A 286,733-nucleotide genomic window follows, 5' to 3' on the forward strand; every position below is an offset into this window, starting at 1 on the left:
TGGACAGGTTTTGTTGGAGCACATGCAACAAACATTTTGGGTAACTGCACTTTAATATGGATGGATGACGCTGAATTAGAGTCTGTTTTAATGAGACTGAGTTAAGATGTGTAGCTCTGTCATTAAATAGGAAATTATTTCTCAGAATTCACAGAGGAAAGTCTGAAATGTTTGCAAGGTTAGCGTCCCACATGTTCTTTGGCTCAGCTAAAGCTAACTCTCTCCAACTTCTGGATCTCTTGAGTTGCTTGTTGTTAAAATATCTTGCTAGAGGTGCTGAAGCTCAGAAAGTCTGAGATGTTTGTTCAAAATAAGCTCATTCTCAAGTCATACCTGAACTGTCCTCTTTTGTTTGAACTTTCCCTAAACTTTCCCTAAACTGACAGAGCAGCACATCCAGACTAAACTTCAGTGTCATCCATTGATGTTAAAGTGCAGTTTTTCAAGTGTTTGTTGCACAGGCTCCCGAGCAAACCAGTCCAGGTGGAAGACGATGTGAAGAGAAAGCTCCAGAGGATGAATATCACACATTTACGTTGGAAATAAATGTCCTTTCATTAGACATTGTCATGCAAAAGTTGGATTTCCCTTTAATGATGTTCAAATCTTTGTTGAGTGTTTTGTTGATGTTGGTTTCTAAATGTTTTTTGACACTCGGCCCCAAAGATTAAAACCTTCTACGGCTCACAAGCTGCAACAATTCACACATTATCAACTATCTTTCTGACTAAACTAAGATGAAAAGTGAAAAACTGCCTGATTCCTGGATCATGAATGTAAATCTTTTTGGTTTTTATGACAGTAAACTGAATATATTTGGGTTTGACATTTTATAAACCAAAACATGAATTACTGGAGAAAACAATCAACAGATTAATGGACAAAGAAAATGTGTTTTCCAACATATATGGCTGAATTACTCCATTACAAGATACATAAAATTTTAATTCAGTTTTATTTATATAACGCCAATTACAGGTCAAATTGTCTCAAGATACTTTATTTTTATATTTTTTTTGTTATATTAAAAATAAGACAAAGTAAGAAATTTAAAGCTCTTGACTAACCCAATTTATTATTTGGTTTTTAAGAGATTAATCGACAATTAAAATAACTTTCTCCACTAAAACTAATAAACATGAGGTCAAATAGAAGGAAGAGTTTTAAATACTGCAGTCCCACGACGACAAGAATAAAGTTTGTCAACAAAAAGTAAATCTGCTGGTGGATTCCATTAAAGTCCTAATAAATGATAATAAAGTGTGATACTAAAGGTTTGTGGTGCTAAAAATGTCCAAGTAAAGATATGAAGTTGAACATGTGGATGGAGGTTGATAAAAGTTGACCTTCTTTCATTTCTCTGGAGCAACTCCATGGATTTTATGGATGGTGGTTAAAGACCTGCTCTTCTAGTCGTCTTCCTTCTCGTCGCTGTAAAAAGTCAGTCCATCCTGGCCGACTTCAACACCTCTTCATGACAACTTGTTCTGCCTCCGACCTGGTGGAAACTCCAGAAACTCGGGAAAACCCGTGGAGACTCGAAGAACTCGTGGAGACTCGAAAAACTCGTCGGGCGGGGGAAGGTGTGGTGGGCGGTGGGGGGAGGTGGGGGAGTAGAGGGGGGAGGCCACCACCCACCTCCCCGCCTACGCTCCGCCCTGACTCCACCCAGACTCCGCCTTGCCTCCGCCCATGTGGTCACTTCAGGAACTACGATGTCAAAGGGACGACGAATTTAATTCTTTTCATCTGATCTGTAGCTCAGTGAGTTAAGGATTTGCCTATGGAGCTGCAGGTCGCCGGTTCAAGACCAGACACTTCTTAAATTTTCTCAAAATTCTGACAAAGACAAAGAAAGAAAAAGGCCGGTCGCGGGTCTTGAACCTGCGACCTTCCAGTTGGTAGTCGCTCTTCTTTTCCCCTGAGCTATTTGCTCAGATACTAATTCTTCTTTTTTTTGCGCATTTATCATCTATTTTTTGTCGTTTTCGAGTTTTTTTTTAACTCGAGTCTTGACTCGACCGTTTTTCTCAGGAGGCTGGACTTCAGCCTTTTTGCTGGAGGGTGGAACCCTCAGTTCCAAGACTTTCCAAAGCCTCCACACCTCCCGAGTCCTCAGGACCTGAGCTTTCACACAGTCTGAGGGCTGAAATTTTCTAAGTCCCACAGTAGTTCTCTGTTAGTTTGAACCTTCAGACAGTCCAAGGACTGAAATCTTCTAAGTTCCTGAGTAGTTCTCTGTCAGTTTGAACCTTCAGACAGTCCAAGGACTGAAATCTTAAAAGTTTCTCAGTACTTCTCTGTTAGTTTGAACCTTCAGACAGTCTGAGGACTGAAATTTTAAAAGTTCCTGAGTACTTCTCTGTTAGTTTGAGCTTTCAGACAGTCTGAGGACTGAAGTTTTAAAAGTTTCTCAGTACTTCTCTGTTAGTTTGAACTTTCTGATTAACAGAAGCCTTAAAACTTGTGACCATGAGTCTTGATTTCACATTTAGACCATCTATCCGAGTTCTTCTCAGACCTTCACCTGTGGGTTTTTTTTTTAGAAATCCTGAACAAACTTTGATTCTCTTCACTGAACAGTAAAGTTTGTGGAGATCAGAAGGTAACATTAGTTTGATCAATGCCTTCAACTACTAGTAGACTTTATCTGGAAAGCAGTTTTCTTAAATGAGTTCTTAGTAAATCTGTCCACAATCAAACCAAGAACATAGAAAGAGGAAATGTTTGAAGAAACAACTTGATGTTTTCATTTCAGACTAGAAAACACAGACTTTTATCTGTTTTTGCTCTTTTTGATCGTTTTGTTTCTTCTGTTTAATTTGATCTTCTAAAGTCTAACTGGCGTCTTTTCAAATGTTTTGGCTTTAGTTTGATTTTTCTTAAATGTTTAGTTTTGCTCTTTTCTCACCTTTTATTCTTTTCTAATGCCTGATTTGATTTTGAAATGTTTTGTCTTTTTAATGTTTAATTGTTTTTTCCAAATGTTTTATTGGCTTGTTTGAAAAATTTCCTTTTCATTCCCAGTGTTTAATTTTTCAGTTAAATCTTTAAGGTTTTTCTTTTTAAATGTTTTACCACCTTTTAATGTTTAATTTTCTTTTTAAATGCTTCATTTTCTGTTTAATTCCTATTTAATTCAATATTTTGTCTGTTTAATAGAATTTAATTGTATTTAATGTTTAACTATATTAAACAGACAAAATATTGAATTACATAAACAAGATACAATACATGTAATTATGAAATTAAACAATATATTTCAAATACAAATATTAAAAATTACAGATAAAATATTTTAGATAATTAAACATTCAAAAAATACTTTTTAATAATAAACCTTTTTAAAAGTTTTATTGTATTAAATGTTTTTTCTTTTGATTTAATTGCTCTTTTAAATGCAATTTATTTCTTTAATCTTTTTTTGTCAAGATTTTAACCCCAACCTTAAAAATGAAATAAACCCTTAAATCACAATGAAAATACTTCTGTTGTCACAATCATGAGTTAGTCAATTATTCACTTTATCAATTCAACTTTATTTGTTTAGCACCTTTCACACAGATGACAAAACTAAACAAGCAAAGAGAAAAAACTACACTAAAACTATGATTAAAACTCAAAAACATATTTAAAAAAAAAAAAAAAGATTTAACATGGTAATAAAATATGTTGTGTCCAGGGGATGGAGGGAGTTTATTGAAGTCTTCTTGGGCTCACATGGGAAATCATTTAAAATATAAACTTGATATTCAGTCTAAGGAAACTGGAAACTGCAGAGCGACAGAAGAAGCAACAATATCTCCTGTTTTCTCCTTTAATGAGTCGACTCTTCTTGTGCTTTCAGACCAAAGAACTACAGACTCTTCACAACCTGCTCAAACTCTTGGTACAGGACCTCACCACACGGGTCAAGAAGGTTTCCGTCTCATTTCTACTCTGAAGCTCACCTTCTCCTGCTCAAACTGCTGAAAAATGTTTCTGCTGCTCTAAAGTCTGGTCTCCAGAACTTCCTAAAAATTCTCAAAGTCTCTTCTGCTGCAGGTTACTTTGTAGAACTGTTGCAGAAAACCTCACTAAACCACATGGAGGGGCCTCAAGATAGTTGTCCAAATGAAACCATACAAAAACCAAACTAGCACAACCCAAACGCTAAAGTCTCCTGCAGCCTACCAGAGAACCTCTGAGAACAGAGAATCAGGACAGGAACTCTTACCTTCTGGACAACCAGCGTTGCTTCACAAACAAGAACACAGAATGTGTCTGACCAAAAACCTCTAAAGACTCACTACAGCCAAGATAAAGACACAAATCAGCTGCACCAAATCCACTAATCAATGCACACATTAGCACCATGTGCTAACTGTGGCTAAAGAACCTCATTTACCAAGACAACTATCCAGTACAAAGCCCTAAAACACACCAAGAAACACATTAAAGACGATTTTACTGCTGGAAGCTGCAAGCCAACGCATAAAGAACAAACTAAAGCGGAGCCAAACCCGGTACTGTGGTGAAGAGAAGCAGAGGAAATGTTTTACTGCAGCCAAATAAAGCAGGAAGACAGTGAGTTGCTCAGGTGTTCCTGATAACACCAAGCAGCCACCTGGACAGCCAATAGGAACACAGCTTACTGGAAGTCCAGAGGGCTGGGTTAGTGAAGGAAATTTAATTTAAAGTTGAGGCAGAAAGTTAACAAAGAAAGTTGAAAACCACCTTCTGATACCTGAAATCTCTGAGTTTTCACACAAAGAACACCTGAACATGTCAAACTGGCTTCATAGTAGAACCATCATTGTAAAAGCGTCATAGTATGGTGTGTTGCTCAAAAAACATTACGACTCGGCTGTCTGGGGTCGTCGAGGAGCAACACAAAAACAGGACAAACGCTGGTTTCCAGGGGGTTAGGCGGCTATTTATTTGAAAGAGTAAGTTTACAACAACACAAAGTGTGAGCAGAAAATCACAAAGTCTGTCTTTAGTTCAACTGAAAATATTAGTTTTTGTCTTTTTTATTGACCAAACTTTTCAGAAAGTAGATGAAGAATAATTAAAGCTCTCATGTAAAAGTCCAACTTATTTTGGATCCTTGTGGAGAGTTTAATCTTGGAGTTTGTAAAGCTGTTGAGTTTTTAGAGTCACATGGATTGTTTTGAAATTTAATAACCGAGTCCTGAAATAAAATTACAGTTGTGGATTTCTGTCATTTAGTCTGGACTAAACAAATAACAGCAGCATAAATCTCAAACATCATTATGAGGAGTCTGGATTGAGGTTTCTCTCTTGATAATGATCAAAACATGAAATTTAGGTTGGTTTAAAGGAATATTCCACCTTAAATCTTTGAATGTTGACCTAAAGGTTGGTTTCAGGAAGTATTCCACCTACAAGGTCCTCAAACATCCACCTTAAAGGAACATTCCACCAAAAATCCTTGGACATGCACCTAAAATGTTGGTTTAACCGAGTATTCCATCCAAAATCCTCAAAGAGACCTGAGGGGCTGGTTAAAAGGAATATTCCACCTAAAACCTCAAATATAGACCCGAAAGGGTGGTTTAGAAAAAATCCTTCAATGTAGACCAAAAAAGTTAGTATGGAGGAATATTCCACCTGAAATGTAGACCTGAGAACTTGGTTCGGAAGAATATACCATCCTAAACATCCTTAAATGTAGACTAAAAGGCGGTTTGGAAGAAAATTCCACCTAAAATCCTCCAATGTAGACCTAAAAGGTGAGTTTAATGGTATATTCCACCTAAAATTCACTACTGTAGACCTTGGAGGTTGGTCTGATGGTATATTCCACCCAACATCCTTTAACATAAACTTAAGTTCGTTCAAAGGAGTATTTCACCTAAAATCCTTCAATGTAGACCAAAAAAATCTTGGTGTAAAGGAGTATTCCACCTTAAATGTAGACCTAAAGGATGGTTTGGAGTAATATTCTACTCTAAAATCTTCCAATGTAGACCTAAAAGATTGATCTGATGGTATATTCTACTCAACATCCTGGAACATTTACCTAAAAGGTTGGTTTAATGGTATATTCCCAGAAGAACCCTTGAACATTGGGCTTAATGGTATATTCCACCCAAAATACTTGTACATATACCAAGAAGTCAGTGTAAAGGAAATGTAGACCTAAAACGATTGTTTAAAGGAATATTTAAACGATTATTTTCATTATTTAATAATCTGTCATCAGTCAGAACCCTGGCAAACTTATTTTCATCAGTTTTTTAGTGGAAGTCACAAATAAAGGAGCTCTTGGTTTTTAGCAGTGTCAGTGAGTCAAAAGCTGCTGTTTCAACACAGACACGTTCACATGCATCCACAAACCTCTCAGCACTCAAACATCCACAGACAGGAGGCCGGCTGGGCCGAGGCTCGGCGGCGTCCTCAGACCCACGAGTCGAGGAGTCGCTGAACTTGTTGGTCCGGTTTGAAGTCCTCCGTGTGGTCCAGTAGAAGTCCACGTAGTCGGTGTTGGCTTTGAACCGCAGCGATGGCCGCCATCAGGTGGACCGGCTCGTCCTCATAGGGCTCCTCCTGTAGCCTTGAGGGAACCACAGGAACATTCGGTAGCTGTTGGAGTTCTTCCTGTCAGGCTTATGGTAGAACGGCTCTGAAGAATCTTGTACTTGTCTTATCTGGAACAATCTAACAGCCTAAACTGTTAACAGCGGTGTAAAGAAGCAAACACACAGGCATAGATTAGGACTCAAACTAGATTTATTTTAGAAAACAAATCAGCTTAGAGGCATTTGTTCACACGTGGCTGAACAGGAGGCCGTCCAATCAGATTTGAGGTCTTCACTCTGTAGGTTGTTTGTTCGGTGAGACTCTTGGACCTCCATCAGCTGACAAGGATGTTTGATGGTCTTCTTCTCTAGTGCCAGATGATTCATCCATGAATTCAGCAGCTACAGACTGAAATGAAGCTCATGCTGCCGTTATTGAATTCCTGTTCCATATCAAATGTTCAGAGCTCACCTTGAATGCAGCCGTCTGCTGTCTGGATAGTTTTTCTCATTGTAGTCTTCAATAAAGTCTTTTTCCTCATGTCAGGATGTGGTGAGACTCTTTCTCAGTCTCTGCAGACGTCCCTCATTGTGCATCTCCAGAGAAGAAACAGAAAAACTGGTCACTGCTTCAGCATCACAAACGCTCTCCAGCATTGAGAGTGTTTTAGGAATTAATTCACTTGTGTTGTGAACTTTGAAGGAGCAGAAACTTTACAGCTGCCAAAGATATGAGCTCCAATTCTGGATGTTTTAGGAAATGAAGTTCATCAAATGAACACGATGTTTGCTGATAACTCATTAAATTACTGAAGAAATCCAACATAAAAACCTGTAAACTCTCAGGCAGCTTTTGTTAAAGTTTGTCTATAATTCTATCATCATGTTCTGGAACCAGGACTCTGCAGAAGTTCCTTCAATCAGATACTTGTGTTTCTATTTATTTATTCTTAATATCTCAGACTGAATGGTAGCTGGCAGTAAAAACAAACTCATCTGCTGGACTGCATTTCCCAAAATGAAACAAGGACAGAATTTAACACTCATGTATCCATGGCAACGCTAACGTTTCTGCTTCTTACTAAAGTTCACAACACAAGTAAAGATTTTAATGTAAAACTTCAGGGATGACTGCTGACCATAAGTATTCTGATCAATACTTCATGATCAATATCAGGACAGATGTTACAATTCCAGCTGTTCCATTAGACTGCAGTTATTCACAGAGAAATTAAAACATCACATTCCTCATAAAAACTAGATGGGACTTTTATTAAATAAAGTGTTGGTGAATAAACAGTGTAAAAAGTGCAAAGCAGCTCCATTAAATCAGGAGATGTGAGACTTCCACAGCATGGATCACCATCTGCTGTGTTGATTCATAGCTGAATGTCAGAATGAACTGAGATAGAAAAGCTGCTTTGAGCTGCAACATTACGGTCTGACAATCCAACACCATCACAGTTTTCATCTGGTTGTTTTGCTCCAACATGCTGTGAAGTTCAGTTTTTACCTGAATCAATACAGAGATTCTATTTCCAGCCAAGACTGGAATAAAAATTAGAATGTTATGAGGTCATTAATGCAACTAAATCCTTTCAGATGGAAAGATTTACTTCTAAGTTCTAATTCAAGTTTCAGTTGGAGCACATTGCATTCACAAAGAAAAACAGCGATACCTTCATAGCAACATTTAATAAACCTAAAGCTTCCCTGTTGGCTCATTGGTGGAGTTTGTTACTGAGCATCTGAACCTTAAATCCAGTGAGACGACCATCTTCAGTCGAGGCCAGTCAGAGAACTTCAAGACCTTCCATCAGCTGGACCAGATGTGGCATCATCTCCCTCTGAACATCTGGATGACAGGAGAAAAGACAGAAATCAAACACAGATCACAGAAATACAATTTATTCACTTTCATCATTTTATGAAAGTAGCATGAACTTTACTAAAACTTGACAACATCAGTAATGAAAGTTAATGTTTTTATCTCGTGTTGAAGCTAAATTTAAAGTCAATTTTAATGACAGTTTATCCTGAGAGGAGTGAGAATGGAGCTTTTCTTTCCTTTTTAGAATATTCCCTCAAAATGTTCTCTTTATTATTGGCTTTAGAAGCATTTTTCTTTACTTATTTTTAGATACCTCAGACTGATGCACTTCGCTGGTTTGCAGATAATTTCATGTACAATGACAATAAAGATCTTCTATAATAACATATTTTGCTAAAACAAGAACTGCAAACCTTCTCAACCATCTCTCAGTCTGCAAAATTCCAACTGCGACAAAGAATTATCCGATGTAGTTATTATTATATTCTTTACTGAACCAGCCCTGGAATTAATAAAAATCTGTATATGGATATGATTTTCTCTGATGAGACCACTAAAACTGCATACAATACAGTAAATCTCTTCTGCACTGCACACATACTACACTTTTGTATAACTCTGGATGTCAGAGTAAAGGCAGACAAATCCACTGATCAGCCACAACATTCTGACCACTGACAGCTGAAGAGAACAACATCCATCATCTTGTTCTAATATAACGTTCTGCTGGGAAACCTTGACATTCATGTGGATGTTTGACATGTACCACCACCTAAACACTGCAGGACAAACAACCCCCTAGTCTCCATGGCAACAGCAGTCCTTGATGCCAGCTGCCACCCTCAGCAGGACAAACTAAAAACAGCTCAGGAGTGGGCCGAGGAACACGACAGAGCTAAGCTGTTCACCTGGGTTCCACACTCCCCACATCCACATCTGATTGAGCATCTGTGGGATGGTCCAGGATCAGCCTGGTCTAGGTAGGACCCACCCTGCAACCCACAGGATCCACAGAATCCACAGGACATCCCCAGAGGTTCTGATGAACCACTGGGTCAGAGGAGTTTTAGCAGCATAAAGGGACCAACACAGTATTAGTCAGGTGGTCAGAATGTTATACTGTTATATTGTCATGCTGATTATATGATCAGTAAATGTTACCATCAATTATAACGTCCACATTGATCAGGAAAAAAAAACCAAACTGTCAGTTCATTTAGAAACTGTGGGGTTAAACCTAAAAACACAGACCTCAACAGCAGTTTGTTTCAAAGCAGAACACCAGCCGGTTTTCACCAAAGAAGCTTTCAGAGCAACAATTAAATGGCAGTTTTGTTCTCATTAAGTTCAGAGTCAGCCAAAATAATGTACACACATCAGGAAAAGAAAAACTTTTATAAATATTTCATTTGTATAAGTACTTCTATACATATAGATACCTCTTTCTAAGTTTGATCAAATCACAACTCTGTGTCCTGTTGTACGATGTTTTCCCAACAGATGGCGCTACCCTCATGAATGGAGCATCAACAAGTGACGTCTACAACAAAACAGAAATGTCTGGAAGCCAGTGGCCACCACTTTGATCACCTCTTGTAATTGTAGAGGCCAAAGATAACTTTTATTAATCTCCTGATGTCTGAATAAATTTGGTATTGAAATATTTATGCAAGTTTTTCTATTTCTGATGTGTGTATACATTTTTTTGGCTAACTCTGTATAATGGGTTTCTGACAGGTCACCAGGCAACATCTTTTTATAATAATGACAAACATACCTGCATTGTACGGGAGTGATTTTCCTCATGTGCAGGTAAAGATGTGTGAGGAGCTTAGAGATGACAGGAGCAGGAGTCATCCTCACTAATTCAGCTTCCACCTAGAAACAGAAAGACCACAAACAAACACACTGATATACTCTCAAACGTTCAACCTCACAGCCTCAAAATATCTGTTTAGGAAGTGTTGTGTTTCTAAATTCTGCTGAAAGCATTGACAGACATTCTCTTACAAGGTTGTGTATAAAGCAGCCTGTCCTCTGAGCTACTGAGAAATCTTCCTGAACAAAGTTTCTACGTGTAAATCAGCTCAACAAAAACTAAAGCCTCAGTCAGAGATAACAGGTACCGCAAATTATAAAGAACTTTCTTTGTTAACTCAGACTTTCTGCTTCAACCTCACATAAAAAGGGGAGTTTAACTCATCAGGTGACTGAAAATGAACGGCTTGTGCAGTTCTAGATCCAAAAGTAGGATGTTTCAACTCATGTTTTACTACAAATACATGCAATAATAAATAAATACAATGGCTGGTTGTTAGTTTGTTCACTATTAATGTCATTTTATATACTGGATTGAACTTGAGCAGTGGAAGAGAGAAGGAATTTAATGAAATTATGGAGATTCAGAGAGATAATGTTGTGCAATGTTAAGTTAAACGTGATTTAATTCAAACCAGCTGAATGTTAAACTTCAGTGCAGCTCAACGGGTTTCAGATAACCTTAAAGTAAAATAACTTTTTTAAAAGCTAAAATACACAGCAGAGAAATAGAGGTTGAGAATGTCATTCTAATAATGAGGACAGCTGGGGCAGCAACTAACACAGGTGTTCAGCGGTAAGTTAGCCACCTGTGTTAATTAGCCCGCTAGCTAACTTAGCCGCTTAGCTAGCTAACGCGTCCGGACCAACTGCTCAAACACGACAAAACACAACTCTTCACAAGTCGCTGACTTAACGTACAACAAAACAACGCTACTGGTTAGAAGTATTTATCTTCTTACCGTGTTTTACTCCAAAAACAAGATCAACAGCAGCCAGAGATGCTACCAGTAGTGATGGTCCTCTGGTACCCGAGGCTTGGACACATGCGCTGTAGCTCATGAAGCAAACGTATCGAGCCACTGTGCCGAGGCGTGGTTTGGTCACGTGACTCGTGACGTTTGAATCACTTCAGTGACGTTTGAAGCACGCAACTGCTTCGAATCACCTGATTGGTTCGGTTTGTTATGTGAATCACTCAGCGGGATCGAGTGGATAGGAGATCCCTAGTGTTGTTCATTTGAATTGTTTTTCGCAGAATAGATTGTTTTTTTTGCTGTTGTTTTTGCTTTGAGAGTTAGTAGTATGTCAGATTTTGTATTTCGTAGAGAATAGATAGATAGATAGATAGATAGATAGATAGATAGATAGATAGATAGATAGATAGATAGATAGATAGATAGATAGATAGATAGATAGATAGATAGATAGATAGATAGATAAATAGATAGATAGATTATATATATATATATTCCCAACTAACCACCCCCATACCACAACACCTGGCACAGAACCTTGTCAGGTGCTTAGCTGACAGACTACAAACCAAAGAAAAGAACAGTTCACTGACTGTTGCTACACTTGTGGCTCTACAGTTCAAAACTTTTGGATTCACCAGTCAGAGTGGCAGCCAGTGTGAAAGAACATTTAATAACAGAATGCACAACAATTAACATAAAGAATGCCAAGCAGCAGTCATCTACTTCACAAGCACCACCACAGCCTCGTCCTCCACCACCAGCAGCACCTTCCACAGGTATTTTTTTTCTCTTCTGAATAGGGAATGACTGACATTTCTGGTGATGATGATGATGATCTTCAGTATTTTTCAGTTCAACTGTGGAGCCTATTAGATGAAGACGCAAGTAGAGCCTGGCAAATGCAAAGCGCCACAGCGAATGCAATTGTAGAAAGAACGGCAGACCTGCTGGCTTACTGGGCAACCCACAAAACTGTTTACCCAAACTTGTACAATGGAGCCAAACATTTCCTGTGTCCCTCAACCTCATTTGTGTCGTGTGAACAGGTTTTTTTTTCTAAGGCTGGGGAGATAGTGAGTAAAAGAAGGAACTGCTTGAGTCCCAAAACTGTTGATAAATTATTTCTCAATAAAAACTCATAACCAGTTACATAAGCACACCCTCTTTACTGACCTCTTTACCAATAAACCCCCAGACATACTTTGCCAAAATCCATAATAATCCATAAAATCTTTATTTGCACCAGCCCCTTGTGAAAATGACATCAGTCTGTATTTGTAGAGCATCTCATGAATGTAGCAGCACCGTTTAAATGTTTCATAACACAGAATATAAGCAAAGAGTATATAGGGATACAGACAAACATGGCAAATAAGAAACGTGCTCTTCAATAGTTATTGTCATTATTATTACTAGTAATATTATTTTGTGTCCACTACAACCCATACAATCATCTAGTGTAGTCAAACAGGAATGTGTGCATGGCGAATCAAATCCAAAACAATCCATCAACCGACCACGTCTTGATTGCACTTCATATTATTGACCACTAGATGTCCTACTCGAGCACTGTGTGTCATTGAGGCCTCGAGTAATGAACCATGTTTTGAATGAAGTGTCGAAGCTTCAACAAAGCCTCGATCAGCCATCACTAGCTACCAGACGTTCTGACTATAGCTATAGATAGAAGACTAGATCCGCTAGCGCGCTGTCTTCTATATTATTTATGGTCTGACCAATCACTGCTCTCTGGCTCCGCCCTCTGAGAATCTTGTAGTCGTTTGGTGCCACACTTGCTGATGACCACTTCCGGTCTCAGAAAATGAAAAAACGGAACTTTTTCGGTTTCTGTCTCTTACCGATTTATTTATTTTTTTGTTATTCTAAATATAAAATGAAAATCAAAGCATTTTTAAAATTTCGTACATCTATTTTTGATCATAAAAAGGAAAAACGCCTTGTATTTCAATTTTATTTTTTGTATTTTAAAACAAAAATCAAATAACCGGTCATTTTTTGTTTTTTAATACCCGTTTCAGAACGGAAAATCCAACTGCCAAAATATACACGGACCCAGCTCCTACATTACCAAGACAAGTAAAACAAGTACATTAACCCACAAATATCAGTATTCTTTCTTTACTTCAATGTGCACTCATGATTAATGTGTATACTTAAAGTGTTCCATTTGTGATGATATCTCATTAATGCAGTGAACACTGTGTTTACTGACTGCATTGTTTTACACTGCAGTGCTTGTTTTGTAGGAATACTGTAATGAACTGACTTAAAGTACCTATAATATTTGAATATTATTGTTTTTGACTACCTATGTATGGACACACAAAATTACGATATAAGCTTTACTACGAGTGCACTGGAGCGATGGTGCAGGAATATCAGGATAATCAGGGAAATTCATTTACAGTATGGTCTGAATGGTCTGAAATTAATAATTATTTTCATTGTGATGTAATTTCTAAGTCATTTTCTCAATCAGGATCAGAAACCTAATCTTTAATAATTTCTGAAAATTCAAAGAAATTCTGTCACCTCAAAAGTACAAAAATCAAATCCTCACATTTGAGAAGCTGTGAAACCATGAAATGTTTAAGTTATTTCTAGTTACTGAAGTCTTGTTTCAGCTCTTGTTTTGTATGCTGATTTCATCTTTACCAAAGCATCATATTGTTATTTGTATGTTTCACTGACAAAAAACTTAAGTTGTAAAATACCGTAATTAAAGCTGCTGGAAAAAATGTAATTCAGTAAAAAGTACTATATTTGTAGTGTACAAAGTGCAAAAGACTAGAGGACAGTACTTGAATAAATGCACTTAGTCACATTCATGCAGCTCTGACTATTATTCTTGCACTTAAAGCATAAAAAGTTTTAGAAATAAACATACTGGATAGAAGTTATAAAATAACTCCTTCTCTCTTTGGGATATTTGTATGCGAGTATTTCTGTGTTTGCAACAGTTCAGCTTTCTAATGCTGAATTTGAAGAGAGTGAATTTAAGGGCTTAAGAAGGCACAAGGACACCATCAAGGAATCTTATTCTATTTATTAAACGGCATTTTATCCTTTATGCTATAATTGAAATTTTTCTATTTTTTAATCTCCAGTTGTATTTTTTAGATTTGTTCTTGTTTCCTCTGAACAGCCAGGCACCTATAAAGCAAACCCTAAGCGAAATAAAGGCATTACAAGTACAAATTAGATTTCTGGGGAAAAGCCTTTTTATTAAAAGTCATATACAAAAGGAATATTCCATGTTAGGCTGCTATAAAACGTCCATATGTACATTTTATTATACAGATCAGCACGGCTCAGCGCTGAATGACACTTCAAACTATCAGTCTAATAAATGCATGTGAATTCAACAACAAGTTCACACGCGTATTTCACCGTCTTAAAAACACCGGATTTACAACAAACATCAACAGATGTCGCACACAGCACAGGTCAAAACTCAGACAACATCTGGAGCTTCACATCAGTTTAGAGAAAAGACACCTGTGTTATTTCATTTGGATGCATAGCTTTGAGTACAATTCTATCAGGGCTCTCTTCTTCTCTTCTTTTTTCCCGGAGAAATAAAAAGTGTACCACTATCTGACAGTAAAATATCTTACAATCTGCTACCAATGTAAAATCTCAGAGTATTAGCTGCAAATATTCTGACTTTTTGAAAAATGAAAAATACTTGGAGAGAATCATGCCTCGAAAACCTTCAAAACATCTGGATCATTTGTGTTGCCACTTTGTTGGCTGAAGATTGACTTACGCATGTATGAATGAAATGTTTTTCATCAAGTTGGAGCTTGAAATAAATAAATTTTTCTATGATTGTACTCTTTGCTTGCTCAGACTCCCTCCATCGGCCTCCTCCTCCTCCTCCTCCTCCTCCTCCTCCTCACTCTCTCCTTAGAAAACTACATTCAACAGGCGGTGTAAATGACAACATACGTAGCTGAGAGGTATAGGCTGGGAAACAACCATCAGACACGATGCTGGTTAAAGTCTGCAGCCACCACTGAACTAACTGCTGTTTCTCCTTTCTTTAATAAAAAATTAAATCAAAGAAACATTTGGCTGTGTGAAGAGTGGTAGAAGGAAAAGCTGGTGTCCAACTGATCCCACAACAGACGTCTAACCAATTTTTGGTCCTCATTTCACCTTTAGAGAGGAAGTTCCTGCAAATCATAAATTCTTTAATGCAGGCGATACCAATGACTTGTGGCATAAACAAACGACTGAATTTATTGAAGCAGAGTAATGAAGAGACTATTAAGTGATGACAAAATAAATTTATGAGGTAATCAATCTTCAAGTTGGGATTTGAGAGTGCGCAGAGCAGGTTTGTGAGAACAGAAAAACTTTGGTCCATGTCCCTCATACTGATTATATCTAGTTGGCTCGAGTTTGTATCAGTTACATGCAAACTGTGTTGATGTAGTGATGGTGACATCAAATGTCACTTTAAAAAACACATTTCTAAAGTGAGCATGAAACATGAAAGTAAATAGTTAAGCCATTTTTTTGCGCTGCAATTATGTGTCCGAATTTTTTATTTCTCATTTCAAACCTTTCAAAATTTTGTAAATGTTTTAAAACACAGAATCAAAAATTAAAGATTTTAAAATTTCAAAAATGTGTTTTCAATATTTCAGACTGAATAAATCAAGTTCAGAAGCTAGAATCTGGTAAAAGAAATTGTGATTAAATACTGATCTTGTTTAGATTGCTTTTTTTCAATGTGATCATATAATTTCCACAGAATTTTAAGCAAGGTTTACTATGGTATTATCAGTTAATTAATTTTAAACAACAAAATACAAAAAGCAAATAAAAGACCTAATAAACTCAGTAGAGTGTGGTTGTTAACTACCAGTGGGCCATCTTCCTGTAATCTCAGGGGTGGATGTGGTGTAATTTGAAGTTTTCACTTAAAGTTTGGATATGAATTGACCCCATTCAATTTGAGCATGTGAATTTTTAAAACTTGAATTTCTCAAAAAATAATAATAATAAAAAAAAGTCAGCTACATAATTTTAATACAAAAAAGTCATACTGAAACAGGATTTGCTTGTTGTCATTTTTCATCCTGTTCATGCTGAACTGGAAATAATGGGGAACACAATCCAGAGCCCTGATTCTATGCAAACATACATTCCACAGTTTATCTGAACGAAGCTCATGAACTAAGCTCAAGCTCATGTGTTTTCAAATTCAAGAACTTTAGACAAACTTTGGTATATGTTTTGACCCAAGAAACTGATTTATAGCAACTCTTGTCAGGGTCAATATACAAGAACAACACTGGAACCTCACTAATGTTTTAAGACAATGGAAAAAAACTGCAATATGACTTTGTTTTGTAGCAAATTTTTACTGATGTCTTTGAACAATGTTCTGCTAACTGTGAGAAAGTACACTGCATCTACTACACTGCATGTCTACACACACTAACCGTGGGACACATTTGCACTAAAGTTCCAAACAGTGACCTCTTAATAAGTGCCCACAGCTGAGCCCACAGTTCATGCAGCTCAATGTGCCATAAAATTTCATCAGCTGCTTTAAGCTTCACGGACTTACATAGTGTAAAATGACTTGATTTTATTCTGAATATTGTGGAAAAGCAGCTTGTGTGATCACTGTACTTTCTATACTCAAACTTTGCTCTGCAGTTATTTTGAACTTGTGCACTCAAATCTGGACAAGTAGATGATTAAGACACATTTACTTTTTACTTTTTCTGAAAGTTTTGTCAATAACCCCTCTCTGCAGCGCTCCCTGGTGTTTGGATGCTGTGTGTAAAACAATCAATTTATAAGCTACAAATACATAAAATGAGGAGGGTATATGTGCTACTCTTATCTATTTATTTATGTAAGCAAAATAGCAGAACTAAAATAGCCTCATGTGCAACAAAAGTGTGGGTCAGTAAAAGTAAAAAGTACAACAATTTATATTTTGGGAGATTTATTGCATAACAACATTTTTCATATTTAAAAAAAGTATATTTACTATGTGATAAAGTGATGATTTTGCATTCAGTGATACTAGTGTATTCTTCATATTAAGTCACTAACTATAGTTCTGTGATCCTACAACACAGAGCTATTAAGCAATAAATAGATTTAAAATCCGGTCAAAATGGGGAGCAAAACAGCAGAAAGGGGTTATTTAAGTTTGGTACAAATTTGACCCTTACTAACCTGTAATAGTAAAAGATGGCTGGATGAACAGGTCTAACATTACACTACCTTCCAAGCCATGTGAATACATGAATGTCATTAAGATTCTGTCTCTCTTGCTGCCATATCTCTTTCCAAACACAGACACAACTTAATCTTACCACTACAGGTGGTTCCTCTGACCAACTCTTCAAAAAAAAAAAAAAAAGCAATACGCCACCCAGCTCTAAAACACAGTGCACAACCAACTGCAAGTTCAAAAGAGCTTCTGGGATCTTTCTACCAGGGAGTACAAAAATAATTTTCTCATCTGAAAGGATACCAGCAAAGCTGATTTTATATGGTGGAAACACTGCGGGGTAAAAAAGTGTTTCACCTGGTCAGCCAACAAGGCTTCAATTTGTCAACTTTTTTTTTAAGTCTTTCTACGGTCAGATGGATCCTCGGTCCCATCTGTGGACTTTGAATCATCCGGTAGTGCAACAAGAAGGTAGAAAAGAGAAATTACAAGCTTGATCTTTTCAGAGATCTGGATAATGTGTGGAACTACAGAAAGCAGGGAGGCCAATAGATGTTTCTTTACAAAATAAAAGAGAGACGGTTCGAGAAGAAAAAAAAGAAAAAAGTTTGTCCTTGGGAACATTTCTTTGTGAGATTGAGTTTGTTGTTTGCAGATCTTGGGTTGCGTGGTAGGGCCAGAGTTAAATTGTTGGGGCGGAGATAAAAGGATTGAAATGCTACATTAAAATGCCCTTAAAGAAGAATTTTGAGTTCCCTTTGTAAGACTTCAACATCAAGGCCTTAATGTCGTTGGTGTTTTTACATGAACCACAATAATTCTTTAGCACACACACCGCGCCTCTCCCCGAACATTTCTGACATAATTTGATGGCAATCTTCCTCCAGAAAATAAAAACTTTTGACCCTGAAAGTACCCATTTTCCAAGAACAAAATTCAGCGACCCACAAACTACCCACAAATAAATACAGCACACTGAACAGCTTTAAAGAAAGAAATAAAAGCGAAAAAATAAAGTCATGTGACATACTCCTGTGAAGCTGGTAAATGAACCAGTTTTCTCTGTGCTTTTTTTTTTTTTTTTTTACTTTAAGCTTCTGAACCACAGCTCAGACCTCTAATGTCTCCATCCTGTATCTTGTTTTCTGCACGAAGAAACATGAGGATCACATGATGAACCTCTGGCCCTGAAAGCGTCTCTGCTGCCATTGACCTACACAAGGGAGCAGAGCTGCTGTGTTCACGTCACATCTGATTTACTGAAGGTGTAAGACAAAATGATTTTTGGTTTGAGTCTGTTCTGAATTCGTTATTTAGCATCAAAAAAGCTGCATACAGTGATACAAGGATACTGAGAATTACTATAGTGAATGGAAGCTATGTCGTCCTTCTGTATTGGTGATTTTACAACAGCAAAACCAAAAACGTCCAATAGTAAACTAACTAACTTACATTCAAAATGGATGAAAAGCTTTTGAAATTAATTAATATGCAACAAAGGAGAACTCTAAAAGGTCACTGAGAACAAATGAAAACACTGCCAATGAGCCTTTCACCTGAATATAGGTCATTATTCTACATATTAAACTAAACCTGGAGTCAGAGTTGAAATTAATGACATGAACATCTGTGAGGTTCAGCAGTTTGGCTTGGTTTTACTCACATTAGCATTTCTCTGCTGTGGTTTCCCGGTTGCTCCTCATAACTGAGTGATCACAGGTTTACAGACTGTTCAGCTGGTCCAGCTTTTAAAAGGCCAGTAGCCAATCATAACTGAGGATTCTGAGTTGATATCCGGAGCAACCAATCAGATTTCAAGGTCCTGTTTGCGCCTACACAAAAGTTTTCACTTGCTGAAACTGACTGGATCCATTTTGAAAGCTGTACGTGGACTTGGATTTACACATTTCTGACATATTCTGATTTAGCTTTGTTGCACCAAATTTTGTATAACATTCAAAACACTAGAATGGAATAGTCTTTGAAGATAATCTTCTTTTTGACTAAACCACTGGCAACATTTTGCATTTTTGCATGTTAACATCTAAAATTTCCTTGAAGAAATGCTTTGAAGAATTGATCAAATGAGAAACCAAACTTTGCCTCTCTTGCTTCTTTTATCACTTAATATATTTTTTTAAGCCAAAATTTGACTTTTAGGAATCTACAATCTGTGATGATTTACAGCAAACAAGTCTGTAAATCCATGAATGTTCACACTAAAGGAATTTTAAAAGATCCAACTTTCACAATTTAGGACAGATTTTTAATTAACTTGTTGAGGACAAATAAATAAATTCAAATTTATATGTCTAACAGTAGAACAGAGTTCACTGCTGTATCACTGCAATCATTAAAACTAATATTTAATATCATACTTAATAGGAGTGATCTTATCATTAAAGACTGATACCCAACATATCTATTTTGCTGTTTCTGTTTTTACATTTGACGTGAGCGCAGCACTCAGTCCCTTTCCCCTTCGTATAAACACTGTACATGTGTGTGGTTGGGGCTGTGTAGCGCCCCCTAGTGGTGATGAGGCAGGGGTTCATGGCTGTGGCTCCTCTGTATGTAGGCCATCGCGTCCCTGTATGAGAGGGCCAGCTGTGGCCGGTCGTACATCTCGCTCAGAGCCTGGAACTTTGGGCCCCACCGGGACAGCCTGTCACAAACAAACCCCCCTTCATCGTCGTCTTCCTCCTCCTCCTCCTCTTTGTCGCCAGGGCCGGTGGCGATGTTTCTACGGGACGCAGCCGACCCCAGCGAGCTGAGGCTTCCTGCTGAAGACCCCGAGCCTTCCACACACCAGACGTGGTAGGCATCTGGCGGCAAAGCCTCGCTGTCGTTGTCCGCCTCCCAAATGATTCGTGCCACATAGCTTTTAAAGTCCACGTGGGAGCGCGACCCAGACGGGGGGTCAACGTAGCTGCTGGCGTCCACGTCTCTGCCCACGTGAGCGGAGTAGTTGGCGTAGGTTGCGTCGCTGTTGTAGTTGGCATTGGGGAAGTGCTGGTGCTGGTGCTGGTGGTGATGGTGATGTGGGATGCTGAGATAGGGAGCGCCGGAGCTGCAGGAGGAACCGGACGGATGAACCTCCTCCTGGGAGCCTGGGGAGGATTTGATGAGCGGAGCGGTGGTGCAGGAGGACGACTGAGACAAACTGGAGCAGAGAGGACGCTTCAGCTCTGTGATATCATAACCATTCTGGAAATATGGAGGGGAAAAAACATATGCACTCAATAAAGAAAATGTAAAATCATTAGAGCTAGCTCATGAAAACTGTCTCTGAGCTATATCTTTAGTGCAAACTTTTAGATTGTCTTTAATGTTTCCTTCAAGTGAGGTCTGGACCCACTGCACATTGTTTACATCAGTGCAGTAAAGTGATTGCTACGTTCTAAATAAAGAATAAAGATTCCTGTAAAATCCTAATGGAGGCCTTTTTTGCAGCTTTCAACTGTGCTAAAGCAAAGGAAACCATCTGCTTCAGTTGCCTTTGTCTGCGCACTTAACCATGACCTGGACAGCAGAGAATCTTCACAGACATTTTTTGATAAAATACTCAAAGAAAATGCCTCATAGAGCGCAGTCCTTGTTCACTTTACAACACAAAGTGGACATTTATGCAGACATACAGCCACAACATCAACACAAACGCTGATGTGATGATACAATACAGTATAGTGAAATATAATTACAGCACATTAACCCCTTGACACCTGAATTTATTTACAATTCTATATAAAAAACAATTCTTTGTGTTTTTGCCTTCCTGCTGATGCTAAATTAAGTGGAGATTGTTAATTTGTCTATTACACATAGAACAGATATATAATGATAATAACAGATATGTAATAATTTAGGTCCCACTCTAACTGGTCCTATGAGAAACCAGTGTTTGCAAAAGGTTCCGAGGTACGTATTGAATATGCACAAACAGGCATTGGGGGAATGGATACGCTATCTCAGCTGCAGTCTGAATGAAAGTGGTATATTGCAAATTCGCTACAATCGGTGTAAAGGGGTTAATCATTGCCTGCAGTGCAAAAATGTAGTTGTTGCTGAAAGTTCAGAACAGCACTGCAGCAATCATTGTCTGATTCTAGCTGCAGACGTTTGTGGTGTGTCGTCTGTCTCTACAGCATCACCGAAAAAGGGTGTGTTTTGTAGTTGTCATAATGTCCCACCAAATAACAGCTTTCGTCATAGATGTATTTTATTGTCCCAAAACTCATCTTACAGTTGACATGGTCTCAAAAGAAAGCTGCAGCTTCGGCCAGCCCATTCTGGTTTGACACAGTCACTGAGGGTGGAACCGATTCCTCCACTGATACTACAGATAGTCGAGCAGTTTCTAAATGTTTGGATATGCTGAGCAGTATGATGGTGTCTCACAACAAACAAAAGCTAGAGATTGATATGCTCTGTGACCTCAGTGACACTATGTCAAGGGAATAACTTAAATCCCATAATGCATATTGCATGGTGCACATCTGAATAGTCATTCATCAGATGTCTCATGCCTGGTTTTGAGTACAGTTGGCTAGTATACTGTATCTTGATATTAAGTGTAGATTGTGATACAATGAAAAATGCCAGAGAAGTTAATTTAGAAAGTGTCTCTCAAAAACTGTATTACCTCGTAGGACACGGTTAGACCATTTCATTGCAACGATTCGCTGTCTGTTAAAATGTTATGGTTTCAAGCTTCTGACAGTGAGCATGGTCCTTTACTTAAGATAAATTTTCATGTAAAAAGTAGAACAGTGTGTTTGTGTACCTGGTCCTGCTCTCCCCCTCCCTCTTCGTTGTAGTTGAGGATGTTTTCACGGATGTCCTCCCAGCTCTCGTGCTCAGCTGGGATGTGGTAAACTCCTCGCTTCCTGAACTTGTTTCGGCTGCCTTTCTGGTTCCACACCGTCACCGCCACCAGCACCGCTACACACACACACACACACACACACACACACACACACACACACACACACACACACACACACACACACATACACATACACACAGAGGAGGACAGTATAAATATGCATTTTTTTTTTTTTAGTGTGAATGTGCTTCTGCACCACTGGGACTGACATTAATTTCCTTCCTGTACATTTGTAGCAGTGGCTCATTAAAGCTGCTCTGTGGAGTCATTTAGCTTCAATAAATCAGTACCAAGTTCATTTAGAAACATTAGTATAATTACTCCAAACAGGTGAAAAACAAATGGGCCCACCATTGGGAGGAGGAGTATCAGAGCTTAACAGCCTCTACGCTGCATTTTTCGTGCACGGGAGCCACAAGGTCAGATTATAGAAGGAAATCTGTTGCAAAAATCACCTCCAACATATTTGTTCTCTCCGGGGGAGAGCAGAAAGTGATAGAGCTGTTGTGAAATGAAGTCTAATGGTGGAAAAATACAAGACCCAGCTAGTGTGGAGCTGGTTTAATCAACCATCCATTGATTAGCTGTTGATCATATATCAACAACAGCTTAAAGTGGAGCACCTGGCTGTTATATAATCTTTATGTAACTGAATTCTCTCTGCATTAGCATAGTCTGTATGTTTCTGGTCAATGTTAATGGAAAAGCTATTGATCTGCAAACTGTTACACAAGTTTAGAACAAAAGGTCTTTACAGGAGATGATTTATTTGGCTGCACATATGTCTCTGTCCATCCATCCATTATTTATACACTCTTTTATCCTATGAAGGGTCATGTGGGGGCTTGAGCTTAACCCAGCTGCTATATATCCAGAATTTCTATATATTTGCAGACATATTTCTTTGTCCTTTTCTTTTTAGATGCTGTCTTTTTTTCAAGCTCGGTAAATGAGTTTAATTCAAGTTGGACTCATCACATGACTAAAATTCTAGTGACTTGAGTCATGAATTTGATGCTATTAAACTTCACTAAATTTTACACCAGAAAAACCCACAACGTCCAAGTAGAAGCACAATAGTTCATATTCAAAATGGATGAAAAGACTTTAAAATGAATGAATATGCAACAAATAATAACTCTAAAAGGTCACTGAGAATGAAGTAAAACACTGCCAGTGAGCCTTCCAAAACTATACTGCCACTGAGAGTTACTCATGACATTCCTTGTCTGAAATGACAAAATAGTATGTAGCAATACTGCTCATTGCTTTTCTTTTTTTCTGGGACAAAAATAATAGAGACGGCAAAAGAATTTAACACACATACTGACCATCTGGAATAGTCTCTAATACATGCAGACATTTAAAAGTTCATCATCTGCCTTTGTTCATTCAGCTGAATGTAACATGAAAAGTTCAGCACAGTTTCCCTCAACTTGTTCTCTTTAAATTTACTTCACTAATGAACATCTCTTGGGTCTCACCGAAGAAGACGAGCAGACACATGCTGATGGCCAGGATGGAGCTGGGGCTGAGGGCAGCCAGCCGGTGACCTTTGAGCTGCCCCAGCTCGCAGCGCTGACCCCTGAAACCCTCCTGACACCGGCACCGGTAGCTGTCGGGTGAAAGTGCCTGGCAGACGCCGCCGTTACGGCAGGAAGAAGGTCCGCAGGGTGACGGCACACAACGCTGCCGACCCGAATCGTCCGTCACCGTCACCTGACCGCCGGGACACCTGGGACATGACGGAAATGAGGACGGATGACAAGATCAGCTAATGGCAAGAAATTCTTAAAACCTTGAAAAAGTTTTTGAACACCTGAAAATGTGACTTCAGAAGAAAAGTAAGACACTATCGTATTAAATATTTTACAAAAATATTAAATAAAGTTTCAATTACAATAAACTAGTGGCAGTTCAGTTTAAGTGATGCCTGTGTGCCAGTTTGTGTTAATGCGTTATTTACTTGCACTGGTGTTTCCTCCACAGGTCGACACAGCGCAGTGGGCTGCGGCAGGGTTGGCTGCTGCAGGCGTCGCTGGAGCACCCTGAGGTGACGCCTCGCCTCTCCAGGACTGTCACCAGGTCCCGGCTCTGCCCGTCCAGAGGAAGGACCTGACCGTTAAAACGGAGGTCCCGCAGACAACCTGAATAAAAAAAGAACCACTTTGGTTTATAATCCATTAGTATGGTTTCTATGGTTATATTATCACATCTAATAGTACTGCTGCTGCTTCGTCAAGGACAACACAAAGGTTTGGAAAAGGTCATGAGATCATTAAGGGTAGTTAAAACTATATTTTACTTGTTTCTAACTTGCCAAGCTGGAAATACACATTAGACAGATAGCAGACAAAAACAGTAGATTAGTAAACAAACCCAGTAAATGTTGTGTCCCACAAATTTGGGGAAAAGGGTCAAAATTCCTTGCCATTGTGAGAGAAATATTTGAAATAAGACAATCTATATGAAATACAATGTATGTGTCTTAAAATGACATCTATGCATTTTCCATTTCAGGCACCAAACCCGTGACAGACTGGTGTAGAAACCAGAACTGATATGAACAGCTCAAACCTGTGCTTTTATTGTTTTTGACAAGACCTTGATGCAAACCACAAAGACTTAAAGTGTTTACAATCATGGCGCTAAGGAAATCAATTCAGACACCAAACTTTATTGTGCAATCGCAGGTTCAAATACTGGATTTTGTGTTTTCTTTCAAAAATTGTGAAAACAAGGACAAATCCTAAGACAACTAAAGCATATTTATTTTAGTATTTCAAGAATTTAACCATCTCTAACGAGACCATATGAGAAAAATCCACAATATATCCAGATCTCACCTTGAAAATCAGCCTTGTCTCCGGCGCTTAGTCCGTTGCCAACCATCAGGCTGGACGGGTGAACCATGATCTCCCTGCGGCTCCCCAGCTGGGCCTGGACCTCCCGTGAGCCTCCGCCCTGCTCTAGCCTCAGGGTGAACATGTTGTCATGGCGACTGAGGCTAACCAGGACCCACTGCCCGATGTCTACCCGCTGGCCAGGCAGCCGCAGAGCGTGGGCAGCATCACCCAGGTTGGCACTCACTGAGATGTGACCCTCTACGATCTGAGACAGACAAGAACATTAAACATTCCCTTCACAAACCCTCATATAATGTCTCTGGTTTATCTCTTTTATGCGTCTGTGTGTACTCAGATCTGTTATTGAGGTAAATGTGTAAATAGTACAGTTTTGAAAAACATTGTCTTGTGTACAAACTGCAAGTAAAAGTATAGAATCATGGGCAAGAAGCACTTCAAATGTGGAAACATACACATTCTGCATTTAAGTGTCCTCTGTGACTCATGTACTTTAAATTACATTTTAAATTAGTCGTACTGATGATACAATGTATAAACAACACTTTATTTATCAAGAAAACACTAGTTGTAATCCCAGCTAAGAGTTCAGGTTCCTTCAAATGGTAACAAGATAAATCAGAGGTTGTCAGATGTTTAACAGGAGAGAAAAATCAAAAAATAAAGTTGGTTCTGAGCCAGAATGCATTATTTTTTTAAAAAATTTAATTAGTATTTAATTTTGTTTTATTATTCATATAAAAAAACTTGAGGAATTGAGGGGAAAATGCTCTTAAGTGAAACTAAATTTACAGACCTGGGTATAGATCTGTGAAAATGGGACCCAACCAGACAGTACTTTTTGTTAAAATGGCTGAAAATTACTAATTATGTTTTTGTATTTTTGTAGTTTTCTGAGTAGAATTTTACAAAATCTGGGTGACCAATGAACAGGGGCTACTCCCTGATGCAGTGGCCTGGGTTCGATTCCCGCTCACGGCCCTTTACTGCATGTCTTCCCCCCAACTCTTCTCCCTACTTTCCTGTCCGCCTCTCACACTGTACCTATCCAATAAAGGCCAAAAAAAATAACTTAAAACAAAAAACACTTACAAAATCTAAATGCAGAAATCTGGCAACAGTGACAAAAACTGTTAAATGTATTGGGAAAGAAAGTGTAATTACTGCCCTCTGAAATGGTGCAACATATAATGGATTAGTGAAGTACAAGTACCTGTATGGAGTATTTCGATACAGTTTATAAGTATATGCTAAAAATACTTAGAAAGAAAAACCAGAGATTGCTTTAATATGTGAATGCTTTTTAAACTGTCATAACGTGAGTCAGTCTTTGTGTATTGATAGGTCAAAGATCAGTTGGCGTTTTCTGAAGGGTGGACTGACCTCCAGGATGATGTACTCGCTCGCCTCCCGCGATGCCACAGAGAGCAAAGTGCCCGAGGTGGCTCTGGTTCGAAGGAGCAGCTGGATGTTGGTGCGTCGAGAGCTGCCGCCTCCTCTGAGCTGAAAACGCACCACGCTGCCCGAGTCGAAGGAGAACTCTGGGACGGCTGAGGAAGGAGGAAGAGGAGATATATTAAACTTGTGCATAAGCCAGGTTGCTTTACAGACAGTTTGGAAGGGTCACGCAGCGTTCATGTTTAGCCAAACTGGATGAAATATAAGGGCCATGACACTGTGTGCTTCCTGTGCATGACACAGTTATAGAAGCAACCACAGAGTCCCTGTGATTGGTTTGGACTCTGTGTGAAAGTGCGTCATAACCGACTGACAGAAAGCTTTTTCTGCGCAGGATTCTCAAAGCTTTTATGCAATTTGGTGTCCCAAGGAAAAGTTAGAGAAGTGAATGTCTCTCCATTCATGAATTTTATATTAATCAGTGAAACCAAGACAAGATTTCATGGATGAGAAGTGTTGATTAAGGCTGAAATAAATACATACAATAAACACACTCAGTCTCTTACCCCTGTCACACTTGTGTCCAGTGTATCCTGCGTGACACTCGCAGCTGAAGGAGCCCCAGTCGGCGAGGCAGGAGGCGTGAAGACCACAAGAGGGACCGGCTGCCGTCACACACACCCCGTCTGTGAGCCTGCACCCTGGGGTGCTGTCTACACTCTCACCTGGAGACGCCAGATCGTACACCTGAGGAAGAAAATGAGGCACCATGTAACGAAGGTGATGTTTTCATTCATCACTGCAAACTTTCCACACATACTTCATAAAAGAGCGCTGCGATACAAAATACTTGCTGCTTCCAGTTATGTGATCCAGGCTGCTTTTACAGCCAGCGTAAGATTAAAGGAGGGTTTTTTATTTAAATTCTGCAGTTTCTCTCCTTTGAGTCTGAAATGCAATAAGACCAAATTTGACATGCACTAAATTTCTAAACAGGCCCATTGTTTTCAGTTGGCAGCCGTGCTCTGGTTGCATTTTGCGGTGCGTCAATCCACCTTAACGCATGAACTCCAAAATGTGTTTTGAATTTTTCTGAAGGAATCAAGAAACCAGCTCTGAGAATGAAGCCAAGAAAAGCATGCAACAGAGGATTATTTCTCTTTCTTTTAGGGTCTTGAAAAGCTGATTTCTTTTGTCACAAAAACATTAGCCATGTGAAAGCCAAGCTATGGAATTTCACTCTCCTCCGGAGAGTGTAATTGTGCTCAGTGAATTTCACATTTAGTCTTCTAATGGTCTGATATTCCTTTTGCACTAGTGGAGATTTTATCCTGATGGTGGCACCAGAGGAAAGGTGAGAGGACCGCTACACATTACCATTCAGTCTCTTTGAATCATCATTTCTAAATATTAGCTCTGGACCAAAGGATGAAAAGGTTTATGCTTTCGTCCTAACGGCACACTGCTGTAAAAATGTAGTCAAATACAGGAGCAGTAGGATTCTCAATTTAGGCATTTCTTTAAAGCTCCAAATGTGCTAATTTGTAGTTTGGCAACAATAACAATTGTGCCAGTACATCTAAAATGTGATTTTAACACAGATGAGTGTCACCTGAACTCACTTGAACTCTGCGGATGCCAAATAACAGCAAGAATCCTGATAATATGCTGATACCTTCAAGTCTCATCATGCTTACCATATTTAAAAATTATCAATTTGGAAAAACCATACATTTATATATAAGAGCAACACAAGGCAGATTCTCTCACAAACACAGCCCCTTTCATCCTGCAGTTACTGAGGCAGCTCACAAGCTGGGAACACTGATTTTATTGATTTTGTAAGTTTTTGAATTTCTCCACAAGTGTTCAAAAACTCTTAAGGATGGCTTAAACATGCATCTTCTAATATTCTTACACAGCAGAGCTCAATCAATCTGTAATAACGTGAGCGCTCACACTGAAAGCAAGTATAGACCTCAGATCCGTTTTTTAAATTTAACATTTCAATGGCGTTTCAATCAGACAAAATAGCTGCTTTGAATCACTTGCTGAATTTGTAAGAATTTCAGTTTATCACATTTATCATCAATCACTGCTCTCTTTGAGGTCCTCCCTGATCTTTAATGTAAGATGCTTGATATTGTCCCCCTTCTCACACTTTCTGCACTCAGGATGAATTGTACTGAGACATTTGGAAAAGCTTTAGTTTATGTACAGTTTAGTAGTTTATTAGAGTGCAAGGAAGAGTAGCGCAAGGTGGACATACGCCCAAAAACTTAAAAGGTACATTCTCCCATTATTAATGCAAAACATTATTAGCAGACACAGATAAAGTGAATAACACTGATTATTTTGGAACTATGACACATGCCAGTCTTTCACAAATACTAGACCAAACGTGAACAGTTGGTTACTACGGTCGCTGTGATGACTGCAGGAGAAATAGGCAGATTTAAAACAACAAGACTGCAGATTTGGAGTTTGGGACATCTCAGATTTAGTGCTTGTGGCCAACACTGTAAGCACCTACAAAGAGTGGTCTGAGGAGGTACAAACCATAAACTTCAAAAATGAGAGACCTGTCTGACAAAAGTCTTTTTTTTTTTTTTTTTTCAACCTTGTTCATATGTCCATATGGTCTTTTTCACACACTAGAACACATTCAGTGTCAGACAGCCTAAAAACAAGGATTGAGACAGCCAAGGCTTCATATTTAGCAGGAAGGGTGTTTTCTGTATCATTCTCTTTTTCAAAAACAAATTCTGGTTTAACATGCATGCTTGAATTAGTTTTGCATTGCTTGAGCCACATTGTAAGTAAGCTGGTGTGCTTGAGCTCCAGGGGTGGGACTTCATATATCGGCACATTCTTTTATTTTATTTTACCTTTATTTTACCAAGTAAAAATATTTGAGAACTAGTTCTCATTTGCAAACATGACCTGGCCAAGAAGCCAAAATAAGGAAACAACACTGTAGTGTTCCATGCAGGTCATTTCAAGTTAGGAAGGGGTTATTTAATAGAAAACACTTCCAACTATGTACCTTACATACACAGAGAGGAACTTGAAAGCTATGATTTCAGAATCTATGTTTTTTGGGGGGAAATGATAAGTGAGTTTTAGCAAAATACTCAAATCTATTACACACAAACCTTTCTTAATTTGTCTAAAGTAAATAAATCCAAAATTGATTGAAAATGAAACACAATCTATGCTGCCTTGCTAAAAAAAATTATGATCCCCATTTGAATCAGTATTAGCATTAGCCGTTAAATATTGCAGCTGTGGTGATCCTTAAAAAGAGTGAAAACATGATGCCAACCTCTCCACCGACTGCAGGAAACAACCCCAAAACACAAGGGGTTGTGGGCAGAATGAGACATTCACTGCAATGGTGGGCAGATGCTAATGTGCTTCCACATCTTCTTGTTGAAAATCTGGCTGAAATCTTTCCTTGGGAATATTTTGGGATCTTTGGGTGCTTGTTGAGGTTTTCACTCAGCAGCAGAGGAGCCGCGGCAGCTTGCTGTATTTCAGGAGCATGAGGAGGAAGCGGGAGGTTCTTTTCATTTATATTATATTTTGGACTGTGATGTTGTTATGTTGGCCTTGGCTGATGAGCCAAGCTCAGACCACCATCTGTCTGACCACCGTCCCCATGGTACATGCACACACACACTGATACAACACACACAAACACACACTACCCACCAAGGACTTGAGAGGAGTACGAGTGAATACATGCATGCACAAACACACACACACACACACACACACACACACACACACACATATATATATACAGACCTACAGACATTAAAACTGCATTTAAAGGCAAGAAACATACACACACACATGGGAAATGCTAATGATCTGTGGAGTGGAAACACATACTCAGAGATATGTTTCCATTACTTCAGAGGACTTTACATTGACTTACATTCATTTCAAAGGCACCTGAGCTAACTCCAATCGACACCAACACTTTCCAAACCCTAACCTTTACCTTGAACTTAACCAAAACCTGATTCTGAACCTTAAAGCAAGGTTTAAGCCAAGAGGCATATCCCCACAATGTGACTCAATGAACAGATTTATGCCCCCACAACATAAATAATACAATAACACATGCACAGTCGTGTTACCTGACTGTCGACCACCAGGTTGCGGATGCAGCCGGTGAAACCGCGGTAACGGCGGAGAGGAGACACGTCTTTCACACCTCCCAACTGAAGAGGCTGGAAAACATTCAGATACCTGAGGGAGAGGAGGACCAGAGGAAGGAGGAGAAAAGGAAAGAAGGAAAGAACACAGACAAAAGAACATGAGAAGAAAGAGAAGGACAATGTATGGAAGAGGCAACAGGATGTGGAGTAGCAGGGGGAAGAGTGACAGAAAAATGGCACAAATGAGAAGAGGAAGAAGAGTGACAAGGAGGAGAAAGTGGAGGATGGAAATATGTAATATGTAAAGGGGGTATGCAGAGGTTGACAAAGAGGAAAAGGAGGAGAGGGAGAAGATATAAAAATATATAAAAGTAAATAGAAGAGGAAGGGGTAGATGGGGAGGGGAAGAGGAAGGAGGAAAGGAGTAGTAGGTGGAAAATAGAAAGAAAAAGGATTAAGTAGAGGGGGAGAATGAGGTGAAAAGGGAAGATTCAGGCGAATAGATGGTACATGAGGAAAAGCAACATGTAAAAAATGAGGGATGAGTTGGAAGGTGAGAAAAAAGAGATGAGAATTAAACTTCTCAGACAAAAGTTTTCACATTGTGTCTGCAGTGATGTAGATCTTTACTGTCGCCAGGCTTATTCTTACCGCTGGTTCCCAGGTGTCTCTCCTGCAGCTCTGCAGCCGGACTGGTCTATATCCTGAACCTCTCCTCCGACACCCTCCAACTCATTCACTGCCACTCCTCCACACTGGTCCAGGATCAGCTGAATGGCCTGAAAATAAACACTTCACTTATTTTCATTGCTGCAGAGACAAAGAGTCTCAAGCTATCCATCTTTCTTTCTTGATCTGGAAGGTTTCCTTTTCTCACTCTTCTGTGATAAGTCAACTAGCTCATGCATTGCATATTGAAACATTGCTGCTTGCTGCAGTATTTGTATTTTGATAAACCTCCTTTCCAAGTAAAACTGATATGAACCCTGTGGATTGATCAGACAGAGTTTCAGTCATCCATTCGTGCGTCTGATATCACCAGCTACATCCATCAATACCTTTCCATCACTGATGATGTCAATGCGATGCCAACGCCGGTCAGTGACGGTGGATTTGGGTGGGAGCTGCAGGGTCAGTGTTCCTGATCCATGGTTTATACTCAGAGCTGGAACCCCGTTTCTCAACTCTGGATGGGAAGGTGAGTAAAATGTCAGCAAAATCACAAATCGAGTTGTTATAAGGAATAAAGTTGAGCTTGTGAGTATCAAAATACACAACAAATGTATAAAGTAAGTTGGAAAGTACTTGTTGAACCTGCAACATGTCATTGTTGAGTGAAATCCTTGCATGAAATTATAACATTGCTGTTTTCCATAACTTATATCAGTGTGTCAGTTTAACTCAAGTGGAGCAGTGGTTAAACTCAAAGTAAGATCTTTGCCTCTGGTGTCTGGAAAGTTGATGCTTGCCCCAACATCACTTCTCTGTATTGCTGTGTAAGCTGCTGAATCCCATCAACAACTGCAGAAATCCCCACCATCAATTCTGAGTGTGTGTGTATCTTCCAATATCCTCTCAACTGCTGTCACTATCAGATGAGTGAGTTTGACCTGATCAACCTCACAGTCGCATTATTGAACATGTAAGTGAAAAATGCTCCAGAGAGATCAATACTGCGGCCATCTTTGATTTTCCCCTCCCCGGATTGACGCAGCAACAGCTCGAAGTTCGATAATTACATAACGTTAATGCCACAAGATTATGCAAGAAGTGTTTGAAAGGCCATCTGCAGTCTAATCCGTTAACACCAGACTAGTACCGCTGGGAGCTGACATTAGTTTATGAAGCTCTTCATCCACTGAGAAACTGTCTTTACAGCAGTGGACTGGGGAACGCTTTGTTGTTTGTTGAAAAGGAAGAGCTGCAGCACGTTCCCACCAGCACTGTGAGATTAGTGTGTTTGTTGGAGAACTTAGAAGTAAAAATAATGTTTCAACTTTGTGCAAAGGGTGGTGTATTTTGAGCATAATTTTCAGTATTCTTACAACAGTGGAGGATCCACACAGACATCCTGCCAGAAGCTACTCATGAGAAATAAAACTACAGGAAAAGTCTCATAGAGTGATCTAGCATTGGTGTTTGTTGTCATTTTTTTTTTTTTTCACAATTGATTGTTGGTCATTCTTTTTGGTTGTCTAACACTTTTGAACCTTTCAACAATAACTCTCACCCCAACTGGTCGGGGCAGATCACCGCCTTCCAAGAGGCTGGTTCTCTTGGAGGTTTATTTTTCTTCTGCCCATTAAAGATTTTATTTTTCTGGTTCCTTCCAACCATCGCTGACTGCTTGCTCATATGGAATCCAAAGGAAACTTTGGATAGTTGGGTTTTCTGTTCTCGGTTTAAAATTTGTAAGGTCCTCACATTACTACGTTAAGCGGTATGAAATGATATGTTGTGAATTGGGCTATATAAATAAAATTGAATTGAATTGAACTGAACTGAATAACGCCTGAAATGTAGTTTTCAAATTAGAGGTCTTCATAGAGCCAATAAACGAGGCCAGACTTAGGAATTCAGTACAGGCCAGTCCTTTTTTTGCAATGGTAATTTCTATTGATGCCTTTTATTACAAATAGAATTGCAAGCAAAAGGCCATTTTTTAATAGCTAAGGCAAAGCTAACTAATATTTGTCAAGTGTTCTCAAAATATTCCATTTTATTTCCAATGAATATACAATAGCCAATATTTATGGCTGAAAAGTTATCAGAAACTTGCTTCAGAAGTTGCCTAATTTTATTATTTTGAATAGAAAACAAAATGAATACTTCACGTGGCACCATTCTGATAAAAGAAGGAATAAGTACAACTCTTGCAGTGTTTCTACATAGCTGAAAATAACAGCTGACACAATATTGCATCATCATCTGAACATGTCAATCTTATCTGATGCAATCTGTGAGAAATATTGCCATATACTTAGTTTATTTCCAACAGCAATTACTTTAAGTGGTGATTAACTTTCTTTGAACATTCGTTTATTTCACTGATCAACCCACAGAGAGCTCTTTGTTGAGGTCAGCGAACTGCGATTCTAAATTATTTACGCGTATTACCTATAAAGTCCAAACTTTTCCCTTGACCAACACTTAGGTCTGTATCTTGTCAGACTCTATAGTGGTGTCGATGTTCATGGATGTTTTTCTATTTGTGCTCAAACTGAAATACTCTTGTCCAGTGGTTTGTTGCTGCTATCGAACTCCTCATGATATGTCTAGATTTGTCATGTCACCAACAGTAGAAGGGAAGCAGAAACACTTGTACCAAATTCAGTTAGATGCCATTCATAGTGGCTTTACGCACAAGCAATTCAGGAGTAAACTCACCTATTGCGATGAAGTCCTCCTGCTCCCCAGACTGGACGGGACCGAGCGGTCCGTTGTAGAGGAGCAGCCCATTGGACGACTCAGCCAAGAACTCCAGGGAGATGTGGCTCTGGAAGCAAGGCATGATGGGAGGGAACCATGCATAGCCCTGTCCGCCAAAGCTGAGTTTGGTCTGCTGGCACTCGGGACCATCGAACATAGGAGGACACTGACATCTGAGAGACGGAGAGTTTATTTCAATAATATTCCAACATCTCTTCTTATATGATTTTCCTGCTTGTGGAGCATCACAGCAAATATTAGTTTAAATTTCAGCCAAGGCTACTGTTTTGAAATACTTATTTACATCAGATTATTCCTGCAAGAATTTTTTTCATTCATGAATTTTCTGTTAATTTTGTCTTCCAAAGCTACCCTTCTCAATGTGCCAAAGTCTGTCTGAGGGAGAAAATCCTTTAATTATATTTTAATTTAATTCAGTTCTTTACAAGATCAAATTCAAAGACAGCACACTGATGTTTTTTATTTCCAAAACCCACCATTTCATTGTGTTGACCCGTGTAAACCAACCTCTCCCCCAAACACAAGACTGAGAACATGACCCGAGTTACACCAATTATAAAATCTATGTCAGTTTCTGTGGCAGCATTTCCTCCCTGACTCATTAAAATTAACTGAGAGATCAACAGACGGAAAGACAAACAGTCACAAAAACGGAATAGATGCAACCCTAAAAGAAAAACTGCTATGTAAAAAGGACTGTAATGTATATTTGCCAGCTTTTTTAGGAGAGCAGAAGAAAGTAAAAGTGAGAAGGAGTGAGAACCATCTGTCAGATTTAGCAAATGAAATGTTTCATCCAATATCTACACCATTAAAGTGATGTGACAATTCAAAGTCAACTACTGTACACGCGGTGGAAAATGAGGCTTTGGAGCGTTATTACTCCAAGAGAAATCCACTGCTTCTCTTATGAAATCTTTAAAATGTCTGACAGATTCGCCTGGAGTTAATCAGTTAACAAATGGGAAATTTCTGCTTGCTTCAGACGGTGACTCTAACAGTTGGGGACTTGAATTTGCGGCAGATGAACAACCAGCAGACTTCTAATCAGTGCTGTCAGGTGAAAAGTGCGGAAACACAGAGCTGCCACAGTGAAAAAAGTCAGAAAAAAAGACTCAGTATCTCATTATAAAGAAAAACTTTCCTTGTTATAATAACGCTTTTAGTGCAGGTTAGTATCAAAAGGAACAGTCTTTTAGAGGCTGTTAAAATGTGACAACAAAAGATGACAGTGTAAGCCATCCTAAAGGGAATATATTAGCTGCATACTCATGACAATCTGACTCATATAGCTTAGTGAAAGTCTAACCGGCAAAAGGTTCATATTTAGGCTCATCCTGGATGCATTATAGCATTAGAACTATATGAAAAATAAATAAAAGTGTCCCTGCACCTACCGGTAGCCCAGCGGCCCGTCCTGGCAGGTGCCCCCATTGAGGCAGGGGTTGACGGGGTAGGAGGAGCAGGGCAGGTGAATCGCCTCTCTGCCCTTGCAGCCACATCGAGCAACGGAGGAAGCCGACAGCGACACTAGAGAGATGTTACCAGAGCTGAGAGCCACCGGCGCCTGGCTGAATGAAACCTCGTTGCTGCAGCCTCCGGACTGACTGCAGTCTGTGTAGGGACAGTCATCCACACCCACTTGGGAGACGGACACACCCAACGTGGCCTCCAGCTGCAAGGTTTGAAATAAAAATGATATACAGACAGAAAAAAAACTTCTGTTAATAAGCCACAAAACCAGATTAACTGTTCAACCAAGTGCAGAAAAAAATAAGCATGGAAGTAATAAAAAACTGCATGAAGGTAACTAGACCTAGCATGAAGCATAAAATTAGGATGAATAAGTTCTAAAATGGTACAAAACTACTGAACTAAAATTAGATACAATCTAAAAGTAACATAACCAACTGAATCTGAAGTACAGCTTAAATTTTGTATGAGAAACAAAAGATAACATGCGTGCAACTCTTAACCCTAAAAAGGTCACCAAAGCAGATTAAGTAATAGATTAACATTAAGTTAACACTATGCGAATATAAAACTAGCATAAAAGTAAGTGAAACTCAAACAAGCATGGGGGAAAACTAAAACTATTACTGAAGTCGTGAACTGTTTGAACATATTAGAGAATTTCAGAGAATGACAGCAGCCGTCTTTGATCTGATGTCTACCTGCATCAGTGTTATCTGAATTTACTCTATTTCCCCCTAATGTTATTTATGCACTTTGGTGTTTCTCTGTCATTTTCCCTTCCTGTTAAAGTTTTGCTGTCATTTGCTTTCTGTTGCCAAATTCACCCATTTCCCTGCTTGTCATCCTGATTCTTTTCTCTCGTTTTGTCTTTTATGGGTGAGAGGTTTTCATCAAAGTCCCTCAGGGTTTCCTGTCTCTGTGTGTATTTCTTTTTTTGGAGTTTAGTTATTCAGCTGACACTCTTATCCATAGTGACTTACACTCCCCAGGCAGGGTTTCAGTTTTTTGGCTCCAGAGCCAGTTTGAACATTTTCTTTTTTGTGCCGACTCCTGTATTTATCTGACATCCTTGTTGTATATCAGCCAAGATACTTTTCCTTTTAACCTGAGATAATCAAAGACCCACCTTTCTTCTTCAGCATTTGATGCACAAGTTATTTTTAATCATCCTCTGTGCTTTGTATTGTTATTTATACTGAACATCCTGCATGGTTATGATCGCCCTTTTTCGGGTGCTGATTAGTCTTTTGAAAGAAGTTGCATTAGAACATGAGATGCAGCTGCATCTGTCCTAACACTATGATGTAACATATCAAGGCTTCAGGGCTTGAACTTGTGACTCATTGGCAATGAGAAGGCTTTTTAAAACCTAAAATATTCTCTTTTATTATGTCAATTATTGTTTTTACATTAACATTAAGCAAATGCAGCCGACACTAATGTAAAATTTAAAAGTCTCTCTAGTGTTGAACATAAATGCCGCAAACAGTCATGGTACTTGTCACAACATACAACATGAGACTGTAGTGTTTTCATAAAGTATTACTTAGATTTGTAGTTTTTTTTGACATTATATGACTTGGGAACAGACCAATGTATGTATATTACTCCCAGTCAAAAGTTTGGACACAATTTCTTGATGTTTTTTCTTCATTTTCATGACTATTTACTTTGTAGATTCTCACTGAAGGCATCAAAACTATTACTGCTTTGCACACTCTTGGAATTCATTCAGCTTCATAAGGCAGTCAATTGAAATGGTTTTCCAACAGCCTTGAAGGAGTTCCCAGAGATGCGGAGCACTTGTTGGCACTTTTGTCTTTACTCTCATGCCAAACCATCTGGATTGGGTTTAGGTCAGGTGACTGTAGAGGCCAGGTCATCTGACGCAGCACTCCATCACTCTCCTTCTTGGTCAGATAGCCCTTACACAGCCTGGAGGTGTGTTTGGGGTCACTGTCCTGTTGAAAAATAAATGATGGTCCAGCTAAATGCAAACTGGATGGGATGGCGTGTCGCTGCAGGGTGCTGTGGTAGCCATGCTGGTTCAGTGTGCCTTCAGTTTTGAAAGCACCACCACACCATCACACCTCCTCCTCCATGCTTCACGGTGGGAACCATGCATGTAGAGACCATCCGTTCACCTTTTCTGCATTGCACAAAGACACAGTGGGTGGAACCAAAGATCTCAAATTTGGACACATTAGACCAAAGCACAGATTTCCACTGGTCTAATGTCCATTCCTTGTGTTTCTTGGCCCAAACAAATCACTTCTGCTTGTTGCTTTTCCTTAGTAGTGGTTTCTTAGCAGCTATTTGACCATAAAGGCCTGATTGGTTCAGTCTCCTCTGAACAGCTGATGTAGAGATGTATCTGCTACTAGAACTCTGTGTGACATTTATCTGGGCTCTAATCTGAGGTGCTGTTAACTTGTGATTTCTGAGGCTGGTGAGTCAGATGAACTTATCCTCAGCAGCAGAGGTGATTCTTGGTCTTCCTCTCCTGTGAAGGTCCTCATGTGAGCCAGTTTCATCGTAGCGCTTGGAGGTTTTTGCAACTGCACTCGGGGATAGATTCAAAGTGTTTGCAATTTTCCGGACTGACTGACCTTCAGTTCTTAAAGTAATGATGGACTGTCGATTCTCTTTACTTAGCTGATTGGTTCTTGCCAAAATATGGATTCTGACAGTTGTCAAATAGGGCTGTCAACTTTGTACCAACCTGACTTTTGCACAACACAACTGATGGTCCCAACTTCATTAAGAAGGCAAGAAATTCCACAAAGTAACCTTGACAAGGCACACCTGTGAAGTGAAAACCATTTCAGATGACTACATCATGCGCATGCTTGAGTTTAGTGTGCCCACGTGTTGATTATGCGCAAATATTTTAGCCGCTCAGCACAATTATTTCTCCCGACTCGTCCTACTCACTAGATTTAGCTTTAATTATTTCCTCTTTCCTAAAACCAAATTTAAATTGAAGGGTGGTCACTCTAAACAGTGGGGGAAATCCAGTAAGTGTTGCTGAGGGTACTTGATGCACTTACAGAATGAGACTTGTAAGGAGCATTACAAGTGTAGCAGGAGCAGTGGGAGCAGTGTACCACTGCACAAGATGACTACTTCAAAGGGGATGGTTGTCAAATTTAAATCAGGTGTGAGTTTGCTTTTTATTTGCCCAATTTCAGAACTATTAGATCGCACCTTGTAAATCTGTCTTTGAATAAGCACATTTTTGTATTTGTGGTTCGTTGCTTTCCTTTTTTGGTGCTATCATTTTTCCTTTGGTAGTTTTATTACTTTTTTGGAGTCTTATTACCAAAACATCAGGTGAGAGGCAGCTGAGAGTTTACATGACCTTGACATATAGTTCACCGACTGTCATCACCCTCACTGAGCTCACATTAGCAGCAGATCTCATGCTTTTAATGGTTCTGAAATATTCATATATATCTACACAAGTGTGCATTGGCATCTGTGCATGCATAAGGGAGAGTGTATCGCTTAAACAGCCACTCACTTCACCTCCTTTATGCTCTCATCCTTTGCTGTGACTCAACAGTTTCTAGAGTTTGCACTAGTGTCTATTACTTTGCTTTTCCTTATTGTTCTGAGAGACTGAAAACCATCTTGCCATTCCAAGAGGTAACATTTTTCATCTCAATTTTTGGGTCAATTCCTGAGATTTCTAGTATCAGAGCTCATTATTCAGTCTCTATGGTGTTTGTTTTTTTTTTTTTTTAATAAAAAAAACTGGGGTTAATTTGGGATAAACTTTGCATTATTGTACTTCATAAACTTTTTATAAAGAAAAAAGGAATGTGCTGAAGGGGATCCAGGAAGCTAATTTCCATGAGTGGATATTCCCTCAATTTAATATGCAGTTTTCTGTGGAAACATTCAAAAACAGTGATCAGCAGCCTGTTTTTTTTTTTACTGAAGTGCTTATGATAGCAATAAAAAATTATTTGAATTCCTTGAATTAATTCCTCACCTTGGCTTTATTTGCTGCCACATAACCATGCAGTTTCTCAGCCCTGTAGTACGGTGAGCCTTGGGCGGCGAACCAAACATTGAGCGCCTTCTCACCCGGCTGGCCAGCATCACCCACAGAGAAGATCTGGACATTTTCTGGCAAAGTCTGAAGGAGTTCAGCCAACATCCGGCCCAGACGATAGAACCGACTCTCCTCACCTCCACTCATGCTGCTGAAAAACTCCTCCACTGTCAAGTCTGGAAAAAGAGAAGGAAGGATAGCACATTTATTTACTGGCTTTATACTATAACTCTTTGTGGGAGGTTGACAGATCAGGACATAATGAAGAGGAGATGAAGATGAGAAAAGAGCTAAAAGGAAACAAGAAAACAAAGTCTAAAAAGATGAAAATCATTACAAAAGAATGACAAACAAGGGAAGAAGAACAGGAAGTTGTTTCCAATAGTGCCTCTCTGTGTGTTGGTGATGATGGAGTCTGGAGAAGTTGACAGCCCTGAAACTGCGACCCTGCAGCATTCTCAGATATGCAACATCGTGCCCCATCAGCTACAGTAACCATGGCAATCACAGGGAGCGTGCAAATGTGCATCTTATGTCAGTGTATTGAGATGTTGTCAAGCAATTTCAGAAGTTTCACATGGCAAGAAGAGTTGCAGGTTCAGGTTAAGGAAAGTGCATTCTGACATTTCGACATCATCATCATCATCATCTCCATGGGACTCACTGGTCAGGCGGATGGAGGCAGCGTGCTGCAAGGCTTCCTGCCGCAGCTCTGTGACATCCACCTGGGCGGTGGAGGTGACGTCTGGCCAACTGTGATCGGACACGCGCACCCTCAGGCGGTACGAGCCAGGAGGAGCTCCCTCCCTGATACTGAGCTGACCTGAGCTCTGGTTCAGACTGAACAACCTGACACAGGGAAAGAGAGAGAGAGAGAGAGGGAAAGAGAAATGTACTTGTTGGTGCTTTTTGTAGAATCTACAGACATAATTCTAGTAGTCCGTTCAAATCATCTGATTCCTTCCACCAGGAGTGTGTATGGTCTGTTTGCACAGACGATACACTCGTGTGATGTGTTTCACTCCATTCACTCTATAGTTCACTTGTGTGCAACAACTTTAAGAAAATGTAAAATTGTGCAATTATTTTTTCTATCTATCTGTCTGTCTGTCTGTCTGTCTGTCTGTCTGTCTGTCTGTCTGTCTGTCTGTCTGTCTGTCTGTCTGTCTGTCTGTCTGTCTATCTATCTGTCTCACACTGCATGATAAACAACTACTACAGTGAGAATGTTATGTGACAAATTTAACCAAAAGTAAAGAAACTAAAAAAAAGAGAAAGAAACAAGCAGGTATATTGCTTTGTTTGTTTGCTGTGTTATAGGTGTGACTGTAGAATATTATTCCTTATTATATGATTATTTAAAGGCTACATTATTCAAATAAATAAAGAATACTTCTACATGAAGTATTACGAGAAACTTTGAGCTGTGTTTTAGTAAGACAACCTTTTGTATGGCTGATTTTACTATTGGTTGGTGTTTGGACAGAAGTGATATTTGCAATGCAATGCAATCTCGTTTCTCATATTGGAGTCACACTACAAACGGGAATGTGAAGAATACATCAGGCATGTCCAACCATGTTCTGATGGTAGATGGCAAATACAGCTGTGCTATTAACACTCTCACAGACTCAAGCGCGCGTGTGTGCGTACACACACGCGCACACGCACACGCACGCACACACACACACACACACACACACACACACACACACACACACACACACACACACACACACACACACTACTGGTCTATTTAGTCAAAATGTATTTGTGGTCTTTCTGTACAGTTGTCCTCAAAAACTGTTTGGAACACATTCAACTCTTTGGGGACTGAATTGGCCACTTGTATGCACTGCAGTGTGAAGAGTGAAACAAATAATGACTCTGGTTTTGTCAAGCAAGCAAGTCTTTCAAAACTGGGACAAAAACATTTCCCCATGGCCTCATGCAAATATCTCAGAAGGAGCAAACAGTGGACTTGTATGGCTTTTATGTGATCTGCCAAATATCAGATTTAGGAACACCAGTGTCAGAAAAGAACACCAGAAGTAAAGTTTATTAACCCCTAACATACTGGAGGCTCCTGTACTGAGACCAGAGCAGCATCTGTTTTAGAAATGTAGACGTGTTCTTAAAGGTTTCCAAGTGTGGCACAGTCACTGAAGACGTTGCCTTGTATTACTATGACTAAAATTGATGTAGCATTTGTTGTGCTTCATTTCTGGTGCATCTAATTTAGCAGAATTGTGGTTAGGGTTCAGTAATATCATTCTCTACTGATGCACTGTTAGAAGGCTTAGAAGAAGCAAGAACCTAAATGGAAATCTCATTTTGTAGAAAATATCTGACTAGCAGCAGTGGAATCTGATAAACCTCGTGGGAGGAAATGATGTCTGATCTGATGCTCAGATTCATCTCTTATTTCATGAGATCTTAATTCTGGATAAAATCTTCCTCAGATGGGATTTCTCAGATCAAACTCTGACCAGATGAAGGTCAGCTGTCGAACATGGATCCATATGGGGGGTTCTTGATCTGGAAAATGTTGGCACTGTCTGCAGCTGCACCACACAGTCGATCCCAAACCCGGTCAAGAATATGTGCCACTGGCTCATGTAACTATTTAACCTCTTCTCTCTGCGGCGACCTTCAGAGCTCACTCCAGACGGATTAATTGACTGTTACTGAATCAAGGCCAAAATCAGTCCGGGATCAAACCGGCACTGCTGCTGCAGGAGAAACTCTTTCGTTCCATTTTCTGGAATGATGCCACATATTAAAGATTTCAAATCCTGTCACAGCAATTCACCGACAGAAAACAAATGAAAAGATATAATATACATATCACTTCCGAATAAATTACTGTCTGCTGAGGCAGGAAGCTGGTATCTTCTTGTTTTCATATGCAACATGCAGGTTGTGTTGACTCCCTGAACGGTGACATGTTGTGATTGGCCCACTGGGGCTTCCATCGCTTCACCTGAACACTTTGTGCTTCTTCATGTTTTCTCCTCAGTTTTATCTTTTCAGTATGTAAATAACATTCAACCTAAACCGGATCCATATTGTGAACAAATTGCTATCTGCTGGATGCAGTGATGAGGGGCGGCGGTTCAGGGGTATCTATGGTAATTCTCTCTCTGCTGGTTCCTTTGTTCTCGGCCGTTTCTTGTCGTCTCTTGTCGTCCCTCCTTATAGGTATCTCGTTAGAAGAAAAGGTGGCAGGGAGCGCAATCAGGCTCTCCTTTCAATGCGTCCGCATGAAGCCTCGCCTCATCAAACAAAATGAGTGCACCCTCGCTGCGCTTCACTGGGAATTTTCAATACCGCTGGTTATGAAGTATTAATAGCACTGTTCCTGACAAGTCAGATCCCCTTTTCTATCTCTCTCTCCTCCCCGTCCTCTGTCCTTTCATTCTCTTTCACTCTTTCTTTGTTTCTCCCTTCAAACTGCCTGTTTCTCTGTCCCAATTTTCCTTTCTCCCCTTTGTCGCACTGCACCTTTGTACTGTCTCCCCCTCTTTATTTTAAATCTGTCAGTTCCGGTGCAGTTCTTTTATTTTCTCTCTTTTTCTTTATGCATCTCTTGCTGCGTGTCACATGAGAGGGGACACTTTAGGAGGGAATCTTTTTTGTGTCAGCTCCAACACATCCTAAAACTGCTTTACAACTGCCATTCTCTGGATTCTTTCATCCAACACAGCTCACAGTATACACAATAGGAGTGTGTACATTTATACTTAAGTAGCTCCAAACGACAGCATGAGTTTCTTGCTCTGTTCTCTAATCTTTACACAGAAGAAGAGAGGAGATCCTCCCCTTGTCACTCATTTACTTGCCATTTTCATTTGTGTCATTTTGATCCACTTGATGTTTTCAGTACGCAAAACTGAATGTCCCACTTACATAATCTCTCCATGCATACAGTTTTGGTTTTTTGTTGCTTTTGTTTTTAATTAAAATATAGATAAACAGTGTTGTGAAAGAGCTGGCTCAAAGTTCAGTTCACACAAACTAGAAGGAACTAGCGCATATCAATTTCAGGGGGATTCCAATGCTCTCATTTTAACTTGCCTCACTTGAGTCACATTATCACATTTGTTGAAGTGTGTAGTGATGACAAACATGCAAAACTGGATGCGAGTCCTTAAAGTCGACCAACAAAGCTTTTGCCACTGACATATGTTCTATTTTAGAAGCAAAATGGATGCATTACAGTTTAGCGTTCACTAAAAACAAGCATATTTAATGGCCTTTTATAATGTAAATGAACAACAATACCCTATAATTTAGATGGATGGACTTCAGTTTGTAGTGCTAGTAGCATTGAAGAATGGCTGAAATACTAGACAAGCTAGAAAATGTGTTGTTTTTTTTTTTGGGGGGGGGGGGAATTTGGCACTTTGATTTCTTAATATTTCACTTACTGCAAGAGCTTTTAACAAGTAACCTATACATTACATTTTTCTTAGCCATCTTCTATTGCAGGCTGTGTAGTATTTCAACTAGTCATTAGTTCCAAGTATGTCAGCACAATGTGAAAATCCACTTGTATAACTTAACAAAGTGAACATCAATTTTGCAGTAGAGTTTGCTGATGCTGTGTGGTAAATTAATGAGATGTGAGTGCAGATGGATTAAAACGTTTGGAAAGAAAATCAAATTAACCACTGTTTTTTGGAGCTACAAAATGCAACATGCTAACCAGTTACCTCCGTATTTGTAACTATTTCTGTCTGTCTCTTCATCACTGCATTCCTTGATCTCTTTCCAGGCCAAACTGTCTACATTTGTGACATATTCTCTATCTCTATGCTTCATTTTCTATTTTTTTGCTTTGGTATCTGTTGTCTTGTGTTTATGACCCATGCATTTCTTTATCTTTAAATCCTTTGCCATACCATTTTTTTTTTAATCAACCACCATCTACTGTATCACTAACTTGTCTTCTCACCATGATTTACCTTTTTACATGTGTGTTTGTCACTTCTCTCCACAGCTATCCATCCCACTTTGTTTTTCTTTCTCATATCTCTACCTCTGGCCTTAACTCTCTGAACCCCAAAACCGACCAGCAGGTTGGAAAGCATATTGTCTTTAAAAAAAATAGCCAAAGTTGGGCGCCTCTGTAGCTCAACTGGTTGAGCGGGCGACCCATAAACAAGGGCTATAGTCCCGAAGCAGCGGTCATGGGTTTGAGTCTGACCCATGGCCATTTACTGCATGTCTTTCCACCATATAATAAAAGCAAAAAGCATTTAAAAATAAATAGCCAAAGTTTCACCATTTATCAGTCACAAACTCTAAAAATAGTTACCAATGGTATTTCAAGATATCTGTGATGTGCAGTTCGGTCAAAAAAATTAACCAAAAACTAAGCTTAAACTTTAAATTGTGATATTTCATCCAAATTACTGTAATTTACATGTCTAATAAAAAAATGCATTAAAAAATTCTTAGTGTAGCCATAAAACCATGTCTGACTCAGCTGTGATCAACAGCCATCCATATTTCAAAATTTCAGGGACTTTACGGCTGAACTGGGCTGAGCTTCGTTCTCTCCACAAAGCAAATAAGAGACAAGTATGGAAAAAACATTCTAAAAATTCACCTAGTAAAACAGCCATGATATGTAGAGTCATCATATTGTTCTTCTGTATTGGTAACAATACATGTTGATTCTAGGGTTTTTTTTTGTAAAATAAAATTGTCAAAATTTGACTTTCATTTTCTATTTTGGCATTATACCTTGGTCATACTGCACAAAGCTATATTTACCTACAGTCAGTAAATGCAACAGGAGCAAATAAATGCCAGAAACTGCTTGGGGTTCATCTTTCTACCTCTTCTTGTCTTTGCATTGCTGCCTCCCTGCTATATTACCTTGCTGTCCTTCAAACCCCTTTACCTCTCTTTACTTACATGTCTAACTATTACGTGTCCATCTCTACTTTCACCTCCACCACTCTCTCTTTGCAAGTCACCTTCTGAGACCTCTCAAAGTTTTCACCAGATGACATCAAAGTACCTGGTAGTTTTGCCTTCAAACCGGTACACTTTCTCACTCCAGTCATCAAGGTCGGGGGATTGAACTTGTCCAAGCACTGTTGTCGGGAGAATGCCTGTCAGGAGACAGGAAGTGAAAGACACACAAAAAAGTCAAAACATGCATTAGCTTTGAGAGGAATTAGTCTTGAGCACAAGGGATCCCTGTGGTACAACCGAAATATTAAGAGTGAAGGGAAGAAAGTGGAGGCTTCTTTAAGGAGATAAGGTGACGGGCGACGCCTCATTGGCACGCATGGTCATGGTTTGACTGCACAGCAGGAGGATGTGCACACGTTAGACTCGCTCACACAGTGTTTTTCCCCCCTCTCCCAAAAAAAGCTGAACACAGCGCAGTAATCTCTTTAGCCGTGAAATCAGCAGCCTTTAAAAAATGCCTCCTGTTTATGCGCCCGTCAAACCTGGGACTTAAGCTGGAGTTAATTGTTTGCTTCATGGCATGATGTTGAGGTACGTGATGGATTCGTATTAGCAGGTTAATGTACTTTCATGTGGAAAGGCCCCGGAGAGGGGATCCACTAAAAATACATTACAGAAAACCTTAGTTTTTCCAGCAAATTACAGCAGGCTGACAGATGGTATGAAACGCTAAATAAGTGATGTAGGCTGGAGCAGGAGGCTGTGAGCAGTCGACTGTGACAAGTACAGTTTTAACAACATGAGCACAGAGCACTCAGGAGGCGGTGGGAGGGACACTAGTGGACCTGAAGGTTAGAGGAGCCTGTCTGTGATCAGAAAAACACCAGTTTGCATATCTGAGACCGGCTGTTGAACTCTGAACTGGGACAATAAATTACAAGTGAATAACAAATGTTCTATTCTTCGTCTACAGCTACCATGAGGATGCCCTGCAGCAAGAATGCCTAACCTCTCCACTGGAGTAAAACCGCACTAGCTTGCACTATGAGGCTTTCAGGTGTGAAACGGGAAAAACAAAACATTCCTGGATAAATCAAGGTTACCAAGGAAAAAAAACAAACAAAAAAAGTAAAAGTAAGTAATAAGTAGCTGAAAAAGCAGCAGAAAAAAATCAAAAAGACCTCCTTATTTTTGTAGGTGTGAACAGCACAAGACTGCAAAAAAGACATTAATTCAGTTTTGATCAGCGTGATGCTACTTTACAAGTATTTTGCATCGGTTGACTTTCATCCCCTACTAAATCTAGTAAATCACAGGAAAGCCCAGGGCCCATTTCACAAAAGCGATTTGCAGGTACTGCTCACACCGAAGATGGCGGCAGCGTTACGTTTCACAAATGGAAATGACAGATACATTTGCAGATCCTACAGGGCTCTTAAATGCTTATGTCTTGTATGCTGTTTGTTTTGACGAGTGAAATGTATGAAATGAGTGAAAACATCTGATGTTTTATTTGCAGCTTGCATGTTGCAAATTTAGTTAAACAGACCAGAGTGGGTTTAATTTTGCTAGAGGATGCCATATGTCATATGGAAAGAATGCAATGAAAAAGTTGGTGAAAATCGACCTATTTTTGGTCCAATGTGGTCAATATGGAAGGCTGAGATCTGGCACCTTTACAATTGAATAGAATATACAGAACAAGGCAGAGGTGAAATCAAAATAACTCTGCATTTAAAAAAATAAAAAAATTTAAAGTCATTGATTGTGATACACTACATGCTTTAAGTATATATCAGACAAAACTCCATTATCTTCAATCATGAAAATTTGGCCACAATAATAAGTTTAGAGACTACAAAGAATTAAAACACTCATATTTTGTAGTGTTTTCAGTTATGTGGTGACAACTGTTGTATAGTAACATTGGACTGACACTGGAAACTATTCTAGAGAAAAACACCATCAAAACACAATGTATACAGCTTCATGTAGAATTCTGAACAAGGCTGCTAAATGTTAAATAGGAAACATGCTAATCCTGTACAGTCCTTTGTTGTCTTTATTAATTTAGTGCCAAAAATTGAACAAACATACCTTCATAACTGTAGACAATAAAGTTGGTGTGTCCAGGTGAGTGTGGGTGGTCATTCCTGTCGCCGATGACAACTGTTAATGTGTTGGTGGAGCTCATTGGGGGAGAGCCGCTATCAATCATGAGAATTGGAAGGCAGTATTCCTTTTGGCGTTCCCGATCGAAAGTGCGAAGGGCGGTGATGGCTGCACTGCCATTCCGGAAGTCAGTCAGATTGAAGTTGGTGGCGTCCGAGGTGAGCATAAGCAGCCGTATGGAGAACGGGCCACCATTGGTGGAGGTGTCGCGGTCAGTGGCATGAAGGAGCAGGGAGGTTTCATTCATTCGCACCACCTCTGGTGCTGCTTTGTTCTCCCAAACAACAGGCTTATAGGGGACCTCAAACTCTGGGCCGTTGTCGTTAACATCAAGTACAGTCACCATGACGATGGAGGTTCCAGTAAGGGGTGGACTACCAGCATCTGTTGCGAGGACCATGATTCTGTGCTGCGAGATTTTCTCCCTGTCCAGAGAATCAGCCACCACCACCCAGCCAGACTGGTCCACTAGGAACTGACTGTAGGGGTCTGACTCTTTGGAAATACTGTAAGAAAAGCGTCCATTCTGGCCCGAGTCCAGATCAGAAGCTGTAACCTGAGCAACAATTGTCCCCACAGGTACATCTTCAGACAAGGCTGGTGACTCATAGAACTGTGGGAAGAATACGGGAGCGTGATCATTGGAGTCTTCCACCTGAACGAGACAGTAGGCCAAGCTGAAAAAATCAGCATCTTCAGCCTTCAGGGTCAGATTGAAAGTCCTCTCATGAGGCTTCTCGAAGTCGACCTTCTTCTTAAGTTTTACCACGCCACGTCGATTCACTTTGTCCGTCTCTATGAAGAACTTCCTGTCCTCGTCACCACCGACGATGCTGAAGGTTACCACAGCGTTCTCACCCTCGTCTCCGTCTGTGGCAGAAACTACAAGAACCTCACTATTGACTTCAAGGTCCTCTGTCACCTGATAAACAAATAGAGGTCCAAGATTTATTATTTTTATTATTACATATGATAATGAAAGAAATGTGATTTAGTCAGTTTGACTAACCTGAGTGGTGTAGACCCTCTGAGTGAAGACAGGTGGATGATCATTGACATCTGAAACCATAATGGTAGCTGTTCCTGTCCCGGCCAAACCCCCACCATCTCGGGCCTCCACCACCACCAGATACCGGTCCTCCACCTCCCGGTCCAGGGAACGTAGAACTGTATAGATGGTCCCTGTTGTGGCATTGATGGAGAACAGGTTGAGGTTGATCTCGTTGCGAATGTTCCTGATGATGCTGTAGGTGAGCATGGCGTTCTTCCCCTCATTGGGGTCATCCAGGTCCATGGCACGCATCTCCATGACTGAGGTGTCGGCAGGTGAATTTTCAGGCACTTGGCCGACAAAACATCCGTCTACTTCCAGAGCCGGGCACGGGAAGAAGGGAGCGTTGTCGTTAATGTCTCGGACTTCTAACAGCACATCAGCAAATCCTGTGAGACCTGCCCCTCCCTCGTCTGTGGCGAGTACGAGGAATCTCCAGGCAGGGCGCTCCTCGCGGTCCAGGCGGCGTTGAGCGTAGATTCTCCCAGTGCGCTCGTCAATGGTGAACTCGCCACCAGCACCTTGACCATGGAGGGAGTAACGGAGAGCAGTTTGGTCAGCTTCCTGATCTGGATCTGTTGCCGACACCTGCAAAAAATAAAAATGACAAAAGTGAAAATTAGATTTAAAAAATTAAGATTTCTTTAAACACACAAAACATGTGGGCCATATGGGGCAATTGGTAGTGATCTTTTTCTTCACAGTGCGAAGAAACAAAATTTACAAAAGATATATCAGCGCACATATGATAAAATCTATTAGAAATATGGATACATCATTTGGGAAATATGACTATCTTTAGAACAAGATTAAAAACTTCAAACATTTTTCAACCACCCTGATCCAAGTCCTGAGTGGATCTCAGTGGGAAGCTTAACTTATTAAGCACTGTGGCATTCATAGAATTTGTAACTGAAGGAAAGTGGTTGAAGAAGTATTCAGATCCTTTTAATGCAATGTACCAATATAGTGATGTAGAAGTATTCTGTTACAAGTAAAAATCCTGCATGCAAAATCTCACTTAAGTAAAAATACATAGATATTAGAACAAAAATGTATTTAAAATATTAAAGTGAAAGTATGTTTGACTGATTTATCATTTTATATGACATCATTAGATCATTAAAACTTAGTGATTAAAGAGCATGTTAATGTTGTAGTTGCTGGAGGTGGAGCTGGTTTTGACTGCTTTGTATACAGTTTTATACACAGGGACAGTAGATAAAACTGAAGGGTCTTCAGATAATCAATAGGAAAGGAAAGAAGAAAAAAAGCTTGTGATGCTGTTATCTGTTTCCAGTATTTGGATTTTTTTTCTAATTTTTGATGTTTGGGAAAAACTGGATCATTTCAACATTTTTTGATATGAAAAAATGTGCAAAGTTTAGAGGAAGAAATCACTATTTGATGGAACTGTTAACACCTCAAAGACATCTGAAAAAGACCTCGACTACACACTATTAGTTAGATGTCAGAAGCCAAAAATGCGGTAAAATGTTGGCTAAATCTTTTGACAGTGACTTCTCACATAATCTACTGTGTAAAATCTTCATCTTAAAAGTAACTTCTAACTAAAGCTGTTAAAAAGGGGGAGCAGAGTACAATAGTGGCAGTAGAAGTATAACTTAACATGAAGTGGAAATAGTATAAGTAGCTCAAAATTATGCAGTACAGTACTTTTCACTGCTGCCAAATAAAGGCTTAAGACACAATCCAGTTGGCTTGAAGCTTTTTTGTTACAGACAAAAGGCCGTCAGACTAAGTGGTTGTTGGATTGTCTACCATTGTCTTGAGCTGTAACTTTCTAAGAGCAAGAACTTCTGCCTTCGAAAAGAGGCCATTCAGAACAGATGCTTTTGTGTTTGGTGGAAAATACATCTGACACATGCTGTGGCAGTTTGATCCACTGCTATTGTTTGTCTTTTACACCAACTAAAAAAATGTATGTTCAGTATAGCCTTTGAAAAAATTGGTGATAAAACCAACGTCACACAGATTCTTGTGGACACACAGATGCATAAAGCATTTTGGCCTTTAAGCCAGATGTTGTATTTCTAACTTAAGGTCAAACTTTATCCAATATGCCCCCCCCCCCCCCCCCCCCCAAAAAAAAAACAAAAAAACAAAAACAAAAACAAAAAACCAATCACCAACTTCACATTCTCCTGGTAATAAAGTGGCTTTTCTTTTTATGAAGCCTGCAGTGAAATGAAGTCTTCGGCTGTCACATTTGTAGTAGCAAGCTGGTCACAGCAGCCATGTTTTCAATTCAATAACATTGTTGTCCTTTAAAGAAACTATTGCTTTTGTTCTTTTTGCACCGAGGAGTTTCCTATCAAAACAGTTGAATTGCTTTTTCATTATGTACAAATGTCAAGCCCAGCAAATACGACACGAGGCAGGGAGCTGATTGCAGCAGCTGCCCTTGCACACAGGGACTCGACAACACAGGAATAAACATTTCTCTGTTGCTTTGTCCTGTTTGCTTAATTAACCTGCCTTCCTGCTATCTCTCTGAACAAGGGGGACAAGAGCAGCAGCGACGAGACGAGCTCTCACATCTGTCACTGCGACACACCATGCAATTAAAAGTTAATAGACGCCGACAAAAGCGAGGGAAAAGTACACTTTTACCCTTTCTTCTCCTCTCCTCTCACCAGAGGGTTTGTTTACAGAAGCCTTTGAAGTCCCCCTCCACCACCACCACCACCACCACCACCACCACCACCACCACCCTCTTCTGCTGCCACCTCTCTCATGTTGGCTCCTTGCATTTCCTGACAATGTGATGCAGGTACACAATATTGAAGATGAGCAGTCACGGCGCCACTGAGGAGCCTGCCGCATAGGTGAAGTCAAAAAATATTCATTTCAAATTGGATTTTCCCCTCCGTTCGCTATCTGCTGAATTGTATTAGTACACAGGGCTGAAAGCGGCGTGCGCTGAGGGAGGGCCTGGCCGCCGCACGCCAGAAAAACTATTGAGACCGTTAGAGAGGAACCGAACGCACATCAAATCAATTCCAGCAGGCGAGGGGAAGCAGGCTCAGGTTGAGGACTCGGTGACACATGCCTCTCTGACGGGGATTACTTCCCTGCCCTCCTAGACGCGCTTCCACCTTTTTAATCTGATTTAGCTTGGCGGCACATGCATATTACTGTGAATTACCGGAGATAGGTGTGACGAAAGGCGGATGAAAGCTGCAGAAGAAGAAGGAGAGCGACTGCAACTTTTCTGAAGCAACTTTTCAGATGGTAGGTACTTCCTGTCAGGAGGTTTTGGAAATCTTGGTGTCTCTATTGGCTGATATTGTGTTAAACAATGTCATACATGTGTGATGTGTTAGTCTGTGGATACTGGATCTCTGCTGAGGTGTCGCTCCAGGCTAATTCACCTCTACGTTTGAAGCGTAACCAACACTATTAGATTTGTCGGCAGTAAATCTGATACATTTTCACATGTTGTTCATATAAACTTTCACATTTTCACAACAAGCTCACTTATGTTGAAGGGAGGTGTGACTTTCTCATGTTTATTTTTTAAACAGTTTCATGTGGACCGGTTGGACATCTGATCAGTGCTCATGCTTAAAGAATTCAGCTCAACAGTAAAACAATTCTACCATGCTGCCAACCCATCCATTCATCCATTTTCTGTATCCGCCTACAGTGCGCAGGGTCACAGAGGGGCAGGAGTGTGTCCCAGTATGCACTGAGTTAAAGAAAGTACAGTCTGACCAGTTCATAAACCTTTAACAAAGGAAGTTCGAGTTAGTTCGGCTTTACTTGGGTTCCCTGGCTACAGTGGACCAAACACTGGTGATCTTGTATAACCAGTGTTATGAAACTGGTTGCAAATCAACTCCATTTCCTTAATGATTCCTTGAGATTTAAATAAAGATAGAAGGAATGAATAACGAACCATTGTCTAGATTAAAGCTAAAAAATCAAATGTAAGAATTTGCACCATTTCTGGGTCCCTTCTCTTATAATACATTTAATACTTTGGGTTCTGTTCTGTTGGCCAGACAGAATAAAAATAATGCATAATGCCAGCTTGGGATCTGGGAAACTGTGAGGAGCATTTGTTCCAGTTTTGTGATGTTTTATAGACCAAAAGATGATTGAAATGAATCATTAGTTGCGGCTCTAATTTTATGCTGTAACATGTCATCAAACTAAAGAACTCCAATAAAAATGAAGAACCTTTAGTACCACATAAAGTGCATGAAGAACCATACCCTAAATGTAGACGTTCTTCGGTTGGGAATGGCACTTTGAAGAACCAGAATGTTTTGAGGAACCATTATTTTCCGAAGACTAAAAATCTTTTTTAAAGCCTTTAACACAACATTATACCATTCATACAAGCTTACTGACCTCCAGGATGAACACAGGAAGCTGTGTGAGCTCCTCCGTCACTGATGCATGATACTCTGTCTGGCTGAAAACAGGCGCCTCGTCGTTGCGGTTGACCACGTGAACCACCACCAGCGTCTCGTTCTCCCACTTTCCATCAGAGGCGACCAGCCGGAGCTCGTAGCGCTGCTCCATCTCATAGTCCAGCGGCTGAGCCACAAAGATGGTGCCCACCTCGGGCTCCACGTCAAAGGTGCCCATTGTGTTTCCTGAGGTGATCTGGTAGCGCAGTTTGGCGTTGGCGCCTGGAGGGAGGAAATGGAGCAGTGGTCAGTTTGTGCTTGTTTTGCTTTCTTTGTGGATCCTTTTGGACATTTACATTTTAAAATGTACATTTAAGGAAGAGTACTATGTGATACTGAGACTAAATGGATGTAGCATTTGTTGTGCTACATTTTAAAAAAGGTTCTGATTAAGGTTAAAGTTTTTGCTTAGATTTTCAAAGCTCACGATTGTCTGGTGAGAAACCTATTGCATTTCTAAATTCTCCCATGTGTGTTTTATCCATAGATCCTAAGGTTGTTCTTTTGAATCACAGTTTTGTCACCGATTGATTTTGGATATTTTTTCCATGTGGAAACTTCATAAAACACAATAGGGCTTAAAGGGTTAGTCTAAAATGTACAGATTACTGAGTTGCCATGAGTTTTCTATTGGCATTGTAACTGTCAAATTTCTCAGGAAAGGCACTGAAGAGCACAACACACAAGACAGATAAGAGTTTACAAAAAAATCAGGGAGGCAAACAAACACGGGAGCCGGCAGAAGCAGAATCCAGTAACACAGGCAAGGTCAAGAAAACAATTAGGCTCAGACAGGCTGGCAAAGAACAGAGAGTGGTAAAGAAAAGGCACATGGCATGAAGACAAGACAGGGAGGCTGGAAGGATATACACTAAGGAGGCTGATTAGCAGAGTGGGAACAGGTGAATAGTTGGGACGGGGGCAGGTCAGGTCAAAAAACTGACAAGAAACTGACTGAAAGTGAAAAGAAAGACAGAAAACCAAAAACTCTCTTTTTGGAAGTTCAGGTTTTGAGATAGGGTGTCTAAGGAATCTTTTAATATGTCAATGACGGCATTACGGATAAATATAATCCTTGAATATTCAAAAACATGAAGTACACGGTCAATGACATATAAACCTGATTATAATAAACGTACAGTAGCATCCCTCTCTTTCCAGTGAATCTAAAGACTGAACTGAGTGGCCACATTGTGAGCTGTCCGGTGGAGCTCTTATTGTGAAAATAAACTTTTGAATGATTTTGGAGTAGATTTACCAGCAGAAAAACCCCACAAATGTTTGATTGGCAGCAGGCACACACACAGACTGATGACCCTGTGTGGACAGCAGCAACAAATATGAAATATTTGTGAGGAAAACAGGCATCTGGCTCACAGTGGGGCTCATTAGATGCTTCACTCTCCTCCACCCTTCCTCTCTCTCACACAAATACAGTCATGTTTCCATCACACTACATTGATTAAATCTGATTTCCTGGAGACTTACCATGACCTAAACTTACCCCAACCTTAAACCAGGTTCATCAACCTAAAAAAAACTATTGATTTACATTTTGTTTGTGTGTAAGCAGCAATGGTCCCACAAGGTGAGTAGTACAAACACACACATTTATGCTGTGCTGAAACCCTCCCCAGCCCTTCTCCTGAGGTATTTCCTGGCTAGATAAGATATATAGTGTCTCCGGGTGCACCCCAGGGGCCTCCCACCTGTTGGACGTGCCTGGAAAGCTACATTGGGCCTCGTACGGGATGCATCCTGATCAGAAGGCTGAACCAACACAAAGGGGAAGCAGACCTACTCCGAGCTCCCTCCAGATGTCTGAGCTCCTCGTTCTGAGAAAATCATTCCGTCCGCTTGCATTTGCGACCTCATTCTTTCGGTCACAGGTGAAGGTCGGAACGTACATCGACTGGTAAAATCCACAGATTTGCCTTCAGGCTCAGCTCCCTCTTCACCACAACGCTCTTGCACAATGTCTGCATTACCGCTGACTCTGTCTGTCACTCCAGTTTACCTTCACTCGTAAACAAGACGCCGAGATTCTTAAGCACCTCCATTTGGGACTCACTTTCAGCTCGGAATGTTGACACCCTTACAAACTTTAATTTCTTTATATTTTCCTCACCTCTCTCACCGCCAGCTTTGATCTCCCACTCTACTTTTTTCTCTGCTCCTTAAGGACTGGTCAGAAACAAAAACAGTCACAGACACAAAAGGATATTCTGAAAGGATTATGAACAAAACTAGCTAATAGTTTTATCTCTACTTTTTTGTATAAAGTTCACTGAAGTAGAACTTGACGCGCTAAATAAATAATGTAGACATCCGTTTTCCTCAATAGTGAATCCACCAATTGGGATGACTCTCCTGGCCTTTGTATTCCATATCATCGTTCCTCTTTTCCCTCCATCCATTTTCCTTCCATTCTTCTCATTCTCCCTCCATCATCATTTCCCCTCCTTACATCTCAGATAAATATTTTTTTCCTCATTTCCCTCTCATTCATCTCTCCTCTCCTTCGCTCTCTCGGGCTCCCCTCTCCACATCCTTTCTGATGAAGTGAAGTAATGCCAACACACACATGGACGTGGTAAACACACACATGTACACACACACACACACACACACACACACACACACACACACACACACACACACACACGTACACACACACATACACACACACAGATGCGTGTTCAGAGCCCAGAGGCAGGTCTGTCTGGGTCCGGCTCGCTCTCTGTTTACCGGCACCAAGGAGACTTTAGGAGACAAACACCATCTGTGGAGACATGGAGGACCTTCATTATGACACTGAAGAGTACGTGCGCTTGTGTGTGTTTGAGGAAGAGCTAAAGTGCACCGGTCCGTCACAGCCTCTGAGCACGATCTGTCGTGACACTCACCGAGCAGCTTAGTGTGTGTGTGTAAATGTGAGTGTTGGTAAATGTGTGGATGGGGAGTAGCTCCAGCGGTTTTTGCCTCCGGCAGCCTCCCTAATGATCAGTCTGGCCATATGGTGCTGCCCTCTTAATGCACACACACAAATACGCGAGAACACACACACACACACACCACACACACACAGACACATGCTAGGGGATAGGGCTGATTTAATTCGCAGCATAGCAGGAGGCCCAAAATTGAGATTAAGGTCAGATCTCTGCTCCTCGTGAGGTGGACCGGAGGGGAAAGTCGTCCCTGAGCACTGACTGCAGGTTGACACTCTGAAGGACTCATCACTAGAGGAAGATTCATTTCACTTTAAAACCACATTAGAAAGTATCACATGTTGTGGCTTCAGATGACTGCAAGAGATACTGCAGATTTTTAAATTCAGCTAACCGCAGTACCCAGAAATCCTGTGTAGCAATGCCTTTTAAACAGTGTTTCCTATAAAGTGACAAGAAACATGGCTCAGAAGTTTTTAGCTGGGTAATTTTGGAGTAAATCTTCAAATATAATTAGTAATATGTGCCTTCAAATGACATAATTTCCTCATATTATTTATTTTGCACCTTTGAATTCTTCCCTCCGAATGCTACAAACAACAACTTAAGGCCAAAGCTGAAGTGCACATCTTAATTATGATAGAGCAGTATGTCCTAGCATGGCTGTGACTGAGCTAGCAGGAGGGCCCCACATTTATGTCTTTTCAGTTGGTTGCTCTGTCAAATCAAGTAATTATGATCCCACTGCGACTTGTGCCATAATCATATCAAATGGGCGATACTATGATTACACTTTTTCTGCAAAGTTTAGATATATCTGAAAATTCATGTGCTTGAAAAAAAACAGGCATCTAAAGGTTGATACTGAACAGAATGAAATTATAACATCATGGATTCAAAGCTGTAATATTGATGCTCAGTACTTTTATAACCTTTTCTGACCAGCAATACCATGGAGTTAATTTTCTATCTTTATTCTAGAGTGTGATCTTTCAGTTTGAGAGCATTCAATCTTCATTTTACATTCTGATTTTGTAATGTTTTCCCTAGTCCCTACTGGGGTGCAAATCTGTTCTGCTTTGCTCCTGCGCTCAGATATAGTATTATTGACAAAAAAATGTCCTGTTCTTCAGTCTGAATGCATCTCTTTGCGCTCAGACTTGGCTCATAAAACCTTTGTGCTTTTGCTCTCGGAACTTTGCAAAACAACACTGTGAAAAGTCCCCAAGCAATAAAACAGCAGGTATGATGTTGACCAAGTTAATCATCACTGCCTCTATGCTCACTTTACTTCTTAAAGCATCCCTTACATGCATTTAATGTGTAACCATGTTCCTCCACTCCCGAACCTTCAGGGCTTATTATATTGACCTACTTGTATTCTTGTAGGGCTTTACAACACCCATTGCACTCAAATTTAAAGCCCACCAATACAATATTATAGAAGCATTTTTTTTCAGTCATGACCGTGGGAATACCTTTCATCTCATATGGTGTAAACACAGCTAAGAGACTCTAGAGACTGCACAATAACTCAGTGCTGATCAAGCCAAGGTTGTGTACAGTGGCCCCTGAGGACAAAACATATCGAAGAGCACAACACAATCATGCATATATCCATTTTCCCTCTTTGTATTAACTATAGTAGATCAGTCAGCCAGTTCATATGGAACAAATTGTTAAGTAATGCACAATATGTCCAGTATTTATGCTTAAATCTCCCTGCTGATGTGGATGTTTGCTTGTGGGGAGGGATGATACCAACTTCCCAAGTGGGGGATCTAGATTCAGAGTAATAATTAGAACTGTGTGTTGCAGTGAAAGGAGAATTCGTTGCACATGTGGCAACAGAATTTAACAAGCCTCATTTCATTTAGTAGACTTGTTAGAAATTCTGATTGGGTTGCCTTTGGATTATTAACATTTGTGAGAAGTAATCTTATATTCGTCATCATCACCTTCTGCGCGTACAGTAAAACCACTTGTTTGGCATAACATGCAAATACTGGAGTCACTCACTCACATACACTCGCACACACACGCACACACACACACACACACACACACACACAGATCCCTCAATATCACTCAACTTCACTGCAGCAGTAGGTGTTTGCATGTGTTTACTAAACCCCCGGGGCGACAGAAACACCAAACTCAGCGGAATTAAAAAAAGCCTCTTGATCTCATTACCAGACGCTCTTAATTCGGCAAATGTTCCACGAGGAGGACCAAATGGATCCGGAAAACACGACGGGTGACAAAAGCTGCTGCGCCTAATCAGCTTTAGGGTGGGGAGGAGGATGTGGAGTGGTAATCTAAACCCAGTCTTCAGGTCCCCATCCACCCCCACCTTTGATTATTCCAACAAACACCAAATCAAGGTGCAGGAATTGCACAGCGAAGGAGAGCATCTGTGTGTGTGTGCGTGTGTGTGTGCGTGTGTGTGTGTGTGTGTGTGTGTGTGTGTGTGTGTGTGTCTGTGTGTGTGTGTGTGTGTGTGTCTGTGTGTATTTTCTCCTGTAATTCTGCTTTCCTGACCTGCACTTTATATCTGGACTGAAGGTCACTGGTGCTTCAACACCTGTCAGCTTCAACAACAAACTGTGGTCATTATGTACAACACACACACACACACACACACACACACACACACACACACACACACGCACATACGACAAACGAACACGCACACAGCTGCAGCCAAAGTGATGGTGCAGTTGCTGCAGACAGAGGATAAAACCTTCAGTTCACTTTACAGCTCATCAAACCTCAGATTGGAGCTTTAACACTTTCAGGAGTTTGATTCTTTCACCTTCAGCAACCTTCAACACACACACACACACACACACACACACACACACACACACACACACACACACACACACACACACACACACACACACACACACGCACACACACACACACACACCTATCATATATATACAGCAAGTATCAGCATGTCTATAGCTAGCATTGATATGCTATAGCAAAGAAACGCATGTAGCTGCATGTTGGATATCTGCTGTAAAACACAAAGCAAGGACTATACAGCGCAGAGCACAGCAGCATATCATTTTCAAACAATACCATAATGGTTCGGTGACAAAAAAACAACATACTTGTTACTTTGTCAGCTGCCTTTTTTTTGAATGGGTCATTAACTGATTGATTAAAACTGCGAAAATCTCTATGGGCCCAAAACTGTAATGAAAGCTTGTGACCAGTGCAGGCAGCTGTTTATTACAGTTTGTTAACACCAGCATTAATCAGGACGTGTTCAAGTGCCTCGCATCCTGTAGATCTGAAGTCATTTTTAACTTGCTTTGTGACTGATTGTGGTGAGCTCAACGGCAATCCAATTATTCGCGACAAATTATGGCAGTTTTCAATTATAATTACAGGGGGTGGGGGGTGGTAGGCAGTTCTGTGCTGTAATTACATGGAAATATGTAATTATTTAATCACAAACAGATCAAGTTATTGTTCATTAAGATTTTCCATAAAATACAAACAACATGTTTTTAGTAGCATTGTCTGTTTGTTTGTGCGTCAACAAGAATATGTAAAAGCGAACTGAGGTGGAAACTGGCCAAAGGAAGAACTTTGGTGCAGATCCAGATCACTTTTCTAAAAAAAATTCGATATGGAGTATCAGCCTTGGTGGAGGACTGTGATCTGAGTTTATAATGAGTTTTTGGGCTAATTATTAAATATTGTCACAGACTTCATAAAACCTATAAGAAAACTGACAGAGGGAATGCAAAGAAAATCTACAAACACATCTCCATCTTTTCCTCGTGTGAATAACTGAGGTAGCTTAATAAAGCACTCCTGAAATATACACATGTAAGTGTTTGAGTTGAGGATGTTTACCACAACAAACTTTACATGAAATCCACCAACGCCAAAGGCCGCTGAGATAGTACGGCTACCATGCAAAGCTAGGCTAATTAGCTTTGAGCATCTTTTCATAAATGTGACATCATTCTGAATTGTGATTTAAGGTTGTCGTATTATTTATGTGATGCAACAAATGCGCTAATGGAAGAAGAAACAGATTTTGCACACATTACACGTGTTAATGCCATTACTACTGTAGAGCCTAGCTGAGTGTTAGACCAGTTAGGCCAGTGGAAGGGTTTCATGTAAGGCTATTAGTGAGAAAAAAGATGCATTTCCTGGGGATAAATGTTAAATATTCAAAAACACATGCAATGCCGATTAGATATCCCTCCTTTACACTCACAATGCTGACTCAGCACAGATCAGATCTCAGGGTTTAGTTAATCTCAGTAAGACCCTCCACCTACCTGTCTGTTAGGAAGGTTTAGGAGGATGTTTGGGCTAAGATGGCTGGTTGTCTTTATCTCTTTCTTGGGACCCCCAAGTGGTTTGGGGTCGGGGGGGCGTTTGTTAATTACCACAGCGGGTCCCCGGCGAGACAAAAAACTGAGGATAAAGCATCAGCGCTTGGGAGGGAATCATCAGCAGTTTGCTATCTTTGCATCTCTTAATCCCGTGTTCAGCATCTTGCCGAACCTCGCAGGAATCAGTCTGAGGAGGAATAAATACTGAATCTAGATATTTCCAGCAACGACCACACACTAGACAAATAGAAAAAGCTAAAAGCAGCTACAGTAACTAGCAGGTTTAAGTAGTTTTCATGAAAAAAATAAAGCAAAGCAGATTTTAAGGCCTCAGGAGTTTTAAAATACGCTGTTCTGTCATAGAATTAAGCTTCAGGGACTAAATGATTTCTGGTGACACATAGCAAGAAAATTAGTTGTAGATGAAGCAACACATGAATGGACAGAAAAAGAACCAGATTAAATTTTCAGACTAAACAATCAAATAGAGGTCATCACTTGGGGATGCCATTGGGATGACTATGAACCAGACTCATAAAGAACTGCAATAAGTGTAAATCATTAGAATATATGCAGATGTGTTTTTTCATGAATTCACATTGCTCTGGCAACTTTATATCTAATCTATCTTTATGTTGACTATGCAATCTGAATGATCACTTTGCTAGAATGGAATTGCAATCAAAAGATCCACTTGAGGAAAAATTAATAAAACAAACGTTCTGCAAATTTATATTTGCTGTATGTTGACAAGCAAATAATCATTTTAACCAAAAGCAAGCTGAATGAATAGTAGTAGTAATAGTTGCTATTTGATTTTCTCTGTAGTTCACCTGCAATAGCAGCTCATCTACTGGATCTGTGGGTGCAAATTACTGCAACATGCTTCAATAATCCACCTAGTTCAACTTATCCATACCATAATTACCCCTGCTTGGATTACTGCAACTTAATATTCACCTATTGAAACAATTCAACAATTGAAGCAATTATTCATTCACAGCTGGTTCAGAAATCAGCAGCTGACCCAATAGTACTGCCTCCTGTTTGTTATATATATTACATTAAGATTGAGTTGATTACCTTTAAATCTTTACATAGCCTGGCTTCCCTCAACATCTCATGACTCTTAACCTCTCATTCTGCACTGAGACTCTTCATCAGTTACTGGTAAAATATCCGCTTTGAAGGGTTAAGTCAGACTATGATTTTACTGTTTAGCTCCTCAGTGCCTCAGCATGAAAAGCTTTAAAAAAAAAACAAAAACAAAAAATCAGTACGGATTGGTGTATTACATAATGTGTTTTACAATGTTTTGTTGTTGCTCTTTTGTGTGAAGCACCTTGTAACTCCAGTTTTGATAGATGCTCTAGAAAAAAAGTTGAAAAAGGTAATACATATTTTATTTATTTTTTGGCAAAATAAACCTGAAACTGACTGTACCTGAAATGTCAATAATAATTCCTCAGTGCAGAGGAAACCCATGCAAACACAGTCAAAGCAATAGCTCAAAGGTAAAGTAGCTCCCACTACTATCCTGTAGAAAAAAATGTCAAAAAAACCCCCAACAAAAACATGGGCTTAAAAAAGAGTCAAAGAGATGACAGGAATGAAGCACCTTCTTTAAAAATTTCTCTAATAAAATATTTGACGTTTGTTGTCTGATCCTTTCACATTCCCTACTGCACAAACAGCATCCAAACATGGGTCTGAAGCATAGTGCCATGATTTCAGCACCACGGACAGCTGCTGTCAAAAAAGCTAGTTGCTGACACAGGCTGATGCCATGTGTTTTCAGTGTTGGGTCTAATGCTCATGCAACAGTCTTGGCTACTGCATAGTTAAGTCAATAAATTTCCTGAAAGTTCATATTATACCCCTTTATTAACAAGTTAATAAAGGTTTCACATCTCCTCAGAAGTCAAAGTCAAAGATCCAATATTGTGATGAAATAGTGTGTCATGAAACAGCACATACTTTGTGATAGCAGCTGTAGTGTGTGTTTAAAGTAAAAAGAATAAAAGTATGCAAATTGGAATGCAGCCCCTGTTAAAAAAGTGGCAGAGAGGAGGAGAGGACGCCAGCTGGGTGCAGTGTTTGTCCTGTTGTGAGATCACAATGTACTGCAAACCTAAATGGATGGTTAAGTGACACAGGCTGCATTCCAAAAATCACATACTTTTCCTGTTTGCTTCAAATGCATACTGCAGCTGCCCTTACAAATATGCACTGTTTCACGCAGTAATGCATACAATGTGGACATACTGACCATCGCAGTCTGTGTGAAACAAGCTGTAATCTGTTGGTGCACTGTTGGTGGCTCAGGAAGGTTTATAATGGCGTGAGATACCATGATGTGACTGCGTAGGGGATTTTTTTAATTGCAAATTGACCAGATGTAGTAGGACATCTGAGTGTTTTCATCATAGTACATTTGATGTACCATCTACTGGAACATACTAAATCATCTTCTGTCATTCTATGTAGTATGGACACTGTAACATGCCACTTTAAGATATATAGAGAAAGGGGGTGGTATTTTCTTATATTTTGTAGGCCTCTAGACACACTGACATGAAAAAATTGGATTTTGCATAATATGTCCTGCCAATTTTACTTGCCAAACTTCTAAAAATATCCCCATTTCTTATTTAAGTCATGACTCACAAAAGCAAAGAGAAGATAAGGTTAGAAATTTAGTCAAAATGCTCCTTATTTCAATCTGCGAAATACATTTAAAAAATTGCAGAAATGTGTATATCTGGATTTTAGTGGGCCATATGAAAGATTTGCCCCCTCATTATTTTTAGCTGCCCCCTGAGTCACTTCATCCTGGCAATGACACTAGTCCTCAAGCTGTGATGGCTACTTCTCTTCAAAATAAGTTTCATTAACAATATTAGAATAACTGATGAAACCGCAGAAATGACAGCCGAAACTTTGAGTAAAAGATGTGCATTTATTGGTAAAATGTAATGTAACTGCTGACTTGCAGTCACGCTGTTTGTAGTGCATCATTAGCATAAATCGCATCACCTACTGTAACCCTATCCTGACTTTATGAGTCACACAATGTGTCCATGAGTCAATAGTGATATTTATAAACTCCTGCTGAATCACACACTTGCTCACACATTTTCTCCAGCCAACGCACAAAAGTGAAAACAAAGAATTTGCCTGAAGTTGACTCTGATATTCTTTCAGGACTCCACAGCTTGTTAGTACAGCCATCAATAAGTTTGGTCTGGTGCAAAGCAATTTTTTTATTTTTGTTTATAATAAATACAGTAAATGATCCAAATTCTAACCAAAAAATGTGATAAAACTATATGAAAATGGGAAACAAATGAGTCTGGGGATCTCCTGAGGGAATCAGAGTGAAATCCGAATTTGAGGCAGATTGTGAATGAGTCACACAGTATGAATTTGAACTGCAGAAAAAAAGGTTAAAGATTTAAAAAAAAAAAAAAAAGAAAATAAATAATAAGACGTCACTCTTCTTTCCTTCTGAGTAAAGAAAATCTCAGAGGCTTCGAGCTGACACCAACAGCCATCATTAAGAAAGGGAGAGAGAGAGAGACAGAGAAAGAGAAGATTGTTTTTTCTTGTTGTTGTTGTTTTCTGATATTTTTTCTCTTTTTTTGCCTCCTGCTGCTTATTGGTTTCGAGCGGAGGAGGAAGAGAAATGAGGGACAAACACAAACAAAGAGACAAACATCAAAACTGTCGACCTCAAGGGAGCAGCAGCACTCGCTAACGAGCAGTGACAGCAAGAGAAGAAGAGAGGAGGAGAAGAGAGGAGGAGATAAAACAGAGGAGAGAAAACAGAGGAGAGCAGGAGAGGAGAGGAAAGATGAGAGGACAAAAGGGGGAAAAATTAAGGAAACAGCAAAGAAGTGGCAGAAAAGTGTAAAAAGTATAAAATGAAATCTATTACAGTAAGCAAAGACAGAAAAAACAAATCCCAAAACTGAACAAAATCTCCACAAAGAAAACCCAGATAGAAACAATTATGGTATCTTTCATGACTGACCAGAAAACAAACAAATTAAAAAACTCATACTGCAGACAACAGTACTCACAAAGCTCAATTATCTCCACTCTGGTAAACATCTAAACCATTTTCCTCAATAATACACACTTTAAGTACATTAAAAAAATGCATTTTTGCTTCCAAACTGTTGCTTAATGGTATGCAGTGGTCAGGAACCTTGTTGTAAAGCTCTGGTAGGCCACTGTGAGAAAAAATATTGTAGAGAAGGTGGGGGGTACAGTGGATGGTGCAAGTCATGCAAGTCAGAAAACGTATCGTAGATTAACTGTAGTACCTGGTTGAACCAGGCAGTTCAGTGTTGGCAAACAGATATTCTCAGACTAGCCAACATGTGAACCCTGCATGAAAACACTGCAAAATTGGATGGATAAACCCCTGGGATTGTTATTTTTTACTGCTGCCTCAGATCTCTTACTGTCTCTTACTGTATAAATTCAGGACTGTAAGATAAAAGCAAGAAACACATATCATTTTCAGTACTTTTGAATTTTTAACTGTGCTGATGGGTTTGGTTTCTTCACACTTGTAGCTTAAAGCCTCAGGTATCAAAAACATCAACGAAGGGCTTTTCCAGTCTTCCACAAGCGGAGATGTTTGCTATAACATTTTGATTCTCGCTCTGAGCTCTGTGGGGTGAGTGCAGCTCTGCTAAATTGGCCTCATGCTGTCTACTGTTATATTCAAAACTACAGCAGGCTGCCATCGTCTCCTGCAGGACCAGACTGCATCTGTGGAGCCAACACCCTGGACTCGACTTGTTCTGATGTGTCCAAACGGCTTAACCAGCCCAGCCAGCATTGTTCTTCCTTCTTTATGACTGATTTTTGTGAAACAAAATTATAAAACCAAATGAAAGACCTTGTCCAAAACCCTAAAAACCATGTGCAAGCAAGCTCTGCAACCTACTACACAGCAAAAATGTGTTTAAAAAAATCTAAAGAATAGAGCAAACAGGACAAAATCAAAATAGAAGAAAACAGAAAATTAAAGGGAAATGGAGAGAAGAAAACGGGAAAAGGGAACAGAGGGGATCAACACAAAAAGGCAAAGAGAAGACAAGTCAAGAGAAGACATAAAAACAAAAAATAAATAAATACAAAAGCAGAGAGAGTAACAGGCAAATGGAAATGACAATTGGAAAGGAGAACTGACATGGGCAGAGAACAGTAGACAGCAAAACTGGAAATGGAACAGGATGAATAGAGAAAAAGAAGAAACCAGAAGACAAGAAATCAGAAGCCAACAAGAAAGAAAAATCAGAAAGGGGGACAAAAAAAGGAGATAAAGACAAGAGTACACAAAAAATCAAGAAAGGCACAGAGAAAAAGAGCACAGAATAAACAGAACAAAACGGTAAAAGCACAACACCAGAGCTTCACACTGCACATCATTAAGAAAACAGGTTGAAGATTCAGAGAGAAGAAATAGCAGATACTTTGTGTCCCAAACTGCCCTCAGTTTGACTGAAGTTCACACAAAATCAAATTGAAACTGTCTTAACTTCACCTTCACCAACAGGTTCCATCAATCAGACAGACAGAAAATCTGCTCCTTTCTTACTCACCTTCATCCTCATCGTTGGCTGTGACGGTGATGAGAACGAAGCCGACCTCCTTGTCTTCCTCCACGCTCACCTCATACACCGGCTGGGCGAAGGCTGGGGCGTTGTCGTTGACATCGGTGACAAAGATCCTGACATAAGCTGTGTCTGAGTGAAGAAAGGATGGAGGATGTTATCTCAGTCTATCTGAATACAAGCATTAAAGTCCACCAACCTCAGTTTAAAGTAGTTTGCACGATCTTACACTTGCAACTTTGAGGACTTTGAGAATCGAAACGGAACATCTATTAAATTCTACTGAAAAACAAATCTGTATGAACTCTTATGATAAACTTCATCAGGGAAAATCTTTTGAATGGACTGTATTTATATGTTACTTTTATCCAAAGCACTTTATAATGTGAGCCATCCTCATCTACTCACATTAAGAGAATTTTATTTTTTTTTTTTGTGAAGACAGGATATACAAGGGACAACCTCCTTGTTCACCATGAAAACACAATTATGTTCTTGGATAAAAACCTATTTATGATCTAAATTCAACTGCAACACACTGAAATTTGCAGGAAGCATGCTGACATTTACATAAAAATAAGTGATTGTACTATTACAAGTGCTCTGGATTTTGAGAAGATAACATGTCTGTCAAACCAGACAGTGGATTTTGGGACTTAAAGTGTTCATAGAGTAAAAGAAAGTCAAGTGGCAAAATTATCAGCGATTCACACAAACATTGATGGCAGTGAGTTACTATCAGCTGCAAACTTGGTTTCAACAGTCCACTGATTACTAGATGACCTGCTCCATCTGTTGAGCCATAGCTCCCAAGCTTTTCTTGGGATGAAAAGGGTCAATTTTTTGAGGTGGGATGTGAAAGCAGCCTTTATGTCCTTTATCTACTCGGGAATTTATGCACACGTACAATTTGCTTGTGCATGCTCATAGTCCTCTATAAAATTACGGCATACCACCTACAGACAGTTCAAAATGCACAGCACGATTACATAAAAATATAAAAAATATAATGTAAATTAACTAAATCTCAAAATGTATTCAATACAAACATAATAAGATATATAAATTAACCATAACGCACACAGCATTTCCACAGCATTAATTCCATCAATAAAACAATGTCACAACACTCCTGCATTTATTTTCTCTTCTCAGTGTATCAATGGTAAATACCAATTAACTGATAAATAAAATTAGAACATATTACCAAACAGGAGAGAATTATATGATTACATTTTCTTGTTTTCCAATTAGAAACATATTACTGCTGAATCTAATATTATTACTTACCCATCAAAAGGCTGAAAGATATTTTTTGAAAGAAAGGATGTAGGATCATATTTACTATTTACTTTGATGGTTTTTGTGGTGAATTTCTTGTGTTTTTGTTGCAGCCAACACCAAGTGTGTTACCTGTGTTTGGTTGGCCTTGCTGGCCGGGTCGAGCCGACTCTGAGCCGTCCTGCGACTGCACCTCGATCAGGTAAGAAGCTTTCTGCTCGCGGTCAAACGAGGCTTGGGTGATGATGACGCCGCTGCGTGAGTTGATGCTGAAGAACTGAGAATCCCCACTTTCATCCTTCAGGATCACATAGTGGATCTGAAACACACAGAAAGAAAAGTTGAAGAAGAAGAAGAAGGGAAACAGAAGTTCATCAATGTTCAGTGCAGCCGAATCTCACCATTCCGTGTAAACCAGAGTCCAGGTCTGTGGCCGACACCTGAGCCACCGACGTGCCGATCTGTGCTCCTTCAGGAACCGTCGCTTCGTAGGTGGACGACAGGAAGAAAGGGACGTTGTCGTTCACGTCTGATGACAAAGAAAAACAAGGTAGAGCAGCCATGAAAAACACATTTTATTTTCCTAAATTCATCATTTTTTGTTGTTGCAGGATCTGGCAGAAGAACACAGACAGTCTGTCATGTCCATGAAAGCTGATTAAATTGGATTAAAAACTGACAGAGAAAGAAAAGTCGACAAAGAAAGGAAAATGAGCAAGAAATAAAGAAGGACAGGGAGAAAAGCAAGACGGAAGGAAAAGAAAGATGGAATAATGTCTGTAGTCTTGATGACATTTACATGAGTAAGGGAGATTAAAAGAAAATATCAGATACAAGGAACTAAGGAAAGAAAAAAAGGCAATGAGAGGGAACAAGAAAAAGTCTGTGGTGTGAAGTCCATCAGAAAGTGAATTTGGACTGTGTCTCCCCTTGCTAATGAAAACTGAGTTATTAGTGAGGAATTATTATCCAAACACCCTGAAGAGTCCACAATGCAGCCTGTCAGCTCACTTTCAAGCTCCGCTAAGCCAATTACAGCATCCGATGTGGGCTTGTTCAAAGCCAATCAAAGTCAGGAAGTGTTTTCTCCATTTTCCTTCTCTCCACCCGCCTACAGATGCTGATTGGAAAATGAGTCACTGTTAAAACGAGGTGGCATGAAGCTCACACCACCAGCCGTTGCTGTTTTCTTCTTTTCCCTTTTTCTGCCACAGATGAGCAGGGATATGAACTACACTTCATTACTCTCATTCGGAGTTTCTGTTGTTCACTGATGACTTCTTTCCCTGTGCTGGTCAAAGCCAAATAGTGAATTTTTAAATGCTGAATGTGTGCTCAAAATAAAGAGAGAGAGAAATCCAGGGCCCCAGCTTCAATACATAGGTGAGAGAGACACGATAAGAAATAATGTGATGACAAAATGTTCAAACTCACTGGAAGTAAACATTATGTACTGATTCCCTTATTTGCATACTCACTTATTAATTCATTTGTAAAATCACTATACTTTTACATCACTGGTTTTGTATCACTGTACAAGGAACAAATAAGTATGCATGCACCAGCACAGTCGCTTTCAATACCCAGTGAGAACAAGAACACATGTAACTAAATACACCACCAGTCAAATGTTTGGACACACTTTCTCATTCATTTGAATTCGTTTGAGTGTCCAAACTTTTGACTGGTAGTGTACATCAAAACATCTCACTCACGCAAGCATTTTAATACAACATTTTGGGTGATTATCAATAAATTTCATCACAGGATTGAAGTATGGGGGTAATGGAATTTGTGCAGGTCAGTTGAATCTGACAGCAGTAAACTTTGGCAAAAGAATCTGTGCTGCTGGCAAACTGTAAACTGTTGTGACATTGTTGACATTCGAAGGAAGAGCTTGATAATCCTATTTCACTTACTGTTCAAATCATGTAATATCATACATGACACAACATTAGTGGAAAAAAAATACAAACAATAAACAATAACAAAATTTCTATCATTTTTTTTGGAAATTCTTTTACTTTTGAGGTTTAACTGATGCACTTTCAATCATGTCGTCTCATTGTGCTTCTGGTGGAATGGTTTAATAGAACTGAATGAAGGATTTAGCTGTTCACACCAATGAACCAACTCTGGAAGTCACTCTCTGTCCCTTAAAAATTCATCTATATCAACAAAGTGGATGTTGCCCTTAAACCCTCAAAGAACCCAAAGTTATGACCTTTCAAAACTCAAATAGGACCTCAATCACTCAAATGCAAACTCGTTCCCTCCACCTCACCCGTCACGTTGACGTAAACGGTGGTGAAGGAGGCGAGCGGCACGGCAGCGACATTCTGCACTCGCACTCTGAGCGTGAAGAAACGAGTTGTCTCGTAGTCGAGGTTCTCCGCCACCAGGATGGATGCTGAGCCGTCCGCCCGGTTTGGTTTGATGTAGAAGCGCACCGGCATGTTGGTTTCTGGCACCTGACCCTCCTCCAGGTTGTAGGTCACTCTGGGGTCACCGAGTGGAGACGTTGCCTTGACGGTCTGAGGAGAGATAGAGGATGAGAGGATGGCTAATAGCATGTGTACTTTTGTTACATCATTAATCCATAAATACAAATGCTTGAGAACCCTATCTCTGACACAATATGTCACTGTGTGAGACATATGAGCTTCTTGATTTTTGTCTTTCTTTTGTGTGAATTTTTAAGACTTTGTATGTGGGATCGGAGGCTGGTCAAAACAAGTTATAGCTAATGAAAGGTCTTCTGTGTCTAAATAACTTTTCAATAGGTCCAGGAGGTCCTCGGTTTACGACGTCATCGACTTACGTGTGAACTGGTTCAGTGGAACTAGTTGGCGAGTGGAGTGAACGAATACGTCGGCAAACGGAGAGGATGAATATGTAGTCACACGGCGAGCAGAGCGGAAGAAGTCAAGCGGCACTATAAGATGGCTTTGTTTCCTTTTTACCACCATATTGGATTATTTATGCTACATTCGATAACTTCATTATGGCTTCCGAGATTAAGTCAGACTTATCGTTTACATTTTCGCCGGTATTTTCCTATCAAGTTGTGTTTCAGTGTGAACTAATGACTGTTTGTCATTACTGTAGTTGTACAAATATGTAAACTGATCGATATCGTGATGCACATAATGGCTTTGTTTACATTTTCACCGGACTTACGGCGAAAATCAACTTATATCACACTGTACGAATGGAACTCCGACATAAGTCGAGGACCGCTTGGATAGTCTAATTTATCACTTGTGTTTAAGCTTTTATGTTAGGGATACACACATCATCACTGTTGTTCACAATCTGACAATGGAAAAACCCTGACAGCAAAAACCGACAAAACACTATCAAAGTAGAATAAGAGAGATTCTTAAAGAAGCACTGAATTCTCCAAGCTCCTTTGATCAATGTTGTTTGTCCTAACTACTATATATATATAACCTAAAATGTGAAAAAAAAGGCTGACAAGTAAAGCTAATGTGGAATTGGCTGAAAACTGCATTCTTTCTGATGGCCAGCAGGGAGTGACTCCTCTGGTTGCAAAAGAAATCAGATTCTTGGAGTCCAGTTTGAGTTCAAGTTTATGGTCTCAATAGATAATATTAGGTCCCTTTCAAAACCGCAAGATGGTAATTTTGTGAACTATGGTGCCTTTTCAAGTTAAATAGATGAAAAAGCAGAATACTCTTTAGGACGTGGTTCAATTACAATTGGCATGTTGCTATCACATTAACGTACATAGTGTTATTTGGCCTTGGCTTTCAAAAAGTCAAAAAGCAGATGAAATACCAAAATCTAGGTTTCTAGTGGCCATCTTCAAACCCACTGGTGATGTCACAGTGGCCATGTCAATCCGGTTTGTTTTTTTATTCGTGGAGAAGAAATAAGTCTCATGGAAAATCACAGCTTATATGTTGAAATGTACATCGTTAATTAGTTAACTGTTTGTATATTTTGTTATTATTATTATTTTATTTTTTTCAATTTTGGAATATACACCACTAAAACATTTTTAGATTCTGTCCAGAAAAAAGAAAACTTCATTTGAAATTAATAACACTGCACTAAAAACTAAAAATACAGTTTTGGACCATGTTGTGTCACTCATTTCATGTGGTTAGATTATCACAGAAAGGCTCTGAGAAACAATCCAATCACTATTCAACACCATTTGTGCATCTGCCCTAGACATTTCTGGCTTCCTGCCATTCATGGAGGGGTCACAGCTGCAGTTTATTCTGTGCTTATGTGCATATGAAAGAGGTAAAATATCATGTAGCTATGAGTACATAGTCTAGTGTTTAGAGTTCCTAATACAAAAGCATTTGTTCAAAGTTAAGAGTCGCTGGTGGATTCGGAGAACAGAAGCAAGAATCCTCACTCAGACTGATTACAAGCAGTGCAGAGAGAATAAAAGATAGCCCATACAGAGCCAGCTCCCCAAACCTCTGTGTATTCATTTAAGGCTACAAGTTTATAGATACAGACTTATCTCCATGTCTGAAGCAATAACTCTCACATCACATTATAACAATCCATCAAGAAATCAAGCCAAAAACGGACTCTGTGCTGGTTCATGATGACATCATGTTATCACACAGCTGTTAGTGTCGACAGCGAGGCCGTTTGTCTTTATAACGGCTTCAACGGTTTCCAGAGGTCCGTAAACCATAACACTCACCAGAAAAATGACACCCTGAGATACACAACTGCATTTCCAAGAATGCAGCGTTTCAACGGTCAGAGCTGCTGTTCAGTCCTTCTTTGGAAATGAAACACTAGACGAGAAAATGTCAAACTTCTCCAAGGCACCTAAAAAGGTTTCAGTTTCAGCTTTGTTGATATTTTCTTTTGTGGAAATTTTTAGAGAATATGTGTGGGTCAGTGTGTGTGTGTGTATGTGTGTGTGTTGTCCTGGCTGGTGCACATCCCAGGAGCAGAGCTTTTAAGAATAAGATAGATATTATTCTCTTGGCAGTTAGAATAAGCTGACCTTAGAGAGGGAGAAAGTGAGTCTGTGTGTGTATGGATGTATTGCTCACGTTGTGAGGACATAAATCTGTTTACACTGTTTACACAGTCACATTGCAGGGAGCTTGTTTTTGAGGACAAAAAGAGTCCCCATCATATAAATCACTAAATTTATGTATGAAGATTTTATTCAGGGTCAGGATGAGTTTAGGTTTGGGTTAAGGCTAGAGATAGGATTAGGCTTAGTTTCTAGGACATGAATATAAGTCAATGAAACGTCTGTTGTAAAAGAAAGCAACAATATGTGAGAGAGTCTGTGTGTGTGTGTGTGTGTGTGTGTGTCTCTGTGTGTGTGTGTGTGTGTGTGTGTGTGTGTGTGTGTGTGTGTGTGTGTGTGTGTGTGTGTTTGTGTAAGAGAGAGTGCTTTCAAGGCCTTTGTCCTTCCTGACCACAAACACCCAGCTGTTCCAGGGAAGGATTGCGTTTTCCATGGTTGAGTGATGCCACCTCACTTTACAGTAATAGTATGACCTGGACACACACACACACACACACACACACACACACACACACACACACACACACACACACACACACACACACACACACACACACACACACACACACACACACACACACACACACACACACAAACACACCAAGATGAAAAGCTCTTGGGGACATATATTCCTGAACACATACATTTCATTTATTCATGCAAGTCCACTCCAAAAGTCAGAAAAAAAACCCAGGACACATATAAAATAAAATCTCTCACCACATTAACCAGCCTGTCTCAATGTTTCACATTTTTGGGAATCTTTTCATTTAATTATTCAGTGTAGAATGACTTTTGATTACTCCAGTCCATTTTCTTTTGCTTGCTGGGATGCAACCTAAACATGATTCACAATTAAGCTGACTGGTCTTAATGAGGACAATTGTTTGATTAACAGAAGTTAAGTGCATTAGTTAAGAAGTATGCTACAGTGTTTCTCCTGGTAAGTAAAGCAGGATTTATGCTCTGTCTGTTCCACATGTTGGATGTTTGAATAGACTATGGTTAGATTACATTTTAATTAGTAATTTTGTCTTCTGCCGACCAGAGGCAGCAAATAACTAAGTACATTAACTCAATGGTGCACTTCACTACAATTTTATGCTATTTCATACATCCACTCCACTACATTCCAGAGAGAGATATTTTACTTTCTGCTACACTACATTTATCTGAAACCTTTAGTTATTTTGAAGATACAGATTTTGCACAATGGATGTTTTGACATACTTTTCAAATACAACACATTGTTAAAGATTAAACCGATGGTTTCCAACCTTTTTGGCTTCTGATGTCTTACAAAAAACATCAGAGGATATTTCAGATGTCTGTGAGTTGCTAACAGCTCCACCAAATACAGATTTTTACCCCTAAACTTCTCACACAGTTTCTTTTCAATAGATTTCCAAATGATCCAACATCTGACTAGCAGACAAGTCCAAAATCTGAAAGCAGACTTTTGTATTAAAACTTTCTTTCTGCATTCCTCTTTCCAGATCCCAGATGGATCCTTCTTTTCAGCATCTACAGCAGTAACATGCTGCTGACCCACTGATGCTTCAGTAACAATAATCTAATGATGTCATATACTATCATATACGACAGAGGAACTAATTGTGTACTTTTACTTTAACACTGCATTTTGCTGCAAATACTTATGCACTTTTGCTTAAGTGGGATTTTGCATGCGGGACTTTTATTTGCGATACTAGGCCAATGAGCCAGATCAGAGAGATTAATGATGAGGTTAACAATGACCACTTGTCACTACTTTACAGACAATACTGTCTTCTTAAGGCAGTGTAAACATACTTGCACATCAGCGTGTCGTTCACATCTACAGTAAAGATGGTTCTAAAACAAAATGTACTGTGAGTGTAAAATCATTTCACCACTTCAGTGCACAACAGTTAATTAAGATTTACACAAAGCCTGGAAGCAATGGAAAACTGTTGGCCTCGGTCCATCGAAAAAGAAAAATCCGAAAGATTCCAAATGCTACTGTTGCTTCCACCAGAGGTAACACGCATCCTCTGAGTGAGAAACGCTGTCCACCACCTCAAACACCAAAACCCTCTCAGCTCTCTCTCTGTCCAGTGACTCCAGCAGCTCCCTTCACTCTCTTGTCTTTACTAATGATTTGGCATGTTGGCAGACTACACAACACATAAACACACAGAAAGAAAAAGATCACTAACCAACATTTAAAATAAAACAAGAAAAGCACTCAGAGAGCGCGATACTCCGCCAAGGCTGCACAATCGTTGTATCATTTCGGCTGAAATCTTGAGAAAAACTGTGGCAGCAATTATGACACTATAGAATGTGGCCATGTAATCTAGATGTACCCACAAACAAAATGACCATGCGCTGAGCACAGATGTGTGTTATGCATGTGTATGTTATGTACGGATACCGAACCGTGTGACCTAAATATGTTGCAGGAGGCAGGAAGTGATAGAACTCAGAAACACCCCCACAATTTAATCAATTGTTTCTTGTATCATTTCCGATGGATAAGTCCTGATAATTTCGCAGCGGTCAGTTTTTAGAAGCTTTGCAATCATGTGATCATCAGCAGGCAGCTGATGTAGTGTTCACTTGTATCCGTGGTTCCAGACTATAAGCCGCATCACTGCAAAAATAACGAGTTGGTCCTTGTATCATTTCTGACCTTCCCTGAAAATTTCATCCAAATCCGACAAACCAATGCCGATTGTCACATAACTCCACCGAGGCTCCGCCTCCTTGGCGGGGTAATTATAAAGTAATTTCTGCTTCTCAACCTTCCAGTGAAGCTGATTCACAACTTGTCAATGCTCAGACTGTCCTCTCACATTTTCAAGTTTTGTTTTTTTCATTGGTATTCTCTTACACATGTAAAACCAATTTCAATTCCAAATCTGCCTGAGAAGTAGCCATCCAGTTTCCAGGTGAGAAGTCATGTCAGGACATGTTGGTGCAGCGTGGCTCAGCCTCGCAGCAGGCCGAGGCAGCAGAGCGAATGGAATCAACACTAATGAGAAATCATCTCATTAGACATCAGTGCAGTGTGCTGAAGCTAAGCTGATCAGTGTCTGCCATCTTCTCCCACACAGATTAATGCCTGTGGAGATATCGCAGCAGATCGCTCTCAGCTGGTGCGGCTGGTGCTGAGGGTGATTCAGCAGCTGGAATACAGATCACGCTGTCAAGTGCTAACAGTTAGCAGTCAGCTGAAAGGGCCATGGTGAGGTCAAGGAGAAGTTCTTCTGTCGCCACAATGGTTCTGGACTTTTATGTGATAATTCCACATTTAATGGCTGTTTTGCTAATTTATATTGCAAATATACCACATAAGCAGTATTTCTGCTCAGTGTTTTATTACCTCGTTTATCTGCTTCTCGTGTGCACAGCCGTATTAGTGCAACAAAGACATAAATCAGGAGAAAGAGTAAGGGAGTCAGTCTTTCTCCCCCACCCTGCTCTCTCAGCCCTCGCAAGTACTCTGTTTTAACGCGTCTGAATTGCAATATAGTTGTTCTCATTTGCATATTTTTCTCATAAAATGAACCAAAGTACAGGTAAATAACAGCAAATGCGCTGCGAGATCGGCTGCGCTGACATTTAAAATGAAAGTTTGCTGCCCCATCTGCCTGCCGGTGAATGGATCGTCTATCTGCGATCTTTGATAATGGCAAAATGAAAACGCAGACAACTGGCCATTCCTACTGAACACTATCTCAGCCTTTGTTTGTGAGAGTTAAAATGGATGCACCCAGAGATCCTTCAGCTATATATGATCCCTGAGTTGTGTCATTTTGGGAGGGTGGCCTGTCTAAATTAGAACAATTTTTATTATTAGATCCTTTCCAAAGACACTTTCAGTGCATCACTGGTCCACAGGATTTAATATTTTATTATTGCCTGTGTAACAGCCATAGAAAACACCAACAGGATGCGGAAGAAAGCTGGAGGAAGTCAGCCAGTAAGGAGACTAATAAAATACTTGCACACTCACACATAAGCAGGAGATGACTACAGCTTATTGATATGGAGATTTAACACACACGCACACAGGAGCTTCCACCTCTGCAGCATCTACCTCCATCTACCTCGTTAACAGTGTAATTAACAGACCTTATTAAGGCTGCTAAATTTAAAACAACAGTTCCTCCTCAGTGCAATTAACACAGCAGATGAGATGAAGGAGGAGGAGGTGAGGAAGAGGAGGAGACATTTCAAAGTTTTGGAGTGATTTGTTTAAGTTGCCACTTTAGGGAAATAATATTCTGACTTAGTTTTGTAGATCAGGGCTGAAGAATTTGGTGAATTTTGCAGCTTTTGTGATGGATAGTGCGATTTGATTTGCAATGGAATTGTTCAAAGCAAAGCTAGTTCAATATTCACTGTATAATAGATTTAAAACATGCGACGGAGCATTACGATAAGATGCCAACAAAAGGGTGACTGTCAGAGAAAAACCTGACGTCCAAACAGAATTTAGAAATAAGAAAGTCACTTCTGACACTGTATATGAACAAAAAAATATATATATATATTTTAATGTTCTGATTGAATGATGAATCTCATGTTATTTTATTTTTCACCTATTGTCAACAAATGCCATGAAAAGACCAAAATCAACAATCTCCTTCCTTTTCCTACATTGGACTCCCCCTTTCCCCACCGCTATACAGCCTCTGTCAGGTTAAACACAGTAATTAAATGTCTGTTTTTCTGAGGTGATGGGAGTCTATTGTGATGCTCTGACAGCAGGTGCAATTTTCTCCCTCTCCTCAATCATCTCTGACAGATGGAGCTGTGGGTGGGACAACCTCCAATCGCCATCATCATCACCATCATCATCATCACCATCCTTTTCAGTCTTTTCAGTAAAAATGTGGGGTCAAAGAAAAGCACAGCAGCAGTGAGACATACACAGGATTGCACCTAAGTACCCTCCAACTATTCGAAAACTGACTAACCTCCATGAAATCGAGCAGCTGGAGGGTGAAAATTCCTCCACCTTCTAAACCAGCCGCTCAGGAGAAGGTAGCAAATTAGGATGAAGGGATCAAAAGGAGGAAGAAAAAGTCACCGGAGGTATACAAGCAAACTGTGTGTGTGTGTGTGTGTGTGTGTGTGTGTGTGTGTGTGTGTGTTGGTTGGTTGTAGCGAAGTCAGGTGAGACAAACTCAGGGCGGGTTTGTTGTTTGCTCGGCAGAAAATGTTTGGAAGTGCTCGGCTAAACGTGCTGACACAGAGGGAGAGAAAAAGAGAGAGGGATGGATGAGCGGAAAAGGGAGGAGTGAAGCGGGTGAAGAAAAAGGAGAAGAAGAAAAAGTGTTTCTAGCCTCCTCAGGGTGCTGTGCACAGACGTGAAGGAGGATGTAAATGAAAGAGAACTCTAATAGCTGCAGGAGGACGACCGGGATTAAATACTGCTCTCTTTTTACGTCTCCTTCCCCTCTCCTCCATGTCATTTTCCAGATCTTAGAGGTATTTGTAGTGATCAGAAGAGAAGAAGGAGCTTCACTTTGTTGATCAATAACTTTTCAGGCACCCTAACCATTTAAAGAAGAGGCTCAATAACCTTTGATGTTGGCACATACCAATAAAACACTAGAGCTACGCTGATACGAAAAAATGGTTTTCTTGCACGATAAAGGTCTTTTAGGACTGCTGACTTTTTCTTGATAATCAGTAAACTCCTTAAAGTCCATGAAAACAAAAAAACACATCATACATGTCAGAAAATAACTGCTGAAAATGTGAGACTGGACAAAACAGTGATGAATTGTGGATAGTTTTTGTGGTCAGAATATTTTGGGCAGACCAGATAGAAGTTTTATGACCCCTCCTCTAAAGAGTATAACAACATAAAAACAAGTCTGTGTAAGCATCAAGGGTTCTCCCACTCAGTGTGTGTGGGTGATTTCACATCTAATATGCTTGGTTCCTTTAAAATGAACTTTGTTTGCATGGTTAGCACGATTAATTTGGGCTGGTGTGAAAACTTTGATCGTACTCCGGAATTTCACAACAGATGAAACTGTTTTTTCCACAATTTTGAAAGCTTTTGAAAGTGTTTCTGCTGATTTTTGTGGTGGGACAAACTCAGAACACATCTTTTTTTTTTAACTGCTTCATTGAGACTTTAGGGTGAAAGTTAACTTTATGGATTTCTGAATGAAAAAATATACCTAAATTCAATCAGTTCGACAACTCTGAGGCCAAACTGGAAAACCTTAGACTAAGGCTCTTGGGCCAGATTTATAAAACTGCAGCTAGCAGACGCTATTGAGACTTCTCACAACGTTCCATCAATTTTTGTCATAGCAGAACTAGATAGCCCAGTTTTAGTCATTTGCTGTGCCAATCTCAGTGACCTCAAAAGGAACAGAAATATGTACCTTTATCCTCTGCATGTTTAGGTGATGGAGGGAAACTATTCAGTGCGAACATGGCCCTCTTCAGGTAGATAAATGTGCTGAATTCACCTCAAAGTTAAACATTTCCAACCCACAGCGTTCTGCAACTTACCAATCTACGTGTAAACAACCAACATGGTTGAAAACGAGAAACTTGTGTTCTTATGACAGGCAGTATTACCTACTATTAATATTACATGTTTCAGATAGTCATATTTGAGTGATGGAGTGATGTTAGAACATCTATTTCTCATGAAGTCAGGATGCATGAAATTGTAGCCCAGTCAGGGCTCTGCCTTTTCAAGAAGGAATTGAAAAAATTTTAAAGCTCCTGGAGTTGCTTGGAATGAAACTTTCAAACCACCTGAAAACATCAGAACCAATGAGACGCTGAGTTTACCTGTGAACGCTATACATGGTTTGAAGAAGTTAAAAATCAATAATGAACAGGCCGCAGTTAATCTGCTTTAACTTTGCATGTGAAAACTCAGTAACTTAGCGTCCTCAGCAACTCACCACTATCTTGGCGTCTCGGACAGTGTTTTCCGGCACCGTGACCCAGTACTCTGGCTGCTCCCAGTGTGGCGGCTGGTTGTGGACGTTGGTGATGATGACGGTCAGTTCCACGGAGCTGCTACGGTTCCCTCCATCTGACGCCACAATCTGCTGACTGATCCTGGATGTCTGCAGGCAGACGTACACACGACGATTCACATCGTTTAACAAACCAAAGAAACATGTCTAGGTGAGTATTTATTGAGAGCTGCCTTTTCAACCTGTTCTACCTTTCCACAGCTTTTATCAAACAAATGTAAAGAAAGGCTTTTCCTATTTCTTAATGGGAAAAAGCATCTTAAGAAATAAAAGAGAAAGTCTGTGATTAAAATTTGGTCTTATCTTCAAAATCAAACTTCAATGATCAAACAGTTTGACAGTTGTGAAAGCCTGCTGAAAACTTGTAAGATTAGTAAATATTAGAGCAGAGAGATAAAGGAAATGTTAAAATGTTGATCTTTTGGTTTGTTTGTAAATTAAAAAAATGAATAAAGAAAGTGGGATGGGGTAAATCTGCCTTTACTAAATTATTGACTGAAGTGCTGTTGAAAAGGAGGAGGCAGAGAAGAAGAACAGAGACGATGACAGTGACAGAAGAACAGTCGGCATCATTCATAGCGGACGTTTGTTTAACAGACGGATTCGCTTCAGATGGATTTTCAGTTTGACTTTGAAAGACTGTGCAAAGAAGGAGCTACACACGTACGATGATGATGACAACCATTAAAGATTTACAGCAACAGTCTGTTTGATGCAACTTTTATTCTGCTGACAGCAGAAACAGCAGAACATCTGCTGACATTGGTACCATAACTTCGACCTAGAGACCTCATGAACTCATGATTCTGGGCTGAAGCTGCTATTCTCTGATTTGATTGACATATTTGCAGTTTATTGTATACATGGTGTGGGTCATTCCATGTGTTTTTTTACTATGTTATATTTTTGTGACTTGGATCAACCCTGTCTCCAAGAAATAACATTTCTATATTGCTGAATTGTTTGCATTGGAGTAGCTGGGAGGATGTTGGGGTGGATGGCAGATGCATAAAACACACAATACTCAAAGGCAGCGAAGGTTTCTGGTGAGGTGAGGATACTTTTTGAAAAAGTTTTACCAATTTGTGAAAATGAAGACATCATTGCAAAGTTTTTTCAGACACTTTCAAGAGGTTAGGTTGTGTAGTTTGAAAGTTTTTGGTCAGTGATGACATTTCTTTAGGATGTTAAAGGATTCAGTCTTGTGTTGGGGTTGTTAGAATTATGTTTATGTCAGGACTTACTGAATCTATTATGGCCTTTTACAGCTAAAAACACTATTTAATCCCCACAAGAATCCAGCTGTGTTAGTTTTAGGGACTAAAACAAGTCTTGTTGGGTTGTAAAAAAGGTTGCTGGTGTGTTGCTCACCTGTGAGATGGGGTGGTTGACATAAATCCAACCAGTGCTGGGGTTGATGTGCAGGTATGCTGGCTTCTGATTGGACAGTGAATAGGTGATTGCTGCGTTGCTTCCCTGGTCATCATCATGCGCCGCCGCTCTCAGGAAACTAGTTCCAACTGGAGTGTCCTCCCTCAGGAAATCTGCAAGTGAGAAGAGATTACCTGTCAGGCAGGGGATGGAATAATACTCGTACTACTGCCAGCTACAGCAGGTATTACCACACTGAAACAGAGAGAATATCAGGGAGTGGTCAGACATAGAAAACAAAAAGAATGTTGAAACCTGCAGCTGTCCCAGATTCGCAAGCTCCAAACCATAATCCTTTTCTGACTTGTGCCTGTGTCTAAATCATGAATAGTGAATTTCATTAAATTTGACTGAACACAGTACAACATCATGTTCTGTGATGGTAAGCAGATATTATAATAATGGGAACACAGCGTTGTGTTGTGTCAGCAGTGTGTCACCTCATTTTGTCATTTCTGGGTCTCACTCTGCAAAGTCAACTGATGCATTTTTAAATTTATGAATATAACCTCCAATCCTGCTGACTGTGATGCATGTCAGCGCTTATCAGACGACAAAAACAACGAGCAGGGAGGAGGTCGGCTGCTGCATTTCCCTCTGTAATACTGCATTTCAAGCATTATGTCAATAATAATGTCCTTTTCACATTTGCGGTCTCACTGGATACATTTCAACTGAATAATCACATCAGTTCCTGCTGAGTCTAATGTGTGTCACAGAGAGGAAACCAAAACAACCAGGAGGAGCGAACATGGGATTTGTCTGCCTCCCAGGATCAGAGTGATGCTGTACGTTCTTCCTTTTGTTCACGTAATGATGTCCATTAATATTAATAATAATAAAACCATGCTAATGAGCTTTTGTTAAGCTAAAAGAACAGCATAAGTGAAAGTATGCAAAGGAGAAGGGTGATCACATCAAATTAGGATTTTACTTTTTCTGCTCTTTAGATTAAGATAATTGATAAATGAAATAAAACAATACATGAGGAAGTTAGCTTGATTGTTAAATTTGTTTTTTTTTTTGTCACTGGTAGGACATTTCAACAAACGCTGAACCAGTTCAGTTTATTTTTTATTAACTCGTTGGTTTATTTAACAGGGACAGTGCACATTAATAAGCATTGCTGTAAATGAGCCAGAGTTAGCCCAGAGGCTATCTTTCATCTGTAGTCCCTCGTTTTCTGAGAGTAATTTAGAACTGATCAGAACCGAGAAGTTGGTCCCTGTTGGGAACCAGAAAAGACCAAAACCACGAAAATGTCATTAGTGTGAGTATTTCATGAGGTCTATGTATAAAAGTATTTTACATACTTGCATGTATTTGTTGTCTACATATGCACAATATCTACAACCAGTGAAATATTAAAACTTTGCAGGTAAACAATATGATTTGCCATCTTACTTGATTATATAAAAATTGGCTGAGACATGGACACCCAATCTGGTTTTAGAGCCAGAACTTAGAATCAACATGAGAGTTTCATTGGCATTTATCCAACTATCTTGTCAGAGAGCTCTGCTCTCAAATTATATCTGACACATTTAGCATATCTGTAAATATGACAAGATTTGAGAGAAGTGTTGCATAGGTTGAAGAGGTGCATAGTTAGTTTCCTTTTCTCTTCAGATTTTCACTGAAAAATATTTTCCAAAAAGGACTTTTAAACCTACACACTTAATTTAAACTACTTTCATGTTCACAGGCATCTAAAAGTCGCTTCTGCTGCCAGAGGACACTGTTCACTCATACGGCGAACAGACTCCTCTGGAGGAGAGGAAAACTCAGAATCTGTTACTGCTAATAGAAAGTGAAGTGAAAAAGCAATGAAGAAAACATCCGAGAGCTGCTGATCATGCCGTCCCCAAAGCCCCAATAATCTTTTCACGCTGCTGTTTGCGGATAACGACCATAAGATAAATAACAAGTAGGCTAAACAAGAGGTGGTTTCTGGCTCATTTCCTCCGTTCGTGCAAGTATACGCACACACTCACTAGTGGTAAATGAATGCATGTCCCAGAAACATTTCAATCTGCCTTTTAAATAGTTAATGAGCCACTCTGTGCGTATCCCTAACCGGACGAGAACTTCTGACACAACGCTTATCAAAACACATATTTGCACACATAGTAAACAAACACGGACCCGCGGGAGGTGGCGGCGAATATTTCATCCGTCTTAGGAGCTTTCCAGGATTACAAGGATGCAGATGGATATATGACAAACAGGCAATTTCCACACTTCACCTGCTTCCTCCAGATTCACGTTGTAACACATGCAGAAGGTTTTATGTAGAAGAGGATGTGGACAGTGTGAGTCAACAGATGGTAGAGTGGGCGAGTCTGAGGGAAGGAAACTTTTTAATGTATCGCTGCCTTGTTTCGTATTGCTAGATAGACAAGATGGAAAAAAAATCTAACTGATGAAAGATGAAATGAGCAGTGGGGGCAGAAAGCTGCTTCTGGAACTTTAGACAGTAGAACTGACGTACAAGTGGCACTAATGGCAGAATATGTACCAGTCATGAAAGCAGTGGCAGATCTATTTGAAGGACTGATTGTACTGCAAGAAGTTGTACTAACTGCAGTAATACAGTAATAAGTGCAGGAACATATCATGTGGCTAAACATAGCAGTAGTAGTACTCACACTGGTAGCGGCTGTTTTCAAACTTGGGGTCATTGTCGTTCTGATCTGAGATCAGCACTGTGATCTGACAGATTCCGATGAGAGGCTCCTCGGCCTGATCGGTGGCCGTCACTGACAGCGTGAACTCCCTCTGATGCTCCCGGTCAAAACTCACCGTTGTGGTGATCACACCTGACAAACACAAGGATCAAGTTACCATGGCTACAGTTACACTTTTCATGTCTGAGTGTCACTGCTTGGATCTCATTGTTAAGACTTCCTGATCACATCCAATGGCTCTGTGAGGAGACTATAGCTTTTGAGCTTATGCACATTTCAAGATATTACTTTGAAAATTAAATTTAGTTTCCTACAAACATCAGTAACAAGTATTACTGATGTTGAGTGCCTATGTGGAGCCTACCAGTGTCAGGATCAATGTCAAACCCAGACGACACTCCGTCTCTATGCATGATGCCGTATTTGACCTCTCCGTTGACACCCATGTCGGCATCGTGGGCCTGGACGCGCAGGACAAACGTCCCTGGTGGCTGGTTCTCCAAGACCGCCGCATTCAAACTGTAGTTTTGACACTGACATCACAGACAGCACAGTCAAAGAACTGCATTTTTATTGTTTTTAAAAATATTGAACTCGTATCAGTACATAACTTCAGTCACCTCCTGGAACACTGGCTTGTTGTTGTTGATGTCGTTGATTCCCACGATGACCTGAGCAGAGCTGCTGAGAGGGTACGGCCCACCTGATGCGTTATCGTCTGTGGCGGTGATGTTAAGGATGTACTGAGGCCCCCTTAGCCGGGGAGGTGGACTCCGCCGCAGCTTAATGATGCCTATACACACACAACCACAGAAGTTACACAAGTTACACAAGTACCACACTTGGTACAAAGGAAAGGTACTTTCACATAGGTACGCATTTTGTTCTGCTCAATATATATTTACAACACGTCACAGCAAAATAGTGAAACCTGCAGTTTCAAGGTACTTTTCAGGTAAGAATTCTACAAAAATAATATACTGCTGGGACTTTCTGTCGTGTCGATGAGCCAGCACAAGTTTAAATAATAAAGAAAAATCCACCAATTTTCTCAGATCGTTTGTTTGATGCCCAAACATGCAGTTATCTAAGAATTCACAAAAAACAAACTTTAGTAAAAGGTCGGAAAAAAAAAACCCAAAAAACGAAACTCTTATCTGTCAAACCTTTCGATTAATCTTACGAACTGGTAGAGGGGCTCAACCTTTACATTTGAACGAAGCAAACCTATATACACTGTAGTTAAAACAAACTTAATCTTGATTGAATTTATCATATCAGTACCAGGCAGATGTTTAATTTTGAAATTCAGCATGATGGTGGATGCAGTTTTTTTTTTTTTATAGCTGACTGTGTAAACTGAAGAGAACCACTTTCTATTCTATTTATGGCAGCAATAACAAATATGAGTTGAGAAAAAAAATCCAGAAAAGGAACAGGCAAACAACATTTTGATGTGAGTTGGTAAGGCTCATTTTCTCTTCTTATTTTTTGCAGATTTTCACAGAAAAAATACCAACATTTTCTAAACTGAGAAATATAAGTATGAATTACTTTCATATTCACAGGCTTCTAAAAGTTGCGTCTGTTGCCAGGGGACAGTGTTCGCTTCACAGTAAACAGACCCCTCTGGAGGAGAGGAAGACTCGGAATATGTTATAGCTAATAAAAAGTAAAGAGAAAAATTGAGAAAAACCCTCAAGAACTGTTGTTCCTCAAAGTTTCATGAAAGTGAAACTACAGGATGTTTATGACTCCAAAAAGTTTCTGAATTTTAGCTGGATGATTGGATATTTTATTACCGCCTGTTTTAATCCCAGCAAGACGTCTAGCAGTGAAACGTAAACATTCAATAACAGTGTGATGAAGGCGTCTTCACACCATAAACACCCATAGATTTTCAGAAGTGTTCTCTGTTGGGTGTCCAGCTAGGTTATATCCTGTATTCAACATAATTTATACGTCACCACATTATGCATACACATCTCCACTGATCAGATCAAAAATTGCTTACAATTCTATGGACGGTGCACCAGAAGCTGTTTGAAAATGACTCAAAAACATCAGAAGAAGAATTAATTGATGCCTCAAGCAGTTTAGTTTCAACACTTCCGGAGCTGGTTTCAGCAGTCTGACTCTAATGCCTCTTAGTTTATACTGTTTTGACATCGAATAGGTCTGTGATTCACCCAAGACACATGAATTGTACAAGTATAAATGCAGTATTAGACTGGGGCTGCAACCAACAATTACTGTTATTCTTATTCTAATTATTATCTATTGATTAGTGTTGTGATTAAACAAATAATCATTTGATTTTTAAAATGCCAACAAACAGTGAAAAATACACAAAATGAGATCAGTTTTCTGTCAGCGAACACTTTGCTTCACATATCCAGACCATTCTGTAGCATAGAACAATATGGCTTCACCACATTGGTAAAAATGCAGCTGCACCGAGTGAAGTTACTCCACAGGATGCAGCCATGGTGTCTCCTGAAAATAGTGCCAGGGATTGGTGTGGTAGCACATGTTGCATAGTTTGGTCATTAAAAGGGCTCCTTTACTGAACAAACTAGCAAGGCTGCATTATTACATGATCCAAATTCTCTGGAAAATTAGAAATTTTCACTGTGATTGGTTCCTAGTCCGAAGCTTACCTGCAGTCTGCGTCTGGTGTGTCAGACTAGAGTAGACCAGGAAAACCAGGAGATCACAAAAGAGACAGCCTATTGAGCAGGGTTTAAAGAATCTGAATTATTGCAGATTATTTTCCTGTCGTTTGAATAAGCGATGAATCATTTCATCTCTCCATTAAATGTTTGCTGTTGAACTTTCTCAGTTTCCGCATCCACAACGGCAGCAGTGTAGGCAAGTATAAACAGCAACTGACATATAGAGCTTAAAAAACACTGTAGATGAAAAGCTGCGCTGTGATGTTTACGGCTTGGTGGGTCACCAACAGCAGCGACTGTCACCACAAACAGCAGCCAGCAAAAACCTCACATTATTCTAACTCGGGCCTAAAACAAATGTCATATTTTACTGCGCTAACAATCACTTCCACATTAACATAACAGAGCAGCAGAGCAAACAAACAAACAAATAAGCAGCTTTGGTAGCAACATGAATAGAGACATGGAGGCTGGGAGGGTGCGAACGCATCTACATGAAAATACTCCACAACGCTTTGAAGTGACAAAGCAGAACAGCCGAACAAGCCAAAGGCCATCTGCTGCTTGACTGTGTGTGTGTGTGTGTGTGTGTGTGTGTGTGTGTGTGTGTGTGTTTCTATACAAGTGTGTAAGAGGAAAAGACAGTCTTAATATATAATATACCATTTATGTGCAAATGTTCATGTTTATGTCTTTTTTTGCATAGACGGATGTGTGTGTATTTGTGTGCGTGTGTGTGTGTGGCAGAGCAGTGGAGCAATGCATGCTGGGTGATAAGGTGACAGAGAGGCTTAGGGAGGCAGAAAAATATGCACAAACACATGCAAAGATAAACATGCAAAACATGACTGAACATCACATTGTTGCACAATTTTATCTTAAAAAAGTCTTTCTCTGACTTACACACACACACACGTCTGTAACTCTGTTTTTGTGAGGACACTTATTGACAACAAGCAATCCTTTACCCCTCGCTGTAACCTCAACTTAAGTCTAGTTTTTACCTGCACACACATAAAACAGCACTGAAAAAAAAAACACTGAACAGAAGTAAAACAGATGCAACAGGAGAGGTCAAAAAGCCACAGGCTTTTATCTCCCCTCAATTTAAGGAAATAAAAAGGACAAACACAAGAGAAAAGATATGCAACATGATTTAAATCTGCACAAAAAAGATAATAAAAAGCACAAAAAATGATAAAACTACACAAAAAAGATAATGAAAAGCACAGAAAATAACAGAAATTTCACGTCAGTGAACACCAAGAAATATCACAGACAAAATAACATTTAGAATGATTATAATGTAACTTAATTCAACATCATTCCACATCTGTGCAGTACAATATCTAAAAGAACATTAGTCATGTTTTAATTGCAGATGTCTGTGCCAGAAAAGTCAACTTAACACTCGTTTTGTTCACCATATGTATGCAACCTGGTATTTTCCACCTTCTTGCACATGCAAGACAAAATTTTTGCTTTACATGGAGTTTGGCCAAACACAACAACACAGCAGCTCCCTCCTCTTACTATCATGAGGACAACGCCATACTTTGCAATACACATGTGTGGAAGATGCCCCCATACACCCTATAGTTAATAATTAAACCATGAACTGGTCCTAACCCCCACATCGTTGTTCCCTCAAGTGAGGAGTGGCCTAAACATCCTCAACACAAACTGGCCCTCACACAGACAGACACGCAAATATTTAAATGAGGAAGGCCTGTCTATCAGAACCACTGAGGAGATGATGAGCACTTTGTGTGTGTGATGCTAAATGTGTGTGTATTCGTTTTATTTATGCATGCATATGTGTGTGTGTGTGTGTGTGTCTTCCAGGGGGGCTCACTGGCCTCGTTAATGCCACCAAGCTTTATCCCCAAATACCCGTTACCATGGCAACAACTGTGTTGCTGTGTGATGTGAGTGTGCTCAATGCAGCTGTGTGTGTGTGTGTGTGCATGTGTGTAAGAGTGATTGTTTGCGTGCGTGTCTGCTCGCTAACCAGCATATGCATAATCATTCCGGTGTTTTTGTCCCATTAGAGGCAGAGCTGCATGCTGATGTTGGTACACGAATGTGTCCACAGCAAGAAATCTCAAAACCTATTACTTAGATGAGCATGAAATTTACTGATTGCATTTATTTTACATCTCTATGACCTATGACCTTGCCTCTAACACTATCTTGAGTGCAAACTTTTAGCTTTTTTTTTTTTTTTTTTTTAAGTCTCCACTCACTATCCTCCCCTGTCTCTGAACAGGGTCTGAAATTTTCATTTTGTTCTGTCTGCAACACATCAGTATGGTGTCTACTGGGAGAATGTTAGACTTTTAGGAAATGCTGAAAGGATTTCTAGAGGCACATGATTGTGAAGCAGATGGTTGCATCCTCTAGGGCACTAATGTGTTGTCCGGTGTGTGTCACATTCCTGGGGAAACAAAGTGAGAGCAGCTGCGTGTGTTTGACTTCGCAAACCTCCATTACATAGTGGATAAAAGTGAGCGCTAGTGAACAGACTGGAAGATTCTGTATTAACCCTCTGAACCTCAAGCAGGGAAGTTTTTTGCTTCTCTCGCATTTTTTTCTTACTAAGGGCTGCACCTCTGTGGGAACAGCACAACGGTGGCTAGAAGTAGCTATGGCTCATACATGTATTTGGTACAGTAGGACGAAGACAAATATATGCTATAAATCAGAAAAAATTGAATTTCTTTCATTATTTTTTAAAGCAAACACACTTCTTTCCTACCTGCTCTTTGTAATCGCAGTCTGCAGTTCGGCCCAGTTCAGCAAAAAAGTCAGAATTTTTGTTGCAGGTAAAACATTAATGGCTTTTTGGTAATGACAAGGAGTGCAGAATTTAAAAAAAACTTTTTGGCAGAATCTTGCAACAGCATTTGTTTTATTTTTTAGTAAATTTTCAAATAAGATATAAAGACTAAAGTAATTTGACTAAATATGATGATTTTAATCTTATATTTTGTCACAGATAAACATTTCTGATGGTTCTGATAAATGGTGCAATTTTGGCAATTTTTAACATTTTTTTTTTACATCTTCTGGCAAGTTTTGGGACGCAAGGGATTCATAGAAGTTTAGAATGAGTGCATAGATTTCTAAAATCCATATAATGATCACTTTCTTCACAAGTCATTTATTAACTCTAATCAATAGCTCGGTACCCGTAAAGTGGTGCATCATTCTGAGAATTTAAGGGGAAAACTGTAATTACTTTACAGCTGTGTTACCCTGAGTGTTTAAAGCTGCTTGATGCATGAAATACCCATGTACTTACGCATTTTTCTCAAAAACAACCACATTTTATGTATACCCATTGTCTCTCCCTCACCTTTCTGGTTGTCCAACAGGAAGTTGCTGTCCTCGTTGCCGCCGGTGATGGCGTAGGAGACAGCATCTCCGTCTGGGTCATTGGCATGGACGATGGCAACCAGCGTGTCAGGACCAGCATCCTCACTGAGGAAGGTCTTATAACTGACAGAAAGGAGAAGAAAGAGAGATTTTAACTCTTTTCTATAGACTTACAGGGTTTAGAAAGAGAGAAAGATGATGTATGAGTAAAAAGAAAGAAAATGGAGAAAAGAAGACAAATAGAGAAAGACAGCAGAAAGAAGGAGAGAGAATAGATTATAAACAACAAAAGAGAGTATAAGCGAAAGAAGAGAAGCAAAGAGGAGAGAACAAGATAAGAAATACATAAAGTGAACTAATGACAAAGTAAGAACGAAGTACGATACAAGAAATTAGAAAGTGTGAGAAGACAGACAGAGAAGTGAGAGGAGAGGTGAAGATGAAGTGAAAACAGATGGATAATAGCGGGAATAAAAATAGATCCTGAATTAAAAACAAACTTAATTAGCAGACGCACTGTGTGGGTGAGAGACAGTCAGAGACAGGAGTGAAGCAGAGAATAAGAAGCTGGTTGCTGATGTTCATTATCACACAAAGTCACATTAACAATATAAAAAGTAAAGAAGGGAAATGTTAGAAAAGTAGAAATAAATGACAAAGATTCCTACACGCTCTGGGAGAAGACGGGTGCCTCGTCGTTGCTATTGGCGACCCGGATGCGGATGGATGCAGTCCCGGTGCGAGGCGGTGTCCCCGCGTCCACGGCAACCACCACAAACTCATAGATGTGATTGGGACGCTCGTAGTCAAGGCGACGGGCGGGGCTGACCACGCCTCCCGATGTGATGTCAAAGTCACCGCTTGGTACGAAGTAAGAGAGCTCTGAGTTCACGCCGGAGTCACAGTCTCGGGCCAGAACTGTGGGTGGAGGAGGTGAAGACAATGAGGAAGATGGAGGAAAATGGAGGAGAAGATGAAGGAGAAGGGAGGAGTGTACAAGGAGGGAGTGAGGAGAGAAAGATAAAGATATGGGAGAGAGGGACAGACATGAAAGAAAGAAAAGGGAAGAAAGAAATGAGACAAGGAAAGCAACAATAAAGATTTCAGAGAGGAGAAAAAGGATAGAAATAAGTGGAGAAGGATAAAAGAGAATGATGGAAAATGAGGGTAGGACAAGGAAGAAAAAGGAAAGGAGAAAATACACAGAAAGAGAGAGGTGGAAAGGGAAAGGAGGAGAGGAAAAAGAGAGGACAAAGGACAAAAGAGCAAACAGGTGAGTTTGAGAAAGAGGAAGAAGAGGAAAAACATGAGGAGAGGGAAGAGGAAAAAGGGAAATGTGGGAAAAGAGTGGAAATGTAGATAAACAAAAGAAAAGTTTGAGTAAAGGGACAGAAACGTGTATTTAAGAGAAAGAGGAGAGAAAGGAGATACACAAGGTTAGTAGCAAAGGTGAGGAACAAGGTAGGAAAGTGGAGGGAAGACGGAGATGAAGGAAAGAGACCAAAGAGAGGAGAAGAGGAAGAGATTTTATAAATACATTGGTTTGTACACTGTTGAATGTATGTATGAAAGTGTGTGCAGGAATGTCTGTTTTTGTGAGGACAAATTTGAGTTTTGGGCCTTGAATGTAAGGACACTTTGTGGGAAAGCGAGGACTTGGTTGCCTTGAAAGGGCCGTTTGGGGGTTCTGACACGGTTTTAGGGTTCAGGTTAAGGTAAGGATTCCGGCGATGCATTATGTCAAGGAGGGTCCTCGCAAAGATGGCAGCAAAAACGTGTGTGTGTGAGTATGTGGAGCTGGCTGTCTGCCTAATAAGAGCAAAGCCTCGCTGAAGTCGGACTGTTTGATCTCCACCAGTCACCAGCAGCTATGACAGATGGCTCTGACACACACACACACACATACACACATACACACACACACACACACACACACATACACACACGCACACACACACAGTGCATTATAACCACAGGTGTAGTGTGCTGGTGTTGTGTACATCGATGGAGGGCAAATAGTTAACCAGAAGCTGCTCCACAGATCAGTGTGTTTGTGTTACCTTGCAGCAGTGAGGTTCCAGGTGCAATGCTCTCAGGTATGTTGTCTCTGGTGTAGATGGAGTGGAGGAACTCTGGCGTGCAGTCATTCTCATCTGTTATATGGACAACCACCTGCAGGGAGCAACTTACTGTTATTATCTGGTACATTATATAGCACTGATGTAAGTGTGACCCAACAGATACAGATACAACCAGGTTGAGTCCAACTTTTTAGACAAATTTCAGCCATCTCTGATTTGCCTAAAGTTTTGATAGCATAAATATGGATATTTATAAAGATATTTAAACAATTTTAGCTCAATATAACAAACTTTGTTTTTAAAACTGCCTGTCAACCTGCTTATTGAAATTAGAGGCTATGGCTGAATGACAGCATCTCAGGAATTATTGTGCGTCTCAAAGATGGGACTTTTCATGACAGGTTAATTCTTGCTCATAAATTATGTTTCAGCTCTCCCATTATTTTTACTCCGCCAAGGAATGGGCGGAGTTATGCGACGATCGACGTACGTTTGTCTGTGAATCTGTCTGTGTGAAACATTACTCAAAAACGGAGCAACACATTTGGATGAAATTTTCAGAGAAGGTCAGAAATGACACAAGAACCAAGTGATTAGATTTTGGCAGTGATGCAGCTTATAGTCTGGATCTACAGCTTTGTTAAAGATTTCCCATTGGGAGCTATAGCTGCCGGTACGGCGTCGCTGTAACCATGATGTGAACACTGTATCAGTTACCCGCTGATGATCACATGATTGTGATCCTGCTACAAATTGACTGTGATTTATCAGTTGGAAATCATACAAGGAACAAATGATTAAACTGTGGGGTGTTTCTGAGTCCCATCAATTGCTGCCGTCCGCTACATATTTAGGTCACGCAATGTAGCAAACCCCAGCCAGACATGTTAAGTTCAGCCGTCAGCCTTATTTTGAACACAAATTCAACTTTCTGTCCTTCACTCATTTCTTGTCCCCATTGCAGCTGCTTTTAAGTTTAGACACATCCTTTGCTAAACAGCAACAGCTGGAACTGTTGTCTTTCATCTTTATTTGAATTTTCTGACTTTTCGGCAGCGTCTTCGTCATGTCAAGAAACCGCTTCTTAGAGAATCACTTCATGTGCTGCTGGAATGGTGACAAAATAAAAGCCCGCAACATTAAAAATATGTCTTCAAAATAAGAGCATGGAAGGAACGTTTATTTTAACAGTAGCAAAACAAAGGTTTGCCAAAAGTGATGAACTGATAAACAGACTTTTATAAGAGTAATTTACACGCAATTTGGTATTCATACATAACATGCACATGCATAACATGCCTGTGCTCAGCGCAAGGTCATTTTTTATTAAAGATTTCATCCGTCAGAAATAATACGTCAACTGAACAGCCTTGGCGGAGTACTGGGCTCTCTGACTGCTTTTCTAGTTAGAGACTATTTGATCTAGTTGTCCAAGATCTCAGATTTTGAATCAATGGCAGAAAGAAAATTTCAGGCTTCTATCTATCCATCTATCCATCTATCTATCCATCTATCCATCTATCCATCTATCCATCTATCTATCCATCTATCTATCTATCTATCTATCTATCTATCTATCCATCCATCCATCCATCCATCCATCCATCCATCCATCCATCCATCCATCCATCCATCTATCTATCTATCTATCTATCTATCTATCTATCTATCTATCCATCCATCCATCTATCTATCTATCTATCAAACTCCAATGTGCAAAAAACCATGCTTAAAGTGTTTTTAACATTATTTGGGAAAGTAGTTCAGAAATCAATCTAAAATTTCGAACATGCAATTTTAAGTATTCATAGTATATGATTAAAAAAAATTCAAGCAATTCATGGTCAAGCAGAAGGTCTCTGATGATTTGAGATGAAATAAACCACCAGTATTTTGATTATTTTATGTCCAATTCATTGTCCGGTACACATTATTATGCATTTATGTTCTATTTTTTTGAACGTTTAATCAGCATTTGTAGCACTCTAGACATTTTTTGGAGAGTTTATCTGTTCACATCAAAGTAAAGTGAAATCCTCAACTGGATGATTCATGCTGTAGATTTGATCACAGGCTGATAATAACCCTGAAAGAAAGTTGTACAAATATTTTCTCAACCACTGCTCATTGGCCCACAGAACTAGAGTCAGAATCAGCTGGTTAGGAAGTTTTGGTGCAATATTAGTTGGGGAGATTTTGGCTTTTGTAAACAGGAGCAGTAAATCCTGTTTTCCAGAATAATTCATGCAAACATTATGAAGACAAATGTCTCCTGCTCAAGGAGAGAAACCCATTTCCAGCCTGTCTCTTTCTCTGCGTCTCTCCTTTAAACCTCCTAAAGCCTGAGCCTCTGCATTGTTGCCTCTCCCCCGTTCCTGCCCAGTTCACCCACTATCCTGAGCTGCTGGAGCTCAAACCAAAATGCTATTTTCTATTCCCATAAAGCCTGATTTAAGTGGTGAGGCTGCGGACTCGACCACCTGAGCACAGATTTCCCCTGCACTCCTGAACCTTCGACACATCCGTTGTCCAGTAATAACAGCAGGGCAGTGAAGGGGCATGCTGGGAGGATTGAGATGCATAGCTGCTTCTGCAGACCTGCACTGAATATTTAGAAGATTCAAGTATAAACAGTAAGAAAATTGGTTATTATTTTCACTTCAGGCCCAACAGGTGAATATGCATGTTCTGTGCCAGAGACATTCTCAATTTAAAAAATTGATACAAAAGAAAGAAGCAAACAATCACCTTTTGTTACTGCATAGATACAAAAATGAAGCACAAATTGCTCTCAGTTCTGTGGTGCAAACAGTAATCACCCTGACAATTGCAATTATTAGCAGTAAAATAAGCTGCTTTTATTGTGTGCAGCACATGATTTGTGCGATTTCTTCTTTCCTGACAGGAAAAATGGGGGCAATTTTTGCACATCAAGTGGATCAGGAAAGGTTTCAAAAGGCTTCCTTATGTGAATGAATGGATGTCATGCATGCAACAGATGTCACCAGTATCCCTGCACCCTGTGCCAACTGGACTTAAGACATCTAGAAACAAAACATTTGACCACAGTCTTTTATTTTGACTTCTTTTCTTTCTGTATCCTGCATTCCACATAGTAAGATGAGCTTCTGCATTTTGATTGGCCACATTTTTTGAAAATAAACACTACAGGACAGACACTTTCTAAAATCTGGCATTTATTCAATGGCTTTGAAGAAAGCAAGGGAGGCTGTGATCACAGGGCTGTGTTTGATGTCAATCAAACTGTGTACATGTGGGTCAAGTGCAGGTTAACCTGTCACAGTCTTTGTTGCCTGTAATGCGCCCGACGGGGAAAAACTGCGAGTCACCAAAAAGTCATAAGTGCAGATGGAAACTACGGCAAAGAAATGCAAAAGCAGCTACAACAAAGACAAGGAAATTACTTACAACAGAGTGAAGCCAGTGGAACCCGATTATCAGGGCATTTTTCACCTCTTTTCCCAGTTTATTTTCAATTTTACATGGCAGAGAAGACAATGTGGAACGACAAAGTTCAGGTGAATCTCACAAGTTTAATCAGATTCACTGTTGATGGGGAAAAAGCATTCTACCTGCTTGTAATCATTCCTGTATCAGTTCAACTTTAAAATGCTTAATAAGTGTACAGGTAAAATCACACAAATATAGTTAATAGTTTAAATTCAAGAAAACACTTGAACCATTACATTTAAAAGCAAATGACTTAATTTATATATCTTTGTGAAAACATAGGATATTAAATACACAATTTTCTTAACATAATGTAATATGTCCTGCTTTCTGCTTTCCACACTTCTTGTCCACAACTGGAACACATTCTGGGAGGGTTTGGTAGAGGAAGGTTTTGGTGTCCACATGATGGACCAGTAGTGCAACAGTATAGTGTCACACAACGTCGGGTTTCACATATTTGTAGCTTATAAGCTGTCAGTGCTTTTAAAATCTGCATTTGTAAGATACAGGCCTAAGTTTTGGTTAATGAGCGACTTATATGACATGTAAATGAACTGTAGACCCTCGTGTCCACACAGCATAGACTGCTGCAGATAGCAACAACTAATATACATAGATATGCAAATAGATAGAAATGCTATTTCAATTATTGAGCCAGACTATGTTAGATATGTCTACATAATGAATTTCAGTCCATAGCAGGTAGCCATTGGTAGTATTTTCCATTAACATGGTGTACAAAATGCATTTTTTGCCCAGTTGTGACAGAGAAACTCACTTTTGTCCACCTTCACACCCCCATCATCACGTGATTCTTTCCCATACAGGTGGCTAAAATGTTCAGTTTAAATGTGCAGTTTGAGAATTTGGGGTATAGTGCACCATATTCTTTGGTTTGAGGTTATTATAGTGGGAGAAACTAAAACATTATGATATTAAGTTTAAGGTGTGCCTGTGATGACAGCTTAACAGCAAGTGTTTGTATGAAGCTGTTGAATAGGACGGTGGAGAAAGACTGACTTCATGAGGATGATTTTAAATGTCTGATGAGGCCGAAGGAAACAGATAATACAGGAGCTACAGTGAGAGGTAACATTAGCACTGCTGAAGAGGCTGCTCTCTAAACAACTGGCTAAAACACAAACACACAAACACATGCATACACACACATGCAGGGCCTTTAGAGTGAATCAGCCAGCCAAGCTTATAGAGCAGCTGTGGCCTTTGGGGGACGCTGGTAGTTTAGCAGCTATTCTCTGTCTGTCTCAACCATCTGGACACTGAGAGCAGGTGATAATGGATTTCTCTAGATGGGTGTGTATGTGTGAGTGTGTTAATGTGAACAGATGTAGGTATCTGCTGTATAAAGTCTTCAGAGCTTACTGTGGGAATAGGAGTCAGTACTTTGGAGACAGTTTTCTGCACTTAGCACTTTGTACTATCTGTGCTTGTGTGTGTGTGTATGCTTCACCTACATTTAATCCATAATTCTGCAAACTCTTTTACAAACTCACCAGAAAGGATCCTGTAGCTCAAACTGCTGATTCCAAACTGGTCACATGTGATCACTAATACTGGAACGCAGCTTTGAAGCGATGTGTTTTCACTGAGTTTTCATCATGAGAGCTTCATGAGATGCTTAGCGGTATGTTTTTTAGTTCTACGCATGCATAATGAACACATAAGCAGAACAAACAGTAAATGAAACAGTTGCATCACAGTGCCTGAATCAGCGCCAGCACTTTCCCTCATTTGAAATTAATGAGTTTTCATCAGAGAGTGGCTTGTTCAACAGTCGAGGGTCAACACACCCTCAAATGTTTTCAAAATGTGTGCGAGGATAAGTCGCGCAACTGTTACAGTGGGTTTATTCTGTTTATCGGGGGGAGGTGGAGCTGTGATACCACTTACAACACTGTGCTGACCTTCCAGTTCACACTGTAATACTTCAATGACTGTTATATTGCCTTAAGAGCTCAAGTGTGTCATTGATGTGTGAACCACACTTGAAATGCCCACGACTCTCCACAAGTCAGCAGGAGATGAATCATTTCCAAACACTCTTCACAACATCGCAAGTAATACTATTGCATTTATATTGCCAGGATGTTTTCAGTGTTCAGTGAAATGCAGATAGTGAGTGGAAGCCAAAAAATATACCTGCAAAACATTAAACTGTGTGGTAAATAAAAGCTGATAACTTACAGAATCAAAAAGTATTTGATAACTGCGCTAATGTCACATATGTACAGTATTTGTACAGTAAATGAACTGTCAACTTGCATGTGTGCTGTAAAGTAAAAGTATCCGAAAAAATAGCAAAAGGTACAAAGTCTTAGTCTAACTCACTAGATTTATACTTCTGGTATAAGCCTGCCATTTATGATATATATTTTACATGGATTTCCCTTTCCTTCCAACATCTGTGTGTTACCTTTTTCAAAATCGTCTTCACTATAGGGTACAACAACTGCACCTCCAAGCAGCAACCTACATGCTGAAAATGGCACGTTTTGTTTAAGATTTGGATGGTTTTTTGGTGTTGCTGTTGTAAATTAGCCATTTTAATGACAGTGTTTACCTCCCTGCATGCAAATGTTTCACCCAAACAATTCTCCTGTCATGATTTTGCAGGGCCACCATCACTAAATCCTGGGCTTAGTATTGCCCAAGATGATTGTGATTGGTTTAAAGAAATTGAAAATACTGGACCATTTTCCGCTATAAAGGAATGACAGTGTGGTGCAGTCAGACTCAGCACTGACAGTGCAGTGGACATGGGTCTGACTATGCAAGACTATTTAAGGATTAAGAAGGCATTAACTCTTGACAGATTTTACAGGCAGTAGCCACAGGCTAACAGACACTTGGCCTTCTGTGGATGTGGTCACAGAGCAGCGAGCATGTGTGAAAGCTGGCAACAGCAGCAGCTTTCAAGTTTACATGAGTTAGAGTCAAATATATATGAGTTTGTACAACTTGATAGTACTCATTTTTGCACACAGAGTTTTAAGAGGAGAAAATAATTTAGTGAGAGTCACCACTTGCACTGCTGGAAGCTAAACTTTGCAACTTTCAGCCAACAAAGGATGTCATGTCAATGATTAAATGTGTGATTTAATACATTTTTGAATGAACCTTTTGCTAAATTTCTTTTTTTTTTTGAATATGCAACTAATTCTATCACATTTGCAATATATGAAATAAAAGTCACTGTTAGTGGAGAGTTCCTTGTTTCGAAACAGCTCCTCCAGGGGTGAAACCTGCTGTTAAAGATGTCTAGCCAATCAGTGCCCTACTGTTACTTTTAAAAGAACAGAAATTACTTCACCACTATCAAGAAGAAGAACTCAACAATAGCAGTGACACTTGTCGCTGTTAACTCAGGACTTCAGTCTCCTTCATATTTAATAAAAGCTCCCCTCCAAACACCACTGGGGTGGACAACATAGAAGTCAAAAAACTTGACCAAATCATACATGCAAGTCTTCTAATTGCAGAAAAGATCCCTATATACAGTCATGTAAATCTATATATGGTTGTGCATGCTTATGACTGACAGTCAGTTTGGATGATAAATGCTCAAAGATAAAAGCTGTGTGGATATTTCCTGGAGGCAGTACATATCACAAATACTGTATATGACAAAATGTCATGGCTAAATCTGACATCATTTGTTTGCAAGTGAGCGTATGTCTGCGTGTTTTGTAGCGTAGGCTTACCTCTGCCACGCCTGCCAGGCCGGTGTCGGGTTCGGAGGATCGGACTTGCAGGGTGTGCAGGTTGTGACCGCTCTCATAGTCGACAGTCCTGGTGAGGCTGAGCGCGCCGCTCTCTTGGTTGATGCTGAACAGATTTCCAGGATTCACCAACAGCATGTAGGACAGACTCTTCTTCTGGAAGGAGATGGCTTGAACCACTGCAACACTGCACGGACACAAACAGAAAGGCAGGAGTTAGGAGGTCACCAGTGACAGTAATGACAACAATGCATGTCACACTGGAATTATCCTGCAGTTTCCTTAGCAGCGCAAGAGGGTTTTCAAGGAAAAAAAAAAAGCCCTAAAAACTTTTTTGAAACCCTATTGTAGCCATCTTCTCCTGACTCAGACAAAAATATGGATCAGTGTAATGTGTGCATCCAGTAAATAGACAGATCTGCGTTTAAGTGTGTTTAGCACAAATACTGCAGGCTAAACTGTTTACTGGACTTTGTCAACAGTAGAACTGATAAACTGCAAATTTCCATGTGTGTTCTCTCCAAAATTGCCAGATTGTAGTTTTCTTCTTCTTCATTTTCATCCAGTCTTCATTTTCATTATCATTGGCTTCTCATTTTTTGTTGTGCCATTTTCTAATATCTAAAGTAGATATGGGGTGTTTAGCACTGGTAGTGCATAGCTGGTGTATAGCTGTAAATGTCTTTTCAGTACTTGTTTTTCCTCCGATATGAAAAAATAGCTTCTTGCTTAAAGATATATATAAAAGTAGAAGTGGGGTAAATTATACTTTCATTGTATTTTTTTTAAAAGCCATTTTATTACTCTTCTGTTGTTATTTTTATTTATTTATTTAAGTCTTGTAATTTTTATTGGTCCCATTCCTGTTCTTATATTTTGTGCACTGTGTAGAACACTTCAAATTTGTACGAAATGCGCGATATAAATAAACTTTTCTTGCCTGAAAAGTAAACATGACCACAGGTCAGTAGAAAGCTGCTCTACATTTCTGTTTCCAAACAGACTTATGAAGTGAAGAGGAGCTGTGACACACTGGTTGAGCTCCAGTGCTGCCTTTAAAGTCTGCTGCCTTCATGGATTATTCTGACCTCTGAAACCATCACAACCTGGTTAATCAATTTGTTTAAAACTCACACACACATGCGAACACACAGTCAGACACACGTGAGGACATAAAAACACATAAAAGGGACATAATGGAAGCAGAGACACACAGTAAATTCATACAGAGATACACCCACACACTCTGCTCACAGGGTGGCATGGATACTTGGATATTAATACAATGTGCTTTGCGCCAGCAGCCCTGAGGGATTCGAACACACACACACACACACACACACACTCTCCTTCATGTTTATCCAGACCTCGCTTTTAATAAATATTTGAATTTGCCACACTTTCAAATTCTCAGCCTCAGGCCACAGTCATACATCTGGGTCCTCTTCATCCATCGCCCCCCCATCCTTCTCCTCATCATCCCTCCATCCTCCTCCTCTTCTTCTCCTCCTTCTCCTCCCCCCTCCTCCCTTCTTATATCACCCCTCCACTCTCTCCTCGTCCCTCAACCTCCCCTTCTTCTTTTCTTTTGTCTCGCTCTACAGGGCTCATCTTTTCATGCATCACATGACATGCAAAGCAAAGGAGCAGGCTGTGGCAACGTTCGCACACACACACAAACACTCACACACACACACACACACACACACACACACATACACACACAAACGCACACACGCATGCACACGCACACACACACACACACAAACGCACACACGCATGCACACGCACAAATGCCATTTCCACACACAGTTTCTGAGGCAGTGGAATGTAAAAGATGTTTCTGTAAATATGGAGGACAGAGATACAAACAGACACTTTTGTTAAGAAACACCACTCACACTAATAACAGCAGATGTAATATTACAAGTACTACTAATACCACTGTATATATAATCCCATCAGCAACATAATTCTACACAAACTATATGCATAACACGATAGAAAAACAATCAGGCAGGCAGACACAACACAGCGTTCATAATATTCTGTACATGGAAGTGCACATAAAATGGCTAATAGTAAATGATATTTATGGTTTAAGATGAGAAACTTGGCCATGTCAATAAAATAAACTGCTTTGCCACAGCTTGATGGTAGTATATCTCTGGCTTTATCTTAAACATTTTGATAGCGTGTAGAAGGCTGATTTCACCCATTAAAAAACACATTCCACACGCCAAACTTAACTGATAAGGGCTAGACAATATGATCCAAATATTTAATTTCACTACTGTAAGGCTGAATGACAATACATTATATATATCTTGATATTTTCAATGATGACAGTTAAATCTAAGTCAAATAATTACAGCCTCATTGGGTGTATAAACTGTTTTGAATGCAGTCTTTTTGCTCTATTTTTGCTGGAACCTATACTGCAAGTCCACGAGGAGAAGTGCAACAAAATCCAAGCAGCAGCTGGCAAGATCTGGATTTTGCCATCGATGGCTCATTTAACTGTAGTGCCTTTGGCCATTCAGTGTCCCTGCAGTGTTTTTTTACTGTGTTGTTTTCACAAATCAATGCTTTGTCAGCTGTTATCACACATGCAAGTGTGGCATGAAGTTAGTGAAAACTTTCAAACTTTGAGAGTCGAGATTGTGCTCATGTGGAGAGGGAGAGTGGTGGCGGGTTTGCTGCACTCACAGTATCACAGAAGACAGATGCAAAAACTGGCATGGCTTATGGGAGAAACCAATTTTGTAATGCAGCATCAAACTAGATCTATTTTAAAGTAGAATTCCATCCTCTCTTCAGTGAAAATATATTGATCCTGTAAAATATGCTGCCTAGTCTTAAGCTTTTCATTATTTGCAATATGTTAATACGTCTAAGGCATAACGAAGATTAGAAAAGATAAGGATTCACCAAAAGTCTGAAGGACTGTCCTGGTTGTTGAGTTGTCCAACAAAGAAAATCCAACAACTATCAATGTCATATTTTGCTTGTTGCTCTTGCTATGTCATTGTTCATAAGTGTATCGAGAACCGCCATGAATGTGTAAATAAGAAACATACTACTGTCTTTAACAGTTTATGTTTCTTTGGGCCGAGTTTCTTTGATGCAGTCATTAATCCACACTAAACTTACTGTCTAAACAGTACAATGCCTTCTTTGCCTATTTACTCACAAATCTCTACAGTGCTTCGAGGTGAAATTATGAAATCATTTGCAAAAGTTAATATCTTTCAAATTTCAGCCCTTCACTTTCCCAGATCACTAGTCAGTCCCACATCACAGGCAACACTTGAGTAACTTTGACATGACCTAAATAGTTTTGGCAGACGACTGGCCCAAAGCATCTCAGAAGTGACGAACCAGAGAGAGGGTGTTAGGAGATGTGAAAGTCTGACCTGCAGCGACTCACAACTTGAAAGATCTGCTGCTAACGTCTTGGGGACAAATCCTTAAGAGGCTTTTAGGAATCCATACACCAGTGGGAGTGAGCTGTTTTCATGTGAACAGCATACTAGGCAGGCAGATATACCATTTTGGCACATCAGTGTAAATCACAGAGCTTTCCCCAACCTATCTGAAACACTCACATCACCTCAGCTAGAGATAACAAGCTGTCAGACTGCTGTAAGGACTCACGGTTGGCCAACAGGTGTGTTCTCCGGTACGCTCAGGCTGTAGGTGGAATTGGTGAACTGTGGTGGTCGGAAGCCGGCGAGGATTGACACAGAGCCTGGTGGACCTTTACGACCGAGTCCATCCACCGCCTGCACCCGCAGCCGGTACTCCTTACTGGGGGTCAGAGGTCGCCCGGTGGTTCTGATGTCCCCAGAACGACGGTCCACCTCAAAACAGTCCTCACCACCTTTATTCGAGAGGAGGGAAAGAATGAAGGAAGCTCTTGAGAAATGCTTTATGCAAACAATGTTTTCCCTTAGTTTTTCCTTATTTCTGTTGCTTTTTTTCAGACAACAGAACTCTATTTAAATGTATATCGGTTTAAATAGATAAACAAATACTTTGTTTTGCTTAGAAGCATGAAAACTGAAATACAAGCATTTGGTTCATTGCTAACTAGACGGAAAAGAAAAAAACAAATTACAATGAAATGCTAATTAAGCATTTCAAGTTACATTTTTCCCAACATGAGCAAAAACATACTGAGACAGACAGTAGATAGATAGATAGATAGATAGATAGATAGATAGATAGATAGATAGATAGATAGATAGATAGATAGATAGATAGATAGATAGATAGATAGATAGATAGATAGATAGATAGATAGATAGATAGATAGATAGATAGAGTCACAGCTGTCCAATTATGAAAAACCAAATAAGGCAAACTGAGGCTGGGGGGAGGCTGTGTGTGTGTTTTTATCTGTGTGTGTTTATTTCTGTGTGTGTGTTTGTGAGCTGGTTGACACTCTCTGAAGACTCGGAAGAAGAGAGCGGGTTCGTTTTCACCCACGTCCCCCCTGGGTGAAGCGAGAGAAAGAGGAAAGAGAGCAGTAGAAAGATGGGGAGAAAGAGCCAGAGGGAAAACAGGGGAAAAGCGACAACGGGAAGATAGAGAGGAGGAGGATAAAAAGAAGAAGTTGAGGGATAAGGAGAAGAAAGAGCAACTAAGAAGTGAGATGACAGAAAGATAAGAAAGAGGAAGAGATGAGTGGAGAAAAGAATAAGAGGGAAGGGATGGAGAGCTGGAAGAAAAGGAAAGGAAAGCAAGTGATGAGAGAGGTATAGCAGGAGAGAGAGGTGTGGCAGAGTAAAAAAGGATAGATGACCGGAGACTGCAAAAGAAGAATGAAGGGAGAGAACCATCCCCAGCTGTTGACCAGAGGGTTCTGAACCAGCAGCTGCATCCAACCTGTCAATCATCTCCTCCTGCTCCGTCTATTTGTGGAGAGATTGTTCTGACATGATTTTGTCTGAGTCTCACCCAGAGAGTTCTTGTTTGCTTCTGCAGGTGATATTTCATGACTAAAGCTCCCACAAACTCTTAAATGAAATTATTTTGGCCTGAAAATTAAAATTGCCTTTCACGTAAATGTTCATATTTTTCTTTTTTCTGAGAAGAAGAAAGAAGATAAATACTGGTCTCATATCTGATGCTTATGCTTATGTTAGCTTAGCTTAACTTTGCATAAAGACTGGAAACAGTGGGGAACAGCTAGCCTTGCTCTCTCTAAAAGTAGTCCTGTCAACACCTTTAAATCCCACTGATTGAAAACGTGACATTTCAGCTATGACTAGGACAACCTCATGGTGTATTCTGTTTTTTTCAAACACAGACGTCTAAAAAAGGTCATTTTTTTGTTTTAGATGGAAATATTGGCACTATTTCTAGTAGAAAAAACAGTCTAGTGGTTGTGTAAAGCCTCTTAAAGCCTTTTCATCACTGTGATTTGTCAATTTCTTACCACTGTGTATGTTCAAAATCTGCAGCAACATCCTAAATATGATTTCCAAGAAACATCAACGCAAGGATTGCTAAATGATGTTTAAGCAATATGCGTGGGAAACTAGTAAGACTGATGTTATTTTTTAGCCTTTCCAAAAGTCAGAACGCATTAAAAATTCAGGTGGAGACTGAGCTTTCAACCATCTTATGAAGTTAGTGTCAGCTACCTAGTGGGAGCAAGTAAAATCTCCTAGACATTGTAATTTTTGTGGACAAAGACAGTTTTCAATACATTATCATTAAAAATTACTTATGCTCCATCAATAACTGGAAAGGAGAAGCAACAGGAGCTAAAACATGAAACAAGCTTGAAAACAAGCTGAAGCCTACTTAAACTAAAATAAAATCAAGAAGGACCATAAACCTTTGAAATATATTAGAACTTTTACTTGACAATCAATGGAGTTCTGGAGGTAAAAGCCCCAGCAAATCCAGCAAGAATGGCAACTGTTGCATGCTCTTGCACAAAAATAAAGACCAAACCTGGAGAAAAAAAAAATTCAGTTTGAAAGCTGTGTAAGACTGCAGAGGGAACTGGAGCTGAGTGGACGCAGATGTGTTCTTTGGCTGACACAGAACAACTCATGCTATAGGTCAGTGATGTTAGTTGTTGGATGTGTGACAGTGACTGGATTAGAAGACGTACTATAATACTTTTTTTCACACGTGACACGCAGTATTTTGTCAAGTTGGACTGTATTCAGTTGGCACAGTACCATTGGTCGTCTTATATTTACTATAGATTCCACAGAGCTAATGTGTGTTCCTGTTTTAAGGGAAAAGTACAAACTTTTTCAAAGAAGCATTTTTCCTCCACTGTCCAGTTGCTCAAACACAAACTGTAAATTTACTCAAACTGAGTAAAATCACGTTAACGCCACTAATTGGCTTCACACACACTGTGTGAATATATTTTCAAATTGGCATGAGGTTGAAAACCATTTTTAATATAAATTATTGGATTATTCGTCGGTACACATGTAGTCACAAAACGCCAAAGGGAAGTAAGGCGCTTTTAATATGAAAGCATTAGAAATTAGCTCTCAAAATATCTCTACTCCTTCCTCCTCCTTCCTTCTCCTTTCTCCAATAAAAAAAATAAAAAATCCACAGCCACCGGCGCCCATCCACCCACCCTACAACTCTCCCACTCGCTGCCTCTCCAGAGACTTTCCTATTATTCCCGAATCTGGAAGCTTTCTTTGCCCCAGGGAGCGATTAACAGCGCAGCTCCATGCTGTTTATGTGCGTTTTTCTCTCCTTCACCCACTTGACAGTAATTGAAATTCAACAAGTTAAATTTTATTTATAAATCGCTCCTTTGAGCAGAACAGGTTTGTCACAAAGTGCCTGGCAGAGCAGCAGCGGACCTAATTACAGATACAGGCGGGAGATAAGAGCAGGAGCACACACATGACAAGTTTTAGGCAAAATTGACTAGAAAAAGAGGGAGGCTTGACTGCGGTAGGTACAAAACAAATCGCACAAATAATGGAAGACTGAGGTGAATTTAAAAGAGCTTTTCATGCATTTTGAACTTTGTTTTACGTTAATAAAGGCTCTTTATAACATCTTCATGGCGGTGTTCCAAGAGCTTTGAGCACTGTGCCTTAGGTAAGATTAATATACTTAATGGCCAGAAGCACGTGGACAGTGGAACAGAATGCTCATATGTAATGGCTGAACAGTATTTAAACACCTGAATTGGAACTCTGTTACACCCAGCCTAGGGGTCAGTGAATGTAACATGAAAATGTCATCCTGTTGGGGCCTCAAGCAGCACACACCACAGATTTTTCCAACGAAATCAATAATTTACTTTCCAAAAGCGAATATAAACAAAGGTTGTATTAAACAAACTAAAAGTATGGATGAGCTGAAGTCAAAACAAACAAAACTACGCTAAACTTCCCGAAAACAAGAGGAACGAAAGAAACAAAAGACAGCAGCTCGATCCCTTCTCTTACAAATAAACTTGGGTTGTTAAACAAAGAACTAAGGAGTGGATGGACTGTGCTGCTGCGTGCTGGTTGGGACTCCGCGCAGAATGACTCGCCCATCTGGTTCCCTCGCTCTCTGAACCCCGGAAGCGACGTCATCTTTCCGCTTTTTATGTCCGTCCTAGTGGTAGACCGAGCCAATCCGGCGCCGATCCGTCAACGTGACGTCCAATCCGAGCGGTGGTGCGGCGCAGCCGTATTTACATATTGGATTGGTTAAATACAAAGACATACAGAGCGCAGGAAAAAAACACAACCTCATACGATCGCAGTCGTAACACCCCCTTCCCCAAGAATTAAATACCCCCCTAAGGTATTTAATTCAAGTAGGACCTAGACAGAGTGTCAGCCAATACATTTTCACTACCCTTCTTATGAAAAATCTGCAAGTTAAAATCTTGCAGCAAAAGAGACCAAGACATGAGCCTCTGGTTGGAATTTCTCATCCTAGAGAGAAACACTAGAGGATTGTGGCCCCTAAAACCTGAACTGTTTGTGAGCTAGAACCTAGATAAACTTCGAAGTTCTGCAGGGCGAGCAGCAAGGCCAGTGCTTCCTTTTCTGTGGTACTATAATGTACCTGATGCTTGTTGAACTTTTTAGAAAAGTAGCAGATGGGATGGTCGAGTTTCTGGTCGTCTTCCTGCAGGAGAACAGCGCCTGCGCCCCATACACTAGCATCCACCTCCAACTTAAAAGGACGCGCAAAGTCGGGCGCAGCAAGAACAGGAGCGCTACATAATAGAGCTTTGGCTGACTCAAAAGCAGCTTGACAAGCGGGGGTCCACACAAAATTTCTTAACGGACTAACTAGGGCAGTAAGAGGAACGACAACCTCCGAAAAATTTCTGCAGAATCCTCGATAATACCCACATACCAAGAAAACGGCGCAACGCTCGTTTCTACTGAGGAACAGGGAACTCTACTACAGCCTGCACCTTGGCTGTTACTGGACGAACCTGGCCCTGACCCACCTGTTTCCCCAGATAAGTCACAGTTCCTTTCCCAGATTCACATTTTGTGAGGTTAAGAGTGAGAGATGCCTCTCCTAAACGACTAAATATCTCAGATAACGTCTTCAGATGATCTGACCATGTGGAGGAATAAGCCACTACATCATCCAGATACGCCTCACAGTTTTTCACTCCAGCCAGAACTACATGCATAAGACGCTGGAAAGTAGCGCGAGCGTTTCTCAACCCAAATGGCATAACAGTGTACTGGAGGAAAGTATCAGGAGTAACAAATGCAGATATTTCTGACGCACGGGGCGTTAACGGAACCTGCCAGTAGCCTTTTAGAAGGTCCAGTTTGGTCACAAATCTGGCTGAACCCACCCGGTCTATACAATCCTCCATCCGTGGCAACGGATAGGAGTCGGGTTTTGTGACGGCATTTACCTTTCGGTAATCATTACAAAAACGAGGAGTGTTGTCTGGTTTCAGAACCAGCACACATGGAGAGCTCCATGCGCTGATGCTGGGGACAGCTAACCCATGTTCCACAAGATGCTCACCTCCTGCTGCATTAGGGCCCGTTTAGTCGGATTAACCCTGTATACATGTTGTTTGATAGGAGGATGACCCTGCACATCAATGTCATGGAACAGCACAGATGTTTGACGAGGATGATCCGAAAAGAGGAGTAAATTGTCCTCTGTCAACTGAATAATGTCAGCTCTAGCTGACTCACACAAATACGATAGAAACGATTCTAAATCACTCAGCACCTCTGAGTTTCGCAGTCGAGCGACTGGCATTAAACCATTTTTTTCTTCTAAGCCGTCATCAGACACATTGTACTGTGGAGGAGCTTCGCAAACGACAACCACGGGAGCATCAGAAGGTGGCACAGGGGGGTTATCTCTGGAAAAATATCGCTTCAACATGTTAATATGACACACACGAGTTTTTCTTCTTCGATCAGGAGTTTTAATAACATAATCTGTGTCACTTATCTTACGTTCCACTACGTATGGACCACTGAACCGACACTGCAGACTGGATCCGGGCAGCGGCAGCAGCACCAAGACTTGGTCACCTGGCTGGAAAACTCTCAGAACAGACTTTTAGTCAAAATGACGTTTCATTTTTGATTGAGCCTGCGTTAGGTTTTCCTGCGCCAGCTTGCAAAAACGTTTCCTCCAGCCAAATCGTTTCCTAAAATGAACGAGACACCATTGATTGGCAACCGCGAACACACGGCTACTTTTACCGGTCCTGTCACCAGCGGTGATTTCAAATACACCATATGCAGCGGGGCTCTCAGTACAGCCATCCCAATACCCCACACTAACACATCAGAACCACACGAAGTCTCGATGGACAGTGACAGGACATCACTTAACATCATCCAATGATAGGCTGCCGTATCACGGAGAACTTTTATCGGTACTTTTTTCCCTCTCCGGTCACAGAAATAAAGCCCTCTGTAACGAACGGCTGAAAACGAGCATCAACGTCAGAGATTTTGCTTTCAGAAGGCACAGAACGCACTTCAGGAGAAGTCACAGTTTTTATTAGACAAACGCCAGCGGGCGGTTTGTTAGGTTTAGACTGACCTTTCTTTTTTAGAGCAGGACAGACTGCGATTAAATGACCCAGCTCATGGCAGTAGAAACACTCGCGGCTGTCACCGGCAACCGTGGGAATATTTCTCCGCGCAAGCTTCGGTGATCGGTTTCTCCGTTCATACAAAACATTTGGTCCACGAGATGACTGTGGAGAAAACACACTTTTATGAGTCAAAATAAACTCATCAGCTAAGACAGCTGCGTTCGTTACAGACGAGACTTTCTGTTCATTCAGATACACCACGATGCGCTCCGGCAAACACTTTTTAAATTCCTCAATCAGGATTAACTCGCGCATCTCTTCCAGAGATTTAACATTACAAGCTTGACACCACTTGTCAAACAAAACGCTTTTCTCACGCACAAACTCTACGTAGGTCTGGTTGGCATTTTTTTTTTCACGATTTCTAAATTTTTGCCTATATGCCTCAGGAACGAGTTTATAGGCCTGCAGCACAGCTTTTTTCAGTGTCGTTATCTAAACTCTGCTCTATAGACAGACTAGCACAGACCTCTTGCGCTTTACCCACAAGTTTGCACTGCAGCAACAAGGACCAAAATTCTGTGGGCCATTTTAAAGCAGAGGCTATGCGCTCGAAAGCGCTGAAATAAGAATCGAACTAATGCAATGTGCTTGCTCATGTCAAACCCACCTGATGACACAGATGCAGCACTTTGACTGGACACTGACAGGTGAGCTGCAGGCTGGTCCCGCTACACTTCCAGAGCTCGGATGCGGAGATGCATCGCCTGCACTTCCATCTATCGGTTTCTCACCTCAGCTTCTTTAATCGCCAGAGATCCTCTGTAGCCAAACCTACCAGAGAACCAGCGGCCGGTTTGTGATCCAGACCAGCAGGGGATTCACCGGGAACCTCAGGCTCCGCTGCATCCACCTGCGGTGGCGTCTTACTCTGCCAGCTCTAGCAGGAAGCACACCTGTGTCCACCAGCTGTTGAGCCAAGACAGTCTGCATCTCTGCTTTGCGGGCATTAGCAGACACACCAAGATTAAAATGACCGGCAATAATTAATAAGTCTGTCTTCCTACAGTTGTCAAATTTTTCCCACGAGGGACTGTCAGTGAACTCTTCAATGGAGAAATCAGCCATTCTCCCCCCTAATTCCTCCCACACACAGAAAAATACCAACCAGGAAAAAATACTCACCTAACTAAGCGAAAAAAAACAACGGACGAGCCCCCAATTCATGTTACACCCAGCCTAGGGGTCACTGAATGTAACATGAAAATGTCATCCTGTTGGGGCCTCAAGCAGCACACACCACAGATTTTTCCAACGAAATCAATAATTTATGTTCCAAAAGCGAATATAAACAAAGGTTGTATTAAACAAACTAAAAGTATGGATGAGCTGAAGTCAAAACAAACAAAACTACGCTAAACTTCCCGAAAACAAGAGGAACGAAAGAAACAAAAGACAGCAGCTCGATCCCTTCTCTTACAAATAAACTTGGGTTGTTAAACAAAGAACTAAGGAGTGGATGGACTGTGCTGCTGTGTGCTGGTTGGGACTCCGTGCAGAATGACTCGCCCATCTGGTTCCCTCGCTCTCTGAACCCCGGAAGCGACGTCATCTTTCCGCTTTTTATGTCCGTCCTCGTGGTAGACCGAGCCAATCCGGCGCCGACCCGTCAACGTGACGTCCAATCCGAGCAGTGGTGCGGCGCGGCCGTATTTACATATTGGATTGGTTAAATACAAAGACACACAGAGCGCGGAAACAAACAACCTCATACGACCGCAGTCGTAACAAACTCATGGTGCAAATCAGGAGAATAACGAATGACAGAGATGAGAATATACTTTTGACCATATAGTTATATCAATATATACTAGATAATCACATTTGCATAATTTGTGTCCATAATAAAAACTTCCATCCATCCATTATCTATACACTCCTTAACTCTCTGTAAGTTCGTGGGGGTCTGGAGCCTGTCCCAGGAGAGGGACACCCTGGACAGGTCACTAGTCTATTACAGGGCTACACAGAGAGACAAAAAAGCCCACTCACATTCACACCTACGGTTAATTTAGAATTAACAATTAACCTCTGTGGGACTGTGGGAGAACATGCAAACTCCACACAGGAAGATCCCAGGTCCAGGCTGGGATGAGAGGCGATGGTGCTAACCACTGAGCCACTGTGCAGCTCATAAGAAACACAGAAAAGTAAAAATACAACAATTAAAATAAACAAAAATGAAACACTCACCATCTAGTAGGACAAAGTGGGCTTGACCCAGCGACCCGTCTCGTTGCCGTGCCAACAGCCGGTACACGACGGAGCCAGGTGTAGCATCAGGACCGATGGCTCCCAGGTAAGGTGAAGGAAACATGGCCCACTGCAGGTCAGCCTGACTGGGCATGCTCAGAGTCAACCTGCACAGGTACCACTCATCACCTGGGGGAGGGCAGAAGATGAGAGAAGGACCAATTATTTATTTAGTGTAAAATAAATCATTTTTGTCAGTCATTACATGATCGACTTTGCTGCTGCAAAAATAAGTAAATTTCTAGTCACATTTATTCTTTTATCTGTCATCCCATAATATGTGCTACATAGCCACTACTTCCACAGAGTGAAACAACAAATTGCATCCACTCTACATTGTGATAATTGTGGCTCTCTGGGTTTCCTTGTTTGAATTTCAGCTTGACTTTGGCTGGCATAACTCAGCTGAGATGCTTACATGCATTCAGAGATGTGTTCCACTGGAGATGAAATGAATTTGATTTAAGCTGCTTTGGAAAAATGTGTCTGAAATGTAATCTGCTATTGTTGGAAACAAACAAAAACACAGAAAACTGAAGCATAACAAAAAATAAAAAGCCTGGACAATCAGTCTGGACAGTCTTTCATTTAACCATCACTTAAGAGTTACACTGTACTGAATCAGTCATTACTAAACATAAAAAAGCTAAAACAACCTGTTGTTTCAGTTCAGACTGCTACCTTAATGCTACGTTATTAATTCAAAGCTGCTAAAATGCATTTCGAGTACTCAGAGACTCGAAGCTGTGACATTTTACAGTTGCTATGCCCCATCGTTTGGCAGATACAGAGTGACATAATAATCCCTATATCTGTGTTCCCCTCATGAATGCCACAATTAAGACAATCCACTCTCTTTTAGCTCTGTTTTGGGTGTCCACCAACTCCTGAGAAAAACTTGCAGCTGTTCAGCTCATAAATATTCCACAATGTTCACCAGTTATTCACCTGCCATGTATTTCAAGACAAATTACTGCATATTCAAAATTCACACTGAAGAGCCTCTATATTGGCATTTTAAATCATATAAATTTGAAGTGTGACTAGATTATTATTAGCAGACACAAGCTCTGTTTTATTAATCAAATCCTAACTGATTAAATCTGATCTATGTTGACATTATCGTAGATTTATGGGTTCTTAGAATTTATCCACTGGTGACAAAACCAAAATGTGGACCTAACAAGCTTTGTAGAGCTGAGTTAGTGACAACTACATTTTGTGAGTACATATTATTAATCTGAGAAAATCAAATACTGTTTTCTAGATGTTATTAATAAATATACCTTTGATTCCTGCAAGCATCTGTACTTTACAATTAGATGAAGACGTAGCTTTCTCAAGTTTGTCAGCACTAACATCAGATTTTTAACCATCATTTTGAGCCTAAATTGAGCGCATTAATGTTTTTATGTTTATTTATTTCAGTGCCGCTTTACAAACTCTACAAACAACAGTTTTGTGTATTTTAGTTGCTGTTTCCTTGCTGTAACTGGCTGCTATTGTTGTCCCGGCTTTGTAGTAACAAAGCTTGTTAGCAAAGCTCGCTGCACTTGTTCAGACGGCGGCGTGAAAGCCGAGCAGCTCTCAGCCAAAGGGGACGAGGTGACATTTCTCTGCAACATCTGTCGTGTTTTCTCGTGTTTCATCTCCACCTTGCTGCAAGAGAAGACATGAGCCGAGGAGAGACAGTTTCCTCCAAAATAAAACAAGTAAACTTTCACAAGATCACACGGCCACACGCAGCGGGAGCTCCCGTTCGCCCAGTCAAAAATACACACAAACACACATATGTTTTCTGCATCTACGAGTCGACTCTGTTTCTTTATGTCGTTTTTCATGTTGCCTGGTTCTGAGGAGGGATTTGTTCGGTTTGAAGGTGCTTCGGCGCTCGCTGTTGTTTTGGCTTCTGTGTCGTGTCACAGGCAGCGAAGGAGACAACAGCCTGAACAAGAGAGGAAACTTCACTTCAGGGAGACCAAAGAAGAAGAAGAGACACGGATGAGGAGGCGACAGAAGAAGGAGGTGAAAACACAACAGCATCTACCTCTGTTTCTGTCTTTTTATATCATCTGTGAAGGTCTCACAACATACTGAGAGCAGGACAGGGAGGAAGGAGAGGATATAGGGAGACAAACAAGGAGGGGATCAGAGTTGAAGAAGATAAAATTATAGTAAAAGAAGGATGATAAAGGAGGACGAGAGGAGAAGGAGTAACAAGGCAGTTACAGGCAAAGACAAATTAAGAGGAGAGATAAGGCAGAGGAGGGAAGAAATGGAGGCGTGAAAGAAAAAATTAACTAGAAGGAAAAGGAGGTGTGTGGGGAAAAGGGATGGAGGATGAAGATCAATAGAAGAAAATAACTTGAGATTGGTTGTATCCTTCTTTTAAAAAATGCATTTCTTCTTTGAATTATAACTTTGTCAGATCTCAACACAAACATGATACACATATTTTTAGACTCAGTGTGACTTAAGGCTGAAACATACTATCGCTTTGTCTGCTGTGTGGTTCATGTTTGCAGTTGTTTTCTTTTGCCCTTGCTGCAAAAAAGAAAGCTGAAGTATCATGGAATGAAACCAATTGATAAAAACTATGAATTGAACTCAGAAAACGACAATCACAAGCGGCCTTTAGCTTTCCCGGCTCGAAGCAGCCTTTAACCAATCAGCATTTGACTTAGACATAATATCATCAAAGAATGGTGACGTGTCTCTGTAGCCTCAGCATCAGTTGAATTCCCATAATCCTTCACTCTGTGTGTGCAGAGACCTATGCAAACTCACACCAATGTGGAACCATAAATCCACCTTTTCACTGCCATTATTTCCTAAATTTCACTCCAAATACACATCCACAAATCCCTTTAGAAACACAGAAAGTGTGCTTTATAACACTCAAGAACTTGGTTGGGTTTACTTCAAAGCATCAAAGTAATTCAGTGACAGTTATTTAATTATCTACTTTGTCATACTTAAAATATGCCTGTGTATGATCAAAAATCATCATTGTAGCCCAGAGCCTAACCCACTGAATCCACAACAAAACAATTCTTAATGCATATATTTATCAAAGCATAACGGGAACCATAGTTCCAAAAGCATAAATCAAATTCTAGTAACATTAACTTAACTTACTATCAGTATATATTTTTTTAAAACATTACTAACACTAAGGATCTCCCGTTGCCATGGTTTTTTATAGTCCTTAAACAAAGGACAATTAGAACAAAACTCTTGCATAGAAGTCTTTTTTGGGCTATAAAAACATTTATAATATAACTCATATGCAAATGAATGCCATTTCTGAGAAGGCCAGCTTAATCTGAAAATAACTATGCTATGCCAGCCTAATACATGCAGTGACATAAAAAAACAAGCGAAAAAACAATAACTAAAAAAAAGTTAGAAAGATGAGGTGATAATGACGAAGTAAAAAACTTCCAGCTCGGTGCACCTCAGTCATCTTCTGCATCGCTGGTCTTCAGTCTTCAGTCAGCCCATGAAATCCAGAATAATCACATCTATTTCTGTCTGCTGTTTTACATATGCTGCGCTGTGGGCCGTGTATGAAAGTGAAATGAAATCTGTCCCATTATCATGATAAACATCAACACATTCAGATGCAGCGCCAGCGGTCAGCACATGTGTCAGCTCGGGCAAAAACTATAAAAACTCAACGTCTCCGTGTGGAAACACACATCCAGGAGGAGGAAGGAGGAGACAGAGCTGTCAGCTGGACAAAATGTCTTCTTTGTACCTCCGGGCTAATGAAAGGTCACTGACACCAGAATAATGACATTTAATGCTACGATAAGGTATAATGTGTAGTCCAAGCACAGTTACGCTGCCTCTTGTTCAACGGCATCAGTGTTACTGAGTTGCACACAAAGACCCGCCATTTGTTGAGTGTATTCACAACAGCGGATGGAGGTCGTACTGTGCATTAAAAAAATCAGCCTGTTATATTAAGAGAATGTGGCAATATTGGGTTGCTTCAAGTTTTTCTGACGACACTGCTGTCCTCATGAGTGAAAACAAGTCAGAAAGGTCTCCCAACATCTTTACTGCAGACAAAGAACGGGGAACAAATCATCTGTCAAGCAGCCAAGACTGTCACAGAATGTCCCGATAAGGAGCTCAATAAGATCTGAAAAATACTGACTGGTAGAGAAAATAACTCCGACTGCATCATGAGGCTGACAGGAGACAGAGCATGCATGGGACTGATAAACAGATTGGACACTGACATGAGGAACACTGCATGTTTTCATGAAACTTCACTTTTATAAGGCTTCAAACATGACAACTCCGTAATTGTTGAGGGGGGATTTTATTTCGACAGCCTCATGAAGGGATTCTTATCTTAATAAAGTCTCATCAAAAACTATTGTTGGAAAAGTTTGGTTGAAACAAATCTATGAACTAATGGCTGTGATTTACTTATCACAGTTCTGCTCCCCAGAGGATGAACCCTGTGTTGTAGACCTTACATTTCTATACAATTAGACTGCAACAGCAAATATGAAGGAAACACACTTGTGAATAGATTCTATAAACATAATGATAAAGGTTAATTTACATATTGGACTAGTCACAAATGCATTGATTCTGAATGTATCAGTACTATGTTCACTGACAATGACTCATTATTTTTTCACATGTACTGACAACAACATTACTGAACCTTTTAGAGTTCACAATTAAGGTTAGATTGTGATCTGGTTTAAGTCAAGGGTGACCTAAGATGCTGTGTGAAGTTACATTTAATCAAAACTATGATTTTCATTAGTTTTAACCAGAGTTTCCTTGTTGAAAAAACCATAGACAGGAGCCTGAATGTAAACCACCATGTAATCCACCTCAACCACCTCCTGACAACTCTGAAACAATCCATAAATGAGGCACATAATTTGTTATGAGACATAAAAGGAACAGAACAGAACTGGGAAAATCATTCATTTGTGTCCAAACCAAAATTTCTAGAATACAGGTTTGGTGAAAAATAGCATTTATATGTAGTTTATGCTGTCAGCATTTTTCATTTATGACTGTAGTCATGAGTCAGGGGTGTTCCTAACAATCAAATTCAAATTTTGGATTTTTGAAGCAGGTTATTATCCTGTTTAGAGATACTTTCTCTCTTGACAGTATTCTACACCTAGGAGAGGTCGCAGCTACTTGCCCTATCTGTCTGAACCACAGTTCAGTTTAGCTTCTGTGGAATGCAGCGGTCTTTCGCATCCTTCCACTCTGCCTCCTCAAGCTCAGGAAATGCGGCTTGCAGCCTGAACAATGTACTGATCCCTGATGCGAGCCGCTGAGTTCGGGCCAGAACTCACTGAACACATGCATGCATGCATACAAAAATGCAGAGGAACGTTCGGCAGCCGGCCTGGAGCAAGGAAGAGGAGTGGAAGATGACGGAAAAGGGCTGAAAACTTGAATGCTGAGAAGTCATTTTCACACAGGGATGGATGTATTTATCCTCTCGAGCATGACATCATCTTTCTGGGTTCTTCCACATCTCAATACTGACAAGAAAGGAATGCAAAATGATGTCAGGACATTTAAGTAAGGTTTTTTGTCTTTATTTCTATTTTGTCAGTTTTTAATTAGTTGTGTATTTTTTATTTGCTGAGGTGATTTTGACACAAGTCGCCAGGCATGTTTTGTCAGTTTTTCTGGACTGTCTAACCAGTTAGGAACGCATGAAGAAACATCTGAAAATGAGCTTCATTTTATTCTGCTCAGCTTTTCATCCATGACTTATTTTATCCCTCTGCTTCTACCCATAACCCCTTGTGTTTTGGGGTAATTTGCTGTCATTGGTGAAATTAAATTTTTACTCGCAATGAACTCCACCACAGTTTTTGGGCTGGAGGAGTGAGTGAGATACTTTACAAACCACTGGTTGGATCTGTTATGAATGTAAGCACAACCATGGAGAGGGGTTAATGATTAGAGAAGTAAATAAACACAGTACAGAGCTTTATACAGAGCTCTACACGTTGTATTATTTCTATCAGTTAATGTACTCATCAAAGTCATTTCTGTGATTTTGGGATGTCAGACAGGTTGTAAAAATCATGTGCTTAGTCAGACTAGCTTCTACTTTAATTGGAGGCCAAACCAGCGATCTTGCTACTGATCTTGCACCAATGACTGGTAGGGTAGGTCATACTTGTAGAAGAGAGTTTTCTTTGGTTATCATGGAGGTTTGTTTTATCTGTCCCATCACGTTTGTTAACCTGTTGGACCTATTTTTGAGATGTCAGTGAGTATAAATTAAATATTTAGAAATTTTAATCCATGAAAAATAATTCCATTCTGCCTTAACCCTTCTGTTGTCCTCATTTACGGGCACCAAAAAATATTGTTTCCTCATCTGAAAAAAATCCAAAAATTCAACAAAAAATTCCCCAAATTTCTGAAAATTTGCAAAACCTTCAGGAAGAATATTCCAATAATTCCTTAAAAGTTTCTCTTAAGAGTTTTATTTTAAACAAATTCACCAAATTTAGCAAGAAAATTCTAAAAATATCTAAAGTGATTACATACATATCAGTAAAACTAATATTTTCTTTAAGAACATTCACACAAAAATCAACCAAAATCCAGCGAATTTCACTGGATTTTGGTTGATTTTTGTGTGAATGTTCTTAAGAAACATTTTTAAGATTTCTTTTTTTCCACCAAAAAATGTTCAAAGATTTCCCAAAAATGTTGAAAATGTGGACATCAAAAGTTTCACTGTGAAAATATATTTTTTTCCCACATTTTCAAACTTTAAAATGGGTCAATTTTGACCCGCAGGACGACACCAGGGTTAAAATGGGTAAGATATAACTCCACGTTGTTGCTTCCTCTAATCTATGAAGTCTTGATCTCTCTCTACAATCATCCCTCATTGCTGACTCCAGCTCAAGCACACCAGCTCACCTACACATGCTACACAATGGGAAGCTGTAATATTGGAGTAATTCAGCCATACATGTTCAAACCGGCATCAGATTCAGAAGAAGAATCACGACATATAAAGCCAGACCTTGCATGTTAACAGGATTGGTCCTTAGGTTCATTATGTATGAAACCACAGAAGTCTGAATCTGTGTTTTTGAGACTCTCATCAGTTTACTGCAGTTTCAAGGCAGACTAGTTCAGCAATGGCATTGGTTGCTTTTTTTGCTTATGATTTGCCTCACAGCATTTTAAAAAGACCATGTGGACATCTTAACAAGGTCAAACACTTGATTCCCACCACAGGGGATCTTTAAGATAAAAAAAAAAATGGCTTTAATCTGCCAGTTTGTAACAATTACTATGAAACCACTCTCCCTTTAAATCTGAGTTAGATATGTGTTGCATCAAAGACTTCCAGAGGGAGCTATAGGATGAGCCTTTACCTTCAAAGGTTTTGGTGGATGCGGTGCCTGCCAACTGCATGAAGACATCAATCATGACTTATGTCCAGAGAAGTGCAACATATCCCACACAGCAAAGATACTTTTGACCAAGTGGATTGAAAGACAGTACAGCAGTATTGTAATGGAGGGAGTCCCAGCTGGACTTCACCACAGAGAAGCTGGCAGAGCCGACGTTTGGAGAAGAAATACCACTCAGTTTTTCATCCCTGTTTCTCTAAATTCCCTCTCATCCATCCTCCTCCTCGCATCTCTACTGTGCCTCTCATATACATTCTGGTCCCCGCTGAACCGCTGTCACATTGTTGTATGTTGGTTTTATTCAGCCTTCATGTTTGCCACAATGTATTTCTCCTCCAGTCCCATCTTGAAAGAGATATGTTTTCCAGGGAAGGACTGTAAATAAATAAATATATATGTACAATAGGTATTTGGGTTTGAGCTCTTTGTCTCTATTCTGTTTGTATGTGTTGATTGTCCCCTGTTAAACTGCACAATCCCTTCGGCTGTGGCGATGGCCTAATTTTCTGGCAGAGATCAATAAAGTTTCATAAAGCTCCCAACAGTTAGAAACCCCTCACCATCTGATGTGCTGAACACAGAATGCTGTGCTGTCCTAAACTAGTCAAACTGGAAGTGTTGGGAATGACACGTCCTTTATACAAGCGGATAAATAGTCCCAGTGAAGTGCAGCTAAGTCCATCATAAGCCACCACTTACTCATTTGAATCTCAATGCAGAGCGTGTCACGGCTTGTTATGCAAAACGAGGCTAAAAAGAGAAAGGGAATTGTGCTTTGTTTATGCCAAACTCCATTCTGCTGTCTTTTAATTTAAATTCATTTATTTGTTTGGGGAGGGGATTTGTTTGTCTGACACACAGCGTATCGGGATCAGAACGGGAGGCGACAGAATCAAGAGGAGAGAGACACAATGAGAAGAGCTATTTTCTGTCTTTTTCCTCTGAGTCTCCGACTTGAATGGCAGCTGATGTATTTAGCGTGAAGCGGAGCTGTGGCAGCCAACCAGCACCACTTCAGAAATAGCAAACTGCCGCCGCTGCTGCTCGCAAGAGCTTCAATTAGGGGAGGGATGGAAAACAAGATGTGAGGGGATTAAATTAAAATGTGGTCGTGCCCACAGGTTGTCACACAGCCGATAATGAAAGGTGATTAAAGTGCAGATGTATTTATATATAAAGTGCTTTTAACAAACCGGTTTGTCACAACCTGCTATGCGGAGCAGCAGAAGATAACTGAGTTGTTTTTTTGTTTTTTGTTTTTTAAAGAAAAAAACAGGCAGGAAAGATTAAACATGAGAAGAAAAGTGCAAGATGTCAAATACAAGAAAGACAAAAGAAACCTAGACCGAAAAACAAGAATATCTCCGACCCCCAGATAACCTCCCAACACCTTTAAGTTTGTTTGTGGAGCTTCAAAGGAGGATTGGAGAAAAACCAAAGATGTTTGCTGTAAAGGAAATCCCAAAAGAACAAGAAATGCAGCAAAATTCTCAGCGTTAACTGCAAAACGCATATAAACAGAAACCAGATGTTGGGCTGTCACATCATTTGCAGGTCAAAGGTCAAACATACAGAGATGAGTAAGCAGAATAGAAACACAGTTCAGTTTGAATGTGATGTGAATTTTTATCCTGTGGCTTGGATGACAGTATGGACAATAAATTGAACAGAAATTGGATAAATGACAGCAGCAAAGACTCATGGGATTTTGTCTGTGATACAGTGCATCTTCACAGTAATACTGTTATTGTGCTGTTCTTAAAGTAGTCACAGATGAGCTGGTCTTGTTAGGTCTTCATCTTTGGTGTTACTGTGGCTCACCTGTCAATCATAGTGATGGATTAAATTTATCGATTTAGACTTTTAGAGGTCACGTCAGGTTTGATTTATGGTTTTTTTCAGCTAAAAAATTAAGAGCATTTCTTTTTCATGCTGACCCAGCAAAAGTAGTAAATTCCCTTGTTGCATCATATCTGGATAACTATGATGAATTAAACTCTGTGCTCAGCTAAAAAGGCATATACCTGGGAAGGAGCTGCTTAGGGGAAGCAGTATGACATATTACTCCTATTTTAGCTGCCCTTACTGGCTCCCAGTGTTTTTAAAAATTGATTTATAGTGCCCTTTTGACCACATACGTACCTGCTGAAGTCTCCTATGGAAGCCTTACTGGTTGTACCTACAACAAACCTTGTGACCAAGGCTAACTGTGCCTTTGCAGTCAAGGCCCTAGTAATAGTGCTTAACAGTTTACTAGACAATTTTAGGTTAGCTAGCGCAATGACTTTGTGCATTTTATACATTCGTGTATTGGAATTGTGTGAATTTTTTTCCTGCTGCTTTGTTTTTTTGCTGCTTCAATTATTGTCATTTCACTTGTGCTGCACATGGAAACTTGGTAAAGATTTTAGAACACAAAAAAGTAAGTCAAGATTTATTATTTTTATTTTAGCTCAGAAAAATTAAGAAGAAAAGCTGCACACAATAATAAATGTTGTACTGAACCTTTACAGACTTGTCCTGATGACAGAAGACCACTCGATCCCTTTTAACCCCGATGGGTGCGTGTATATGTGTGTGTGTGCGTGTGTGTGTGTGTGTGTGTGTGTGTGTGTGTGTGTGTATGTATCTGTGTGCATCAGGTGAGGTGAGACACACACACACACACAGCTGTGTTGGCACTCGAGAAAGATCAGAGGGAGCTGTGTTACTCTGCACGACACATACACATGCGCATCTTTCTATGTTTGTGAGGACTCCTGTTGATATCATGCATTCCTAGGCCTCTTACCCAAACCTTACCCATCACAACTAAATCCAGAACCCCAGCCTCTACAACCACAATATGACACATACACATACATGTGCACCAGACAGCCAAAATTTAGGTGTTGTTGTGAGTGTGTGTGAATCTGCGTGTCTATGTGTGTGTGATTGACAGTGTGAGATGTGTCTCTGTGGTGACTCGCAGGGTGCAGGTGTTCTCGTGGGATTGGTTGCCGGGACGACACGTTAAGTCTCTGTGACATGTGAAAGCACTCTGGCTTTGTGTCATCGTGTGTCTCTCTCTCTCTGTGTGTGCGTGTGTGTGTTAGACACTTAATATGTGTGAAGGATTTAAAGTTTTTGAGTGTGTGTTGCGGCGTGACAAGTAACTGTATCTCAGCAGTTTAATATACCTCAATATTTTGCATCTATTTGTGTTTTATAGTTATCATTGATAGTTTTATTTGGGGAAGTGTATGATTTACTTTATATGCTTTAATTACTTTATTTATTCACCTACACCGGAATATAGTAAATTGAATATACAGTTTTTTTGAATTAGATGAACACTAAACATTTTATTGTATAAGTCTTTTGGTAGAAATTTAAAGAGTTCAATGCCTTTAAATGGACTTCAATGTACACACAGTGAACTTGGTTGTCATGTAAACAGAGAGAGGTCTTGTAAGATGCATTTATTAATTACAAAGCAACAGCAAGACTCATAAACCTCTAATTTCATAGAGTTGCAGCTTATAAATTGCTACTAATTGTACAACCTGCATATACATACTATAAACCTTTGTTTTGGCTAATATTCAACTTTTTGCACATGCAAACAAATTGTAAACACCAGCATCCACCCACCATTAGTTTAACTATAATAAAATAGATATCAGAGGAAAACTTAAGAAGATGTATGTGCTTCGGCCATCCTAAATAGAATAAAAACTTTGCCTGTGCTTTTGCATGGATGTAGAATGTGTTGTTGTCACATTTCTTTACAAGGCACAATTAATGAATCGTTGAAAATCTTTTTCAAAGTCTCCAAATATGTATTTTTTAAATGTTTTAACTCTCAAATATGAGAGGAGTGTATTGGATGTGTATCCATTTATTATATTGTTAATTGTGTATGTTTTTTTTTAATCGATGTCTTTACTTGCCAAAATATACACTTCGGTGCACTGGTAATGTAAACCTGTTTTAATAGTTAAGTGTTGCTAGCTTACAATTACAGCAAACCAATCTAACTCCAGTTTTGATTTGTGGAAGCCCTGAACTGGTATAATGTACAGGTTTTACTTTATTTTGTGTCAGAATAGACAGAGATCAGGAATTTCATTCCTCACCAAAACATTCTGAAAGCCACTAATAAAGCAAAACCATCAATTCTGTAAAGAGAGGGGAGTAATGTGCAACTGAAGAAACTCCAGTTCATTCTGGGTTCTTGTCTTGCAGTTGAGTCAAAGCGAAAGTAAAAACATCGTCAGACAAACCCTCCTCTGTTTGTGAACCCGGCTCTCCATCTGGTCCCTGGGAGCCAGCGGACAGAGGCCTGCTGCATCCTAATTAACCACCTTATAGACTGGCCTACTTTACCTCTGCACACACACACACACACACACACACACACACACACACACACACACACACACACACACACACACACACACACACACACACACACACACACACACATGCACAGAAAGCAAAAGTCCTGCAGGCACACAGTTAATTAAGCCCCATTTTTCACTGATGACGAAGAGAGAGAGGGATGAAAGAGAGAGAGGAAGAACGATGGAGGGAAGAGAGACAGAGAGAGAGAAAGAGACTTTAGAGCTAAGATAACAAGGCGGATAATGATGAGAATAACAAATGACAAGAAAATGAAAAATCAATGCATAAATCTGCCTGTTTGGGAGGGCAGAACACACACGAAACACAAAGTAATGCCGTGGTAAATACAGTTATTATAACTGATGTGACATTCATACAAAAAAATGTTGCATTTAGTGAGGCAAATTAGGAATAGAATTGACAGGGTAGAAACCTAATTTACAATTATCACAAACCAACACAGCTTAATTCTTTCAATTATTTCTTTTTGATAATAAAGCCTGTTTTTCTGCTTTACTTTTTTTTCTTACTTTTCAATTTTTTCCATCAAGAATATATTGATGTTTTGTGAGAATTAGTCTGAACTCACCAGTTTTATGTATCATTGGATGTGATTGGTCCAACTGGGACACATTATTGTCGTTGGATCTGAGATCATGGAGCATGTCAGGTCTTAAAACCCTCGGACACCTTCACCTGGGCGTCCCAGCCAGGGATGATCAGTCCCCAGCACACATCCAAGCGGCATGCTACACCACGGATTGATAAGCCACCTCTATGCTTTTCCTGCAGTGTTGATAATGTTTTAGTATCTCTTCTTTCCTGCAACCCTCTGACATCAAGGAGCATCCATGGAAGAGACTGCCTTGCAAAATCCCTAAACACACTTCAGTGGGTTCACCTTCCACCCATGCCTTCTCCATTTGTTTCCCTGTTTGAGATATCTGGCCTTCTTAAGCTTGTGGGTCCCTATGTGTCAACAGAACCACATGTTCAGAACAGGCCAATGTTAAGACCAAATGTAGACTGAGTGTAGTCCTTGTATTGTGCTCTGGAAACTTCAGCAGCTTCACCACAAACAGTGTATATTAATTTGATTGTTTTAGTGTGTAGGGCTTTTATCAAGTGTCAGAAGCCATTTCCATACAGAAGAACAGACAATATTCTACTAATCCATACTAAACTAGACTAGACCTTTTATATCACTGTAAAAAAAAACTCTTTGTTTTAAAGAACTGTCTCAACAAGATTGTCAAGATTTAGGATTTTTTTTTTTTTTTTTTTTTACTATTCTCTGACCATGTAGTTGAAAAATGTAGCATGTTTGTATGGGGATCAGAGTCTAACTAAAATTCCCTTCATTTTATTTGCTGTTCTTCAGCTTTAGAAGGTGTTTCTATAATGGATGAAATGGAAGAGAGTGCCTCAAAAGAAAAGTGTATCAATGATAGGTACAACTTCTGATAATGTTTTATTACTTCTGTAAGTAATGGCTTATATATGATTTACTAATGAGTCATATATCAGTAATCTGCCATCTAAAAGAACAGCATTTGGGTTGCCATGTCCCTTAAGATGACACCTTTTAGGTCTTTAATTCATTAGGGTGAAGACGATTCTGAATGCAGACTCTGTTGCATAAAGTGATTGGTAATGATTTAATAACCATTTAGAAATCCACTAATTATACCTAATAAACCCTTCGTAAATGGTAACTAGACTATGGAAACTATGGGTACACTATATTGCTTGAATTCTAGGACTTTCTTTAAGGGATGGAGGTGCATGTGTGCATTTGCGTGTGTGCCTGTGTTTTATGGCTGGTCTGCCATGCTCTCTTCCTGACCACTAATGTCGTGTATAAGTCCTGGAGGAGACGTAAACGACCTCCAGACTCTCCGGAGTGTGTAGGAGGAGCGAACAGCTACATGAAAACTCAATTAGGGTTTGATTCCGTGGTCAGAGTGGAAAAGGTGGAGGGAGGAAGGAGGGAAGAGGACAGATGGAGAAGGAAAAAGAGATGACGAAAGGTATCTGTGATGGGCTAAATACAACAGGATAGCAATGGATATTCTTACTAAATAGTCATTTTGATTCAGTAGTGAGTAAAAGAATAGAATAGAATAGCATAGAATACAATAGAATAGAATAGAGGAAGGATTACAAATTAAAATTAAGAACTGTATTAAACCAGACCAAACCAGTCCATTGCATTAACATGGCAAAATGAGAGACAAGATCAGACCAACAAAGGTTTGGACAAGACCCCATTAGACAGAGAATATTAGACCAAGTCAGACAAAGCTAGAAAAAAAGAAATCAGGCCAAGACCAAAAAAGACCTCAGTGAGCCTCATAAGCTCATTGGAATGGAGCCCAAACTAGAATACATCTACTTATACTAGCCTCTAAACTGGATAAGCTCGGACCAGACAACACCAGCTTGAAACAGACCAGACTAGACCTGTAGACTGGACCACCACTGAATGGACTGGATCAGGACTGGATATAATGCATGCTAATCAAGCTTGTGCATCTCCTCCATCACTCTGAGTCAGAGATGGACCTAATGTAACAGCTTTATCTGTGTGATCTGGTTTGTGCCTGGTTCCCCATAACTAATCGAACAAAGTCTACTTACACCTTCATAATGTCTGGTAATAAAAACAGACACCAGAGAACCTTAAACATATTATTAGGAAGAATTAAGACACCGTGCAAATGAGAAACATATGGAGCAAAGCACCAAATTTGCAACAGAAGAGAAGTGAAGTCTGACATTTTGCCTACACTCCTTAGTTTGTTATTAAATGAATAATGAAACAATTGAATTGCTTAATTTTAAAGTTATTCATGCCTGATATTGCAAAGGCTTAATGTGTAAAATATAATTAAAACCACAAAAGTTGTATCTCTGTTACTATACATAATGTCCTAACATTCCATGTATTGCAAAGATGTGAGAATGTGTTAACACTAACTGCTATAATGACACAAACTAGAGGTTTGCACATCAAAAAAAGGGGATCAGATGATACTTTAGAACAACATAAATTAAATATGGCCGCTATGTCCAGAAAGCAAACTGATGACATCATTGCATCAGCCATCGTTGTTCAGTTCCCAGCTAACGGAGGCTGAAACTAAGCACCGCTTTGCTCCGGTTGGCAGTGAGGATCTCTGTTTCCCACGAAGGGGAATACTTAGCCCTGGGGGGCCCCTGGTGCTGTGCTAAGGAGCCTCAATGGCCCACCGAGTTCAATCCATACAGACAAACAGTGGATCCATGGGCCTGATTTCTATTGACACGACTGCAGAGAGGATCAATGACACAGGAGGGGGAAAGAGAGGAGAGGGATGAAGAAAAAAGATCGGAGGGGACGTACATCAAGGGGAAGACAGGAAAATGGGGCAAAGGAAGGAAAAAAACTGGAAAAAAAGGAGAAAAGAAAGAAGAAAAAAACACATGAAGAAAAACAGGACTGGCGGCTGAAATCAAACACTGAATATCTAACGGAAAAGTCAGTCAACTGAATTCCTCTATCTGATCTCCCCACTTGATTGGTCGGATGGAAAAGGCATCATGGGAAGTGGGGCAACCGGACGGGTCGAAGAGGATTTACTGATAACTCGTAGCGTTTGTTTTAATCTGCTTGGAGGCGCAGACAGGTGGAGCTCAGTTGTACAGTCTCAAAACATGGCAGGAGGAGTTTTAGCAATCGGAGGAATGTATTTGATGTGTGTGTGTGTGTGTGTGTGTGTGTGTGTGTGTGTGTGTGTGTGTGTGTGTGTGTGTGTGTGTGTGTGTGTGTGTGTGTGTGTGTGTGAATGTGAGAGAGAGAGTGAAAGGGGGAGACGGTCAGATTGGTTCTGCAAGAGTTACACCAGAAGATGAAAAGACGACAAGAAAGGGAGGAAACATAAAAGGACGGCTAAAAACTGCTGAAAGGAGGAGGAAAAAAATCGAACATTTTAGAGTGTAAATCTGCTAAAAATCAACCATAAAAAAGTTGAGGAAGAAGGGAAAGAAAAGATGACAATAAAATAAAATGAAAAAGACTAAAAAAGACAGAGAAGAGGCTAAATTAATAAGATAAAGTTTTTTTTTTTTTTAAAGTAGCTCAAATTACGGCCAAGACTATATCAAAGGATCAAAATACACAAAGCCAGTCCAGAGCAGACCCACAAATCCACACCAGGCTGGACCAGACTAAAACAAATTAGGTCAAACCAAGAGTACAACAAACGAGTCCAGGCTAGATTTGACCCAGCCAGAGAATGCCAAACGAGACGGGAAAACCAAAACAGCCCTGAGAAATCTATGCCAGAACCGATCTGTTGAATTAGATAGGACTCGACCAGACCAGAGCAAAGTAGACCAAGGTGGATCATGTTTTGATATGTCTAAAAGGTTTCTGGAGGAAAATAGGAAGGTGTGGAAAAGGTTTTGAAAGGCTGATGAGTTTTGGAGAGATGCTGCCACGGTTCAGTGGTTGCTTTGGAGGCATTTAAGTCGGTTTTATACCATGTCCAAACTGGATGAAGTGGATGGTCAGATAGCTTTGAAACCCCCTCCACTACTCCATTCTAACACTGGATTAGGTGCTGACAATTTCTATAGGCATCTGAAACCTACAGCCCTACATTCTCCCCCACCTCAAGCTGTGGCCGACCATCTGTGTAGAGGTGAGGAAAATTCTGGGTTTCAACTCCACTTTAAGCATTTGTTATGAAGCTATTTGTGGCATGTTTCATGTGAGCAACTGAGTGCAACACTATGAATGTGTTCCTGGAGAGAGTGTGTTATCCCCATGTGCATCGTTATCCACATAGTCAAACGCCATCACCACGCCTCTCTGTGCTTCAGACTTAAGATTTGTGATGTGTTTGGACAGAGCATCTTATGAACCAACTCTTAAATTAATGTATTTATTCTGGCACCAGGAAACAGACCCCAGATATCAGGGACAGTACCAGAATCCACCTCCCCCCACCAGCTGATTATACCAAAACTGCAACAAGGACAACATCTTTAAAGAGGGTTGCACTATGGTTCCTCTTTGCTCTTTTGTCTTTTCTCTGAATAACAACATTCTGTAACATCCAATTTCCATCAAGCTTATCTCGCTTTCTGCTTCTCTGATTCTGAAGGTTTCAGTGACCCTTATAAGTTACACAACAAATGACTTAGCTGTAATTCAGGTATATAACCAGAATTTGAGGAATTTCCTTAAGGGGCGAGGGAGATGTCAAGGGAAGTTTTTGCAAATCTTTGGCTTGATGATTTATAACAGTGTTGAGGTTCTGTTGAGGTCTTTGGGGGGAGTTCTGGAAAGTTTCAGGGTTGTATTAGCTAGAACTCTGGAGGCAGGAGTTAGCAGGTTGTAGGATATTTCTTAGACTTCCTCTGTGTGTCTGGTAGATTCACTTGAGCTGTTTAGCATCTCTGACTGAGTGTCGTCACGCCGACTGAGGAAACAGAATCCAGTGTGATGTGAGAAACAGCGGCTGTCGTCTGAATTATGAATATCTGAGGACTTTTGTCAGCCATTAAAAAATAAAGCGGTGAAAGTTTAATGCGGCGCTTCGTTGATTATTGATGGAGGAACTCCAACACTGACAACTGTGGGAGTGTGATGTACGTGTCTGCTCAGCTTTAAAACCATGTGAGCATGCCTCTGTCTCTCTGGGTGTGCATGGACAGTGTGAGAGCCTTGAGACAACCTTTGAAAATCACTTTTTGTAATTCACGTTTTCCAAAAAAATGTCTCTTTTCAGGTGGTAGAGGTGGTCTGCGCAGGTGGTCTGAGCCTGCAAATAACGCCTGAGTCACCTCCAGGGACTTTAAGGAGTGCAGCTGTGGAGCCATTGGCTGTACATCTGGGTAACAGTGTGTGTTTTAGCACACTGCTCTGTGCTTTTTTGCGTTGTAGATGTGTGTGTCAGCACGGCTCTCGCTGTGACAAACCCTCAGCAGCTTTGACAAAGTGTGAGTGTGTGTCTGATGTTTGAGCTTTCAATTTGTGACAGGATTTCCTCGCTGTAACTCCAATGTGTGTGTTTGCATGTGTGTAAATCGGATATCTCTCACCATCATATGGAGTGACAGAAAATAACCAACAAAGGCAGAAATCTGCACTCTGTGTTTATGTGTGTGTGTGTTTGTCTCCTTTGCTTAATCTACTGTGTGCTTTTATGCTTTTGCATGTTTGTGCATTTTTCAGTGTGTTAGTGTGTGTAAACTAGTTTTCATACAGAGCATCGCAGCTTCTGTAACTAGTTTGATTCCTGCAGTGTGACTGAAGTTGTATCTTCTACAATTTATCTTGGCAAATGTTTTTTTTGTGGATGACTTCTATAGTCTTTTTCAAAATCTCTTGAACGTTCATCAGTTGTTGACAGCTAAACCCAACCATGACATCAAACTGAGCAACTGTATAGTCAACTATGTGAATGTGTTTGACCCCCATGTATGAGGCCAGCTCCATAAAGAAATGATTTTCACAGTTTAGGGTGCTAACTCCATTCAGCACTACCAAATCCCAGCAGACAGGTTTATTATCTGGTGGAGAGACTGAAACCAGAAGAGTAGAGCCTCTTATAGTAGCATATTAATGCCCATGTGCACACTAAGGGTGGCCACATACTTGGCTATTAAGTGTAACTTGTGTGTCAGCATTTGACTAAGAGAATGACAACATAACAAAGACTTTTCTGACCTCAATCCCAACGAAAAAACACTTTTTAAGCAACATCTGGATGATAAAAACTAAAACGACTTACCTTTTAGAGGCAACATCTACTCTAAAATATTTCTCTTTCAAAGTAATTCTAAAGAGCATAATTTTGGCTATGTTTACGTCATACGACTCCAGCGTTTAAGAATCCCTAAAACAAAGACAAAAATGCTATTGACCCAGTTTAAGGTTGAAACCTCTAGACTTTTGGGGGAGACATCCACATTTGCTTTCTGGTTGGATCCAATAAGTCATTATGTGTCCTTCCCCAATACATTCCACCATTTTCCATCATGTAACCCTTTTTCCAAAAGAAAACAAAAGCATCATCCTTGACCACCAGTGGTTATTGCAACATAGATAACAAAAATTACAGGCATTGTTGACCTTGTTGTCTATGGTAACAGCTGTTGTGCAGTTAAATGTAGATTTTTAACATGTTACATCTGCCTATATGTGCATGAAGCCAGCTATTAATGGAGTGGTTTATGTTCTTAGTCGCATGGTCATATAATCTGCATTTTCAGGAATATGAGTCATTTTGGTTTTAAAATTCATTGTATTAGTGTGGATGTAGGCTGAAAGGAGCAGGTTCTGCTGGTTACCATTAACACCTTTTCTTCTTGCATTTTCCTTAAAGTAGATTAAATGCCACAGTCTATTGACTGCAGATCTACTGTCAGGACACACAACAGGGCTTTCTTCCAAGTCACACAGGGTCCTTTAGCCATTGTGTTTCCAAACAGAAAACCACACACACACAATAATGAGGGTATTTTTGACTGCATGGAATTAAGCTACTTTCTTTCTATAATAAACTTTAACGCACACACACACGCACATTTGTCTTTCTACCTTTGTGAGGATCTCCACTGACATAATGCATTCATAGCCACTTTACCATAACCATCACCATCCCAGGTAAATGCATAATTCCAACCCTACTGTAACCAGAGCCAAAGCTTAACCCCCCTCAAACAGCTCTTTGAAGATGTGCCCCAAAATAAAGACTGTCCTCACTTTATATAAATGTCCTCACTCCTAAGGTCCAAAAATCAAACTGGTCCTCACAAAGACAGATATAGAAGCCCGCAGACACACACTCTTCCCTGCAGATCTGGCGACTCGGCCTAGTGATCAAAGCCTCAGATTTGCTCCATTGTGTGGATAAACACCCAGCTTTTCAGACACCCAGGAACACACTCATCCAACACAACAACACAGAATAAAGGACACACACTCGGCCAATTTGGTTCAATCTTCCAAAGCCGCTACTTTGGCTAATTCGCACCGAAGAGGGCTGCTGAAATCCGCGCGACCAAAGCACTTTGTTACGGTGGTTGTGCACGCCCGGCGGTGGGCCTCCTGAGCACTCTGCAGCCCTCAGATCATTATAAATCCATTGCAGGCAATGGTGAAGTTCACTGCTAACCTAATTGTAGCAGTGCAAATCTGTTGTGAAGCCTAAGAGTGTTGAAATCTGTTGAAATATGCAATGCAAACTGAGCCAGAAAAGCCGGTGTAATTCATCTGAGGAGTGTTAAAACATCTTGCAAATGAAAATGGCACAATCTGCCCTTGATGTCATGTTTCCTCGAGGTAATTCAGAGCAGAAAGTGACACCGGAGTGACTGCAGAAAGACAGCATAAAAATCTTACAGGTGATGTGACAAATTCTCATCTTTGCTCTAAAAAGCAGTTTTAATCTCCAAACTGTGTGACTATCTGACCTTTTTGTCAACCCAGCTGAAACTCTGTGGCTTCATTTGCACCATCAGTGATTCTGTCAAACCTCATTTATGCTCAGCAACTCTGAAATCTGCTTTTCTGCCTCATCATCTGCTCTAGATCTGGTTTTACTGCCAGCTGCTCTGTATATGAAGTGACGTTTATGAAAAGAGGATGATAGAAAGGATGTTACTGTAGCTTCACCAGGGTTCAGGCTAAAAGTCTGCAAAACTAACTAAGTATCCCAAACAGAGTCTGTACTCTAATTTGTAGTCTGTTTAAACAATGCAGTAAATTGATGGAGAATTATGTAGCTATGACAAATATTTTCCAGCAAAAACAACAACCTTTAAATAAAGTCAATAGTCAAAGGCAGGTAAAAACTGAAAGCAAATGGAAACAGTCTGGATGTGTCTAAAGTTCAGAAATAGAGTTTGTCTGAGATCCTGACTAAAGAAGCATCTAGAGTCTATAGATGGAACTTAAGCTGAGTGAACTCATTTCATGTAAAGGTATTTATTTAGAGATACGTTACCAGCACACTGACACACATTGCCGTCATCAGATGTAAATATCAAATGTTTTTGTTTTGCTTTGTTTTTAATCTTACTGAGAAAGGCCAATCGCAAATGGATCTGAAAACTTTCCATCACACACTAATAATTTTATTTGTCAACTGGTCCCAACTTGGTCCCAGTATTCATTACACACAAAGAACATTCTGTTTCTCTGCTCTTAAGCCCACTTGGATTTTGCTTGCTGAGATGAGAATGACAGTTGGTACAGAGTATTTGCTGGCTGAATGCATGCAAAAGCAGTTTACTCTCATATTCTAAAAATCTACAAATTCTAGATTGCTGCTTTTGGTTTGTTCACACTTCATCCCCATGCCTGCACCACTGTACTGCAATAACACAGACCAACCATGAATCCACCAAGCATTCATGAAAAATTAAACCTCAAGCAAATAGACTGTATGAATGTATTGTAATCTAAAACGATAACTTGTAAAAAGAAAGATCACATAGTAGTTAACATGGCGATGTTGGCTTGATATCAATCTTTTCATTTCACTTTGGAAAATAAAAAAATAAGCTTATTTCCAACAACTTTTCAAGTGTCAGTGCTGTCAAAAAGACGAATTTAGTTTTTTTTCCTTCTCTCCGCCAACTTCAGAAGGATGGTGCAGGTCGGGTTAATTGTGTCGAAGTGTGCTGGTTGATGATGCTCACAGAGCGGACGGCCTGTTTGACTAATGAGAGCATCTGTTGAGGCACAGCAGCCTGCAGTGCACACACACACACACACACACACACACACACACACACACACAGAGCGTCATGCATCCCAGGAGGAAGGGAACTCTGTTCTCTCTTCGCTCTCATCACAGTCTCTGTCATCTTCAATGTGCTTCCCATCTCGTCTCTATGACGACGCTTCCCCTCTCCTCTACGACTGGTACAACGACCCTTGCAACATTATCATCATCATCATCATCATCACCTTCTGAGACACTAATCAGTCACATATCTACTAATGTCAAAGATCAGCTAGTAGCCAGGAGAAGGACCTCCAGGTCAATATGATGCAATCTGCAATGTTCAAAGTGTGGTTCAGGGACTGGACAAGACCCTGAAGAGCTTTATGCTGCTCCTTAACCTCCTGATCCCTGATGGTCCCTTAAACCTGCACAAACAAGGCTTCAAAGTTAGAAAAATTATTACTTGTCCACACTGAAAATTTTCATTAGTATTCTGTATCTGCTTGCTTCAAAATGTCACAGAATATGCATATAATTTGTAAAATGTTAAAGCCATATATATATATATATATATATATATATATATATATATATATATATATATATATATATATATATATATATATGCTAAAACAAGTCGATACTTCCCAAACATGAGCGAACAAGCTGAATATTTGTATCAAAAACTATTTTGACCTCCAAAATATCAGATTTAATTGGTTTCAGTTGGCTTATCTTAGCGTAGGGTATATTTCTCCTGATACTGTAAGTAACTAAAGATGTCAGTGCAGAAATATCAGATATGTCTGATGAAATTTAGAAACAGTCTCTGTAATAGAGTGGATGGGAAGATCAATGGGGTAGAGATTATCCTAAAGGAAGAGTATGTCAAGACTGTTTTGAAGGTAAAGAGAAAATCAAGAGTGATATGTAAGAAGCTGGAAATAGAAAGCGTGATAATAAAAGGTGTGAGAGCATGTGGGCCTTGCAAGTTGTGTGTCAGATAGAAAATAAGAATGTGAATTGGATGAAATGGTAGAGTGTTCTTGGGGTAAATTAGAGCAGACTTCAATGGACATGTTGAATGAAGGGTCCAAAAGTGTAAGTTGCTGTACAGATGGACTATATGCTATGAAGGTCCAATTTGAAAGTGATTGGAGACTGAAAGGTAGGAGAATGTAGCTTGGCAGCACAGTGGTCTACAGGATTACTGTGACGGATGGAAGTGGAATGAAAAAGTTCAAGGAAGTATACAAACAAAAGTTTGGTATTAAAGAAGTGGGATAGTTAGAGAGCTGATGAAAGTCAACAGTAGAGGCGTACATGGAGATGCAGTGTAAGTTGAAGGGAGAGGTGGTAATGGTTCAGGACAAAGTGTATGATAAGTTGTATGGGTGGTCCGACACTAAGGAAGGAGACTTGTACTGCAAGGCTACAGAGGAACAGAGCAGGGTAGGATGCACAACTGGTTAGCCATATGAAGACAAAAGATGGAAATGCATTGACAAGAAGAGAAGGAGATGGAAGGAGTTTTTTGAAGGCTTTAAAAGAAAGACAATTCTATAGAAAAAAGATATGATGATGTGCAGATAGTGAATCAGGAAGTGGAATAGATTAGCAAAAATGAAGTGAGGAATGCGATGTGGAGGATAAAAAATGGGAAGGTGTTTATTTCTGGTGACATGCCTAACGAAGCGTATAGGTGTCCAGAAGAGATAGTTGTGGAGTTTCGAGAATACCTGAGAAGTGGAAAAGTGGTATTCTGGTACTGACTTTCAAGAAATGGTGATGATGTTGAGAGCTGTAATAATTAGAGAGGTATGAAGCTGACTAGCCACAACATAAAGTTATGGGAAAGGGAAGTGCAAGGGAACTTGAGAAGAGAGGTGATGACTGGCGAGGAGCAATGACGTTTTGTGGCAGAAAGAACACAGCACATGCAATGTTTGCTTTGAGATGCCTGATGGAGAATGTCAGAGTGAACTGCATTGTGTCTTTGTGGATTTAAAGAAAATATATAGCAGAGTTGCAGAGAGACAAAATGTGGCAGAGAACATTGTGAGATTGGTGCAGGGTTTGTATTAGGGCAGTAAGATGGTGGTGAGGTGTGCAGTAGGAGTGACAGATGGTTTTAAGGTGGAGGTGGGATTACACCAAGCCTTCCCTTGTTTGCAGCAGTGATTGATAGGCTGATGGACAAGATCAGGCAAGAGTATCTGTGGACTATGATGTCTGCATATGACATTGTGATCTGCAGTGAGTGTAGGGAGAAGATTGACAAGAACCTTGAAAGGTGAAGGTATGAAAGTCAGCAGGAGCATGACGAATACGTGTGTGTGAGAAGGAAAGAGTAGAGATGGATGCTTGCTATCAACACGACACAAAGCAAACCTAGATGAGTAAAAGGAAAGATTTACAAGATGGTAGTGAGGCCACTTGTGTTTTAAGTGTGGGAGACGATGTCACTCGCAAAAACACAGGAAGCAAAGTCGGAGATGGCTGAGTTAAAGATGCTAAAATTTGCATTAGTTGAGTTGAGGACGGACAAGTTTAGGAACTGGGTTGGACAGTCCAGGGACAATGTAGGATGGGCATGACTGAGTGGGTTTGGACATGTGGAGAAGAGACAGGTGGTATATTGGGAGAACAATGAAGTTGAAGCTTAGAGGCAAGAGGAAAAGATGAAGGCCAAAGTGGAGGATTATGGATGTAGAGAGAGAGGATTTGCAGGTGATTGATGTGACAGAGGAAGATGCAAAGTTTAGGAGGAGATGGAAATGGATCGTCCACTGTGGTGTCCCCTAATGGGAGCAGAGCAAAGAAGTCTATGTGAAAGGGTTTGTCCAATAGAGAGCTTTGACAAGCAGCTTTTTACACTGTAAAGTTCCCTCTTTGGTTCATGTAACAATTCTTGCACAACCAAATATGAAGGAGTTGTTGACACAAATTATTATTACGAGACTTTTCAACCCTCAAATATTGATACTGGCTTTGGTTTCAGGCGTTCATTACTGGTCAAGTTTCAGTAAGCACAAATGTACACGTTTGACTTCGTGGACATCTTTGTTTAAGGGGTTTTGTGCAGAGTTTTCTTGGGCAAAAACATCTTTGTTGTTAAACTGAAGTGAAAACCCTGAAAATGACCAAAATTGGACTTATGAGGTTTTTCCACATGACAAACAACGTTCTCATTATGTCTCACTTGATCTTTCTCTCTGCTCCTGTTGGACTCAAGAGCAGAGTGAAGATGACTCACATCAAAGAGACAGTCAAGGAAATGTTAATGCCTGACTCATCTTCACTGATGGCACACATCACAGTTTGTGTATGTGTGTGTTTGTAGGTAGTCTCTTGCTCTCTTACCCTGGTGCTCTCATATCTGCTCACTCATATAGAAACTCGGGATAGACAGTACAAAGGAAGGCTAAAAACACACCCTTTAAACAAAAGCCCCCTATTCAACTGTTTACACTTAAGTAAGAATGTTAGTAATCAATAGGTAGTAAATAAGCCAGAGTGACTCATCAACTAAGTGCTTTACATTAACAGTATTTTTCTGATTATGCATGTTAACTTTTGGAGAAAAGGGTAGTTGGATGACAACATTGACAGATTTACAGTATTAAGTTAAATATAAAATTATAATAAAAAGAAAGATTACAGGCATTGAGTGCACAAAAGACACAATATTAGAAAAGAGACACAAAACAACCACAAAGAGACATAGAACAACCACAAACAAACATAAACCTCAGCAAAGAGATACAAAACAACCACAAAGAGACACAAATTTTGCAGAGATGCAAAACAACTACAAAATCACACAAAGCATCAGTAGAGAGACATAAACTGTCTGGATCAAGGTTCTGTCTGGGTGTCTATTAAAGAGTGATGGGGGTCATTTTATATGTTTTTCAACAGGGGTCACTAGTATTGTAATCTATACACAAGTACAGGACTCATTTGCTGTTCTTGTTGCTGAACATTTCCAAACAGTCGCTTTGTAAGGCACATCTGAACTCCAGTTTGTTTGGTGAGTCTTCATGGACAGATCTCATGAACACTCCACTGCATGTCATTTATATTTCAGTTTCTGTTCGGGAGACCTTCTCCATTGTGGATTCAACTTGCGAATCCACTGACTTAAGAACCCGCATCTGAACTCGACTCGACAGCAGCGGTGTGACGTGACTCAGCAGCGCAGCCTCAAGAGACTCATGACGAATGTCAGAGTTGACTTCCTGGCTGAGACGGAGAGAAAACGCTACCATGATGCGACCATCTGAGCACATCTTTTATTTCATCAGTGACTCCTGAGCAGCAGGTCAGAAAGCACCATGTAACAAGGAAGATGCTGTTGCATTTCAAACAAGGACACGGGAAGCGGACAGGACGGCAGGAAACTGACAGTGGTTTGGAGAAGATGATGGAGAGGAGATGCTGAGGTGTCTTTGAAATTTCCACCGACAGAAAAGTTTTATCAGCTCTGTCCAAAAGAATCACAACAAGAAAACTGACAGTAAAAATATACTGTTTGAATTAGTATCCATCATAAACCTCAGCTCATTAGTATTTTTTATACAGCCAAGAAATCTCATCTCATTATCCGCTACTGATAATCCAGGATCATGTTGCCAACAAGAAATGACTCTATATTGGGGAAGGAGTTACTCATAGTGACAAATTTAGCAAATTACTCCCAGCTTGTAGCTTTCTGGCCTCTTGGGTTTTGGTTTTTCTGTCTAGTTCAGTGTCAGTGTTTGCGATAGCTCCTGCTCAGCACCAAACAGCAGATAGAGACAGTTAGAAACTACCTAGTAAACCCCGAGACTGTCAGGAAACAGCAGCATTAACATACAAAGGAATAATAATAATAAATTTGCACAATCTGTAGCATATTTACATTCCTAAATTCAGTAATATGGATGGACCGATTATCGGCTGATATTTGGCATTTGTCCGATTATCTATATTGGTATCTTTATTGGCTGATTATTAAACATATTATAAATAAAATGTGCTGCTTCAGGTCTCAGCAATGTCTCTCGAGCAGAGACTGCAAAAAACTAAACAAGAATCACAAGCTGTTGCCACAAACCAGGAAATTAGCTTCTCTCACAGTGGCTAAGGCTATGCTAATGGCTAGCAGCTAACTTGGGAGGCAGCCACTGATTACCCTGAAACAGTCTGTAAAACAATAAATAATAATGCTTTAAGATATGGACCTTAATGGGTAATAAAAGCGATAGAACAGTGATATATCAATAAAACAGAGAACAGCACACGTAACTACAGGAGGCAAACTGATCAATCTCAGTTGATCCCACATAAACAGAGAACATCATAATTTAATCACTCCTATTTCTATTTTACATATTCGGTTATAGTCACCCTTCTAATTGAAGAAGCCTTATGAATGACAGGTTCTCTGATATCACATGCTAATAAAACACTACATCAAATAATGGTTTCAATTATAAGTTATCAACTTCATTTAATCATCAATAATCAACATCAGCCCTGAAAATCCCATATCAGTTGATCACTACTTAGTAATCACATTAGTGTTGCCAATCAGTTCAGAGTGGCTGGCTTGGACCTGGAAGTCCGTCAGTCCTCGGAGCAGGCCGGAGCGTGTCACTTTGGTGGAGGTGGTGGGGAAACTGGTGTTTTTTTGACCACAATGCCCATCTCACAACGGCAACTATCAGTCCCTGCTGGCCACAGCCTCTACTTACAGAGGTCAGCGGGTGGGTGCTTGGGGTGATGAGATGCCCAGGGAGCTGAAGAAGAGCATGCCAAGGAGGGAAATATATAGAAGTCAAAAGGGAGAGTGACAAAGGTGGTGTAGGGGCTCCATGATTGAGGTGTTTGCAATTCTGAGTCAAGGAAGGAGCACACATGGGGGTTTGCGGTAGTAACTGAACTATACGTTTTTGTTATATGTCCTCATGGTGGTTAGCGTCAACTGCATTAAAATGAAACTAATTTTATCATCACCATGAAACTTCGATCAAAAACACAAACCCAGCGGTATCACATGCCATGAGCAAATGGACACTAACTGGTCCTGGTTAATTAAACAATGACTTGTAAAAAAGAAAAGGAAAAATCCACAGCTCTAATACTTTTCAAGCTGAAAGACGGAGCACATGAGAACAAGGGACAGACGGAGGCAGAAAACCGCTGAGGAGGAGGAGGACAAATGGAGAAGGAGAGAAGCAGAGTGGGATCAGTCACAGCGATAAAGATAACACCAGGATGTGACAGAGAGAGCCCAGAGGAAGAGACAGAGGGACTCGGATGACACACAGAGGATCATCTAATGGAGCTCAGCTCAGAGGAGAGACGCTGCTCTCGTCCATAATGAAGACTGAAGGTCCCAAGGACTGTCTGTTAATAGGAAAACTGAAATCCCAAAGAAGATAGTCTGTCTGTCAGCGAGACACTGAGGATCAGAGATACTTCATCCACAGGAGCTACAGATCTGCAGTCAGCTCAGGAAACAGTCACATGAGCACGGATCATGGCAGAAAGAAGAGTAATCACAGATAAAATCTGAAAAAAATGCAATGAATTTTCATTTAGTGTGAGAGAAAATGAAAAAGCAAAATCTTGACACCGATACAGAAGAGAGGAGGATAAAGATGAGAAGGAGGAGGAGAAGAAATAGTCCAAACAGGATGAAATGAAGAAATGAAAAAAGTCAAAGGAAGGAAGAAAAAGGACAAGGAATAAAGGAAGAAAGGGACAAGAAGATGAGAAAAAGAAAAGAAAGTGAACTGAAAACATAGAGAAAAGGAGAAAAGGTAGGATAAAATGAAAGGAGCTGTGAAAAGAGGTGAGCAAAGGAAAAGTGAGGAGAAATGGAGGAGAGGAGAAGACAGATGGGAAGATGAGATGAGACGGAGAGGAGAGAAGGAATGATAGAGTAGAAAAAATGTAAAAAAAAATACATATATAAAGTGTTAGTATAGGATAGATAGTAAGAAAGAAGATGAAGGGAGGAGGTGACAGGATAAGACCGCAAAAAAGACAAGAAAAAGACACAGAAGAAGCGGGGATGATAAAGCAGTGGATCATGAGGAGGAGGAAAGAGGAAGAAAGAGATGGTATATTGAGAAGGAGGGGATGAAGGAAAAGATGGGAGTATGAGATAAAGAAAGGAAATAACAGAATGAGTCCTAAAAAGGAGAAAAGGATAGGAGAGAAAAATAAATGGACAGCAGGAGAAGAGAAGATGACAGCCAAAAGGGAGGATCAGGAGGAGGAGGAGGAGATGACAGGAAGACAAGGAGAGGAGGAGAAGAAGAAAGGAGGAGTGGGTGAGCGGGATGGAGGAGGTGAAATGCTAAATGTTGTAAAACCTCCTCCGATCAGAGAGGAGCAGAGAGGAGAGCCGGCAGGCAAACCACACACACACACACACACACACACACACACACACACACACACACACACACACACACACACACACACACACACACACACACACACACACAGCCTGCAGCCTCTTCCTTTGTGTGTGTGCGCGTGTGTGTGATGCAAGCCTGCCGGGCGCTGCTGTAATCGAGGCCGGATGGACATCGGGGCTAAAAGTTGCAGCAACCCTGCAGGCTGTGATGTATAAAACACACACACACACACACACACACACACACACACACACACACACACACACACACACACACACACACACACACACACACACACACACACACACACACACACACGCGCACGCACACCCACCCACCCAAAGGGAGAGTCAGAGTTGTCTTTCTCTTCTTTGTTCTGCTTCATTATATTCTCGATCTTGAGGTTACTTTCCTTCCACAGATCTTTCTTCATTGTTTCACCACGTTGAGCTTCTTCTCTTTCTTCTTCTTTGCTTCTTCCTCCCTTTAAATCGTCATTTCTCTACACTCTCATCACTACACGCCTCATCCTTTCATTTAAAGTCTTCCTCTGTGTCCTCCATGGAGGTGATAGGGCATTTGGCGGTCATGTTATTCTGCTGGCAGCAGGACAAAGTGTGGATTTTAGTGGTACTGACTATTGTTGTCGGTATTTCACAAATTAAGGTCAGTGGCTGGATATGATATTTTCTCAACAATGTTTGCAGCGATAACAGATTGTACGAATTTGAAACCAGGTAGTATAACACTGCACTAGTACTTTAACTGGACATTTGGCAAGAGAGTTAATGTTTCTTCTAAGAATGCATCTGCGGTTACAATGAACATGGTGGATAATCTTCAAAAGGGCAAATCTGAAATTAATTTTTGAAGAAAAACTGAATTAATCACACATTTGAAGAAGACATGTCTAACTGCTGCTTGTCAAGCAACATATTGTTAATGAATACAGCACTCCAATTAGCACTCCAATTATGAGCTCCAGCCGGACATGATGAACAGATCAATTATTATTTCTTTCTCCTTTTCATTTCATCATGTTGAGGACTTTCTGTGTAAGGTTTATATTTCTACAGGTGCTTCGGCTTCCTCCCGCAGTCCAACGAGATTCATAGAAGGTAATTTGGCGATTCCGATGTGGCAGTAGGTGTGAATGCAGCTTGAATGGTTGTCTGTTTCTGTGTTAGCCCTGCCATGGACTGGTGACTTGTCCAGAGTCTACTCTGCCTCTTGCTGGGATTGGCTATAGTACCTGCAACTCTCTCTAGGATAAAGAGGGTACAGTTGATGGATAAATGGATGGATCCTCACATTCATCTCTAGATCCTCCTTTCACTTATTCATTTCACTGCACATTTTCCCCTCACCTAACCCTTCACTCTCTCTTCATATTTTTTTCCTTATCCATGTCATTCTCCAAATCTTTCTTCATCTCTGCTTCCTCATTTTTCTTTGTTGTTTTTGAAGTCTTCTCCTGTTTTTGGCCTGTTTCCTTTTCCCCTTATCCCCCATCTTACTCCATGTTCCTTACCTATTCTCCACCTATACTCATCTTTTCTTGATCTGTTCCTTTGTGTCACTATGTTCTACCCCCTTCATTCCTTTCATCATCTGTCCCTCATCCTCCTTTTCTCTTGTTCATTTGATCTCTCTTTTTTCTCATCCTCTCTTTATACTTGGATGATGGGAAATGTAGTCTTCATTTGGAGAAACGTGAATACACATTGGTTTTTAAAAAAATCCTCCCTCAATCTGTCATTTTTTTTCAAGGTTCCAGTGAGAAAACTCCCAGCATCCTTTGTTTCTCATTAATTCACTCTCCCTATTCCTCTCTCCCTTCTGCTAATTACGCCGCTGGAGCCTTTGATCTGTCCGTTAACCCTCCGTTAACGGAACAATTAGTCAGCAGCCATTCAGGTGAGGATTGATCTGAGCCACTCGGTGCCTACAAGGCTTTTAATGGATTTAATTAAACTGCCAGGGAAGTGTGTGCATGCGTATGTGTGTGTGTGTGTGTGTGTGTGTGTGTGTGTTAACACCCAAAGGGGGATCAGAATAAAGTAAAACAGGCCTGAACACAGGGTTGTCAGGGAAACGCAATTAAAATGTGAACATACATGTGGTGCTTTGTTAAATCAGAGACAGAAAGTGAATGAGGCAGACACAGAAGCGCCAAATTTTTTTTTTTCATGTAAATTATGAAACACAGAATCACAAAACAGGAAGCCCAGCATTGAATCTGGGTTAGATTTCCCTCAATACTACAAAAAAGGCTTCTTGCATTAGCTCAAAGGCAGAAGAGAATTGTGACAATAATGAAAGTAGACAGTAATACTGTACTCTGTAAATCAACGGGGCCAAATTTGACCAGTTAAATTAGCTCTGACTGGGCTGCTATACTGCATACTGATTTTACTTTATCCAGTACCAGTTTGTAGTTAGTTTTGATCTAGAGTAGGGTTACTTATCAAGCAATAACGTGTAGAAGTCATTTAGTGACATTTATAGTAATCAACTGTAAATACTGGCAAGTATTCAGATTTCTCAAACAAGTATTTTCTGTCAGGGCCAATATAAAGCTTGTTTTAATGGCTTGGTATTTGCTAAAATAAAGCTTCTTTCTGTTTGTAACTTGTCTCATCAAAATGCATAAGAATCAAAACACGGAAACAAAGCTCAGATACTGCTTCTATCCATCCATCCATCCATCCATCCATCCATCCATCCATCCATCCGCTACTTTTCTGACAGTCTATCGTGGGATTATTGTCACAATCATGCACATTCACATTCTCGTCTATTCTCATTCATTTAGAATCACCAATTAATTTACGCTGCATCTCTGTGAACAGCATGAGGAAGCTGGAGCACATGGAGAAAATTCCACAGGCATACGGAAAACATGACAACTCCATACAGAAAGTTGACAAGTAGGTTTGAACTCAAGACCTCCCTGCTGGGAGACGCCTGGAAAGCTGTGCCACCCTCACACACTACATGTGCACTCAGTTAGGTACACAGAGTTCATCTGAATCTAAAGTTTAAAGTTATTTCATTTGTTCAAAAATGAAGTTTTACTTCTATGGACAGATTCTGCTGTTGTTTGTACCCTAAAATGGCTTAATGTATCTTTTGTCACTGCATTTAAAACATCCTTATTTCTCAAGCAGCTTTAGTTTAAAGCAAACTGATGGAAACATAATTTACATTTGAAATCTGGAACTCCACAACTAGATGAAAATAAAAGATACAGAAAGTAAAAGTTAAAGGGAAAATCACTCAGAGAGAAACAGGACAAATCTGCTCTGACATGCTACTCTGACAGCTGCCACTCATTCAGGGTGAGCACAGTGAGCTCTTCTGTAGGTCAGAGGTGAGCTGAAGTCCCACCCACTATGTGTCAATCAACCACTGAAGGGACAAAAGTCAAATGGTATCATTCACAAAGATAATATGAAGACATTACATGGGGGAAACTAGGTTAATGGCTTGATTTTCAGGGGGGTCAGAACACCACAAAATGACTTTTAATGTTAAATATAACCATCATCATTTCATATGAAGCAGATCCTTTATCATTACATGTTAGGGCCATGTAATACTATCCCTGTATGCATCCGCACGGGTACATGTGATGTAAACTCTGTCATCCGCCCAAAACCATTAACAGAGTTCTACTTGGAGTAGTTGCTGCCGGACTTTGGAGGTGCATTAATTTGCACTTGCTTTTCACTGACGAAGCCCAGACACAGTGGGAAGTTCTAAATTCTCCAGAAGTCCTGTGCCATTTTTGCCCACTGTGCTCAGCGCACCTCAGGAAAATTCACTGACACGGTGCTGCAACCCAACCTGTAAATAGCTGCTATATCCTGTAAAAACTGCCATGTGTTTTTCTGTGTTCTACATAAGGGGCAACTTGACTGTCTCTACATACCAAAGTGATCCCATTTTAGTATGAAGCACTTATTGGGGGTTGCACAGTGGAACGGTGGTTAGCACTTTCGCCTTGCAGCTAGAAGATCCCCCCGTTCGCATCCCGGCCGTCCGAAGTTTGGAGTTTGCATGTTCTCCCTGTGTATGCTTGGGTTTTCTCTGGGAACTCCGGCTTCCTCCCACAGTCCAAAAATATGCTGAGGTTAATTGATTGTTATAAATTGGTGTGAATGCAAGTGTGACTGTTTGTCTGTATATGTAGCCCTGCAACAGACTGGCGACCTGTCCAGGGTGTCCCCCGCTTTCACCCCAAGTCAGCTGGGATAGACTCCAGCCCCCCTGCGACCCTAATGAGGATTAAGCGGTGTATAGATGATGGATGGATGGAGCCCTTATTGGCCTTTGCAAAAGCATGAATGGGCCTTTAAGTTTACATCAAGGGGTGCTTCTACTTAGAATTACTTAGAATTTTTAATGGTGTTACGTTTCTGATATAATTATTGTAAGTTTTGTTCCACTGCAATTACATGAAAGTACTATTTCCTAGTACAAGTAAAGATTCTTTGTTGTTTTTTTCTTGTATGTCAACATGCTTGAAGAATATACAGTTATTACTAAAATATCACAGAACTGTTTATATGTGACAGGGAACTTGTAAAGACTGACACAAAGTATTTATTTTCCTTATTGTTGAGTCAGCCGGTAGATTTAAATCATGAAAAATATCTGTTAGAATTTCTTACATACCATAGTGGTACAGAATCTTCTCTCACAAAATCATTCAGTTTGCTGTTGATGAATGCCAAAGAACAGCATTAAAACCTCATAAGCTAGAGACTACAAACTGAAATTATTGCTTAGAAATTGACTGGGATATCCTCATAGTTCAACTGGGAAATAGCATGCACCATTTACTCACACTAAGCTCTTCCTGCAGCAGCCTGGATTCCATTTCATCTGGGGACTTTGCTGTAAGTCATCCCTTCTCCTGCCCCTTTTCCTACCTCTCTTCAGCTGCATCAATGATAACATTTAAAAAAACAAAACAAAATAACTTTAAAAAAAAAAAATAAAAAACTCTTTCCAAGTAGCTGATTGACATCTAGTTGAATAATTGAACTGTTGTAGCAGCGCTACTGTCTGCTAACTAACATTATCAGAGATGGAGCCTGAAATGAAATAAAAAATGTGTACTGCCTTCTACACACTATTAAAAAAATCTGAGAAGATTAAAAATTAACTCCACAGCAAAGTCTGATGAGCAATTAAGCTGCTACTGTGAAAAAGTGTGTGTATGTGTGTGTGTTCTAAAGGGAGTGTTAGAGGAGTAAGAGAGACAATGAGTCGTATTCGGGACACTGGGGGCATGACAAACATAGTGTTGATGCCCTCTGTCATGTTAGTAAAGACACAGACACACACACCTCTCTCCACCAGAACAAGCCCTGCCTGCTGCGAGTCGTCACCCATGGGACCCGGGAGGCCCTTCCACACTGTCACCCCTGTCGTTTCCCACCTCAGAGTCTCCGCCCCCCTTAGATGTGATTGGCAGGCGGGGTTAAAGGACAAGACTGTTGGGTGGAAACAATGATGGATACACAGAGAGAAAGAGGGCCCAGCAGGCCAACGAGAGGAGCTGGAACACCGAGACACGAAGTGAATCTTAATCTGCACGAGTGTCTGGGTTGCAAACTGAGTCTAATGTAACAAACAGGAGTTGAAATTGCAAGAATGAGAGAATAAAGTATTCTGGTGGTTTTCCTGTGTTTACACTCTTTAACAACCACCATGTTAGCCTCAATATAGGACATCCCTGTTTGTAATTTATGAGAAAGAGACTTTTCAAGGATAGTACACTCTTTTACATTCATCCTGCTGGGAATGCTTCTCTTACATACCAAAACCAAAGGCTGCCTGCATCATTGAAGTTGTTTCTCTTGCAAGAGTTTAGTTATTCTGCAAGTAAAAATTAAACAGATATGCGTAACCAGCAAGAAAAAAGATGGACAAAGAGTGTATGTAGTTACAAAAACACAAAATTAAGGCATATTAAAGAAGCCACATAAATCTGGACCCATGTCTCTGATTGAAAGTTAACCTCTGGTTGTCAGATGAAGATCAGCTGACTCTTTATTTGTTTCAAAATAAAATCTAGAGTGTCTCCTTAATTTAATTGTATCATTAAAAAGCATTTACTTGGAAAGCTCCACATTAAATACACTCTTATCCATCAGTCTCCTGATGTGTTGGGAACCATATTCTTTGACAGTCATTTTGAGCTCATCGTCTGAGACAACCTTGATTTATGGCCGTTTGGTTAATTTCTGCAGTAATCATTCATCATATAATTATTTCCTACATGGCAGCAAAACTCATTAGAAACTCCTGCAGCTTAAACTGAGATAACTCTTTCAGGGCTGAATGACTCTGAGAAACTATGACAATAAGCAAAACACATTCACTACAAACACTGGTGCTCTCCATTGATAAACTATATTTGATGACGTGGACATGTTATTGTATGCTGATCCACATCTTCAAATATACTTTCCAAGGTATGCCATACACAAACAATTAATCACCTGATTGCAATAAAAGCTCGTATTTAAGGTTAGAGGTTCAATCATGGTGACGTTTAAAAGAAACCAACACAAAAATTTGGTTTGAGACAAGAAATGAAAAGGCATTTTCCGTTTTACAGTCAGAAATTGTATCGACCCCTTCAGTTAGTGGTCTTTATCTTAGTCACATGAATGTAAATTGTTGTAGTTTTGGGGATATCACAGAAACGAATGAGCGCTTTGAGAAGGCAGTGCTGTGAGGAATCCAGAAGTCCTTGGTAAAAGATGTAGTTTGATGCTCTGACAGACACAATTTTTGTTTCATTGATGAAAGAGAAGGAGAGAGATGTTCAGATGATGTGCGGTGGGCTTGAAGTGGGTAAAGATCTGTCCTGGCTCTGTCCAAAGCTCATAAAGAAACCTACCAGCACCTACCATACAGTTTGCATCTACTGCAACTTAAGTGAACAATTTTCTTATTGTTTGGATGAACTGTCGCCAGTATGACTGACTCTTATTTTATTGTCCAGGCCTAGCTCAAGTAGAAAACTTGTAAAGTGCACTGGAAAGATGTCAAGTTTACATGATAAAATGATAAATCCACCCCAGTGCCTTGCATCTCCAAGCTAGCAAACCATACTGAAGAGATACACCATCATAGGACATGTATATTTTAAGAAAGCAAATTTCTCAAAATGTTAAACTATTCCTTTTAACCAGAACCAACAAAAACGGGTTAAAATGAACTGATAAAGCCTGAACAAGTAGAAAAAGACACTCCAGGTCCAAGAAATAAATACATGGATATACATAGTTGAAATATAATAGAATAATACGGAGAACTAAGTAGCCTATATTCGTCTACTAGTAATGTATTTCCTAGAGGGCCTGCGATTCACAACAGCAATGCTGTATTAATAAAGCAAACAGATAATGTAGATCAATATTTATTTGTGTAGGCCTCCTGCCATCTCACAGCTGCTGCTCACTTAAACAACAGTCGAACCACAAATAATCCTGCACGTATAATCCTGCTACGAACACCCACACCATGTTTGTCGGACTGAAGTAACAACAGATTAAACACCAGCAGCCTGTTACACTCAGTGATAGTGGACTCATGTTTATGTCCATCTGCTGCGTGATGGTGTCAGTTCTCTGAAACCCTGTTCCAACTGACACTGAATCTGCTCTCTTGGGGCTCCACAGAGATCCTCACCGGAGCCCCCGCCGGATTATCAAACCAGGCATCTGGCTGGATTTGTGGAGCTCATCTGGTTTTAAAACTATTAGAATTAAATATTAATGAGAATGATTTGTTTCATTGCTGTAATTAACACCAACAGCAAGCTGTCAGAAAGGAACATGACAAGGTTTATCTACTACAAGGAGCACCGCATGTATGTTACAAGCACTGAAATACATCAGTTTTAATATTTTTGTTATTAAAAAATGGAATACATGCGGTGCAGCATCCACAAGACATCAACTCTGATAAGTGATTTCAATAATTCATAATCAAAAATCTCAAACATTTTCTAGTTCTGCTTTTCAAATGTGAAGTTTTGCAGCATTTCTCAGTTTTTACATTTAAAATAATCAAACAGAATCGATAATAGAAATAACTGAGGACTGCACACCGCACTCACACTTTCCATTTACCACAGCTTGCCTCCAACCTTGCAGCCTTTCGACATCAACCCATCATGTCTGTGTGCAGTAAACATGAACCCCTCCACCTCTCTCCTGCTTTGTCTTTGGCCTTTAAACGTCGTGGCGGTTCTCCGGGGCCCTCGGCTGCAGAAAGAGCTCTCGACCTCGCTGCTGAAGGGGCCAATTAAGCCGACAACGAGGGCTAAAGAGCGGGACAATGAGTCTATTCAGCGGCTTTGACAGGCACCTTCTACTCAGTGTGTCGCGGCTTTTGTCTGACAGAGGGCTGAGGTGTCGCTACTCCGCCTGATCTCTGGGTGTGTTTGGGTGTTTTCAGGGTGTTGTAGGTCCTGAGAGGCGAGCTGTAGCGCAGCTTTTGTGTTTGTTTGTGTGTTTGGAGGGTTTGATTGACAGCAATTATGGGAGAGTTCACAGGAGGGCACAGGCTTGTGTGTGGGTGTTTGAGCTTCCTTACCTACACAGAAAAGTACAATTATAAATACAGAGACCCATACACAAACTACAGAGAAACAGACACACATATACCAGGTGTGTTGTAGACTAGCATATCTTCTGTTCTCAGTTTGCAGCACATTTCTGTCAGGAAAATGAAACCGAATGAAGGTGAAGAACTCGAGCGGAGTCTGACTCGGTTATTTTTTTCAGTGCTGAATCTCATTGAGGGCTCTGTAATTAGAGAGCTTCATTTGCACATGAAATGATGCAGCATCTTCTGCCCACACTGACGAGGACGAGACGGTTTTGTTTCACAGTGCTATGTTCACATGAGTAGTTTGATCCGTTAAAAGTGGGAAATGGGGGTCTAACCGTCAAACACTGGGCTGAAGGTGAACAAATACACTCATATCTCTCTTTTAGGTAGATTTTTTTCAATTCTGTGGAAATAGCTGATTAATTAAACACACCTCGTGCTTTGTCATAGCATGCACAGCCATGGCAGAAGACTGTAGACAGCATGTCATTCATGCAATATCAAATTTTAATACAACTCAAACAGTATCAGAGCTTCAGGGGTGATTAACATTGACATGCAACATGACTACCAAGCTAATACTCTAACAGTTAATTTGCTGATAAATGGAGCAGCATTGTCTTCAGTTTGGAAAACAGCTGCAGCTCACCATCTGCTCGTGTTACAGAGAATGTGAGACACGCTGAGCTCCAAAAAGGTGTCACAAAGCGTCACTTCAAATAGACATTAACAGAAGTTTGAATTGAGATTTGTAATGTATGTATTGTGCGATATCATGTCATTGTAGGATTAATGTACTCCAAAACTTAAAAAGTTTAATAAAGAGTAATGACTTTCATCAGAAAGGTTTAATAAGTCACGTTACCATTTTCAATACCAAGAATTTATTATTATATTTGAATTGTGCCTTGAAGTTTCTAAAATTTTATTTTACTGCTGCTATGGCAACAGTCTGGCCTGCACTAGTTGAAAACTAATTTACTTTAATCCTTCAAATAAAACATCACTCCTGAGAGGTCTATTTGATTTTTCTTCTCCGATTAAATACAGTAGTACAATAGGCTAATCCTTGCGTACACTTCCAACTCGTCCAACCTCACCAGAAAAAAAACAACAGCACTGGTTGACTGTTTAAAAAGAACTAATGTTGGTGTTGAGTGCATGCAAAATTTCGGAGATTTTAATAAAGGCAGTGGTGTCCTCACTGTCGATGGGGCAGGAGAAGAAAAATAATTTATTTTAACCTTAACATACCAGTTGGATGCTTACCAAGTAGCATCTGAAAATGGAAATAATAATTTCAAAAACTGAATCATAAGTCAACTACATCTAGAAATAATGGTACCACAGAGGACATGAACCCCACTGCCATACCTACCTCCTCCGAATGCAGAATTTGCTGCTTACTACTATTTGCATTTGCTTTTGTATTTTGTTTTTGCAAGCACTCATATATGTCGTTCTGGGAGCCGTTTGGATATGAGGACGTGGGATCTGTCTTCTTTTCTGTGCGTATTAAAGACCTGCAAAACTGCAAATAAAATAATGTAGTAAAATCACACAACAACGCTTCTCATGGTAATTACAATGTGAAAACGGGCAGAACTACAAAGATTTCATATGTTGTAGCCTTTCCTTAATACATTTTAACCACTGCATTGAGTTACAGTTATACTGACAATGCGTGAGATAAAAGGGTAAGGAGCCCACGGAGTGTGCATATGTGTGTGGCCCTGATTTATTGTGCAACATCACGGAGGAAATGATTGTGATCTGTTTTTTATCTGCTGATTTGTGGCGCAGGCAGCCACAGCTTAATGATATGAAAAACCACACGAACCTGCTGATGAGACCTCACAAAACTGCTCGCTAGTTTGCTTGTTAACCTGCATGACTGGTCTGATTATCTGCAAGGGAGACTGATGTTTAACTTGTTGCTGAATATGTTGAGAAGGGTGTGCAGGCATTATTCCATTGGAGGAACGGACGTTACACTATCACTCTGGTTTTAAGCCTCCGCTGTGTCCTTCCAGGGTGGAGAGAGGGACAGAGGGAGGAGAAGGAAGGCAGAGCAGGAAGACTGAAACAGGACCTATGGCCCTCTAATGAGGTGTGGAAATGTTATCAGTGACAGGACTAATTATTTTCTCTGCATAGTTAAGACACAGCACTAATCCTGTTAGTATGGAGGAGAAGGGTGGAGGAGAGAGGATGAAGTGACCAAGTGAAGAACAGAGTAGAGAGTGACAGAGAAGAGAAATGAAAGGGTGGATGAGAGATGTGGCATGAGGTGGAGGATGGAGTTGAAGGATGAAATGACAGCAACCTGTGATGGAGGGATGAAAGAAAGATGAAGGGATAAAGCTGGATGAAGGTGAGGAAGACAGGTGGAGAGCTGAAGAAAGATGAGATATCACAGAAAGATTGAGAATGGAAACTGAAAGAAATCACCACTATTTTACAGATTTTCACTGTTGTTAAATTATAGACGGTAAGTAGTAAAATCATAGACAAAAAAGCATTCATTTACCTGCTAACCACAAACAAAACAGACCAAAGATGAAAAATAATGTCCACATTAAAAAAAATCTGTATTTTTAATTTTTTTTTTTAAACGTTTGACCATAAAGTTGCATTTTTACTGCATTTTAATCACCAAAAAAAAATTTTTACAGCTATCTGCCCTAAAATAAAATTATGGATGTAAAGAATTGAAAATTGGTAAAAACATTTTTTAACTGTTATTCTACAGATTTACCATGTTTTGGTAAATTGCAGATATTTTATAGAAAAAAAACACAAAAAAGTATTAATTTGCATATTATAAGTATTAATGTTTACTTAAAAAACAAGCAAACAAAAAAAAAACAAAAGGCCAGAGCTGTACATAATGTCCACATCAAAAATAGGCATTTTTACAAATGGTAATTTCATTCTTTCACAATAATAATAAAATTACACTATTTTACTGTATATAAGTCAGCTGAACATATGATTATATTACAGTCATTTACCATTATTTTCACATTTTTTTACATTTTAAGAATGTTACAGTAATCCACCATTGTTCTATTTCATTTCTTTTGGCACCTTCGCTTTATATAATATTCACTGTTTCTTTACAAATTTGTTTTTGGAAGAATCTTGGCGGGATGAATTAAAGAAAGATGGAAAGTGGAAGTTGGGAAAAGATGTAACAGCATCTTTACATGCTGGACTAACAGAGAGTCTCCTTCCTTCACTCGCTTATTTTCCACTTAGTGAAGCAGGAAGTCGTTAGTGTAGCCACGGCAACGCTTCCTGCTCTCCTGATTAGTGCCAAATCTGCATTTTTTTTCATGTTTTCTTTTTACATTTCTGCTGTGATTCTTCTGATCTTTGAGCTTTATGGAGACAAATTGGGTGTTAGTAGAGTGTCGCTGTGCCGCGCTATCGCTGTGACACACACACACACACACACACACACACACACACACACACACACACACACACACACACACACACACACACACACACACACACACACACACACACACACACAGATTAAAGAATGTGCGTTTTGTCAACTATTGTTAATTAAAGAAGGTCAGTCAGGGCAGACAAATGTTTTTTTCTTTTGCTCTTTGTTCTTTTTAAAATTGGAGAAATAATTATCTACATTCCCTCTGGTTCCTCTAACTTATCTTCTGTAAATAAAAATAATAAGTCTATTTTTATAGAAACGTTCAAAACCAGTGTTATGAGTTGCTTTACACATATACAGGAATAAAATCACCAATTAAAAAGATGTCACACTTAAGAAAATTTACTAAAATTACCGAGACAACATATAACATGTTGTTGAATTGTGTAATTTTAGCAAACAGTTACTGTTTCCCAGCGACTGACTGATCCAGGCTGATGTGTGAGAGTGTGTGTCTTAGAGGGATCAGCTGTTTGTGTGCACACTTGAACTTGTCTTTGGGTGCATCTTCTGTGTGTATGAACTTCTATTTCTATGAGGATTCATTCAAGATTTTAACCTTGGGAATGAGGATGCATTTGGAAACTAGGGTATTTCAGTCAGCTTTCACCTTGGGACAGACCTATACAGGGCTGTTTGATGTTAAGACCAAGAAGATGGTACCACAGCTTGAGTATGTGTGGGAATACCTCAAGAAAAATGATGCCAAGTGCTGCTAGATGCTGCTTGAAAACATACCTGATTCCATCTGAGTCCTATTCAAAACTTCTCTCTACAATTACTACATCAGTCATTATAGAAATTGGGCCCTCTAATACATATGCTGATGGAAATGATTGCCCTGTTAATAAAATTGTAAAGCTTCTGTTTTCCCCAGAATTGGGCCATTGGAGCTTCTCTAATAAAAGAGTGACTCCGAGAATGCTGTCATGTAATATTGCAGGAAGTTTAATATTTGTCATTGTAATACCTGCCCTGTTAGTGCAATGTGGTGACAAAACTAACGTACACTTGTCGGTGTTTCCAGTAAGCCTGAGTTGGCTTCAGAGCAAGGCACTGAGGCATGTTTCCAGAGTGTGAAAAACCACACTCCTGTTATTTGGAAGGTCCTGACTTCAAATAGGACGATGCCAGCCATAAGCTGCAACTCTAGGACTCCAACTCGGTTTAAGATAAAAAATCAGCAACAGTTAGATCGAGAACTTGGTTTAAGCATTTGGTTCTGATGGTTAAGGTTAGGTTAAAGGGTTAGGGTCCTCACAGATAAGCACAAACATAGATGTGTGTGTGTGTATGGTGCCTTATCTCTCCCAGTCGCAGGCTGTGGAGCCCTCCAGAACATTCCACCAGCTCTGAACACACCGCCAGCTGGCAAACACACACACAGAGATCCACAGTAGCCTCACACAACCCTGCTTTTGGCCCTCACACATCTGAGGATACATGCACCCGAGGCATCCGACAGCAGAGAGGGGAGAAAGACAGAGAGAGAACGAGGGCAGAGAAGAAGAAGGAAGAGAGGAGACTGGAGCTACAGAGAGGAGAAAGAAGGAGAAGAAAGGGGGAATCAGTTAAAATTAAAAAAAAAAAGAGAGATCGAGATGACACGGAGGGGAATGTGAGAAAGTGGCGCCAGAAAGTAAAATACTGTGTTGACATTTTTACGTAGTTAAAAACAGGTTCATAAAAAATAAAATACTTAAAACAAGACTTTTTAAGGGACACTATCAAGAAAGAAGGAAAAATGAAGACAAGATGGAAAAAGGAAACAGTTACGGAACAGAAAAGAAGAAAGAGTTGCAAATGATCTCCATCTTTACAAACAGTTTGATCAAAGCCACTTCATGCTCCTTTGAGAGGCGACCTCTGACCTCAGCTACTGTGACCTCCAGACATCAGGAGTGTGAGTGTGCACTTGTGTTGCTCATGTTGTGAGGACATAAATCTGTTTATACAGTCATGTCTGTAGGGACTCCACTTCCTTTTGAGGGCAAAGAGCAAGACCTCAAAACATAAATCATTAAATTTTTGAATGAAGACTGGATTTAAGGTTGGATTTAGCTCAGGAAGTGAAAGTGATGGACAGATGACTGTGTGTGTGGCGGGAGGAGGTGGAGGCAGTGGTGGGTGGTGGATTTGAAACAGATTGTGTTTGTTGTTAGGTGGAGAAGAAAATAGCAACAGGGGGGAACAGGATGAAGAAGAGGAAGATAAAAAGGATGTAAGAGGAGATGATGAGAGTAAGAAGTGGAAGAAGATATGAGATGGAGATGGGAAAAGTAAAAGTAAATGTAAAGGATTGATAGCATAGAGAATAGGGAGGTAGGAAAGAAGGGGGGAAGAAGAGAATAATGACAAAAGCAGAAAAAGGGGTATGGAAAAGAGATGGCACTAGAAAAATAGGAGCAAATGAAGGCCAAGAAGAGGAAAAGTAAGAAGACTAGGTAGTGAGGATGGGGATGTGGAGGAAGAGAAGAAGAGAAGAGAGGACAAGAAGGGAAAAATAGGAGATGAAATGCGAGCGAGGAAAAGAAAAGCTGGAATAGATAGAGATGAGAAGAAGTTGCGGTGATGTGATGTGGTGCATAAACTGAATGAGGAGAAAAGGCAATCTCAAGAGAAGTAGAATAGCAAGAAGAACAGGATTAAGGAGAGCAGAAAAAAAGACCATGACAACAAAGTGTGGTGTTTGAAGAGCAGGAAGTGCCCTGCAGGAGGTGTTGGAGGTGAAGGAGGTCTGGCTGCAGGCTGTATGTTCAGCTTTGCTTGATGAAGGCTGTTTTGGCCTCACTGAGACACCCAGCTGAGTCAGGTGTGTGTGTGTGTGTGTTCCTGTGTCAGTGATTCCTGTGAAACATTTAAACCAGGACACCATGTTTCTTTTTCTTTCATTAGCTGGAGACAGGCATTGTATTTAATGAGATCTATTCAGAATTCAGAATTCAAAATGAAGCCCTGCACATTTGAACAAAGCTGAGGCATGTGATGTGTTTGCAGTGACCCAGATTGGTTAGGGGTCATTCCTTGGGGTCACCTTTGATTCCAGGATGTGCTTTTAGACACATGTTATGTGTGTGGCATGTCAAAGTAACTAAACAAATGCTGGAGACCAATGTTTCCCAGCAGAACGTGGCATCATAACGAGATGATCCATGTCATTCACTTTTCCTGTCACTGGTTTTAATGTTGTGGCTGATGGGTGCATATTTATAATTGGCTATTTCAACGAAGGCTAGAATCTAAAGAACACACACTTTTCAACAAAATACTGAGGTGCGTTTACAGAAGCAAGAGTCAGATGTCTATTGTGTTCTGTATTGTTGTCAACTGTTCCAGCAAAACAAAACAACAACAACAAAAAAACCCCACATAAAAGCCTATTTGCCTTTAGTAGATCTGCAGTAAATCCTGATGTTTCAGTGAGATTTCGAGCTTCATGTTGACCATGGATTGAAAAAGATGGGACAATGTGCCTGCTGGACATTATTATTTCACAAAGCTGATGCTAAAACCAATTTTAGGCAAGCATTTTTTGTAAAGTCGCATAGAGTGGAGGTCAGGGTCGATGGATGGGTGGACAAAAAAACATCACTGTTGTTTTTTATTGGATTCATGAATTAAAAAGCATACTAATGAACAAAGCTTGTCTGAGGTTATAAGTCTTTTGTAAAGGTGGTCTGTGACAGTCTTTTTTATTGCTGTACTACAGTTGCTCACTAGGACAAACGAGCAGCTTGACTCAGTGACTGTGATACTGTTTAAGTTCTGTTTATAGCAGCTCTGTCTCTATCGATATAGTTACAAAAGAAACAGAAAACCTCATTGTAGACATATCGATAATTAGGTATAGACACTCGTTCCTTCTGAAACTGAACTTGTGACCTTGTGCTAACAGGACCGTCTGTCCTACTCTGTCTCTGTCTCTATATAAACCTGTCCCTACGTGCCCACACGGCTGCTGTCGGCCCAACAAACCGCTACAATCCATCACATTCCTCCGTCTGTCATCACATCTTAAACTCCTGACACCTACTATGTTATCTGAGAAGTCACTTCTGAGCAGTGTTTTCTGGGAAATGGAGTCTCGGGCGGGCATGTTGACAGAGTAGTGTCACCCTGCTGCTGTTGGAGCCAGACACTTATTGCGGCTGACAGAGGAATTCACTGACCTGCTTTACACTGTTTAATAGATTAACACTCAAAAACAGAGGAGAGTTCATTAGAAAATGGCAGCTTTTGTTTTCCTGCTTTATCTTTTGTGCTTTAAATGTTTTAATCTGTAGTTTATTGTACTTTCTACATGAGATTTCATGCAAAATTTTACAGCTTCTTACAAACCAGCAAACACTGGAAAGCACGATGGTATTTCAAGTGCAGGTCCCCAACATGGCGTCTGTCATCAGCAGTGTTTCTGTCTGAATGTAAGACGAACCTAAACACATACAGAAACATACTTCAACCTCCGTTTCTTCACGTCTCATTAAACAAAGTGAAGCAGGTTCAGAGTTTCCAGCATCGCCGTGATGACGGAGCCGCCGGCTGTTTGCTTTTGGAGTCTGAAACCCATCAACACACCTGCAGCCTCCTTCTACGGGACAATCTTCACCTCCACAGCAGAGACACTCTAGTGAATGGGGACGACTTCAAATTCAATTCAGTGCATTGCAATTCAGAATCCTTCATGTATCTCTCAGGGGGCAAATCGAGTTTGCTAACAAAACTTAGACAACTCACATACACACTGGCATACAACTTTAGTTTAAATACACAAGAATTAGTTACAATACTCCAGTCGACATGTGGCGAACAAGGTCCAACAAGACAAAGGTGTGACTTTTAATTAAGTGCACTCTTTACATTAGGCAAGTTCTTTATATTATTAAAAATTCTAATGGCTTCTGGAACAAAAGCAAACTGCCTTTGTTTATCATGCATGCAAATGAAATTGAATTCTCGGTTATTTCAGTGATGTTAGATTAAAGTAGTAACAGAGGACATGTGTAGGGTCACTGATGAGCTTAAACACCCTTCAAAAAACTAGTTCAATGTTCAGCTTTAATAGGGATCTTTGTGTTTTGCCAGCAATTTAAAGCTGAGTTCAGCAATATCTTGCAGTACAAATGGATTTTCTATCTTTGATAAAGGGAATCCAGCAAATGAATGAAAAAAGGTTTAAGTATTTTTGTTAAAGGAGCAATAAATTGTTGTCAATATTCTCTCAAATACTCCATTGTAGTTTACATAGACACCACAGACGCTTTTTTTTAACAATCACGTCTGTATTTTCCCAAAGTCTCTATCTGTCATCAAACACAGTACCAAAGTATTTGTATGTCTGGAACATTTCAACACTTACAGCAAGAATGACTATTAGTCTGTTGGCTGGAAATGATGTTCTTTGTGGACTCATCTCATTCAATCAGTCAGTGAAGTTACTTCTTTAGCCCTCTTTACTGATTATGATTATTAGCATTATTGCTTTGTGGATCCACTCTGCTCACGGTTGGTTTGGCTGCTCTATAAACAGATACAGTTTGTTTTTCTCTGCTGCATCTCCAACAGAGTAGCTGCTCAGTGTGACGTTTCAATCAAAACTCTGTAATCAGTTTTAAAGAGTCACAAAGTCTGAGAAGATATTTTAGCTCCTCTGGTTCTGGTTCTCAAAGCTGTGTTGTGTTCCAAAAATGTTGGTGACTGGCAGCTGTTGGACGGACGTGAAAGTTTCCTGGCTAAATCCTCACAAAGACATGTTAATGAACACGAAAACGTCTGATTTTTCAAAGTAAGAGTCAAGCCTGTGCATATAAAAACTGAAGGAGATGCATTTCAGTTCGGAAAAATCCAATCACAGATGTTTAAATGTTAATACACTAACAGCACATTGAAGCTGCTACAGCTGTATTTGTTTCCAACAATTTAAAAATGAATTGAGAGCCTGATTTACACGCCTGACTCGACTCTTCTACAGTATATAACGCGGCCTAAAGGCACATTTCCACTGTACTATTTAGAGCTCCCAAACCGAAACAAAGTTTAGGCTGAGGGCTTCAATTATAAACCTATAGTGCTGTAACATTCTCAGAGACTCATGTTTGAGTGTTGAGGACAACAATGGAAACTTGAAGGAACATGGAAATTCAGAGTGGGTAAAAACACTCAGAGAAAAAGCAGATTCTTCTACTTTGCAGCTCCGTTAGAACATGCGTGATGGTACCAGTGGTAACCAGAGATATCACCAAATCAACCAGGACTAAAATCTGAAGAACATTACATGATCACAAAGACGAAGAAGAAGATATGCGATCTTCTTCAGCCCACTCTGTGCATCCTAATCAATAACAAAATACAACAAATGCTTCAAAATTTGATTCCTATTCATGAAACAGATTCTTCTTTCCTTACAGTACAACCAGTGTGTGTGTGTGTGTGTGTGTGTGTGTGTGTGTGTGTGTGTGTGTGTGTCCAACTGTTTAACCATCACTGCCCCGAAGGCTAAAAAAACCCAACATAGAAGACAACAAAATGGCCGCCACATATCTTCAGTAAAACACTCTCCAGCCTGGAAGCCACTTTGATATCCTCCTCTTCCTCCTCCTCCTCCTCGTCTTCATCCTCCAACTCCCTGAACATCAGACAGAAAAACCAACAAGCTCCGGAGGGGGAAACTAACAGAGAAACATCCTCTCGTCTTCTGTTTTTTAAAATATTTCTTCTTCTCCGTGTCTCCGCTGGATCATAGTGATGCATTTATATTTGACAAGTGGCATCAATAAGTCAGCAGGCGTGTAGATAGAAATGTCCTCACACCTTCAGTACATCAGTGTTCAGCGGGGAGTGTGTGTTGGAGTGTGTGTGTGTGCGTCCGCATGTTTGTAGTTTTTCCACATTTGTGTTTCAGAAATGTTCTCTCTGTCTCTATATTTTATTCATATTTAATACTAACATCTGTGTGTGCGTGTGTGCGTGTGTGCGTGTGTGCGTGTGTGCGTGTGTGCGTGTGTGCGTGTGTGTGTGTGTATTTGCATGGTTGACCTGCAGGCACAGGGGTGAAATTGCAGGCACTGTAGGTACACTACTGTGAAGGGGAAAAAACAAAAATTGCAATGTAATTGAGTAACTTAAGATTTGCATGATTAATGTAATTAAAGTGTGTTATTTTTAACCTGATTCAGCGAGCTGAGATGATCTTTTTGAACATGTACTATGCATATATTGAAACTGGGTGGAATGCCTATATAATACAGTATAATATCAGGGTTTCTTGCAGTGTTTTGTAGAAATGTAATGTAAAATCATTCTTAAACACAGTATATCCACTATAATCAGAAGAAATTATTACGATTTTCTGAAATATTATATTACTAAGCTTAGGAAAACACACATTTAAGATGTAAAACAACTATTTAAAGCATCTAAAGTTTCCAAACATGATGCATCAGGACCAGCTCACCATGTAACATAGTGAAGAAAGTAAAAGATTGCAATACAGAACTACAGAAGTAGTGAAAAGTACGTAAAAGGGTTCAAAGTTTTCAGGCTGAATGACAAACCATAAAACACATGAAAAGATTGCACTGCTTAAATTTTATGCTTTTTTAGGGTGATTATATGCCATAGAAGCCACATATTAGCTCAAAAATTCAGATACTACACTTTGCTGTTGGGTAATCCCCTGCAGTATCTAGCAACAAACTGTTCTCTCAGCTTCCTGATCAGTTTTAACTAGAAAAACAATTATTCTGTTAGATCCTATAGGAGCTAACTGACTCAGATAATTATTCTAAAGTCCCTAGTCTACAGGAATCAAATGTTTGAAAATCATTTGACTACCATACTGAAATTATAGTACGTTTATTTATGGTTCGATATATTCCAATACGCTTTAAAGGCAGCTTTATACCTAATCAAATAAAAGCTACCTTTAGCAGAAGTTCGGCATAATGAACTGAGGCTGCTGCACCTTCAATAACCAAAATGTTAGTTCATCAAAGTGGGAATTTTTCCACTAAATACTACATTTTCAAACTATGCATTTTTGTAAAATGTAAGAAAATCAAAAAGAGGTAATAATTCAACGGTGACCGAAGTACTGTACCTTAACATAAACAAAAATTAGACCAAAGTCAAAAATAAATGAGTGAGTAACAACGAAATTTAACAGTACAGGCAGGAGTGGGCTCTGAGAAATAAAATGAACAAATGCAGACACACAGATGAAATCCCAAGTCAGGACACCCACAAAACAGTCACAGGAACACGGTCACTGAGCACGCAAACACGCATAAACAGACAAAACACAACAAACACACCTCTCAGCTAGGTGTTAGCGGACTGTGGTGGCTGAACTGGTTGGCACGGTGACACACACGCACACACAACGTGGCCGACCCTCGGGGTGTGTGAGAGAGCGGCGGTCGTCCTGTCAGAGATGATTTGAGGCCGCGGTGTCGCAAACACAAACCTGCTTCATATTGGATTACCAGCCCTGCTTTGAAGAGGTGTGTGTGTGCGTGTGTGCCTATGTGAGAGGGAATGGACATTTACACTTTTGTGGTCGTCCCTGAAGCACCATGTGACTCCAAAATAAAGTTTCGTCCTCTATTGTTTCTGCAGTGTGTGTGTGTGTGTGGTGCTCAGGTTGATTGTCATTCTACATCTACCTCTGAAAGTGTGTTTTCACTTGGTGGAGTTTCAAATGTCAGGCCAGTAGGTCGCACATGTATGTGTGTGTCTCTCTGCGAGAGCTACTTTGATGTTTAGGCTTTGGACATTTTACAGAGAGAATTTCTGGAAAGTGAGAACTTTGGTTAAAGCCGGACAGCTTGATACAGTGAATAGCTCAAAATACTCCAACAGCATTGCAATTATAGATAAAGTAAACTCATTAAAATGTTGAGTTTTGTTGTCTTACTGTTGGCCTGTCCTTTTTACTTTCCTCATGACCCTCTGAAGAATATGCTGGTATATCTAACGGATGCATGGAGTGACTTTCAAAATCAAATATCTGGATATTTTAGCTCGTAGACTTTCGGATGACATCTTCAGATTGCTCACCTTCTTCCACAGTCTCTGGATAATCTGAAGTATCTCAGTTATAAATTAAACTAGATGAAAGCCCCTCTCCAGGCATTGATTAAGTAAAAATAATTCCTACATGCTTTAAAGTGGTTTAGATATAACTCCAAACTGTTGCCTCATTTAGAATGTGCAGATCTATGACGTCTCAGGTTCTTTCTCCACCAATCCACCACTGCTCACTGCAGCTGGAGCACACCAGCTCACTTCTGACTGTGCTCTAACGCTGCCAACCTATGCTACACAGTGCCAAGTTTTCCCTCTTGTCTTATAAATAAATACCTGTAAGTTGTTGGTGTTTATGTGTCAGCTTCCTGTTTTCTCATGGCCCCGGGTTTCAAAATAGAACTGCCACCTCACCCATGCCTCTTACTAATTACATTTATATATGTCTAAATATTTTAACAACCATGCTGAGAGAATGATCTAATTACTGGCTGGATTATCAGGGGGCATGCCTTTGGTTGAATTAAAAAAGTACTAGATTTATGAACTGCATTTGAGCTCTCAGGTGTTAGTAAAGGTGGAATGATCGTCACAGAACAGACTGGAGTTCAGATCCAAAGTCTGTGGTTTAGGCAGCAAGAGCACATTTGTTAAGGTTTGTAAAAGATAATGTTTTTTTTTTTTTTTTCAAATCACTGTACGTTTCCAGCATCAACTGTCTGAGATGTTTTTAAATTTTTGCATATCTTGTTAAATTAGCATTTAAAGGCACTTCATATAATGTGATTCATATTAAAAATATGTGGAAAAATGTCAGCAAACCCTGGAATTAGGCAACCATTTGTCATAGAACACTGTATAATTTTCTGGAGTGTCAAGTGATTATGTGATTTCCTCAGTGTCCATGGGTTAGTTTCACACAAAATGTAGAAGAACCCGCAAAATCCATCAGTGATGCCCAGTGAAATCTGGACTGCAGGTTATCTTCAATCTAGCAAGAGAAAGGACAGAAGTGGAGACTGTACAGATTCCAGCAACACTGGAACCATACTTCTGTGTGTAATATTGCAGAGATAACAACAGAAACATTGACTCCACGTGTGGCACGTCACTCAACTTCATAGGCTTTAACCAGATCATGATTGTTTCGTAAACTTAACCAAGTGCTGCAAGTGCCAAAAAACAACTTTGTGAAAGTTTCAGTACAGTCTGATGTTGTTCTGCTTGATTAGACATTTTAGAGAGAAAAACAACATCTCTAAATACATACATGCAGCTTGACCAAACATAGGCAGTAAAACAACTTTATCGCTTGATAGAAAACACAGTGTGTGTGACGTAGAAACATAATGAATAGGAGACAGGGCGACCTTGAGAGTATCGCCTCTCCCACACTCTTGCTTTAAAGAAACTCAGCAGGCTCACTTCACTGCTGAGTGTGTGTGCGTTTATTGTACATTAATTTACAGCATGCGTGTGTGTGTGTGTGTGTGTATTAATATGTGTCCATGTGTCGAAGGAGGCATATGGGTCAGGTATCCTGGGACTGCTGTGTGACAGCTGGCAGTGCATGTGTACGTGTGTGTGTGTGTGTGTGTGTGTGTGTGTGTGTGTGTGTGTGTGTGTGTGTGTGTGTGTGTGTGTGTGTGTGTGTGTGTGGCAGATGGACTGGTCAGACTGGAACATCAGAGGATGTATGAATGCTGAGACCTTCTGCTGTGAGCACCAGAACGGATGTTAAGATAAAATAACTCCCTACGATGTCCCAAGGTTCACTTGTAGGCGACATTAACATGTTATTTACAGATTCGATCTGGCTCTTTAAGTTCGATCCTCACGAATCATTGCCAAAAGATATGTCAACAGGCTTCGTTTTAAAATTACTGGTTGAGAATCCTTTTTCAAAAAGAGCTTCCAGTGCTGCAGGGTGCTGCTTCTTTATGTGCATACGGTATTAACTCTTTAACAATCACCATTATCATCATCGTGGATGGTGTCGACCCATTCTAAATAATCATTTGAAAGGAAAAAAGCTTCTATTCAAATAGTGTAAACCATTTTAAGATACTAACACCCCAATACCACAGCAACAGTAGCAGCAGCAGGATAGTTCTTTACTTTGTAATAGTGTGTACACAGCAAAATGGTTTCTTATGTTTTCTATTGCCGGAGCACTTACTTATTCAATCACTATGTGGATTAGGTTTTCAACAATCAAAAGCTTTTATTCTTTTCTGAAAATAATAATGGGAAGATTTTGAGACCTTATTAACCTGTGATGTTCTTCAAGTAACAAGACAACAGAAAGAACTGCAATCACTCTCAACATTTGTAAAGAATACCACACTAGAGAGGTCAGCTTCCACAGTAATAACATTTTCTTTTAAAATGTTTATATATATATATATATATATATATATATATATATATATATATATATATATATTTAATTGTATTGTTAATTTAGAGGTGATTAGAGTTGTGAAGAGGGAGGAGCCATTTCTAGAAACCCTGGTTTGAGCAGTAAAAATCCCATTAACTTTTTTCCATAGAAAATGTAGGTCAAAGTTGGAGGCCTTCTATGTGTTGCATCAGCATGAAACTCTCCTGGTTCAATCATCAGTTCAATTATGTCACATACCACCTGGTTCTTTGAAAGAATGTGGAGGTACAAGCTTGTGGGGATAACATTTTGGAAGGGGAGAAGCTAAGTTGCATTTTGGCAAAAAAAAAAAAAAAAAATCCAGGGCACAGAGCCTAAAATTCTATCATGCTGATGTTGGAAGAAAAACTAAAAATAAAGTCCGCAAGTTGAATCTGTTCGTCGATTTTGATAGAATTTAGCAGCTGTGGCAGAAAGGAGGTATGCAAGTATAAAAACAAGACAAAATAATGAAAGAAAGAAAATGATTACAATACATAGTGCATATACATAACACAGCCTACACTCATTTACACATACTGTAAGTGCTTGAACACAACAGAGTGTAGTCGAAGTATTTTAGTATTTAAAGCTGTCTCCAAAATGATTTTCAGACTCATAGTTGAAAGAATCTAAAACTGATGGTCAAAATATAAACGTACCTGGTTATTCATCAAAGTCCCGTGTTTCTTAATGTTAAGTGATATTAAGGCAATTTTAAAATCACAATGCAGCATATTTTTCTAATTTTTACTACATACCAAATTAAGATTTACTCCCTTTAAATAGCAACTTTTCATTTTTATGTCAATAAATTGCTTTATTACTCATTCAAAACAAAAATAATTACACTTTAGTATACACTTATTCCTTAATAAAACACAAAAATCATTCACTAAAATAAGAAAAAATGATAATATGTATAATATTACATTGTACCTTATTGGTACTGTTTGTATTCCCGCCCTGTTTCAGTCTTTTCCTACACCTGACTTCTGTTTATAGTATGTTTTAACCCGGTTAATCAAAGCAAATGTTATCGCTACTGCTTAATATTATGAATTCAATCCAAACTGCTTGCATAGGCAGGTTTAATTGGATGCAGTAACCCTTTGTACCTCCAGGTAAACAGTGTCGACTAAATGTCTAAAATACACATGTAATAAAACCACCCGCTTGAGTAAATCCAGAGTGTATCTGCTAAACATTTCTATTATCACTGTAATAATGAGCAGAGAAACATCTCAAACATTAGATGTAAAGGGTGGGGGGGTGGAGAGGCGGGTGACAGGAAGTTCACTGAAATTCTTGCTTAGACTCGCAGAAAAATCCTGCTTTTACCGCTAGAAACGAAGCTGCCTACTGCAAATGTTGAATGTCCCCAATATCTTCTCTCCCACAGCTTAGCGAGAGGTGATAAGCAGCAAGTAAGCAAGATGTGTTTGTGTGTTTGTTTGTGCGTGTGTGTGTGTATGTGTGTGTGTGTGTTTGTGTGCAGATGCAGCCATAATGAAAGCCCTTCTTCTTCTTAAAGCACACTCACTGAACTGCCGCTGCCGCATCCTCAAGAGGAACTGTTTGTTTGTTTGAAAGAATCAAGTTATTTTCAACGGCGGTTTATTCCAATCTTTTCTCAAGAGCGAGGCCTTTCAATTTGAGAGCATAATTTCTTGATTTCATGTTCAGATATCGGAATGCTTTCCCTCAGAAAAAGCCCTGGCCTTGCACTCAAGTGCTCGCTGAGAGATTTGCTCTGCTCCCACTCAAACTATAAGTCTGCACTCAGATACATTGTTGCTTGCCTGTGCCTCAGCATAGTCCTTCAGTTCTTAGTCAATAATTAGAGCAACAACAGAAAGAATAACAAGCCATCCTTCTCAAAGATGCAGAAGAGCATACTATCAAGCACTCAGACTATATAAAAAGTACATTTTAGCAATTCAAGAGCTTCAGGCAAAGTATAAAGTTTTCTGTTGCCCAGGGAGATGATGTGGGGTGGGGAGGGGGATTTTAGAGGACAGGGATCACCATCTTCTTCCCGTCTCCTGCCCCTGATCCCCTTGAGAAGCCGAGTTCAGAGCTGATAAGCTGCAGAGCAGAGAGTATACTTTTTTTAATCGGCGCGGCGACCTTGGCTTGAAGCGCGGGAAGAGCGAGCCGAGAATGTCTCTTCATCTCTCTGCCCGTCCTTTCACCCGACGGAGAAACCGTCTCCCCTGGGGTCAACCGCTAGGGGTGAGAGGAACGAGAGCCTCGAGGGAGACGAGGAAGACGAGGACAAAGAGAGAATGAGGAGTGTCACGGTGAAGATTGATGGACAGGCCAGGACTCTGGAGACGTTAAGGTTTTTAACGTGATTCTCCACGCTGTGGGGATCAGTGAAGGTCATAAACTGCTGCTGGATAAAACTGACACATCACTGCTCTTAGAACCACTGAAGTCTACGGTTCATCTTTATTCGCAAAAGTTTCTCTCACCACTTGCGCTTTTGATTGACTTTTGGCATCTTCGCTCCTTTAAAGACAGTGCTTTTTCTAAAAATAGAACACTTTGGTCTTGACTCAAATCTGCTTCATGTTCAAAATTGCTTTGGTGAAAGTATTTACGGAACATCATCAGTATTTCCTTCACCCTTTGCATCAACAACCATGTTGCTCCCTGAAGGAGCAGTTTAGGTATTTAGCAGCTTCTTATATTTACATCCGACTGCAGTTTTTAGTTTATCCATGTGTATTATAGTTGCCCTGTCAAATTAACCATAAATAAATAGCTTGCTTTAGCATCCTTTAATGCAAAGCTGTGTTTTTAAGCATATTTGTGGTCAACATATTGAGTTTCCTAAGGCACACTAGGTTGAGGAAATTCTTTCAACAACATATTACAGAAATACTTATAAAATTCTAATAAAACAAAGGTTGCAGTTGCAGAATTTTGGGACCCCACATATTAAGAAATATCAAATCCAGATTCAACTTTAATAAACACAAACAACAAAACTCTGCTGTTCTGTTGACAGCTTTTGCTCAGTTTTACTTTCCAAGAATCTGATACTGTAGATTTATGTATTTTTTCAATTTATTTTTAGATAAATTATTCTGTGCAGCTCCAGTTGTGTTTGTGACTTTTTACACCAGAACCTTGTTTTTCAAAACTGACCATGGAAAACTATGTGACCCTCAGACTGACATTTGATGTAAGGTTTTAATAAGAGGTTTATATTTATAGTTAAAATCAAATATCTGTCATTTATAGAACCATTGTAGCACATACTGTATGTGATCAGGCCATATCATGCTTTCATCATATTACCAACTGTAAATAAGATCACATTCTTTCATTCACCTTGTGATACAGAACGATGTGAGAAGGTTTATGATATCTCATTAATGAAATGGACACCGCAGTTCCTTTTATTCAACTGTGATCAAGAGCAATGACTTCAGTTAGCAGAAGGTTTGCTATTTTTGTTAGATACTATGTGTTACTGAAAAGTTCACTGAGTCTTCCGTCATGTTTCTTTCTCTCCCATCAATCTCCACAATTCACCAATCACAGTCCTGTGGTCACCATGCGACATTATCACAGGCACTGCTCCTCTGATGTATGTTTCTGAGGGGACAGACTGCAGCTAAGGTGAAACCTACAGTGCAGGTACAGGCAGCGTTACTTTGCGCAGTTAAAGATGATGTATTTTTATATTAGGCACAGCTTCATATACAATTACAGGTATAACCACCACATGTAACATTCTACTCCATGTAATGTTGAAAAGAAGCTTTCTATTGTTTATAACAGATCTCCTGACAGCAGTCATGTGGAAAATCAGATCACTGAACTGTACAAACTGCACAGAGCAAACCAGAATTTGTGACCTGCCAGAAATCCAACCGTTAGTTCATCATTCAGGCGAAGCATCAGACACTGTGGTCTCAAACTGTAACCTATCTGTCAGAAATTCAGATTTTTTGTAAAAAGAATCAACTAATTCCGGTTAAAACCATCTTTAATCCGTATGATGTCTCTCTGACTTGAGTAAATCTACGAGTCTGCAGCAGCACTAACAACTCTACCCATCTTTTCATTCATCCATCCGCCCATCTATTTATCGCTCCTCAGCTGTAAGAGAACAGCAGCAGAGTGTGATGGGAGACAATTAGCGAGGACACGTCAACACACATGAACAGACACAATGATGTGTAACAGCCCTGAGGGCGTATGTGTGTGAGTTTGCATTGAGGGGGGTAGGTTAACATGCTGAAAACAGATGTGCAACATCTCTCACATACATGTTAGCAACACATACACGCAGCTGAGGTCATTGTTGTTTTGCATGTTGGTGTGCTTTTGTTTGCAAGTTGACATGATGCACATCAGGGCTTTTTTTTTGTTTGTTTATTAGATGGATTTGTTTTCTGAAATAAACTCTGGTGTTCAGTTACTGGAGGAGAAGTAAAGTCTGAGTCTGACTGCAGATTATTCTTCTCTTTCCCTCCATTCATCCCTCAGTAGAGGGAGACCGAGGGGAGGAGGAAGTCAGTTTGTATTATCAGTGTGTGTCGGTGCAGGACAGCGGGAAGAACAGCTCGACTAAACCAGAGAGAAAAGACGTCTCTGTTCACTTGTGTTATATAAGCCATGTTCACACACTGAAGCTCCATCTGAACCAGTCCTGTCATTACCACTGAGTGTTAAAGTCTTATTTTCTTATAAGGAAAAACATCTGAAGACCAGCGGTTAAAAATATCAAGCTTTGCCATCAGCCCTATTTATTCACATATCAAAAGTTGTGTTTACGCCAAAAGCGTTCCCAAGAACTTCCCTTGGGGATAAAAGTTTTTCCAGCCTATTGTGATTGCCACAGCAAAATGATCAACAATCCATTCAGTACCTGTCAAGATATTTTACGCTGAACTGCAAATCCAAACTCATGGTAGCAGTGTGACTCAAACGAAATTCAAAGAACTTGTGATGTAAAACGTTTTTTTGTTTTTTTTTGTATCAAATGCAACAGGTCAAACAGATAAAAAGATTTCTTTTTTAAGTTTTATCTAATTTTTTTCGTATAAAAAATGGTTGTCAGCGAACGTTATCATAGTTTTCAATGACAAAATGACCACCACAGGGGTGATTTTTTTCTGCCAGACTTCCTTTGTGTTTCCATGTAGACTGTTTCAAATAGTGACCCAGATGAGGTTGTGTAATCAGGGTCAGAGGTGGAGAGGTCGAAGGTCTGAAAATGAGCTGCAGAATGGAAAGAGGCGAGAGGACGGCTGGAAGAGAGACAGATGGAAAAAGTGTGTGTGGTTGTGAGTATGCTATGCACACTTACACACACTTACACACACACATACTCAAAGTCTCCTGTGATACCCTGAGTAGAGCAAAGTGGTGATCAAGCCTGCAGCCTGTATGTGTGTGTGTGTGTCCTCTGATGTATGTCATTAATTAACCCAGATGAAGGCTTCTCAAGATCTGATGCTTGGCTCAGTGTGTGTGTTTGACAGAGAGTAAGTTAGTGCAAATGATGCCATGATACACTGCATGCGTATTAAATCTTACAGTAAATCTCACTGTGTGGGCGAGAAAAACCTTCATCAACATGGAAGGCAAGAGGAACGTCTTTGCTGAGCACTGGAGGATGGATCTGTGTGAGAATCTCCCAGGTCGCTTTAAATGTGTCATGGTATCTTAATTTTTAGACCACATCCACCAGAGCTGCAACTCGCAACTAGTTTTATTATTGGTTATTGAATATGGTGAAAAATGCCTGTCATAATACCCAGTTTCCCAAGGTGATGATGGATTTGTCTTGTTTAGTTTGCAAGATATTCAATTTAATGTCATGCAATACAAAGGATAGCATCAAATCCTCACATTTAAGAAACTAGAACAAGCAAATGTTTGGTAATTTTGCTTTAAAAGATCACAAAACTATTAAGAAAATTGATTAATTGTTTAGTAGAATTGATCTAATGTCCACACAAGGCAAAGCACTTTTTTTCCCATCTGTATTGACCATCCTTCCAGACTAAAATTGACATTATCTACCGAGAAAACAGCTTTGTAACTGAGGTTTTCCTTAATAGCCTAAAGAGTGTGTAAATCTCAAAGTGCCAGCAATAAATAATGTGTTCAAATTAGGAAGAAAATTAGTATGAAAAAGAAAATAGCATGCTCTTTTGTGTTCTGTGCTTTTTTTTTTTTTTTGTCTTGCTCCTTGAGCTGAAAGGCCTGATGTGGAGAAGGGCTAGTTTTGCACAAATGCAGCATCTAAACAATTATGGCAGCATAATTTATACTTATCCTTAGTGTCACATATGTAGTTTGTTATGTAATTTAAGTTAGCATGCTCTAAAAAAAAAGTTCAGATTACTGTAGTTCCACCTCACAAACGTAAACCATCTCATCAAATTTGAAAAAAAATTATTTTAAGATAATAACAGAAGGAAACAATGTCATTTTTGGTGAAAATTAAAAAAAAAAAAAAAAAAAGATATCCACAAATGATGTTGCATTGATTTCAAATGACAGTTAATGTAAGTTTTGGAAAACATTCTTTTGCTTTTGTCTGACAGAGTAAGACATTATCAGTGTCATGTCACTGCGTTAATTCAGGATTTAGTTTGCATCGTTAGGCATTAAGACTGGAAGAAACAAAGTCGCTTCAGCACAAATTTCACTGTAAAACCGCAAATTATACGTACAAAAAAATAAGATGCAGCATGTTAATCAATGAGCTTTACAGTTCTTGGTTGGTGTCTTTTTGGACTAAAAACAGAGTCAAGCTAGCTAATGTCTAAAAGACAAGCTAAATTTGGTTTGCAATACATGCATTTTAATGATATTTCAACAATTACATATGTAATTATGTATCTATATTTTCATGCAAAATTGGGACATGCTTTGCATGGAGATATAATTACTTAAATGTCAGTAAGCATTTCAAGGATAAGTCTAAATGCACATTATATATTTAAATACTGAATAATGCATGCATGTATCGCGTCATGCGTTACATGTAGTTGCATTGAGAGTGTGTTTATTGCTACAGTCTGGATGGAATGACCTTGTCCTACTTGGTGATTGGTGGGCAGTCTTGCCTGAGGATACAGCTGATTGGCTGTCAATAAGCTATTAGGACAACAGGGAGAAACAGAAACAATGGAGAGGAAGAATGATGGAAAGCAATAAAAAGGGAATGAGGACAGACAGAGACGGAAGGAAACGAGACAGTCTGTTGTCCCTCTAGCGTCCCCAAGAGGGTGCTGCTTTTATTACAGCCAAAACATTGTGATGATTTAGTAATTCTCGTGTCCGAAAAGCAAATTAAAGCTTATTATATTGTAATATTGCTTATTAATTTCCATGGTATTGTAGACTTGTAAGAGAGAAATATTCCCTTGTGCCTCGCATCTTTATGCTAAGATAAGTTAAACATAGCTTATATCTCTCCGTACTGGACTCTGATACTTCTAAAACAAATAAAAAGTTCCTAAAATCATGCCCTAGTTATAACTACAAAGCTAAATCATCAGCTAGAAAATATTAGCTTTTTAGCTAACATTTGTTAGTAAAAAAGCCTTTTGGCAATCATTTAGCTCTGCACACTAAGAATGCAATTTGTATCAGTTTGCTCTAAAACTGACAACAGCATAATAGCCAACGCTAGCAAAATGTGTCCCAATTACTAATGGCAGTAAAACTTATTATAGAATATTAAAATGTACAAAGCTTCAGTATTTCAGCAATTCCAAACTGTTAAAACTGCTAAATTTGATGAATATGGTCCATTATTTATGTGTGTAATGCTGCTTTGTTGCCTTTTACAAAGGTCATTCTGGGGAGCTTCAGTGTGTGGTCACAATAATTTGTCCTGCAGCCATTTGTACACACAAAAACACACACAGAAACACACGGTCAAATACCAACGAATAAACGTACATATCGAGACTAGTGTGATCAATGTATGTGACACTGACAAACACACAATCACTGCGAAGCTCAGCAGCCTCGAGGACACACAGTCCTATGGTGTTTGGTGTCTCTCTCACACACACACACACACACACACACACACACACACACACACACACACACACACACGCACACACACACACACGCATACACACAAACATGTGGCGCTGTGGCAGGTTGCTTCAAGCCTGAGGCTAAATCCAGAAATAAAGACAATAGAATAAACAGGAGGAGAAAAAAAAAACTGTGTGTTTGTGTGTGTTTGTGTGTTTGTCACCTTAGGGCTTCCAAGCACAGAAAATCTGTAGGAAAGCCTGACAGACCAGAACCATGTTTGTGTAATAATGTGTATTTGTATGTGTGTGGTGTTTGTGTATTCCACAAAACACACTCTGGCTAAAACAATTAATAACAGTTAACAACGGTGGAGCTGCAGTTTAATGAGGGAACAGGCCCGTCGGTGTGCAGGCAGCTGCATTAATTGCAGCCAACAGGAACGATTTTCTCATTTAAATATGCAAATAAACACATTTATTACAGTTAATGAGACGGTAAAAAATAGAACCTCTGTGAAGTTTCACTGAGTCACAGTCACCAGTTTCAGTTAGTTTTCACATTTTATCTATTTCACATGTGCAGCGTTCTGTGCTTTGCTTCGTTTGTGTGGGGCATTTTATCCAGTCTGAATCCAGTGTGCAATTTGCTCATTGAAACGAAATCCACTCAAATCCCTTATTGCAGCACTTCCCAATAAAGGGAATACATACAAGATTGAAGAGTGGCTCGGCTAATTTAGAAAAGCAGAAACTACATTTAAAAAAATATCCATGCATTGACAGAGGACCAATTTAGAATTCATGAAAACTAGTAAAAAGTAATGGACAAATGATTAGCAGTGTTCAGCTAACAGCAATGAATAAATGGTTGAAATAGCAAAACGTGACAGATAAATGGTAAACAAATGGCCAAAAGGAATGGAAAATTGTTAATAGCTGAAATGTTCAATTTCTGCCACCACAAAGCTGTATGTATGCAAACCTGACCAGCTCTCCTTAAACACTGATGGCACAATTGTATAACAGGTTATGAATGTAATATCCACTTTTATATGAAATTAGTGGGACACACCACACAGTTTATGAGCCAAAGTTCACACAGTTAGCAGGTGGCCTGGGCAAGTATGTCTGAGAAAAACACTTGGAACTGCTACCTGGATACGTTTAACTTCATTTATTTTGAAAAACTGCCAAAACTCAAGAATGCAACTGAACTCTATATCCAGTTTTTGCTGGTTGAGAAAACAGGAATATTGCAGAATTGTGTAGCAACCCATGTTGACAACTTGTAACTACAACCAAGCTGTTGATTCTGTCCGACAAAAGTAGCTGTTAAGTTGATAAGCTTAAAATATGGATAAGACAGTCACAGAAGTTTAACTGGAAGATGCGCACTCTTGAAACTGATTTGACTTGACTGACCGACTTGTTTCACCAAAGAAGATTCGCTTTTGCTCTTGTTGAAAAAGTCACAGTCCACTGACAAGTAAAGTGGTTCATTTTTCCCCTAACAAATCATGTTTTCTAGTTGCACATTAACCAGACAAAATGCATGTCTTGTTATTTGGGCTTGTGGTCACAAATGGGATTAGCGACAATTAATCACAGCTTTGATAATTTTCTGGCCTACCTAAATGTTTTGTATATTGATCTACAACAAGCAAGAAGAGAGGTTTGTGCATATTTAAGCTTGGATTTTTTTATTTTTAAAGTTGATTTACCAGGAAGCAGATCCAAAACTACAACAGCTAACAGAATTCAAATGTAGCTATGGTCACAAGGGAGAAACACTGCAAATCAAGAAATACCTGGAAACACAAAGGAGTAGGTAAAAGGAAACACAGTACAAGTAGCTCCACAGCATTTTGGCCTGGCTATCAAATTCCATTCTACACCTCAAAATTTACTTTCTACAAAAGAGCTTTACTGTAAGTTTGTACTTTTGCGTAATTGCTGGAAAAGATGTCTGCCCAGTTTCTGCTTGATGTTTTAAAGCTGAACAATGGCATGTGACGTCTGACATTACAGTGCTCGGTGGAGTTTTTATTTCTGGAATGGAGGCTCTTTCCAACTGGCAGACGGATAGCATTGACATTCAGTCCAGTTACTAATCGGCATTTATGACTAAGGTAATGTAAGCACTTCTGCTGATGTTACCTTCACTTGGCTTATCTTTGAACAAATCGCATACGTCTTAGGTGAAGCCAAGCAAAGAATGCAACTTTAGTGTTCCCTCAAAATATTCATACAGGGCAGCATTATTTCATGATCTAAATTTTCACCAAAACATGAAATTGTCAGTGTGGTGGGTTGCAAGCCCAGAAGGTGTAGTTTCCTTAGGTAACATGCAGACAGCAGAAGGAGAGGTCAGAAGTGCCTGAAATTAGCGGTCAATGGCAGGCTACAAAGAATTTGTACTCCTTTTAAAGAACATTAAAATTGAATAAAACACCATCAGTGCTCTCAAAGGTAAGACTTAGGATTAAAGAGTGCTACATATAATTACAATACACACACACACACACACACACACACACACACACACATATATATATATATATATATATATATATATATATATATATATATATATATATACCCAAACAGTTCCTGATGATAGACAAAATCATTTAGCACTCTAAAATGCTAGTAAAGATGCAATATCAAATATCTAACCGAGATGTTTTAGACAATTTATTTCTGTCTCTGTCTTCCTGTTTTTAGGAACAGAGCTGTGTTTTCATGGTATTAATCATCAGATTTCAAATCACTCAATTCAAGCGCACTCACACATTTCACATTTAGAGATAATTAGTGTAGTCACTAAAGTGATGGCCTCCCAGGAGAGGACAAACAAAAAACGGGCGTGTGAGTTCTTCTGCATTTATTTAAAGTCAAGGATAAAACAGACTGTAGAGTTGCCACCATCTGCAGTGATGGATGACCTGCCAGAGACGGACCTGTGTGTGTGTGCAGAGATGATGTAGATGTCTGTGTGTACTGTGAGGGTCGTGTGTGTGCAATTTATTATATACAGGAGGTGATTAGTGTGTGGGAATGTGAAGTCCTGGTGGATGTTGGCAGCAGAGGAGAGAGCTGATTCACCAAAAGATCGCAATAGTCTCAGTTAACAAATGCCAAAATTGTTATTATTCATGTTTTTGACAGTGAAGCAAGTTTATTTTATTAGCTGTATAATTTCCTGCTCAGACATATCCTGATCAGAACTCCTCGGAAGTATTTATGTTATGCGTTTCTGTTAATACTTGAAGACTGGTCGATAAATTGTAATCACATCTTTTTAAACCCAGTTATGGGATTTAATTTGATTGAGATTAGTGTCAGACAGTTTAAACTACACACAGAGCATCTGCTGAGCCAGTTGACCAATCAAAGGCTAACGTGCTGCCTCCATCAGGCGACGGCTGCTGCTCAGGCCTCGTTCCCACAGATCAAGATCACAACCACAGCCGACGAAAGGCAGGCTGCCTCAATCAGCCAGCCAGTTTACAGCATGCTCAGCGCCGTGTCGACCAAATCACACACGTTTTCTCTGCAGCCACAAACCAGAGGCGACCTGAGCTCTGCAGTCTGCTTTAACACAAACAAAGCTTCCTGTCCGAGGCTGTGGGTCTATTTCGGCCCATGTGTTCAAACCTGGGAGACCTCCAGGTGAGCAAACACGACTAATTTCTACAAATAAACAGCTGAGATGCAGTTTGGATCGACTGATTAGCCAGATCTGACCAGAAACACAGAGTTGCCAGCACCAGCATCCAGATGTGAGGAGTTTAGGCTCTTGGCTAAACATTTACTTTGGGTGGGGGGAGGAGGGTGATAGCGACAGCATCTGGGCGTCGTTTCATCCTGTCAAACAGGTCTGAGCTGCAGAAATACATTTCAGACTAGTAAAATAAGACCTTCAAATATTTCTGAAAGTTTGTTTAAGTCCCTCTGCGGCACCATGTGGGAGGGGTCTAACTGTTTTTATGACTGACAGATGAGCATTCTGAAAGCTGTGATTAGGTCAGTTCGTTTAATCATGAAAAAGTCGATTTCCTTCATCCTACGTACTTTCTTTTCTTGGGTCTCCAGGTTCTGATTTATCTATCTTTGAGATTTCTGTTTTCATCTAAATAACATTTTTTTAAATAATTTTACTTTAGTGGAAAGTGTTTACAAGTGGGTCTTTGTCACTCAGGATAAAAATGAATTTTTTTTTGCTCTTCTTGATTCTTTTGATCTTTTGGTATTTTGCTGTCTTATTGCCGCAGAATGAAAATTTCAGCAGCTTTTTTAATAACCAAACTTTTTGTGACATTACCATGACACATAACTTCATCTAATAGTGTCAAATTTAGTGAAAATTAACTGAGCAACTCATGAGCACATCAGAAAACGGTGATGGGTGAAGAAAATTGGTAAAATCAAATGAAAGGTATGAGACAGTTTTGCCTTTAATAATGTCTGCCAGGCACGCTTTACTCCAGACAAGTTTGAGGCCTTTTAAGCTTGTCCAGGCTAGTTTTTCTAAACCACGACAGTGAATGATTGCAGAGATTAGTTATGCCTACTACATAGTCATGTGAGTGACTTCAGACTGACTTAAAAATTCCAAAGCTATCCTTTGACCAGACAGTTCAAGTTGCATTAACCTCAATCCAGCCTTCAACACAGAGGTGGCAAATCAGAAAAGTGGTCCAAATAGCAGTGACACACACCTATTTTGTCCTTTAGGTTGGGTGACCTCTATATACCCAGATGGGAAATTGTAGGGTTTTTAGAAGCCCAGCACGCAGAGCAAACCAAATTCTGCACTTTTGTCAAATGTTTTTAACTATCCGAGTAATGAGCTTCAGACAAGGTCGCATACAGACCTGTTGGTCAAGCATCAGTCCTGTGAAGGATGATGGTGTCTGTGTGTGTGTGTGTTAACTGAATTTTGAAAGTAAAATCTGTGTGTGAAGTTTGTTGAGGTGTGTTTACTCTGCCTTGCCTCACATTCTGAAACACTTGTCAATTCTGTTTGTCCTTTTAACAACCTGCTGGCAACACACACTGTCTGTCTGTCTGTCTCCCTCACAGACACAGTCACACACTCCACACACACTTGGCAGTGTTGTGTGGAGTGTTGTAAGGAATGAATGAAAGAGTGGAAAGTAGCCGGTGACGGTTGAGGTCGATTCAAACTCTGCTGGAAAAAAGCCAACACACACACAAACACACACACACTTCACTGAATGAACAGTACTCAGTCTTTAGAGGAATAAAATGTAGACAGGAATCACTGCTGCAGCTGTTTGGAAAGCTATGAAAAATACAACACAAATACATTCCATTCCACTGTTTCTGCGTGTTGTGGTCACATTTCTGATCTTACCTTATATTACTGACCTCTGATCAAGCCCCGTGATCATTTTGAGATATCTTAGACAGGATGTTGCCACAATAACAAAAAGTTGCACTTTTAAGCACTCCACTCATTTAGTTGGTTAAGTTTGAGCGCAAAATCTAACCAAGCTGAAACGCACATACACCAAACTAAATCGTCAATCAGAGTCAGACGCAACTTCACCATGTTGCTGTTAAAGAGATTAGCAGCAGGGTCCTACACAACATTACAGTCGCCCAAAACCACTGTTAATTTTCCAGCTTCATCAGTAATCCAACAAAGTGTACGCACGGTGCATCAGCGGCACCACACTCTCAACCCATCATCACACTGTACAGGAAAACATCTTTCCTGTGCGCTTTTACGCACGGAAAAAATAATTTCAAAAAAATGATTTCTTACCTCGTAGGTTTTGAATCTTCACCACCACCTCGGCCGGCTCCCGCAGACTGCGCGCCAGGTACAACCGTCCGGAGTCCCGTTCGATCTGGACCGGAGAGTCCGCCTCAGATACCACCTCGAACCACCTCTGATTGAACCTCTGGTCGGGCACCGTGAACACCAGGTCCCCGACTCTGACGTGGTCCGGGACGGTCACCGTGTAGGTCAGCTCCTCGGACAGAGCTCTCGGCCTCCGCCGCGCTCTGTTGGACCGGCGGACGTCGACGCGCAGGAACACCGGGTCACCTATCAGCGCTACATCCCCGCCATCCTTCACGTAAAGGCGCAGAGTCACCTGGTTGACCCCAATCAGGGACCCGACTAGCCTCACCTGCCCAGTTTGTGGAACCACGTGGAGCAGGTAAGACTCCGGCGACGCGTAAAAAGTGACACGTCCGTTCCTCTCCGCGTCACCGTCCTTTGCGTCAAAGCGGGCCAGCTCGGTTCCGAGAGGAGTCAGCTCATCTACCTCAATTGTCTTGTTCCCGCTGGTGAACCGGGGGACGTTGTCGTTCCTGTCCGATACTTCGACTTGGATGGCGGCTGGTCTCCTCAGACACCTTGGCGACAGCTCCACGGCCAACTCATACATCGCTATAAATTCCCGGTCCAGCGCTTTGGCGGAGACCAAACCCAGATGACCCCTGGTGTCCCGATGTCCGCGATAGTGAACAAGTCTAAAATCCGACGCGTAGTCCCCCTTTAGGCTGGCTCTGAAGTCCGCACCGTGACAACCTGCAGCTCCGACCGAAATCACCACCCCATCCACTGGCGTCCCGACCGGAGAGTTCTCGGCTATTTTGCCGAAGTAACGCGCAGGATGCCCCGGCTGCGCGGACAGACACACCGGTGAGACATGAAGCAGCAGCAGCGGGAGCAGGTGGAGGATGTTCAGGAGAACCGGTCTGGTTACAGCTTTGGTCATGTTTCCATCCAACCCGTTAAACTTGCAAAAGACAGAAGACAGAACCACAAGAGCGGATCTGTCTCTCAGAGTGATCCAATTTGAAAGGAATTTACGCTTAAAAGGAAAGTTTATTAAACCATTCCCCTAAATAACAATAATTTGAGGTGCTAAATCCGTTCTGATGAATGAAGAAGAGCTCAAAGTCCATCTAGAAGGCAAAAGGAAAATATCAGTTACACTATGAAGCCAATACTCCGCTCCAGTTAATTAATAATTCAACCAAGATGAACTTTTACGCACAAATGAAAAAAATGTCTTTACTTCTCCACTGCTTCTGGAAAAAAAATACAGTCTCATCAACAGAGTTACGCGTAAAAATATAACTCAGAGTATATTTGTCTCAGTTCAGTTCAAATGTTTTCTCGCAGAGATGATGCTGCTGCTGATGCGCCAAGTTGCTCCGGAGCGTCCGGAGATAATCCAGCGGAGGATGGATCAGACTAACTGGCATAGAGACACCCAACTGGCTCCATGTGGCTCCGTCGACACCGCCCACTGCCCCGGAGAGGAAGACACCAATCACGAAGCAAGAAGGGGCTGAGTGACAGGCCGTGGGACCCGCCCTCTGACAGGCTGAGTCAGCTGATGGAGAGAGAGAAAGGGGGAGATAGAAAGAAGGGGTTTGTGGGTAACTTTAAACACTAGGCAGTTTGAGGCAATTTCAATGAGACACCATGTTTACCATAATAACCTCTATCAGGTAATTTACACAACACAGACACACACACACACACACACACACACACACACACACACACACACACACACACACATATAAGGTGAATAATCTGTCATAAAAATCTAAAAATGCAACTGTTCACAATGAAACATACTGTGAGAGTAACAAGTCTGCTGATCCTCATGAAGCTTCAATCAGAAGAATTTAAATATGTCATATTTAAAATTGCTCAATAAATAATAAAGAATAAAATCTCGTTTCTTTGTAAACCAATCTGTAGCTACAGGAGAGATGTCGTTAATGTGGCACCAATACATCCTTGTATTAGTAGCTTTTTCAGTCTGTGGTTGGCATAGATTATTGTCTTACTCTACTGTGTAACATGCTACTAGTTTTACTGATTTCTGGCTCTCATGTCAAATGCCCAAAGATTCTTAATTTTTATTGACAGTAATAAGTTGTTTTTGACAGAGAATCACTGATGAATGTGTAATTTATGAGTGTCATGACAGCAGCGGCATACCATAATCTGCAGCAACAGTCAGTAGGAGTCATTCTTTTTTTGGTTAATGTTGGTTAAACTGGGTTGTAAAGCTTAATTTTTGAGTTAACTACTTTGAGGGCCTTCGTGGTCATCTTTACAGTGATAAAAATACAGTGTTAAGATTATGAAATTGTCAAAGAAAAGAGCTGACTATCAATTTGAAAGGTGAATGAACAACAGCTTACTGTGTTAAAGGTTGATGTTTTGACCCATCCATCCACCCCAACCTCCTCCCAATTTTGTTGCTCAGTAGCAAGGTCACCTGATTTTGTCCTTTGCTTTTGCCATAATGATTTGATCTGCTAAAATGCTGTCACTGTTGCTGTAAATTTATGCCATTTGGAGTTACTTGCTAAAACAAGCAATGCTGTCTCACACATTAATGCAGATCACCTTACAATAAAGCTCAACTATGGGTAATTTTAAGTTGTTTGGAGAAAAAAAGAGGTTTTACTCTGTCTCTCTTGGATTTGCATTTCAATCAAGAAAAGTAGTACAAATTGTATGAAAACTTGTGGCATTGCTGGAAAAAGATGCTTAAAATGTAAACTGAATTTACAGTGAGTAGGATCATGTTCAAAAACTCAATTTTATGAAGTGTATATATGTATGTGATCTCACAAGTCAACCTGTCTGCACAGGGTAGTTCCATATAAATATTATAGGACTGACCAATTAGTTAGTAGAAATGCAAAACCAGGATATTTTACATGTAGAAACAGTAAGACAATATCATATTAATACTTTATGACACCCATAATCAGTTAAACAGTATTGTTTCCACCAGACTCATCAATTAACATTTGACCTCCATTATCCAGATTGTGACACCGTTATGGGTAATATACACCACTGCTAATGCTGGCACATTTCACACACAATTATGATTCAGCTGCAAACATATTCCTATCATAGTTCCAGACGGTGTTTTAAAGTGATGGAACTCACCTAAATGCCACAAACAAACACCTCTGTTGCCTACATTAGGGGGGGAGACAGCAATATCTGGTAACAGGGGATGAATCAAAAATGATCCATTCACTCAGACTTTTTAGAATTTGGCACCTTACATACACATTCAGTGGATTCAAATTGTGCCAAGATTATTATCTATATTTGTTGCTATAGAATCCACTTATCTGCAATGTATAATATAATTATTATAACTAGAACTCTGTTTTGTCCATTAGATCTTCAGTTTTGTGATTGTTTTTTCTGAGTCTTCCTCATTAAATCCTCCAAGTTTTAAAGCTGTGCTTGAAAAGCCTCAGTCTGCATGTTGTTTACCATCTCCTGCCAACAGTAATGACAGTAGCCGGCAGCAGTGTAATTTATCAGCAAGGATCTTTTCAATAACAGAGCAATTTACTGAGATCAATATCTCTTTTTTTTCCTTAGTGCTTCAAGGATTTAATGTGACGTAAGACACCATTCTTCACAGACGTTTGCCTCTCTGTTAGAGATCAAATCGAGCGTGTGTTTGTATCATTCAGCGAATCCCTCTGAAGTTTTCAAAAATGAGAAATTGTCAGCATGTGTTTTTTCTTTTTTTTGATTGCTTCATAAAAGTAAAATGAAAACATTCTCGTCTTTGATCACAGACTGGAGGAGAAGGGGAAGAAGTGGGTGAAAAGACGTGATGGGAAAATGACACGCAAAAAGAATTAAATCACTTTAGTGTCTGCGCAGGAAAATCCAATCTGCTTCTGTGTGTGTTTAAACACAGAGGCCAGTGTCTAATTAAGTTATTCTGGAATTAATTTTTAGAACTAGCGACTTATTTTTTTTTCAACATCTGAAAATGTATGCTGAGATAACTGAACTTGATTCCAGTAAAGAACCGAAGTGAAATTCGAACATCCAGGTTCTGTTCTAGAAGCAAGAACACCTCATTTAAAACACTAATGACAGTTGTAAGTATGGTGACAACTGCAAGTCCAGCTTTGGAACTGAATCTTATTAGTGTGTCATTTGACTTGCTTCCTATTAATGCACTAAAATAAGAATGCTAGTGTTTTAAAAAATGGGCTAGTATAGTTTGTTCAACATTTACAGTATGTTAGGCTGCTGGGAAAAACAAATTATGTCACTAGATTGTGATTATTTCAGCGTGGAAGTAAAATGCACTTGACATAATCACATTTGCAATGTAACATTAACTGTCTTGTTATCTTTGGCATCTCATGTTAGTCTCCTCCACGGCACTATGATGTGCATTAATTTTTCAGCAGTAATTTACTTCTTTCCTTGTCTTGTAACACTAACAAATGGGTAATAGAAAGTGGTTAAATATTAGCATTAGCTGCTGTCTTTAGGTAGCTAATGGGTCCTCCAAGTCCTCCATCAGTACACATTCAAAGGAGGAACTCAGTCTGAGCTGGAAGAAAGCTGTCACACCCTCACTACACAAACCAAGAGTGGAAAACAAGGAGAAAATGCTAACAGACAAAAAACAAACAAACAAAAATTTAGTATGCAAGTGGCTTCATCAGGCTGTCTGTAATCTTGGAAATATGCATGCAGCTCCTCTCCTGATATTCCTTTGCAGTGTCTTTAGTTAGTGGATAAAACATCACGGCAGCATGTTGAGTTCATGAATGACTGATGAAATGTGTCTGAGCAGGTAAATCCCACTTACACCTGTGTTAACATTAGTCATAGCTGATTGGATTTTGGCTGGTTGGTGCCAAATCCCCATAAAAAATTTCAGTCATCCAAACCAGCTTTAGAGAGGGACAAGCTGTGCTGGCTGGCTTTCTGAGGAGACTTCTCTGGCAGTGAACCTGGGCAGGTGTAACACGTTCAGCTGGTGATCATTTCTCACCAGGAGCAGACAGAGCCAAGCCCAAACCTGATCTAATTTAAAACTTTCAATCAAATTCTTTATCATCTAATATTTCCTTGAAAAGATGCCTTCAATTTCCAAAACTGCACTAAATTTGGACTGTTGTACGCATTTATTGCATATGTCCTCACTTCACAAAAGTCCTTACTTTACAAACAATTCGTCTTTTCCGCTTTTTATATAATTGCTCTTCTGATCTGAAAATCTTTTTTTTTTTTTTTTGCAGCTGTCCTGACCTTATACAGTTTGTACAAAACTGGCGATGCATTCTATAAATTTCCTCATATTGCAAAAATGTCCTTACTTTCTACAAATGTCCTCAAATCTGATAGATGTCCTCACTTCATATAAAAATATTCATTTTATTTAATTGTCCTCATTGTACAAAACTGTCTTAAATTTCAACAAATGTCATCATCTGATCCAATTGTTCTCATATTTTGCAAATGTCTCCACTTTCTACATATGTCCTTAAATTGTACAGATGTCCTTGATTTGTAAAATTCCTCTAAATTTACTCAAATGTTCTTACTTGCTGCAAATGTTCACACTGTACAAAATCCTCATTTACTTTACAAAACTATCCTCATGCACTACAAATGTCCTCACATTGCAAAAAATGTCCTACAGTTTGTCAAAAGCCCTCACTTTTTTTCAACAGTCCTCACTTTTTACATATGTCCTCACTTTAGAACAATGCCTTAACATTCATTATACAGTATACCCACTACCCAAAAAAGCCCTCACCTTCTACAAATGTTCTCACTATATGCACAAATCTTCACTTTATTCAATTGTATAAAACTGTCCTAATGTTCTACAGATGCCGTCTCTTTCCAATAACATCCTAAATTTCCACAGATGTCCTCACTTTATACAGTTCTCACATTTTGCAAATGTATGCACGTTCTACAAATGCCCTCACATTACAAAAAAGTCCTCACTTTCTACAAATTTCCTTATTTTACAGATGTCCTTACTTTATAAAACTGCCTTAAATTTCCTTAAATTGCATTACTTTCTACAAATGTCCTCCTCGCTTTACAAAAATAACACCATGCTCTGTATATGTTCTCACTTTACAAAAGTTCTCATTTTGCAAAAAATGTCTTCTGTCATTGTCCACAAATTTGCCAGATGTCCTCATTTTACAGAAACGTTCTTAATACAACTGTCCTCAGGATCCAAAGACTCCTTTTTTCTGCAAATGTTCTCATAGTACAAAACCATCCTAATGTTCTACAAATGTCCTCACCTTATACAGTTGTTCTCACATTTTTCAAAGGACTTCACTTTCTACAAATATCCTTAAATTTTACAGTTATTTTGTAAAAACACAGTATATTTCCTCAAATGACCTTACTTTCTACAAATATCATCCTCATTTTACAAAATTGTCATGCTCTACATATATCCTTATTTTACAAGGTCCTCATTGTGCAGCAATCCTCACTTTCTACTATTGTCGTAACTGTAGTTGTCTTCACGATACAAAAATGAGTTCTTCCTGCAAATGTTCTAACTTTAGACAAAAAAATTCAATTTATTCCATTGTCCTCATTGTACAAAACCACCCTAATGTTCTACAAATGTCCTTGGTTTTCAGTAATGTGAGAAATTTCCACAAAATCTATCCAACCCTTGTTTGCACTTTCTACAAATGTCTTCACTCTCAGAAAATGTTTTTATCTCAAGGTCTGTTCTGGCCTTGGTAACTTAGCAACAATATACTATTCTCTATGGCATCGCAAATTACGAGTCAAACCTATCATTTAACCTCGTCAAGCATGGCATCTATGGAAAGAAGTCTGAAAGGTTTTGTAAAGGACAGCTGTCTTCCAGTGAGGTACTTTACTAAACCAGAGATTACTGGAAGCTGTACAGTATTCACCCACATTGCTCCATAGCAGGCCTTGGTTCTGTTACACTCAATGATGATGTATAGTTTTGCCCAGGGGCAGCTTTGCTAAATATACCCGTTGTACTACACACCTTGACAACCTGCGATCACACTGGGCTCATTTCATTATGCTGCATGATGGGATTTCACCACATGCAAACGAGTTTAATTAAGCCGAAACTTATTAGTCAGTGGAGTGTGAGTGAATGGATATGTAAATGTTCAGTGGCACGGAGGAACATCAGATCACATGTATAATAGGATGGAAGATAAAGAGGTTTAATAGCACAGCGGTGAGCTTCCAGCGTGTCATTAACCGCTAAATAGATGATGCCGTGTAAACATGATTACCTCGGAGCTCGTCTAGACAGCAGAGATGGGATCAGCTGAGATCAGCCTCCCAACAATGAGGGGTGACACAAAGAAAAAGCACAATGTTAAAATAAAAGAGCAGCTCTGTCTGAGAGTTTTCATTTTGTCAACAAGTTTTTCTCTCAACCCGCACAAAGGACAGGATCGCATTATCACTACTCTTCCTCTCCCTCCTCCTCCTCTCCAGCAGAGGAGAAAGAAAAAAGTGAGAAAGCTGTGATGAAAGAGTGGACTGAGTGGTTTTGACAGGACATTCGACACCGTCAGCTCCGTCACACTGCTTCGCTGTTGGCCTGGACTGCTGTGATTTGGCTTCAGACATCTGTCAGATACAGAGGAGGAGGGCTGGGGGTGAAAAGGTTGATGGTTTAAATCCTCAGACTGTAGAGAGGGAAAGTGGAGCAGCAACTGAAAATACAAACATTAGAAGATATTTGATATTCTGATTTGTTTGATAGACAAATCAAATCAGACCTTACCTCTGAAGCAAAAACTCTGGCACAGGGGGAGTACTGGCACAGAAACTGCATGAATTGTAAAAGATGTTTTAAATCATTAACATGTGACCCATGAAATTGCATTCTAAAAAATGAAGGCTTAATATTATAGAAATATTATAAAAGGTTTTAAATAATAAAATACTTGAACTGCTTCAACACAAACTGAAATTAACATTTTGTATCACCTGCTATTTGTTTTTAAATCTCTGTTTATGTGCCCCTTTACCTTTATGGAGACCAATTTGAGTTTGGGATGTTGACCACAATTCAGTCCTCCCTTTTTTAAGAGACTATTTAAGTGTAAAGATATTAGCTTTAAGGTTACAAAACTTATATTTATTTACAGATTTAAGCACTGTGATGATACAGGGGGCTTGAAAATGACATGAAGTGTGTCCCATTAGTGGTGTGTTGATAGACGCCTGACCAACTATAAAAGATGGGCTTCTGATTTCATTTATAGCACCATTTTTCCTGTCCCCGTTTCTTGTGTTTTCACTGTTTCTCTCTCTTCCTTTTGTGCTTTGTTTGTCTGTTCTCTCTCTGTGTATGTATGTGTGTGTGTGTGTGTGTGTGTGTGTGTGTGTGTGTGTGTGTGTGTGTGTGTGTGTGTGTGTGTGTGTGTGTGTCTTGGTGTGGCCACCTGACACAGCCATTCACTCAACACCAAGCTGCTCTTCTTAAGCCTGGCCTCATCACTCCACTCCTGGCCAGATTGTTGTGCCACCAACTACAGTAGCCCTGTCCACCAAAACTCTACTTGAAGTTGGCTTGCCAGCATTCTGCTCACAGTCTAAATACAATTTACTTGAGTTTCAGGTTCCAGTCATCTCCCTCCCAGGTCACTCTGACATCTAACTTCCAGCCTGCAACTCTCCATGTCAGATGCTGCACACAACTATCTCAATTTCCAAACAATCAATCAGCCTCCAACCCAACAACATGCCACTCCAAGCACTATGATTTTCCACACCAAAGACTTACCTGCTATAGCCTCACCTCCCCTGGGTTCCCCTCCTGGCTTCTCTCTCACTGCTCAGACTGTTTTACAATAGCCAGTTAGTGTCCTGCATTTTGGATCCAGATGTCTCCTATGAAAGTTACTGAAAAACATAAGTCAGAGGATGGATACAAGTAAGTTTCCAAGTCGCGATGTGTTTAGAGGCTTGAACTCCCTACCAGACTACATGTTGACCTTTTGTGTAGATAGGTAGACACGAACCACATTCCATTTAGTTTTTGTGTTGTTTTGTTTAGCTTTACAAATCCAGCGGATACAGAAAGAACTGCAGTTCTTTAAGCTGATTTGTCAGATTAAAGCAAGAAGCCTGTTTTGAAAAGACATTAAGTAGCCTTCAACTGTTTGTTTCTTCCTTGCAGAGGCCATCTTGTTCAGGAGTTTAAAAAGGGGGCGTGTCCCCAGAGCAGTTTATTCATAGGCCCACTGAGTAGGTGGGATCTAAAATACAACTGAACAATAGATATGTCCTGATTGGCCAGTTTAAATTGAAAAGTAAGCTATCCCTTCTTCCATTTGGAGTTTTGTTGTTTGTTTCAATACTACAAAGAAATAGCTTGCTATTTTCCAGCACATTAATAATATTTTTATAGGAACTGTAGGCCTAGAAATACTGCTTCAAAATTATTATTTTTTTATTTTGACAACTGAGAAACAAATCACAAGTTGAATGTCAAATACTATATATATGGTATTTGATACCATATATAATGCACTTGTTAAGTCTAGTTTGGTTGCTCGTGCTGTACGAATTTTTTGGCATTGTGTCTTACCTTAGAAGGTGTCTTTGTTTCTATCTGAAAGGACTTTGTGATAAAAATTTTCAGCTGGGACGTTTTGGTGTCATTTAGAACTCCTAAAATTAGAGGTTTTGTGAATAAAACACCTGGTATCTAAACTGACAAAGAACAAATGCTATACTTGATGTCAGCCAAACAGAAGAGAGTGAATGCTTGTCTCACAGATGGAACCACCAGCAGGTTTGTTGGAGGTGTCCAGGTTCACAACGTAGACATCAGTACAGACGCCACAGAAGTCACTTCCTCTGACCTAGTTAGACAGGAACATAGATGTCATCCGGTTAGTGAGATGCAGCTCTGCCATATTGCAGTAGGATTCTGGCCAAGAGAAGAAGCAGCGATGCCAGACGTCTGTGCTGCTTATTTGTGGAATAATGTTTTATAGGTAAGAAGTTATCTTCAATGTGTTTCGAGCATGTTGATTTTACACAGTAAATGATCCTTTTCTAACATGAAGAAATGAAAGTGAGTGTCAGTTCTAAGCTAAGCTACCAGGTGAAGAAAAAACATTTTACATTTCCCTCGCCCTCTCAAAATGTTTCATATCAGTTGATAACGACAATTATTGATCATTATGAGATAGTTTTTAATAAACATCACAAGAAAAAAAAGATTTATTCTGTATTCAACCACCTTACTTTGAACATACCCATTTATATATAATATACCCAGGAAGCCTTATAATTTTTAACATTAATACAACAATAAAAAAAACAAAAAACACACTTATGCACATGGATAATCATAACATATCTATGTGAATATACAATGCCTGGCCAAAAAAATAACTGCACACTCTAATATTTTGTTGAACTTTCTTTAGCTTTGAGTATGGCACTTATTCGCTGTGGCATCGTTTCGATAAGCTTCTGCAATGTCACAGCATTTATTTCTGTCCAGAGATGCATTAATTTTTCACCAAGATCTTATATTGATGATGGGAGAGTCAGACCGCTCCGCAAAATCTTCTCCAGCACATCCCAAAGATTCTCAATGGGGCTGAGGTCTGGACTCTGTGGAGGCCAATCCATGTGTGAAAATGACGTCTCCTGCTCCCTGAATCACTCATTCTCAATGTGAGCCCCATGAATCCTGGCATCGTCATCCTGGAACATGCCCGTGTCATCAGGGAAGAAAAATTCCATTGATGGAAAGACCTGGTCATTCAGTATATTCAGGTAATCCAGCTGACCTCGTTCTTTGGGAACATAACACTGCTGAACCTGACCAACCCCAGATCATAACCCTAACCCCCACAGACTTATAGGTACTAGCCATGATGAGTGCATCACTTCATCTGCCTCTCTTCTTACCCTGATGCAGCCATCATTTTGGAACAGGGTAAATGTGGACCCTTCAGATCACATGACCGACCACATTTGTTCCCTGAAGATGATTGTTCACCACTATCCTCCAGGTTTTAATAATGCGTTGGACGGTTCTTAATCTCCTTAGTTGTTTTCTTTGCTTGATGCAGGCCAATAATTTGACCTTTCTGAGACAGATTAACATCCTCTCCACAACCACAGGATATGTCTTCTGACACAGTTGTTTAAGAAATGAGAAGCTCCTCACTGCATCAGCTAGGGTTAATTATGTTGATGTTCATCACTATGAAAATGCCACATCCAAACTTAAAACAATACTGCAGGGCTAATTAATATTTGGTGCTTGTATCCAGTGTTTGGATTTAAATATTATGGATCAATTCATATTATACAGTACCAATTTATGACATCTTTCATGTCAACACACTTTAAATAGTAACGCTAACACCTTACAAAATTATAAAGAAAAATCCCCAAAAATCCAAACAATTAACTTCAAGCAAGCACTTGGCAACAGTGGGAATAAAAAAAAAAAAAAAAAAAAACTCCCCTTTAGCAGTAAGAAACCTCCTGTATAATCGGGCTCAGGGAGAGTGGCCATCTCCTTCAATAGTTTGGGTTGGAGATAAAGAGGGGAAGAGAGAACAGGATGGCAGATTAAAAAAAAACAGGCAAAGAATGCAGAAGAGAACAATACTTGAAAGATCGATGAGGCCAGTAACTGATGTTCAGAAATGAGCTCCGGAGTCAGAAATACCTGCAGTGAGGACAAAACACAAACTATAGCAAAAACTAAAGGTTAAAGTGCATCATGGGAAGTCCCCCAGCAGTCTAGGGATATAGCAGCAGAGGTTAACCTGAGCAGCCCTCATTCTGACGTCTATCAAAAAGGAAATTTTAAGCCTAATTTTAAAAGTTGAGAGGATGTCTGCCTTCTGACACCAAACTGGGTTGCCAAAAACATTCTAAAACATTTGCGTATCGTACTTTTATTCACAAATTTTCTCTTATAAAAGATTATATTTTTTAAATGGATTAATACATTTTCGAAACCCCAATTAGCATTCTTGAAGGGTCAAAAGGTACTTTTCCCACCGGCTGAAAATGACAGTGGTATAAATGAAAGCGCCAATAGAGTGCAATTCCATAAAGTTTGTGTTCGCTCTGTTGACATTTTATTCATTACTCATGCTGATACTGTGACATAACATCTTTTTTTGTGACTGTGCATGACTGAATTAACCTCCTGGGTAACCCTGAGCAAAAATTTGTAATTGGGCATCTATTGACCTCCAATATACATGGCAGTTTAATTATATCTCAAGGCAACCAGAAACCAACCGGAACTCAGTTTAGACCATTAACAGAAAATTAATTGTCAACAATTGTCTGATAGTTGGTCTGTATCAAAAAGCTATTTTAATAAGTTATTATGTTGCTTCAATTGTTCTCTGGTATTCTATATTCTCAGCAATTGCTTATTAAATTGTAAATTGTCAGATATAAAGAAAACAACTGCTGTTTGTAACCTTACAGAAGTTCTATTTATATACAAAAATGTAAGAAATTCAGCAAAGCACAACTGTACAGACTCTTTTTTTTTTTTGTTCCTTATCAAAATCAGGGCCACAGCTTCATTGCAGTTGTCACTCTACTTCTCTGACGCATGTTTAGAACAGACACATTATTCATATTGTATATGCCCAAATAATGGGAATTAACTGTGAATAAATGCATGGGGCTCCTAGAAATGTAGAGTCAATGAGCATTCTTGGCTGGTACCTTATATTGCACCCAAAGTTGTGGTTGCAAGTGGAGACACAATCCTGACACAAAACAAGAAGAAAGACGGATATTAAATTAGTTACTATAGGGAAGAGAGGATATAATCCAAACTATTACAGTGACAAATTAAAAAATCAATTAAAATCAAAATCCTGTTGAATTACTTTAGTACTTTGAGCTGAGAGGTTTCCACACTGTGACAAAAGTTAGGCTGGAGTCAGATCAGACCGAGTAAACCATCATCCTCAGACACTCAGAGTCAAGACAGATGGTTTACATTAAGAGGAGGAGGAGGAGGAAGGTGAGCGACAGTTATCCTCCACCCTCCATCTGTCCAAAATGTCACGGAGCAATCTGAGAACCATCAACCTGACCGACGAGTGAGGAACACATGTGAGTGTTTGTGCGTGTGTGCAGCAGATGAATAACAGGCGCCGAGTGACATTTGCAATTGAGTGGTATTTCCCTTTAAGTGCGAGGCTGATTCTCCCTGCTGTAGGTGAGTGACGAGTTTCTGACAGACACAAACTGTGTAATTACAACCCTCAGTGTCTACACACACACACACACACGCACACACAGAGACACACAGGTGCACACACACTTATGACCAATGACAGTAATAATCAGGCCTGATGAATGAATAAAAAAGGAGAAAACTGTCAGAGTAAAACACTTGATTGCCATTCAACTCTTCACCGCTGGAATAGAGCCAAATACACACACACCAGCACACACACAGTAGGTCTTTGAAGCTATTTCTTTCCACTCTGTCTCTAATAATGGTGTTTTTGAAAGAGCTGTCAATCAGTTGGCGCCTGCACCGCTCACCTACAGACAGTCAGAGTATAAGATATGAGATTTCCATGTTAGTTTTCTTTACAAAAATAACATTGTCGGTTTGTTTAGATGGACTGAAGGGAAATTCAAAAAACATGTAAAATATTTTTCAGCATCACCAAAAAAAGTTTTAGCAAAAACTTTTTAAATAAGATGCAGAAATGAAACAGAACTATGCCTCGCATGTTGAGCTTTTGAAAAGTCTGCTAAACATCTGCCTGAAAATAAGTGGACACATAAAGATCCAACTACAAGGAGTGTTAAGATTGGACAATAGGCAAACAGTTGCTAGTTTAAAACTGTCAACAAACGTATCAAAGGTGAGCAAGTCACTTACCAACACGAAGTTGCAGGCTGTGAAGTTTCCATTTTTGACTTAGGCTTTGCATCCTCCTAATTGTGCAGGTTCGCATAGCTACCAGGAAGCTTGTAATAGACCTTGAAAGATGAAATTTCAGAGCTTGTTAAAGACCAGCTGTGTAATGTCTGGCTGCACCGCTTTTGTCAAAAAAAAAAAAAAAATAAGATCCTCAAGATATCTTTTCAGCAACATGCCACATGAGATTGCTTCGTCTCATTTCAATAAGCTTTTCCCTTCTCTTTAGCATGCTATGTCTTTTTTTGTGCATTAAAAACGTTTGCAGATTTACAAAGCACAAAGTCCAAGGCAAAAGAAGTTATTCTTTCCCACAGAATCACTGCTCACTTACCTGCCTAAAAAGCCTGGTTGGAAGATTTTCTTTTGTTACTTAAACCCATTTCAGACATCCGCTTTGTTCTGTTGACCTGATTGCAACTAAACAGGTCAGCTGCATGAGTGAATGCACATCCCTTCTCACTTATCCGTATAAGTTGTGCCAGCAGCCCCACTAGGCTGAACCTAGCAATGTTTCCATATCACTTTTGAAACGGCAGAAGTGCGAACAGTGTATGAGCAATGTATTAGCAAGAGCAGTGCTTGCCAATCACTGGCCCCTGCTGTTCTGTTTTAAGCACTTCAACAAGCAACTGATGCACTCAAAGTGAACATGGCACAGTGAGGATAATTCAACAACTTGCAAGAGTTAGAGGCCAAATTTTATGCACAGGTGAAAAGACAACCGACCACATTCCTCGCTCACCCCTTCACTGGCAAACTGGACGGGGACTTGGTAGAACATTTAGAATTCTCTTAACTTCTGTGTCTGCCTGAATACAACAGTTCTACATCTCATATAATGGGGTTACACAACCTCTGTCTCCCATGACAATTGTGTCCAAAGCTTAGCGGGTGTCATATGGAAGAAAATCAGGAGATATAACTCAGGAGATAAAGCTCAGAGTCACTCACACTATAGCAAATACAAAATGCTTCGAGGCCAAACACACTAAATAAAGCCCTCTTGATGCAAGTTTAAAGGCCAAAATCACAGTGCGGCAACTAATTATGTGACAACAGCGCTCAGTTTTTCATCACAAACTACCTCAGATTGCTGCGTATCATCATCAGCTCTGTGAGTTGAACATCAGTCCAGACCCAGAGCGCCTGTATCAGCTGAGGAACAGGAAGTGCCTCTCCGATAAACAGTGAAGCGTGCAAAAATCCAGCGCTGCAGGCTGTCTCTGGTTTTTTGGGGGGAAAAGTGACAGAGTCAGTAGATTCTATATTAAGATCTTCTCTTCCGACAGCCAGTGTTCCTACCTCGAGTCATCCCTCTCTCCTCTGCAGGCCTGTCCTGCTGCTGTCAGTGTGAGGCTGAGATGAGATATCAGGCTGATGGCTTTTAAAAATCTGATACCAGCCACTCAGTCTGCTATCGAAACAGTCTGATAAGCTCTTTTTTGTACGTGGCGTGGCTTACAAAATCATGCATTTAATGCCATACAATAAGTTTATCCTCATCCACTGAGACAGACATAACACCACAGAAGATATACTGTCACCAAAAGAAGTCAAAGGTCAAGGGTGGAGGCCTTTTGTGTTAGCCTATATGGTGAATTTTACATTGTTGATGGCTGTGTTTGAGAGGAGACTACCACCACTCTACAAGGACATCAACAGGGCAGAAAAATGTTGTCCTCTTCAAGTTTAACCCATCAGGACTGTATTCTGAGTTTACCTAATCCACAGAGAGGTCTGCATATGTTTGGTGCAGACTGCTGATGTTTGGCACACATGACCAGTCCAGATTACCAACCTAGGAGTAGCTGCCTTTTTCTAACCTGAAAGTGGATCTACAGAGGCAGCTACTGTGGTCGGAATATGAACAAAAGTATGAGCTTCACTCAAACAACTTGCAGGTTCCTGCAGTGAAAAAAGGCATCAGGTCACTGAGATTCAAGCTGCTGGATTTAGTACCGCAGTGAGCCTTGACAAACAGATCAAAACGCATTTGGAGTTAAACTTAAAAGTTGGCTACACTTTAAAAGTTTATCTGAGACTGTGGCTAGCCTAGCTTAGCATAAAGAGTGCAAAAAATGGTAAACAGAAAGCTATGTTTAAAATTTAGAACTGCACTGATCTGGATATCAAAAACTCACCAATGAAATACAATTAATTCTTGGTTCCTTAACTCTTACACAAAGAAAAGTGTTTTAAGTTTGTGATTTTAAGGGAGTTATGCAGTAGAGTTGATGTGCAATGATTCTGTGCAGCTCCATGAAGTCTTGTCACTGAATGAGGTTGCCAGGTTTGGTTCTAGCATGTCTGTATCAACTCCAAAATCTCTGCTCACTGGCAGACCTAAAGAAAACAAAAAAAAAGTTAAATGGCTCCAGCTTTTGAAATATAAATGAATGTTGGTTGGACAAAAGTAAACATTTCAAGGAATTTTTTGCATCATTGTAACTGTATTTTTTACAAACCAAACAATAAATTGACAATGTAATTGCGAAAATAATCAGCTGATTTATCCATAATGGAAGTAAGTTGTTGCAGTCCTATATAAAACAGTATTAAATAAAATTAGTCTCATTCCTGCTGACACGTGAAATGTTTTTATTGTTAATATTACATATTTTAAATACTACATTACAACATTTTTTGTACGATTATAGTTAAACCTTTTATCTAATAGGGATTTTAAATGCAGACTACTTGCTTTGAGTAAGTATTTCTGCAGTGTGGATTTGTACTTTTATTCTGTAAAACTGAACCAATATGATGCAGAGAGCTGCTCTAATAGAAGAAGGTTGATCGCTGCTCCAAACACAGCCACTGTGATGGTATACCATGTCTCCCTGTGCATATACAATTCCTCACTTCAGCTCTGCCATTTGTCAGATTTCTCTCAATAATCAGCTTTTTAGCTACAGACCCAGTTTTCAGCAGTGCTCAGCACAGTGTGGAGCTGCAGGGCCCGCAGGAAGCTTAATGACCGTGGCCTCTCGCTCCTGCCGGCCGCTGTGACTGACGGCCTGACGGCTCTTGATGAATGACGTTCTGTGCCTCGACAGACTGAAACCAACGGCAGGCGGTGGGAGGCGATTCAGCTGCTAAACATCAGCTCTCCGTCCTCTGAGGCCCCGCCGCTGTAATGAGCCTGCCGCTCGGTTCAGTGGAGGGCCACAGGGGCCGAGGCCGAGTGATGAGGGCCGAGCGTGACAACGTGATGGAGCGCGAGCGGCAGCGCTGGTGAGGAAATGAGGGAAAGGGGCATGTCACTGCTGTCAGGAGAAAAGCTCATTCCACCAGGTTTCTCTTTCTAACCTTTGTCCACTGAAACTAGTGCAGCTCCATCTGTCTTCTGCTTTATATTCACAGTTTCACACACTGGAGCTGCTGATGGTGTTTCTGGTCCACAGATTGAACACGGTGAGTTACTGAATAGAAATGCAGAAGGAAAGCAGCTGAGGATTTGAGAGCGAGGAAACCACAGCAGCCCAAACTGCGATGCGGATTTAGCCAGGAATGAATAGCAGCAGCTGTAATACATCATTTACTGCACGTTTCACCACATTTAAGAAGTCTTTACAGTAACTATTTTTTTTATATTACACTTTCAAACCTAGCAGGAAAAAAGGAAAAATGAATACATATTAAAATCGATTAAAGAAAAAATGTTTAATATGCTGGTATGTCAGCTAACAAAATATCTGGTCGCTGGCTGCTGTAGTGAAACTACACACCTCCCGGCTTAGGATTGTTTCAGGAGTTCAGCAATCAAAAATATTGTGACTGTCAGAGTGGCATTGGAACGATTTGATAACGCCCAGAGGCAGTCTGAGAATTTAAGCTGAGTTAGGCTATATGCACACTGGTATGTTTTCATTTTAAAATACCATTTTAAAAAGAAAATGATCTCCACCCAGGCTAGCACGTTAACATTAATTCAGAAATCATTTCCATGCATACTAACATGCCTGAAAATACATATGATCACCCATTGGACATGCAGGTGTCAGTGTAAACATGAAGCAGGGGGTTGGTTGTGTCTGTGTGGGAAATACCAAGAAGGAAGAACAGCATTTGTGAAAAGTAAGTCCAGAGATTTCCATACCTGCAATACAATTACATTTCAACCGTCCTAAAATGCTGCAGTCCTGTGGATGCCAGACATAAAAAGAAGTTCTGCATTTTAAAATCAACTCATATTAATGTGGATGTCCTCTAACAGAACTGATTTGGCTTACTGGACATATTTTTGTCTGCTTGTGGAAAAAACATACATATTCTTTGTGGTATTGTACATTCCCAACTTCATACATGTGTGATCTGGCTCTGACATCCTTGCAAAGCTTGACTAACAACTGTCTCTTTCTGTTTCGTGTATGTCCTTGTACACACAATATGAAGAAATCTTAACATTGAGGAAACAAATGCATGCAGCGCTTTAGCAAATTTGGTTGAATTCATTGTTTAAATTAGATATGTGTCTGCAAATCTGCAAAACAGTTACTGACTTTCATTCTGTTTGAGAGTAAGTGGGCATTATTTCACTTAATATTGATGTAGAATAGAATAGAATAGAATAGAATAGAATAGAATAGAATAGAATAGAATAGAATAGAATAGAATAGATAATGAAGAAGTAGCCACTGCTTTAGGATACCTTGTGAACAAATGTTGCATGTGTTTTACATACACTTCTGCTTAACCTGAAAATAGTGAATGTGCATTTCCACTTCTTAATAGATATTTCCACCTAACTGACTGTGAAATCCATGTCTGTAGGTATTCCTGTTTTTCTGGTCGACCTGACAGCTGCACACTTTAGCCATTAGCCACAGAAGTCCCACTATCCTGGCGTGAAATATTCTCATCCTTGAGGGCTGCTGAGCTGTAAAACATCTCTGTCGTCGACATGCAGTGTCACCACTCAGACCATCAATTCTTCAGCATCTGCCCTTGATCAGCTCTGATGCAGAACTCCATGACCTCTGACAAAGAAGCCAAACTATTCAAACAGAAGCTGCGTAGATGCAAAACAACATCCTTTGCTGTCTGTTTTTCGGCTTTCTCACCTCTAAACAAACAGAAAAGAGATTTTTTCAAGTCTACCTTTATACAGTACTCACTGAGAGATGGAGGACATCTGCTGTCTCGGTGGAATGGGGATAGTAGTTATTATATAAAATTCCCTTTTCGCAATTTTCTGGACAGTGGTTTCATGCTGAGCCACAACAGAGAAACACATCTTTGCAGCTGCATTGGCAAGACAAGATCAATGGCTACCAGGAGGAAGATGTCACAAACACCTTTTTTTTTACCATGTACTTATTATCCCTAAACTTGTTCCTAACATCAACAAAGAGTACTCCATTTTCCCCCTTCATTTCAAAGTTCTTGTGTCGAAACACGCCTTTTTTTTCCTGCAGTGATTGCGATGTAGTGTACAGTCTTTGTTCATCAGAACAGAGTGTACCCGTGAGGACATCTTGTCGGGGCATCTCTGAAATGGCAAAGCTTGTGGGGTGATCCTGTACTCTCCTGTACTCACTGGCAGTGGTCAGAGGAGGAACAAGCCACTGGCAAAAAAAATAAAAACTGACAGGACTTCAAGAATCTGCTATAACTTTCGGAGGACTCCAAGCCTCATTTTGGCTCATCACTGTATATTACACTGTTATCTGACCTAGTGTTGATGTAAAAAGTATTGATTAGTGGTGCTTTAACTGTGTGCCAGCCTGAACTCCACACAGCCAATAAATGTGGGCCCACCCAGGAGTTAATCCATCTGTGACACTCGGCTGTTTGTCTTGGCCTTCCTCAGCTTACAGCTACTTGGACTCCTGTGAGATTGGTTAAAAAAATACAGTTCCAACACCAACACTCACGTACAGATCTGGATAGAGTTACCTTCATTGTCAAGTTGCAAATAACGGGTTTCTGTGCCGGGAAGTCTTCTTTTGGCAAATTACTGTGGTCAAACAAACAAAAAGAATCCCTTATCTGCAAAAAAAAAAGACATGCAGTGCCTCTGTGGCTTTTGATGGGGTGCAAAATTGCGGTTTTAACACCTTTCTGGGACTCAGGGATCATTAAACTCTCAATGACTTGAATGGCTATATGAAAAGAAAACCCCAGAAATTGCAGCTTCACTCTTTCTCCTCTTGTGTAGCTTATTATGGTTCCACTCTGTCACCAAACAGTGCAGCTGCAGCCTGCTTTTATTATCCTCTGTAATAAAAATGATAGCCTGTTATGTCCAAAAGAACCTCAGACATTCACGTTAAAAGCCTGAACAATCAAATACGAGCGCTTTTCCGTCAATAACTCCCAACAAACCGGAGGAGGATTAATGCTCCTGTTTTATAGCTGCTGTGTTTGGAGTGTTTAGTTTTGCCATTTACAGGGGGGTGGGTGGGTATTAGGGGGCTGAATTTAAAAGCACCCTGTGTGCCTGTGGACAATAACAGTGATCACACAATTCTGTTTTTGAGTTTAGTGGAAATTGGTTGTTGTGAGTTTTACGATAAAATGTGTTTGAAGTTCTCAATCCAAGGCTGTTAAAATAGGAACTTCAATTACATAACATAAAGGGATTAAACTGAGAGCTGTTAGCTTCACTCTTCAATAACCCTCATATGTATGCATGTAGTCTGACGTGGAGAGGAGATTTATGTTGTATGCTTAGGTTGCAACAGAATTTACATATGTGTGTATGTGTAGCTGTCTTTAGAGCTTGTTAATGTGATTGCAAGAATATTGGGACTCACACAAACAAATTCGCTCACATGCAAGTGATTTAAGAGGATTTGTCCCTTTCACCAGTTTTCTTGTTCTTTGAATTTCATCCAGACCTATTGTACAAGTATAGATTGTAGGGATTTATATGGCAGGAACTAAATGTTTGGAGATATTTCCATGTAATATGCTTTGAACAGTTACAACAGGCATTTTCTAGTAATAGAAAGAGGCCTGGATGATAAATTGACAGCAGTATGCACCAGCGATGTACCAAGGCATGATAGTCAACAGCTGCTAGAGCCTTTTGTCACCATGGCTCTCCTGGTGGAGGCTATAGACAATGGTGGTTGCCCACTGACCCACCACCTCCACGTGAAGTGACGTAATCTGCGCCAAGGGCTGAGGCTGATGCAAAATCCAGTCCAGTCATTCAGAACCTTAACCTCAGCACAGGGTGTGGCTTTAAACTTGTTACCCTCCATGCACCTCTGGATTTTACTGGCTCTCTTTGTTATATAATGCATAATGTATTTATTTGTGTGGGCTAGGGCTACACAAAATATCGTTTGAGCATTGTGTTACGCCCAGTCTAGGGGTTACTGCGCATAACATGAAGTGCCATCCTGCCAGGGTCTCAAGCAGCACACACCACAACGTTCTGCAAAAAAAATTAACAATTTATTTTCAATAAACAAAAATTAATAAACAAAGGTAGTGTTAAACAAAACTAAAATTAGAGATGAGCTCTAGTCCAAAACAGTGAACTGTCACTGTCACAGCCAGAGGCTGTGATTAAGTGGCAGTGCTCTCTCCTCCTCTGGCCTGTTGTTTCTCTCTCTCTCTAGGTGTGTGGCAGTGGTGGGCAGCAGGTGTGGCTGATTTCCAATCAGCTGATTGGGTGCAGGTGGGAGTTGCTCATCAGGCTGGCTGGGCTCACTATAAAGAGTGCCTTGTCTTGTCAGTTGGTGCTGGACCGTCTCCTAACCCACAGTAAGTGTTGCTATCAGATCTGTCTGAGCCACTGCATTCCCCAGCTCTGCATCTAACCCTGTTTTCTCTGTGCAGTATTGACTCCTGCCTGCTTCTGTTACCATCTCTTCTGGTTGGAAAGCCACCTGACAGAGGCTTCCAGACTCTACAAGGACTGGGGCTTTCTTCAAGAAGTCTCGCTAAGCTAAGGAGGACTCTGGCTGCTGCCACACCATTCAGGAATGCCATTCCACTGGGAGCTGGAACCTCCGTTGCAGTCAACCTACCTACATGCCTAAAATACCAACTGCTGGCTGCCGAACACCTTGGACAGGAATCCTGGGTTCTAACCCCATACCAGAGAGAGAGACTGTTCAGTTAAGTTCTCGTTCCAAGCAGCATCAGACAATAGAGCATTGTTGTTTTGTTTAATTGGTGTTCGTGCTAGTGTAGTGGGATTCAGGGATAGAGTTTGGGTACTTTGTGTGGAAAATAGTAGTTTTTGTTTTGTAGTTTACCTGCTCGGAGGGATTAAACGTGGGTTTACTGTTCTGTATATAATGTTTATGCCCTCCTCTAAGAAGTATTGTTTTGTTACGCCGACTGCATATTATAAGTGACTTCTGTTTCCGGTTTAGAGTTCCATTTGTAGTTTTTGGTTTTGCCCTTTGTGCAAATAAATCTTGTTTCATCTAAGTCACTCGTCTGCTGTCTCATTTTCCTGCTCTTGGGCCTCTGCACCCGCCGTAACATGAACAAAACCACACTAAGTTTTCAGAGAACAGGGAGAGATGAATGAAACAAAAAAATAGCTGCTCAATCCCTTCTATTACTACCGAACTTGGTCTACTAAACAATTGAAGAATGAATGAACAAATGGTGCTGTTGTGTGCCGGTTGGGACACCGCGAAGGATGGCTCGCCCATCTGGTCCTCTATCTCTGACCCCCGGAAGTGACATCATCTTTCCACTTTTATATCCGGCTTCTTGTTAGACCTAGCCAATCCAGCGCCAACCAGTCCTTGTGCATGCATAATTCTCACTTTGCAGTAAGTGCGATTCGAAGTACAGGAAATTAACCTCAAATGTACAAAGCTACAACTGTTTTGCTGTTTGATACAAAAACAAATTCTGCACCGTTATTTTTGTTGGCTAATCTATAAGAGAAATCTATCTGATATAACATCAGTTGCTGTAATTTAATTGTTCTTTAATACAGACTTTATGCAATTCATGTATTTAAAAGACATTGAGTTTGTTGGTATGTAAACTGGCCCCTTTCCACTGTCACCAGCTGCAAGTGCAAAGGGAACTTTGGACTGGTGAATTCTCTGTTCTTTGGTTAAAAAACATCTTCACCTATGCGTAATGCTATGAGATGATATATATTGTGAATTGGAGCTCTATAAATACAACTGAACTGGTAGCAGCCAGGACTTCTCAAGATGTAGAAATGTCTAAGTGAAAATAAATAAATTACAGGCAAAAAACATGGAGGAAGTATACATATCTTTAACATCAGCCTTCAAAATGCACAATATAAGGTGCAATCATGAAGTTACTCTACCTTTACTAGTGAAAAGCAAAAACTGTACTCAATTTAAATTTGCCTGCTATCCCTTTCATAGTTTTACTGTGTAGCAGTACACTGCTCTCAGTGCTCATGCCACATGTGGAAGTCCCATTCTTTGAGCTTGTCAAGCACTACCTATGACACGTGCTGGATCTTCTCCACTGTGTCAAAACAATGACTTGACTTTCCTTCTGGGGAGGAGGAAGGCATTGCCAAATCTGAGCCAAATGTGAAACGCAGGACAGGTGGAGTAAAATGAAAAAAAAAGTTCTTGATTTCACTTTTTTCAGTGCATTGTAAGTAGGTGGGCCACAGTTCAGGTCCGTTCAGCCAAAAGTTCGCAATCAGACTCCGGATGTTACAGTGGAACTCAGCATTGACAATCTGTCTTTGGGAGCCAAATTCACAATGCACAACCTTGTGAATAGTACGGAGCAACAAGCATGCTCCTGGTTGCATTGCTGATCTAATGCAACTTCTTCAGGCTTGGAGACTGTGAGTTCTTCAAATCAGGACTGCTGTTTGGATTTGAAGCCAAACTGTCTTTGCCAGTGATGGTCTTTGAAATGAAGGTTGGGTCAGTGAATGTGACTCAGATTTTGATGTCTGCTCTCTGCACAAATTTAAGATCCAAGGTGAAATCACAGTTGTGCACCTGCAAGTGGTCAGAACGAGACTTCCAAAGAGCATTCAGCATGTGACAGGAGTGCAGGGAGTGTTGTGTCAGTGCACAAGGTCACTACTTTAAAGGGACCATCAGCCAAATTTAAGTCGAGTTTGTTTTTTCCTGTATATCTGAGAACATTCTGATCACACCAGTCAAAAGCAGCTTTTTAGATATTTTGTGATACCAGCCTGACTTTTTAGATAAATTTTTTATAGAAATGTAAAAAAAAAATTTTATATGGTCCAAAGCAATTGTGATTTTGTCACCTTTATATAGACACAGATTTGACTTTTCTGTCTTATTTTGAAGGAATGTTAATGATAAAAATTTGGATTTACTATTAAACCAGATACATGGTTCAAATATTATGATTTCAGTGGCAACTTAACGTATTGATACTGTACTGCATATTTTAGATTTATGATTTTGAATACAAATTTCCTCTGTTTAATTCTGACATTAATACCTCAGAGAAAATCATAAAAGGTAAACTGGTAGGTGCCACAACTTACTCAAATCCCATATACATGCCACATGTCAGTACTTAAGAAAGTCTATCACTGAATTCTTAGTCATCAGTTGTGGAAAAAAAAAAGCTTGACAAGCTGATATCTGAATAAATTGGGTTGTGTGTATTTGTGTGTGTGTTAAGCAGCAGCAGGCAGTTTGTGTTTCTGTTTTGGGGTGAAACTGTCACTGTCTTAATGCTGCCGTCACCAACGGTCATACTGTCTGAAATTAGACTCCATCTATTGTCTGTTCCCCAACACACACACACACACACGCACACACACACACACACACACACACACACACACACACACACACACACACACACACACACAGTTAGAGCCTGTCAGTCTGTTTCCTGTTGCCTTTTAGTGCGTGTTTTGTATGAAAGTGAATCACCAACATATGTGAGACACCGACAGCCCGTTAATCCCTCACCTCCTCCTCCCCTCTCCTCCAGCCTCACCCCCCTCCCCTCTGACTCCTCCTGTCCTCTACACCCCCCCTGATCTTTATCCAGTCTTCCCTTTCTTCCACTCTTCCTCCTCCTTCCTCTCCCTCTCACCTCTTCCATCTCTGCCCTTCACCTCCTCTCCAGTCATCACCTCTTTTCTTCTCTAACCTTCACCCTCCATCTGGCTTCACGTCTCTCTCCCTCCTTGTACTTTTACCTCCTCCTCTCCTCTGTGCAACTCTTCCATAAAGGCAGAGTGACTTCAATCAGCAGAAAGATATATAGCAGCTCTGCCAGCTGCTATGTGTTTATTTGAGCTTTTTTTTTCATACATCGTCATTACATGGATTTCATTCCTTTTCATCCAGGGAAGGCAACATCTCAGTAACACTCAGCGCGACTCGCAAGCAATAACAATTTATTGGCTATTAATTGACTTCAGATGTTCCTATGTGACTGTATTTACTCATCTTTAAAATTATGCTTTTTCTCCCTTTTCTCTCGTGTTTCACTTCTCTCCTCTTGCTCTTCATCATTTTCTGTTTTTCCTTTACTTCTTCCCGTCTCAGTTGTCATCTCTCTTACTCTCATCATCTATTCATTTCTTCTCTCCTCCTCTCCATCTCCTTTCTTCTCCCACTTCTCTTCTAGTCTCTTTTCACCCTAATCTCTCCCGTTGTTCATTTTTCATCACTTTTCATCTCTTCTTTTCTTTCATTCCTAAAATTTTCATCTACCATTTTGTCCTCTCCCTTGTTCTGGTACTTCATCTCTCCTTCATTTTTTCCTTCTCATCTTCCTCCCTCCTGCTCTTTTTCATCCTTCTTTCCCATATGCCCCAAATAGAGCTCTCAGGTCAAGCCAACAAAAATGACTTCTTGTCTCTCAAACCAAGTACAAAACCTGGTGACTGTGCTTTCCAAGCTCTCGCACCAAAACTGTGGAATGCTCTTCCTCTACAGCTGAGATCAGTCGACTCCTGTGAAGCTTTTATGAGGCACCTGAAACGTTTTTATTCAGACAGGCTTTTGGTTGACCTGTAGCGGCTTTATTTTATTTTTTTCTTACTTTATTTATTGTTTTCTATGCACTGTACTAGCTGTTGCCCCCGTTTTAACAATGTATTACCTTCGTCATTTTTGTTTTATCTTTGTTTTATTATTTTTGTAAAACACTTTGTGATTTTGTATCTGAGAAAGGCGCTATATAAATACATTTTACTTACTTACTTTCCATCCTATCTTCTCTTCTCCCTCTCCTTTACTTCTCTGCAGTACTATTGAGCTATACTTCATTTCCTTGTATGTCTTTCTTTTCCTTATAATTTCTCCTCATCCTCTTTTTTTGTCAGAATTCCTCTTCCCTCCTTTTCTCTTATGCTCTTCTGTCTTTTACTCTTTCCTCCCTTCCTCTCCTAATTGAGTCCTTCTCTTGCCTTATGTCCTCTTTCCTTCTCTACTTCCCTTCCCCCTCTTGTTTTCCCTCATCTGTCCCTTTTCCATGTCTCATTCTTTCTATTCCTCCTTCTCCACCCCTCTCCTTTATTGTCTTTTTTCCTTGATCGCTCCCTTCCTCCTCCTATCATCCCATCTTTTCTTTTGTCTCCTTTCTCTACCCCTCCTGCTTCTGTAACCTTCTCTCTTCTCTCCTCTTCACTCAGGCTGAAGGGAGCTAAAGCTAACCAGCACTAAATAGACAGCAAGTGAAATGTTTAATCTTGAGAATTAAATGTTTCAACAGTTCACTTCTGGTTCCGCATCCACAGTGCTCACATCAAACAGAAGACCTAATTCACACTCATTCGTCTGCACGTATAAAAAGCGCACGTCTGATCTGCCGTCACCATCACAGTGGCTTACACCAGCAAATGCACCACATGTCCTAATACGCTGGAATATGTTGAACAAGACGCAGCCTTGTTGAACGCAGCTTTGAAGATGATGCAACATGATGGCCAACTGAGACGCTACTCAAATGGCTGAATTCACACATTTAAAAAAAAAAAAAATGCCCACTGCATGAAAATGCTTGAATATGGAGAGTGAGAGCAGAGGAGAGTGATATAAACGAAGACATGCTCATCAGAGGTTAATTTCCAAGAACTCGTGCTAATTGTTTAATAATTTGTCATCACTGCAGCAAACTTTATAAGGACTAGAAATAATCAGTTTCATGCTGTGCCTGCATTGTGAGCATGGGCAAAGAAGAAACCATTTCCTCAGCAAAATATAGATTAGATTTTGGATTTTGTGCCCCATATTGATCAGTCAGCGCAGTTTTAGTCCTGCTGGGACTCTCTTAAAGCTGCGTTAACCCTCTCTGCAGTGCTGCCTGCTGTGGTCGTGCTGTTTTCTAATTTGTCTACATGTATAATATCAACCGAAACTAAATTTGTAGTATACAAATGCAGGTCACATAATGACCAGCAGTTTGAAATTAGAAGTTCATAGGTGCAATTATTGTCTTATAATGAATAAAAGCATCACCTTACCACCAATTTGCACAACTATTCTCATGTGTACATCAAACACTTGTACTTTTACATCCCAGCCAGATTTTTGATGCATGACATCCAATGTGGTAACCAGGAAATGGAAAATTGGCAGTTTTATAATTCATATTTTAGTGGATTTAATGTCAAATGGGAAAAAGAAAATAGATTATTTCAAAGGCATACTTTCACTGAGATAAATCAATTGAGCTTCAAAATTGAATCGTAGGAGCATCTTCCTTAATTCAAGCCAATAAACATGGTTCTGTGGAGTTATTAAACATTAAATGGCCAAATGTAAGTTCAAAACAGCAACTGAAGAAAGGACTTCATTTGAGTTGTTGATCACAGATTTAGAAATTTCGTTTTCGCCTCTAAATTGTTTCTGTCACTCTGCTGCCACTGTGTTTTATGTCGTTTCTTTCTCATATTTAAGCTTCTTAGCTTATAGCCTTAAGGTTTTCCATTTGGGCTTTTTGAATAAATCCAACACATGTATTTAGAGAATTAAAAGACGCACACTACTTTGCAGATTGTTTTCTCTGCTGGCTTTTCTTTTATATGAAACCATAAACCCACCCGGACGTCCTTGTCTGCGATTATAACGACTTTACTGCTTCATCACCATCATACAACCATAATCGCATTAAAGATCGCCCTCTCTGGTGTTGTTTCCATAATGTGCACAAATGAAAATGTGCCCTATTGTTCTGAGGCAGCCAGGTGGAAAAGCAGAGGCGTTTCTTTCACATTATGAAGACGCTGTGGGTGTCAGTGGGTGATGGAGCCATGCAGTCCACCAGCCCAGCTGACATAATGGGAGAGACAGGCAGGACACCAGCTCTGGGCCTCGTTACTCGAGCTCCATTAGGCTTCACGCTTAAATTATACCCTAATACCTGTTGTCACGGTGATGCACTGGACTGCAAACGTTTATCCAGGCCACCAGGGCTAAAAACTGCCCACGCATGCATCGCCGCTGGCATCAAGCACACACACTTGTACATGCTAAAGGCTCACTGCAACCAACACTCAATACACCCTGCAGGTCACACTCACACACACACACTGCCTGCTCTGAATGTATACACAGACATAAATACATATTCCTTAACACATTATCCAAAGCCCTTCTCAGACTTGCACCCTTTTCCTTTAATCTGACGGCAATTTAACATGTCAGCCTTACGTCTGAATACACTCACTTTACTTTAGGTTACATTTCTGTATCACGACTAATCGGAATGAATGCAGCGACATTAATGGACAGGCGTGCACAAAATTATGACATACTACCAAAGGACGTACGGTATTCCTACGAATCACAACCACCCATGAAGTGGCGGTTGAAAAATGTTCAACCTAATCCCAAACATCATGTGGCAGCAGCAGGTTTGACTGCAAAGAGGAATTGTTTGGGATTTCTCAACACAAGCAAAAATATTCTGCAAAAATGCCTGAAACTTAATCTGATGGCGAGATGACAGAGCTGAGAGAACGAGATACCCAGGATGCTGAAAGGCGCACACAACTTCATATTCTGTCTCACCTCCCATGTTTAGCTCCATAAGGACATGATTTATTTCTCAAAGGTAGGTGGGGCGATTTTAAAATTAGCTGCCCTGGTCAGAGATTTTAATTTAGTCTGGAGAGTGTATGCAAGACATTTTTCACCCTCTCTCCAGAAATATTTACAGCTGAAATTGTCTCCGGGTTTTCCAGGGATCTTACTGCTCCACTTGTAATTTATCGAAAACTTTATTAAATCATTGAGAATTTTAAGACCTATTTTCCATGACAGACCTGAGAACAATGTTCCCTGTAATTTTTCCTGAGTCTGAGCAAACACACAAACTCCCTGAGCGTCCCTTGGACCACTGTGAGCAACATCAGACGTGTGCACTGTGGTCACACCAGCATCACATCCATTCAAGTTACATGGTTCATTAAAAGAATCAAATTACAGCATTTACATTTCTGTTAAAACACTTTGTCAACAGGAGCCAGTTGAAGGCTGCAGTGATTTTAGTGACACTACAATGTGTAAGAGTGAAGTTATTGAATATTTGTCTCTCTTTACTGTTGCAGTGGTTTTGCAAATTGCAGACGGACCCTGTTCACTCCATAGACACCAATGTTATTCCTGTAGCTTGAAAGACAGCTACTTTTGATAAAACTGGGCTTGTAGCACATTGTCTGCCTTGCAACAATGGGAAAGAGGCACCGTTTATGTTCTGACAACCTATATCTAATGAGTTATTGATGCTGGAAGCCCGAATCTGTGAATATCTTTCCAACTTTACTGAACTTGGGGTCACTACCACCTAAGGAGTGATATATTTAATTTTGAAAAAAGCATTTAGCCATACTTAAAGCTTTAAGTGCTTTATTAACACAGAACTAAAAATTTTGTATTGTTTTATTATCACAGGTTCTGTCTGAAAAGAGGTGGCATCATTTTAAACAGTGAAATCAAACTAATAAAATGTAATGACCAACCAGTGAGCAATACTGGATTCTGCAAAAACATAAACAACTTTTTAAAAATCTAAATCTTATCTTAACACAGTTAATGTATTATTTTTGTGTGTATGCATGTATTTATTGATTTATTTAGTACTGTTAACATATCAGAGTTCTGAGTGAGTTTTTCTTAAGATAGGCAAAGGCCATTTATTGATTACATATAGGCTGTTAAATGTTTATTCAAAACTAAAAAGCATTTAAAAAAAAACAACAGGCATTTATTGAGTCACTAAAATACTATAGAGTACAGACCACATCAGCATGATTATAAGCATCCTCTGGTAAATTAACAACCAGATACTGATGTCTCTCACCATATGGACTTCAGGAGATGACTGGGGGATGATAAACTGTGACCTACTGGTTGGGTTCTCTCTGTTCTCATGTTTCTTACATGTTTGTCCCCTGACAGCCGGGTCCTAATGTTTTTTGAGCAACACACCATACTATGACGTTTTTACAATGATGGTTCTACTATGGAACCAGTTTGACATGTTCAGGTGTTCTTTGTGTGAAAACTCAGATATTTCAGGTATCAGAAGGTGGTTTTCAACTTTCTTTATTAACTTTCTGCTTCAGCTTTAAATTAAATTTCCTTCACTAACCCCGCCCTCTGGACTTCCAGTAAGCTGTGTTCCTATTGGCTGTCCAGGTGGCTGCTTGGTGTTATCAGGAACACCTGAGCAGCTCACTGTCTTCCTGCTTTATTTAGCTGCAGACAAACATTTCCTCTGCTTCTCTTCACCACAGAACCGGGTTTGGCTCTGTTGCTGTAGTTTGTTCTTTAGGTGTTGGCTTGCAGCTTCCAGCAGTAAAATCGTCTTTAATGTGTTTCTTGGTGTGTTTTAGGGCTTTGTACTGGATAGTTGTCTTGGTAAAGGTGGTTCTTTAGCCACAGTTAGCACATGGTGTTAATGTGTGCAGTGATTAGTGGATTTGGTTCAGCTGAGTTGTGTCTTTATCTTGGCTGTAGTGAGTCTTCAGAGGTTTTTGGTCAGACACATTCTGTATTCTGGTTTGAGAACCAACGTTGGTTGTCCAGAAGGTAAGAGTTCCTGTCCTGATTCTCTGTTCTCAGAGGTTCTCTGGTAGGCTGCAGGAGACTTCAGTGTTTAGGTTATGCTAGTTTGGTTTTTGTACGGTTTCATTTGGACGACTATCTTGAGGCCCCTCCATGTGGTTTAGTGAGGTTTTCTGGAACAGTTCTATAAAGCAACCTGCAGCAGAAGAGACTTTGAGAGTTTTTAGGAAGTTCTGGAGACCAGACTTTAGAGCAGCAGAAACATTTGTCAGCAGTTTGAGCAGGAGAAGGTGAGCTTCAGAGTAGAAATGAGACAGAAACCTTGTTGACCCGTGTGGTGAGGTCCTGTACCAAGAGTTTGAGCAGGTTGTGAAAAGTCTGTAGTTCTTTGGTCTGAAAGCACAAGAAGAGTCGACTCATTAAAGGAGAAAACAGGAGATATTGTTGGTTCTTCTGTCGCTCTGCAGTTTCCTTAGACTGAATATCAAGTTTATATTTTAAATGATTTCCCATATGAGCCCAAGAAGACTTCAATAAACTCCCTCCATCCCCTGGACACAACATATTTTATTACCATATTAATTTTTTTTTTTTTTTAAGTTTTTGAGTTTTAATCATAGTTTTAGCAGTTTTTTTTCTCTTTGTTTAGTTTTGTCATCTGTGTAAAAGGTGCTAAACAAATAAAGTTGAATTGATAAACTGAATAACTGACCAACTCATGATTGTAACAACAGAATTATTTTCATTGTGATTTAAGGGTTTATTTCATTTTTAAGGTTGGGGTTTAAATTCTTGACAGAAAAAGAAGATTAAAGAAATAAACTACATTACAAAAAGCAATTAAATCAAAGGAAAAAAGAATTATGACAATAAAACTTTTCAAAAGTTTTATTATTAAAAAGACAAGAAATTTAAGATGTAATTTTCTAATTAAACATTTAATTTTTTAATTAAATGTTTTGTCTTTTTAAAGGTTTAATAATCTAAATAAATCTTTTGCATTTTTTAAAATGTTTAATATTCTTCTTGTTGAATTGTATTTTTTAAATGTTTAATTATGGAAAATATTTTATCTGTAATTTTTAATATTTGTGTTTTAAAAATTTTGTTTAATTTCATAAGGACATGTATTGTATCTTGTTGAATTATCTAATGCAATAGTTTGTCTGTTTAATAGAGTTAAACATTAAATACAATTAAATGATATTAAACAGACAAACTATTGAATTAGATAATTCAACAAGATACATGTCCTTATGAAATTAAACAAAATTTTTAAAACACAAATATTAAAAATTACAGATAAAATATTTTCCATAATTAAACATTTAAAAAATACAATTAAACAAGAAGAATATTAAACATTTAAAAAAATGCAAAACATTTAATTAAAAAATTAAATGTTTAATTTGAAAATTACATCGTAAAGACAATAAAACCTCAAATAGGAATTAAACAGAAAATACAATGAAGCATTTAAAAAGAAAATTAAACATTAAAAGGTGGTAAAACATTAAAAAAGAAAAACCTTAATGATTTAATAGAAACATTAAATATTGGGAAAGGAAAAAACAAACAAGCTGATAAAACATTTGAAAAAACAATTAAACATTAAACAGACAAAACATTTGGAAATCAAATCAGACATTAGAAAAGAATAAAAGGTGAGAAAGGAGCAAAACTAAACGTTTAAGAAAAATCACACTAAAGACAAAACATTTGAAAAGACACCAGTTAGACTTTAGAAGATCAAATTAAACAGAAGACACAATAAAACGATCAAAAAGAGCAAAACCAGATAAAAGCCATAAAGCATTTTCTAGTCTGAAATGAAAACATCAAGTTGTTTCTTCAAACAATTCCTCTTTCTATGTTCTTGGTTTGATTGTGGACAGATTTACTAAGAACTCATTTAAGAAAACTGCTTTCCAGATAAAGTCTACTAGTAGTTGAAGGCATTGATCAAACTAATGTTACCTTCTGATCTCCACAAACTTTACTGTTCAGTGAAGAGAATCAAACTTTGTTCAGGATTTCTAAAAAAAACCCACAGGTGAAGGTCTGAGAAGAACTCAGATAGATGTTCTAAATGTGAAATCAAGACTCATGGTCACAAGTTTTAAGGCTTCTGTTAATCAGAAAGTTCAAACTAACAGAGAAGTACTGAGAAACTTTTAAAACTTCAGTCCTCAGAGTGTCTGAAGGTTCAAACTAACAGAGAACTACTCAAGAACTTTTAAGCTTTCAGTCCTTGGACTGTGGAAAGGTTCAAACTAACAGAGAAGTACTCAGGAACTTCAAAAATTTCAGTCCTCAGACTGTCTGAAGGTTCAAACTAACAGAGAACTACTGTGGGACTTAGAAAATATCAGCCCTCAGACTGTCTGAAGGTTCAAACTAACAGAGAACTACTGTGGGACTTAGAAAATTTCAGCCCTCAGACTGTGTGAAAGCTCAGGTCCTGAGGACTCGGGAGGTCTGGAGGCTTTGGAAAGTCTTGGAACTGAGGGTTCCACCCTCCAGCACAAAGGCTGAAGTCCAACCTCCTGAGAAAAACGGTCGAGTCGAGACTCGAGTGAAAAAAAAACTCGAAAACGACAAAAAATAGATGATAAATGCGCAAAAAAAAGAAGAATTAGTATCTGAGCGAGTAGCTCAGGGGAAAAGAAGACAGACTACAGACTGGAAGGTCGCAGGTTCGAGACCCGCCACCGGCCTTTTTCTTTCTTTGTCTTTGTCAGAATTTTGAGAAAATTTAAGAAGTGTCTGGTCTTGAACCGGCGACCTGCAGCTCCATAGGCAAATCCTTAACTCACTGAGCTACAGATCAGATAAAAAGAAATAAATTCGTCGTCCCTTTGGCATCGTAGTTCCTGAAGTGACCACATGGGCGGAGGCAAGGCGGAGTCTGGGTGGAGTCAGGGCGGAGAGTAGGCGGGGAGGTGGGTGGCGGCCTCCCCCCTCTACTCCCCCACCGCCCACCACACCTTCCCCCGCCCGACGAGTTCTTCGAGTCTCGATGAGTTCCTCGAGTCTCGGCAGGTTTTCCCGAGTTTCTTGAGTTTCCACGAGGTCCGAGGCAGAACAAGTTGTCATGAAGAGGTGTTGATGTCGGCCAGGATGGACTGACTTTTTACAGCGACTAGAAGGAAGACCACTAGAAGAGCAGGTCTTTAACCACCATCCATAAAATCCATGGAGTCGGCTCCAGAGAAATGAAGGGAGGTCAACTTTTATCAACCTCCATCCACATGTTCAACTTCTTTACGTGGACATTTTTAGCACCACAAACCTTTAGTATCACACTTTATCATTTATTAGGACTTTAATGGAATCCACCAGCAGATTTACTTTTTGTTGACAAACTTTATTCTTGTCATTGTGGGACTGCAGTATTTAAAACTGTTCCTTCTATTTGACCTCATGTTAGTTTTAGTGGAGAAAGTTATTTTAGTTGTCGATTAGTCTCTTAAAAACCTAATAATAAATTGGATTAGTCAAGAGGTTACACTTTCTTACTTTGTCACATTTTAAATATGACAAAAAACATAAAAATAAAGCGTCTTGAGACAATTTCACCTTTATTTGGCGTTATATAATAAAACTGAATTCAAATTGTATGTGTCTTGTAATGTTGGAGTAATTCAGCCATATATGTTGGAAAACACATTTTCTTTGTCCATTAATCTGTTGATTGTTTTCTCCAGTAATTCATTTCTTGTTTTGGTTTATAAAATGTCAAACCCAAATATATTCAGTTTACTGTCATAAAAACCAAAAAGATTTACATTCATGATGCAGGAATCAGGCAGTTTTTCACTTTTTATCTTAGTTTAGTCAGAAAGATAGTTGATAATGTGTGAATTGTTGCAGCTTGTGAGCCGTAGAAGGTTTTAATCTTTGGGGCCGAGTGTCAAAAAACATTTAGAAACCAGCATCAACAAAACACTCAACAAAGATTTGAACATCATTAAAGGGAAATCCAACTTTTGCATGACAATGTCTAATGAAAGGACATTTATTTCCAACGTAAATGTGTGATATTCATCCTCTGGAGCTTTCTCTTCACATCGTCTTCCACCTGGACTGGTTTGGTTGGGAGCATGTGCAACAAACATTTGAAAAACTGCACTTTAACATCAATGAATGACACTGAAGTTTAATCTCTATATAAATGAGACTGAGTCTGGATGTGCTGCTCTGTCATTAACTCCTAAGTTTAGGGAAAGTTCAAACAAAAGAGGACAGTTCAGAGAAGACTTGAGAATGAGCTTATTCTGAACAAACATCTCAGACTTTCTGAGCTTCAGCACCTCTAGCAAGATATTTTAACAACAAGCAACTCAAGAGATCCAGAAGTTGGAGAGAGTTAGCTTTAGCTGAGCCAAAGAACATGTGGGACGCTAACCTAGCAAACATTTCAGACTTTTCTCTGTGAATTCTGAGAGATAATTTAGTATTTAAAGACAGAGCTACACATCTTAACTCAGTCTCATTAAAACAGACTCTAATTCAGCGTCATCCATCCATATTAAAGTGCAGTTACCCACAATGTTTGTTGCATGTGCTCCAACAAAACCTGTCCAGGTAGAAGGCCACTTTGACAAACAGGAAGTGGAAGATTCCAAGCAGATTTATAGAAGGGGGAACCGGACGGTACTAAGTGTGGTCGAGTATAAAGGGGTGTTTTGTGGGTTTTTAAGGCTGATAATGATTATTAGTGAGACATCTGGAGTAGAGAATCATTTGCAGTAAATGAAAGTATTTAAAATCTTAAACTTAGAAGAACATAAACTCTAACAGAAAACTTTGTTGATACATTTTTGTTTTGTTTACAGATGTTAAGTTAAAGGAGTTTTATTTGTGACGTATAACCAATCAAATCACTCCAGAAGACAGAGCGACCACAGGTAGATTAAGGTTCAGAGCCAAAGTAGCGCCATTTTTAAATGTATTTATTACCGTAAATCAGTAAAAAATAAAATACTGATAATCAGTAAATCAGTCAGCCCACAATTACTACAATTCTACAATGTATGTCTCTTTCCTTTGACTTGTTATTTGTACAATATACAATGTATATGATGGCGTTTTTTCATACCAAAGGCTATACTATGATGTTTTCTAAGAGACATACGATGCTACTCTGTTTGTTCTGGCCCTGAACCGCTGCACTCCTCCTCTGTTGTTTTCTGGATTGTACTCAGCTGCATGCCTTCGTCCACAAGGCCTCCGTTGACTCGTCCCGCCTGCCGTCTCTGGAGCTGAAGCTGGACTGGAACAGACCAAAGTACAGTCCAATCACGATGCCAGCTGCCTCTCAAAAGGCTCCTTCATCTGGCAGGTGGCTGCACTTCTTCTGACGGGAAGCTGAGCTGGCCCGGCAGAACTTTGGAGATGTGTTCCAGTGGTTGGTGGATGTGTGGGGAGATGGAGAGGGACCTTTGAATTGTTCAGAAAGGAAAACAGGGAACCCATTGGTAGTTTTAGTTTAGGGTGCTACTGCGGTGTGTTTTTGGGATTTAAGAGGTAAACAGGAAGAGTTTTTTTTCGTATTGATTATCTTTTACTTTGTTCCTGGTTGGAATGCCCATCAATGTCAACGTGAAGTTCACTTTTAGTTCTGTTTATTTATTTTTATTTTACTAACATCCATTTGTTTTTAACTCCCTCACATGTTGTGTTGTTGTAAACTTACTCTTTCAAATAAATTCTCATCTAACCCTCTGGAAACCAGCATTTGGACTGTTTTTGTGTTGCTCTTCACCTACTGACAGCTGTGGACTAAAGGCTATACTGTGACGTTTTTAGAGCGACATGCTATACTATGATGTTTGTTGGCCGACACGCTATACTATAGGCCTTTTTAATTGACGTATTACTGTGACGTTTTTTTTGTTTTAGTTTTTTTTGGTTTAGTTTTTTTTGTGTTTTTTTTTTAGCAACATATAAGAATTCGAACAGTTTTAAAAGTTACTATATTTTTACTTGTGCAATGAAATTATTATTCTATGGCATTTTTTAGATGACATATTATGCTCTGATGTTTTCTTGAATTACATACTATTTACACAATATACTGCACTATGACATTTTTTGAACCACATATCATACATGACAATTTTAGGCAACATCCTATCATTTTGCACTTTTTGAACCACATAATAATCTATGTTTTGTTTTTTGCCAACATGCTGTACTATGAACTACAGGCCATACTATGTTATTCTTGAGTAAAGCATACTATACTTTCATGTTTTCTGAACTACATCCTATACTATGACGTTATACACAGAGTGCTTTGGTTACATGTTGATTTATAATCTAGATTTTTTTCTGTTTTGTTTTTTGACGGGATTACCACAGACCTGACGTGAACACCGTGACATCCCCACCTCAGGGAGACGGCTGTCCTAAGATCTCAAGGCCTGCTTGGTCCGGTGGTCTTTCTGGTAAGTACTCCTTCCAAGTATGAGCCGGGAAGTTTACTCTGATGAATGACACCAGGGTCTAAGCCGACTAACTTCCACTTTCCTCCTCAACCCCATAGTCCTCTGGGAAACCTACATGGAGTAAGAAAAGTAGACAGAGAAGTAATTAAGTCTGTACACAACATATTAAAAAGAAATCATGCTAATAAATTAAATACAAAGAACCGAATTCGCCAATATACTGGAGACCAGAGCTATTTAATTTGATAAGTATAACCTTGTTTAGTAACATTTCTATTATTTGAGAGCAGTTCTAAAGAACTGCCTGTAATCCCAATCATAAAATGGGTTTGGAGGAAGAACATAGATGGTAATCTGGATATATATGAGTTAGGCTTTATAACTACTATTGGTAGTATTGGTGATAGGAATAGCAATCTGACTACTACTAGTAGTAGCGGTCTTACACCCATCTACTGCTGTTGATACTGGCACTGCTACTACAACTTGTAATACTATTACAAATGCTGATACTACTTCTACGACTCTGACAGCTGTTTATACTACTACTGCTGCTTGTACTTTTAGTATTACTACTACTGCTTGTACAACTATACTACAGCTACTATTAATCGTCTGGTATTTGGTTGTCAAGCTGCTAGCTCGCCTTAGCGTTTTGCTAGTGGCTAACTAGTTAGCTCATAGACTGGAAGCTCTCAACAAGATTTCATAATGAAAAAAGAGCCAAAACTACTCTTACCTATGAAAAGTCATTCCAAGTTTCCTTGTCTCAATCGTACGACGTAGTGTGTAACTGTATGCAGCACAGTGAGCCGGCATACTTCTTGTTTCCGTTTTCACGCCGTCCACATCAACGAAATGCAATGAAACTTTGCTCCCACTAGCTTAGCCTCGCCGTAGCACGCAGCTCAAAGGGGCGTGTCCTATCTACTCATTCATATCTATGACAACAACAGTGGCTGCACATAAGGACGCCTGACGTTGATTAGCTGCGTAAATACCATTATATACAGTCTATGGTAAATACGTATGTGAATCGCATCATTGGCTGCAGCAGCCAGTCACCGGTCACTCACTGACTCACACTGAAAAATAGCACAGAATGAATTGTTACGTGTTTATTTTATTTACAATTTAGGTTGGATTTTGTGTGTATGTGTGTGTGCGCGCAGCGCAGATTTTCTGTGCGCGGAGACCGTGCCAGCAGTGCGCAATTGCGCACGCGCGCAGCTTAGAGGGACCAGTGCCTGAGAACATGAAACGTTCATAATCAGACCATCATGTGATCAGCATACCGACGCAAACAAATGCAACAAGATAAACACAGGACATAAAATAACAAGAGCGCTGAACAAACCATACGGATGATAAATTTACAGAATGTGCTAAAGAGGAAATGTCGCTGCAGATAGATTAGGTTTCCCATCAACATAACGAGGAAATGTTCATTTCCATAATTGCCAAGTTTGTAACATGCAAAACCAAAATGCAGAAACACAAGCAATGCAAGCTGTTAATTTAGATGCTCATCATATGTTTGTATTGTTGCACTTTGTATTATTTTTGAATGATATAAATTACATTCTTGCATTAATAAATTTGTAATTTTTAAATTTGTTTTCCAGTCTTCACTTTTTCAAAGAACCTTTTGAGGGTTAAGACTTGATTGTGAGGTTGCGGCTAAAATGTGATTTAGATGAAGTTTATGGAAACGTATGATGCCATCGAGGGTCCTGACAAGTTTAGTATACACATGTATGTGTGTGTTTGCGTTCTGACACTCAGCCAGTCTGTTTTATCACAGCTCACTCTTTCATCTCTGCAGCAGGCCTGAATGCAGCAGACAGACTGGGTGACACTGACACCCAGGGGTCCCTGAACACATCAGCACCCATCCTCCACACTTCAGCCCAAAAACCCTGAAATCTCCAGATACCACCATCACTGTCACACACCGAAACACACACTGACTTTCATTTTTACAGATAGAGTCATTGTTGACGTCTCATCCTCTCTCATCAGTTTCAGAGTCAGTCACCACAAATTTCAGGAAAGAGGTTGGATTTTTAATATACTTTTACGTGGCTGCGTATTCTAAAATATCAGAAATAAAATTATCTACTTGCATCCATAATACTGACACTCAAGTGCTCCAAGTTTCTGATACTAGAAACCTTTAGAATATCCTTCTTTGAAGGAACAATATATTTTCCAGTGTATTGGCTGATATATACAATCACCTGCCATTTCATCAGGTTCACCGGCTGGTAAAGTGAATATCTAATTTGCCCATCATGTGACAGAAACTCAGTACATTTAGGCATGTAGACATGGTCAATAAGACCTAAAGAAGTTCCAACTGAGCAATAGAATTTTAAAAAATAAATAATGGATAAATAAATTAACATGCAGTGACTGGTCTGAGCTAATCAAAAGGCAGCATTGATTCAAACATCCTCTTGTCACAACCAAAATATGAAAACAAGCAGCTCTGAATGCACAGCATGTCCACTCCTGAAGGTAACATTCCTGTCAGCCAAGAACAGTAAACAGAGGCTACATATGTATAGTGAAAAATAAATAATAAATGAGAAATATAATTGGTAACATAGATACAAAACTAAACGTTTAACCAGTAGTTATATGTGAGAATATAAAGGATGACACCAGAAACTTAATTCTGAAAGATTGAGTTAAGCAGCAAAGAGAATATTGTTATAGTAATAGTCCCTATTCAGAAAATACATATCACAAGATGAGACAGTGTAAGGAAGGAAAAGAAAGATGTAGAGGACACTTGGACTGTGACTAATTCGCCATATTCCTTAAAATTTTATACATATCCATGCTTTTGAAAGCAAAAGTATAATCAGGTGACAGAATCATACATTCACTTATTCTGTTTAGACTGAAAGAAATTTGCATATTGTAGTTTATTTAAAAATATCAGAAAATTATGCGATGATTTCACCAAAATCTGTCACTAATAACATCAACAAGAAAAGCACTCGGTACTACACCAAGGCTGCTCAGTGGTTGTAGCATTTCTGATGGCTGAAATCTTGAAAAAAATCGTGGCAGAAATCACAGCACCATAGAATGTGGCCATTTTTTATAGATGTACCCACAAACAAAATGACCTTGCACTGAGCACAGGTGTGTGTTATGCATGTGTACGTTATGTGCAGATACCAAATCACGTGACATAAATATGTAGCGGGGAGTGGGAACTGATGGGACTCGGAAACACCCCCACAATTTAATCAATTGTTCCTTGTATCATTTCTCATGGATAAGTCCTGATAAGTCCACATTGGGATTTGTAACAGGATCAATCATGTAATCGTCAGCAGGCAGCTGATGTAGCGTTCACTTGTTGTCATAGTTACACTGACGGCGTGCCGCTATCTTGCAATGATACAGAAATCTTTAACAAATCCGTGGATCCAGACTATAAAACGCATCACTGCCAATATCTAATCACTTGGTCCTTGTGTCATTTCTGACCTTCCCTGAAAAGTTCATTCAAATGTGTTAGTCGGTTTTTGAGTAATGTTGCTAACAGACAAAAAGACAAACAAACGTATGCTGATCGTCATATAAACACACCATTCCTTGGCAGAGAAACAGCTGCACTAGCGTTGCAATTGCAAAAATGACACTTAACTTTACTGATTGACCAGTTTTATTTCAAGTTAATTAAAATTTGCAAACAAATTTCTTTCTTTCTTATTAATGTTGATTTGTTTTTAAGATTGAGATTTTAAGAAACACTTTCTATTGTTTTTTAGTTCACTTGAGCATTTTTGAGCTTGGGTGCCTTGTTTAACCACACGCAAATTCACACACACTAGATCGGATGTAAGAGGATTTTTTTTAATGCTTCTTGACAGGATAAAAACAGAACATTAAAAACATTAAACAAATTGAAGTCTGACAGCTGATGCAGTAAGTACAAAAAAAAATCCCGGGAGCTGATTGGTATTGATCATTAACTTCTGTGTTTGGCAGTAAAGATCTGACTCCCTGATCCTTATAAACGTTTTTATAACTAACAATAATGACCATTCGTTGACTGAGGAAGATAGCGTGAGATGCTTCACTGTTCTTGGTTGATAATTCCCAAGTTAGGACCATTTTTTTTTTTTTTTTTTGAAAATGGAGCAGAAAATCACTTTGCAGGAGAATAATTTGGGGGCTCACCCTGGCAGTCCAGCACTTGAAGCCACCTGACTGCTCCGTGGTCGGCTCGGCATCAGGCTGACAGGGGGGAAGCGGGAGCCTCCATAAACTGGGTCGCAGAGGGTAAAACCGCCTGAGGGCAGCTTGGCTGACACCCCACATCTAAATCAGCACGTTAAGCACCGGTGCACGACAAAGAATTACGGGGAAAAAATGCAAGAGAGGGGAAACCGCATGCATTATGTGTTTTAATATTCAGAGTTTGAAGAGTGGATGAGATCAGTGCAGTGGAGCCGAGCCATTTGGCTTCCCTTCAAAGCAACGGACGCATGAAGGGTGCCGACCTGCTCAGGTTCAAACAGAGCTGTTTTTCACTTTCCAGATGAATTCTCACCTGAAGGTCGTCATTCGGTAACTGTGAAGCAGACAGAGAGCTTGAGGCTGTTTGTTCAACCAACAGCTGAGGTTAAACTAACTCATAAACTCTGACATTATTTAAATTAATCGTCATTTTCTTACTTTTTTAGAGCGAAAGTCCTCCCTCATGACTTGAAGTTGCATGAAAAATTAACCTACTGAATTATTTCTTACAACCACTTCATAGACAATGTCCTGAGAAAACCTGTTCTTTTAAATTTCTTTTGTAACCACGATGCACGGGCCTGCCAGGCTTAGACCCAGGAGCCCAGAGGGAGAGGAAAGACCTGGGCAGAAACCTGGCTTTGAAATGACTGTTAACATTTCTTGTTGAATAAAGATGCTACACAGAGAGGCAAAGCAACTACATAGAGATCCAAAATGACTACTGCAAAGTGCAAAGATGACACAATGATGAAAAAACAACCACAGAATTATTACAAAACAGCCACAAAAAGACAGAAAATCGCCACAGGGACATGCAAACAGGTATAATAGGAGACAAATAGATGCAAAATGAACACAAGAAAAAACAACTGGATACAAACATGTCCACATCATTTGTGGTCACTTTGTTGCTATTTCAGATGTCTTTGGTAATTTAGTTGCCAGTTTCAACAGTTGAAATTGTCCATGTGTGGTAAGATAAGAGACGGGACTCAAAATATTGAACTGAAGGTGAAGTAAAACTAAGTTACCATTCATTAAATTACCTCAACCTGTGTTTAGTTTTAAATCAACTGACAGAAATTTGAGTTTGAGTTGCACTAAATATTGATGCAATTATCAACATTACTATGTTAACCCAACCAATCAAAATCATGTGTATCTAAATTAGTATATCAGATTTTATTTTTTATTTTTCTAATTTTGCAGCCATGCATTTAAATTTGTGGGTATGGGTCCCTTGAATAACTTTATATAATGTATGGGGACAAAATCTACAATTCTGATTCTGAGTAAGATTGTACAAGAAGTAAATCCCAAAATAATTTCAGCAGTCTGAGTTAGACAAATGAAGGAATCTACATTGTGGCACAGGTTTATTTCTTTCATGTGAATACAGAGACGTATTCCTCCGTTGTAGCTCAAAAAGGAAACCCTGCTTGTGGAAAGAGGAAGACGAACACTTTGGAGGATACTTTTTTCAGGCCCCTTTCTGCTGTCTTGGGGTCTTATTTAGACACGAAATCAGCATCTCAAATCAGCATCCTATTTATGTGTTGAGGTGGGCTTTAGATAATTCACTGGTACTCGTGTCAATGCTTGTCTCATCTACTATATATAATTCAAAACAAACATTTTCAAAGACAATTAACAAACTACAATTGACTTACTTTAGCTGATCCTTTATTTCTACTTCCCTCCCATATTGTCTGATGCAAGATGAGCCCAAAGGAGCCGCAAGTGCAATTTTATCCATTTCACAGAAGCACAACAAAAGAAGCTTTTTTTGTGTGTGTGGGTCTTACCATCACACCTACATACCAAACACACCATCAAACTCAGTATTAAAGACAAGTGAAGGAGGTGTGTGTTTTGAAAATGAGGTCAGCTGCAATGTTTCCAACACACTCCTCTCTGTCTCTGTCTAACCTTTAGAGAATCCTGCCGACACTCAGATTAGCTCCCACTGAGGGTAAATCCTGGACGACAGCTTACACACACACACACACACACACACACACACACACACACACCACACACACACGCGCGCAAAAGGCAAAGTAATACCTAATGCACACACACAGACTCTTCATTTCTTTCTCAATCTCTTGCAGACACACACACACACGCACACACATGCACACACGCGCACACTAATGACTGCATAAAGTAATACCTCAAACACACACAAGCTCTCAATCTGTCTGTAACTCTCTGGTGTACCCTAACACACACACACACACACACACACTGCTGCTCTTGTACTACCACTTTGCAAATGTGCATACACAAGCTCTCTCTGGCTTCCTCACACACACACACAGAGCCGTCCTGAACTTCTGGGATGTGTGGGTAAAAAGCTGACTTGATGTGACGGGAGGTGTGCAGACTCGGCAGAACTGTGGTTCTGCAGATGGTTGATGTGAACCTGCAGCAGCTGTCAGATCTCTGTTAGAAACCGTCGCCGCGCTTTTTATTCTACAAGCTCTGCCTCCTCCCCCATCCACCCCCCCATGTTCTACTCTGCATCTCCCCCACAGGAGTTTGTCAAAACTCAACCAATCCTCCACGCCGGCAACAAAAACACACCAAACACCTGCTTAAATGCTGCACCAGCTGACTTTGGTGGCATCAAGTGAGAGGCGGAGCCGACTGGTTTCAAATCAGGAGGATGTTTTGCCAAGTAAATCGGTCATGAGCAATTAATTTTGCATTAAAAATGGATCATATAAATGTAACTGGGGCTGCTTGTCATGATCAACTCACACAAATTAACCACAATGTTCTGCAGTTTGTGTCAGATTTTTTTTTCTGGCTCATGACCTTTGTGTCTGGTTCAGTCTCAGAGATTTCAGTAAATATGTCACTGCACAATACCTGCTCAGCACCAAACAGACCCAGTTACAAATTAGGTGGGGAAGAAAGTGGAGTATTTAGGTGCTGAAAACACAGATGTGTCTCTCAGAAGGTGGTGCAGACCAAACGAGAGCTAAAAGAACAGTAGACATTGGATTTAAATAAACATAAATTGCTATTCATCTGATGTGTAAATAGTCAGCTTTGGCAGTTCAATATGATTCTGTACGATTACATGTGATTCATGGTTTATTTCTGTTCCACTCAAGATTCCAACAACCCACTATTTAATTTTGTATCATTATTTAAATCCACACATGAAGTGCTAACTTTACACCATTGTGACTGAATCCGTTTTATCAGCTGCAGTTTCAAAGAATACCTTGGATATCAGCAATAGATTTTATAGTTCAGCTATGGAGGAAAATATTTTCAAATTTTAAAATGTTAAAGAAGCAGAGCGCAAAATCTCTCAATAACACAAACAGTTCAACAGGTGGTTTCCTGCAGGCCTCAACCCCAAAACCAGACTGCAGTGAAGAGACCAATTGGTGTCGCACTGAATGCCGACTGAAAATAAATTAAACAACTGAAAATAAATAACAAAACAACCACCATACATCTCAAATTTGTGTCAAAACAATCAACCATCATTCTGTCAAATACTACTTTGAGCAACTGCATAGACTCCCTCACCACAGAGTTCTTCTAAGTGCCGGATACAGATGTATCTGTTTATCTGCCTGGTGAATGTTCTCTCTCCACACTGCTGACTGAACTTTGCAAAAGACCGTGAGTGAATAGACAAATCACTGTGTAGCAAATCATTCTGCGAACACCAGCGAGGTGCATTTTTGTGAAGTGAAGACTCTTCTCTGTGGAACTAATCAGCTGATCTCAGCATCTTAAACACACCAGAGTCCCACTTAAGCTTTTTATACATCAAATCAATATGTGGAGCTCATTAAGCTCATAAACGGGAATCAAGACTTCCATTAGCTGTAGAAGTCAGTCAGCATGTTCCAGCTGTTATTTTACAACTGTGTGTCATGACAGCTAATATTAATCAATATCTGAGATTTTGTTCTCAAGGTTGCCGGTACCAATTAAGCCAGCTTTATTTGAAGGTAATATTGACTACTTAATAACAACTACCAAAAACCTTATTAATTCTGGATTTATGCCTGACAACAGCTGGTCAAACTGATTATTTGGAAATTAACAAAGCTAAGCTTAATCTAACTACTGGTTATTAAGTGATGAACTAGAAATCAGTAAAATAATAATGCGAGAATATCTATGTTTTAAGCTCTAAAAGGATGTTCATAAGCAAAGAAAGCTATGACTTGTCTGTGACATAAACAGCAAACAATAGAAGTGGACACATCCCATCCGATATCAGACAGATAGATGATGATAGATTGATGTTATTTTAGGATTACCTTCACTGCGACTCTGATGATTGAACAGTGGCTTCTCAATTGAGTTTCTACTCTAGGGTCTATAGTTTCTAAATTGTTCTTCTAAAATATTTGGTTCTGATTGTCCATTAGAGAAAGTATTTGAAATGTCAACATAGAAATATGGATTATTGAGGGGCGATGCAATTTTGAATCATTCGACATTTATGCGACATTGCACCAGGGTGTACTCATTTCTGTTCACTGTCTAGTGAGGTAAAAACCAAACAGAACACGTAAAAATTTACTTGACTCACATGTCATGATAAAAATTGTCTACCCATTACCCATATATTACTAAATACACATTTGTTTCCTCTATGTATTTATTCTTCAGTTACGGCTGCTTTGATTGTTTTTCTTTTGGAATAAAATGCAGTTCAATCAAGTCCTAATTTCCTAGCTATGTAGTGTTTTCTTAGTTTGATTAGATCAACCAGATAAGAGCCTTTTAAGCATAGATTTTACCCAAGGGAGGAATCCAGGCAGAGGATCCAGCACATCAGCCTCTCCGAGTGGGTTCTTGAATCCTACCAGTATCGCAGCAGTAGCAGTGGGAAACCTTCCTGCTGAAAGTCAGCCTCAGTCGTTTTCTAGAAGAGAAGCCAACAAACAAACAAGAACCTGTATTATCATATTTGTTTCTTTTTCTTCTGATATTTAATGTAGCCACAAAATTCCACATTCTCAAATCAATCTTAAATCAAATGTCTTAGTGTATTTTTCAGTCTTAAGTCAACTTGTCCTCTTCTTCAGATCAATCACTCTCTCTACAGGCGTCCAGCATCCTTTTGTGGACATTTTAAAAGACTGCAATCTATAAAGAGCCATAAAACTTAATTAACTGACCAGTCAAATTTATAGGTGTTACAATAACAAGGTTTTAAAAAAGAATTTAAAAAGATTTGGATTTCACAAGTGCATCTGTTACTGAATTTAGATTCAATGAAATGTGATCAGACTCCAATGCTACACCCATAAAAACTGAACCCATAAAAAACAAAAGTCATATCTAATTTAATCAAACTGGAATGTTCTTCCTCAGACATTACAGTACTTTACAGTAGAACTCTGCATAGCATTTGGATCCTTGGAGTCAAATTCACTGGCACAACTCTTTGAATGTCGAAAAGAAAAAGATGAGCATTTTCTTGGTGTGATCCTGACCTGATACAGCATCACTGCTCTTGACTTGGGGCTCTTCCACTGTGAAAACTGCTCTGTTTGTGCACAGCTGGAACAGAATCTCAATTCTCTGATCATACCTCTTACTTATTGACATGCTTAGTATCATGCAAAATTGTTGGCTTCATCAATGTGCTAAAGTGATGGCATCCTGTCATTCAGACACAGATCACTTTTACATTAATGTTCCTCAAAGCAAGTTCAGACAGTACATTAAGTGAAACTTACCTGGATAATATCCATTGATAAACACAAGGCTAAATCTAACCTCACAAGCATATCAAACTTCCTATATTACAAAAGAACCTTGTTTATTTGTGATTTCCCAAACTCTAAAAATTCTATCCATGTGTGATGATAATCGAATTACTACTTTATGAACCGCAAAATAAAAAAAATATGGTGACAGCAGTGATCGAGCTCAGGACTCAAACCTGAGGACGGCTGCTATGCAACAACAGATTTAACTGTAGCTGATAAAGTGTGACTCTGTGTGAAAGCTCACCTATCTAATGACATTTATTATTGGTCTCCATCATTACATTCCTTGCTCCATTACCGTTGCAGTTAAGTTTTATTCAGTGGCCATTTTATTTTGTAAAAGATATGGAATAGTGTTCTCTGTGATGCTTTTGGATCAATATTCGTGATGAAATGTGGAAAAGGCCTTTGTTTCATACAACTCCAAGTAGATCATGTGCCAATCCATTAATGGAAGGACATGCAATTTAGATTTGTGCCGTGTCAAAAGCAATATGGAAATGTTACTTAGTCCAACCCAGCTGGATTTCCATTGTGCCTTTTGTGGAAAAGAGGCCAAGAAGCCATGTTCAGATGCTGAGTGCATGTCTCGAAGCGCCGCTGATCACTGAGGGGTCAAACTTGACACAAGCCAGTTGGATGACACTTGGCTAAAATATGGACTCAAGTTTAGTTCAAAGGTAAGCTGATTGCTTCACCACTGTGTCCACTCCTCTATTGTCCTATTAATCCTGAGCTCCCAAGCTTCCATGTAATTGAACCCTGTGGCTCCAAACACAAAATGTCCAACAACAATGATTCTGTACTGCAGACCAGCAAAAAAATCACCTCAAAATGGTCGTATTTGGCAGATTTTCCTTCCCAAGGAGTAAACATCTCAGGACGGCTCTGTAAAGATGGTCAGGCACTCCTGAATAACTACCTGGTTGCAGAAAAATGAGAATTGTAGATGCGGAATGAAGAAAAAGCCATATAAACTAACAAATACAAGATTACAATATTTGACTCAACACCATGACTGAGTATCTGAACTGCTGTTAAAAAAGGTTTTCTGGGGAAAATAATAAGTAATTCAAGATTTAGTAAAAAATGTAAAAAAAAAAACAACAAAAAAACAACAAAAAACCAAAACATTTATTTCCACAATTGACTTCTGAGTGACAAGAAGAAAACTCTTATTATTATTATTATTATTATTATTATTATTATTATTATTATTATTATTATTATTATTATTATTATTATTATTATTATTATTATTACTATTACAATCAGACCTCCGACAGTGTTCACTTTACCCTCGTCCTCCTCCTCTTCCTCCTAATCTGATTATTCCAGTTGGCGGTGCGTCTGCTGCCTCTCATCATTATAAACCTGGATTTCTGTGTCAGAGCGTCGGGATTTTCCAGCTCAGATTCCCACTGAGGAAGACGAGGGACGTGTTTATCAACTGCAAAACACGCTCACACAAACACACACACACACACACACACATACACGATGAAGTGCCTTCGTCACACACAACGTATGAAAATGTAAATGAGCACATTTTCACTCACAGGGGGTTATTGCGATACCGGGGATTTTTCTCCTCAAAATTTGCCCCTAAGATGGAAGCAACTGGCTGACTAACACACACACAAATACATAAACACAAAAATGCATTCACAACACATGTATACTGTATGTACACACACACACACACATATATATGCACACACATCATACACATACAAAAGGGGATTATTATTATCAAACACACACATGCAAGAAGCTTAAAACCTTTTTTAAAAAAAAAAAAAAACTCACACAGTCAGGGACACATATCATGGCACACACCAACACACTGACACATGACAAGGCTTATAAGTGACTTACACACTGTCGCGCAATCACACACATACATACACACCAGTATCCCCGGCGTTTTCTCATCTTAGCGAAGGGGAGCAGACAGACGCTAAAGCAACTGCAGCAAACCAGGATTTACAGCATCAGACTCATCTTCTTCCTCAACTTCCTTCTTCACAACACACACACGGATGCACAGATCGGCACACAAAGCTTGTTCAGCAGTGAGGAAAATCTGAAATATGGTGTCCCTGCAGTGGAAAATGTTGAGCATTCTGCAGCTGATCACTTTAAACTCTTAAATTTATCCTTAAAGCAAACAGCTGGACATTTTGGGTGAGTTTTTTTAATGCCTCCAGAGTCTGATGAGAAGATATGACTCATCCAAACAACAAAAACGTGTCTGAGCACCAATTATCAATATTTGTCAAGTACTGAAAGGGGAAATTTTCATTTTGATTTTCTTCGTCTATTTTCTAGTTTTTATAGTAGTTTCAGATTTCATTTGTAAAAATTGCATTTTTTTAGGTCATTTATTATTTAAATGAGGCCTGACCCTTGCTGCTTGGGCACAACAATATTTAAATACATTTGAGAACGCACTGACTGATAAACTTGTCACACTGTCTGCAACAACTACAGCCTAATTCCTGGCTTTTTGACAGATTTTATCCCCGCTTCATTTGTAGAGTACAGACATCAGTAGATGTGATGAACCTGTTTTCAGTCATCATGAATTTATTTCTTCTGTGACAACAAAACAACTTCAAAAACCTCTGCAGGTGAAACTGGGCTAACAAAACACTTGTGGTTGGTTGGCGTGAAGCGGGGGCCCATGCTGGAATCGAAACTGAGGACTGAGCCCATGAAGCAGCACTCTCTGTAGATTACCGTGTTATACTGATACTCTCTCCACCCAAAAGGAAAGGAAAAAAAATCATATTTCCAGGCCATTTCACAAAATGTTTTATCAACAACTCTAATGTCTACCTACCAAAAATTTCCGCTCCGCTTACAAGAGAATTACTGCCTCACAGAGCTTAAAGAGTGACAGTCGACTTTGAATATTGTTCTTAAAGAAGCAGATATTTTCTGACACAGATCATCTTTTGCATTGAATTGAAGAAAAGTTTCATATCCATCCAAAACTCGAGGAGCTTCACCCGTCAGTTAGTTAGCATGGTCCAACAAATGAACAGGACCTCTGGAACATCGGGTACCCAAAATAGTTTCTCCTGCTCTGCAACTCTAACAAGATCGTCAGATCTCACTCCTGTTTAAAAACAGCATTGCATAGTGCTGCTAAAATCATAATTTCTCCATTTATTGTATTTTTATCTCTATCCTCCTCTTTGCTGCTGCCACAATGACTTAAGATTAAATGAAACTTTAATGATCCCTGCGGGGAAATTGGCTCCATGTGTCTTTTCTAAAGTTATATAATACAAAGAGCTTTTACTAAAATAACAAGGAGCCACTTCATACCCTGTAAAAGTGAAACAGAAAGTTTGAGTTATTTCAACTTTGGTTTAGTCCAATAACAAACTCCCTTACCTCTGTAAACTCTTCAGCAGGTCTCATATCTACAGAAACTTTAGAAGTTAGCATATTTCTGCACAAATATTACCTAAAACGTCATCAGATTTTCACGAGTCCTAAAGATAGATAAAAATGATCTATTTCAACAAACAAAACAAAATATTGTTCTTGGTTATTTAGAAAGAGATCCAGTATTACATTTCTGTGAATAGCGAAAAAGTGCCAACCTTTGCTTTCAGTATTTGGTGTGATGCTCTTGTGCAGTAAGTGAAAATAAATGTTTCCAGGAAGTTTTGATCAGTCCCACATATTGGCTTGGAGTAATTTTAGTTCATTCCTTCGTACACAACAGCTTTAACTCTGGGCATCCTCACATGAACTGTTAAACTCTGGTCTTTTTACAACATTTCTGTCACTTCTCAATTATTGTATTATTTTTAAAGTTGACAGGTAGAGGATTCCTCTTATGAACAGTCAAAGACAAACATTTTAGAAAGATTATATTGAAACTACAGACTTCAAAACTGAACTGCATACACCTGGTGTAATTTACGTACATCAGAACTTGCTCAGTTTTGGATCTATGGGCTGCATTTACCTCAATGTCCGGATCATGGCTCTCCATGAAAAAGAATTGTTAGAGGGAATGCAAAACCTGACTGTGATACTTCACACAGACGGAATACAGGAAGATTGGTGACCAGCTACCAGCACAACTGCAGAATAATCAAGAGATATTACCAGAGGCATAGTACCACCAATCAGAGCCAGAGTGGGTATCCTCCAAAACTGACACCACAGAGCTTGTGCAATTTACCTCTGAAATACAAGTAGACAAGTGCGTCAGACTTGGCACAGCAGTTAACAGTGGAAATCAGGGACAGCTCAGACTGTGAATGACATTGTGTAACATCAACCTCTATGGCTGGCATCCAAGAAAACATCCTTTCTTTTTCTTTGGCATAAAAATGCCAGGTGAAACTTGCAAGAAAAGTAGACTGATGAATATTGAAAGCACATTCTTTGGTCAGATAAATTAGTTTGGCTCAGGTGAGACCCAGCAGGTTTGAGGTTAGCCTGGCCAGGACTACAACAGTGAATGCATAGGCCCAACAGTGAAGCACAGCAGTGAGTGTGTGATGATGTAGGGCTGCCTTAGTGCAGAAGGTTGTGGGAAGACGACATTTACAGATGGCATCGTGAACGCCTGTGGATATACCAAAACACTGGCTGACTGGCAGAAGAGGAAAATTCCAGCACGACAAGGATCCAAAGCACACTGCCAAATTCACAGAGATTTCTAAAGAAGTAAAAAAGTGGGTGCCCCGTGACTTTAATCCAATAGAACAGATTTGATGTCCTTCATGCAGGATTGAGTCTGTCTTCAGAATTAAAGGCTAACATATGAAATATTGAAAAAAATAAAATAAAAGATTTAAATCTCAGTAATGACTTACTTTTGTTGAGTTCCTATTGTAATTTAATACTGTGATACTGTCTGTGTTTTTAATATAGTAAATCTAAACTGCTAGTTTTTAACCTGATATAAGAACAACTTTGAATCATTTACTAATAGGTAATATTGCACATGGGTGAACTCACTTCTGTTTTAATACATTCCTAACACAGAACCCAATGACCAGCCTACACCTACTGAACACAGAAATTAAACAAATCATTCAATCGAGCTTTTTAAAATCAAACTGCAATCTAACTAAATAAGTTAAATAAGAACAATAATTTCAACACAAGATTACAGGTACAAGAAATAATTCTCCACACCCTGTAAAATACTGCCATCTAAATTTGGTCAATAAAATGACACCAGTTAATGTGAGGGTAGTTGACAGCTAGCTTTGGCTCCATGTGACTGGTGAAGTGTTTGCATGCTGAGTGTAAGTGCATGGTGTGTTTATTGCACATGCTCATACTGTATGACAGTGAGATCCTGTGCTTTTCACTAATCAACAGGAGACGTACAGCAACGACAAAGAGCGGAGAACAGCAGCACTTAAAAATGACTAACAAGTAGGAAATGGCAATTCAGTTGTAGATAGCGAACAAAATAAAATCAGATCAACTCACTGTCACTTCACATTGTCACATCTTAAAGAGTTTACTGGTGAGATGTGAAAGCAGACTTGTGATAGATCGGCAACCTGCAACACCACCCATTGTGAAACAGGCATCAGGTGACCCCATAAAATGGTTAAAGAGAAATCACGCCTGGATGAAGTGAAGTGAACTGAATTTAATGATCACAGGAGCCGTCAAGTGAGACCCAGAAAGCTGAAACACACACACACACTCAGGTATGCATGGCTGAACACCACAGAGAGACTCTTACTCAGAGGTTTTTGAAAAATACCTGAGTCAGAAAGACGTGCTGGTCCCTCCCCCCTCTTCTGTCTACCCTTTATATCTCCACTTTGCTGCCTCAAACATTTTCAGCCTCTATGAAGAGTTGTGGAGTCTTTATCTTAAATTAGACAAGTCCTCCGTGTGATTTTATTTCGAGCTAATCAAATGTAAAAGCTCGTGCACAGGTGTTCTTGCCTAGTCTGGCTGTGGTCATCATCTTTGGGGCTGTGTCCTATAAATCACTCTCATGTTTCATACATTTTGATGAGAAATGTGAGGTCATTTTTCCATCATTAATAACTTAATTAGTACCTGAAGCTAAAATGTGACATCAGATTTATTTGTTCAAATGATTCTGCTCACTTTCAGCTGAAAACTCTGACAGACTAGTTCTGCTTTAACTTTATTTTCAATGTCACATTCTCTAATAACACATCTTTAGGTCAGTGGAAGTGTGTGTGTGTGTGTGTGTGTGTGTGTGTGTGTGTGTGTGTGTGGGTGTGTGTACCACATGTGAAGGTGTGAGTCTGTCACACAACTAACCCCTGATCAGTCTGTACACACACCTGTCAGTCAAGGCTGACGTCACTGTGGTAACAGCGCACACACACACACTGACCTTCAGTCGCTGTAATCACAAACAGACGGCTGGTGTCAAGCGTGAGTGAGTGCATGCGTGCGTGCACGTGTGCGTGTGCGTGTGTGTGTGTGTGTGTGTGTGTGTGTGTGTGTGTGTACGTGTGCGTGTGTAGTTGCACGTCTATCTTTGTGAGGGCCCATTTGCATTTCAGACCTTGAGAATGAAGACCTTTCTGCGTTTGGTCAGTTCTCACAACTTCAAAGGGCTGTTTGGGTATTTAGTCATGATAATTAAGACCAGGACAAAAGGTTAGGGTATGTAATATGTCAGTGAGAGTCCTCACAAAGATAGAACTGCAACTGTATTCAAGTGTATTTGTGAGCAGTTCCTGACTCATTCCAGATTACAAATTGTTGGGTTTTTACACTGCCAACAGGGTTTTACTGACATCAGCTTCAGGGACAGTCTGTGTGTGTGTGTGTGTGTGTGTGTGTGTGTGTGTGTGTGTGTGTGTGTGTGTGTGTGTGTGTGTGTGTGTGTGTGTGCGCGCATATGTGTGTCCTGCAGTTCTCCCTTCATCACTCAGGTTTATTGTCATCTCAGGATGCAGGAGGAGGAAGGTTAGAAAGAGACAGACTGACAGCAGGCACTACAGCGCCCCCTGGAGACACACGGACAGAAGAGGAGACAGTAGGTTTGAAATTTACTTTGAAAAATGGACAAACAGAATTATGACAAGGCTAGAAGAGGATGGTGAGTCTACCTAACAGACAGGTAGGTGTTCGAGGTAGGATTATAATATTTCTATTTGTTTGTAAGTAAACATTAAATCTAGATCAAACAGATTTTTTGCCAGTTAATGTTTTTAAAAAATGTTCAACAAAAGAAACACACATTTACCAAAACTACCTACTTTGTTGTAAAACAAATATCTCACATTAAATTATGGTAAAACAGACAAATATGCCACCTGACTGACAATGCACCTCTACAGAAATTCCACAGTGGACAACTACATATGCCAGCGATGACACAGTTCCACACAAAGACATGAGGAATGGTTACACACACTCACTCACACACTCACACACACACACAAGCATCTTCTCCACACAAGCTTCACCTAAAGCCAGATGTTAGAAACAGACAGAAAGGAATCTGAGAGCAGAAACATCAAATCTGTGCAATGAGAAGAGACAGACGGCTGGCGAACGACTCTCACAGACACACGCTGATGTGACACAATCACACACACACACTCGTCATATATACCCCACACTCACACACATTTGTCACATCAGGCATCTGAACTACACGCATGATTGCTTAACTGTGTGTGGATGTGAATGTGTGCTGATGGACTCCGATGTGACACTTTCAAGCAGACGCAGCCAAATCAGAAAGAAATTTGTTAAATCAGCTGTGATCCTGTGTGTGTGTGTGTGTGTGTGTGTGCGTGTGTGCGCTACTCTTTGTAGTATGACTTCATGCCAGCAGCTCATTATATTGGTCTGTTCCATTTTTCTTTTTCAAAATAACAGTCAGTAAATAAAAAGCTACCTGTAGATCGACTTATTGTCACAGATTTTATAATTTTTTTTTATTTATGTATTTTTAAATGATGACTATTCCTTTTCATTACCTTTTTCATTTCAGAAGTTTGACTGCTTGATTCTGGTAAATTACTATATTGCTTATCATGGGATTGCATGCGCTAAAAAATATGAAGAAAAAACAACATTATATTTGATTAGACTAAATTCTATTTTTACAGTAACACAAAAGGTCTAAATTAAATGAGAAAATATGATTTACAATGTATAACAACAATTTATCACAGTATTGTTCATTAATAAAGTTTACATATTTTTTTTTACACACTGAATTTCACATTTCTACTGCCTAAACTAAGAGACAAAACAGTTTAATATTTTCTGTAACAGATTTTTATTATGTTCTGTAAATTACACCAGATTTGATTTCCTGCATTCTTCAGTATTTTTTATTTCACTCATTCATTTCAGATTTCTGAAATAAATAATAATATTCACCAAAATATTCCTAAAATAAAATACAATTACATCCAGTATGTGTGCTTGGTCCTGATATGCTTGCATGCACATCTACTTTTATTTTTATTTGTAGGTGCTCACTGACTCGGAGGAACTTCGGCTGAACTAAAAACTTTTTCTTTCCATTTTCTCTTCGTTTCCTTGTCACTTATTATCCTCACCACCAAAAGAGTGTGTTTATTGTAAACTGTGCTGAACTATGGAAGGACGGCAACTTCTAAATGCATGCTAAGATGCAATCCAAATGAAAATCACTTTAAAATTTCATGTTTTTAGAAAAAATATGAAAACCCCCAAAACAAGGAACCTCTGCCATGTGTCTTTGTGTGTGTTTGCATGCACATCTTACATTCAACAATGTGTGCATGAATTGCATGTTTTGTGGAAGTAATTGGTTTGTGAATATGTGAATGTGTGAAAAGTTTACGCGTATGTGTGTGTTCTCCTGAGGGCAAATTAGAAAATGGGTGAATCTAAGCATAAAGGTGTGTGTGTGTGTCCCTTTTGCCATCACACCAAGCTCCATGACTCACCCCCTCGTTACCCATCAGCCCCATCACACAGCCGACCCCACGATAGTTACACAGCTGAGCGAGCGAGTGGCACGGCCTTGTTGAACACTGCTTTTGAAGATGATGCAACACGATAGACGAGCGAGTCTCGGCTTTAAAAGAAGCGTATCCAATGTTTTTTTAAAGAGCTCACCGCTCACCATGCAGCGTGAAGAAATCCAGTCAAAGGAGACAGAAAGAGGAGAAGAACAAGAGGAAGAAGAACGGGGAGGAGAGTTTGAGAACATGATAAAAGACAGGAGATGAAATCACCTGAACGCGCTGACTGTGTATCACTTCAACACAGGACAAAGATGGCACACAGTGTAAAAAAGATAGATAGATAGATAGATAGATAGATAGATAGATAGATAGATAGATAGATAGATAGATAGATAGATAGATAGATAGATAGATAGATAGATAGATAGATAGATAGATAGATAGATAGATAGATAGATAGATAAGTAAATTTCATCCAGCCCTTTGGGGAAATTCAAAGTATCCAGTACTTCACACATTAGAGAAAAATAAGGAAACTAATGTACAAAGTAATGTCTCCCAGTGTGCGTTGGAAGTAAACAAAAAGCACTAATAATTGCTTTTAAAACACTGCACCAAAGACCTCCATCTCGGGCTGTTCTTTGCTGACTTGCAGAGCCTTGTAAAACTGAAAATATACACAGGAAAAAGTCAAAACCAAGCTCAAAATCAATTACTTAAGATACAGCACATTTAAACAACTCATATAACTTAATAAAGTCCAGTCATTCCTAGCATAGGCACTACAATCACGTGCCAAATGCTCAGCCCATTAGCTTGATGCAGACACATCAAGATATTTACCATTAACATGCTAATAGGAATTATCATCATGACCATTCATATGTAGGCAATTCTTTGTCACTCAACTCATTTTTTAGACATGTTCCAAATAGAAATATTTTAACTGTAAAATATGGGAGACTGACATACAGGAATTTGCTGCAAGATCTAGACCTTAAATACACTCCTTGATCCTTTTTACCATCGGTATGAACTTGTTGTTTACAAGCATACGCAGGTTAATACCTTTTTTTTTGCAAAATGCAGCAACTATATGTGTGCCCAATGTTTAGTTATTGCTTTATATTACTATATAAATGTTATGATATCATAAAAATATGAAAAACTAAGAATAAAAAAAGTAACTGTAAAAACAAACTGCAGTGACTCTCTGGACAGTTACAGCTATGAGAAAGCTAATGCTAATTTAGCCAGTGTTTCATGTAGTCTATTGAAAAACAAACAAACAAACCAAAAACAACTGTTGATGCTCTAACATATTTTAAGTTAATTAATTGTATGAATCTGGTTATAATGGAGAAAGAAGAAACAGCAGCTGGACTAATGCTGCTAAATGTGAACTAGCCTAGCATAGCAGAGAAGCCATGTGAAAGATATATTTATTAAATTAGCCCACTAATCTGAATTGGACGGGATGTTGTGAAAAGAGCAGCTTTACAAAAGTGTTACGTCTATGGCCAGCAGTCAGGTTGACCTTTAGCAGTGTTGCCAGGATTGCAAATTACACTTGCAGCAAACTTGCGGTGGACTAAAATGTATCCAATATAAATATGTTGAAAACTTTTTGCAAACATGCAACAGGTTTTCAGAAAAGTAGCCAGCAGAACATTAAAAGAGCATTGTCAATGGTTCTATTTTGTTTGCAAATATTGTCTTTTCCCTGTGATTTTTAAACTTTCTACATAATTTGATTTCAGCGTTCAAACCATTTTTTCTCCATTTCACCGTTTCTTTAAGTACAACCTTTTTAAAGTTTGGTCTGTATGGTGTATTGTTAACTTGCCGCTGTATACATTTAATATACAGAGGTTTAATCCATGACAGTCTGTGTAAAACTTTGTGATGTTTTCCTGACTGAAACATTCAGATCTATCCCACTATTGTATCACTCTATTCAATTTCAGTACAAAAATATTTTGCTCCCTAAACTTCAGCCTATAGGCTATTTGAAAAATGTGGAATATGGGACATGAATACATTCAGAGATTTTTTGGAGACATTCTAAGACTAGCTTCTAGCTGGTGCTTGTTTGTTTTTCAAAGTCTTGATACCTCACGTTCTTCAGTAAACATCTGGGCAGCATCCAGAACAATCCTCACTTTTTTTCTGCTTTGATGGAACAAATTTCCAGCTGTTTCTTGATAGAGTGACACACAGAAATAAAACAGAATTTGAAAGCCGCTTATTAAAACCTATCAAAAAGATCAAGCATTCAAACCTCCTGGTGTGGGAAAAAAATATAAAAAAAGATGGTATCAACCTCACCGCCCTGCCGAGATGCATGAATCAAAGGGAACTGGAGGGAAATAAAGCAGAGGTCAGTTTATATTAATGTTATTCCTGATGTAAGAATACTTCAGAGCTGAAAGATTGTGTTTGTCTGAATTCATCTGAATTGCCCCCCCCCCCCAGTGATTCTCTTTTATCCTTCAGATCAAGGTGATGGAGAGTACACATCAAATTATTTCTATTCACCTACATTTAGAAAGAGCACAATGGTATTTTAGATTTAAGGAAGTAAATACGTTTATTTGATTCTGCAGCAAAGCGTGCAATCAAAACTATTCAGCACCCTTCCCCTGAAAAACCTTCCAGCCGTGAATAAAATTGAATGAAAACACATATTAACTTGGTACCTTGGTAAATAGTCAAAGAAAGAATATAAAGCATACTTGAGAGCTTGCTACTTGGTTTCCATGCTACTGCTTGATACATACCACCAAAGAAAAATGGCATTCAAATCTATGGACTGTGATGGCTTCTAAAAGACATTCAAGGAGATGCTCTTAAAACAAGATTTTTATGGTTTGGATGCGTATTTGAGATTCTCTCCAGTATTCTTCAGAATGGCCAGGTATTTCAAAGACTCCATGATGCCAGTCACATAGTCAGATTTAGCCGTTTCTGATGGTTTTTGATTATTGGGTTGATGCTCTTGTCTTTTAAGCCTTGTCCTGATTCATAGGTCCCAACAGTTCCAGTCTAAAGTCTTATCATTCCATTAAAAAAGACTTCCAGACTTTTCTTTCAAGTGATGTTTGCCTCTGAAACAGAGCATTTAAAGGTTTCTGGGCATGAAATACTGATACTTTCGCTGCTGATTTCCTCTAGAGAAATGATGCTCTTTTTTCCACCACGCTCAGGAAAGTACAATGAGTTTTAAACTTGCATAAGGTGCTGCGAGCCTCGTCTCTTTGAGCTTCATGGGTCATGAAAATTTCTTTTTTTTAATCACTTTCTTTTTGGCAAAATATATTTTCTTCTTTCAGTGTTTGAAACTTTTAAAAAAAAATCTTTGCTATGTTTGCTGCAAAATTTAGATCTGTATCACACATAAAGCAAATTCTGCATCATTAAGAGATGTCTCAAAAGCTTACTGCAATCTGCAAAGATTTGGTAGCCTTACAAAGTAGTAAGTAATTTAAAAATACCAATATTAAATAGGATTACACTAATTATGAAATGGTGGTAAAGTTCAGAAAGATTATCACCAATTTGATTATATCCCTTAACTATAAACCCCCACAATAACTTACAATGTAATGACATCCTTTCCTCTCAAGATACTGCTGACTGTGTGCCGTTCAGTGTCAATTTTAAGTACAAAGTGTGGTTCAGCATGATTAACCCTTGAATAAAGGGCTCAAAAATATTGTTAATGCTGACATCTAGTGGGTCCTGAGTAAATACTTTTTTTCTTCAACTGAATGCCACAGACTTCCTGGTAATAAGATGTATTTTTAGTAAAATAACAATACAAAGCCAAAAAAGTCTGTATTATTGTGTAGGTACATTAATTGTTTATTTTGATGAGTTAAAAGTCCAACCAGAATAAAAGCATATTTAAGCTGGAAAAATACAAAAACCTGACAAGGCACATCGGAAATTAAAATAAGACATCATTTTCAACTGTATGGGAGAGCAATTAATTGTGATTTTATGTCTTAGAGAGGACGTGTCATTATTACACATCTCTTGTGTTCATTTGTTAATTTGGAAGATTTACATGGTAAAAAGGCTGCATTGTCAAAATACATTGTCACATAATATATCATAAGTACTACAGTTTTAAAAGTAACATATATGGTTCCCTAAAACCAACCCAGATGTTAAAGAAAAAAAAAGAAAAAAAAAATTTGGTTGCATTAATTAGTATGTCTATCAGGTATTAGAACATTTTTCATGTGTACTCTCCTTCTTCATAGAAAACAATGAGATTAAAAAAGAGTTAAAATAGCAAAGGAACACACAATACTGTAAAACTTAAGCAATGATGATCCTGAAAACTTATCCCCACCTTAAACAAATGACAGTATCTTTACAGCTCTCTAGTCTAAAATGGATCATTCCTGCAATGTGACACATACATTACTTCTGTCACTGCCTTAAATTCAAAGTTATAAAATATCTCACATGTTAAAGAGAAAAAGACGTTTAATAATAAGTAAAGTAAGACAGCATCTCCTCTCACTCCCCACCAGTTTTACCACCATTTTAAAACTGGAATAATTACTGAGCAAAATAACATGTAGTTTAGCATAATGTCCAATAGAGGGCGCCCTAAGACAGCATGTGGATGCCAATGCACACATTTTTTACAGAATGGCCGTACACATTCAAAGCAAACCACCCCTGCGAGAACTTTTTATTTTTTCTAAATCAGACAACTGCAAAAGATCTAAATATTTCGTTTTTTTCCATAAACAAAATGCAAATTTTTTTATTGTTCATAATAAGACCAGTAACTCAAGAGGACCAAGAAGCGGTAACTACACCCAGTTACTAAACTACAAATATCAATTTCATGTAATTACTTCTAACTGAAGTAGTGTTGGCTTCATCAGATCGTGGCCCTCAGGACACACTGGGGCAGTTTGCAGCTGAGTATTAAGCGGACGGCACAAGATCCATCCCCTCTCAATTCTATGCCATGGCTCCCTATTGGAAACCGGTGGATTGCTTAATCTGGGTTGGGGATGACTTGCTGTCCCAAGTTAAGGAGTTTAAATAGCTTGAGAGCTTGTTCACAAGGGACGGGAAAGTGGAGTATGAGATGGACAGACAGATTGGTGAGATAAACAGATGGATTGGTGCAGAGTCTGCAGTAAAATAGGCCCCATACCAAAACATTCTGGTGAAGATGGAGCTGAGTCGGAGGGCAAGGTTCTTAATTTACCAGTCTATCTATATTCTTACCCTCGCCTATGGTCATGAGCTCGGTAGTGACTGAATGAATGAGGCTGCAGATACAAGCAGCCAAAATGAGCTTCCTTTAGTTATGAAATCTTACCTAATTACCCCAGTAACCCAGTGAATTTAGAGGTGCATCATCTTCGTTCGTTGTTGTTATCATCGTAGCCCGATCCACCTGGCCATTCCTCATTCGGATTTCACCCTGAGTGACTGTCGTACCTCTCCGCCCCGGGTTTCTTTTCATGTCATAAAACTTGACACTGCCATTGGAAGGTAAGGGATCTGGTAAATTTAAACTTAAAGGCATGTTATGAGATGGTAAGAGAGGCATGGCGCAAGCAACACCCATTACCTCACCACGTTGGACTTGGTTGAAGCAGGGAGTGAACAGTGGCTCACTTGCACTTCTCCCTGCTGTTCTTATTGCACCAATGACTTGTGCCATAGTGGCTCTGGGTATTGGACTGCCATCTAACATGCTACTGACCAGGTCACAGTAAGCACTACCACTCAGCTTTTCCTGTATGTAAGCGGGACTTGTGCGTGAAATCCTGCGTCCAATGAGAAGCTCAGCGATGATCTTACCCATCGCCCACACATCAGAGCAATGGTCTCGCTGAGCCCCTGGTTGTGTTCGGATCTCTGGGGCTGCATAGGCAAGATTTCCGATATCTGCAGCAGAGTTGAGGCCACCTCGGTAAAACTTGGCAAAGCCCAAGTCAATGATCACAGCTCGGTAAGTGTAGCTTTCCACCTGGGTGAGTTTATCAAAGAAACAACCATTAAGGTATTGCAGTTAAACAATTCAGCACTTTGTCATATGGGTCATCATGCAGAATTGACTAAGTGTTCACAACTGGTTTACATGGGCTCATATATGCCATTGCAATAGTTCTAATCATTTAACATGACAGACTTTTGTGTCTTTCACATTGTCTTCTCATTGGTTTGAAGTGATTGAGGCTTAGATGTCAGGTGATATCACATGCTTCTAACCAACAACTGAGATTCAGCAACACAGTGTGTTAATAAGGGGTCAAGCAGTGCTCACGTGATCTGGATAGAGCATACTACCTGAATTAAACTTAGATTTTTATGCATTTGTGCCAGCTACAGTTGTGCCTGAGGCATTATACCTTTGGCTGAGCTGTCTTTTTGTCCTGTTCCCGTAACACCTGTAAGCTTGGAGGGAATTTCTTTCAATTTGGCACAAAAGTTCAACTGGAGTCAGTGATGATCTGATTACATCAAAGACCTTTGAAAACATGTTTTCTGGCCATAATTCTAGAATTCATGTGCTAATTGTAACAACGTCTCGCACAAATGTATAACAGGACAAAATTATGAAGTAATGACAATGTACATCCCAAAGGTCAAAGGCCAACTTAATGTAACATCAAAATGTTCTCCAACAATACTTACACTGTAACATACAAACAGATGGGAAGATTGAGGCCATATTTCACATTTGGTCGGATATGGAATTGGAGAGACCAATCTTGGGTTCTCACCTAATAAATTTCTTTGAAGTTTTCTAACTAATAATAAAGGTGCCTGGACAAATATGGAAGTAAACTCCAATTTAACTGGTTGGTGGAGGGATACAACTGTGCGGTGATTATTCCAGTTTTCTTTCTAACTTTGATCAAGATCAGCTGACTTATTGTTCAGTGTCTTATAATGACTGACATCCACTACACATTCAGTAACTCTCCTGTGTAACACATAGAAGGTGACTTGTCATGGAATTTGAACATTTGTGGTTCCTAGTCAATGTATCCTGATGCCTTGGTGATCCATTGGCTTTTCTTCGAGTCCCACCAAGTGGTTGAAATTTGTATTACAGGCATTTTTGGCTCTCTCACTGGGAATGGCAATAACTTCGATATTCCATTGACTTTTCAGATCAAAAAATGTTTATCCAATAGTTTGGTTTATGATCAAATACCTGCATAACTAAAGACATTACATTGATCTCATGTGTACCGTGTTGTTGCCGCTAATTAGCAAATCAGAGCATGCTAATAAGCTAAACGATGGTTAACTTCATGTTTTGCTCACTAAACATCAGCATGTTGGTATTGTCATAATAATTTTGCATTATATTCTCTCAACCTTAACAATGGAATTATATTGTATACCATGTAATGCTGGGTCACAGTATCATAGCATAGCACGTCTTATATAATGTGGATACTTTTTATTTAAATCAGTGATTGAACCATGAAGCTTTGTCGTTTCCCATGTAAAGACTGAATAACCACATATAAGCTTAGCTACTGTGTGATTATGCAACAGGTAGTGTTTCGGCATTTTATGAAATGTAGACATGTTTTGACTAAAACATTTGGATGTTTGCATGTTCATATTTGATGTAAAACTGTGCATCCTACCATAATATTTTCAGGTTTCAGGTCTTGGTGCACAATGTCCTTGCAGTGGAGGTGATACAGTCCTTCGCACATTCCTGTGATGACTGTTCTCGTGATTGCTGGGGTAAGCTGGGGACAAATACCTCAGTTAAACTCGCATTAACAGTTTCTCTTTTCAGATTTCATCCTCAGGTTCCTTGTCCTGGTGTTGGGCATGTTGGCTCACTGGGAACAAGTCTTTAATGTTATTTGCATCATCTGTACTTTTCCTACTAAGACTAGTACATACCTCTATGGTTGAACTGCTTGGATCGAATATGATATTCTCCAGGTTTTCTCCAAAGATCCATTCCATTACGATGTGCCACATGTTATCCTGCATTGTTGGACTCTCCAAAAGCTTGACGACGTTGTGATGTTCTGCTGCCCTGTGAGCATGTGCCACAAAAATATAAAACAGAAAGGTTATTATATTGAAATATCAAGTGTAATGTGAAGATTTATACTCTGTGTTGTTTATCAAAGCCTCTTTTCTGTTTTATTGATACAGCCTTTTTGGTGTTACTCACTTATAAATCTGATACTCTCTTGTAATGTCCTGATGGGACCTCAGGCTTCCAGGAACCTTCTTCACTGCAGCCCACTGTCCATGGCGCATCTCTGGGTACACTTTTGCCGTACCACCTCTACAATAACCAGCCATCTTAAAAAGGAAGATCACATCATCAATATGTGTGGAATGTCACTGACGAGAAATGGTTCTTCATTTCATTGTTATTTCCCATCAGTCATGCAGAGAAGAATGTTGTTCAGGCACTTCATGCTGCTAAACATACCAGACTATAAAATAAAATCTGACATTTTATGTTTTTTCTTCCTCAAAATAACTGGAAAACTTCGACAAGGAAAGCAGATTTTTATTTATGTATTTATTTATTTATTTATTTAAATTTAAATAGAGATGTACCAACACCCAACAGTTCACCTCCAATGTGTCTAATGGTCAATGTGATATACAAGTTTTCAAGTATTGGCAGATATGTAATGAAATTTTGCTGAAAATTTGATTTGTTTTCATCTACAATGTAAAAATAATGTTAGCGTAAAAAGATTGTGAATATGCAAAACCAGTATTTGTTTTAAATCACAAATGGAAAATTACTGCAATTCTCAAAAATAAAGTGCTTTTCCCTAAAAGTTCCATGAAAGACATAATCTTAATGATGTGGCTTACCTTGATTTGCGATTTTCTGCCGTCGAAGAGACAATGACCTGAAAGGGATCTATGCATCCCCTTATATCACAAGCCACACCCTGGGGTAAATGAAAACGAAAGCATTTTTGTCACCACCTTTGAGCAGCATACACGTTAACCTCAGCTACCGCCAAAGTTTCTGTGGCAATAAGCAAATGCTAGACATACGAACATTTGGATTTATACAGTGAGCCTGGTACTATTTACAGCTTCGTACATAGTTACAGTATATAGTTATAGTTACACCGCATGCCGTTTTCTTACAAGGGCTACACAAAAGGCCTTTAACAGTGATAATTTTGTTTAAATTTGATTGCAATGGTTAAATATTTATACCATCTTTTAAAAGACAAAAAGTCAAATAATAATTTGATAAATACAATAAATTGTTCAAAAAATGTGACATATCGGAACTAAAAATTTGAAAATTCACTTAGATGCCACTTTTCTTGAGTGTTGCTATTTTGTGCATAAGATGTATATGTAAAGTCTACAGACAATATGAACTAAATCATCACTCAACAATGTCAAACACAAGAAAATTGCAAAAATGGCGAGAAGACATCCATAATGGTGTTTAATGAAGTGGGATACAGCTATTGCCAACCAGCCTGGAAGCAGCAAAAGAGCTGTCCATTACACCCTTAAGAAGAAAGCACAGTATGGCTCCACCAAGAACTGCAAGGGAAGAGACAGGTGATCACAGTAGTCGAATAATTATTTCCAAAGCTCTAACTCAAAACTCCATCTCACTGAGTCATCAGAAGTGTTGAGACTCTTGTTCCTGGCACATACCAGTGAACTCTCTCCTGCCAAGGCTTTGATAATGAGGACCCAACTTGTCTACTAATTTAAGACTGTGAAAAGCAGGTTCAAGTCATTATTTGTCTCTATATGAGAGTGAGTTTTGCAACATGACACCATTTACCTCAGCATATGTAAATGAATTGTCCGGCAACACAGCTTAAGCCACATTTCAACAGGAAGAATGCAAATTCAACAGTCATAAATGCATATTTATGGTCACTTAAGGTCATTAATTAAACCATGACGTGAGCAACATTGACACTAATCTGTGTTCATATTGAAATTAAGACAACCTTTTTGTCACTTGTCTTTTCCAGTTCCTCAAAATTAGTGCTGCTTTTGAATTTCAAAGACAAATTCTTCACCACCTTGTATTAAAGTACAATCACTCTGGTAGCTGCCATATATGTACATTCTTCTTCAGGATCTTCATTTCTAAACCCATGTCATTTGAATCATTTGTCCACCTTAACTCACATGCTGTTACACAGAAATGCCTGTATGTACCCCAGACATTTTCACCACTCAACTCTGCAAAGGAAACCAAAGTCTCCCACTTCCTTCCAATCTGTGGCTTTGATAGACTGAATGATTAACTGAACTACTAACTGACAAAAATGTACATGAGCTGTGGCTGTTGGCAAAACAACTTGAGCAGATCCTGAAGTAGGAAGTTCTGGGGCCTGAAATCACTTCTGACACTTTAGAGTTGGTGCTTTTGAACTTTTGGTGCCACTGGTTGGGAGGAAGAAGGAACATGCAGAAGGCTTATAAAGCACGTTAATGACAGCTAGAGACAGTTAAGCTAAGTTCAAAATAAATAAAACAAAAAATCCAGAAAAATTGTGCAAATAAAAGCATTTTAGGCACTCATTTTCTATGTCAGTCCAGTATTCATGCCATTTGTCATTTTTATGGTAATGCAACAGTTCTGCTATATAATCTGAGGAAACCTGGGGGAGTTCCACAATTAGAGTGGGACTAGTTTCAGAGTTAGAACTTTTCTAATGGAAAAAATATGTAGGTGGAGCTCACACTGTAATCGGCAGCGTTGACAGTAAGGTTAGGTCATCTCTGTTACAGATTACTAGATGGTGGTGGGGTCAGATGCAGTTCACTGAAACTGTGTAAAACAACAAGAAGCTAGTGGAATATGAAACAAGTTCTTCTGGTTTTTAAATGGTCGGTAGAATTTTAACAAGCCTTTGTTCTCTGCATTTGAGCTCTGATCAGCAGTGGAGATTCTGTGGAAATCAACAAGACATTCTGTACCAAGAGTCAAAGCATTCATGGTTAGCACTGGTCTAAAGTTAGGTAAGTGGTAAAGTTTTTTGGTTCCTGCATCTCAAATGTAAAGTTTTGCTTTATTTAATTGCCTCACATAGTAAATGTAATATCAACCTCTGGTTAAGAATAATGGTGCATTTCTTGTCTTCTCATATTTTACATTTCTAAAATTAATAAATTAATTAAATATTCACTGGTTAACATAAAGAATAATCAGCAGAACTACTGATAAAGAATAGTTCTTCTCTGAGCTGTTTTTCTGTTTCGCCACCAGAGGACCTCAGTGCTTCAGCTAGTCTCTGTTCCGCTATCACTTGATGTGTTGACCTTACGTCTCTTGAAATTTGGCAACGTCCAGCCTGTTTTTTTTTTTGCCTCCCTGCCTGCCTGCCTGGCTATACAACCTCATAAGTGAAACCTTTGCAATTTCCTGTTAAGGAAAGCTGCTGTTAGTCAAAGAACTAATGTGAAATATTCAAAATGTGTTGTCACAGACACAAAGTGGCTGAGAATCTGGAATTTGTGGAGAAAACCTAAATCCTCCACAGGACCACTAAACAACAACCTACATAATAAATGATAAACCCTCATAATTAAGACTTGGATTGTGAATGTACAGCCTAAATTTGGTTGCAACGACAAAATGTGCTCAAAAGTACATTAAAGGTTTTGGCAAAATAAGCATCATTAACAAAGAAAAGTACAGCATAGTGTATGGAACTGTTTTCTGATTGTTATATATGACATTTTGAGAAGACAGAATTAAATTTGTCACTTTGCCAAAAGTTCAAAGTGAAAGAAAAAGCATTTAGTGTGTGTGAGATCTGATGGATTCAACTTAAACCAAGGAACTGTAAAAGGAACTCTAATTTGTTAAAGTTACATGTTACAGTTATTGATGGCAGTCATCAATATTTGAGCTAAATAAACTAGCAGAAGCAGTACAGTGTCTACATTTTGATGCTGTATATAGCAGCTTAAAAAGTAACCACAACGTATGGTGATTTTTGATCACAAGCTCAGATTTTTAGATGACTAGGTATAAACATTAACATAATAAGTAAATAATACAATCTAGCTCTGCAATTCCAACAGGTATTTAAGAATGTTTATTGATATACATAAACGTACACAGAAAATGTTGCCATGTTTACAGTCTTATATATTCAGATGCTGAAAAACATTCACAGATGGCTGTTCACGCCTGCAATACTTACATTCTTGGCAAGTAAACAAGCAGCACAGATTCTTATCAAATGCCTAACATGACTATCATGTAACATCCAAACCTAAATCTTTTCATGTTATCCTCAAGTTAGAGTTTGTCACAGGTTTTAACTCAGTATTTACAAGTGCAAAACAGAAGTGCACACACCAGTTTACTCTTTAGAAGAGTGGAAATGTTTTTAAAAGCTCTCCTAAGAAGATACCCAAAGTTACCTTACTCTGAACTAACCATTCAACCAGTTCAATTGTTTTTTTAAAGTAGATAAAGAATCTGCCGGCTTTTCTTATTTGCTGTTAAACTTGATGTCATCATACTTGACTATTTTTCCATCACGAGTCACCACCTCTTTCTGCTCCCATGCTTCCACTCCCCCGTTTTTCTCTTCAAAGCGGCGGACCACCACTCTCCCTGTTGTTGGAAGGTTGCAGCCAAGATCCTTGGTAGCTTCTTGGAATAGACTCATCTTCAGGAAGTCCTTTGTGAGGTCTGTTCCACCTGCTGGGACCACAGCCTGGTTTTTGTTCTTGTCCTCTGCCCTCAGAGGGGAAGGAGAGAGGTGTAGTGCAGGCTGAGGTCTGGGTGATCGCTCCCAATTCAAGGGTGACCTGTTTACAGGGGCCGGATCTCTTTTTAATGGTGTTGGATCCCTATTAAACGGTGATGGAGCCCTGTTCATTGGTGATGGATCCCTATTAAATGGTGATGGAGCCCTGTTCATTGGTGATGGATCCCTATTAAATGGTGATGGAGCCCTGTTCATTGGTGACGGAGACCGGTTTCTGGCATTAGTGTGAGGCGAAGGCAGCTTAAGGTGGTCTGTTTGAATGGATGTCTTGGTGACGACGCCTGTGCCTCCAGCCCTTCGTATATCACTTATAACCCCACCTATGGAGGCCCTCAGAGAAGGGTCTGGCTCCACCATCCTACACACGGCATAGCAGTAGGGCTGATCCTTCAGAGTCTCCTTGATCTTGGCGGGACAAACACTGGGTGTGTACAGTCGAATCCGGGCACAGAGCTCAGCAATGATCTTGCCCATGGCCCAGACATCTGAACGCTGGTCCCGCTGGATGCCCCTCTGCAGCACCTCAGGGGCCGAGTAGGCCTCGTTCCCCATATCCATAGCGGAGTTTAGACCACGTCTGAAGAACTTGGCCAGTCCCAGGTCGATGATTACTGCTCTGTTTGTGTCATGTTCCACCTTATAGACAAACATTGTTTTTCATATATGAAATATTTGAAAAAAATATATACAATTCATACTGTTTTAACTAACAATATGCGGTTAATAAGTTTTAAGTTATTATGTCTGTCAACATTTGCTAAAGATCATTGAACACAAAACACAACTGATGCTGGTGTGGATTTCCTTCATTTTCCAGCAACCTGTTCATTAACTAAAAATCTGACAAATTGAAATTCTGACCAGTTGCAAATTTAATAGCAACCCATCTAAAAGTTACCTAGATGTTTTAGTGAATATCAAGCTCACAGTGGTACTCAAACCATAGTCAGGAGATCACCAAAGTCATTAAGATACATAATCTGAGAATCATGAATATCTGTATCAAACTGAATGCATCTTATCATTGTTAAAATACTTAGTCATACACCAGATGGTAGACTGATATGCCAACATTAACTAAAAATCTGCCAAACTGAAATACTGACCACCACAATTCTTAGAATAATCCTGGAGGGAATATAGCCATGTCTCTACAGCATGGCTATAATGATGCTACAGAGAAATTACTTCTACCACTGTGAGACAATAATAATAAAATATAATAATAATAATTTCAGAATGAAAACCAAACAATCCCCGATAACCTCCAAAAAATAATTTGTTTTGCAAAAAATACGGCAATTACACTGAGAGTCTGAGTCTCTACTCACCATGATGTTTTCAGGCTTGAGGTCTTGATGCACAATGTCCTTGGAATGAAGGTGAAGCAGCCCTTCGCACATGCCAATGATGATTTTGCCTTTATTAGTTGGAGTCAACTGCAGTGATGAAAATTTTACAAAAGATTTTGATGAAATGGAGGGAAACCAGTTTCTGTATTTTATTGCGCATCCTTCTTAGTCAGACCTGAATTTAAATGTTAAACATTACAAATTTAGGGACTGGCTTTTGCAGACTATAGTCATAGAAAAGAGCAGCTTGTTTAGCCATCTGTCATTAAGATTAAACCACATCATCATATTTGGATTTGTCCAGATTTCAATTATTAAATTTAAGCATTAAGTTACACCATGACAGTAGTTTGATAACTAGAAAGAAAGTTTCTGAGAATGTGTTGCAAATATCAATGACTTTGTGCAAACATAATTATGGCCAAATTGTCTTTTACACCGTTTAATAACAACCAATTGTATTTTTTCTATTTTTATGCATTGTAGGTATGAACATCCTTCATTTTACGCATGTTTTTGTCTATCTCTATAGTAACTTTACCTGTATTTTGGATTTTGATGCCTTGAAGATGGTTGTCTCCAAGTCCTCTCCAAAGATAAACTCTAGTGGAATGATCCATTTCCCGTTTGTCAGAGTTATGTTTCCCAGAAGCTTCACTATGTTGGGATGTTCTGACTTGCTGCAGATCAGTGGTAGGAAGGAAAGTCATGGAAAGAAGGAAAAATCAACACATCAAATCAAAACAAAATCACAATCTTCTTAAACCTTCACTAATAGGTTTTTGTAAAATCTGTCTTAATGCACCTAGGGTTTGCACATTTTCCTGAGAAAATTCAACAAAAAATTACTATTTGTGCCTGAAGTGGTAACCTTTTCTTAATGTGGTCACTGAAAATACCACGCTGGTCATTTAGTCAAGAAGAGATACAGAAATCTGACAATCTGCAAATGCTGGTGTCAGTATTTTGTACATCAGAGGTACCAGTTATAATGAAGTGCTATAGTCTCCTCTCTTTACCTTTACAAGCAGTTCCTCAACATTTAAAAAATGATTTATAAGACACTAAAATGTAGTTGTGAACAGACAGAAACACATTTTAAAGTCCCTCTATTGACACAAATGTAATCCCTCAACACTTCTCTGTGTATCTAAGTTACACATTTATTAATGAATATTATCTGTTACTATCTTAAATAACTTAGGTGTAAGTTGACACTGGTGAATCCTCTAAAGTACATTTATCTATGAAACTACCAACTAGCAACATAAAGGCAAGTTGTATTATTGCCGTAATTCTGCCCCACCCGTTTGAACCAGTAACTGATTCTGTAAAGCAATAATGATACCGCAGGTCCCATAGAATAGTTTCACATCAACGGTTCATTATACCTTTTTTTCTTATGAAACCTGAGAGACTGTCACTGGTACACTGCAGTTTCAGGGTGGAAATGCTCAGAAGTGGTGTTGGTTGCTTATGTCACTCGTGGTTTGTCTTCTGGCATATAAAAATGCCATATTATGATGTTCCCGATGTAAAAACCTTGATTTTCACTAGACAGCGTGTCTAAATGTTCTACAGGATTTTTCAGCAAGTGAGTATTTCCTGTGAAGATATATTTTGTACTATTACAGATGTATGATTCTGTATCCTGTTTATTTACCAGACTACAGATGAATGTGAGTCCAGGTTATGGGCTTTGGTTCTTCACAAATATATGAATGAACACGTATCTTCTACAATATGTTCTAAACTATTTCAACACTAAATTATCATAGATAGACAAAGTGTGGCCCATAAATTTAAATTAAATGACTCTAAAACTAATTTCACTGCAATATCAATAAATCACTTCCCCCAATTTTCCCTGTCGTTGTACCTGTTAACACTACTGTAAATGCTACTCTTCTTTCCTCATATTGACAAAAGTGCTGACAGTATCGATACCTCACTGAGCAAATTGTCTTCTCTAACTGTTGAACCAGTTTTCAGTTCCTTGTCGTTATCCTGATTTTGCAGTTTGTTATGACCTAACTGCACCATATGTAAAGTCATGCTTCTCAAATGTTATGTTTTGCTCTTTCAATTAAAAATCACCAACTAAGAAAAAGCAGGTGGTTATCTAGTGGTACTTTTCTCTACACGCATTGGGAAAATATGTGTTTTACCTTGCACTATTTTTAGAAATCAGCTTCCCCTTTTTCAGTAGTTCCTGTAAAGAGTCAGAAAAAATCATCAAAGCTACTTGTACCTACTTGTACACTTCACATTCTCTCTCCAGGTCCTTCCTGCTGATGAGGTGGTGGGGGACTTTCTTTATAGCAGCCCAGGTATCGTTGTATTTCTCCTTGTACACCTTCCCAAAAGCACCCTGCGCAAGCGTGCCGGTGGAGTAGGCCATCTGGGAGACGCTATGGAGGGTGACAGCGAGGTAATTTTTAAAATCAACTTGAAGCAAAGACTAAACAATATAATTACAAGGACAAACATAAAGCATGCTTCTTGCAGAGTGTCATACTTCTTTGTGAACATGTTTCTTCAAGCAGAGCAGTTCTGCTGTATATGCTAATATTAATATAACCTTAACATGGCCCATGAAGTCACACATACTATTTCATGTGCATCACATGCAACTATATATGTGGCTACATGACATGTCAGCAGACAGGAAAGGGTTGTTTCCAAAAGAAAAACAGACCAAAAACAAACAAAACACAAAACAAACAAACAAACAAAAAAAAACAGATCAATAGACAAAAAAAAAAGTTTGACTTCAAAGAAAAGCTATGGTGTGATCCTTTGACCCCTGAGATTGTGTCTGGTTAGCTTGTTTGGTTGTTTTTTTAAACCAAATTATTAATCAGTTTATTTTTATTTTCATTCGTCAGCCATTTGTGTAAATAAAACTAGTGGGGTGACATTTTTTTGTTTAATTCATATTCTTCTCTGCACAAGCTGTAAAAGCTGTGAGTACCACACATAGACTTTATATACATTCAATGCTTGCACTTTATCGAGTCAATCATTAGAGGATTCAACATCTCTTATTTTTTGCTTGATGTCACATGCCACTGAGGTAAGGTCCAAATGCTAAGGTTTCAAACATTGCAAAGTTGGTGAGACAGCAGTCACCAGCTTCCTGTCATCAGAAATGTAAACAGAATCTTGTGGTTTGTGGTGCTAAGAGTAACACATGGTTCTGTGTGTGTTTGAGGGTTTTCTTGGAAGCACTGTCTCTGTTTGACAGTCTTTTGTTCCTGGCATAGGCTACTTTCATTTTGGGTACTTTCCTCTTTGCTATAATACGATGACACTGGGCTACTCACAAAGAGCCACTAAGTCGTACACAAAGGTACAAAATCCAATCAAATCTATGCCAGAATTTCTTTAGAAATAAAGTTCTGAATATAAAATATGTGTAGATACTATAATATACGATGCATTGTTATAGATTAAACTGCCCATCAGGTAGTCATAATTAGCTTTATTTTGACCAGCTACAGCATTAAAGTGCTGCATAAACATTAAAGCATAATTTTGCTGCAAAAAATTAAAACATTATTTGTAAATTAATTGTTAATTAAGTAAGAACAATATAAATGCAGGACATTTACATGTAATGGAGAATTTTTACTCTCAGTTATTTCACTTAAATGTTTAATTTTTAAATTTAAATAAATAACTAGATCTTAATGTTTCCTCCACCAATAACAATCTGAATGAGGACACAAAAAAAAAACACGAAACAACAAACCAAACCATGTTAACCCAAACTGTAACCTAACCACAGAGGTACTGCGTTTAATCATCATGTTTTACAGGTTTCAGCAAAGCTTCAGTTTCTTAAAATTCTCTGCCAGATCAAATATGTTCAAATGAGTGGAAACAAACATTCCTCAGAAGGGTGTGTCACCACTGTTGAGTAAGAGAGGAGAATCTGCGTGCCACTTCCAAAGAAAAAAGTGTGTCACAGCTTGATAACCTGACTGAAATGCCATTTTGTTTCACTTAAACCGAATCATTACTTGAATATCTGAACAAAACAGGGATACAATTTGTATTTTGATTACAAAGCTTTAAAGGGATATACTGATATCCTGTAGGAAATAACCTAAAAAAAAAACAATTAGGAATAAATAGCAGCTGTATAAATCAACCATAACTGAACCTGTTGTGTAAATAAGAGCTCCAGTACCCTGTTCTGCAGCCAAGCTTATCATTTTCAGATTTTCGACATGGAAATGACACACACTCAGCATTCTGCATCCCATTTCACACAGTCTTTGAGCTGCATGTTGGGAGATCAAAAAGTTGACAAACTGGAAATTCCACAATAGAAGAGTTTCTGTTTGCATTGAATGCTTTAAGAAGTTGGCACCTTGTAAATTAAGAACACATAAAAAATACTGTCATGTTTGAATTATTGTCTAATGGCAAGAGAATGAATAGCCACAGTGTGTGAGACACTACAGACAGCCACCTTACAGAAAATACCTTCCACAAAGAAAAGACGAGCTAAAGGTCTTACAAAACAGCAGTAACTACATGAAAGGGCAATGAGGAAATATATTCTGTTGAATAAAGGCACTTTTGCTGTACATACAACCTCTTAAAGAGCTATAATCTATATGACAACATTTGATTTCAACGTCACTCTGGGGTTATTTCTTTAAAAGTGACTAAAACTATGCTGTCCTATGCTAATCCACAGAAATGTTCTCCTACCTTTTTGCCTCTTGAGGAAAAGCAGCTGTGTCAGGTCTGAACATGAGGTGACTCGCTGTCTCTCTTTATACCTGTTCCACGCCTTCCTGTATCTGATCCATGGCCCTGAGCAAAACAGGCGTATCTGAGCCACCTGAATAGAGATCAGAATGAGAAATGCACTGTAAACAAACGTTCTATCAAGCCAATGGGACTCAGCTACAGCAGAAGGGGGAAGAGGGGTATTCTAATCTAATCTAATATAGGAGCCTGAGTATAATAGTAAGTTTAACTGCATGTGAAAGTCATAGATGGATAAATTATGAAACAATCTTGCCATTTTGTATCAGTGACGAGGGCGACCCACCACATTTGATACAGAAGTATCTCAACAGCTATTCGATAAACAGCTCCAACATTTTGCTCAGTCATGACCCCCCAAAGGTGGAATTCTGTTGATTTTGGTGATCCACTTCTTATTCCTTCAGAGCTGCCAAGACACTGGCATTACTACTGCAACAAGACATCATCAGTAGGGTAAAACTAACCTGTCTTGAGGTTTTGAGTTAAATGTCTCAACAACTATGACCACATTTTAGCTGTATTGCTTCATACATTCATGTTCCCCTTGGGATAAATTGTACAAATTTTGGTGATTTTTTTGTTCATCAGGTAAAAATTTTTTGCATTTTGGGTATTGTATGGCATCATATCAGAGAAAAAGTGATTAAATACATTAATTGAGAAGGACGGTAACATACACCAAAAGCTGCTTCCACTGAACAGGGTCTATTTTAATTTCTTTTACCGTCTTTATAATTATTTTCCCCTCAAAAAAACAACTCACTGTTCAAGGGGCAGTATGCACAGTGAGTGGGACTTGCAGAGCTGCACTGTTCTGATCGGTCGAGCACTTTTATATTGTACTTCAGCCACCAGTTTAAAAAATCTGTGGTATACAAGTTGTTTTCTGCTCACTGTACTCTGACACATCAACATAGAGTTACAGATGACGGTTTAAAGTGTAATCATCATCAAAGAAAACTTGTGAGCAGGTTTCCTCAAGCAGAACAATTTGCTAACATTCATATAGCCTTAACATAAATATGCAATAAGCAGACAAAAATGCCTCTGACTGCATGACATACACTATATTGCCAAAAGTATTCGCTCACCTGCCTTGACTCTCATATGAACGTAAGTGACATCCCATTCCTAATCCATAGGGTTCGATATGACCTCAGTCCACCCTTTGCAGCTATAACAGTTTCAACTCTTCTGGGAAGGCTGTCCACAAGGTTTAGGAGTGTGTTTATGGGAATTTTTGACCATTCTTCCAGAAGCGCATTTGTGAGGTCACACACTGATGTTGGACCAGAAGGTTTGGTTCTCAGTCTCCATTCTAATTCATCCCAAAGGTGTTCTATCGGCTTGAGGTCAGGACTCTGTGCAGGCCAGTCAAGTTCATCCACACCAGACTCTGTCATCCATGTCTTTATGAACCTTGCTTTGTGCACTGGTGTACAGTCATGTTGGAAGAGGAAGGGACCAGCTCCAAACTGTTCCCACAAAGTTGGGAGCATGGAATTGTCCAAAATGTCTTGGTATGCTGAAGCATTGAGAGTTCCTTTCACTGGAACTAAGGGGCCAAGCCCAGCTCCTGAAAAACAAGCCCATACCATAATCCCCCCTCCATCAAACTTTACACTTGGCACAGTGCAGTCTGACAAGTATCGTTCTCCTGGCAACCGCCAAACCCAGACTCGTCCATCAGATTGCCAGATGGAGAAGCGTGATTCGTCACTCTAGAGAAGGCATCTCCACTGCTCTAGAGTCCAGTGGTGGCGTGCTTTACACCACTGCATCCCACGCTTTGCATTGCACTTGGTGATGTATGGCTTGGATGCAGCTGCTCGGCCATGGAAACCCATTCCATGAAGCTCTCTGCTGAAGCACTGTTCTTGAGCTAATCTGAAGGCCACAGGAAGTTTGAAGGTCTGTAGCGATTGACTCTGCAGAAAGTTGGTGACCTCTTGGCACTATGCGCCTCAGCATCCACTGACCCCGCTCTGTCAGTTTACGTGGCCTACCACTTGGTGGCTGAGTTGCTGTCGTTCCCACACACTTCCACTTTCTTATAATACAGCTGACAGTTGACTGTGGAATATTTAGGAGCGAGGAAATGTCACGACTGGATTTGTTGCACAGGTGGCATCCTATCACAGTTCCACGCTGGAATTCACTGAGCTCCTGAGAGCGACCCATTCTTTCACAAATGTTTGTAAAAGCAGTCTGCATGCCTAGGTGCTTGATTTTATACACCTGTGGCCATGGAAGTGATTGGAACACCTGATTCTGATTATTTGGATGGGTGAGCTAATACTTTTGGCAATATAGTGTATTAACAGATACTCGAGGAAAATCATCAAAAAACACGATTAGCATAGTGACCTAAAGACAGGCTCTGGCTTTGACCTTTTGACCCGGAATTGTGCCTGGTTGGATGGTGAATTAATGATCCACCCTAATTATTTTTCCTGACTGATCCTTTCATCACTCGTCTATGTATATTAAACAAAGCGGTGGCATTTTTTCCACTTCTCGCAGTATTCATAAATAGTGAAAACACAAGACTTTCAAACGATTGCTTACACTGTAGATGGTCTGCCATTAACAGTCATTAAAAACTTGAGACAGTTATTACTTTTATCTTATGTCAAAGCCTGTAAATCATTTCTTTGATTGCAAAATCTCCCCCCGGGATTATACAGTTGTAATTGTATAAACATGTATAAGCTTTATTATAACACTATAACCGTTTTATCATATCCTTCTATTAAACCTCAGCACAGAGTTGTTATAGTGGAATTATGTTTTCTGCTTACTGAGGGTTTAACTACTATCCTGCACAGGGTTGTGGCTTTTGTTGAGGACAAACGCTATATTTACAATATGGCTTTTGAGATTTCGGGATTTTAGCAGCCAGGGAACAATTTACATTCCTAAACTGTGTAACAACCCTTGATGGATATAATGTGGGATATTTTTAGAGTTAGTCTATTCATATTTACCTATTCATATTCTATTACTTTTTTTGAATTCTTCAGTTTTTTTGTTTCTATTTTTGTTGTGCTGCTGTTTATCCACATCTGTGACTAAATAAGAAACTGTTGACAGTTGACTGTTGCCTCAACAGCAAAATGTAGAAAACTAGGGCAGTGCCAGTGAAAGGGAGAAAAAGAAAGTTAGGTGTTTCGTGTTATTCACTACATCCCTCCTCGGGGCAATTAGGAACATGTTTAAAGCTAAAACTTAATGCAAAATATGCACAAACAAATGTGTAAACTATGTTGTGTATTTACTGTATTCTGTTAATGACAATGCAAGACACATTTAAATGGCACTGGAACTGGACTTTCAACTTTCTTTCAGTGTGTTACATATTATGCAAAGTATTAATCAGAAACTACACAAACAAAAAAAATCTGTAACTGTAAATCCACTGACCTCTGAGGAATCAGTGTGCTACATATTATGCAAAGTATTAATCAGAAACTTCATACAAAAAATAAAATAATAAAAATAAAAAATCTGTACCTGTAAATCCACGGACCTCTGAGGAACCAGAGGTACCCAAAAAGAAATGAAATTCCTTTATTTAGGGAAATATAAATCTATTAACTTTTTGACAAAATAAAGGTTCAAGAAACCAAAAAAAGACACTGTTCCTTATGAAACAATTTTTAAGTGACCTGGCCCTTTTTTAACATTATATTTCTCCACTAGATGGAAGTCTGATACTAGATTTACAGGAAACAACCTTATGAACAGATCAAGTCATAAAGCTCCTCCTCATTTCCTGGTTAGTCATTCTGATTACGACTGGCCATTGCACGTTACTGTTTAAGTTCGGTTGCTTGTTTGAACAACAATGGCAAACCCAACTGATGACTTTGCCCATACTGAGCCACAAAGTAAGTTTGTTTATTTAAATTCCATCCATAGTTGTAAGTAGACAGTAGGAACTTTTTTTTTAACTTTCTTCCATTCATTCTTATGCTGTTGCAGACCGACTTCCTCTGATCTGTTTTCCAGTCTGTGCTCTATGAGGCTTAACCTTATTCGGTTTTTGTAGCAAATCACATGTTTTAATACCTGAAATGGCAAAAGACTGTTAATATCTTTGCAGCGGAAACGGTAAGAAACTAACCAGTCAGTCTGAGCAGCACGTGTCGCTGATGTCGCAGTTGTATTTGCAGAATGCCGTGTAGCGTTGTGTTACCCAGCATTACCTAACTTCTGCATGTTTCTGTAATCGCTGTAATTCATTACTAAGGAGGTCGTTATATAAACACGGTAAGTTTAAAATGTTTTTTGTTGTAACTGAAACTTAACTACACATTAAAATGCGTTTGTAAATGGAAACCATTACTAGCAACATGACTGTAATGTTTTACATTTCCAGGTGGCGAGCAAGCACACAGCCAGGAGACAGGGTATGTCTCTCTTTCGTTTTACATCCATTATTTATAAATAGTAGAGAAAAGTTTGGTGTAAAAGTCACAATGCATTGTTCAACCAGTGATAGCTGAAGTCATTCTGATGTTAGCTGCTTATTGCATATATTTTTTAATTAATCCATGAAAATAAGATAATCTGCCGTAATTAATTTCACATTTATTCCTAGAACATACTTTAGTCTATTTTATAAATATATGTGTGTGTGTGTGTGTGTGTGTATATATATATGTATTTTGTAAAGAAAGCATTCTTTTTTCACACTACAGTGATGATGGCCTCTCCAGCAAAATGAAGCATAACTTCTCTGAGAGTTACAATGGTAGTGCTCTGTCTGTGGAGGAGAAAGGCTGCTGTGTGAGACCCATTCCTAAGGACGAAGCAGACACCTCTGAAGTCCCAGGGATGGCTGAAATAGTGCCACACCCTTCTGAGTCGCAGTCTGTACCTGCTGAGGTGGGGGTTGTACAACCGGGTGGTTTAGCTGTGGTAAAAGAAAAAAACCTTCCACCACAGTTTCCACTAAAAGACCAGTTAGATAACCGAAAGGAAGAAGAAGAAGCAGTTAAGGCTTTACCCGGAACAAGAGCCATTACAGAGGCAGATCTTACTGAGGTAGGAGGAGAGAGCTGCATCATGGACCCCAAGATGGACACCGGGAAAAACCCAGCAAAGCGTGCACCAAGGGTTCCTAAAGGAGGAAGAAAAAGAAATCGCTATAAGAAGAGAGCTGCTGGAAACAACTGGAAATGTAATTAACTTTCGTTTTTTAAATTATTTTGCAACTGTCACAAACAGCTACATCTATCGAGCAAATCACAGTTTTACAAATTCTGTTATGAAGATCATATTACTTACACATACATGGCATAATATACACAGCAATGAAATACTATTTAACTTGTATATAACATATATATATATATATATATATATATATATATATATATATATATATATATTATATATATATATATATATATATATATTATATATATATATATACACACACGTGTGTGTGTGTGTCCATCTTAGATCTGCTATGCAACTTAACAGCAATAGCAACTCAGCCAATAATTCGACCTTTGCAAGCTCATGATGTCCAGTTTTTGCCAACGCTGTTTGAATTATGTAAATTCATTTTTTCTCTTATAGGTAGTGTTTTACTAGACTGCATTCTATTGAAAACTGTTTCTAATTTTTGGCTCTTCACATTTACATACATGAGTGAGCAGAATATTGGGAACTTTTATCAACATAATGCAGTCCAGTGCATCATCAACATGAACTCAGTGTCAAAGTATATCAATGAATGAATACTTCTAAGATCATCCACAAAAAATACATAATGAAATAAAATAAAAAATGTATTATGGTCATCTGTCGGGTCTGTAATGCTTCCTATGAGTAGGTGTACATACCTAAGAAAGTTTTGGCTGAGTGGGCAGAAATTACTCTACTTCTGTTTAAATATGCAGTAATTCTATTATTATGTCACCTTCATGAAGAGAACTAATTTGTAATTTTCTCATCTGTATTTCCAGTGTCTAATCTGCATTGTGTGGGACTTCTACTTGCACATGTTGCTGTCTGTAAGGGATTTCCTGGTATGTGGTTTAAAGTTACTAAGTATATGTCTTTATTTATGTTTTATTATCTTGAATAGGAGCTAAGATTCAGTTTTACCGGGCATTTTACCAAACATTTTTGACTAATAACATGTAATATTATTTTTAATCATTTGATATTTTCCTTACATTTTCTATCACACAGTACCTACTAAACCTCCAGCAGACAGAAATGGTGAGACGACTCCAGTAATTTTTAACTGCAAATGAAATTTTTGTACACACACCCTGAAATTCTAATTTTACACATATTTACAGTTGAGGCCTCTTTAGCACCTATGAATCATGAATATTTTTGTCTGTTTTGGCTACAGTTACGTGTTTCACGTGCAACGATTATGACAAATGCCAAAACCCGGACGTAATATTTGGACCTAATGACACTCTGCTGTACAAGGGACGCTCCACTGACACAACTGAAGAGTGCTCCAAAATACTTCCACCTCCTCCTAAGACTGCTGCCACTTGCACTGTGTGCCACGCCCAATCCATTTTCTTCATTGTCTGCCCAGGGAACGTCACTGAAATTGAGGCAGAAAAGGACGGCTCTGCACTAAACACCACGAAGGGGTGTATGTATGATGTAAATTTATTTAAAGACATCCTCCACTGAAAACTATTACTATTATTTTAAAAGCGAAACCATTAGTTTGCAGGGCAGGGCTTTCCATAGTACTATTCTTCATCAGTGTACAGTTCTAATATATGTGGCTGCATTCTTCCAGTATTATAACTTGCCATTGTGTAGAGTCGTGTGGTTATGCAGTGTTTTACAAGAATCATACGTGAACTGTGTGCACGAGTTGCAGTGAGTGGGGAAGGTGTGTAGAAAAAGAGGCAGAAGATCCAAACATTTTAAAGGAGTCTATGTTGTAGAAGTACATATGAGCATTTTAAGGCAGGAAAAAAAGCTTCTAAATATGTAAATTTAATACATAGAGTTGAGTTTTTAGGGGTTAAATTAATGACTGAAGATGGACTTTACTAGGTTGAAATTGCTTCATTGTGTCTGGTATAATTAGAAAAAAATCTATTTACAATCATAAAAAACTATACAACTAATAAATATTCACTTTTAAGAGGCTGTTCGTTTAAATACAACACTTTGATAAACAGAGAGGATTTTCTAGGGGTTAAATTAAACAACCACAGATGGACTTTACTATTTATATCTCTTGGTTTTGGTCATAAGATGCATGAACCAGAGATTAAAACTGAACCATATTGTGTTTATGTTTTAACTGAAAGTTTTTCAGATATTATTCAACACCTAAGGAACAGTATTCATAGTCACTCAAACAGGTATCAGGGTTTTCCCCAACAACTCAGGCAGTAAAGCACTAAGATACTGAGTTGCATTATGTCTAGTGAGCATATTAGTTAACAGATATGATAGCAACAGTCTAAAAAATATATGATCTTTGCATTTTTTTTCTGGTTATGATCTTAGTGGAGAAGATCTTTGTTAATATTTAAGGTGGCACACCTTCTGTAAGATTATACATGGAATTTAAAAACAATGCAGTCTAATACAACAGCATGACTAAATCCAAACTTCATGATGGTTAGAATATTCAGTTCAACAGGTTATTTTAGAGGCTGTCAGTTCTTGCTGCTGACTTATATGTGTTTAAATCGAGTTAGGCTGAACAGAAGACACCTTTATGGATAGGGCAATACAGTTCAATAGCAAAGCTGCAGTCCCCAAGCTGATAATAAGGCACCTCTCTACAACAGTTTCCACACAGGAGAGGTTTGCTCTTCATATCATGTAAATGTACAGTATTAGATCATATTTAGTTTATCTAACTGCAACATTTAGTCACCCTTAAATAGTTTGTACTGTCATGAAGGCCTTATAAAATGTCATTACATTAATTACAATAATGTATCAATACATTACACTACTAAATGAACTGTTTCTCCAAAGTCGGTTTATTTCCTTCTTCTTCTTCTTCTTCAGGCACCCAGCTGCAGACCACTGGACCGGAAAACGATGGAGTGGTTTCTAATAACAGTATGTATACTTAATTAGGAATACCACACTTTTATGGTTGGGCCACCCTTTGCTCTCAAAATTACATCAGGTCTTGGTGTCATGGGTTCCACAAGATGTCCCCCTGAGATTCTGCTCCATTTTCACATGATTAAATTGTTGAAACATGAATGGTCTATGAATTCATGCTGTTGAATTATGAGCCTAACATCTGCAGCTTCAGCAGAAACTGAGATTCATCAGATCAGGCCATGTTTTTCCAGTCTTCACCTGTCTAGTTATGGTGAGTCTGTGCCCACTGTAGATTCATATTTCTGTATTTAAGACACAGCAGTGTTCTAATAAGTTGCTGAGTGAGTATATTTGCATGTTTGGTCAGAGAATGGTGAGCTGTGTTTCTCGTGAATGCTGTGCATCCAAAGGAATCCCTTTCCTTTTAGCCCATTTTATCGTGTACTCATAGTATTCCACAAATAAACACTGAAAATAATTTGCAGCACTACTTTTTCATTCATAATATTATACTCATATATTCAAGCAGTATCTATTAATAAAATAATCAGAATTTATTTGGTTTGGAAGACAACTTTTTGTGTTTTGACTAATCTGTAACTCAGCAGTGGTTACAGGAGGGGTTTACTCTTTGGTTAGTCTACATGTACAGCAGACTACTACTGTTAACCGTATTATACTGCATATACTGTAACAACAAACTTGAGCACATTAGTACATTTTCCCATGTTTAATACAAATTATCAGTACATTCAACATGAGTAATTAATCAGGTGGTTTTATTCTTAAAACGATTTTAATTTTTTTCAGGTCCTAGCCGTGAGCGTTTTGGACTGATTGCTGCTGGTATGTATGACTGAAAGTCAACTTAATACTCATGTCAATGATTGATACATTTAATTTGCCAGTAGCCAGACTGCTTTTGGCTTTACTCAACATGACAGCAGTGTGTTTTCATTTTGTATTTCTCTCTTTGAAAGTGGTTGGAGCACTGGTCATCTTCTTGATCTATCGTGTAAGTGTGACTCAACTTGAACACAAATTTCAACACACTCAACTGAGAAAAGGAACTACCTTATGTTAGCTTTATGCATTAGTTACTGTATTTTAGATCTTTCCAAATATAATGTAATCAAAGCTATTAAAATGATTGTATTATCTGGATGTAGTAAATTATATTTTACTGTTTTAAATCTATTTTTATTCCTTTTGTTTTTAGTGCTGGAAGTGCAACAGGTACTTTTAGGACCCCATTTGTTATTATTAACCTTTCATTTCGATAGTCAGAAAATGAAATATATTACAAAACCATTCATTTTTAAACTTTGATCTCTGTAAAATATGAGTTTAACATATTACAAAATATTACAGAATGCCTAGTAGTGAGACAGTTAAACTGTGTTTAACTAAACTTCTTTCCACACATTTCTCTATTTTTTGAAACAGGGCTAAAAATGCTCAACAACAAACGACAGTGCCTGATCGTGATCATCTCGATGACATATCCACCTAATCCAGCTTGCTACATTTTCTTTGCAAACGTGCAAACAATGATACTTAAAATTAATGCGTGTATCTGTTAACATGATTAAAAAATGCTTTAAACTGCATATGGTTCTGTCATTATTCATAAAACAGATACTGTATCAGAGTATGTTTTTAATTAACTATGAGTGGTGGATTTCATTTTAGGTAAAGCAATACCACTAAGTTAAAATCCTGCTTTAAAAATTGTAAGTACAGATGTAGGTCAATCAATTAATTAACGGATTCATTCTTAACTATAAAATATATATATTCATCATGAGGAAAGGCCTGTTTTAGAATAATATATTTTATTAAAACCTAATTATTGATGTCAATAACTGTCTGTTGGGTAGCTAAACACCCAAATGTATTTGCCGATTATATTTTTACATTACTAATCTGAATGTCATAATGAAATGTATTTATTTTCTTTTAAATTGTATTCATATAGCACCAAATCAACACATAAATTCTCTCGGGGCAAAGTTAAGATCTTACGAGTTATGAAGAAAAAAACAACAGCTTTCCACTCAGCAAGAACTTGACAAAGGTACAGAGGAAAAACTCCCATTTACCCCTGAGTAATCACCCGAAACAGAAAAAGACTTAGGAGGCTGTCTGCCTCGACGGTTTGAGGTGAGAGAAGAGGGGAGAGACTCGAGTTAAAAAGACCAAATGTTTTTTTCTGGGTGGAGCTGTTATGTTTAGGCTGAAGCTAAGCGCCCCTAGTGGACATTTTAGCATGCTTATGGCTAAATGTGCTGCTGTGTTTCTGCACGTTCCCATAATTACTTCATGCTTTGCCACCGGTACATTTCAGAGTGCTTTATTTTGCATGCAGCACCGTAGTAGCTGTAGTGGACAGTGTCTCGTGTTCTTACCGCACATGCTCTTGTACTTTAAACATACAATGCAGAGCCAGAGATACCTGCAGGGAGGTACAGGGAGAGGGAAGACAAAGAGAAGCAAATCACCAACTACAGCAGAGAGAAGAATCAAAAATAATTGCATGAAATAATGGCTTGTAAATGCATGGAGAGTGGGGGAAAAAAGGGGAGGAAAGTGCTTAGTTCAACATGGGATGTCCCCAAGGAGCCTGGGCCTACAGCATCATAGCTAACGGGTAGTTCAGGGGCCTCAGAGTCAGACCTTACTATTAGCTTTACGCCTAGTATTAAAAGTTGAGAGAATATTTGCCTAAAACCTAAACTGGGAGCTGGTTCCACAGGAAAGGAGTCTGATAGTTAAAGTATATGCACAGGTGAGCCTGCACTCTGAAAACAAAGTATTATGAGGTCTTCAACATATGAGTAATATAGCTACAAAGAAATGCAGTTGAGTAGAGGTAGCAAATAGGAGCATAGTTCGAGGATAGCATGAAGCATAACGTGGAAATTACCCAAAAAATAAAGTTGCCTACAAACAAGTGAACGTCGTAATAATACATGTTCCAACACTGTGAATATTGTCAAGTGCCGTTACGTGCTGGGCAATAGTCAAAAATAGAACTGAAAGTCTCACCCCTCCAGGAAACAGTCCCTTCAGAAGCACACACACGGAGACACGCTCCCACGTACAGGTTGAACATTAACAAACAGAGCTTTGACGGCGTTATCAGTGTCTGGATCAGACCAACTACGTGGGGAGGTAACAAGTGCTTTTCTCTGGCCAAATGTCCACCTTAGCGAAACAAGTGTGGACAAAGTAACAGTTTCCTATTTTACAGGTTTGCTCTAATCACCACCACCTGTTTTTTGTCGTGAATCTATTACGCAGTCGACGGGAAAATATTCCAGAACAATTTACACACACCCCCGTGTTTCGAAACCTGGCTCTGAACGCTCACCTGTTGGCTGTGCGGTTGGAGCGTCCAGGTACTCCCTCGTCAACAGGATACAAAGACACAAAATGGAGCTTACACTATTACCTGGCTGAGGAAAAGTACACTTGCGCTCAATATTATGCGTATGCTTGAGTTATTGTGTGTGTGTCTGATTAATTATTAATACTTAAGTCGACCGAGAATCTGAGGAAAGAGAATTAAAAATGTTTTGGACGTTAGTCGTCGCTGCTTTAATGGCGACAGGTAAGTTGGCCTGTTTTTTTTTTTTTTTTTTTTTCAAACAGGGTGGGCCCTCTTCCGTGAAACTCCGTTGATTCTCTACGCTTCTGTAAATGTTCGAGTTTTTAGGACACATTTGTTTGTCATTTTTATGTGTAGTTAATATTTTGGGCCTGTTATCATGAGTGGAATGGATTATTTCGAAAGAGCGAAGTCTTTTGAAAATTATGAAACGAGTTTTTTTTTGTTTGTTTTTAAGCAGAACTTCTTAAAACTACAATATGTTAGCACAACCTGTTGGAAAATAATAATAATTAGAACAATAATAAAAAACTGGATATAATTTTGGATAAAACTGAAGTTTTTTTTTTGTTTTTAAGCAGAACTTCTTAAAACTAAAAGCTGGTAGCAGAACCTGTTAGAAAATAATAATAATAATAATAATAATAATAATAATAATAATAAACTGGATATAATTTTGGATAAGACTGGAATGTGTATTTCTGTGTCAGAAAAAAAGCAGCAATAAGAGAAGGGCGATTAGAGGCTGTTAAATAAATCTAAATATATATATGATATGGAAAGCACATATTGGATGTTTTTCGGCTTTATTCAGTTTATTTAATTAGATCTTGTGATTTTTTTCTTTACCAATTCTACAAATAAACTCAGGAAATACTGCCAGGAAATGTTTGTGCTGATTGTGCCATCTGGAAAATGCATTCATCTTTTTGTGTGTGTGCGCGTTGACATTTAAGACTAACCATGGGGAAACTGGATGAGAGGAAGTGAGTCAGTCACTGGCGCGGCGCAAATATTCGATACAGACTTCAATAGACAAACTAGACCACAACTATAGCAGTAATAATTTAGTTAACTGGAGCTGAAGAACACATTTAAACATGTAACAAAAACAGTGAGAAGTTTCCTCTGGTTCCTGCTGACTTGATATTGGTGTACTTTCTTTATGGCAGGAAATAATGTCAGTATAATGTCTGCAAACAAAACACACACACTATTACATTGTCGCAAGAAATGTCTAAATGGCTGCTTTCACTGTGACAATGTTTAATTTGTGATCTTTTTAAAACAAAACAGTTCCTTTCTTTTTTTGATGTTCCTAGGCAGACCTAATGCTGAATGTGCTCTATTGAAACCACACTTAACCCACATTTCACGCTTCTGTGCTTTATGACCTGATAAAGGCCTCAACGTTAAGGGTTAGCAGTAAATGGACAAGCTGTTGGGTAAAAGGAAAGCCAGCTGAATCAGAGCAAATACTGTCACTGCTGCTAACCACTGCTAATAACACGTTTGACTGGAAATAATTAGTATTTTTCTGACTGTCAACAAATTGAAATTGTCTAAAATCACAAATCTTGCCTGTGTATTCAAAGCTTTGTATAGTTTTTGTGCTGTGTTCTGTGAGCCCTGCTATCATAATCTATGCTAGTCTGACCATTTCACAGTTTCAAAAGGAGATAGTTGCACTAAATCTTGAAAAGCAGAACTTGGAGAAAAAGTTTGAAGTTTCCACTAAAGAGGCCAAAGAGAGGTTCGATCAAGTGAAAAGGAAGCTTTCGGAAGAGAAAGAAAATGAAGCAAGGCTTAGAAAGATTGTTGAGAACAACACTGATATTCAGACTAATGGTCAGGCTGAGATTACACAGCCAGATGAGTCATCACACCCAGTCTCGGTGATACTGGCAATGAAGAAATATTGTTTGTCATTTACCACACCTTGGGGGTATTGTAGACTAATGAGAAATCTGTAAGCAGTATTACTAAATGTGAGGAGCATTTCACAATAAATATCACCACTCAGGATAACCAGTGTAAATCTTTCTATTTTTAAATTCTTTTCCAGAGTCCACTATGGGCATTTCGGTCCAGTGTCCTACCAAGAGGTACATCGTCATCCTCTTCCAGCCTGTCACTCTCACATGTAACTACCAGACAACTGCAACCCAGCCTCCCGTTGTCACATGGAAGTACAAGTCATACTGCCGGGACCCGATCCAGGCTGCACTCAATCCCAGCAGTGCAGAAAACATCCTTTCTCAAAACAACCCAAACTATGACCCCAACATCGAGTGTGCCGACAGCCAAAGGACAGTACGCATAGTGGCCTCCAAGCAGGGCAATGCAGTTACCCTTGGCACAGAATACCAGGGGCGCAAGATCAGCATCCTAAACAGTGAGTTGATCAAAGCTTAAACTCTGAAATGCTAGCTGGATGCCTAGATCAGACTGATTGTGACTTGGCAGATAAAATTACATTTTAAAATAGAAAAGTATAAAGATGTCAAATGCAAACTTTCATTGTACAGAGACTTATACACAGAATGACTGCATTTTAGACCAAATTGTTTGTGCTATGAGTCAGTAAAGGATAATTCATGCTTTCTGTATCTGCAAGTGTACGCGTAATGTAAATTTATTCTTGATACTGTTTAAAGCTAGAACTGTCGCCAAATGTATATTATTGCAAATTAGATGAATATTCTTGGAAAAAGTTGTACAGTAAGTGTGGGACTGTCCATTGATGCTGAGCAGAAATCAATGGATATATACATGTATGATAACAAGTGTTCATATATATAGATATATACAGACTATATTAGAAGCTCATAAAAATATCTTTGCATTTGCCATTTATGTGGCATTACTTTTCTCAGAGTATGCCACATTATTACTGTTGTGAAAATCAACATCATTTTAACACTTCTCAAAGGTCAGTCTGCAAAGTCTTTGACAGAGCTGAAGCAAGGTAAAAACACTAACGGTACCAATGCATCTAAAACACGTACACATTATTATATACTAATGTTGTATTACAGTGTCACACAAAAGAGACTGACGTGATGATCCAGAGTTTTTAGATATGTGATGTAGGCACCAAATTGAAAGTTTCATAGAAGGCCTTAGACAATGGCTGTGCCCAGAAGGAATTTTCTGCTCAGTGTCCAAGTTGGAGGCCTTAAAAATGAACAACAGAACAAAAGAGTCATGACAACTTATGGTATGCCAAAGAACTGTTGACTTGATAAAAACACCTACTCCTAACCATTAATTTAGTGTATTAACAGATTTGACAGGGAGGACAGCCACATCTGTCTCCTTAGGTCCACTTTTATTTGTGCCTAGGGCTTAGATCCCATTCATGTGAGTCATTATTTTGACATCTGCAGCTTGTAATTATCTTTTCTACCGCCGTTACTCCCAGTCATTTTGAACTGAAACCGTAAATTCTCACAGTCTGTCTCAAGAGCAGACGTATTTGCTTTAAGTGTATGAAGTCAACAAGCAAGTTAAAAGTGATCATGGCAGTTTTTGTAGAAGTATCATCACTTCTCTTTTAGTGCTTGAAACTTTTTCACAGTACTATAAACAGATCCAGTTACAAAATGTCTATTTTTAAGAAATAACTAAAGCCTCTTACAATTACTTTTTATACATTAACTGAGAAAGGCTCTTAGTTTAAAAGAAAATCCATTAGTATATAAACACTACTAGGATCTGTCAGTCATTATTTCTCCAAAATTAAGGTGAGCTCGGAGTGACTTCTAAGCAAAAAGTGTTTTCTTCAAGACCATGACACACTGATGCCAAAATATTTAGTAATAAACACATAGTAAAGCCACACTGGAACTGGAGGGCAAATGTAGAAGAAAACACACACTCACAATCAGCAGAAAAATCTGCTGAATAATATTTTTCTAGTTAGAGAAGTCGAAACACTGCAATCTAACAAAGATTTTTACAAGATCCAACAAATATATAATTAGAATTATTCTGAATAATAACCGTTAAATTGTTACTCACAGATGCAGACCTGAATATCGCGCAGACTGCTTGGGGAGACAGCGGCGTCTATGTGTGTTCTGTGATATCATCCCAAGATCTTTCAGGAAATGGTGAAGACTACACAGAGCTAATTGTACTTGGTAAGTTTCCATCAGATTTGGTCAGATTCTTGCAACGGAATACTTGCAGTTTGCTTCTTTTCTCCCTGTGCTTCCCCCCTTTTCCACTCAGCTCCTCCCTTCTGCACATGTTATTCAATAAAATATTTGAGAGGAAATGTAGAAAAAGCATTTGGCCAGGCAGATGTTGCAAGTAGCTGAGGCCATATTGTGGGGATAGATTTACAGTCAAGAAGCCATGAGCAGGGTTCTCAAGAGTTGTTTCGTATAGTCATAGAGTCATAAGTTGCAGCCAGTAAAAATAGTCCAATTCCCCTAAAAGTAATTGTGACTTTATCTTTCTTTCACAGAGAGAAAGTCAAATACTACTGACCTCCTGCCTGGCATTGACTTACTGATTATGGAAGGTAGTACAAGCGATCTGATGTAGCTCTGTCAAGTTTTAGTCCCACTGTAGAGGCATGTGAGGGAGTGTCAGGTTTAGTTGTGAAGGAAATGGGACTGGCAGTCATTTCTTACACATTGCCCCAGCTGCATTGCTAGAGGCCACTCGGTTTTGTTTGTGTTTAAAAGATTCAACAGTTTGGACATGGCAAATTCCTGGTCAAGGTCCTAATGTAAATGCACAAAAGTACCAAGCATGACTCAGTTTATGGTTGAAAATATATTAGGTTCTTGCACTGTTATGATTTTTGTTCCGCTTTTCTTACATCCTTAAACTCACACTCTCCTATCATCTACCTCTGTTTCTGTCTCTTTAATGTGACTCAGGCCCAATGTGTAACTTTCAGTGGTGAGAGTAGATTGCCTGTAGCTGCTGAACAGCAACAAAAGGGCATTCAGCACACGTCCTTATCTGAGTACACAAGAGTCGAATAATGTTTCTACTCATTGCTTTGCAAATCCAATGTAGCATTTCCCCTCTCTTTGTGGCATATGCTGCCTGAACTGACTTGCACAGTGCAATCATGCTTTGGGTATAAGGATGAACCGGCTTTACCGGTTTGACAAAACCTTAAAAAGACCCAATTTACCACTGTAGTCAATATGTTTGGTTGACTTGAACACAGTATAATAAAAATTAAATATGAGGGTTATCATGTTGAACTGACTGTCAGCTCACAAACTTCTGCTGCTTTCTTTTTGACTGGTCTTCAGGGATATATTTACATATCACTCCCCAGAGACTTTCTGTTCAATAAGAAAATTACATCCAAACAGAACTTTCATCTCTGCATCATTCTACTTCACTGATTTTACAACACAAAGCAAAACTTTATGTGTAGCTCACGGTTTTAAACAAACTTGATAATGACCATGAAATGTGTGACAATTTATTGTTTTTTTTCTGGACTTTTGTCACTCGTTGAAGGAGGATAATCAAGTTATGTGTATTAATAATGTAAATATAAATGTATCTAACATACTACCTGCTGGCCCACTCAGACTGGCTTCTGGTTGTCCTTGTGGTATTGGGCTTCCTGTTGCTGCTGCTCCTGATTGGGATCTGCTGGTGCCAGTGTTGTCCACATACATGCTGCTGCTATGTCAGTTGTCCCTGCTGCCCTGACCGCTGCTGCTGTCCACGAGCCTGTAAGTACCAAATAGAAAAGCATATGAAAGTTCTCTAGATTTCTTTTAACTGCATGTAATCTAGGACTGGGTATCAAGTCTAAAGACTTCATTTAACTAAATGTGTCTATAGGTCTGAGTATTGAAAAATGGTAAAAAACGTAATTTTACTAGTGTTGACTGTATACATTATGTAGGAAAATTCTTGTACGTGTTGGGTCTTTTGTTAAATTAAAAAAGGCTTTACAGAACAACAAACATTCAAGAAAGGAAAAGCAAAACACATTTCTTCTCATTTACTGCTATTCTGTGCTTCAGTGTCACTCCCCTTGCTCACACATCTGTAATACAACTTTAAAATTGTCATTGTTGGCTAAGAGAATTAAAGAGTCAAATAAAATATATTTCCCATAATAGTCACATATATGTTTGCCAGTTACATTGCATTTCATCTGTCATGTGTCTTGAAAATGACTTCATAATAAAAACGGTGCAGATTGCAAAGGTAATAATGGTACATTTTTTTTAAAAAATTGTTAAGAAAATTCTTTAGTTAAACTTTAATAAATTCCACATTCACTGAAATATTATGAGCCTTTTTTTGGTTTTAATTTTGTTGATTATGGCTCATGAAAATCAGAAATTCACTAAAATCTTTCTCAAATCAAATTATTAGAATATTTCTGAGGATCAATCAAGAAATGGATTTACAATACACAAATTTTAAACTTCTGAAAAGTGGCCAGTCAAGCATAGTAATATCATGCCAGCACACCATTTAGTAGCAGTTTGGGCACTGTGGGCAGGTGGTCGACCATCTTTGTGAAGGGTGTCATCTTCTGAGTCAACTTCTAAGTCAGCAGTCTTGCCCTTGACTGTGTGTACTGAACTAGACTGAGTTACATTTTATTCTTATTGTTTGAATAGTAATTTATTCAGGGTAAATTTTCTAATAATATGAGATGCTGGACTTCTGATTTCCATTATCTATAAGCCATATTCATCAAAATTAAAACAAGAAAAGGCTTGAACTATATCACTTTACTTGCAATGAGGCCAGAATATCTAAAAAAAAATCCCTCTCTTCAATAACTTTTTTCGTGATGTTCAAATTGAGATGCATTAGTTCATGCATATGTTTAAGCCAACCAGTTTTGTGTTTTAAAAGGTAACTCCTGCTTTGCCTGTTCTTGCCATGTAGTGTTGTACTTTTGTATAAAAGTAACCAAGCATTGTCTGAATGTATTCACATATCTTGGTAGATTTTTACTGTTACAACAAAACTACCTTACAGATGAAGTTCAGGATTATTTTAAAGCATAGAGCAAACCACATGGTTGATCAAGCTTAGTGTAAGCAGTAATTCGATATGTTAAGGCATACCCATACCTGTTTTGTTGTTCTGAGTGAGAGGAGAAGATCCATCATGTCTGTACAGCAAATCTGAAACAAGAGTCAGCGGCCAATTAGTGTTAGCTTAGTTTGGCCTAGTTCAGAACAAGGGGAAAATGTTTAGCTTAGAAGGTTGAAGAAAAGCCTCAGAGGTTTGTTTCACCTCTACAAAATAGTAATAGTTCAACAGCAGCATTTATAAGGACTGTTTCTTTGTCTTGTACAGTGTAAGCTCACTTAATAGGCTGCTGGCACTCTACTGTCAGTCCTTTCTTTAATTGAGAGACTTGAGAGAGGTATGGTCTCACCAAAGCCTGGCAAGAAAAAAGGCCAAAACGTTGAACCCCTCCTTTTCAGCTTACACTTGTCATTTTCATGGTCTTCAGTAGTGGCTTTGCATTTATTTCTGTCTCAGCTGCTCAAGACACATGAGGTCTTTCCACTGTTCCAATCAGTCATGTTTCTTTCCACTTTAACCCACTTCTGTTCCAATCATTTGCAGTGTATGAGGCAGGAAAAGCGGTGAAGAAAGGCGTGGTCAGTCAATATGCTCCCACACTCTATGCTCCGAGTATGTATGCTCAACCTGCATACAGTGGCCCCCTAATTAACCAGCCTGCTATGCCCCTGCTTCCTCTACCCAATGGAGCTGGACCCCCACCTCCTCAGAATGGTTATGGTCGTGACTATGATGGTGCCAGCTCAGGTAGATTTCCTGTACTTTTCCACCAGATTTTTAATATTTATGTGCAGATACTGAAAGTTATTGATGAGTAATATCTGTTTTAGGCCTCATACTGTTTTGAGCTTAAGTGAGTGCGAGCGGTTAAGTTCGAGTTTTAGAATGACCGTGTGAAGTACTTTTTGTTTCTTTAATGTTTAGCTTGCTGAATCCTCATTTAAATTTGGTTTGTTTTTGTCTCTGCAGTGGGACAGGGTTCCCAGGTGCCTTTGCTGCATGAACATGATGGTGGAGGCGAACACAGTGAGTGAATGGAAAAACACCAACACTCTTATTGTAATTAACTGATTGGTATTTACGTTGGTGGGGTATTCTCATGACATAACCCAAACAGCAGCATCATTAAAGGAATTTCCCTTTCCTCAAGGTTATGAATGACACAATTTTTGATGTGTTGAGTATCTTTCTTAAATAGTAAAAACCTTGAAAATAATTGCAAATAATTGAAGCTAAATGTATAAATCTCACCCAGTTGTTAGTCATATCTGCTTAAAAAATGACAGTAACATTTAGAATACAGATGAAATGACTTATTAAAACAAGTTTTTGGTTAGATTCAAATATTATACTTGTCTTGGTATTTTACTTTTGATTCTCTTCACAGTCTATATCAGGCGTCACCAACCTTTTTGAACCTGAGAGCAACTTCAAGGGTACTGAGTAGTACGAAGGGCACCTTGTTTGATACAAACTTCCTCAATAGCAAACGTGTGCCATCATCTTTAAACAATAATAATAATAATGAAAATAATATGTAAAAAGACTGTCTGATCACATTTATGTTAATCATTCCTTACAATAATTATTAACAATGATTTCCACAACAATGGTAGGAAACACACACACACACACACACACACACACACACACACACACACACACACACACACACACACACACACACACACACACAAATATAGTTACAAATAACTCAAAAATATCTTTTATGTAGTATAAAAAAAATATACAGCCACAAATCATTAAAAAATACATACTATGCATATTTTACTTGCCTTCTGTCTCTGTATAAGCACAGAATGCAGTTCAGCCCAGTTCAGCTGAAAAGTCCCTGAATTTTTTTCTTGACTGTGGGCCATCGAAAAATTGTAAATCCAACTCCTGTTTCCTGGTATATTTTTGGTGATTTAAAAAAAAAAAGAAGTAAAAACATGTCTTTTAATACTCACTGATGGGCTTTGGAATTCAGAGAGAGAGATTGATGAATCTGACTTAAAATGTTAATGTAAGAAAGACTGAAAGAGGAAAAATAAGAGATGTTTAGGATAAAAAAAAATGTTCTTTCATGTGGCCCAGTAATTCAGTGTATTGCCACTTTCTCTCTTCTTCCATCCAGCTCGGAGTGGTTATCGTATCCAGGTAGACCCTGATGGCAATGCAACACGGGCCATCTACTATATGGAGAAGGAGCTGGCCAAATTAGACCCATCCAGACCTGCAAACTACAACCGCCGTGAGTCTCTAATGACTTCCTGCTCTTCTACTTGCAGTTCTGTGCAAACTGCACCATAGACCACTGCTGGTAACAATAAATCAGCTTCTGGTAAAAGCTGTCTGCTGCTGTTTCTGTGTGTGGTTACACTTCCTCCAAGTCGTTGAGTAGTTCATTCATTTTTTTGAACTGACTGCAGTTCTGTGTTATGAAGGGGAGATGAGCTAAAGGAAGAGAGATTAAATTTATATAAAATTTGATTACAGAACACCAATTTATATTAAATTTGATTACAGAACACCAAATATGATTACAGAACACCAATTTATATTAAATTTGATTACAGAACACCAAATATGATGCAGCTGTTTAATAGCATTACTTTTTCAGCAGTGTCCCAAGTTATCCTGACTAAAGATTAGTGATCATATTTGAGTAAGTTTTACAGAGGTAATAATATTTTTTAAAATGACCATTTCCAGAACAACTGGCAAAGACCTGCAGAATAACCTATAATAAAATCTGAATAAAGAAATTGATCATATGTCTTAAACTATTCTCTATTTTTATGAATTGATGTTGACAAAACCCTTAAAATCATTACTATGGTTCACAAAAGTTTGTGAAATAATAGTGGGATATGATATTGTCACAATGTAAGTCAGCTGAAAGTCAGATTAATGGTGAATTGTCTCCTAGCTCTGCTCTGAGATTACACAGATCCCACTATCAAAATAAAAGTAATACAATCATGAATATTTCCTTGATGATCAGTTTTTGAATAAAAGGCTGTTTAATGAACTGACATCGGAGACACTAAATGGATGAACAGAGCACAGGCTTTAAAGTGTGTGTGGTTTCAGATGACTTTTGACTGAGAGGATTAGTTGGCAACAGGAAATTCCCCTGTGAAGTTTTACACACTCCTGGCTTGCTTGGCTGCAAATGGCTGCAGTCAGGAATGTTTGATTTTTTTTTTTTTTTTTTTGCTAAAACTTCTTAACTTGTCCATGTGGTGTGTTTTTTATATACTAGAGGACACATCATGAGCAAAATGCCATTTGCACCTTGCACAAAGTGTACTGATGACTGACTAAAAAATACAGATTCTTACTTCCAAGGCTTTATGCATAACAAACCTAAGGAACTGATCTGTCCACTTGCAGAACTGGGCTTTCCCTATCAATCAGAATGGATTTCTAGCTCAAACGTATGGCTAAATTACTCCAATGCTACAACTTATAATTGTGCCAAGTAGAGCAGTTTTACTGGGTTTGAGTAGTGGGTTAGCTAGTGAGCTCAAAGCTGCTGTGCGTGGGGATGGATGAATGGAGGAGGAGGCAGGTACTACACAGATTCACACATTCTAGAGAAAGCAAAGATGTAGGGTTTGCATCTAAGCCATTTTAAGTCAGAAAGGGATTACTTTCAATGAAAAAAGAAAACTTCTACAGATGTAACTTTGATAGAGTTGGATTTTTAGAGGTTAAATCAATGATCAGGGACAGATTTAAATGTCACTTTAATGCTGTACTAGAATCATGTTTTCTAAGTATTTACAATTGGTTTAATTTTTATTTTTGTTACAAAGCAGAAGATAGGGAGCTTGAGAGAAACTACTGAAGTGGATTTTGATGGGGAAAACCTATAAATGACGTCAAGTCTGCACTGATTAATTAGTGAACTCTGTTTCACATTTACTGTCACGAATCGTCAGCTCTAAGGAGTGGCGACTTTCAGTTCTGGTCATTATTATGAACACTTTGTAAATCTTTGTAGCCCCATAGGTTTTATTCTGACTGGCTCAAAGCGTTTGCAAATGACAGGTGTACAGTTGATCGGAGTTCCAAAAAATTTGAAAATGCACAATTTCCATGAGGCTATGATTTTCTCATCAAAAGTAAATATATTTATTTTATAAATTATGACATAAAACATAAACGAGGCTGCAAATTTTAGACTTGGGGCTCATTTTTATGTTCCCAGCCCATCAAGTGTAACATTCTTCATTATGTAATGCAGTTTATTTCTCTGTGTAGCTCTTCCAGTACAACGTTTTTAACACTGATTTTTATCCTTTAGTTCATCCAGTGCAACAACATATCTTAACACTGTTTTTTCTCTCTATAGCTGTTGGTAAACATTGATTTCCTCCCTGTAGCTTGTTAAGTGTTAAAAGAGCCATGTTCAAACATTATGAAACACAACCCAACAACAAATTGCAAAACTGTGTTCTCTCCTTACAGCTCTTCCAGATCAACACAAAAACATAACACTGTTCTCTTGCAGCTCTTCATGTGTATTAATGATCAAAATAATACCTTTTTTCTCTTAATAACATTTCAGCTGCAATAACAGAAATGTTGGCACTGCTATTCTGTATAAAACTACAATTCTACACACCAGGTGTCTCCATCAGTTGGGTACATTATCCATCAGGCCATATCTGTACATATCCAGATGTAAATTACTTGTGTCATATCTGTACCTTTCCATATGTAAATTCATCGTGTCTCATCTGTACATGTGAAAGGTGTACATTATCTTTAATATAACTTTATCTTTTTAGCTTTATTGTACTTTGCCATTGTTTCATGCTTTATATGTATGTAACTGATTAACATGTAAATTTCCCTTCTGGGGGATCAATAAATCTTATCTTATCTTGATGGCTGCAAAGGTTTAATTAGCTACTTACTTTGCTTATTCTTCAACCAGACAGTTTTAATTCCCTCTGTCTCATCCTGTTGTGGTTTTCCTCTCTCAGTGGACAACATGAGTGAAGTCACTTCCCTGCATGATAGCTTGGAGCCTCGAGGCCGTGGAGGACGTTCCCAGCCACCACCTCTGGCCACAGTCTATGACCGGGATGAAGCCATGAGCACCATCAGCAGTGTTTCCCAGCAGGGCCACCGGCGTGATGACTACCCACGTCGTGGTGGAGGGTACATGGGGGATCGCATGCGCGCCCGCTCCATGGACAACCTTGACGACATTGGACGGCGATACCCCCGAGACAACTACCCACCACATCGACGCCCAGATGAGCCTAGAGGCAGGAGAGGGTGAGTTACAAGTTCCTGAGGGTTTATTCCTGCTTAAATCATTAGGGGTCTTCTACTTGACCATCTATGATTTGCTTAAAACTTTTCATTGACTATGGATATTTAAAATCGCACTCCTCCAGTAGATCTATGGATTTGGCTACGGTCATGCTTTCCTGATGTCATTCTAATGGCCTAGTTCAGGTCTGTTTTCCAAAGAGCATACACAACACTACATGATAAGTCCTCTTCAAACCAAGGTTTATGCCTACAAAGTGGGGTCCACAAATTAAAAGTATGCTCATGTTAGATAAAACATTTAATCTTAGTTATATTTGGAAGGCCATTTTGAACCTCAAGAACTCAGTTCTACTTAAATTAGGCTGTCTAGCAGTGTTATTGTTTCTGTCATATAACTTGTCATACCTGCTCAATCAGGTATTTAGGTTCAATGAAAATAAAATTTTTTCTGACCAAACGTGTCATATTTAAAAGTACTGTATATGTTTTGTTTTGTATTAATGTGACATGCAGCTACATGTGGTTCAAAAATATCATTGGCCGACTTCTGCATTGTCATTTTTTGTATCATTATTTTTTATTATTATTTTATGATTATGTGCATGATGAGCAATAATAGTCAAAATCTCAGGCTTTTATCTTGAACAGTTCCTGAAACATTGTCATGCAAACATAGCCTCAAACTTCATTGTGTAACAATGCATGCTTAAAGTGAGTGGGCAGACAATTAGAAAAATAAAATAAATAAAAAAAATCTCAGAAAGTACTCAATAAATCAATCTAAAATTGCGACATCTTTATAAATATCCATATTTTGTGCTATAAATTTTTCAGCAGAAAGTGTTTGAGAAATTGTATGACTTGAGGTGGAATGGCTCCCTAAGCAAAGTTTTGTTTTTACAGTCATGACCCCATTTAGTTGAAGGTCATTAAGTGAAGTTCGACAGCTGCGTGGGTGGTGCAAAGAAGAGGCATCTCTAATCACTGATTTAATTCCTGTTTCTAATCACATAAATTCATACATATTCTTTCCAATCTATTTTGCTTTGACAAAAAACAACACTTATTTGTAAATGCAAATTAAGATAATTAAAGCTGCAATCTTATTATTGTTTTTTTAAGCAGTTGATCCAACAGAAAGTACAGGTAGGTTTAAAGAAGTTGATTCAAATATTTAGAAATTTTCTAACAATTGTTATCAAAGAATCACAGATTGTTCTCATAGTTATATAGGTGTATCTCAATGTAGAGTTTATCTATTGCTTGAAATGTATGAATCTATTTATTATTAATATCTTGGTGTCCTATTTTCGTAAAATACACAACCATTTTTCTAGATGAGGTGTGGGGTTTCCCAGACTAGTCAGTATTTTTTTTTTTTCTGTGGTTTCCGGTTTGGTAGGCAACATAAAAGCTGCTCTACCTAAAGCTGAAAGCTGTACGGGTGTAATAATAATAGCACAACAAAAAGCTCAGAATTTCATTTCACTTCCTTTTCTGTTTTAATCTGATCACCGGTTAGTGATGATTGCTAATTTTATTACCTGAGTGAGTCACTCATCCTCAACATTTTCATTATATTACATTACATTAGATTAATTATTAATAATAATAACTTTAGATTAGATTACTTTACATAAATGTGACATCAAATAGATCTAATTTAGCGTCAATATGAAGAGGAGCAGTTGTAAATGAACTTAGCTTGCTTTTATGTAATGAAAAATGGATTTCCAACGTGAGTTCTCTGAACAACTCCTACATATTATTAGCATCATGCCATTTACTTCAAGTCGTTATGTATGAAGATATACAAAGCAAATCATTCAGTATCACAGCAATTACAGAAATTACTGATGGGCCTCAAGCTCAGCAGCTTTCTTTATTGTGTCCATTTTGTGTATTTTAATTTGTCAGATTGTTAAAAATATAACAAGAAAAGCACTCAGAGAGCGCAGTGCTCTGCTAAGGCTGTTCATGCCCCCACATGGCATTGTCAGAAATGCAGCATATTTTTGTGGAAATGCAGCATTTTTTTTGTTATTTATGATCAGAAATCACAGCAACATAGAATGGGCATTTAATATAGATGTACCCACAAATAAAATGACCTTGCGCTGAGCACAGGCATGTGTTATGCATGTGTACGTTATGTACGGATACCGAATCACATGACCTAAATATGTAGCGGGCGGAAGGAATTGTTGGGACTCGGAAACATCCCCACAATTTAATCATTTGTTCCTTGTATCATTTCCGATAAGTCCGCAGCAGTCGATTTTTAGTAGGATCGCAATCATGTGATTGTCAGCAGGCAGATGACGTAGCGTTCACGTGTTGTCATAGTTACAGTGACATAGTTCAGCAAATTCACAGAGTCTCTATTCAACCGCTGTCAAAAAAAACACAAAAACGGGTTGTGAGAAGGTTGGAGCTTTACAACCTGAAATGTTACAGTATACTGGTAGTTTCAGTGGTTCAACCTGCTGCCAACGAAATTATGCTGTATATACAATTAACCCTTTCTCAGAAAAGGAGTCAAAGGGCTGTCGTAGCGCCTACTTACTTTACCAAAGAAAAATCTCACAGACTTGACCTTCTAATTTCTGACAAGATAGGACTACTGAGATCAAAATTAGTTTGCAAAAGAGCCACAAGTGAGGTGTGCATTCATGACCTGCAATAACAGTGGAAATGTCACGCCTTTGTCCTAAACAGCTGTCGAAAGATTGTCGTGCAAACCTAGCCTCAAAGTTCAGTGTGAAAAAAACATGCTGCAAGTGGGCAATACAAAAGGATAAAACCTTGGAAAGTACTTTATACATCAATCTAGAATAATCTAAAATAGATAGTTCATCTAAAAACATCTTTTAGAAATGTCCATATGTCATGCCATACACATTTGAGTCAAATTCAAACTAGGTAAGCAGAAACTGTGTAAAAAAATTGTTTGAGTTGAGATGACAAGACCCTGACCAAAACCCTCTTATTACGATGATCGCCTCTTTCAGTACATCTTTCAGTAGTAAAGTTTCACATTTGTGTGGACGATGGAAAGAAGTAGTTCAACAGCTCATCTGTCATCAGTCATTTAGTTCCGATTTCTAATTAAACAGAAATAGAACTTATATAATCCACTTGGCTTTGAAAAAAAGATTGTAAATGCAAATTAAGCCGAATAAAAGGAGCAATCTTTTTATTCCTTTTTGAATGCTTACTGTAGTTTCATGTCTGTCATTCAGACATCCAGAGATCAGTCTTACATGGTGATGAAGTGTAAACGAAGTTACAAATCAAGGCCAGAGTCTATGACTTGGCCGTGTTCAGATCTTCAAAAAAAATCACCAAGACAAGGCAGCATTCGGAGGGCAGCAGGATTTATTTGTCGACAAAAAATCCAGGAGTAATTCTTAGCAATGATAACACCCCAAGAAGAACTGAAGTTAGTGAGCCGTGCACCGTCTTTTATGCTGGGAGCGTTGGTCATTTTTCCACGCCTATGATGACGTATGATAGGAGTGACAGTTTTGACACCATTATACTTCTCTCAATCTATTGGTCAGATCATGACGTCAGGTTATCATATTTCACCCTAGATCTCACTTTACTGAAGACATGCGCATTAAGTTATCATGAGGTCATCTTTTACAGAGAACATGCCCAGACATGTTCAGACTATTTGCACCACATCTTACCCTTATTATATTCTGATAGATGTCTTGCATATTATTCCAATATATGTTAAAAGTTATAATACCTTACGTTTACACCATTAGGTATTCTTACTTATGGTCTTTAGTCTAATAGCATTGGCCATAATTATATCATCTCTTATTTTCAGCACATCCTACCCAAAAAATATTACACTACAATAGCTGGTCCACCAGAAAGTACCAATAGGTTTAAAAATCTTGATTAGAATATTTAGGAATTTCTAATTTACTCTCACTGAATTACTTCTGATTAAATAGTTGACTATATTCCTGTGTTGAGGCAAGACATGTTTTTATATTTGAAGAATAGGGAATGGTAGATGGGTCATTTTATATAAAATAATATCACTCATCTATCCAGCCTATTCTACTTTTTTATTCATCTTTGAATCAAACCTTTTTTTGACTTAATGTGTGTAAATAATCCTTGGAGAATCCTTTTTCATTCAGGAGACAAAGGCAGTTTGCTGTCCATTGTTTTGTGTTTGTTTGTTTTGTTTTTCAAGATGCCATAATGTTCCACTAGTAAGTCCAGCTTTTTAATAGTCAGGCTGGCCACACCTGTTATGTTATTATTTCCAAATTATACATGCATCAAAATTGTTAATATCTTCTTTGGATGCTTTTAACATTTTCGTGGTGGTTTTTCAAATTGAAATCTGTGCCACAATCTCAGTCTCAAGATAATTTAATAGTGAGTTTCACTGGTGGAAAGGGTTAGTCTTATTTGTTGCTGAATAGGAAATGTTGAAATAAAGCAAGTATAAATATGGTGTCCTTCAGCCTCTCTTACAATGTGGTCAGCATGTGTTTTAAATACAGCAGGTTTCCAAGGCTCCATCTGGTGGTCAAAATGTAAAAAATGTAACAGTCGAGGACGCAGCAGCGAGGTCTAAGATTAACGCTAGCTTGTCGTCAACTCATCTAATGACAGAATAACTGCTCTGGTGTGTTTCTGTTGCCTCTAATTGTACTGCTTTGTGTCTGTTCAGCTCGGATGATGAGTGGAGCAGCAGCGCTCGTAGCGGCTATGATCGTGACTATGACGACCGCAGACGTCGTGACTACTCACCTGATCGTCGGAGAGGAGAGGGAGGTGGCTACGGTGGCCTCGCAGGACGTCGCAGCCGCAGTCGTGATGATCTAATGGATCTGGAGAGGGATCGCCGGCAGGGCGGCGGTGCCAGGGGTGGCCGAGATGATTACGATGACAGTTTCCTGCGAGAAGCCATGGAGAGGAAGAAGATGAGCGAGCAGCAGAGGGCACGCAGTCGAGAGCGACTGGACAGCGAGAGCGACCGCTCCGACCGGGGGAGGGCGCCACGTGGGCCCCCGCCTCTCCCTGTGAGCCCCCCATCAGGATACCCTGGTCGCCGTGATGACTACCCACCTCCTCCACCACCACCGTACAGTGAAGATGAAAGTGTGTCATCTTCTAAGAAAAGCAACCTCCGCAAGGTGAGTCACAGATCACTTATTTGTACATTCATCTGAGTGATGTTTTACAGTGACAATGTAGGAGGTTTTACTCTAAGGACATTTTCAAGTAAAATGAAAGTTACTTTGATGATTATAATTAATGTCAGTGATGGGACAGACACGAAGATAGACATTTCTAAAAAGTTAAAATCCAGCAATGAACTGAACCTCACAAACAAATGTTGCCTGTGGTACCAAAGGAAGATAACGCTCATCACGCTGTTCTTGTTGTCCTACGTCGTGATCACATCAGTGAACCAAGCTAACTGGCACATTTTCTTATCATTAACAAGGGAGATGTAGGTTTTTTTTTTAAAGACATACACCTGCCCTGCTGTTAATATTCAACCATGACTATGGATTAAGTTGTGGCTGAAAATCACCCCAAAAATATACACTTCTAGTGTAGTTTGAGAAGCAGTTGTTAAAAAATTATAGTATTTGAAAGATTTTTTTAATTATTAATTTTTAGCTTCTTTAGCGATAAAGGTGAGCCTTTTTTGAATAATACAATTTTATTTGTGACCCATTTTAAAGATCCATGTTTTGAATTGAAATGCATTGTTTTACATTGACATCCATCTAAAATATGACTAAAGTAGGATTTATGTTGATTTTCCTTTATTTCGCTGGGTAACTGAATGTGACTTTTCTTGTGTTGCAGAATGGAGCAGTGAGTCGGGAGAGCCTGGTCGTGTAAAACAAACAGTGTGAGCTACCAAGTTCAATAATGATGCAGGTTTGATCTATCTTAAAAACACCAGCTGATTTATAAGACTGTAAATATTAGTCACACTGCTTATTTGCTGTGCTGATTTGATCAATTTCATAGTAAATGTTAAACTTGTCATAAACTGATGCTGAATGTGATTGTATCCTTTTTAACAGGGAAAAGGTGCACAGATAAAACATCATGTGCCTTTTCATGTGTAAAATATTGTGGCTGCCACAAGTGCCTTAGAGTGTACAGAATTTTACTTGTAGATGTCAAAGTCAAGTTGATAATTCTCTGTAAAGGTGTTTACATCTTGACAAGCTGACATGTTCCAATTAGCTTTAATGTTTTTAACTGTTATGCTGTTTCATTTAACTGAATACAGGAACTTGCATACATTTTAGGGATCCTTGGACATTTTTTTTTCTTTTTTTGTATTTGTGAAAAAGTAATTGTGTTTTTATAAGAGAGTATTTACATTTAATGGAATTCATTTTACCTTTGCTTTTCGTAATGTTTGTGTGCTCACTGTATTTAGAAATCTGGTGAACAAAGTACTTAAATAGAATTTGCTTTGTACTACTCAAATTTCATTTTCTTTTTCTTATCTTTTTTTAAACTGAAATTTGCAGTTTTAACCTACAGTATATTGTACAGCTCACCAGCAATAAACTCTGAAAATACAAATGTTCATTATTCTGTGATGAAATCTTAAATTTTACAATAAAGATCTCCATTGCCTGGCTTTTTTTTTTTTTTTTTTTGCTTAAAGTCTTTCACCACTAGATGACACCATCTTGCTATTCTGTGATTTAATGATAGCGGACTGTAGCAGTGTTGTTATAAATCATATTCTGTATTTAACATTTGTTCACTCCTGCTGGATTTAGGAATGTTAAGACCAGAAACAACTTTGTATGCTGATCAATTAGACACTAGAAACATTAATCTTTTGAAAAAAATGTTGCAACTATTTTTAGTTTGCCTTCAAATTTGGCACTCATAGGATGGACGCAAAGTAACACACTAAATCATTAAAAAAAAGTGTGATTAATAAAATAGCTGCTGTAACTGATGTTGCATCAAGACCATGCCTCTGTACAGTACTGTTATGTTCAAGCATCACAAATTACTGCTTCAAATATTAATCCAGAGTTTAGTCACTTCCTCTCTGACGATATAGTGTGAAATTTAGACTTTATAAAGAAAGGATTTACTACAGATGTTAACATCATATTTTAAAAGTCCCTGGTATTGTTTTCTCACTTTATCTCCAGTTTATCCATTTAGATGTGACTACATGTCAAATATGACATTACACAAAAATTAAACATCTAATATTTCACATTAAGTGTAGCAGCATAGAGTTTCATACAGGAAAGGTTGAATATCAGTGATCAACTTCCAAAGTGATCCATGCTGTAAAAACTGCATCTCTGCTGCTGTCATCCATAGAACAAATCACCATCACCAACAGGTAAGGCGGCATTTACGCAACTTTTTAAGCCAAGTTGTTCAACTAATAACAAATGTAACTACTGTATATACATAATTATTCTCTGTTGCAGGTTTCTTGAAATAGTTTGTGCTCACCTTCACTTTGTCATTGCTGTCTCATTACACTGGTCTTTCTAACTATGCACCAACAACCTAAGCTTTTTAAAAAGTGTTTACAGTTTCTGATAGTGATCTATTCATTGCTGTGAAATGACAGTTTTCACAATGGTTAAACCCCTGCAGCAACAAATTATGTTAAAATCTGTTGCCATATTTGATTGAACACTTGATAAGAAAGAAAAAGAAGACAGTTGGGCAAAACATCAGCCCAAATATAAAAATGGTTGCCTCTAAGTAGCATTTGAACCCTGTTTTGCTGGATGGAGATGGAGATTAAACAGTGTCTATGAGACAGTAAGAGGTAGGACACTTTCTTGCATTAAGACTGACTTTACGTCACAAGCATTTAATTATGCACTATCAAGAGCCCGATTTAATGCTTAATTTATACATCTGTCTTAATTCGGCACCTACACAGCTGCTATTTTAAAGTAAGTAATTCAAAAATGACAGTGGAAATAGCTTTTAGCACACATATCTGACACTAACACAGAATCTAACAAAACAATGTCAAGTTGTAAAGAGAGACTTCTCTTTAAAATCTGCTTCAGTGTTGCTGTTCGGTCAACAGGTCAGATTTGTTCTGAGCAACTTCCGGGTCAATGTGTGTAACTTTAAGTCTTTAAGTGATACTAAGGAATTCCTGAAAAGCAGATTAGAACACTTCATCAAATTGCGGCTCACAACAGGCGAATAATCAAAATCAGTTTATCAGAGACCAAGAAACTACTTCAGTCCGTGGAACCCACGTTTATCACGAAACCAATAGCAACCCCAGTAGTAGCCAAATTTCAAATATTCATTCCCTTTTTTAAAAAAAAAAAATTCTCTTACAAATTTATCCCTAAACCCAAACTGACAGACCCAGCTGACCTCTCCATTGAGGGTTATGTTGCCAGACTTATACTGACCTTTATATTTTAAAAAATACAATATCCCCTTTAAAATACCAAACCCCTCTGCTTTCAAACATTCTCATATATAATGTTTCACAGTGAAAAGACTTAACAAATTCAATTTCTGCTTGTATGAAAAATATGAAATGAAGTGTGAAATTCATTATAGAAATACCCACATAATTATAAAAGCTGTTTTGGTCTATTATTCAGCAGGACTGTGTGAAAAAAGTTATTTAACCTGCCATCAGTAAGCTATAGCTCTAATAACTGACAATTTGAATTTAATCATCCATCTGAGGTGTAAAGACATCCTGGATGGATGATTTTTAAGCATTAAGATACCTAATGTCAGTTGTAGGTGAAAGCAATGACGGAATTTATTGTCATTCAGTCCATATACAATACTCTGAATACAAAGAAACAAAAGAATTGTTTTGTCAGTGCTCCAGTGTATATGATAAAGAAGCAAAAAGGTATGAAGCATTCAAAATGTAATGTATTTAGCTGTAGAACAGTAAACCAGCAGCACAGGAAATGGTAATTCTGTCTGACATGTCTCTTCTACTGTGTTTTTGTCCTTTTTTTTTCTTAAATGACCATGTAAAGTGAAATTAACATATGTTGATTTGTTTAGGAATTGTGACAAAGACATGCACTGAGGTAATGTTATACATTTGACCTATAAGGACAAATTATGTCTCTATATTACATTATGATCTTACGTATTAACCTGGGCCAATTTATTAGTCTAGCTGTAATTCTTGTATAATAATAACGTACAAAATATTAGGTACAGCTGAGTGACTTCACAGTGACTTTGATTTGATTAAATGTGCAGCCGAACGTATTTTTTTGAAATTGTTTAGTGTATTAACTGATTTTGAATTTACCTGCTTTACTTTGTAATTCTATACATCTTTTAAAATCATCAATCTGCTGACAAATGAAGTTTTGTCGCCTGTTTCTCACTTTTTTACCAACTCATCCTGTGTGTACCGTCAGAAGTTTTCCAAAGAATGTTGAAGAGATTTGTCAGGCAGGTGGCAGGTATGACATTTGTCAAAAGAATCTAACAAAAAAAACCCCCACTGTGAGCGGAATATTCATGCTACACCCACATCAAGCTCACTTGACATGGTGCTAACAAATAATGCTGATGTGCAACCATTTGCTACATGTGCTTGAGAGAGAACAAAAAATAAAAAGCCCCGAATGTTAATTTCCAGTTATTGTAGTGCACTACCAAGTAAACAATACTACCAGACAATAATGACTACACAATTCTGCAAAACCCCAGATTGCATTAAATGGCAATGTTTTGTAAAACTATTGCTTTGAACAGTATCTCAGCATGGTAACCGCTTTAAAAAACAACCACAAATTGCAGGTTTGTGCGCAAAGGCAAACCAGCCACCTGTATGCAGAGGAGGGGGGTTCCCTAAACAGCATTTACTGTTTAATGTAGTGAGGTTTTTGGCAACACACCATCTACATTGAGATTGCTCATA

The 286,733-nt window shown here is 39.2% G+C and overlaps 5 protein-coding genes and 1 long non-coding RNA gene across 10 annotated transcripts; 2 read left to right on the forward strand and 4 right to left on the reverse strand.

The window, feature by feature from the left end:
• Window positions 1-6,717: 6,717 nt before the first annotated feature.
• On the reverse strand, window positions 6,718-11,263 carry LOC129349612 (uncharacterized). The gene is made up of 4 exons (XR_008602674.1): window positions 11,136-11,263; window positions 10,133-10,233; window positions 6,997-8,379; window positions 6,718-6,933 (listed from the first exon to the last, which is right to left on the reverse strand). It is a non-coding gene; the product is annotated as an uncharacterized LOC129349612 (long non-coding RNA).
• A 3,114-nt stretch (window positions 11,264-14,377) lies between these two features.
• si:dkey-22o22.2 (neural-cadherin) lies at window positions 14,378-179,132 on the reverse strand. Its single transcript, XM_055013798.1, has 35 exons — window positions 178,960-179,132; window positions 177,714-178,867; window positions 111,313-111,501; window positions 102,678-102,903; window positions 99,003-99,207; window positions 91,786-91,897; window positions 90,394-90,643; window positions 89,706-89,848; window positions 84,293-84,465; window positions 84,037-84,205; window positions 83,634-83,804; window positions 80,926-81,098; window positions 79,477-79,644; window positions 69,791-70,040; window positions 67,908-68,035; window positions 67,639-67,825; window positions 66,214-66,357; window positions 53,213-53,496; window positions 48,791-49,420; window positions 47,707-48,703; window positions 45,713-45,806; window positions 40,346-40,530; window positions 39,619-39,857; window positions 35,543-35,820; window positions 34,083-34,297; window positions 31,754-31,881; window positions 31,347-31,474; window positions 30,675-30,786; window positions 27,093-27,273; window positions 26,512-26,678; window positions 25,111-25,375; window positions 24,231-24,411; window positions 23,749-23,999; window positions 22,163-22,320; window positions 14,378-20,586 (listed from the first exon to the last, which is right to left on the reverse strand). Exons 2-35 carry the CDS (start codon window positions 178,675-178,677, stop codon window positions 19,909-19,911), a joined length of 8,823 nt encoding a protein of 2,940 aa, XP_054869773.1. The 5' UTR covers window positions 178,678-178,867; window positions 178,960-179,132; the 3' UTR covers window positions 14,378-19,908.
• Window positions 179,133-237,920: 58,788 nt separating this feature from the next.
• Window positions 237,921-246,022, reverse strand: LOC111572528 (inhibitor of nuclear factor kappa-B kinase subunit alpha-like). The gene is made up of 5 exons (XM_023276235.3): window positions 242,949-246,022; window positions 242,284-242,417; window positions 242,004-242,142; window positions 241,736-241,843; window positions 237,921-240,096 (listed from the first exon to the last, which is right to left on the reverse strand). Exons 1-5 carry the CDS (start codon window positions 243,003-243,005, stop codon window positions 239,440-239,442), a joined length of 1,095 nt encoding a protein of 364 aa, XP_023132003.2. The 5' UTR covers window positions 243,006-246,022; the 3' UTR covers window positions 237,921-239,439.
• Window positions 246,023-246,149: 127 nt separating this feature from the next.
• On the reverse strand, window positions 246,150-264,150 carry zmp:0000000881 (serine/threonine-protein kinase Nek7). 2 transcript variants are annotated; one of them, XM_035950951.2, is made up of 8 exons: window positions 264,115-264,150; window positions 263,475-263,521; window positions 258,042-258,121; window positions 252,934-253,066; window positions 250,464-250,619; window positions 248,750-248,888; window positions 248,188-248,295; window positions 246,150-247,492 (listed from the first exon to the last, which is right to left on the reverse strand). In XM_035950951.2, exons 4-8 carry the CDS (start codon window positions 252,975-252,977, stop codon window positions 246,575-246,577), a joined length of 1,365 nt encoding a protein of 454 aa, XP_035806844.2. In that variant the 5' UTR covers window positions 252,978-253,066; window positions 258,042-258,121; window positions 263,475-263,521; window positions 264,115-264,150; the 3' UTR covers window positions 246,150-246,574. The 2 variants fall into 2 exon arrangements, with proteins under 2 accessions (XP_035806844.2, XP_054869609.1); XM_055013634.1 differs by lacking the exons at window positions 258,042-258,121; window positions 264,115-264,150 and having other exon boundaries at window positions 263,475-263,500.
• LOC111572519 (uncharacterized) lies at window positions 256,787-262,690 on the forward strand. Of its 3 annotated transcripts, none has more exons than XM_023276212.3 (11): window positions 256,787-256,886; window positions 257,378-257,408; window positions 257,700-258,181; window positions 258,975-259,037; window positions 259,204-259,233; window positions 259,373-259,630; window positions 261,022-261,075; window positions 261,877-261,912; window positions 262,047-262,081; window positions 262,286-262,302; window positions 262,513-262,690. In XM_023276212.3, exons 1-11 carry the CDS (start codon window positions 256,844-256,846, stop codon window positions 262,577-262,579), a joined length of 1,116 nt encoding a protein of 371 aa, XP_023131980.2. In that variant the 5' UTR covers window positions 256,787-256,843; the 3' UTR covers window positions 262,580-262,690. The 3 variants fall into 3 exon arrangements, with proteins under 3 accessions (XP_023131980.2, XP_023131982.2, XP_054869610.1); XM_055013635.1 differs by having other exon boundaries at window positions 256,798-257,268; XM_023276214.3 differs by lacking the exon at window positions 262,286-262,302 and having other exon boundaries at window positions 262,513-262,652.
• A 315-nt stretch (window positions 264,151-264,465) lies between the features above and the next one.
• Window positions 264,466-283,454, forward strand: lsr (lipolysis stimulated lipoprotein receptor). Of its 2 annotated transcripts, XM_023276207.3 has the most exons (11): window positions 264,466-264,679; window positions 266,523-266,852; window positions 268,483-268,602; window positions 268,932-268,988; window positions 270,028-270,174; window positions 272,048-272,251; window positions 272,474-272,530; window positions 273,642-273,758; window positions 276,505-276,802; window positions 281,508-281,973; window positions 282,659-283,454. In XM_023276207.3, the coding sequence occupies exons 1-11, from the start codon at window positions 264,640-264,642 to the stop codon at window positions 282,692-282,694; spliced, it is 1,872 nt and encodes a 623-aa protein (XP_023131975.1). In that variant the 5' UTR covers window positions 264,466-264,639; the 3' UTR covers window positions 282,695-283,454. The 2 variants fall into 2 exon arrangements, with proteins under 2 accessions (XP_023131975.1, XP_023131976.1); XM_023276208.3 differs by lacking the exon at window positions 268,932-268,988.
• Window positions 283,455-286,733: the final 3,279 nt, after the last annotated feature.

Source organism: Amphiprion ocellaris, chromosome 9 (assembly GCF_022539595.1).
Source record: "Amphiprion ocellaris isolate individual 3 ecotype Okinawa chromosome 9, ASM2253959v1, whole genome shotgun sequence".
NCBI lineage: Eukaryota > Metazoa > Chordata > Actinopteri > Pomacentridae > Amphiprion > Amphiprion ocellaris.

Bases quoted from the DNA above. Each gene is read 5' to 3' on its own strand.
- si:dkey-22o22.2 (XM_055013798.1), bottom strand. From the start codon at position 178,677: ATGACCAAAGCTGTAACCAGACCGGTTCTCCTGAACATCCTCCACCTG. The intron at 45,807-47,706 runs GTATGTTTGTTC...GTCTCCTGACAG, and splicing joins TATTGTCTACAGTTATGAAG to GCATTCTCCCGACAACAGTG. The intron at 40,531-45,712 runs GTACTTTGATGT...TCCCTGTGTCAG, and splicing joins TTTGAAGGCAAAACTACCAG to GTTGTTCAGTCTGAACCAGA.
- LOC111572519 (XM_023276212.3), top strand. From the start codon at position 256,844: ATGGCAAACCCAACTGATGACTTTGCCCATACTGAGCCACAAA. The intron at 259,038-259,203 runs GTATGTGGTTTA...TCTATCACACAG, and splicing joins TGTCTGTAAGGGATTTCCTG to TACCTACTAAACCTCCAGCA. The intron at 261,076-261,876 runs GTATGTATACTT...AATTTTTTTCAG, and splicing joins TGGAGTGGTTTCTAATAACA to GTCCTAGCCGTGAGCGTTTT.
- zmp:0000000881 (XM_035950951.2), bottom strand. From the start codon at position 252,977: ATGTTCAGACCTGACACAGCTGCTTTTCCTCAAGAGGCAAAAAG. The intron at 248,889-250,463 runs GTAGGTACAAGT...ACTGATCTGCAG, and splicing joins AGAGAATGTGAAGTGTACAA to CAAGTCAGAACATCCCAACA. The intron at 248,296-248,749 runs GTAAAGTTACTA...TCATCACTGCAG, and splicing joins CATCAAAATCCAAAATACAG to TTGACTCCAACTAATAAAGG.
- lsr (XM_023276207.3), top strand. From the start codon at position 264,640: ATGTTTTGGACGTTAGTCGTCGCTGCTTTAATGGCGACAG. The intron at 270,175-272,047 runs GTAAGTACCAAA...AATCATTTGCAG, and splicing joins CTGCTGCTGTCCACGAGCCT to TGTATGAGGCAGGAAAAGCG. The intron at 276,803-281,507 runs GTGAGTTACAAG...GTGTCTGTTCAG, and splicing joins GAGCCTAGAGGCAGGAGAGG to CTCGGATGATGAGTGGAGCA.
- LOC111572528 (XM_023276235.3), bottom strand. From the start codon at position 243,005: ATGCATAGATCCCTTTCAGGTCATTGTCTCTTCGACGGCAGAAAATCG. The intron at 242,143-242,283 runs GTGAGTAACACC...ACATGCTCACAG, and splicing joins AGAGAGTATCAGATTTATAA to GGCAGCAGAACATCACAACG. The intron at 240,097-241,735 runs GTAGGATGCACA...AAACTCACCCAG, and splicing joins TGAAACCTGAAAATATTATG to GTGGAAAGCTACACTTACCG.